Genomic DNA, 288,358 nt, shown 5'->3' with positions numbered 1-288,358 from the left:
AATCTCTCCGCTTTGCCCTACCCAGGTATGTGGGGAGTTTCTTGCCTTTTGGGAGGTCTGGGGTTTTCTGCCAGCGTTCAGTAGGTGTTCTGTAGGAGTTGTTCCACGTGTAGCTGTATTTCTGGTGTATCCGTGGGGAGGAAGGTGATCTCCGCGTCTTACTCTTCTGCCATCTTCTTTTTCCCGACCCACTAGATTTTTATAAAGTATTTTGAGTGAATTATCTCATTGAATCTTCACAGTGATCCATTAAGGAGGTTAAATATTATTACCATCTTTATTCTATTTTTGAGAAGATTGAGGATCCTATAGTTTGAAATGCATTGCCAAAGATCAGCCAGCCAGTAAGTAGAGCTGGGATTAAAACCCAAATATTTTGGTTTGAGACTCCATGCTCTTTATTGTGCACTATACTGCTATGCATTTTCTTTAATTCTGCACCAGACAGAGATCTTTAAAGTAGACCCTATGATTTGGATATCGTCCCATGCCCAGTGTCTAGCACACTGCCTGAAACCGAGTACACTGTGACTGCTAAATAAAAGGAATAAGTGAATTAAGCAGGGAAGCCTTCTGTTCAAATATAGAGGCCTGATTGCATGGATTTGTCTTTTCTTTCATCAGAGTATATGAAATTTATGATAAAACAATTTTTAAAAGATAAGGAAGAGGAATAGGGTTATCAGGGATTTTGACAAGTTTCTGGAAGATGGAAAGCACATGTCAGGAGAATAACTGATGAAGTCAGGGAAGGGAGCCACAGTGAATATATGTATGGATGAAAATGCACAAGGATGCAGTTATCCACCCATTTGGACCACAGAGAATCTCAGGTGTTGGAAATATGGTGAGCAAGAGTGAATACAGACTAAACAAAGAAATTAACTTATAGTTTGTACATCGGATCATTTCTTCTCTTCTCAGATGAATGAAGCCTACATAAGCCAGATGCTTTCTTCTCTAGGAGATCAAACAAACAAATGTGGAGAGGTTCCTTTCTAAAGAAACCTTAATGGCTCTACTGCAGGACTTCTCAACTGGGCATTTCTGGCATTTGGGGCTGGACAATTCTTTTTTGCAGTGGGTTGCCCTGTGCATTGTGGAGTGTTCAGTAGTATCCATGGCTTCGTCCACTAGATGCCATTGGCATTCATTCCCCCTCAGTTTTGGCAACAAAAAACATCTCCAAAACGGCCAGATATCCCCTGGAGGGCAAATCATTCCTGGTGGAAAAGACTTCCACATCCTTTCACTTAGGAGACCCCCAGTGTAATGTCCAATTTGTGCTTGATTACCTAATTCAAAGGTTGACAGTATTCAGAATATCGAATCAGGTTTTTTTTAAAATTACTTTTCTATTAAATATGAAAAAACAAATATTTGAGGAAATATAGCATAATACAAAAACAAGTGCTATGATAAAATAAAATAATCAAAGAAAAATCTATTACTTAAAAATGTCATTTTATATAACAAGTTTAAAAAAGATTGGATAACAAAGTCTAAGAAATCTCCAAGAGTGTGTAATAAAATGCAGAGATAGAAAATATGATGACAAAAGGTCAGAGATATGACAGATAAATCCAGGAAGTCAATATCTGATTAACAAGTTTCCAGAAAGAGAGAACTGTGTACATAAAGGGAAAATTATCAAAGAACTTATTTAACTATCCAGATCTAAAGGATACATCTCAATTATAATGACATCTGAATGTCTAGTACAATCAATGAAAAGATGGCCATCCTTAAACACATTATTGTGAAATCACAGAATACCAAAATAAAGAGAGATTATAAAAGGTGAGAGAGAGAGAGAGAGAGAGAGAGAGAGAGAGAGAGAGAGAGAGAGAGAATGAATAGTTTATCCCCAAAAGAAACAAGATAGAAGATATTGGAGCAATAACATTATATTTCTTAGGGAAAATGAGTTTTCAGCCTAGAATTCTATATCCAAACAAACACTAAATTGTTCTGGTAAAAATAAATGTAATTTTTCAATTTAAAGAAGAAAAATTTCCTCACACAATCATTTTTATGAAGCTTCTTGAAGAAATGCCTCTGTTGGCTAAGATGACTTTTAGTGAAAGATCATAAAATTCTAACTCAACTGGCTTACACAGAAAGACACAGATTACCTCAAATAACAGAAATCTAGAAGTGGATGGTTGACTCAGTTGTTACTGAACTCTGGTCTGGCTGCTCACCACTCAAAAGCCAATACTTGAGAGGCAAGTGTTGGTAGAAAGGAAAGTTTGATTTATTCCAGAGGCTGACAACTGTGGGAGAAGGCAGATTCATGTCCAAAGGCCAACTCTCCTCTATTGATCAGTGGGCAAGAACTTTTAAAGGAGAGTTTCAGGGGTGCACCAGTGGAGGGCGGGGGCTACATGTAGAAACAGCACAGTCAGCTCTGACAGTCATCTTGAAATTGGTCATGCAGTGGTCTGATCAGCGTCATCTTGATTGTTCTAAGTACAATTAGTCCTTAGTTCCAGGGTCAGTTTGTTCCCATTTCTTTGAGGCCAGTTCTCAGAATTGTGGCAGCTTATATCATGGCTACAGTCTGGTCATCATGCAGTTAACTTCTTCCACCTGGTGGGGGTTTCAGTATCTGTAAAACAGCTCAAAGGTTATGGCTCAGAATATTATCTATAGCTCTTGAGGAGGAACTAAAAGTCCTTGAACTAAAAGTCCTTTGCTTGCTGACTAAACTATTATTATTTTTCCCTGTTTGACTGCTTTTCCTTTGTTTCTGCATTTTCTCATTTGTCTGATTAAATTTATTCTTTGACTAAAGTTTTTCTACAGAAAAAAGGCAGGTTGAGGACATTGGTGGAGGGAGTCTGTCCATAGGGCCCTCTCCGATTCACAACTATATCACCAAATTTTTAAGTTCTTCCCATCTTCTTATTCTGTCATTCTTGATGAGTTGCATAGTCCTTGGATAGCTCCTCTCTTGTTAGATGATGATTTCTGCAACTAGATATTACATATGGATATGATAATGGACAGAGGGAGGAAGAAAGAACATTCTATCCTGTGGGCCTTTTTTCCTTTTTTTAATTAAATACTTCATTGGAACGTCCCTCAGCAAGTTTTCCCTCGTGTTTCATTGTTCAGAATGTAATATATGCCCACTCTCAAACCAATCATTAGCAAGGGGAGAAGTATTAACATGATCGACTTAGCAAAGTGTAGGATCAAGTAGGGGAAGGGTGGGATACTGGAATAAAAACAAGATTTTGTTATAAAGAGGGATGTGTGTCTGCTACAATGCAGCAGCAAATTTGGGATTAAACTAATAAAGAAGACAGGATCCAGGTATGGTGGAACTGATCCAGGCAAGGAGAAAGGAGAAATTCAGGAAGAACAATGCACAAGGCCCAGAGAGCACAGGTCTAGGTTGGATCAGAGGGACCTAGGTAGGAGATATCTGTGTAAAAAGAGAAAATAAGTTTTGAGAAATATTTTTGTTATGATAATGGCAAAAAAATAGGCATTTGAAATTCTAGAAAAAGTGTTATAAGAAAGGACTACAACCATCAAAATGCTACTTAATTCTGCTGTGTTCAATATTGGCATGGCCACGAAACCAGGGACACTATTGATTACTTTCAACTTCCAGAATCAATCCATTAGTGAAAGCTGGTTACAGAAGAAAGGTAACAGCAATCACTTTTGACAGTATGAAAGAAGTGTACATGTGAGAAATTGGGAGAGGCAAATGGGGGAGAAGAGCTGAGAGCTCAAGGAAAGAGCAGGGATGCTAATATTCTTATCTGACAGAGTGGCCAGACAAGCAATCAAAAGATACTCTCTTTAGTTGGTGGAACAAGAAAAAGAAGAAGAAGAAATGGTAAAAAGGTAAAGAATATAGGAGATAACATAAGGATTTACTAAGATATTGGGTGCAGGGGAAGATAGGGTGAGGTTACGTGAGCTAATTATCACATCTGCAATTCAAAAGATAATGGATAGAATGAATCAGAAGTAGGGGTAACACTTATAATCTAGAGATATGGCACTAACAGGAGAAAATAGTCAGAGTTAAAAATGTTTGCTCTGGGGAGGGAAAGTGGGCTGGAGGAACGTGGACAGAGGCCAATCCTGTGTAAGCCCTTTTTATTATCTCTCATTTCAATCTTGTGCACACACTGTCATTTGATAGCTGAAAGTGTTGTAAAAATGATCTATTTTTACTTTCTGCCATAAGGTAGATACAGTTTGTATTACACATTTTCCGCTTACAGCTGCCGCCTAGACAGTTTCTTTGACATCACATAACCTTTATCATGATTCAATTAATGGCTATATATTAGTATTTTGCATTATTTCTTTGGAAGTCCTGATCCATTCATTCTTGTTCTCTCAGTCTCCCAGTGTCTATGAAGAACCAAAAGAAGTTGAAGCTTGGGGGTAGCAGCAGATGTCCAAAGAAGAAAGGTTTTTTTTTTTCTTTGAAAATAACCAAAACTTAAAGTGACCCTCATTAGCCCCATGTATTAACCAAGTTCAAAGCCCAGGCAGAAGGGTGCGGCCCTCCTTGCTCACGCAGCAGCTCTGGAGTGGGGGGCTGCATGCACCCCCTGAGACCGGCAAGGCCAGAGGTTGTTCCCTGGCAGCCTGGACAGCATCAACCCACGGCTGCCCTTTGCACTGCCACTGCCTCAAGTTCATTTGAAATGGGGGCTGCCAGAAAGATGAGGCTTCATTTGCAAAGCAAGGGCATGTCTTTAATTATCCTTTAGAGCCATACAAAATCAAGGCGGGTGGGGATAGATTTATGGCTTTAGATTCTCTTCTTTGCCATTTATAGAACAGTATTTATCAGGTGTAGGGCACATGGCAGTGCTGAGGCGTGCCAGACGGGATCAAAAGCAAAGCATAAAAACCTTCCCCTTTCAACAGACCTAATCTCCCCCTTCTATCTATAAATGGCCACATTAACCTCATGGCTCAGAAGAGAGATTCATTCTGGCATTTTGCTGTCTGAGGAATCAAGAGCAAGTGGGAGGCTGGCTTCTGTGTGCCAGGCCTGTCTTGCCTCCCCTTTGATGTTTCCCTCAGAAGAACTGAGTCATGGCCAACAGCACTGGGGTGGGGTGTTCTGCATGGCCATGGTCTTGAGAGCATCCCTTTCCCAGGAGTCATTTACATCCCTCCTAGGAGAGCATCAGATGGGAAATGGCTGGCAACACAGCCATGAATCATTCATTCATTCAGTGCTGTTTAGTTAGGTCCCATATGGCCCACACGTTTCCAGGGGGTAATAGATTCTAAGGAAGCAGAAGACATGATTTATTCCTTGAGAAAACTTCAGTGTTACTTGGCAAGAAAGTCCTGCCCATAATGGACTCAGATCATTAAAGCAATTTTCGTTGTTCTTGAGTTTTGGGAAAGAGTTGTTCATTATTGGGGCTTCAGAATGAGTTGGGTATTGCCTAGAATGTATGATGTGGGCTAAGCCTTGAAGGCTGGGTAGAACTTGAATAGAAAAGAGGAAAAAAGAGATGTGGAAATCATAAACAAAAGCCCTGAGGCCAGCATAAATGTGGCATGCTTCCAAGAGGAGAGTAGGCAGTACCTGGTAGAAGCATCTTTGGGACTCAGTGGTTTCTGGGTGTGTGTCCCATTCTCCTGAACTGTGGCTTGCTGACCAACACAAACCTGCAGATTCAGGAAGCATAAGTACCTTTGCTTCTCCAAAACAGAGTAACCTTTTCTTTGACTCTTCTGCTTCCATAGCTATGGAAGATATTTTGCTTTTCTTCTTTCTGCAAATTGGAGATGCGGCATCCCTGAATTAGGGTATCACAGTGCAAAATCTTAGAAGCATAGAAACCTTGAGTTTCTCTAGAATGTGAGCTCCGTGAAAAGTAAGAGGTTTGTTGGTTTTCTTCTCTCAATGTCTAGAGCAGCCCCTGGAACGGAGCAAGAGCTCAGTGAGCCGGTCTTACTGATTAACAAAAGAATGAAAGCCTAGCCTTCCACACAATTCAGGAACATCTGGCTCCTGCACTGAGAATCAGAAGACTCAATTTCTGGTCTTTCACTTTGACTATTATTAGCTTGGGGCCCATCATCCCTCATAACTCAGTTTGCTCATCTTCCAAATTAAAATATTAAAACATAGTTTTTACATACCCCACAAAGTCGTGAGGATCAACTATCCACTCAATGTATTATTTATTTATTTAATTTTAAAAAAATCTTTATTGAAGTATAATTGCTTTACAATGGTATGTTAGTTTCTGCTTTATAACAAAGTGAATCAGATATACGTATACATATATCCCCATATCTCCTCCCTCTTGCGTCTCCCTCCCACCCTCCCTATCCCACCTCTCTGGGTGGTCACAAAGCACCGAGATGATCTCCCTGTGCTATGCGGCTGCTTCCCAGTAGCTACCTATTTTACATTTGGTCCACTCAATGTACTTTAATTTATTTAATTGCTCTCTCTGTATGAGGTTCTGGGAATATTAAGTGACTTTAGCTTTCAAGGAACTTTGTCTAGTGAAGAAGACAGAAAAGCAAACAAACAAACAAAAAAAAATTGCAAGTCAGTGAGATAGCGTATAAAATAGTGGCACACTCAGAGTATTGTGAATGCACAGAAGAGTGACAGCTGACACAGGCTGGGGCTACAGGGAAGGTTTTCTAGACATGACAGTTGTGTGGGTCCCTTGGATCAGGTTACAAGTTACCTGGGGTAAGTGTATGTGAGTGCAGCACTTCAAGGCAGTGGGTAGGGGTGAATGCCCAGATGTCCAGGGGTTAGACGATCAAAGGGTTGGGTGGAGGTGTGTATCTATATACAGCTGGGCACAAACTGAGTATGTACAGATCTGTGCAGGGATTGGCAATAAATTGTTCTGGTGAAACTTAGCAGTAGGAATCATGAAAAACATTAATTTCTTCATAATGACATTTGGACTTTATTTAGCAAAGGATTATAAATTGTGTGGAACATTATCAGATTAGCATCTTAGAAAAATCACTGGAAGCCTATATGAAGGATGGTTGGGGAGATGAGACTGGAAAAACATTGATGGCAAAGGAAATTGGTTAGGGAGCTACTGGAAAATCTGTGGGAAAGATGAGGGGGAAACCGAGGAACTAAAATCATGTTAAGGGGGTAAAAGAGTTGATGGGTGGATTAGAAGAGACTGAAAAGATGGACTCAGTAGTGACTGACAGCCTGTGGGAAAAGGGTAATTCTCATGTTTGTGATTTAGGGGACTGATTGGCTAATGGTAAACCAGACTATGATAGCTGGATGTCTTCAGTGGGTGAATAATGTAGTGTCTAGTCAAACAGATCTATTTTACATATTTGTTTGATATTTAGTTAGACAACTCTGCACTGGGTGGAGAAGTAGGGCACCTTGTGAATGCTCTCAGCCTTTCCTCTACTGTACTAAGCAAGTCACCTCTGGCTTCAAACCATCTTATTCCACCCAAACTAAAAGGAAAAAAAAAAAAAGACAGCTATTAAGCAACCATCTCTCTTTGGAAGGACGTTCTATGAGCATCTCTTTTGAATATTTACCTTCTACTAAAAGAGATATATTTGACATTTCTCTCTGAGAGGGAATCTGGTAGATGTGGATTTTCTCCATTTGTTTCCAGTAATCTTTTAGCTATTGCAAAAGGTTCTTTCTCTCACAGACTGGTGGTTGCCAAGGGGGAGAGGGTTGGGGGAGGGATGGAGTAGGAGGTTGGGCTTAGCAGATGTAAGCTTTTATATATAGGATGGATAAACAACAAGGTCCTACTGTATAGCACAGAGAACTATATTCAGTATCCTGTGATAAACCATAATGGAAAAAATATATTTAAAAAATGTATATATATATTATTTATATATATATAAATATATATAGATATAACTGAATCACTTTGATGTTCCATAGTAATTAACACAACATTGTAAATCAACTATACTTCAATAAAAAAAGAGATTCTTTCTCTGAACAACTTTTTGTCTGGTCTGCTGCATGATGGTTTGGATTATAGTGTTATTTATTAAGATGGGGAAGGTGGGATAAACAATAAATCTGGGAGTGGGGTGGTGGGGATTGGTGTGTGGTCAGGGAATTCAGTTTTTGATCTGTCAGCCTCTGAGACATCCATGACATGTTTAGAGGGCAGTTGGATGTTTATAACTGGAGCTTAAGTCAACAGAGTCCAAAGCTTCAGAGAAGGCACACAAAATATCCGTGTCCTTTGGCCTCAGCAATAAAGAGATCATTGGTGACTTTTGCTACTGACACCTATGGAAGCTGGATTTTAGTATTGGGGTATTTATGAAAGGGAAGTAAAAATTAGACAAAGTGATCATGGACAATACAATACATGATACATTTTCTAGGATGTTAAACTATTTTCTATTAACTTCCTATTGTGAAAGATGATTTAGTCCTCAAACCATCTCTCCCATATACACATATTTTCCCATCCTTTCTTGCAATATAGTTCTATGACAGTTTTTGTTAGCACAGTATTTGATCTCCACATTTTTCCATGACTATGCCCATGCTATGTGCAGCTGAGCCATGTAGACTACTATGGTTGTATTTCCTTTCTTGTACAATACCTTTGTGTTTCCTCTGGAATTAATAATTTTTATGATTTTTTTGTTTAGTTTTCTGCATACCTAGAACAAAACCAATCCAAAACACTGTCAAGAGTATTAATTTTCCCTCAATATTTTCAAACATATCAGATGCTCTATCAATTTTGTCTTCTTTTTGGAGAAATATTTCCTGTGATCTCCCATCCTCTTCCAGTCTGGACTGGTTGTCCTATTTGCCTGTGACCATATGTCTTCCTGGGCTTTCCTATATCATCCTGGGAGTTGCCTTCTCCTCTCCTTTGTTGGTGTGTCTGTTTCTTTTATCTTCTGTCTTCCTCCTTTTTGGTCTATCCTTTCATTTTGATGGAAAAATGTAGTCCCATGATCCTGGAAAAATATTTGGAAGTAATTTTGTTGTAAGTTACATGCTGAGTATCTCTATTCTTTGCTCACATTTAATCAATAATATGGATGGCATAGATTTCTTGGTAGAAGATCATTCTCCCTCACAATTTGAAGGCATTTTTTCCTGTTGTTTTCTATCAGATTGGCATTAGAATCTCTGTGCCATTCTGACTTGAATCCTTTGTTTGTGTGGGTGACCTGTTTTGTACTTTTTTTTCTTTCATAGTTATTAGGATATTTTTCTCACCACTAGTATTCTAAAATTCATTCATAATGATGTGATTTGGTGTGTGTCTGTGTCTGTACTGGGTACTTAATGAGCTCTTTCAGTCTGGGAACTCATGTCCTTTGTTTCCTTGTAAATTTCTTGTATGATTTCTTTGATAATTTCCTTCCCTCATTTTCTCTTCCTGGATTCTCTATTATGGATATCAGCCCTTCTGGACTTTTTATAGTTATATTCAATTATTTGCTATTTTTCATTGCTGTCATTTGTTAGTTTGTATGTTTTACTTTGGGAGAGATTTCCTAAATCTCATTCAATGGTTCCATTGATATATACTTTTTAAACATAGTGTAGAGACTTTTAATAATCAAAAGCTCTTTAAAAAAAACTCTCTGGGGACTTCCCTCGTGGTCCAGTGGCAAAGAATCTGCCTTCCAATGCAGGGGAGGTGGGTTCAATCCCTGGTCGGGGAACTAAGATCCCACATGCTGTGGGGCAACTAAGCCCACTTGCCACAACTACTGAGCTCCAGCGCCTCAATGAGAGAGCCTGTGTGTCACAAGCTACAGAGCCCATGCACCCTGGAGCCTGCGCACCACAACTAGAGAGAGAAAACCCGCACACCACAACTAGAGAGAAGCCTGCATCACAACGAAAAATCCTGCATGCCTCAACAAAGACCCGGCGTGCCACAACTAAGACCGACACAACCAAAAAATCTGAATGTTCTTTTTTTTTTTTTTTTAATCTATTTATTTATTTATTTATTTTTGGCTGTGCTGGGTCTTCGTTTCTGTGTGAGGGCTTTCTCTAGTTGCAGCAAGTGGGGGCCACTCTTTATCGCGGTGCGCGGGCCTCTCACTATCGCAGCCTCTCTTGTTGCGGAGCACAGGCTCCAGACGCGCAGGCTCAGTAGCTGTGGCTCATGGGCCCAGTTGCTCCACAGCATGTGGGATCTTCCCAGACCAGGGCTCGAACCCATGTCCCCTGCATTGGCAGGCAGATTCTCAACCACTGCGCCACCAGGGAAGCCCTGAATGTTCTTTTTATAGCTGTATGTTTTTGTTTCATTAACTTTTATCTGTCTTAGGATCTCAATTATAGACACATTTTGTTTTCTTTAACTGTCTGCATTGTTTTTGTTTGTTTTGATATGTCTTTCAGATTACAGAATTGCCTCAAATATCTGATGTTCCTTGGTTTTCTATTCATATTTAAAATAATGCACTAAAATCTGTTTATAATCTCTTTGTACTTGAGTGGGGTTTATGGACTGGTGGGCTTCACTGTGGGGTGATTTGATTGGTTATTTTTGAGACTTCCCTTGTATCAGAATATTTTCTAATGGATTAAGTATTATTTCCCCAAAGAGGAACCTCTGATTTTTTTGTAGGGGAAGAATATATTGGATTACCTCTTGGAAGCCAAGATAGGGGGAGGAGCACAGAGAGGTTCCTCTTATCATGCTGTGTGATTTAACTTAATACTCCTGTTTTCAGCATGGCATTCCCACTCTCTCCTGATTGTCATGTTTTTCAACTCTAGAACGTCTTTGGTTTAACATACACAGAAAATAACCCTTTATTCTTCTGCTGGAAGAAAGGATGAACAGATGCTCAGCTGAGTGGAAGGGGTAGAATTTCAGGGATCTGGGAATCTATTTTCATAAAGACTTCCAATCAGTCATCTTACTTTCAGTCTTATTTCCACCACCATTCTCAGAAGTATCTTCTCTAATTCCTGATCCTTTCTCAGATAGGGTAAATTAGTCTTTCTTTACTGCCAGAAGTTTCTCTTTTTCTGCCATTTCAGGGGCAGTGAATTCAACCTTTAGGGAGAGCTAATGATTTTTAAAAATTGTGTTCAGGTTGTAAATCGATAACACAAAAAACAAGTAGCCTGACTAAAAATGGGCAAAAGACTTGAATAGATTTTTCTCCAAAGAAGATGGATAAATGGCCAATAAGCACATGAAAAGATGCTCAACATCACTTATCATTAGGAAAACGCAAATCAAAGTAATCATGAGATAACCCTTCACACCCATTAGGGTGGCTACTCTTAAAAAATTATAGAACAACAAGTGTTGGTGAGGAGGTAGAGAAATTGGAACCCTTGTGCACTGTTGGTAGGAATGTAAAATGGTGCAGCTGCTATGGAAAACAGTGTGGCAATTCCTAAAAAAAATAAACTTAGAATTACCATAGAATTCAGCAATTTTACCCCTGGGTATATACCCCAAATAATGGAAAGCAGGAACTTGAACAGATATTTGTATACCCATGTTCATAGAAACATTTTTCACAAGAGCCAAAAGGTGGAAACAACCCAAGTGTCCATGGATGGATGAATGGGTAAACAAAATGTGGTATATACATACAATATCATTCAGTCTTAAAAAGAAATTATGACACATGCTACAATATAGATGAACCTTAGGGACATAATGCTGAGTGAAATAAGCCAGGCACAAAAGGACAAGTATTGTGTGATTCCAATTATATGAGGTACCCGAGTGTAGTCAAATTCATAGAGACAAAGAGTAGAATGGTGGCTTCTAGTGGCTGGGGAAGGATGAAATGGGGAGTTATTGTTTAATGGGTTTGGAGTTTCAGTTTGGGAAGATGAAAAATTTCTGGTGATAGATAGTGGGGATGGCTGCACAGCAATGTGAATGTACTTAATGCCACTGAACTATACACTTAAAAAATGGTTAAGATGGTAAATGTTATGTGTATTTTTACCATAATTTTTTTAAATGTGTTTCAGCTGAAATAGGCCAACCAGAAAGTTTTACCTAAAGGACTCTTTCTACACCTCTAGCTCTTGTGATACTAATGGAGACATTTGAAGACAATAATCAATGAGGGAACAGAAGATTCCAGGTCTTCTCTTTTCCAGACTAATCTCCCCACTCAAGGGCCTATAACCTTTTCTACATAACCTGTTTTTTTAATTTGCCTTTCTCTATCTGTCATCCAGTTTGGGAATGCCAAAGAACTCAGAATTATTAGCAGTGTTCAATGGGCAGTGAGTAACTTTTTCACTGTTTGTTTTATGAAAATGTTAATGTACCTCAAGACACTGTAAGGTATTTTTGGAAATGAAGAGTTTTGTTTTTGCAGGATTTTCCAGAGTATTTAATAGGCTAATGTGCACTGTCCGTTTCCAAGAGCAGGATAGAGGACTTGGGGCTTCTCAAGCATTTTGGATCACAGTCTTCTTTTCCATCTCAGTACAGTTTTCCATGGAACAACGTTTGGGAAATTTTTCACGAGTGTAATTGTTAACTCTGTTGTATATACTGAGTCCCATCAGTTTATGAATTTTCATAAGTGTATGCTCCAAGTGCAGAAATAGTTCTGGATCTAGGCTATAGAGCTTTTGGAAAGAATTTCTTCCAAAAAGAATTTCAGTTCTTGGAAAGAATTTCCTTGGAATGTCCTCTGAGAAAGTCAACATGATTTCTTCTTGTATGATATAGAAACATATGCTCTGCATACATACAAGACACTGTCACCCAAAATAGACATTTGCCTAGCTCTAAGACTGAAAGTTGAGTTAGATCATCTCATTTGAGTGTCATAAATCATACTTTGAATTTTTCCAAGGCTCTGAAAGCACACAACTCTCATATACAGGTCCACAATTTCTTATTCAAAATCCAAAATTGCCAGATATATCTTGTAATTGGAAACTTTGTGAAATATAATATGATGGCTATACCATGATATTACACCCCAACAATGATTTACACCCTTTTAAACAAATGCATCAGTATTTGCTGAATATTCCTACTCGCTAGGAAAAATAAAGACTAGCTATAAACATACCAGTCTACATCAGCTTTTGTTGCCAAATGGGTTTTAGTGACTCACTTACTAAAAATAACATTTAGTTTCAGAGTTGTTTGTTGGATTTCAGAATGGCAAGTAAGGGATTGTAGGCACACTAGTGAAAATGAGGCTGGGTTAATGCTAATAGACTTTTGTTACCAACAGTCTCCATATTTTTCAATAGTTTACTCTTTGGAGGAACTGTGGAGAAGTATCCAGAGAGAGAGTCCTTAGGGAAAAAGGGCAGGGGTAACTGTTCTTAAATCTATTTCCCTGGCCTCTCCTCCGGGGATGGGGGGCGGGGAAGGGAATGGGGAGGTAATGGGGACAGGGTTTCAGTTTAGGAAGGTGAAGAATTCAGGAGACAGATAATGGTGAGAGTTGCACAGCAATGTGAATGTACTTAGTGCCACTGAATTGTACAGTTAAATATGGTTAAAATAGTATGTTTTATATTATGTGATTTTCACCACAATAAAAAAACATTTAATAAAAAAAAAGCTAGTTCCTTGGCCCCTTCTGCTTGATTCTCTTTCATATAGTCTTAGAAAGATGAACTCATTTGTTCTAATTCTCCACCTTCTGCTGAGGAAGGTGAAAACTTCCAAGTTACTGGAAAACAAAACACAAAACCAAAAAACAGTGAGGATCAAATGGTTGTGGGATCTAAGGTGACACAGCAAATCTAGGATGGAACTTTCAAAAGTGAGTATCATTTAGTTTATGTAGTGAATAAACCAAGGGCCAGAAGTTAGAAGGTATGACTATGTTGCTTACTACCTGTGTGACCTTTGGCAAAGCCCATATTCTTGATCTTTCAGTTTCCCATTTACACAGTGAGGATCCAACAATCATTTTATGGTCCATTTAGTATTTCTAATCAAAACAACCTTATCCACAAAGAAGTTAACTGCAGGTGAAATATCTGTGTGGTCGAAAAACAAACAACGAACAATGACATTTCTTGCTCCTGGAGGATCTCCTTCTGGAAAAGAAAGCTACCCTGAAAGACATGCATAGAAATTTATTTCCTCCATCCTTGTGGACATCTTACTGTACTCAGAGCATATTGTGCTATATACTATATTAAATGTCTTAAATGTCTACAATAAGGATTTCATTTAGATTTAATGTCAGAATTGTAAACGTTAATGAAATGCTAATAGAGTGATTAACAACACATGCTTTGAAGTTCCTCAAATATGCACAAAAAAAAGAGAAGAACTTATAAGAAAAATGGAGCTTTACTCTGTAGCTTGGTGGGGTTGTTTTTTTTTTTTTTTTTTTTTTGGAGTTGGAATATCTCTCAAATGCTCGGTTCTAAATAAACAGAAAAACAGCAGGAGGATAAAAAAACAAGGCTGAATTTCAGTCACACGGATCTCAGCAAGAAGTAAAAATAAACTCTTTAAATGATGTTTCTTTTCCACAGCTCCCAGAGGCAGGTTTGGTAAAAAGTAATTTGAAAATAGACAGATTCATCCTTTTGCCTTTCCCTGACTCTGCTGATTCTGTAACTTCTTCCATATTAATTAAATATTTCTGGGATTTTGCTTTTTTCTCCCTTTCTCAGAGAGCCACCTAAGAACACAAATACTGGAACAGAACCTGTCTTGTAATTTTGCGATATCCTAATTTTAGGAAAATAGCACAGAGCTATTACCTCAGAGTTTACCTGGTCCAAGCGCCCTGCTTATCGATGAAGTCTAGAGAATTGAGGTGATCTGTTGGGCCTCACAGCTAGTTTGTGAAAGAGCTGTGACTGATCATAGCTCAAACCAGTACCTTTCCCCCCACTACTGCATGCTGTCTGCTGTCCTCAATTAAACGAAGACAGTGTCCTTCATAGCTCACTGTTGCAATAAATACCTCTGTGATATGGCATAGAGTTAGACGGTTCAACCATGACATGAGCTCCATGTAGCTGGGTCCTCACAAGTTCAGCACCTGAGAAAAATTAAGTGGAGAATTGAAAATCATATCCAGCTGGACGTTAGCATGTGTTAAACAGGGTTTTGATGTTAAAGGTTTTAAGTGCGTGACTGGTACACCTCAGGGCAAGGCCCAATCTTCCCTGAGAATCTGTTCTTGCTTTTCTTTCTTTTCTCCTTTAATCAATCCCATTCAGTTTTCAATTCTCTTTCTCACTTTGCAAAGTGCCAGACAAATTACTGGGATCCTCTAGGAACCTCTGGTTTCTTATTGGTTTCGGAACTCATACCCTCTGGAGAATATTTCAAGGTAAATCTTGGTTAAGACACATTGAATAAAACTTTAGGGACACAATTAAAGCTAAAACCTTTATACCACTTTTATAGCTCTTCATCTTCCATTTTCTAATTCTCTTCTGGATCATATTCTCTGAATGTTTTACGTTTTCTCTAAAATTCTTTCTGCTCTTCTTTAACAGCATGTCTTCTGAACTATGGGTGGTCTCAAAGTCAAGATTATTCATACAAAGTTGCTGACATTCAACTGTTTTTGAAGTATGAAGATGGCAACTTCATTTGGTTCAACCTAATGCATTGTAAAGCAATTTGGAATATACACATTTCAGCAGAGATTTTTTTTTCTTAAAGTAGAGAAACTATGTAATAAAACCATGATTTTTATTGAACATTGTAATGTAGAAATTTAAAGATTTTTAAGAAAAATTCTGCTTAGATGATTTTGTTTATTTGGTTATAGTATAAGTAATTTTATGTCCCAGTTTGCCCGCAAGCCTCCAGGTTTTGCCTGTTGCCCAGCATTCTGTCTGTTTTAGCATTTGCTCAAGATTTTTCTCAAACAAAGTATTAGTATTAACTGTGGCATTAACAGAATAATACCACCTTGTTAGGTTGGTTTTGGTTGATCTCTGCTTTGTGTCTAACATCTGCTCTGATGCTTTTTAGCAGTATGTGAGCTACATGTATAGTGAACAGAGGTCTTAGCTTAAGGTGTAGTCAAATCACTTTTTAGACACAACAAATAGATGTCTCCTTTTCAAGGGAGGAATGTCAGGTGTTCATTGATAAACAGAAATGTGTTCAGATACAAGCAGTGTGGGATGGCTAAGCCTTTCTCTCTTGAATGGTGCTGGGAGAGGCATTTGAATTTGCTGCCCTCGTGGCCACTCCATTTGCCAGCCTGTCATGACATGGCCTTGCCAGGACTCCTGCCAAGGCCTGAGGGATGCTCCAAGCTACCATGTTACCAGTTGGCAGGATCGATGACAAACATGGAAAATCCTGTTAGACATATACAAAATGTGTGTGAGCTAGAAGCTGGGTGGTCCTATGTAGATCTCATTGTGAGTAGGGTGAATGTCTTCACCATGGTGATTTTGTCACCTTGTGTATGGCATAGGTCTACAGCCACTATCTAATTGTTTGGTGATACTTTTTTTTTTTTTTGCAATAACCTTTTTGACAGAAATAAGTTCAAAAGGAAGAAAAGTGCCCTTGTAATGAAAATTTAAGTACTAAATTTTCATTCTCAAGAAAGTTGATGGTGAATGTGTAACTTTCACAAAATGTTTGTCTACAATTACCATTCACGTCGGAAGCTGTGTTGCCATCACTGACCACAAGGAAACAAAAACACACAAATCTGCTGAATAAGCATCAACACCCACAAGAGGATTAGTAACTTAAGAAGACTCTTCCTGAATGCAATAATTTAATCATTGCAATCTAGATGTTGTGTTCACATATAATAATGTGAAGCTTGGCTTTTTATGTACACTTTTTAAGTAATTGTTCTTCTGAATTAATTTCTCTTATTTTTTTATTCCTAGTTTTCTTCTGTACATAGTACAAAAACTGAATTAATACTGTTACTGTGTTGGCTCCGTTGACAGAAGAAAATACTCACTAGCAGTTAAATGATGACAGTTTTGTAATTACTGTGATCAACCAGTTTCTCATCTGAGCCACAGAACACAGAAAGCTGATTTGAGAGACTGTTTTCTCAATTCTGCCAAAGATGGTAACTAACTAGTGCCATTCCAGATGTGAATACCACGACCTACAACCAATGCCTTGGAGTATTAGAGCTTCATTCTCTTAAAGAACCCTGGTTGAAAAAGCCTGAGTCACATGTTTCAAATTGAAAATCCATAAAGTTAATACCTAAAATCATCTTCCACCTAGTCAAAGAATCAAATAAAGCTTTTGGAGATTCATTCTTTCAAAGGTGAAATTTCGGACATTATGTTGGATACTATTATAAAATTCAGTTAAAAATTCCAACGCTGAGACGAAGTCATGTGTTTTGTGATGGTATTACAAATTCAAAGTTTGGTGAAGCACAGCCTTATGATATAGTCAGTGTTGTCACTAAATGGAGAAACTTACAGAACAGAAATGTATATGGAATGAATGGGTACTGTATTATTCAAATTCTGTCCATCCAAACAAGCCACAATATTCCACAGTCAAAATAAAAGGTATTGCTGACAGCATTTACAACTATTTTTTATAAATATGGTTAAAGTAATTAAACTTAATTTTTTGTTATGAAGCCGATGCTGGATTTGAAAATGTAAATAAAAGCAGGTATTTTCTTGCTCCATTTCATAAATCAAAACGTACACGTTTAAACCTATGTAATTGACTTACATGTCTCGTAAAGTTATTGAAATGAAATGTTTTTGTAAATAAGTTCTCTGGTTTTAATTGCATTTTGTTACAAATCATTTGGACATCTTTTATTAAAGCTTTCAATAATTGGCATACCAGAAAACTTGAGCCTTTGAAAACATCACCTTTTTTAAAGTTTAGAAAATTGCAATTACTAAAATCAAAATTTGCAAGCAGGAAGATCTTGAACATTAATACAAATGCAGAAGAATTGATCTTGCATACGAATGTAGGGGCACATCTCATCCAATGAGATTGTGAGAGCTCAAACTGTATAAGCCTTAATTCTGAACTTCAATGAGACCTTGAAATATTTCAATTTTGGGGAAGGTTCCTTTCATGGAACTTTTATTTTTAATTAGATGCATTCATATTTTCTACCAGAATGGAAATGAATTTGAGAAAACTGAAAACTTTGCAGCATTTACATTCTGTGAATCATTTTTAAATGTTGTAGATAGAGACATCTTATTTGAAGAATTTGGTAATATAAAAATGTTTATCAATGAAAGTAATTTGGATGGAAACCAAAAGACAGAAACTTTAAAGATAATTTAGCTGAAATATTTGTACATTTTCTTACAAAGAATTAGAATTAAGAATATCCCCTATGGAGCAGAATTTGTTCTGACCTCACCCAACTATCTATAGAGTTTTTTCAGTTAAAAATAATATGGTGTAAAGAAGAGATGATTGACAATTCCAGTGATTTCAAATTTATTTAATAAAACTTCAACTTTTAAGATTGTCAGAAACTTTAGAAGAAAATTAAAAATAATATTACTACCTTAATAAAAATAAATTCTTCAGATACGTATTTGTGACAGTTTTAGAGGCTGCTATGTCTAATAAACTGATTAAGGTATTTAAAAGTAAGTCAAGGGTAATTACTCTGCAAAAGCTTTTTTCATGTTCAGAAAATTGGTATAAGGAAGTTGTAAAATATTTGCTTTAATGGACACAAATATATGATTTTTTGTCTTTTAGATATAATTTTGAATAGAACAATTTTATGTATCTGTCAATATTATAAAACCTAGGTTTTATTTTATTTTTTAAAATTATTTTTTCTATTATTATTTTTGAGGGATAATGTTTTTTATTCCAATTAATTATTTATACTATTGTCATTAGAAATGCCACTGATCTTACTTGCCTCATTCTGGTTTTTATTCTTAATACTTACTTTTCCTATTTTCCTGATGATTTTAATGCAAATGTTATAAAATTTTGATCCTTCTGGTGGTTTGGAAGTAGTACACGCTACTCTTCTTCAACTAATAAGTCACTGTGACACATTACAATTATACAGCTGTACAAATAATTATATATGAATTTATTTTTCCTTAATCATTGGTAAAAAGGAAATAGCATACTTTAATCCTTTCTCTCTTTTTTAATTTAACATCTTTATTGGAGTATAATTGCTTTACAATGTTGTATTAAAAACTGAGTTTTTAAAAGCAAGAAATAACTTGTGGAATAATTTCCCTCTTCCTTCCTTTCTTCCTTTCTTTTTGGCTATGTCCTCTCCTCCTTTCAGGGCCAATTCAAGCCTGATGCTTTATGTATGCTAAGATAAAATACTATCAATATAAATACACCTTTTTGACATCTATCTTCACTTCCTCTCTCCCACCTTTTCCTATTGGGACCAGGAAGGATTTCTCTGAGCCTTTTATTCATCGTGGATTACTCATCATCTGAATCGCCTTTGACTCCATTACCTTGCACTGAGTTATCTGTTCATACACTGCCTATGGCTTTTAGGTGATGTATGTCATGACTTATAGCTTTTGTGTCCCTATATAAGGGTTGGTGCTCAAAAAAGTATGTGTTGTTGAGGACAGTATTCCATACTATAGTCAAAGAAGATAGTCTGGATTCTAGATGGAGGGAGGGGCGGGTTACAAAATTAATGTATGACTGTGTCAAATCAACTGTTTTTATAGTCTTCTTTCTAGCAGCAGAAAGAACTCCTGCGATAGTTCTGGTTCTGCGGAATATAAGAAAGGCCAGTTGGGGGTGGGGATGGGGGTTGGGAAGTTGGTGGAGGCTTTTAATTTAGTTGATCCAAAAGGATGAAAGGTGAACTAGGAGGGTGATATATAAGATTATAAACATTGAGAATAGATGTATTCTAGAATAGTCATATTGGTTAAAAAAATCGTATTTTGGAAATACGGTAGGTAAAAGAAAATATCAAAACCAAGAACATTAAAGAAAAGGAAGAAAACTTTTTTTATTGTAATAGGAAAGTATGGGAGAGAGGAAGTGAAGATGGCTGTTGAAAACATGTATTTATTTTGATAGTATTTTATCTTAGCCTAGCCTAAAATGTGATGTGTTCACATTCATTAATATAAACTGATTGAAAAGTTGTCAGTGGGGTGGCAGTGCAGAGAGGAAAGAATGGATTAGTGCAAATAATGCTGCATAAAAAATGTTACATTTTAGAGTCTCCTACAGGTACATTATCTCCAGCATTAGCTTTCAACAAAACAACAGCAGCAAAAGACCCTAGTGATTTTAAAATGAGGTTATTGATACCAACGTGTGCTGGGAATCAAGCCATAATTAGCATTCAAAGATTTATTAGGTTAAGAGCATTTCAAATCGACCATATCTTATGTACATATAAGATAATCTCTTAAAGGTCATGCCTCTTGGAGACACTTGTTTTCTGACATCTTCATATCCCAGCCATCTGCAGAGGCATGGTGGAAAAATAAACAAAGTATAAATAAATAAGACAGAGAATGAATTTTAACCTCATCTAGGTATGGAGAACATGGAAATAATAACACATGCCTTGTCTAGACCACACTTCCAGATTACAAAGATGAGTGAGAAAGGGAAGTTAACTTTGGCAAATAAATATGTTTAGAGTCTCCTAAATTTCTTGGCTTCTCTTATTTTTCAAGTGATTATTAAGAGGGAATTAAGGAACTTCAGTATGGTGTAGAGAAGGGTTTCAGAATTGGACTTTGGAGACTTGAGGTTTTTTTATTCCAGATGAGATTGCAGTGACCTTGAACAAAGCAATCCAGCCCTGGGTCTCAGTGTCTTCACCTCCCAAGAAAGGAGTTGTGGTAGATGACAGCTAAGTTACTTTCTCACAAATGATTTGAAAACCTGTGTAGTGATAATATGACCCCTTTATCCAAATGGGAAGATGCAAGGGGTAGAAACCATGAGAGCAAAGGAACTGTCCAGGGTGCTTAGAAACACTGGGGTCCATTCATTCTCTGGAGTTATGATCAGAAGCTACAGTATGACTCCATCTGGTATTCATCCAGCATCTCTACTATGTTAAATGCATGGTAAGCTATTCTGTCAGTATCAAGTGTCTATAATTCAATATACGATCAATTTCCTTTTGCTTAAGGGAGAGATTACGTATTTAGAATCATCTCTGCTCTGCCTTCAACTAGTTGCTGGCCTTTAGATCAGTCATTCCATCCACTGGTTATTTAGAGCAGGATATCAGAATAGATTTCATGGCATACTTACAATATTGCTTTTCCAAGAGTCATCTTGGGACAGGTGAGGATGCATACATTGTTAAAGAGATGGAAGGGACAGAGATGGAAAAACACACCTTTGACAACGGTACGAAAATAAAGAGAAAGGAAAGAGGAAGAGGAAGACCTGAAAGACAGGTGAGGGGAGCTAATTATAATTAAGCAATCCTCAGTTGCTTGACCAGACCACACTGAAGGAGGTTGTGGATGTGTGTACACTATATTAGCTTGTCACAGCATGACCTTGTACTCCATCATGAAATGCCATAACTTCTTGCTGATAACCTACTTTGGGGTGGGGAAAGGTGCAATGAGAACATGCTGCTATTGAATCGTAGTGGGACATAAGCCTACTGGGTGGAAAGCGGGGAGGTGAGAACTCCTTGAAGTTGAAATACTTGTACCAAGTCTATATCTTTTTCCCTTCTAGGACTGAGGAAAAAGTGTGTAGACAGCAATCTTTCAAGCTGCTAAATTTGCTGGCATCAGTGTTCAGGCTAAGGACTATGGACTGGGGATCTGAAGTTGTAGGCTTAGTAGAGATCTTTAGGGAAGTGTAATGCTCAAAGTGACGTGGCAGCATCACTGAGGTCACTCCGGCACAAAAGACCCCAAGGAAAAGTTTGGTAAGAATTAGACAGTGTCAGGGTCCCTGCTTAGCACAGAAGAACTTTGGTCTCATCAGAGGATTTGGAGAATGGATGATAACCAAGGCAGAAGCCCAGCCACATGGGCCCATTAAATGGGAAGGATTACTAGGAATTTACCCTATAGACATATGGATGCCAGGCCTCTTCTCGGGTCTGCTGAATACCAGGTTATAGCAGAACCTGGGGAGAAGGAAGGTAAAGGGTGCTCAGAAACTATGGGAATGAATGACTGAAAGATTTGGGGTTCTATTTGCTTAGACTGAGAACCAATGAGAAGGGACATTTGGGGAGAGAGACATTTAGCTCTTTCTTTCAGCATGTTGAGTTTGAGGTTTTTATGATATTGTCAAAGGAGGCTGTGCAGGAGGTGGTCAAAATATGAGTTTGGTTTTGAGAAAACTGCCACAGGATGATTTAACACCCTGCATACTGACTTTGATTTTCCTCCTACCTTTAAGTCTCCTGGGAATTTCCCCTTATTTCAGCAATTTCTTTGATATTTATCCAGTGTTTCTAGGGGTTTTGTAGGTGGGAGGTTTTCAGATTCTCAGCTGGCCTTATGGCTGGGGAGCAGCCTCAACACATTGCGTACTTAATAAATACTACTGGGTAAATGAATAAACGGAAACTGAGGATTATGAGTACATTTGATGGGAAGAGCAAGGTAAAGCTTTCAACAAAATGGGCTGATAGAAAAGTGAAAATACCTGGCAGGGCAACCAGCCCTGCTGAGTGACAGGAAGGCGGGGAGGAGTCACCTCTGTTCAAATGCAGCGAACAGGGAAGGAGGCCTGAGACAGGAAGGGACACTGGAAGATTATTAGGTCACTTTTTTTTTTAACATCTTTATTGGAGTATAATTACTTTACAATGGTGTGTTAGTTTCTGCTTTATAACAAAGTGAATCAGCTATACATATACATATATCCCCATATCTCTTCCCTCTTGCATCTCCCTCCCTCCCACCCTCCCTATCCCGCCCCTCTAGGTGGTCACAAGGCACCGAGCTTATCTCCCTGTGCCATGCAGCTGCTTCCCACTAGCTAGCTATTTTACATTTGGTAGTGTATATATGTCCTTGCCATTTACAATGTTGTGTTGGTTTCTGCTCTACAGAAAAGTGAACCAGCTATACATACACATATATCCCCTTTTTTTCAGATTCTTTTCCCATACGGGTTATTACAGAGTACTGACTAGAGTTCCCTGTGCTCTACAGTAGGTCCTCATTAATTGTCTATTTTATATACAGTAGTGTGTATATGTCAGTCCTAATCTCCCAGTTTATCCCTCCCCCCACCTCTTTCTCCCCTGGTAACCATAAGTTTGTTTTATACACCTGTGACTCTATTTCTGGTCACTTTTAAGAAGTGAGTTCCTATACATGATGAAAGAAGAACGTGGTTTGCATTTCTCCAATGATTAATGATGTTGAGCATTCTTTCATGTGTTTGTTGGCAATCTGTATATCTTCTTTGGAGAAATGTCTATTTAGATCTTCTGCCCATTTTTGGATTGGGTTGGGTTTTTTTTTTTTGATATTGAGCTGCATGAGCTGCTTGTAAATTTTGGAGATTAATCCACTGTCAGTTGCTTCATTTGCAAATATTTTCTCCCATTCTGAGGGTTGTCTTTTCATCTTGTTTATGGCTTCCTTTGCTGTACAAAAGCTTTTAAGTTTCATTAGGTCCCATTTGTTTATTTTCCTTTTTAATTTCCATTTCTCAAGGAGGTGGGTCAAAAAGGATCTTGCTGTGATTTTTGTCATAGAGTGTTCTGCCTATGTTTTCTTCTAAGATTTTGATAGTGTCTGGCCTTACGTTTAGGTCTTTAAATCATTTTGAGTTTATTTTTGTGTATGGTGTTAGGGAGTGTTCTAATTTCATTCTTTTACATGTAGCTGTCCAGTTTTCCCAGCACCACTTATTGAAGAGGCTGTCTTTTCTCCACTGTATATTCTTGCCTCCTTTATCAAAGATAAGGTGACCATATGTGCATGGGTCTATCTCTGGGCTTTCTATCCTGTTCCATGGATCTATATTTCTGTTTTTGTGCCAGTACCATACTGTCTTGATTACTGTAGCTTTGTAGTATAGTCTGAAGTCAGGGAGCCTGATTCCTCCAGCTCCGTTTTTCTTTGTCAAGATTGCTTTGCCTATTCGGGGTCTTTTGTGTCTTCATACAAATTGTGAATTTTTTTTCTAGTTCTGTGAAAAATGCCAGTGGTAGTTTGATAGGGATTGCATTGAATCTGTAGATTGCTTTGGGTAGTAGAGTCATTTTCACAATGTTGATTCTTCCAATCCAAGAACATGGTATATCTCTCCATCTATTTGTACACTACCAAACATAAAATAGATAGCTAGTGGGAAGCAGCCGCATAGCACAGGGAGATCAGCTTGGTGCTTTGTGACCAGCTAGAGAGATGGGATAGGGAGGATGGGAGGGAGGGAGATGCAAGAGGGAAGAGATATGGGGATATATGTATATGTATAACTGATTCACTTTGTTTTAAAGCAGAAATTAACACACCATTGTAAAGCAATTATACTCCAATAAAGATGTAAAAAAAAAAAAAAAAGAAGAAGAACCTGGTTAGAAGAGTTTGGGAACGCGTGGGTGGAGAGTGAGAGATGTGGCTGAGAAGGGCAGGTGAGAAGTGAAACAGCCGTTTGTGTGGGAAGCAAATTTGGGGAGAGTTTCTTGAAGATAAGGAAGACCAGAAATTGGAAGTTTTATTCTCACCACTACTAAGTGTTATCTAGAATTTCAGAATAATCAAACTTTGTTTATTAACTGACTTCTTTGATTAATATCAGATCTTAAATGATTATTAAAAGTTTGCAGTGTTGTATGTGATAATATGACACCTCAGGTCATGGATTAGAAAATACCATGGGAGTCTAAAATCTTTAAAGCTTTATACCATTTAAGAATACTCATCAATTTTATTCTCCTTTGCATAACTTACAGATGATTACAATAACTTCAGAGATGGTGGTAAATCGAGCTGTATACATTTGAACAATCATAATTTTAACTTTAAAATGCATACAACATCAAAACCGCCAAGTTGTAACTAGGTACGGATGAGCAAGAGAGTTTGGAGAAGAGCCTGTATCCACTTCCCTGGTCTCTCATAAGAACCCTTGAATATTTACTCAAGGGAATGTCATAGTTTGATTTTGTCCAGGAATATTTAGTTCTACTAACTGAGTTCATTAAACCCAGCTGTTTTTCTCAAAGAACTAGCTGAAGGAAATGGCAGAAGTGGTGACAGAGAAGCAGAAATAGAAGACCAGAAAACGTGAGAGAGCAAGTGTAAAACAGGAGGGGTGATCACAGTTTCACACTGCTTATATCATTTGTTTACTCTCGAATTCTCCAAGTAGGTGATTTATTAAATAAGGCCCTTTGTAATCACACCACCAACATCTTCACTAAAAATAGGATGGGGCTGGTTTGAACTTTCTGGAAATCTCATAAACATTAGCATCAGATGCCTCTGCTGTCCTCCGACTGTGTGAGGCTTTGGACTCCCTGGCTCTGTCCATGCCAACTGATGTTCTTTGGCTGCAGGACCAATGACACCCACTTCTCATCAGCCTGGCAGAGCCCAATGGGGCACGGTCTCTGGTGGGTTGGTGAGGACCCTGGTCTGGGGACAAACAAAGCCAGGTGCCACAAGGACTCACCAGCATGCCATGTGGTGGCCAAATGTCGTGAGATGGAAAGTTGCTTGTGGTAGTCTGCTGTCTGCTAGGATGAGATTAATTAGGGAACAGGAAAAACATGCACGTTGCTTTCGGATAAGTGGAGGACAGCCAACTGAGGCCAGGCTTTTAGCCTGTCTCACGGCAATCACTTACTCCGAGGGCCCGTGTGTTTACACACACTCACGTGTGCTTATGAAAACTTGTCTCCACCAAATGGAGCCAGCAGAGAGTATGGAAGGCAAAGACACAGCAAAACTCCTTTTCTCAAACCCTCAAACTCTATTACACCATCTAAAGAAAAGGATTCTATTATAACCTGTGCTTAAAAGTTGGATAGCAGTAAGTAGAAGTGGCAAATGTGTTTCTATTGAGGATGTTGACTGGAGAAATTATTTAAATTTTCCACATGGAAAAATAGATGCAGAGCATGTATGAATTTTTTCAAGGTTATTCAACAGTGGTGCTACTGTGTCTTGGTGGGGAACATGGCTATTTTTAAGTCTGATGAAAACTATAGATAGTTTTCCTGGAAAAAATGCATGCATACTTACACACACACACACACACGATGGAGAGGGAACTTTGGATGTTATTTCAAAGGGACTGTTTTTTCTCTGTAGCTCATTTATGAACCCATTTATGGGTTCAGGATAAGAAGTTCTGGTATAGCATATTATGAAAAAATATCATGTGGATGAGGAAAATCTGAAAACTTAATAAAGGTTCCCTATGTTTCAAGAATTTGACTAGGTACTGGATGGACATTATTTCTAATTTTTGTAACCATACTGAGCAATAGGGACATTACCTCTCTTTTATAGAGGAGAAAGTTGAGGCTAAGAGAGAGAAACTCACTTGGCAGGAAAAAGTATTTCCTAGTGATTAGGAGCCTAGACTCTGGGGGCAGACTGCTTGGGTTCAGATCATGTGTTTTTTTTCCCCTCACTTATCAGTTAGAAAATTCTGGGTGAGTTTCTCATCCCATGGTGTCTTGGTTTCCTCAGTCATCAGTGAGCATAATGATGGAATTTCACTTCATAAGCTCTTATGAAGATTCAGTAATACAAGACATGCCAAGTGCTTAGAACATTGACTGGCACATGGTGAGCACTAAATAAATATTTGTTGTAATATTATGGTTAAAGACCACAAAACTAGTAAGTAAGTAGAGGATCCAAGAATCAAACCAAGTTCTGTCTGGCTGGAGCCAGACTCCTTCTGTCACCATGCATGTTTCCAAACTTGTTTTACATTTGTCCTTTGACAAATCATATAATGTTTCCAAATTTTAGTTTCTGTATCCATAAGATACAGATGATGATAGTAACAATAAAAACACCTCCTCCCTTTTTGGGGAGGATTATATAAGACACCAGTAAGTACAGTTTAGTAAATTGTCAAACACTGTGACAATATTTATTGCTGTTTTCATCAGCGATTAAATAATCAATTTGACTCAAAGCAAAGAACCCTGTGTTTCCCCTTCTACCTTTATCATCATGGCATTGAATTTGTATCACATGCACTCACCTCCAAATCTATCTCAGAAGACACAAGTCATTGGAGGTGGTCACAGTTCTGAAATGAACACTCCATCGTCTTAATGACTCTCAAAGTGGGATATAAAGGAGAGTTTATGCACCCCCTGGACCTTCAATAACATTTTCCTAAGGTAGGCAGAAAAAAACACCAAGTGTTTTTATTAAAACAAATGTTTGGGAACCACATTTATGTTTATTCCAAAATTGAGAGAACATAATAGTAGCCAACGAGTTCATTATGTTGGCACAGAAACTTATATTTTTGTTAAACATCAGGTTCATTGTCCTCAGCTGGAATGCATGATTTCAGTTACTCTTCGAAAGGTCAGTTTATTTCTGGGAGTAATATTTCTGCAATGCTAAGAATCAGAGGCCAAAAGGGGAAAGAGGACACGGCCTATGGAATAGATTACATCCCTTTCTGGAGTCCCTGAGGGAAGCTTAGAAACGAGAGCTTAGCTGTCCTAAAGTGGAGACTTCTACTTTGGAATGGAATTACGATGTTGCAAGAGACTCATTGAATCAAATTTAGTTCCATCTTGCTCACAGGGTCTAATTCCCTAGATGTCAATTCAGGTCTTTTTTCTGCCAATTCATGTCCCTCAGCTCCTTTGAAAAATAATTTGCAGTATCCCATTGGTTGGTCAGGCATACACTGAGTGCCTAATATGTACGAGGTATGTACACTAGTCCAAGAGGAAAGACATGGTTTCTTTCCCAAGTTGTTCAGGCTGGTGGAGGAGAGCATCCTGCCAAAACCCATCTTAGGACCTGCAGTGTGGTAGGGGCCCAATAAATGTCTGTTGAAGGATTGAATTCATGCCAATAAAAGTATAAAGTGCTAGAGGAGAAATGTTGCTGGGAAATGAGATGTTCCTTTGGCTGGCGGTGGTCAGGGAAGAATTCCCAAGGGGAGTGACATGTGCACAATGTTGGTAGAAATGTAGGAATTTACTGGATGGGCAGGGAGTAGGAGTTGGAGGGAAAGAGCGCCGAGGTGTGAACCTGCAGTTTGGGCTGAAAGCCCATCAAGCAGCAAGAGATATGGGGGCAAACTGTCACTGCTTTAATATTCTCAATAAAAGGAAGTCCGAGTTTATTCTGCGTTTCTGAGGAGTCCCACGAAGTTTCACACAGCTCATCTCTCTCTTCCGTTTGTCCTTTTAGCACTTCATACCCACAGAAAATTATTGACATTCTGTCCATGTAAGCAGAGAGTTTTGTACCAAGTCTGAGTCAGGCATTAAAAGCCGATCCTCCCTCTGCCCTAAGGGTTGAGTCCACACCCTTCATTTCACCACTTTCAGGTTCTTCAATGCTGTGCTGCCTTCTTCCATGGGTAACTCAGGGCTGGGAGGTCAAGTGGCTGAGACTGGTGGTGTCACAGAGCTGGGGCTGGTGGAGCGGCAGGATATACGGTTATGCTAGCACTCACCTGAACTGTGGAGAGGTGGGTGCTGGAACCAGCATCTTCAAGGAATGACACGTGAGAACCACAGTGACTGGTCTGCAGCCAGAATACATGACCATGGAGTGGATGAAAGAAGGGGTCCAAGACGCAAAACTAAGCCATCAGGACCGACAGGAAGTTCGAAGTAGTTATAAGAGAGGATGGCAAGTCTGGAGGAATTTCCTGGGCTGGTTTCAGATACTTGTGATGCTTTTGAAGAATTGTCTGTGGCCAATGGTTAGAACCCCTTTTATGGGCTTCCATGCCGTGGCACTCTGTGTGTGCCTCTCAAGTTTGTAATGATTTCTTAGAACCTGTATTCCTAACTGGATTGTAACTTCCACAACAGCGACAATTGTGACTGCTGCTCCTTTGATGTTACAGTCAGTAATTAGCTTAGTAGGTGCTCAATCAATAGTATTGAACAATTCATGGGATGGATGTGTGGCTGGCCTGACTCTCCCTTCTTGCCCTGCAGGTATGTAATTGGTGGTTTTGTTGAGATGGAAACGATGGGTGAGATCTTGATTAAAACTTGGCACCACTGCAGTTCTTCCCCCGAGGAAAAGAATATGATGGACATTCTCTCTGGAAGGAAACCAGTACCTTTTGAAGTTGTACCTGAGGGACCTGAAGAGAACCTTGCCCATTAATTCTTCTACCAGAGAACACCATCCTTCCCTGAGCTTCCTTTCTACCACAGGCCAAGACTGTTTTTTTTGTGTAGCAGACACTCAGGAAATGCCTGCTGATTTGACTTTTCAATGTGCCATACGAGAAAACAAAAGGCAGGACATTTGAGATTTCTCTGAAATGAAGGAAACAATTTGGATAAAGGTTATGAGAAGGAGGAGGGTTTCTTTACAAGCACAAATTTAGATTTGGAAGTTAGCCCTACCCTCATTTTACATGCGGGGATCCTGAGACTCAGTGGGTGAAATGCTTCGCTCGTCCACGCAAACACGTAATGTTTACGTGTCCGTGCAACACTTCAATTTTGGTTTTTATGTGCAAACCCAAACTTGAACCCAACTCTTTGACCTCCTCTCACACTCAGGCTTTCACCTTTCTCAGGAGGAAGAAGGTAAGCATGCCTGGTCTGTGACTGAAGGTGGTGAAGGCAGCTGAATAAGGAGCCCCCAATATGCACCTTATTAGCCTTGATTTCCTCTTAACTTTGAAGTTCTCTCCAAGGCTTTGAGAATTTTCTTTCATTCATCCACACACAGTTCTGTACCTCCAGACAGCTCTCCATCTCCACACACATACGTGTCTATGACTCTACAGACAGCTTTGATGGATATCTGTGAGACCACATGGCCCTCCATTCATGCTTTTCCTTTCTCTTAAATATTCATAAAGGTTCACAAGCAGAAATAAAAGTCCCTCAGATTAAGAGCCAACTAAAAATAGCACTTCCATTCCTTGCCAGGCAATCTGGCATCAATCAAGACCATCGGAAAGATGCTAGGAAGGAAAGAAGAGGAGCTGATAACCTTTTTATCCAGTTTTTTTAGTTATCCCCCTCTGTTATTAATAAGTTAGCAAGACAGACAGCTTGAGATGCAACCCAGATGTTTCTGGGTTCCTGCTGCTGAAGATAGTTGCTGCTTCATGGATTCTCTGATAAAATGTGTCCATGTGGAGAGAGGGCTTTGAACTAGCTAACTGCCAGGGATGTCTAGTTGTTGGGCAAAGGGAAGGATGGGTGGAATCTTCAGGGTGGGGTGGGGACTTCATGAACTCTCTAGATAACCGCCACTTCTGTTCGTTGGGGTTAGGCTTGCTTTGGGCCCTGTATATGGAGCTGTCATTGACTGACAATAATGGCTAATTTATAGCTCACATGTCAATAGTGGGTTTCTTTTTAAGTCTTGCAGCTCCCCAGGGCTATACCATTGGAAAGCTAGGCAGTCATTCCGTCTGCTCTGGATTGTCCCTTCATTACCTTCTAGCAGATGGATTTGAAGTTTCCCCTGGGGATTCTGGTCTCTTCATCTCTCCCTGGACGTTTTTGCAAATTGTGAAGTTCTTTATCAGAGAGGTACTGAAATTCCAGTCACATTTCTCTGATTCATCTCTTCTTACCTGTGGTCAGATTTTATCTTCCTTTGAGTGGGAAAATTGTTATTAGATCATGATGTACTCTTTTCTATTTTTTTCTCCTGCCTCTCAAAACGTTGGTTTATGTGTTCAAAAGCTTTGACTTTCGATACTTTTATCATGGATAGGGATTTTCAGGGCAGATTTTCAAATTTAAGGCCATGAATTTGACCCTTGGATTTGGCTGAATCAACTGCTTTCTGCAGAATAATGTATAAAATTATTACTACTGGTAGAATGGTAGTAAAAAGAAAAGCAGAAAGTGCATAAGGTGATGAGTACAAGAGAGAACAATGGAAAACAACCCCAGGTAATAGCTCAAGGTTTTATCCTGTTATATGATCCACAGCACCTTTCTCTTATCTATTTATTCCTTTTAACCTGGGTATAGTCATTGGGAAGGAGAAAGAAGAAAAATAATTTTTTTGCAAATGGATTTTCAGTGGGAAAAATAAGAAAGTTGTAAATGAATTCAAATCTGAACCAGGTAAGTGACTTTATTAATAATCTACATCCTCCATATTGTGTGTATTGGTTTTTCCCTCAGGAACATTTTATTCCTTTGGCTTCAACTGAATTGGCTGAGCAAAGAAGAGGTGTTTGCAACTTTTTTCTGTATTCAACTTGTCCCAATTTTTTTTGTTCAGAAGATGAATGCCTTTCACTACCACAAATAAATCAAAAGTGGAATAGACAAGAGGCTCCAAATTATGCCCACTGCCCATTTTCTATTACATGAACTGTTTTAAGCCAGAGAGCACTTGGTTGAGATCTTATTTTTATGATATTTTCTATTTGTTTCCCCACATCAGAACAAGTTACTTAAGGTACGAGATTGTTCTTATTTAAAGGAAGAAGTGGATGTGAAAGTGCATCAAAAGCCCTAAAGAACTATTTCCATGGAGGGAAAATAGTGTGGTTATTATTATTATTTTTGCGGTATGTGGGCCTCTCACTGTTGTGGCCTCTCCCATTGCAGAGCACAGGCTCCGGACGTGCAGGCTCAGCGGCCATGGCTCACAGGCCCAGCCACGGCATGCGGGATCTTTCCGGACCGGGGCACGAACCCGTGTCCCCTGCATCGGCAGGCAGACTCTCAACCACTGCGCCACCAGGGAAGCCCTTTATACCACTCTTTTTATTTATTTATTTTTAGTGTGGTTATTATTGATGAAGCTAACAATGGAAACAATATGATGCGTGCTTAAACATATTGGAACATCCCCCAGTGTCACCCACTGTTCCCTAACTGATGGATTCCAGCTCACACCACTCCACAATGTCTTTGGGTTATTTCACAACATTAATATACATTATTTTTGCTTCTGTGCAAATATAGACTTCTGTTGTCTCCTTGATGTAGATGGGAAGAGCTGGTTATTGGTTTCACACAGGCAACATTATGTGCTGAAGACATAAAATTTCTACCTTTTTCTCTGTCTCTCCCTCAGATTCCTGAACAATCAAATGACATTAGTTTCTTCATGCACCTTTAGGACCCACGAGCATGTTACTTTCACTTTCCCAGTTTTATTGACAAGTAATTGACATGCATCACTGTATAAGTTTAATGTGTGCAGCCTAATGGTTTGATTTACATGTATTGTAAAATGATTACCATAGGTTTAGTTAACCTCCATCATCTCATGTAGATACAATAAAAAGAAAAGAAAAAGTTCTCCTCATAATGAGAACTCTTAGAGTCTACTCTCTAAACAACTTTCCTACATATCATACAGCAAGTTAACTATAGTCATCATGTTGTACATTATATCCCTAGTATTTATTTATCTTATAACTGGAAGTTTGTATGTTTTGACCACCTCCCTCCAGTTCCCCTCCGCCCTCTACATAACCTTTTGATTATGGGAGCAGTGGATACTTTCTCCTGCTGTAGACACCCATTCACTCAGTATTCCATTACCTAACACTTAAGGTGTTCTAGGCACCATGTAAGTATCAAAGGAGATTAAAAGATGCTTAAAGTGAAATTCTTGTGTTCACTTTTTTTTTCAAATCTAATGAGGACAAACATACATGAAAACAGCTAAATCCATCATAAGGTATAATAGAGTGTGCTCTGATAACAGTGTGCAGTGTCTGGGGCTGTTTCTCTAATAGCCAGGATTCACCAGTCTAGGAACTGAAGGGTTGAAATGAGAGGGACACTATGTACTATTATCCTTAGTGACCCAGTAGCCAAATTTTAGTTTCTTGTTCTTATGACTTTATGCCCTACTGGCCTAGAGGTCTTAGTTCCAGAGAGAGGAATGCTTTCACCAGGAGATACAACAGTGATTCCATTGAACTAGAAGTTAAGACGGCCCCCCAGCCACTTTGGGCTCCTCATCCTTCTGAATCAACAGACAAAGGAAGGAGTTGGCTGGGGTGATTGATCCAGACTCCTGGGGGAAATTGGACAGCTACTCACAATGGGGGTAAGGAAGAGTATGCCTGGAATAATCCATAGGGCTCACCAAGCCCTGTGACTAAGACCAATGAAAACCTGCAACAACCCAATCCAGGCAGGACTACTAATGGCCCACACCCTTTAGGAATGAAGGTCTGGGTCACCCTACCAGGTAAAGAACCATGACCAGCTGAAGTGCTTGTTAAAGGCAAAAGGCAATACAGAATGGGTAGAAGAAGAAGAGAGTTATAAATACAAGTTAGGAGCATGAGACCAATTATACAAATGAAGATTGTCATGAGTATTTCCTCTTATTCTGTTATCAATGTGTTTGTGTGTGTATATATATACACACACATGTATTAAGCAAATGCATTTGTTTTCTTTCCTCTCATTTTTTATCATGTAACATAAGATGACTTTATATTAGTTTTTTTTTTTTTTGGTATGCAGGCCTCTCACTGTTGTGGCCTCTCCCGTTGTGGAGCACAGGCTCTGGACGTGCAGGCTCAGTGGCCATGGCTCACGGGCCCAGCCACTCCGCAGCATGTGGGATCCTCCCGGACGGGGGCACGAACCCTTGTCCCCTACATCGGCAGGTGGACTCTCAACCAGTGCGCCACCAGGGGAGCCCTATATTAGTATTTAAATGCTGTTAATTTTATACCATAATACTTAAGTTTTGAGATATTAAGAAAAAGTAAATGTCATTCAAGTAGTTGGCCTCTTCTGGGGAAGAGATCCGTGTGCTTTTAGTTGTGTAGAGGATAGTTGCCTCATGTTAGGCAGAATTGTGACCTTGTTACTGTCTTTATTTGGCGAGTAAGTCTGGTTTAAGGTGATAAGTATTGATGCCAAGCTGACAAGGTGTGGGTCTGTGGTAGTTCATTTTATGTACCAACTTGACTGGGCTTAGAAATGCCCAGTTAGCTGGTAAAACATTATTTCTGGATGTGTCTGTGAGGGTAATTCCAGAAGAGGTTACTATTTAAGTTGGAAGACTGAGTAAAGAAGGTCACATTCATCAATGCAGATGGACATCATTGGTGTATTTCTATGGTAATGGGAAGCCACTTGAAGATTTATAAAGACACACGTAGATGAAAAAAAAAACACCGATTTTCTGATGATGGTGAGGATGGATGGAAATGGAGAAAGAACACCAATTTATGAGGTTATTATAAGTAGATTCTATTAAAGGTTAACAAACATCCAATTCAAGTGAAAAGTATAATAAAGCATACTAAAGGTTCTTCTCAACAGTTAAAATGTATAATCCTTTCTCAGAGTTTCCTTGTATCAGTCAGGATCTCAGCAGGAAACAAAAGGAGTACTTGAATTGGGCAAGTAGAGTTGAGCAGAGAGACAGCTCATAAAGATGCGGGCAGAGTGTGGGGAAAGCAAAAGAAATGTCATAATACTTTCAGCTTCATGAGAGTAGGTTTTTGGCCTCCCCAAAGAGATAAGGGGTGGGAGTGTGTTCTGGAACCCAGACACACAGAGCTGAAGTGGAGAATGGTAGAATCTCAGCCCCATTCCTGTTGATGCCACAGAAATAAAAAGGAATCGTTCTCTTGACCTCACTCTCCTCTCTTGCAGGTGCTCCCTATTGGTCAGACACAAGAGGAAGTCACAGAGCAGGTAAGCATTTGATGCAGTGTGCATGGTTCAGCCTTCCAGGGCTGGAGAAGGGTAAAGGGTGAAGGGGAAAAAAATGAAGGAAAAAAAATCCATTTTTCATTATGGCCAAAGATGAGGTTTACTGGCCTTGAAACGTACTTTGGCAGAGATAGTTACAGCTTCCAGAAAACACATGTGCTTCCCAAATATCTCAACCCTCTTTTGCCAGGTGAGGTTGTGTGACTAGTTCTGAAAAATGGGCTGTGAGTGGAAGTTGCATATGTGACCTCTGGGTTGAAGCACTTAAGGGACAACACTTGACCCTGTGGCTTTCTCTTTCTTTGCTCTGGCAACCTGGAGGTCATGTGTGCTGTAGAAGTTGGAGAACTAGGCTGGAGCCTGAACTACCTCCTGGGGGAGAGTTGTCCTGGAGGGACACTGGACCTGCAGCAGACTTTGCACAGTTGGAAATATAACTTTGTGGTTGGGCTACTGAGATTTTGAGGGTTAATTTCTTCCTACAGCATAACTTAATCATCCTGACTAACACAGCTAGCAAACTTCTAGCCTCAAGCACTGAACTCTTGAAAATGTAATTGGCTGGTACCATTTTGCTGAAGAAGAGTTTGCCAGTATAGGAGGCTGTGTGATACATTTAAGGAAGGATACCGACCACTCCTAGCTGGATAGCTTCTTTCTACAAGACTGCGGTAAGGATTTACTTATCCTTGAGTTCTCATCACCCAACTTGTTTGATTATCCTATTTCTGAATGTGTTTCTTCCCCAAATTTCACCTCTTCACACTTCCAATCCAGATGTAACATAGTTAGGTACCTCTTCAGATCACTGCCTCTTTTTTTTGAGATTAACAGTTATTATTTTCTTTTTTAAAATTTATTTGATTGATGTAAAGTTGATTTACAATGTTGTGTTAATTTCTGCTGTATGGCAAAGTGATTCAGTTATACATATATATTCTTTTTCATATTCTTTTCCATTGTGGTTTATCACATGATATTGAATATAGTTCCCTGTGCTATAAAGTAGGACCTTGTTGTTTATCCATCCTACATATAATGGTTTGCATCTGTTAATCCCAAACTCCCAGTTCATCCCTCCCCCTCCCTCTTCCCCCTGACAACCACAAGTCTGGTCTCTATATCTGTAGAATCATTGCCTCTTGAAGGATAGCTGTCAAACGAATTGCTCAATTTGGAATCATAGAATCTCCCTACAAACTCTAGGAAGAGCTTGAATTTTGCAGCCAGACCTTCCTGTGTTTGAGTTTTATTCCAGTCAGTTACTAACTCTGTATTCCAGTCAGTTATTAACTCTGTGACATTGTGCATATTAATTAACTGAACCTCGATGTTTTTCTCATCTGTCAAATGATAAAACCTACTTTGCAGGGTTATTGTAAGCATTAAAAAAGATATATGTTAAGACATAGAAAACAAACTTATGGTTACAAAAGGGGGAAGGGTGGGGAGGGATAAATTAGGAGGTTGGGATTAACACATACACACTACTATATATAAAATAGGTGACCAAGAAGGTCCTACTGGAACAGGGACCTATACTCAATGTTTTGTAACAACCTATAAGGGAAAAGAATCTGAAAAAAGTAGACATATGTATGTATAACTGTGTCACTTTGCTCATACCTGAAACTAATGCAGCGTTGTAAATCGACTATAATTCAATTTTTTAAAAAAGGGAAAATAGCACAGTGGCTGCCTGACATATTTTAGAAACTAAATGATTGATAGTCTTCATTTTCAGCCTGTGGGAATTCAGCTGAGTTTGTGGCTGACGGTAGCTGAGTTTACCATAGCACCATCTCAAGTCTTTACCTCAGGTTTGGTCATGTTGGTTGAGCCATGTCACAGAGCTTTGTGGGGTTTTTGTGAAGATAAAATAGATATTTTAAACTTCGGTGCTAATAAAATCTGCTGAATTTCTAAGAGCATTATTCTTGTTGGCAAGTTGACTGCAAAGTTATAGCTCCTGACTCATACTCTCAATTGAGAGCTTTTGGAGAGTATTCTATATTGAATAATGTTCAATTAAAAATGCAAAATATTTTTCTGTTGAGAGTGTTTGGAATATTGGATCAGAAATTAGTCCAAGAGACAAAAGATGTGGTTACTGCCCCCATCTCTCATGATTTTTAGACATATAATCATTGCTAAATCATTTAATCTCACCAGTTCCTAGTAATATTCTCATTATTAAAGTGGGAATAGGCATGTCTGACTTGCCTACATTCACGAGGTTATTATGAGAACAAAGAAAATAACATATATGCCAGGCTTTGGAGAATTTTTAGCTGGGTACAAAATATCTAGCACAGTGCCTTGCATTTGACTAAATATTTGCTGAATGGAGATGGTTGAATAAATAAAAACAGAATAAAAAAATGAAAAAGACTTGGATTACAGTCAGTTTCCCCTGAGGATGGAGAAGCAAACATAGAAGTCCACTAGCCTAGAATATTGTAGCATTACTAGCATGGCTGGATTTAGTGACTTAGAGCTACAAAATTCCACACCAGAAAGAATTTTGAAAGTTGACAAATTCAATCCTCTCTATCCATAGAAAAGTGAGTACAGAAGGGGAAAATGGCTTGTGGATAGTGGTAAAGTGGGAGTCCCAACCTTTGTCTTCTAAGCTTAAGATGAGTGCTGTTTGCACACTACCATGCAGCATCCTTCCTGGCTTGGTGATGGCCCCTTCAGCTCTGAGGCTGTGCAGATTCTAGGGAAATGCATCTGAGCCTCATTAGCACACACATGGATGAGATCAGATTCATGTGCTTTGCTTTCGATCCACAAACAATACAGTCATTAACTTACACACATTTTGTCCCATAAGCCCTGAGGGTATTTATAGTTGTATTCTGAGAATTCAAAAGTGACAGGTAGATTTTACCATTCTCTCAGGCTCCGCCCACACTTCCAAGGTCCTGAGGCTCTTCTTCAAATGAACAGAGGCTTTCACATGTTGACAAAAGCCTGTTCCATGTGGTCTGGTGTTTCCAGGCATAGAGGTTCAGGTGCAGGGGTGATGTCACATTCTCTTACAGCTCTGTCATAAATGCACTTTCCATGGTGAACCGCTCTTGCATTAAGGATCCTGAGACAATGACAGGGCTTGCTTCTGTCTCAGACCAACCCATGGCCTGTAAGGCTAAAACTTCTGTACCAATAAAAGCTGCTGAGTTTCTGAGAGCATCATTCTTGCTGGCAAGTTGGCTGCAAAGTTATAGCCCCTGACTCACTACTCTCAATTGACAGTGTGAAAGTACACGTGGGTGTGGACACAAGGCCATTTGCACCACTCCTGGAAATGGGCTATGAATCGGGCAGTGCTCTTTCTTGCCATTGGTGGTTCCTCACCATAAATTGGAAGCAGCCCAACACTGGATTTCAGTGTAGCTCTGGAGTATTTACTATGTAGGAAACATAAGTTATGCTGTGTGGGTTCTTTACATTCATCAGTCCTGAAGAACAAGGAAAAAATTCAAATTTTTCTTTTCCTTGGGTAGGACTCTTGGTTGTCAGTTCAAATGAGGTTCCACAACTTGATTATGGGGGTCTTCACCCCAAAGTGTGGATTGAACCTGTGTCTCCAATGCAAAATGCAAGTCGAAAGAATTTCAAACATCTTCGTGGCAAAACAGGTTCACTATCATTTACTCGTAGACGTGGGTGTCTTTAATGAAAACGTCTTAAGTTGAAAACATACAAACTGTTATTCTTGATTATGTAGTTGTAACAACACTCTAAATATATAAAATACCCTTTCTCTGGGTCAAAATTCCCCTTTGGTGTTCATAGTTTTGACATGATAGATGGATAGGGTGTGTGTGTGTGCATGTGTGTGTGTGTGTGTGTGTGTGTGTGTGTTTGGGAAGTAAACTTAAAACCGAACATGGGTACATTGGGTGAAAAAATTGATGAGATACGAAGGATAAGGAAAGGGGGCAGGGTATACAGGCCGACTCCATACTTTTGGTTTGTGTGTTTCTCATGCCTGGTAGAGAAGAGGAAAAGTGGGTTTGTAGAAGTGTGGACATTTTGGTTAAATTGGACTCAGGGCAGATTACCCTGAGACCATCCCTTTTTCCTCTCCCCATCTAAATATTATGAAAACACAATAAACCCAATTCCACTTTCACACTTTAACCTTGTTTTAAAAATTCTTCTCATTATAATTATTTCTAACATTTTAAGCTAGTGACTTACTGGAGTTGAGGATAATGAGGTGGTGATCTTTCATTTTCCCATATTTTGTGTTCGTAGGATACAGTAGCTATGAATTATATTTCCTGCCATAGCTCCCCAATTGCTGGGTGATCTTAGTTAAGGCTTTTGATCTCCCTTTGTGTCTGAAGAAGAAAACCAATGAAACTAATCTACATCTGAAGCGTTAGGTCCACCAAAATAGCAAATTTCAACATTTCCCCTGGCAGATAAGGCTGAGGTGAGGAAACTTCATCATCTACTCTGCAGGGAAGCAAGGAAATGTAAAGACAAGAACAGAAAGAGACAAAATGGTGCAATGAAGTAGTGAATTAAATCTTTTTTTAATTTTAAATTTTCAGAAGTTTGATTTGAGAATTAGGTGAGCATGCATGTCAGTGCCTTTGGTAGGGACCAGTGAGAGAAAAAGAGCCAGTGTGCGGTGAGTATCTATCTGATGAGAAAAAACAAATTCAAGTATCTGTGGTAACACTTGTTTGTCTCCTTGTTTATCTCCTGAAACATCCCTCGATCTACACAGAACACCAGAGAAAAACCACTGCACAGTCATCATGTTGCCCCAGATAAATCTTAGAGAGCTGACCTGAAAATTAAGGTGGAAATTCCGTGACTGGAGCTATGCATTGCTTACAGTGTGATCTTGGCCATCGTTGAATACCCACCCATCTCAAATGTACACACAATCTTCCTACTGAATTTTCTTTGATTTGGGAAACCTGGCTGGGGCTCTGATTCAGAATCCACCCTCTTTAATCTGTAAACCAGGCCAAGCAACTCTTAGGAACGATTCCTGAGATAAAATGGATTATACAAAATATCAGATACATTATCTAATGATTACTCTGTCATCGAGAACGATATCTAAAATTCTCTGCCAGGAGTCTGAAAAGATGTTCCTTTGCCAGTTTGAAGCTGGGAATTCTGTCCCCACTTTATAGATGGGATGTGGAACGCTGATGTTTTAGAGCTGAAAATCACTAAGGGCTTAAGAGGAGAAAAACACACATGAAGCGTGTTGATTTTCAGTTCTGTGGTTGTGTGGACTGGAAACTCCCATAACTCTGAATTCTGATGCTATCCCCATAAGGGGAGATTCTAGATCTAATATGAATACTCCTAATACTTTTCCTGAAAAACAAACAAACAAAACACACACATTAGTTTAGTTTTACTACTAGTATGTTGTACAGGGCAGAATTTAAAGTTTTTGCAGCTGTCTAAACAGATTATTCTTCTAATTTGCCCTGAGTCTACAAAGCTTTATTCCTTCCACAAATATCTATTTTGTGCCTGTTTTCTACCAACCTGTGATCTAAAGCATTGGGTACACAACAGGGAAATGTGATGCCTTCAGAGAGTTTAGATCCGGCATTATTTTCCTTTCTATGTTAAAAAAATCTACTGCAATTTTTGTACTCTTTTCCATGTCAGTTTCACCTTTGTCTCCCATCATAACTGCCAGCATTATGTGGATGATGCTTTAGTCTCTTTCAGGACATTTGAAATTTCTCCTAAGCTGTGGTCTAAGATTTTCAACTTTCTGCTTTTCATACTTACATGTATCTCGAGTTCAAACTCTCTGAGAGTATGCACATATATCTTCCTCTCTCCTCTGCCAACCAGATCATCTTTATAACTTTTCCCATTCTCTTAATAGCACAGTATTCCCCACTTCCCTAGTTGGGTACCATCCCCCTCTGTGGGCCCATACATGCAACATGTCAACAGGTCCTTTAATTCAGCCTCCCCTGTGTGTTCCCCATCACTTCTTCTCCACTCCTATCACCATCTCATTCTGGGTTGACTTATCTCCTGCCAGCTCTGTGATAGTCACTCAATTGGTGCCCCATTTTTTTCTCTCTATTTCATCTCAATCATCATGCCTACTGCAGATTACTCTTTCCAAAGCACAATTTTGTTGAGTCATTCTTTTGCTCAAATACCTTTACTGACTTCCTTTTGGCTACAAATAAACCCTAAACTAAGTAATATTCATTGTTTGGCCATAACCTATCAATTTTGTCCTTATCACTCACAGTTCCATTCATACATACGGCACACGTATCAGTCTAGAAAGTTGCTGTCTACAAACATGCATAATGCTGTGCTATGCATGAACATGTTCCTGTCAGAAATGCTTTCTCTTTTGGCTTTATTTTCCTCAAGTCTCAGCATAAGTGTTGGGTTCTTCACAAGGCCTATAACAGATCTCCTGTGACAGCCATTCCTTGTGATGTGGGTCTCACCTGTCCTCACCATGTCCTGATTTGGGCATATATCACATGCCCTTGCAGAGTGTAAGGACCTTGAGTACCTGCTTCAGATAGTTCCATGTCCATCTTCATTTCTCACATGGTGTCTAGCCAAATATCTTGCCATGTTGGATATTCCAGAATATTTGGTGAATTAAAAAATAAAAGAGAGAATGCTTTAGTCAATTAATTAACGGGAGATAGTAAGTGAAGTGGCTCTGTAGTCAGACATCTGGGTTCAAATCCAGACATATACTAGCTGCATGACCTTTAGATATTTTATTTAATCTCTCTGTACCTCAGAATCAAGACCCATAAAAGGAGGATAGTATTAATATTTATCTCTTGAGGTTGTTGGGAGATGTAGTTATATTCATTTATGTGGAATATTTAGAATAATGCCTGGTGTAGAGTGGATACTCAGGAAGCTTTAGTTAGCAATTTCTACTACTATTGTTTCAAATGCTGTTGAAATTCAGAAAAAAGTGAGTTCTGTGTAAACCGGAGTAACAGGAAGAAGCTTCCTGCAGAAGGTAGAACAGGAGTTTGGATCCTGAATAATGGACACCAGGAGAAGGCATATTGTACTTTGTTTTCCCCAAGCTCTCAGAGCTAGTCATCAAAATGGTACAGTCTGTTGACAACTGTAAATGTGGTATTTCTTTTCAATCTCCAAGTCCTTTTATTCAGCAAAGCAACAACAGCCTTTCAGGGCATGTTTTGTCTCCCCTGCACCTGGCCTGCATGTTCAGTGAAGACCATCATGACGCAGAGTTCACGGTTGCCTTCTGTTGCCGACACCTCTGCTTTCAGCCTCGCTCGGGCTCAGCCCAGGAAACATCTGCAAGGGCAGCTTCTCAGTGACACATTCTCGGCATCAGATGGCCTGGCCGAGAGCAGCTTACTGGGCTCACCTCCTCCAGACAGTGGTAGAGATGCCCAGGAAAGGCTGGGCTTGTCACCTGGGCACGGAGGAGGAGCTCCGATGACCTGATCCTATTGTCGAAAGAACAGCTGTCTGGTGTTTTGTTCTTTTTTGTAAAATAAATAAAGCCTCCCATGTCTATGGTAATGCCTGAGCTGCCTGCCCAAAACATGGCCTGAGGGTCCCACCTGGACACATCTCCCGGGCTCTCAGCCTGGGAGGGTTACAAGCAAGTGGGAGACGTTATTTGCACAGCTCCAGCCTAATGAATAGCTTCAGAGGGAACTTCCTGGAGTGGGCAGGGGAGGCTCCACCCAGGCAGCTTGATTGCAGAGGCTATTTTGAAGTTGATTTTTCGACCCTCAGAGGGAATGCCACCTGATGGATGTAGATTTCCCTTGGAGGCTGTGCACGGCTCACTCACCTTCCACCTCAACACGCAGCCGCTGTGCCGATGCTTCCGCCACCCATCAGTGCGTTCTCCCAAAGAGAGCCGTGTTCAGAAGAGGCTGAGTGGTGTTCTCAGTGGCCTGGTTTCTTGCACCTAGCCTGTTTCCTGCTCCTTTTCCAACTTTTGCCATTCTTACTATGAATGGGTTCAGCTCCAGTTGGAGGGGTGGAAAGGTTTCAGAAGATTTCTCTGTTCAGAAAATAGATTCCTTCTTTGTTTCCAACATCCCAAGCGTGTCAACAGCAGAGGGAAGATCTTTCTCTTCCTGGCGGCCTCGGAAGCCACTAGTTTTCCTTTAGAGACCTGAAAGGTAGAATAGAGCTGTGTTTTCTGAGATGTTTTACTTTAGCTCTGCTCATGGACTATGCCCAGCAGTCCTGAAATGTATTTCCTTAAGGGGATAAGTGACAGTGCAAGGGTGGGATGGCTTGATGGGTTGGTCAATAGAAGATTTGTAACTGGGGATGAGAAAAATGCGGTCTGAGCTTCTCGAGCCTAGAGTTATTTGTAAATGTGTGACCAGGAGCCCCCCCCCCATCATTCTCTTCCCAGCATAGCTCCTCTCTCGCTGAGGACCCCTGCAGTCCGTGTGTTTCCTTTTGAAATGCAAATGCGCACATGGATCCAGGCTGGAGGCCCTGCAGCCCCGGGAATCCACAGCTCCAGGAGGAGTCTCAGGTTGAAAGTAGGAGAGCAGAATTCATCTGGTCTCTGGTTCCACTTCCTTCCTTTACACTTCGTCTGAAGTTTTGTTTCTCTTCTGGTGTTCTCTTTCCCAGCTCACATTCTTTCCAGTGCTTAGGGAAATCTCTTTCCATTTTCAAAAGCAAATAAACGCAGCCACAGAACAGGCTTACCCTGCTCCTAAAACTATACGGGGCAGGGGGCGGCGGGGGCGGAGGTAGGGGGGTAAAATATATAAATCTTAAAACTAAAGTGTGATTTGGGAGATGGGTGCACTAGGCTCTGCCCATGAATAATTCAGAGCGATAGGGCGATTCTGTCTGCTTTCCGAATGGCTTTAGATGAACTAAAAGAACACATTGGATGGGGTTTCAGGCAACAGAGCCAAGGCGAGGAAACTCAAGCAAGACAATTACCAGAGACTTGCCTCAGCATTTCCTCCCAGTATGAGATATCCTACCTCTGAATTCTGCGGCTTTTAAATAATGGAATTGCAGGTTTTTTTCAAAGTACAGTGTTCATTTTGGGAGACTACGTACTTATTCCAACTATGGGATTCTAAACTCTTCTGGGGCCACTCCTTGGGAAAAACTACAGAGAAGGTATCACAGTTATAGTATCCCTGTAGTCCACAAGTTTTTTAAGGCCCTAAAAGATAATATTTAAGACTAGAAAAAACTCCCTGGTCCCCAAATGAAAAAATAAAAGTCTAAGTAAAAACAATAAATGGATTAATTATTATGCCAAATAATGTATAGCGATTCAACACAGAGATGATCTATAAGCCCTAGTTATGTAAGATGTAGGTACACTATCATATGTTTGATGTATTATGACGTGGGGCCTCCAGTAGTTAGAAAGCTTAATTTGTAGGAAGGTTATACGATGGCCCTGCTGCAGGCCTACGTGATGAGAAATCATTTTAAAATCTTGAATTGCAGAGGAATAGAACAGCATAAAGGTAAAGAACTCAGGCCTTGGATTCACACTTACTTATGATTCAGAATTTTTATATGACCTAGGGCAAGTTCTTAACCTCTCAAGCTTCTTTTTCTCATTAATAAGGTAGAAATCAAAGTAATTGTATTTCCTTCACAGAATTTTTTGAAGGAGAAAAGTCATTTTGTATGGTACCTGGAACACAGAAAGCACTCAGCAAAATTTTCATTACAATTCTTTTTTTCTGTTGAACAAAAATTGTTCGCCCTGCATTACTGCTATTAGTATTCTTCACCTTGGGCTCTAACTGAGATTTATGCTGTCTCCAGAAATCAAATTCATACCTAAAAGGATAAAAATAAACGAATATTAAGGAGATTTAGAAAAATGTGCTTCAGACTTTGAAACCTATTTTGTTTTTTTTGTGGTACGCAGGCCTCTCACTGTTGTGGCCTCTCCCGTTGTGGAACACAGGCTCCGGACGCGCAAGCTCAGCAGCCATGGCTCATGGGCCCAGCCGCTCTGCAGCATGTGGGATCTTCCTGGACCGGGGCATGAACCTGCGTCCCCTGCATCGGCAGGTGGACTCTCAACCACTGCGCCACCAGAGAAGCCCCCTGAAGCCTATTTAATGTGAGCAACCCTGAATGACATACCCTGAAGCATGTTTCTTGGAGCAGAACCCTCTCATTTGGCTGTTTTATTCTGGCACTTTTGGCTTCAAGAACAAAACTCCATATAAGTAAGCTGCATTTCTGGTTGCTTAGAAATGTCGTTTGGAATGATAGCTATTTCCATAGAGTCTAAGTGTCTTCCTGAAGTTTCCCAGGACCACCATACTTTCTCATACTTTTCTCTTTACACACATGTCACAGCCTTCCTGGACTCTTCTTGGACCGATTGCCATCTTTCTCTGTCTGATTTATTCCTCTTCATGCTTCCAAAGCCTGTTCACATCTCCAAAGAAGCATTCCCTAACTCCACCAATTGACACTAGATAATACTAGAAATGCCATTCTAATATTATCTCCTTGATGCTCTCCTCATCCATCCCAAGCAATTTTAGGCTCTTTTCATACATCCCTATTTTATGTACATGTGTGTGTGAATTTATATATATATTCACACCAGGCTGTGCTTTTTTCAATGTGTCTATTACCCTCACCAAACTGTAGGCTCCAATGTATCATTCCTCAGAAGAATTACCCTGCCAATTAGTAGAGTGTCTGGCATAAAGTATATTATACATAAATGTAGACTGAACCATAATATGTCTCTTTTGTTGAGTGAAGGATTGAAGGAATGACTGACTCTTTGATTGGATGAATCAATGAATATCTTAGATATCAGGAACTGTACTTTCTAGTTTGAGTTGAGTGGTTTTGGCCTGACTACACAGGTAGGTACATATTTATGGGTTTCACAAGGGTTATTTGGTGATGCTGCTGTTGTCTTTTTTGTGTGTTCTTTTCCTCTTTCTAGTATGTATTGCCATGGCTCTATGACTTTAGCTTTATATGGAATAGATTCGAGTGAAGGGAAGGGTAGAGAGGAAACTGGTTCCCAGGACTGGTGATTGTGGTCTACCTTGTCTCCCCTACCTGCAAGTAAGGATGTGTCAGTTGGCATGGGGAGCTCATTTCCAGCATTTCATTCTTTTTATTCTTTTGAAGCTAAGTGAGAAATAGGGAGAACCCCATATCTGTAGCTCATACTTCCAACCTCTCCCTCCTGCCCATGGAGACCTTTTCCAGACACGGCAACATAATGTAGTTGAAGAGATCACGGGCGTGGACAGGAGGGTTGGGTGCAGATTCCAGCAGGCCACTTGAGCCCTCTGGACCTCCTTTCCCTCATTTATTAAAGAAGGGTTTACTACACCCCCTCTAGCTTTGACACTCTAGTGTTATATGATGACTACGGTGCTGATAAAGACATCACATAGTGGCAGTAGCCTTAGGAGAGGGTCAGTGATGAGTTCAAGTCCTCCAGGCAAGCTCCTGCCCTTGTGGCATAAAATCAAAGAGGGCACATTTTGTTAATGTGCTTTATCTTGCCCATCAGCTCTGGGAACTAATTCCACTGGGTGATCACAGTGAGTGGGCCTCCTCATCTAAGGAGATGCAATCCCAGGAGCGGCTGCCCTCTGACCCTGTGCATTACTCACCCTGTCACCAGTCCCAAGACTGGCCCACTGCCTGTCGGGAGCTGCACAGTCTGGAGTAGCAGCTGGGCCAGGAATGAAACAAGATGCTTGCTGGGAGAGGGGGCAGGGTGGAGACCGTCCGACTGGAGAATGATGCAGCCGGGACCAAACACACATACGTGCTCAGCTTGAGGGCTTGAGGAAATGTGAATGCATCATGATCTGGGACAAAGACAGTGGCCAGATGGGCCCCTGGGAGAAAAGTGTCTGGCTGTTGGTACCCAGATGCGAGGAAAAGATCATAGCCTTGCCAAACCAAACAGTCAAGGCATGAGGGACAGCCTTGGCTGATATGTTGGTGGCTCTAGTCACCACTGCCTGTGTTTCTCTTTTAATGCAGAGCTCTGACTGCAATAATAAACAATGGGGAGCAGCCCAGGTCTCAGTTCCTGATGGGCTCCATGGTGGGAGAGATCAAACATTACAAAAAGCCAGCCCAGGTTAGGACTTCATTTAACGAGGAGCTAGCTCATCCCAGTGGATGGAGCCTTGAAAGTTCTTCTCCAGCAGCTGAGGGCCTAGAGGGCTCCATGACAAATCCTTCCAAGAGGAGGTCATGTACTTCGGTAGACATTACCTCAGGTATCCTATCCTGTTCCTGGAGGATAAACGAATGGTGAGAGGAGGCAATGGGGAGATGGTGGAGATGCAGAGGGAAGAAAGGATTTGGGCAAGATTAAGAACGAGTCAATGACCAAAGCGATAAACCATCGTGTTTCTAGGTTGGACCCGGGCTTTGCAACTGTCTTGTGACCTAGTGCAAGTTTGTTAATCACACCGACTGAGCTTTAGTTCTCATCTCGCTTGTGGGAAACGGAAGGAAATCCCCATCGAATTAAGTTTGAAAACAGACAATGAACTGAAAAGTTTCAAATATGATAGTCACAGATACACAAAGTACTGCTCTTTCCCTTCACCAATGTGTGTGATTGAATTCACTCATCCTGCATCGGAGACAATTCTTCTAGGGAGAGCAAGTCAGGGATAAAAGGAAACAAAGACAAATCCTAGAAAACAGAGAAATGCCATTTTACTGTAAAGGACATATTTGCCTTCCCTGATGTTTATCCACAAGAGGAGTGTTTTTTGTTGGAGTTTATGATGGTTCTGGCAGTACATACCATCAGACACTAAACTGCAGAGGACCCAAAGAGTAAAATGGAGATTGCAATGGTCACCAGTTTCATATACTAAGAAACAGAAGGAAATAGGCTGTGTGTGTATCTCTCCAATCCAACATCTTTGATTTTGATTTTGACTCGGGGCTTTAGCAACTTAATCCAGAGACTGAAACACCTTTCAAGGTTCCAGCCTACAACACAGAAGCCCTTCGCTCTTTGGGCTGGTTTAGTGTAGGTGCTCTGCTAGACTGATTGCAGCCCAGGGGGGGATAAATCAGTGCCGGTGGACTCTGCTGGAGGAGTGGCCAGAGAGATGCTTGCAGAATGCAGTAAACAGGACATGGCGGAAATCAGGAGCTGGACTCGGGCTGTTACCGAGCACCCCTCCCGCCTCATTGTCAGGAAATGTGGGGAGCTGAGGGCCACAGAACACACAATGATGCAGCGGGAAGTGGCCTTTATAAATACCCAGGGGTCAGGGTCTGCGAACAATAGGGGAAATGATGATGGAGGGCAGTGGGGCTGGGGGTGGGGAAGCCAGGATGACTCCATCAATGACAATAGCTGAGCAGGCAGCTGGAGGGGTGATGCGGGTGCAGAGGGAGGCCTGGGGGTTGTGAACCGAACAATACAAATCGCCCGGCAACTCTGTAGCCACAACACAGGGCAGCAGATTCTGTAAATAGTCCACAGTGTGTCCCATTGTTCCTTTGAGAACTTCTCCCTGGCCCCTACGTGTCAAAGATCTCTGTTTTGCTCTATTTACCGGAAGCTACTCCTGATTCATAGGATGCTATTCCTCACCAGCCGTGAGTGTGGGCTATTTGGCCACATTTTCTGCCTTGGGTTCATCCTTTTAAGCAAATAGGCACCAAAGAAAGCTTGAGAAGCCCACTGTGGAAAGGGTAGAGTGTAACAGGCAATGCTCCTTTACCTGCTCATTGATTGAATCTCCCTCGATCCATTTGGTGAGGTGGATGGGGACGGATAGATGAGAATATCACTCTCATTTGCCACATAGGGAGATGCAGCTACAGACTATAACCTTGCAAATGAATCCAAACAGGTGAAGGGCTATGGGAAAGGCAATAAACCAAAGTAGGAGTCTTTGTCACTCGTCCGGCAGGAATTGTGACTTGCTGGTCAAGCAGGTGAGTGAGTGGCTATTTGTAATGCTGCCCGATGGACCTAGATTATTTGTTTCATTGGATAGTTCCTAGTTCTTACCATGATAAGCTATGACTGGGATAGAAAATTTGGGGGACTTTAATTCTCCCTCACTACGTGGGCTATGTTATCGAGGGTCATGATGCTATACTTATGGAAAGAAAAGTGTTTTAGATACCCGCTTCTTTTTTTCATCTTTGCTCAGGCAATCTATGTTGAGCATTGGAAGTTCATCTTTTGTCCTGACATGTAGACTGTGTTAAGGAGGCTAACACACATTCCATTTGTTCTTGGAGCCTGTGTGATTGCATGAAACTCAAAGAGGGATAAAGGAGAGGAGTTGTCATCAAATGGCATTTTTAATCTTACCAGGTGTTTATAAGTAAAAAGGTAATTTCCATGTACAAAGATAGTTGTGACATGTGACTATGCCTCAAGTAGACATTGTAAACTCACCAGATTGAATGTTCTGTCTCTCCATTATTATTCTGTTTCCCAGCACTTCATTGTAAATATGATTAAACATTTAATTGGATAGTCAATTATTTAGTGGTCATCCCTTTCTCTGAGGTGTAAGTTTTTCGAAGGCAGGTGCTAGGTTTTTCCTGTTGATGTGGTTTTCCCAGGGCTCAGCACAGTTTCTCTCATGAAATTGGCCCTGAGTTAATATTCATTGAGTGACTAGGGGAAGAATGCTTTTTTTGCTGGTGGGTCCCCTCCCTGTACAGCCTCCTGGTCCAGGAGCCTGCTGGACCCTGTGATCTGAGCTGTGCTAATCACGGGGCCCTCAGCACAGTGGCCCAGATCCAGGAAGGCTCAACCATGGGCATGTCTTCGGAGTACCCCCAAGGACCACAGAGTTGACAGTGCCAGCAGAGGAGCTGGTCCTTAAATATCTCGTGACATATATAATTAATTAAAGCATTGTGTAAATTGGCGTGAAATAAAAGGTATATGAAATTCAAATGGAGATTAAGCCACTTTATATCTATTTTAATAATTGTTTAAAACATACATTAAAGAAACCATAGGCTTTGCCTTTCAATAAGAAGATACTAAGCAAAATGTAAATTTAGAGCTTGCTAAGAGTATCCTAACTCTAAGCTGAACCTTCATATTCTGCTGGTGACACTGTAAACAGGCATAGACTTTCTAGCAAACAATTTTGAATAAGGTATATCAAAAGTCTTAAAATATTCATCTTCTTCAACTCAGCAGTTTTTTGTTTGTTTGTTTGTTTTCTTTTTTGCGTTAGGCAGGCCTCTCACTGTTGTGGCCTCTCCCCTTGCGGAGCACAGGCTCCGGACGCGCAGGCTCAGCGGCCATGGCTCACGGGCCTAGCCGCTCTGTGGCATGTGGGATCTTCCCAGACCGGGGCACGAACCCGTGTCCCCTGCATCGGCAGGTGGACTCTCAACCACTGCCCCACCAGGGAAGCCCCAACTCAGCAGTTGTATCCTGGGACTCTTTCATAAAAATGCAGACAAAAATTATAGCCAAAGATGTTTATTATAGTTTTACAGTAGTAATTTGAAAAGTAGGAAATAACTTTTCTAATAATGGGATATTTAATTAAAATACCAGTGTAAAAAAGAGTAGAATATTAGGATGCCATTGAATCAAATTAATTAAATTAACGGTATCATTAAAACTTTTACACATAGTTTGGATCAGTGAAAATTATTTGATGAAATGGGAAAGTGCAGGTTGCAAAATACATGCAGAATATATTCTCAAGTATGAAAAAACACATATAAATCTAAAAAAGACTGTAAACAGTGTTATAAACTATTAGTGGTGATACTTTCAGGATGTTAGAAACGTGGTTTACTATTTTTTTCTTGGTATTTTTTTCTGCTTTTTCCAAAAGTGTAATTGTATTTATAAACATATATTTTATAATCAGTTTTTAAAAGCTTTGCTTTGGTAAGTTTACTTTTAAAATTCCAAATTTATGTTTCTCTGTGAATCTCTGGAAAGAATGAAGATGTAGGAGTGAGTCTCTTCAAAAAGAAAAAGGGGAGGAGAAAGAGAGGAGGAGAGAGGCTCAGTTGTTGAAGGAAATATTCTTTTGGTTTTGGGAATGATCATGAGGGAATCACAATTATAAAATAGGAAGACATTCTAAGTGTCCACACTCTTTTTTCCCCTTGCTGCTGAGCCGTGAATGAAGAATGTCTTTAGCAGAGGCTATGGGAAGTGGCAGCCACATGACAACTTGAAGTGAGGAACGTATGGTCACAGCTGCTAGGGGTTGTCATGGTCTTTGATATTAGAAGGCTTTCAGGTAGAGGTCTGTTTTGATGAAAGTGTGAGCTAAACAGACTACAAACAGACAGACACCATAGGATGATGCTGGCGAACCAAGGCTAGGTCAAGAAATAAGAGCTAACATAGACTGTGCACCCACCATGTGCCAGACACTCTTCTGAGTGTTGGTATGTGTTAATTCCTTTAATCCTTGTGCCAAACTCATGAGCTGGGTGATATTACTATCCTCATTTTATACATTAATAAATGGAGGCATAAAATGTTAAGTAATTTGCCCAAGGTCATAGGACTAGTGGATAAATCAGGAATTGAATCCAGGAAATCCAGCTGAGAGCCTTTGCTTTTTCATCATGATCTAACCCCTCACTGATAAGAGTTCTGAACAATCCAAAGATATTACATTAGTCCCAAGTGTTTGTACTCCCATAGCCTTGAGACCCATTCAGTAGGACAAGAATCTGCACTTAAATAGAAAATAGTATTGTAAAAGGAAATAGCTAGAGTTCCCTTAAGACCTCAAGTCCCATTTAATACTCATTTGTTAAATAAATATTTACAGAGGGTAGGATGCCCTGGAAGGAGTGATAAAATACTTACTCTAGAAAGACAGACAGGCAGACAGATAGGTAAGTAAATGGTGAAGGGCACTGAGAGCCCTTGGTGGACTTACACAGACTGATGTTATTACAGGGGTATTTTAGAAAAGACTCTTTGACCCTCTGAACAGTGAACAGAAGCCTATAGGGAGACAGATGTGGAAGTAACATAGCAATCAGGTCAGATGTATTGATGGCTTAAAATGTAGTCATCTGAGTTGGATGGATAAGATAGAATTGGTGACTAGATAGTAGTTAGGGGTCTCATCAGGAAAGAGGTGGTACAGGCTAGGTCTGGCAATATAGGCATGATTTACAGAGTGTGTGAGTGGGGATTGAGCAGTGCCCTGAGATTGGTAACATCAGGGGGGAGGAGGCTTTACTACCTCCAAGCCTGATGGGCAGCAGGAAGGGATGGTTATTAGAACCCAGAAAGAGCTGTGTGGAAAGGGAATTGTGATGGGATCTGGCCTCATGTCCAGGATACGGTCAGTCCATGGTGACCCCACAGGGAGGGAGGAGGGAAATAAATAAAGTACCTTCACTCTCCTGCCTCTTGCCAATCTCTGGCCAGTGCTCACCAAAGGCCAAGCCCAACTGGCAGCCAGAGGTCAAGGGAGCTCTATTGTTTATGTTGCATAAGTCAGTCTCGGGCATATGCTTGGAAGTGGGGAGTGATTCTGGATGGAGGGGTATCTGGAAGATGTCTAGCTCAGTAAGCACTCACATATGATAGTAATGCGGGGGGCAGGGGTAGGGCATGGAATCTGCCATGAGCCTCAGGTTTTTCGGATGGGTCATTATTTCTAGGTCCCAAAATAGGGAATATAGGAAGAGGTACAGAATGAGGATGAACATGCTGTGTTCTGCTTGGAACACATTTTTGAAGTGCATGTGACAAATTCATGTAAGACATCTAGTACATAGTTACTGTATACTCAGCTAAGAAGAGAAGGTGAGGGATAGGGAAAACTGATAGTTACCATGAGTTATACAGGTGAGAGCTAAAACCATGATGAGGCAGTTGGGGAGTGATTTAAAGTGATGACTAAGGACTGGGGGATCTCCAATCTTTAAAGATACGATGGAAGCAAAGGCACCCAGAAGAAGTTTCCAAAGACACACAGAAGCTTCCAAATCCATCTTAACCTGGTCTCTTCCTATATGCCTGGATCCTTGGGTTTGTATTTGTTATATATGAACTCCTATGGTTCCAAGGGTAGAATGTAGAGTGACTGGGATTGTAAACTGAGAAGTTAAAGACCTGAGCTTGTCTCCTGGGTCTTGGAATAGAACCTCAAATGCTGACCTTTCCTCTTAAAGCCTTCCTTACCTTTCTGGAAGAGCACTCTTTGACTACGTCTTATCTCTTGGGGTGTTTTCAAGGATAAATGAGATAACGTCTGTAAGGTCCCTGGAGAGGAAGTACCAATGTAGATAAACACATGGTCGGGTATTTTTAGCCAAGAGTGTTGGGTGTTCAGGACGTGCCATTCAGCAATTCCTGGAGCCTTGAAAAGGAAAGAGAAAGGGGTGGGGAGACAGGGAATCAGAGGCATACAACAAATGTTTTTCGAGAAATCCCTCCCACCCCAAGTGTAAGAATCCACGTCAAAGGAAGCAAACACCATGTGTAGATAAAACAGGAAGGTGACAGGTTTGCTTACTTGCAACCAAGACAGGGTGATGCCAAAGGGCTAGTCCTGGCAGCTCGTTCGCTCTAGGGGGTGGAGGTCCAATTGCCGGCTATCCCACTGATAATGAAAGCAAGGTTAAGTGACTCTCTGTCCTGTACAGAATGGCAGGAAACATCTTCATCACCCATGACTCTTGGAGAGAGTGGTGGGGAGTTGCAGGGGGTGCATTTCCTGCCAAGATTCCAGAAAGGGTGCTCACCCCTTATGGAGGTATGAGCCTGCTGACCCAACACAAGCAAGGCTGCAGAACAACCGTAGGGCTCGGCCCACCCCTTTCAGTCCATATCTGCTTCATAAGCACAAAGCCTTTGGAAAGTAATAACAGGAACCTTGGAAAGATAACTTACTTGGAGAAAGGTCTTAGAAGAGTTCACCCAACTGCCTCATCAGTGCTGAAGTGAGAATCTTTATTTCAAAATGCAATGCATTGGAGAAGACAATGAAGTCTGAGTATCTATTATGCCACAGGCTCTGCTGAGGAAAACACTTGATATACATCATGTCATTGAACTCTCTCTACAAAACTGTAGTTTAGGTGTTATTGATGCATCTTTATAGGTAAGTAAGCTGAGGCAGACATTCAAGGTTGACTCCCAATAGCTAGATCTGGGTCCAAGTCCTGTCTCTACTATATATAAGCAGCATGGTATTTGGGAAGTAATTTAACCATTCCAAGCTCAGTTTCTTTACCTACAAATTGGCGGACACAACTTTCATCATAGGATTATTGTGAAAGTTAAATGAGATAGGGCAGACAAATTTTGAATTTAGTATTATATTATGTCTATGTTTTTCCACGACTACCCTCTTAAACTCAGAAGCCAAAAATGACACCGAGTACAATTAGGATGTTTTTCTCAAGCTGCTTTGCCCTAAGCATTCAAATTTATTTCAGAGTAAAATGAATGGGTATAATTTTATTTTGAACATGGTCATCTTGTTAGTTTTTGTTTTCTTAACATGGAAAGAGTATGCCCTCTGTAGACACCTTCAGAGATATCTAGATATATATTTTTAACATCTTTATTGGAGTATAATTGCTTTACAATGGTGTGTTAGTTTCTGCTGTATAACAAAGTGAATCAGTTATACATATACATATGTTCCCATATCTCTTCCCTCTTGTGTCTTCCTCCCTCCCACCCTCCCTATCCCACCCCTCTAGGTGGTCACAAAGCACCAAGCAGCTCTCTTTGTGCTGTGTGGCTGCTTCCCACTAGCGATCTATTTTACATTTGGTAGTGTATATATGTCCATGCCACTCTCTCACTTCATCCAAGCTTACCCTTCTCCATCCCCATATCCTCAAGTCCATTCTCTAGTAGGTCTGCATCTTTATTCCGTAGACATCTGTTTTTCGATTGTGTAAGATTATCCCTTGGTTTGTGAAGGAGCGACAGACAGAACATATTGTGAGGGCTCTGGGGATGAAGCTCACATCACATCCTCCAGATCTCACATGTGGAGTGGTTTAGTATCAAGGCAGCAATCACCTGCAAGATAAAGGACTGGAAGATACACAATTTCCTTAGAAGATGGGAAGGTTTTAATCACATGAAGCCCTAAAACTTTTGCGTTACCAAAGACCCAGTTCTCTTAATTACAAATGAAGGAATTAGGAGCCAAGTCAGTCCAGCTCAAATTCTAACAGCCAGCTAAGTGTAGAACTAGGACTGGAGCTCCTCAGCCCTAACTCAAGGCTGTTTCTACTTCATCATACTCTCCTTTTTGCATTTTATATCTCTCGCATCTTCTCTTAGCTGTTCCTCCCCCTTTTCTGGTTATTTTCCACCTAAAACAGTGGACGGGTTTGTAGTAGTGCCTTCCCATGGGAAATGTTCATAAAATATTTGTTACAAGAATGAACAACAGCATACTTGGAGGCATTTTATTCAAATGGTTTCTCAAATCTTTGACTGGCTCTTCCTTTCTGGTTTGGGTTTGAATCAGGTAGTTCAGATAGTGTAAACAGCAGTTCACTTGGAGTTAGAAAATGAACAACAATTGCTCCTTTAAAAAAATGTTCCATCCTTCCTATATTCTCAGGATTGACCCTCACTTGAGGAATATTAAATATTACAATTGTCCTCAAGTGCAGGCAATGACACCCTCAATGACAAGTCTCTGGCAGCGAATGCTTCTCTCCAATGGAGAATTAGATGAAGTGACAGGGTTAATTCCCAGTGGGACACAAGGCTTTGGTGATGTGAAGCTATTGCTTCTGGGAGACACATCAATTACTTGCCTGACAGTCTGAGTGGAGTGGAGGAAGGGTTTCATCTGTGCCTAGAATATTACTTCCTTTCAGCACTTACCAAGGCCTTTGATGTTCTTCACATTGTCAGTGGGAGGAAATCAAGGTGCTTTCTTCCAACCCGAATTTGGAAATTCCATTTGGGCGAAGTTTGCAACTGATTGGGTAGAAATGAGCTCCTAAGATGAAAAGGGAAGACCGGCCATCAGCGTACCCCGTGTAACTTGAGTCTGTTCTGGAAAACCTCGCCAAGCTTCATCAGGCACAGAGGGAATTGTCAGCCTATAGAGTGGAAAGGTTAAATGAGTTTTATCATCTTCTCACTAAAATGACAATTCTCCTGTCAAGTTTCATTTAGGCGATAAATGTCATGGTGGGAAGCCCACAGCCTGCTTGTCAGCCTGCCCACAAGATGGCCAAGTGGAAGGACAAGGTGGGGAGTGGGGAGAGAATGGCAAATACCTCTCTGGGTTCTGGAAGAAGGGTCTCACCTGACGGTAACTGAGAGGTCACTGAGCTCCAAACGTAGCTGTGTTGAGTTCCAGACCAACCTCTGCCATATCAATGTATGTCCATATACAATCTATGTCACCCACCACAGAGAAACCATTGACAAAGACAACGAGGGATCCAGAAGTCTGGATACTGCCATCGCCATCTTGGTTGATTTCCTTTCACAGATTCTCTGAGTATTTACACCAGATATAAAATGGTTACCCAGATTTCAAACAACTGTAACCTGTGAAATCTCTAGTTGGTGAACATGTTTTTTTTCAGTAAGGAAGGGCTGGTTAATGCTTAATATGAGCCCACTTCATAGGTAATACTCAGTAAATTTATGTGGAATGAAAGAAGTTATTGAATCTAATGTTGTAGACTTTTGATTCCCTCCTTTAAGACCTTGCTACTCAAAATGTGGTCCCCAGATAACCAGCATCCTCATTATCTGTGCAATTGTTACCAAAAATGCCAAATCTCAGGGCTCACTCCAAACCAACTGAATCAGTATCTGCATTTTAGCAAAGTCCTTAGATGATTGGTACATACATTAAATTTTGAGAAGCTCAGCTCTAAGACACTGTGCCCATGAGTTGGATGATTTCCACCAGGTCAACGGTGGTGCCTTTAACGTCTTTTAATCTTTTTTTTTTTTTTTTTTTTTTGCGGTACGTGGGCCTCTCACTGTTGTAGCCTCTCCCATTGCGGAGCACAGGCTCCGGACGCGCAGGCTCAGGGGCCATGGCTCCGGACCTAGCCACTCTGTGGCATGTGGGATCTTCCTGGACCAGGGCACGAAGCCGTGTCCCCTGCATCGGCAGACGGGCTCTCAACCACTGCGCCACCAGGGAAGCCTCTACGTCTTTTAATCTTAATGATAAAGAATCTCCCAGACCTAGATAACTGAAAGAAGCTAGTATCTCTATAACGCAAAGCCCACTTGCATTCTTTTCTAGAAAAAAATAGTGTAGCTTCTAAAATAACTTAATGATAAATCTCTCACTCCTCCTTTCAAATATTATTATTCTTTACGTATCAACATGCCTTAGTCCCTTAAAAAGGTTTTGAGCTCCTGGAAAGTAAGGTTCATATTTCAGTCATTTCTATAGATCTCTGCATTTTACACATAATAACAGGTTTTTAAATACTTGTTTTCAAACCTCCAGGTGAAAATAGATATTCTCTCTCATTGCACTACACACTCTCTCCTCGAAACACTAATCACCATTTGTAACTATGCATTTCAGTGTCTACTTCTTTAATGTCTTTACCCCCTACTAGATACAAAAAACTGTATAAGGCAAGGTTTGTCTCATTCACTTTGCTGCTACATGTGCCAAATAGATGAATGCACAAAGGTAACAAGCCTACATTTAGATGTTTCAAAGGCCAATCAAGTCATGATTTGCCTTTCTACTTCGAGAAACAAAAAACTTCTGTATATACAATCTTTATGGAAAAATCTTATTTATGCAAGAATAATTGTAAGAATGATCAACCACGGTCAGTTTCCACCCACTCGACTACTTAGCAGATTGAAAATATCCATCGCCTCCTTGAAGGCCCGAATTTGGACTTTTCTTTCTCCGTCGAACTTCATCTTCAGAAAGAAATCGTTTTCATTTCTCTGAAGTAGAAACTCTCAGTTTCAAGTCCTGAGAACTGTCAGTTTTCTTTTCCTCTCAGAACTACCCTCCTCAAAGAAAACCCTCCTGCATCCCCGACCTGCAGTGGAACCTCAGTCCCCCAACTCCTCTGCCCTCCAGCCAGCCCTTCGTCTCCATTTTTGGCTTCTCTATCGGCCCATGAACCCTCCCTCTGGTGTTCTGAGACTCTGGGGTTTTGAGTTCTGAGACTTTGTTTTGGGGTGTGTGTGTGTACGTTGCTCTGTGTTTTGTGGTGTTTTCTTTGCAGCCTTTACCATCTGTGGGTGTTTTCTCAATCTGCAGTGGAACCACTGACTGTCAGCAGCTGCTGCTGTTTGTGCACTTCTCTGCAAAAATGGCTTCAAGTGTTACCTTGCCTGCTCCAGTTTGGGGCAACCACAGTGATGAACAGGCACGAACCCCTTGACACATGCACTTCACCTCCCCGGCGGGGCCGATAAGATCAAGCATGAAGGCGCTGAGCGGTCTGGCATCCTCAGTGTGCTCTGCACAGAGGTGATGCTGAGCCCCATACACACCTTCCCTGGGCTGCTGGTGCTACCAGTCTCCCCCAGCACCCCATACATTCCCGCAGCTGGTAAGAGGCACACCTGAGTTTCCAGGGGGGGCCTGAGGGTGCATTTCAGACCCAGAAAAGGGCCTAGAAAAACTGATATCTTGTCACTTTCTTTTTTGATGTCCATCCTTGGCTATTTCTCCTCCTCTGCTAATAACAATAATCAAGACAAATTTCCCACGTGGTGAGTGTTTATACTGAACGAGGTTCTGGGCTGAGGCGTTTATAAATATTGCCTCCAAGCCACATCTCTGTCTCTGAGCTCGCGGGCAGAGTCTCACACACACATCAGCATCTAAACCAGAGCGAGGAGGGCCGGCCGCCCCTGCAGCTCATTCGGGGGCTGGTGCAGCTGGTGGTATTTCTGATAGAATATTCAAGCTTTTATTTTTCTTCTAATAAGGATTCCGTCTGACTCCAAAGAGACAAGTAACACTTGACTGAGGCAGGATTAGATAGTAATCGTGTTGTGGGCAGGAATCATTTGGATTTAATCTTTATGACAAAAAAGACATACTCAGTAAACTCTAACTGACATGGCCTGATGGTGCAATGCTCGATATTAGGAAGCTGACAACCCTGGACACAGGAGCCCGAGGAAATCACCAGTACTTAGGAGAAGACATGGGATCCAGGGCTGGGTGTGGTGGACGCCTCAGGGACTTTTGTTCAGTTGAACTGAGGAGAAAAGGGGGCGGGGATTTTTTTTCACAGATGAGAAAATCAAGGCAAAGAGCAGAAAGTTGACTGGATCAGGGATACACAGTGAATCAGAGACATAACCAGTCATAAAAGAAAATTGTCATGGCAAGGGAATTGTTTCTCCCCTAACTCTATAAAAGATGTCTATCCATGAGATGAAGTTATTCATTTTAATTTTTTTTAGAAAGATGCTGAAAAACAAAATTATCAAAGGTCACACAGAAGCGTAGAGAAATGCCTTTATTGAACATCTACAATGTTCCAGGTTCCTTAACTTTGAATTGAGGTATTTTGCATTTTGTTTCATAGGTGGAGAATTTTAAGCTTGAAGAGGGTAAGTGACTCGTCCAAGGTCACTAGACAATAAGTAATGTGATTGCGACGAGGATGCTGCTGTGTGTGACTGTCACTCACGCTGCCTCCCCAAGTCTGAAATGCAAAACAGACAGACAAGGCTCTAACTCAGCCTGATGAGAGCTCGCACCCCATGATAAAGTCTCTGGTCATCCGTGTCCCAGCCTGTGAGCTGGAATCTCTTTCCTGGGCATCTTCTGGGGCTGGGAAGCTGCAGCCATTCCCACAGGGGTGTGCTGAGTCCTTTCATCCATTGGCTACAACCACCTGCTTCTTTCCAGGCTGAGCCACTCTCTTCAGGCACAGACGGTCGGTCCAGTGTGCATGTTTTCACCTTTGGTCCCCAGAGACAGAGAAATACAGTGCTCCTGATATGACTCTGTTTGTAACTGTGAAAGCATCCCCTGCCCATCCTCCAAAGCCCAAAGATATCCACCAACCATTGCAGCAGCCTCAGTAGCAGCAAGAATGAAATCAGGGGTCCGTAAACCAGGCAGAATAATCTTCCAATTCTAAAAGAGAACCAAGGAGGCAGGAGGAAAGGTGGGCAGAATTCTGGAAGCCATACGGCTCTGCTCTACCCCAGAGCCCAGGAAGGGTAATTTGGAGATACTTAAGGAAGTTGCTATGCCTCCATCACTGGACTCATCCTGTGAAGGGCAACTCTAGCAAAGGGGGTCCTCGTCCTGAGATTGTTGCATTGATTTCTTGTCCCTTTCTCCTTTGGCCTGTGGGTCACTTGGCAGTTGGCCTATTTCCCTCTTTCCAGGCTGCCTCCAAATCTCAGAATCCCAGATTCCAAAGTTGCAAAGATTGATCACCACCTTAATCAAAGTCATGAGATTCTCCAAAGGAGATTTTGTTTGCAAAAAGTGTCAGAAATTACTGGTCAGTAGAAAAGTGGGGAGAGAGCACAGGGACATCAGCCACCCCACCTCCACCATTTTCTCTGAACACCCAACTTGTTCTGGTCACAGTTTCCTTTGCTTCAAACATAATAAGAAATAGGATAAGAGCCATTCACACACACATGAAAGAGGAGTCAGTTCTGACTGTCCCTCAAAGGCCACTTTCCTCTCAACACTCCTCCCTTTCAGAGGAGTGGAAAAGTTGAGTAAGTTATATCATTTCCTGGCTTTCAGAAGTTTAGTTTGAGTCATCCTAGGGCCAGACCTTTATTCAAAAAATTTGAGCTGCAAAAAATGCAAGTCTCACCTCCAAGGAGGGTGGCCATTCAAATAGTTTAGGTCAGGATGGTCTTATTTTATTCAGTCACAGAGTTTCAAAGCTGGAGAAGCCCTTAGAGTCTGTCTCTTCTAATTCTGTCTCTTGAAAAATGGTAAACAGAGGCACGGAGAGGGAAGTGACAGGGATTTTGTCGGGAGGAACGGCCTGCTCTCTGGCCTCGGAGCTCCCAGCCTCACATGCCCAGGACCATTAGGGCAGCCCCTTTCTTTCTCGTTATGGAGTGTAGCATCCAAACAGGAAGGCTTTACAGCAGCCCAGCAGGACTGTATGTTCTCGTCACCCTCTCCTGCTTGTTGTTCTTGTATTCGGTTACAAATCTGGCTCTGACCCTTGTTGAAAAGGGTCATTGAAAGTGGGTAAGGAAAAAGAGAGCTATCAGCTTGGTCATGACCCAATCAGTCCATGGTTACTAAGTTTCTCAGGACTGGAGCCTTTTTTTACAAGGTCAAGAAGTAGAAGTGGAGGGAACGTAGAAAGGATCCAGGGACGGGGTAGACAGCTGGCCACACCATTAGTTCCAGGGTTACACACAACCCCAGGGGCCTGGGTTAAGCTCACAGCCAAACCGGAGCATGGTGGCAAAGCAATACCCACAGAAGAACTTGGTTGCCTAGGAATTCCAGTGTAGATTTTATTCTGCCACTGACTAAAAGGGACAGGAAGAAAGAAGAGAATTTGAAAAACAGTTGTTAAGAATGTCCTAAAATAGTTGTTCTTCAACTTTAGAAGTTACTAAAAATGAGGCTTTTTATACCCCTATACCTCCACTCCAGATATTCTGATACAGTTAAGTGTGGAGGCCAGAAATATCTTTTTCTTGTTATTGGTGGTGAGGGTGTTCATCCAATCACCCAATAATTTTCTTATGGTTAATTTTTTCTATAAACATTTAGCGGGAATAATTTCAGATTTACAAAAATGTTGCAGATATAGCATCAGGAATTCTGTATACCCTTCATCCCATTTCCCCTAACATTAATTTCATTTTTTTAAAAAGTTTTGGTAAAATATATATAACATACAATTTACCACTTAACCACTTTTAAGCATCCAATTCAGTGGCATTGAATACATTCATATGGTTGTACAAGCATCACCACTATCCATCTCCAGAGCACTTTGATCTTCCCCATCTGAAACTCTGTACCCATTAAAAAGCAACTCTCCATTCCCTACCTGACACCCCCTGCCCTGCCCCAACTAGCCCTTTGACACACCACCATTCTTTCTGTCTGTATGAATTTGACCATTCTAGGGACCTCACATAAGTGGAAATCATACAATATGTGCTGTTTTGTGACTAATTTATTTCTTCCTTTTTAAGACTGAATAATAATCCATGGGGCTTCCCTGGTGGCGCAGTGGTTGAGAGTCCGCCTGCCGATGCAGGGGACACGGGTTCGTGCCCCTATCCCGGAAGATCCCACATGCCGCGGAGCGGCTGGGCCCGCGAGCCATGGCCGCGGAGCCTGTGTGTCCGGAGCCTGTGCTCCGCAACGGGAGAGGCCACAACAGTGAGAGGCCCGCATACAGCAAAAAAAAAAAAAAAAAAAAAAAAAAAATCCATTACACACACACACACACACACACACACACACCCCACATGTTGTTATTTATCAATCCTTCCATCAATGGACACTTGGGTGGCTTCCACCTTTTGGCGATTGTAAATACTGCTGCTATGAACATGGTGTACAAATATCCGTTTGAGTCTCTGCTTTCAATTACTAATTATTTTGGGTATGTATGCAGAAGCCTAATGTTAATTTGTTACATAACCATGTCACGTTACTATTCACTAACCTACAGACTTTCTTCAGATTTCACTGATTTTTCTGCTAAAATACAATCTTTTAATAAGCACCCCAGGAAACTCTGGTTCACTGGGCCAAGGTTTTAGAAATAGTGATTTTTTAAAAATGACGGATTTAGTCCAGGAAACAGTACTGGCTGTTGGAGAGAAAGTTGGCCTTACACTGAGGGTTTGTATGCTGAATCTTGTCTCAATTCACTGCCTTTCACTGGGCCTAATGTTCCCCAACTTTCAAAGAAGAATGATAGAATAGATGTCTTGGAGTTATCTGGAGCATTCTAGAGAGAAGAAGCTCTCAGATGTAAAGCTGTTCTCCAGGTAGGAGTTTCCAGACAGCAGCTGACAAAGGAGAAATTGGTCAGAGTTTCTGAAATCTTAGAAGCAGATTCAATAACAGAGAAAAGCTTTGAAAGGAATATGAAGGGGGGTGGTGAGGTTCTCTACCTCTTGTTTGTCTGGTATTGTCAGAACACAGGGTCCATTCAGACAGGTGACATCTGCCTTCTGTCATCACAGAGGACAGAAACAGAAGAAATGCACTTTGGCTGCTGTACTTTGTACTTTAGACTTGAAGCACTTCTTGTTATAACAGTGGGTGACCCAAATCTTTAGTGCCCTGATTTTGCTTTCCCAGGTGAATGTATCTGCTGTAGTTTCCCAAGTAACTAATGTTAATTTTATTTCTTCATTTACCCAACACATTTATTAAGAACTATGCATGTACCTGAGCTTTACTGGGCAATGAGGATGCAGAACTTGCTTACAAGAACCTCTGCCCTTCAAACACATGCAGGCCAGGCGAAAAATAAGGGCACCTCTAAGTACACTGGAGAGCAGTGGTTATTTCAAATTGTAAATGATTTTTGCATGAATTAAGTGTGGTTTTGACTCAATGTCAAGAGTTCTAGGATCCTTTGATGGCAACATTGGGTACTTACAAAGTAGCATGGGAGTATTTTCTGTAGGAACCAGCCCAACATAGCCCTATAGCATGGAGCCTCTAAAGATGAGCATTGGGACTAAGTAGAGTGGGGAAGAGTGTACAGGTCTATAAACGTGTGAAGCAGCTTCATTAGGACTGCACCAGGCATGTGCTATTCTTCAAGCATCGTTTCAACTCAGTCTTCTCATGAAAAAGATGTTGGAGAAAATGTAAAATGAACCCAGGGTCGGGGGACTTCTTTATGATGTTGCCCTGGATGTAGTATAGGAATGTGCCTTTCATGATGGAAGCACGTGAAGCCAAAAACGGGCAACCCGAGAGACTTCAAGGAAGTATTGAAACAGGAAACCAGGGGATTTCAGCAAGAGAGGAGGACCTGAGCTGAAATCTGGTTTGGATTCTATTAATATCAGTGGCTTGGGAAAAGCCCTAGAGGGCCCTTAACAAAGGGAGAGGCGGTCATGACCTCAGCACTAACATCTTTACATCTTTTCAGAGAGGTGTCAATTCCTGGGGACCCTCTGTGGCAGCCCTGACTCAGAAGGAAACTCACCAGCTACTACATCACATCATCTCAGACCACTTCCTGAAGGGCTTTGGGTTTTCCCTAGAAGGCTCTTGTTCATGTACAGATCCTGCCAGGAACAGACTGCGGATCAAGTGCCAGGCGGGCCAATTTGAAATTGAGGCCTTCGATATAATAAATATACACAACACAGTACATGAATAAAAGATAGTTATAGAGATAAGAAAAAAAAAGGACAGAAGTCATACCTTCCTGTATGTGTATGTGTGTTCATATATACACACATACATATGTAGACACACCCACACTCACAACTTATTTAGCATCTGTGCCTTATAATATACATGTAAAATGTAGATTCAAAAGTAGAAAAATAATACCTCTAGAAGGGGGAGAGAAAAAAGTCATTCCATGACCTAGGTCAGGCTTTCCCAACTTTCTGTGCTTCAGGATAATTACGCAAAGGCTGAATTCTGTAATCAAATAAATTTAGGAAATGTTGGATAAAACAAATTCAAACATTGATTGCTGGACCTCTTAAGATGGTTAATATGCTAATGGAATTGTAAATCTCTTTTCTCACACTTGTTGCCATTAGATGTGTTTTGTGAAAAGCATCTTCAGTAGTGATCTACAGGGCATCTCTTTGGGAAATGCTGACCTAGGCTGATGCAGTTCCTTTATTAAAACATTAGCTCTGCCTGGGATCCCTGGCAGGCAAGGCAATTAAAAGATTCATGATGGGTTATAGTTTTTTCATCAAATAAAAACCTAGTTTTTTCATATTCTAAATTAAAATGATTTTTTGGATGTAAGAAGGTCGTTGAACTACATAATGGATTATCTATTTAACAATGCTTAATGGAAAATGTAGAAGAATAATAATTATATTATTAATTATAGTAATAACATTACTACTATTATTATATTTTAACTATATTAAATGTTGGACATAAGCCAAGGACATAGCCTGAAAACTTAACTTAGCAAATGACATTTTGCATGGAGGGGAAGGAGAGTAGGCCTGTTGCTTTCTAATAATCCTATTTGATAAAAATTATTAAGTTTAGAATACCTTGAACTCCTTTTCCTTGAACACTCATTCATTTATCTATGATTTGGATAGGAGTTGAGATTCAACAGTTTACATTTCAAATCTGTAGCTGGGTCCAGAGCTGCTTCCGGACTGAAGGAATAATTTCCACAAACTTTTGATACTGGACTTGCAGATGGCAAAGTTTGGGCATTCTATTAGGCTTTTGAGAAAGTGGCCTCTTCTTTCACCAAATAAAAGGACTTCCAACCCCTCCAAGGATGAGCCCTGGGGAATCCTGCAGGCAAGACCAAGACTTTCTCAAGAGCCATCTTAGATTTGTTCAAATGCTCATAGAGGTGCTTGAGTGGATGTACAGACTGACAGGGATGCTTGGCTGAGTAACCACAACACTATGGCATCAGAGTTAAGGATGAAAGCTTCCCTTTTTGGATGGCAGAGTTTTGTAGAAAGTAAAAAAAAAAAATGCAGAGTATCTTCATCACAGCTGTCTTATCCTCTTGATCTCATTACTCCTTATTAGCACAAACCATTCAGGACAGTTAGGGTGAAAGTCCTGATAAGGAGGAAGTCGTCACTTTCAAACTAATCTAGCACACCTGTCTTGAGATGGCAATAAACAAAGAAGGTCTAATTATTAAGTAATCAATAACATTGATCTGTAATTGGAGATACAGCACTAGTTCCTCCTTGACTACCCCTCCTACCACCCCTACCACACACACACACACACACACACACACACACTCACAGGTCTTAACCAAGCAGGGTCTGGTTATTTATTTATTTATTTTTGGTGTACCCATTGTACCCTGTGTTTCTCTTTATCAGAGAATTTACCACATGATGTTGAAATTAACTGTTTATGTGTTCACTAAACACAAAACGTTGCCCTCTTCAAAGATAGGCTTAATATATTATCATTTTAAAACTCTACTGACCGGTGGAAAAGGTACTTACAAATGTGTTGAGTACATTATCTCTAGACAAATTCCTTGGACACTCATTTATGTCATGCTTACTGATGAACTTGACAGGTGTTTTCTTTTTTGATTTAATCCACTCTTTTTAGATGAGGAGCCCATGAGAAAAGAAGTTTCTTAGTCCAGACTATAAAATGGAGATAACACCTCTAAAGAACCCATATGTATGTTTTAGGAGGAATATAATTCTGAAACATAACAAGAATAATAAAGAATTAAGACAAGCTAGGTCAGTCTTGTTTGTGAATTCAGTGATTATGTGCCAGATAATGGACAAATAAATAATCCTTTTACCATTATCTGACTCCCAAGCCCACTCCATGTTTGATCAAAATTCCTTTGTTTCATATCTGGGAAAGAAAGAGATTAAAGCTCCATGTAAAAGTGAATTCATTTTCTAAAACCTTCCTTCCTTACCTGCAAATAATATGAACTCCTTCAAAGAGGATTAAGAGATTGGGCTCTTTATGTTTTGATTTGCATCCTTAAATTGGCCCCCCTAAAAAATATTTTTAGGCATTGGAATATTATATTCAAGAACAGCACTCTCCAATACAAATATAATTGACCCACATATGTAATTTAAAATTTTCTAGTAGGCTTATTTAAAAAGTAAGAAAAAACTTTATTTTAAGAATGTATTTGGTTTAGCTCAGTACATCCAAAATGTTATCATTTTAACATGCAATTAATATAAAATTATATTATTCTATTATTATTCTATTCTATTATTCTATTATAAATTATTATATTATTATAAAATTATATTTGTATTCTTATTTTTGTACGAATTCTTTGAAATCCAATGTATACTTTATATTTTTAAGCACATCTCAATTTGGACGGGTCACATTTCAGAGTTCAACAGCCACATGTGCAGGTGGTTACTATTTTGGACAGTAGCAGTCTGTAAAACCCATCACATCAGAGAAAGCTATCTGTTTTTCTTATGGTACCTGTGCTTTTGTTGAGAAGATATTAGTACCAGAATTGGTGGGTCTAATTGTGCTGAGTTGAAATATAGTATCTGATAACAAATATTAATTGAGTTCTTAATGTGTTCTAAGCTTTGTTCTAGGCACCGAGAATGCAGTTGTGAACAAAAAAGTCAAAATTTCCTCCCTCATGGAGTTAACATTCTATCCGTAGGAGACAGACAATAAAATAGACAAACTTATTTAAATCTTAATAAATGGTAAGGAAAAGAATTAAAGTGGGTGAAGAGGAAGAGAGAGTATTGAGGCAGGAATTTAAGGTTTAGAAATAGCTGCCAGGCAAAGTCTCACTGAGAAGGTAATGTTGGGTTAAAGACTCTCACACTGGCAAGATTTCAGGAACACCATGGTCTTGGGTAATTCTCAATTTTATTTTAGTAAAGAAGATTGATGATGAAATGTATAAATTAATCTGATTTAACTTTTTTAATTAAAAAGTTTTATACATCTATAAAACGGAATGAATCAGGACAAAAATTATTTCATTCAGTAAATAGCTTGTGAAGGATCACCACATGCTAAGTGTTGGGGATGCAATAATGAGTAAGACAAATAGTCTCTTCTCTCCTGGGGTTTGTATCCGAGAGAGAGTATTAATGTATTAATTAAAGACTTGTACTGATAAATATGTAATTAAACATTGAGATTGGTGCCATGAATTCATACCACAAAGGGCCCAAACCAGACCTGAGCTAGAAAGAATGGATGTCCGAGTTCCCCGAGCCAGGACTAAAGGGGGCAGTGGAAAGAGTGTTCCAGGAGGGAGGAACAAGATGTGTCAGTGCTCTTGGCAGTGAAGTTAAGAGTCAAAACTATAGCTTGTCTGACCAGGGTGAGGGGAAGTATCCATAGGGATTTGTAGTCCATGTTACAAATTTGGTTTTCATCCTAAGAACAGTGGGATTCCACGGAAGATGATTCATTTCTTTTAAACATTTGTGGTCTTATAGGAGGTAACCAGATATGATTTTTGTTTTGAAACAGTCACGATGGCTGCAGTAGGGGGAATGGACTGGAGGGTTTGCCAGAGACCCGTGGGTAGGCGCCTGGCCTTGTCCCCAGGTCAGGACCAGAACACACATCTCATAAGCTCAGACAACCAATTCCTTGGGAGGAAAGAACCCATGGACTTTTAGACACCGTGACCCTTCAGGTGGTATTGATGACAGATAGTCTAAAGATCTGAGCCCTTGAAAAGCAGCTGTTAGATGACTCTGTAGGACAGGGCTGTTTTGTAAATGGAAATGTTAGTGAGACACGGATGGGACAGAGTTCTAATCAGAGGAAGTGTCAAGATATCGTAAAGGGAGTGTTGACTGCTCTGGATCATATTATACTGGGCAACTTAGAATCTTACCTATACGGTGCCTTATAGATTGTAGAAGGCACCCCTAGCCTTACATATAGATTAACTTGTTTTGCAGGTTTCAATTCTGCTTACGATGGCTTCCTATCTTTTTTTTATTATTATTAATGAAAGTGAGTACAGTACAGAAGACAGTCATTAACTGTGTCTCCATTTTTAAATTGATTCCTTTGGGTCCACTATTATAAAAATGTAAAGCTGTTAAGATTCTTGGAAAGTTATGGTTGATCAATGCACTTTTTATATTATGCTTGTGCAGGTTACATTCAGTGGCAAAACCTAATCATTCTTAAAGCTTATAAGAGATAATCTAATGTTTTCTTACAGCCTAATAGGACAGAGGACAGGGATTAAGAAGACTTTTATATGAAAATATTTCTCTTCAAGATTTCCATTGATTGAAAATAAGCTGAAAATTATGCCATAAAGTTCTGAGTAACTTGATAATAGAACATTTCTTATACAAGAAATCTTATTGGGGAAATTAACAATGATAGCTAAGATTCATTGAATACTAACTATGGCTAAGCTCTCCTCTGTCTTCATATATAACCTTCACAATAAACTTGCAGTGTAGTCACTGTTATCTTTACAAGAGAAGCAGACTAAGACATACAAATGTCAGGTAACTTGCCTCAAATCATGAGCATTATACAAGCTGGGCATTGTACAGAGCTGGGATTTAGACCTTGACTGTGTGATACAGGAGCTCATGGACTGCCGGTGCCCTCTCTCCCAGATTAGTGTTTTCCCCCTTTAGACTCATGAGCATAACGTGAGTTACCCCACCGAGGCTCACAAGAGAGTGTGTGTTTTGAACTAAGATGGTGTTGAATTGATGACCTGCATAACTGTAGACCCAGAAATAATTGTGGAGTGTCTTTAAAGTTCTACTTTCCAGGGTGTCCTTGAAACAAGCAAACTCACTGCATTTTCTTGTTCATTGGTTCCTTTTGGTGATACCCAGTCCCAAACTGCACCTATTATAAAAATAGCACATGCTGGGAGCAGGTGTGCTTAGGATGCGTACCTGAGCTCTCCCAGACTTTCTTCAATGTGCAAAGACAAATACCCTTATATAGAGCATTCCTTGTTAAGAGCCCTAAACCTTTTTTTTTTAGCTGCTTGCTAGTTTTCCTAAGCTAAATGCATACACTCTACCTATAGGATATTTTCTAATTAAAATGATTCCAGGCTATCTGTTTTATTTGAAAACTTAGGTTTATATGATGCTTATATCAGTGTACAGAAAGGAAGAATTTCTCTGAAAGTCCTGTAGGGGTATGTGGTGATGGGGCAAAAAACACTGGGTTTAGTCAACTAGGACAATTCACTAAAAAAGAGTTTCAGGCAGAAAGAGACCCTCTACAAGTTAAAATGCACAAGACTATCAAGGACCTCATTTTGCCCCCCTTCTTCACTTGGGAGGGACTTTAATTAAAAATTCCACGTAACTGAATTTTGATTAAAAATACTTAAATTATAGGAAAATCCCCAAAGAGTAAGCAAGCCAAGACAGGCAAAGTTACAGCCCCTTTAATTGCACCATAATAAGTGGGGCTAGAGACCAATGAAATGAAAACAAGGGGAGGTACTGACCTCACCAGATAGCATGGATTGAACTTCTAGCCTCAGTCTGTCCAGAAGATGAAAGTGTCAGCAGCTGTTCAAGGCCAGAGCCAAGAGTGAAACCTGAGTCCAAAGAGGGATGGAGCCAGTTTCTGCTGGGTCTGCTACCTCCTTTTTCTAAACATTCATTAAACATAGTCATTCTGTTAATGGTTCATCCATCACTCTAGAGATAGCGAGATGAAGCAAATGCTGGTGGAGAAGTGGTTCTTCCTCACAGGGGTGCCCATTTATGCTTTCCTCCTCCCTTCTCACCACCCAGTCTTGTCCCACTTTTCCTCATGGGCTTCCCTGATTAGTTTCTCATACAGTAAGTCCCCTACATACAAACCTTCAGGTTGTGAACTTTCAAAGATGCAAACGTGCGTTCGCACATGCAATTGTGGAGGTTAGTTCACGTGTCTAGAGTACATTGTCATGTGCATGAATCCACTACAAATGGCTGTGCTTTTATGTACTTTACTGTACCATACTGTGTAGGGTACAGTAGTACAGTATCTTTATTTCAAGCCCAGAATGTCCAGAAGCAAGCATAAAAGCAGTGGTGATGTAGCTGGTACTACTGTATTTTCAAGGTACCGTACTGTAAGATTAAAAATATTTTCTTTATTTTTTGTGTTTGTTTGTTTTTTATGTATTATTTGTGTGAAAAATATTGTAAACCTATTATAGTACAGTACTCTATAGCCAACTGTTGTTAGTTGGGTACCCAGGCTAACTATGTTGGACTTACAAACAAATTGGACTTACAAATGCACTCTCAGAATGGAACTCATTTGTATGTAGAGGACTTACTGTATTTGATTCTTGCCACTGACCATGATGAGCAGGTCACCAGCACTCATTCCCTGTAGACAAAGGGCCCACAAACACCATTACAGCAATCACGTCCAGGACTCCCCTTCAAAGCTGCATCCACTGCCTTTGCTAGGCCTGTTGGCTAAGGAAGGGGAGGCCCCTGGGGTGGGAGACCTGAGGCCACAGCTATTTTACATGTTCACGTCATCACTGTTACCCTTCTGTCCTCTCCCATCTAGGTCTTCATTTCTATTTTCTCTTCTTGTCCCTTGCTGGGAATTGCTCTGTGTAGTTGGGCAACATTTTGGTTTCTCCTAATGAAGGAGTAAAGGAATGTAAAGGTGGAAAAAGGTGGAGGTGCTCAGGTGTTAGCTTCTAGGAAACAGCAGAGACTATGGAACAAGACCTCTAGTTCCATCACTGCCACTTTCTCCCACTTTAAGTTCCCTGCCTGTTATGGAAAATTGTTTTTTGGAAGAACAGGGTCATTTGACTGTTTTGGGGTTTTTTTTCCACAAAATATTCACATTTTCATTCACAAAAAATCCATTTAAAAAACCCCCATTGAGGGCCTCCCTGGTGGCGCAAGTGGTTAAGAGTCCGCCTGCCGATGCAGGGGATATGGGTTCGTGCCCCGGTCTGAGAGGATCCCATATGCCGCGGAGCGGCTGGGCCCGTGAGCCATGGCCGCTGGGCCTGCGCATCCGGAGCCTGTGCTCTGCAACGGGAGAGGCCACAACAGTGAGAGGCCCACATACCGCAAAAAGAAAAAGAAAGAAAAAAAAAAAAAAACCATTGACTGTGATGATGGCTAAAAGGCATTCTCAGTTCTAAGGGACCAAACTGAAAAAAGCTGAGGGCAATTTTCAAAGGGCCTCTGGACAGTATAAGACCTGCTGAGGCAAAAGGAAGGAAAGAAAAAAAATGTCTACATAAAGAGTGTGGCAGGACTTCCCTGGTGACACAGTGGTTAAGAATCTGCCTGCCAATGCAGGGGACATGGGTTTGAGCTCTGGTCTGGGAATATCTCACATGCCATGGAGCAACTAAGCCTGTGTATCACAACTACTGAGCCTGCGCTCTACAACCCATAAACCAAAACTATTGAGCCCACGTGCCGCAATTACTGAAGCCTGTGCATCTAGAGCTCATGCACTACAATGAAGAATAGTCCGTGCTTGAGAGGGCAGACAGCAGAAACAAGAAGAACTACAATCCTGCAGCCTGTGGAACAAAAACCACATTCACAGAAAGATAGACAAGATGAAAAGGCAGAGGGCTATGTACCAGATGAAGGATAAAACCCCAGAAAAACAATTAAATGAAGTGGAGATAGGCAACCTTCCAGAAAAATAATTCAGAATAATGATAGTGAAGATGATCCGGGACCTCAGAAAAAGAATGAAGGCAAAGATCGAGAAGATGCAAGAAATGTTTAAGAAAGACCTAGAAGAATTAAAGAACAAACAAACAGAGATGAACAATACAATAACTGAAATGAAAGACACACTAGATGGAATCAATAGCAGAATAACTGAGGCAGAAAAATGGATAAGTGACCTGGAAGACAGAATGGTGGAATTCACAGCTGCGGAACAGAATAAAGAAAAAAGAATGAAAAGAAATGAACACAGCCTAAGAGACCTCTGGGACAGTATTAAATGCAACAACATTTGAATTATAGGGGTCCCAGAAGGAGAAGAGAGAGAGAAAGGACCCGAGAAAATATTTGAAGAGATTAGATTCAAAAACTTCCCTAACATGGGAAAGGAAATAGCGACCCAAGTCCAGGAAGCACAGAGAGTCCCATACAGGATAAACCCAAGGAGAAACATGCTGAGACACATAGTAATCAAATTGACAAAAATTAAAGACAAAGAAAAATTATTGAAAGCAGCAAGGGCAAAACAACAAATAACATAAAAGGGAACTGCCAGATTACAATTTCTTCTCAAGTGTGCACAGAACATTCTCCAGGATAGATCACATCTTGGGTCACAGATCAGGCCTCAGTAAATTTAAGAAAATCGAAATCATATCAAGCAACTCTTCTGACCCCAACAATATGAGATTAGAAATCAATTACAGGGAAAAAAAGTAAAAAAAAAAAAAACCCACAAATACATGGAGACTAAACAATATGTTACTAAATAGCCAAGAGATCACTGAAGAAATCAAAGAGGAAATAAAAAAAATACCTAGAGCCAAATGACAATGAAAACATGACAATCCAAAACCTATGGGATGCAGCAAAAGCACTTCTAATAGGGAAGTTTATAGCAATGCAAGTCTACCTCAAGAAACAAGAAACATCTCAAATAAACAACCTAACTTTACACGTAAAGGAACTAGAGAAAGAAGAACAAACAAAACCCAGAGGTAGTAGAAGGAAAGAAATCATAAACAGAGCAGAAATAAATGAAATAGAAACAAAGAAAACAATAGCAAAGACCAATAAAACTAAAATTTGGTTCTTGGAGAAGATAAACAAAATTGATAAACCATTAGCCACACTCACCAAGAAAAAAAGGGAGAAGACTCAAATCAACAGAATTTGAAATGAAAAAGGAGAAGTAACAACTGACACTGCAGAAACACAAAGGGGGCTTCCCTGGTGACACAGTGGTTGAGAGTCTGCCTGCCAATGCCAGGGACGCAGGTTCATGCCCTGGTCCAGGAAGATCCCACATGCTGTGGAGCGGCTGGGCCCGTGAGCCAAGGCTGCTGAGCCTGCGTGTCCAGAGCCTGTGCTCCACAACGGGAGAGGCCACAAAAGTGAGAGACCTGCGTACCACACACACACACATAAAAAAGAAATACAAAGGATCATGAGAGACTACTGCAAGCAATTATACGTCAATAAAATGGACAACCTGGAGAAGTGGACAAATTCTTAGAAAAGCACTACCTTCCGAGACTGAACCAAGAAGAAATAGAAAATATAAACAGACCAATCACAAGCACTGAAATTGAAACTGTGATTAAAAATCTTCCAACAAACAAAAGCCTGTGACCAGATGGCTTCACAGGTGAATTCTATCAAACATTTAGAGAAGAGCTAACACCCATCCTTCTCAAACTCATCCAAAAAATTGCAGATGAAGGAACACTCCCAAACTCATTCTATGGGGCCATCATCACCCTGATACCAAAACCAGACAAAGATACTACAAAAATGAAAAATTACAGACCAATATAACTCATGAATATAGATGCAAAAATCCTCGACAAAATACTAGCAAACACAATCCAACAGCACATTAAAAGGATCATACACCACGATCAAGTGGGATTTATCCCAGGGACACAAGGATTCTTCAATATACACAAATCAATCAATGTGATACACCATATTAACAAATTGAAGAAGAAAAACCATATGATCATCTCAATAGATGCAGAAAAATCTTTTGACAAAATTCAACACCAATTTATGATAAAAACTCTCCAGAAAGTGGGCATAGAGGGAAACTACCTCAATGTAATAAAGGCTGTATATGACAAACCCACAGCAAACATCATTCCAAATGGTGAAAAACTGAAGGAATCTCCTCTAAGATCAGGAACAAAACAAGGATGTCCATTCTCACCACTATTATTCAACATAGTTTTGGAAGTCGTAGCCATAGCAATCAGAGAAGAAAAAGAAATAAAAGGAATACAAATCAGAAAAGAAGAAATAAAACTGTCACTGTTTGCAGATGACATGCTACTATACATAAAGAATCCTAAAGATGTCACCAGCAAACTACTAGAGCTAATCAATGACTCTGGTAAAGTTGCAGGATACAAAATTAATGCACAGAAATCTCTTATATTCCTATACACTAATGATGAAAAATCTGAAAGAGAAATTAAGGAAACCCTCCCATTTACCACTGCAACAAAAAGAATAAAATACCTAGGAATAAACCTACCAAGGGACACAAAAGACCTGTATGCAGAAAACTATAAGACACTGATGAAAGAAATGAAAGATGATACAAACAGATGGAGAGATATACCATGTTCTTGGATTGGAAGAATCAATATTGTGAAATTGACTATACTACCCAAAGCAATCTACATATTCAATACAATCTCTATCTAATTACCAATGGCCTTTTTTACAGAACTAGAGCAAAAATCTTAAAATTTGTATGGAGACATAAAAGACTCCGAACAGCCAAAGCAGTCTTGAGGGAAAAAAACGGAGCTGGAGGAATCAGACTCCCTGACTTCAGACTATACTACAAAGCTACAGTAATAAAAACAATATGGTACTGGTAGAAAAACAGAAATATAGATCAGTGGAACAGGATAGAAAGCCCAGGGATAAACCCACGCACCTATGTTCAACTAATCTATGACAAAGGAGGCAAGGATATACAATGGAGAAAAGACAGTCTCTTCAATAAGTGGTGCTGGGAAAACTGGACAGCTACATGTAAAAGAATGAAATTAAAACACTCCCTAACACCATACACAAAAATAAACTCAAAATGGCTTGGAAACCTAAATGTGAGACCAGACAATAAAAGAGTATTAGAGGAAAATATAGGAGGAACATTCTTTGACATAAATCACAGCAAGATATTTTTTGATCCACCCCCTAGAGTAATGGAAATAAAAACAAAAATAAACAAATGGGACCTAATGAAACTTAAGTTTTTGCACAGCAAAGGAAACTACAAATAAGGCGAAAAGGCAACCCTCAAAATGGGAGAAAATATTTGCAAACGAATCAATGGACAAAGGATTAATCTCCAAAATATATAAACAGCTCATGCAGCTCAATATTAAAGAAACAAACAACCCAATCCAAAAATGGGCAGAAGACCTAAATCGACATTTCTCCAAAGAAGACATACAGATGGCCAAGAAGCACATGAAAAGCTGCTCAACATCACTAATTATTAGAGAAATGCAAATCAAAACTACAATGAGGTATCACCTCACACCAGTTAGAATGGCCATCATTAGAAAATCTACAAACAATAAATGCTGGAGAGGGTGTGGAGAAAAGGGAACTCTCTTGCACTGTTGATGGGAATGTAAATTGATACAGCCACTATGGAGAACAGTATGGAGGTTCCTTAAAAATCTAAAAATAGAATTACCATATGACCAAGCAATACCACTACTGTGCATATACCTAGAAAAAGCCATAATTCAAAAGGACAAATGCATCCTAATGTTCATTGCAGCACTCTTTACAATAGCCAGGACATGGAAGCAACCTAAATGCCCATTGACAGACGAATGGATAAAGAAGATGTGGTATATATATACAAGGGAATATTACTCAGGCATAAAAAGGAAGGAAATTGGGTCATTTGTAGAGATGTGGATGGATCTAGAGACTGACATACAGAGTGAAGTAAGTCAGAAAGAGAAAAACAAATATCGTATATTAACGCATATATGTGGAACCTAGAAAAATGGTACAGATGAACTGGTTTGCAGGGCAGAAATTGAGACACAGATGTAGAGAACAAACACATGGGCACCAAGGGGGGAAAGCGGCGGGGGTGGTGGTGGTGGTGGTGGGATGACTTGGGAGATTGGGATTGACATGTATACACTCATATGTATAAAATGGATAGCTAATAAGAACCTGCTGTATAAAATAATAAAATAAAATTCAAAAATTAAAAAAAAAAAGTTGCCCGCCGCAACTAGAGAAAGCCTGAGCGCAGCAATGAAGACCCAGGACAGCCGAAAATAGAAATAAATTAATTAATTAAGAAAAAAAAAAAAGAGTGTGGCAATTAGTTGCTTTGGGACTTCATTCGAAGCCCAAATTTAGTCTAATGTACTTCACTCTGTCAGTTCCCTGTCTGCAGACTTTTCTTCCATCAGCCAATGGCTTGGTCCATCCAGTGGCTCTCAGTCCTGAGGTGGGGCAGGTGGTGGAGCTTATACCGCAAAGACCAGGGGAGAGAGCAGGTTGCTTAACAGAGATAAGGATGGGGTGCTGGAAGTGCAGGGGAATTTCTAGAAATAATCCCCAATTCCTTTACTCATTCTCATTTTCATGGGATTCTTTTTTTTTTTTTTTTTTTGCTATACGTGGGCCTCTCACTGTTGTGGCCTCTCCCATTGCAGAGCACAGGCTCCGGATGCGCAGGCTCAGCGGCCATGGCTCATGGGCCCAGCCGCTGTGCGGCATGTGGGATCTTCCCGGACCAGGGCACGAACCCGTGTCCCCTGCATCGGCAGGAGGACTCTCAACCACTGCACCACCAGGGAAGCCCTTCATGGGATTCTTAAGCCAGGCCCATAAGAACTTTTATAGGATGTTGGTAATAGAAAGGGCCCTAAGCTTCCCCTCCTGCTCAGATCATCAGGCACAAGCTGTGTCTGTGATTTAAAGCCCCCCATCTCTGGACCTGGGTTTCTTTGGCTCCCTTGGCAGGGATCATAGCTCACTTTTGGGTGTTTAATACTGCATCCAGAGAGGTAGCCAGATCTGCCTATTAATGTCCCTGACCTGAGGTGTGATTCCTTATTGACCCCTTTATCTCTATATTCATTCACTAATTCATCTATTCATTCAACAACTCTTTACTGATGGCCTGCTCTGTGGCTGGCACTACTTTGGGTCCTACTACTAGAGTGAGACACGGTCCTGTCTCTCAAGGAGCATTCATTTTGTTACCACGCCTGACATTCCTAGGGCAACGTTCATCGAGATTTGTCCATACGCACGTGGATGCAGTTGGCAGAACAGTTTAATCCGACCACCAGCAATTCATGCCTCACATTGGGATCTCTTTGTGGAGTGTACAAATCTTCCTTGGCTCCCCTGTGCATTGAACACACCTCTTCAACCTGCTCTCGTTATTCCTCCAGCCTGTGCTTTCATAAACTGCCCCTTCATTCTGCTAAACAATTCTTCCTCTTGTGCCTCTGTTCCTGCTCTTGATTTGTGTTTATAATTAACTTATTCTTCTCTTATGGATAACATCCAGTCTGCCCAGAGAAGCTGGTGACGGAGAAAACCTGCTACTGATGTACAGAATGATGCTGAACATGAGAGAGTCAGGGGTCATCTCTTGCCCTCCAGAATGATTATATTCTGGCAGGAGGGCACAGACTGTATGTTTTTACCATTTGGTTCATAAAAGGGAGGTAGGTTGGGGTGAGAATGAGATTGGAAGATGTTAAACTGCTGGATTTGAAGATGAAAGAAAAGGCCACTAACCAAGGAATGCAGGTAACTTCTGGAATCTGAAGAAGGAAAGGAATTAGATTCTCCCCTAGAGCCTCCAGTGGGATGCAGCCTTGCCAACACATTGACTTTAGGACCACTGACTTCCAGGACTACAAGATATGAGATTTGTTTTGTTTTAACCACTAATTTTTGGCAATTTGTGACAGCAGCAATAAAAAATGAATACATGGTGACAGGACCCCATGAAGCCAGTGCTGTGACAACCTTAGTGTCTGGCAATGCATATATACCATCCAAAAGGTCACACAGGGATAGTTCTGAAACCCTAGGGTGGAAGACCTGGATTATTTGAGAAGCGGAGAGTTTCCTATTATTTGAGGCACAAATCAAGGTGCTGATTTTTCTAAACATCCATAGAAAAAAAAATGTTCCTCTTGAAGCAGAAGAACGGAGTTAAAGAGCTTGAAACTCCATGCTAATTTTGATCACAGAGACCTCGTCTTAAAAAGCCAAAAAGCACTTATGGGTACGGAGGACCCAATGGGCACACAATTTATACCCAAAATGAGGATAGAAAGTGGATAGAAATTAATCTATGAACAATTCTCTATGGGCTGAGATGTGATATGTTCTTATAGTCTCATTTGCTCCTAAAATCTTCCTTTTTTGGTTGTCATGGTATCTGGGTTCCAGGACTGTCCTCAATCTCCTTAGTTTTGGTATCATTTACAGAGAATATCCCTATTAGAAAAGAATTTGTTTAAACACACTCAAAGTATAAAGACATCCATTCAATGAGGGAGAGTGATTTTCTTTATAAAAGACACCATGTGTTTCCTACCAATAGGTTTTGAAAGCGTCATTTGGTTGGTGCAATATTGAGTGTACACATGCTCCAGTAGGAGCTGCTCCATCCCAAGCCCAGTGGGAGGCCCCCGACCCTCACTTAAAAGCAATGCTGAAGCTGATTCGAGAGTCAACAAGGTTTGTTTAACTGTTCTGTGTAGCTCAACATTCATCCTATTTGCAGCTCACTCTCCTATCTTCTCATGGGAGGTGTTCCCTAGGGAGGATGCTTGGGGACCTGTTGCGATGTTATGCAGGGAACTTACGCAGTGGGATCAGGTGTTATGTTACTTCTAAACTCCTTCTAACATTATAATTCCTTGACCTTAGTCATTCAAATTGCACGCTCAGAGGAGTTCTACCCAGCCCCTGACCTTTGGCTGTAAATGATACCAAAGCACACAGGACCCAATATGATCTTCTTCAAGATCTTCTCACCAAACTCATCTCTTTCAATTCTCCCTGTCCTACTGTGTCTGGTCATGCTGGAAAACTCACCGTGCCTGTCACATAATCTGATCTCGCTTACCTTTAGGATGGACTCACTGCCAAGAATCAAACCTTTGGTCTGTCTTCATGGGACGCCCTTCTTGGCTTCTTCCAGGATTTAATATAGATACCACACTGTATATGAAGCTTTTCCTGACCTTGTTAGACTATTCTAGGTGCCCCTGCTGTAAGTTTCCATTATACCCAGAGTTTATCAAGACTACATCTTAATCTGCTGTTCCTGCGTGTCTACCCAGTAGACTGTAAGCTTCTGGAGGACAGGGCTATGCCTTGTTATCTCTATATCCCCAGAGACCAGAATATTGCCTAGCATAAAGTAGATGTTCAACAAGCATTGGTTAAATTTATGCTTAAGTAACAGAAATTTAATTAGCAAATGATTGAATACCCAAATGCATTCAATATAGTACTCAATTTAAGCCCAGGTTTCAGTTGTCATGTTCATATAGCAGTAATGTTGGAAGTGTTTAATATATATGGGGGTGGGGAGATGGAGAGAGAGAGAGAGAGGCATGAAATTGAGAGCATTTGTGTACCAAGATATTTCTTTCTACTTTTGTTCAAAAGGTCTGGTTACCTCACCTTCAGTTTAGTCTCACGTTTCCACAGGATCGAGACTTAGGGTGAAAATGTCAGCACAGTGACCCCTTTTCCTTTGACTGAACGACCACGCCAGGAAATTGTAACAGCGTGAGAGTACATCCTCTTCCACAACACGGAATCCATGCCAGGGCCAGGTGGGCAGCTGTCTGTATGGTATGATTCTACAGGTGCTCAGAGTTTTGTCTACAACTGATCTTGTCTGCCAGCTTGCCATTATGTGTGACATTTCTGCAACTAAAATCATTTCTTTCACATAAGATGGTATCTTCAGAAGTTCACTTGTTACACACAAAGCAGGTCCCTAAGATGGATATCACAATCGAGGTTAATAGACATGGATGGCTTGTCAGAATTGGTTCCTAGGGCTAGAGAATTGTGTCCTGGGAGAATGGGCCTCGGGCAGGTTCTTTGTGAAGGATCCAACGTCGGGAAATTTGGGCCTGAAGTACTGAAGAAAGCAGGTGGAGATGGGAGGCCCTGGTGTGAAGCTGAGTTCTGTGCAGTAGCTCAAAGGCTCAGACGTCCATTTGGAAAAAGGGGGAAAGTGGATCAGGATAGACCAGCTTCTCCGTGTCATCACGGCATGGTCCTGCTCACTCTTAAGTGGAGTGTTCAAGATTAGGACACCTTTTTCTTGGTTTGTACAAGCTATCCCAAGACCTCTTGTTTTCTCTGTTTTCTTGTGAAGGTGTAAAGCTTGCTCTCTCCAGGGTGTGTCTCGTTGCCACAATTAAGAAGTGTAACATTTGTCTGCACCTTTGATAACAGAATGAAGCTTTGTGGCTACTTATCTTCTATGATTGTGCGGAAAGAAAACAAGACAGACAGACTCAATGTTATGCAGAAAAGGTCTGAATCAAGCAGCAAAGTATTTATTAGAAGAGATTATTAACATGGCAGGGTCACAGAGTTTCATTGCCACAAGCATGTGGGGAGCTTTGCTGAATTCTGTCTCGTGAAATGTTTTACCTTTCCTACCGCTTGACATGGGAGGGACTCTCTGTGAATATTTTCCCCTTAGAGTAGACATACTGATGAGATGTCCAGTATCATTAATAACCACAAAGAACTGAAACATGGGACTGGATACTTAGAATCTCCATTCTCTATAAATGTCCAGGTTTATTACCTGAATTGTTAGCCTTTGTGCTTTATAAAACCCAATAGTTCCTGCTAATTGTCTATTTGCTTATCTATGCCAACCTGGAGTTGAGAGTTTGTGGAAGACCTAATTTTCCAGATGCTCACCTCATGTTTTTTTCAAGTGTAGACTCAAAACGATGGTTCTCAGAAATCATTTGTCTTTCTACAGAACTTATTGGAAGACCAAGAAGTGTTTCTTCTAAGGCAAAATAAACAAATAAACAAACAAATAAATAAATAAAAAATGTCTAATGCAAAGAGTGAAAAATGAGCTTTTTATATTTTACACTGACCGCAACACACAGTTGAGAAAATTCGAATAACTTAATTTTGAAAGGTGCTTCAAAGCATATAAAGCACTTTTCCAAGTATTTTTCTCATTCAATTCTTCTAAACTTCTAAAACAGTGCTTACCCTATTTCAGAGATGAGAGAATGGGGCTCAGAAGAGTGAAGCAGCATGTACAAGGCCACACAGCCCATGAGGGACTGAACTGACACCAAAACTTGACTGTAGATTGTGTACTTTCAACTCTCACCAACGAGAGAGACAAAGGTGGCTTGGCCACCCAAGTATTTATTTCGATGCATTTTGGAACTCCAGGCCAACAAGCAAGCAAACAAAACCCCCCACCAAACACTGAAACATCCCCAAACGCAAACAACCAAAAATGGAAATTAATTTTTCCTTAGAGGAGGCGAACAGAGGTGGGCACCTGGCTGATTTCACACAGTATTGACAATGCTCAGCTCTAACTGGCCTCCTGGTCTCCTCGACCTTCCTCAAGAAAAGGCTCTGAAGCACTAATTAATCACACCGAAAGTCTGGGAATTTCTCTCTCCTCCATCACTATTCCTGCTGGCTACTGATTTAAAGATGTGAATCTACTCGGATTATCTAAGCTGTTAGGGAGAAGTGAATCCAAATTTCACCGAAAGGGAGACGAGAGCCCAGGGCAATACCTAAGACTATGACTGGCAATTAATTAGACAGATAGTATCTCACATTTGGAAAGGAACTTAGAGATCTAATCCAATCTCCCTCCTAGGAAGGAAGCCTGACAAATAGCCATCAGGCATTTGCTCCAGGGATGGGAATTTCATGTTTCTCGTTATTGTTAGGTGGGCCCTTGTTAGAAAGTCTTGCCTACGTGGAATTAAATTCTATCCCCTTGTAAACTCTAAGTCTACGTTCTGACCTTCTTCTGCCTTCTGGCACTTTAACGAATATGTTTACTTATCCATTTGTATGTGATTTTCCCAATATTTGGTGTCAGCTCTCTTGGCTTTCTTAAAATATCTCTTCTCTAGCAAAACATCCTCAGCTTCTCCAACTCTTTTCATGACTCTCTCCAGATGGTCCCTTATTTGGATATATATATATATATATATATATATATATATATATATATATATATATATATATATATATAATTTTTTGTTTCTCTCTCTCTCTTTTTTAGTGAAGTGTCCATAGCTGATTAGGGTCTGTTTTTCTTGCTTTATCTGACCCAGTATTAACGTACTTTCAATACTTTTACTGGTCATAAGCTCCGTACCAGTGGGGCTATGTATATGGTGGTCAGCAATAGTATCAGCTCCCCCATCTCTGTAACGCACTGGAGATTACCAAATGAGAACTGAACTGGTTTTCTTTGTGTAATTTACCTCAGAAGCCACACCACCAGCAAGAGGAACAGAGCAAGTTGTCACATAGAGGCCACAACTAACACAAAATTGTTCCTTAGAACCCGTTTTTGCTTCCATAAGCTTTTTTTGTCTATCTAGTATTGCATCTCTCAAAATACAGAGAAAAAACAGGTAAGAGACTAGTTTACCCACAACTTGACAAATAGCCTCTGAGGGAGACTGAGTGACATTTGGAAAGTTGGTAAAAGCCACCAGAGTCAAAGCAACTTCTGAAAAAAAAAAAAAAAAAGATTGTGGCTATGCTGTGCTCAACCAGGCCACACCTGTTTTCAGAAACCACCAAGCGTTCTGCAGATAAACAGAGATGCCGGCTCTGACAGTCTCTAAGGCAACAAGATACCGATCATCACTACACACAGACGAGATAGACACCGCTGACAAACAGTGAGCCCCGTTCTCTCCTCTGCTCAACAGTGCGGCAGAAGCTAGAGTAGATTCTGCCTCAAGAGTTCATCCCACACCCAGTCTCAAACCCTAAACTCTAATCATAATGGAGAGAACCCTGCAGTCAGAAAAATACCGGAAGGATCTGGACCCCACTGCTTAAGCAATAATCCTGCGATTAATGTGAACTTGAAAATGAGCTTCTGGGGAAAGAAGACAAGATGCAGCTCCTCTTTGTGTTCTCAGTTCCTCACCTGCAAAATGATGTTTATGTGACTCGAATTCCTGAGGGTCTACACTTGGTGATAAGCCAGTGAGTTTGGATGACACACAGCGATCTAGTCTGGCTCCCTTGTGGGCGGGTTGGAGTTTGTTAAGAAATCACCATCAAAATACACCCATGTCCCTGCTTTTTGAGTATTTATGTCTAGTAAAGATGTGTAATACTACACTTTCCCATTTCGTGATATTTCCACCTTGAGATATTTGAAAAAGAACAAAGCAAATGAGCGTTTTGTAAGAAGTTGGCAGACATGCAGGATGCATCCAGGAGTTGGAATGGGTGCTTGTCGACTGCTTTTGAAATCATTGTACTGAAGTTACTTAGGCCTGTTTTTTTTTTTGGTCCCTAGACTTTGAGCCGCTCTGTCTTGTCCATTGGTTTCATTCCCTCTCTTTCAGGTGGCATGTTCTTCACCTTGTTGGTACTCAAGAAATAGTTGTTGAATTGAATCACTGTGTTGCTTTGAGGAGATATGGCTCAAAGACACTGCAGATAAACTGGAATCTCATGGTTCAGGACATTGGAAAACACACTGCAAAGATGGAATAATTAATGATTTAATGAACCTTGGAAAAATAACAGAATCACAAACACCAATGACAAGTATAAGTTTAGGAAGCCTAATTATAAACAGCAACAGAAGAAGTAACTTAAATGCTCAGCTCGTCAGATAGCAGCCATCTTTATTAAAAGGTCTGGCCAGGGTAAGAATTGTTAAGTAGAGATGTGTAAGAGGCAAAATATGTAGAACTAATTATGATGATAATTATAGCCAGTTTTATATTGACACCAAGGTGTACAGTATACATCAAAATAAAATTCTAAATATCACCCTGTCTGTATTTATTTTATAGTTTATTGTCAAAAACTTATAATATATAAACAAGCAAAGAGACAAAATTAAAAATCACACAAAGCCCTACCAGCAAGAAATTAAATAGCTGTTTTAGTATTATAATGTATATATTTTTTGTTTGTTTTTCTCTACAAATATCACAATACATATCACACATTCATACATGTACAATTTTTTGTTTTTTAAAAGTGAGTTGGTATTATACATTTCATTTTGTAATTACTATTTCACTTAACAGTATAGCAGGGCATGTTTCCATGTTATTTAAATATTCTCTACTTTTCGTGGTTATATATTATTTCATCATATTTATGTATCATACATACATAAAATGTATCATACACACATATAATGTATCATACACATACATATTAATGGACATTTAGACTGACCTCAAGGTTTTTTTTTCCCCCATTGTTTTTTGGTTATGCCTGTTGTCAAAGCTCCTGTAAATATTGTCTTCTGGAAAGTTCATGCATTTTATTTTCCTTCTAACAGTATATACTGGGCCTTTTATCTTCTAATTTAAGAGGAAGTGTGGCTATAGCTTAAAATGACATGATACACATCCTCCTAATAATTGAAGAGCTCTTGCTATTAAAAATGAGAAGAATTTAGGGAAAGTGACTTAGTCATTGGATTGATCTGCATTGATTAGGTCCCCAAAGTTGTTGGTTATAACACTGCCACATTGTTTTTTAACATAAGATTTCAAATCAGGTCAAAATAATATCACCCCAGGATATTTTTACATCATCAAGAGTTAAATGAATATTATCACCTATGAGGGGAAAAAATTTCTCAAAGTGATGTATTCTTATATTTAAAAAAAGTGATCAAAGAGAATCGGGTTGAAAATACTGAAATGTAGGCCAGTCTTCAGAGAGCAGCTTCTGCCTGGTGATGGACTCTCCGTGCGGTTTTACCTCTGCTATCTTTCTCCAAGTACTTCCCATGAGCATCCTGCTCGTGTTCCCTACCCCAGAGACTTCACTGGCTACCATCTCAGAATTTCTCTTTTCCTCTTCTCCTGTGAAAGCCAGGGTGATGGCTCAGCTGGTGAGAACACAGAATTAGTGAGTTCAAAGCTGCCTCATTCGGGTTATTTAGCTTTGAGTGGGACAAAATAAAATACTCCTCCATAGACCCAGACCATCTGTCTCTCACCCCCCGCAATGGGTCAACAGGGAAGAAAAGATGTGTGTTGGATGGCTCAGGACAACTTGTCACCACAGCTAGAAAAATTACTTGTTATTGAAGCCTGACTTGCACTGGGTCAGGAATGTCATCATGTGCAAAACACAGCAGTTTTCTCCCCCTACAGCTTCCCCACAGGTCTTTCCACGCAAATCCTTTGAAATATGATGATCCAGCCAAAAGCTTATGGCTGGCAACCATATTGAGATAGAAACAGAGCATAATTCTTACATTAAAATGTCCCCATTTGTAAAGGGGAGAGACTTTATTCATATTTCATGAGTGTTTCATTTCTTAACTAGTGATGTTAGGCTTAGTGTGAAATAATAACGTTTAACTGTCCTTTTTCCATTCTTGGTTTCCAGAAAGAGGTAGAGCTTAGAGATGCTGAGGTCTGACTGCACAGGCCTGAGTCCTAGCCCCACCACTTACTAGCTGTGTGGCCTTGGCAAGTCTCTTAACCTCTCTGTGCCTCAATTTCCCCAGTTATCAAAAGTAGGTGATGAGAGCACTTACCTCCTAGTATCACTGTGAAGCTGAAATCAGCAAGTGCAGAGAGAGCACTTAGACCAGCGCCTGCCATGTGCTAGACGCTCCTTAAACGTTAGGAGGTCCTCCATTCTGACCAGTGTGTGGACACACGGCTTTGTCAAGGATTGACATGGCAGACTTGGTGCCGTTTCACCACAGCTTCTGTGAGTGTGAGTCTAGGGATATTTACTGAGAGCTGTAATTCTAAACCCTGAAGGGCCCCAAGGCATGAGGGAAGACTGTGGGAATCGTGTAGAGGGCTTTCACTTAAACGACTATTGCTTCACCAGCCTTTTCGCACCCATCAGCGCTAGACAAATCCACAGAATAATAAGAAACATGCCTGACAGTTGGGTCAGAGTAGAACAGGACGCAGCCGCAGACTGGCCCGTGCTGTTCAGCCTGTTAATACCCTGAGTTGCCAACCCTTTCCTCTTTCCTCCTGTGACTACACGAGCAGGCCACGAGCTTGTGAACACACGTGCACACGATTCCCACAGCCACTTAAAGCAGCCCCTGTTCTTGATCTGGGGGAGCAGCTTCTTTGGGTCAGACGGGGTGATTTTCCTAGTCCCAGGCTCTGGGGCGAGGTGTGAAGGGAGAGGCTCCAGGGCAGGGTCTGGAGCAAAGTCTTGCCTGGAACATGTAAAACACCACCCACCGCACTCCTCTCCCTCAGTTTCCCAGCACAGGGAAGCCAGGGTATCACAAGGGTTGCTTAACTCGGTCCTGTCCCCACCTAGATGCGTATCATTTCCTTCTGAGCCACACGGCTGTCTATTGCATTCATGTACAATTTCCCTGGAGGCCATTCCAAATCTGCTTAAGAACATATTGTTCCTGGATTTATGGTGACTGGAGCCAATCATCTGGAAAGAATCCCATTACATTAGATAACACAGTTGGGAATTCAAATCTCTTTCCTTAAACATTTGTCAGGCAGCGTCTCTTCTCACTTAGGTCTGACTTCCTTTTTGATAGTAAATAAGCCAGAATAATGCTGGATTTTCAGCCAGACTGATGGCCGGAGTGGCCAGAGCGATGGCAGAGTGCTTGTGAAAGATCAGCACCTGGAACTGGCTTCTCCAGAAGGGTTAGAAACAACAGAACCTCAAGCCTAATCTTAGAGTTCGTCAGAGCGTGACCACTCTGGATAACTCCTCCTCCCTGGGCCCAATTCTGAACTCCAAATTACAAAGGAGAAGAGTCTTCAGAAACATTAGGCTTACAGAGCAGAAGTCCTGGGTTTGAGTTTTAGGTCTATGCTTGTGTAACTCTCCTTGGACAAATCACAAGCCTTTGAGATTGTCTGCTCATCTTTAAATTGGGATGCTGGGAGTGCCTATCCACTGGGCTTGTGAGGATTAGATAACGTAATGAATGTGAAAGCATTGTGTAGAGGTAAAGTGTAAAACAAATATTAAGAGTTCTTTTTTTAATTTAATTTTTATTTTATATTGGAGTATAGTTGATTTACAATGCTGTGTTAGTTTCAGGTGTACAGCAAAGTTGTTCAGTTATACATATACATATATTCTTTCTTTTTCAGATTCTTTTCCCATTTAGGTTCCTACAAGAGTATTGAGTAGAGTTCCCTGTGCTATACAGTAGGTCCTTGTTGGTTATCTATTTTATACATAGTCATGTATATATGTTAATCCCAAACTCCTAATTTATCCCTCCCCACCACGTTTCTGCTTTGTTAACCATAAATTTGCTTTTGAAGTCTGTGAGTCTGTTTCCATTTTGTGGGTAAGTTCATTGGTACCATTTTTTCCTTTAGATTCCACATATAAGTGATATCATATGATATTTGTCTTTCTCTGTCTAGCTTACTTCACTTAGTATGATAATCTCCAGGTCCATCCATGTTGCTGCAAATGACATTATTTCCCTCTTTTTAAGGGCTGAGTACTATTCCATTGTATATACGTACTACATCTTCTTTATCCATTCCTCTGTTGATGACACTTAGGTTGCTTCCATGTCTTGGCTATTGTAAGTAGTGCTGCAATGAACACTAGGGTTAAGAGTTCTTAATGCTGATAGTTTTCATTAGGACACATGGATGCAAAACACTGAATCCTAGAATTGAACACTGTTATCTCTTCAGGGCAAGTTCTGAAGGTGAAACCAGATTATATATAAAACAGACTATGGACATTCTATTGCACTAAACACTGTAGTATTATTCAATGAAGACACAAAAGGCACATTAAAGAATTCATGCTTTTGTGAAAAGATAAAATACACCCTTCCACAGCACTAAAAGCTTTAATATTCTCATTCTCCTTATGTGTCAGTGGAGAATAATTCCAGTTTCATGCCCTTTATCATCACAGTTGTGCCCAGGAGTACAAAGAATCTGGCAAATGTCTTTATCCTAGTACAAGCCCTAGGAAGCTTTGTCATGTCCAAGGCCATTTTACCAATCTCAGAAAGCTTCCTGTGTTCCCAAATTTCCAGTTGCTGATGGAAAATGTACTGGATTGTCTCCCTTTGATATTTTGGACTACTTAAAATAAGGAGGCATTATTTCAGTACCACCCTTCTGAACTCAAGAATCCACCAGGAGTTAATCTTCAATACTCTCTGGAGAGGGAAGCAAACTCCTAAGAATAGGGAAATGGAGACATGAATGTTTAAACAATTAGTACAGAGACTTATCCAAGGTCAGAGAGTGAGTAAGAGGAAAAAACTGAGATCCTGGTGAGCTGATCTGGCCCTAAAGATGCCCTGGGGAGAGCCATCTCTGCAGAAATACTTGCTTGGCCAACATTTGCATGAGCAGATGTTTTATCAAACCTACTGTACAGCAAAACCCACCCTTGCCTATCTATTCCTATCTGCTTTTATTATGCTTTGGGGCTCTAGCATGATAAGACCTCCCATATGGTACTTGTATTAACATTAAATAATGACCATTGTGTTGTGTATACTATCACCATAGAAATATTTACTTAGTTGAACACAGACACTGGTTAGGCATGGTGATTGAAAACAAGCTAATCATAAAAACCATTCATGCTCACATCTATTTATAAAATCTGTTTCTCTTGTGTCAGTTAAGTACAGGCTTTGTTCTAAACAAACACATGCAAACCTTCTGCACACCCAGGGACATGAAAGACGTCCCTCCCCACTCCCTCCAGCCAGCCAGGCCCTGGGGTGTGGCCTCATGTGAAAGAGCAGGCGTGTTTCTGGGGTTCAGCTGGGCTCCTTGGAGGCTGGAGCTGGCCCTTGCCTTCTGGGTTCCTTTCTTTTCCTCCCGTGCTGACACGCCCTGCCTGGGGTTTGGGTTCTCAAACCTGGGTGTGCTCAAAGCCGCTGGGGTGTCTGTCACAACTGCAGAGTTTCCAGCTCCACACCAGAGAGCCTTCTGGAGTTGCTGACGAGTGGCGCCTGGGAAACGGATTTGTAGGAAACACTCTGGTGGTTCTGGTGTTGAGAGTCTGTTTTTTTCACTTGAGAAATGGTCCTCTCCCCCGGGCTGTCCGCGGACCCCCTGTCTGGTCTGTTGCCCTTCCTTGCCCACAGCAAACACTAGGGGGCTAGAGCCAACACTACTGAAGGCTGCTTTATGATGCCCTTAAATTTTGTTTCAAGAGATGCCAGTGATTTCCATTAAAATGAACTCTTTAAGTTGTGTACACCAAGTGGGTGAGAATCTGGGCTCTGGAGTTCGTTTGCATCTGTCTCTGCAACTTGCTAACCATGTAGCAATGATGGAGCCCCTCCAGCCACCATTTTTTTTTAAACTTATAAAAAGAGGATAATGATACCACCTGCCCCATTGAGTTGATGGGAGGGCAGCGGCCATCATGAGTGCCCGGCACACAGTCCCTGCCATGAGTAGTTCTGTTCCAGAAATAAATTAGGTTGACTTGGGCAGGCCTTTCAGATCAGGGTGTTTAGGAAGATGCCACCTAAGGGAATGTGGTGGAAAGAAAAGGGCAGAGATGTCCTCTGTTGATACCTGGCCCTGCCACCAAAGGGCTGAATGACTGTGGGCAGGTCCGGGTCCTTCTCCAAGAGAATCCATGAAACATTATCTGTGAAATGAGTGGATAGGTCTATAGCAGTCATTTCCAAACATTCTGATGCCTTTTGAATGTCAAGAAAATAATAAAATATCTGCTTGTGTTTATACTCACAGGGCTCATTGACACACAGTGACAAAAGGTTTCTAGATATTCTGTCCTTTTAAAAACTGATTTATATTTATTAATCCCAGCCCTATTTACATTGATTTGGGAAATAATCGGGCTTGTTTGCATGGACAGATATTACTGATCAGACAACAGACAATGTTTGGGCCGTCTTATAATAACTACAGCCCAACTGATACAATCTCTCCAAGTGGGAGTCACTGGTCTGATGGGTGTTCTGTAATAGACCCCTCTTGATAATGAAGGTGGATCTGGAAGCCCAAATTGTGAAACACATGCCCTCAGAGCTGCTTTACTTTCTCCCCCCTCACTTCTGATCTTTGGCCAGGAAAGACCCTCAAGGCAGCTCTGTTTACTCAATAAATCATTTCAGAGCACCAAGGGCAGGCAGGTGCTCTTCTAGAGGCTTAGGGTATGTCAGGGAAGCAAGCTCCATCTCTCCTAGTAAACGCACACCTCACTGGTCTCTCAAAAGGGGTCCGAAGTCTCTGAGGCTGGGACATCTGCGGGGACCTAGGAGAGAAAAGGGAGGCTTGCTTAGGTCACTCACTTCTCTCATTTGCCCCCTTTCACTTCTTTTTCAGTTATTTCTTTCTCTATCTTACACTTTTTTTAAAAAAAACAAAATCAGGAGCTGATATTGTGACTAGACAAAGATCTTTCTCTTTCCAGACTTTAGTTTCCCCATTGATAAGAAGAGGGTTGGCTTCTAGGGCACAAAGCTCCCCTCTGGCTCTGTACTGAGTATGATTCACTCAGCAGAAATAATAACAGCCCCTTTAGCTTGACCGTCTTGTCATTCACCCCCTATTTGCCCCAATAAACACTTTGCAATGCCTTAGAAACAAGCCAACACTGTTGGTATAACTTTTTTTTTTTTGGCTGTGTCGTGCAGCTTGTGGAATCTTAGTTCCCTGACCAGGGATCAAACCTGGGCCCCAGCAGTGAAAGGTCTGAATCCTAATCACCAGACAGCCAGGGAATTCCCAGTGCTGGTATAACTTTGAAGCTATATTTGTTCGCAGAGTTGAGGACTACTTCTCTCTCTAAATGTCAATCTCTCAGTCCCAACAATAGACACTCATGAACATCTTTTTCCTTGGGCTCAGCCAGGGGACTGATGGAGAGTGACAGCTCTGGAGGCCAAGGTTATGGCCTCAAGAGTTTCTGAGATAGTTGAGTATTAGATGCAAAAGAGGAACAAAAAATGGCTCCCCAACTCCCGGCCCCCATCACGCTGTCTTTTATTTCTCTCACTCGTGTGGCATCCATGTGCAGGTGGGGACTGTATCCCTGGCACACGGTAGGCACCCAGTTTGAAATATTTGTTGAATGAGTGAGCAGACTCTAGTCTGGATCATTTTTTCCACTTGGCTCCACCCACACTTCATCAGCTGGATCTGCTTTGGGAAAGAAAACACACGACGTTGGGTAGATTCATCCGCACAAAATATGGAAGGTGGTGGAAGCCAGCCTTGTCTCTCTGCTGGTTACTCCACACTCTGCTTCCATTTTGCTCTGTGCTCTTACACGTGAAGCTCAGCATCAGACAAGTCAGCTAAGGGTCCTCTAAGGGAACTAGAACTTTATTGAGGGCTAATGTCCTGGCCTCGTCCTTATGGGAACTCAGCTGCAAGAGGAACTTCAGACTGGTGGTAATTCACCCAATACACCCTTGTGTGACAAGTGGGGGCCTCTGGGCGGGCACAGGCCACGCCCACGCTGACTTCCACCTGCCACCAGGAACAGCATCGGATCCACTTCACGTGCCTTGTATCTGGCATTTCCAGGGGAGCCCCCCTGAGATGCTCCTGCCCGGGAGAGGAATCTGATATATAAACGCTTGGAGCAGGCCTAGGGGACGCAAAGTGGTTACATTAAGGATTGGGGTTCTGTTTATTGACAAGGTCACGGCCTCTCCTAGTTATGACCCCCGAGGGACCCCGGCATGGAAACGGGATTTGTAACGTAACACTAACAATAACACACTAGAGACAGCCGTGACGGGGCCCGTCTCTCCTACACGCTGCAGCTGGCTCCCCGGGATGAGGACAGAGAGGGGAGCCGATGGGCAGGCACAGGGGCAGCAGACAAAGGAGCAGGGATGGAGTCGATGTGGCTGGAGGTGCCGGGGCCAGGAGTCCGGCGGGGCTTCTGTGAGCCCTGCAGTCGGAGAGCTTGCCCCACTCGTGAGCCTTCGTGTGCCCCGCTCCCCCCAGCCTCCGGGGATAGCACTGCTGGCCCTGCGTCCTCTCACCCGGCTCCCAGCTCTCCTCTCACCAGACAGACCTGCTCTCAGGTTGCCGCGGCCCCGCTCGCCATCCTTTGTCTCTGGATGTATTTTGTCTTCTGGGGGTTGGGGAGGTAATGGGATGGGGCACGAAGAGGAAGAGTGCATACTTGAAGCCCTAGGACTCTCTCGTGGATTTTTTTAGTCCACAGGCAGGCTGGACAAAACTGGAATAGACGTTTTCTGCAGTTTCTGCACTTACCTCTTGCGGGGAGGATTTGGGGGACTGTGACATATTCGTGATGGGACATAAGGGGTCTCTGAAATCACACCATATTGGAAAATCTCTCCTCTGGTGTTTCATCAGTGGCTTCTCTTCTGGTCCATGTGAAATGAGAAATCCGTGTGACCTCGTGGGACCCGACTCAGGAGAATTTTCCAGTTAGCAGATGAGTGGAGCGGTTAGAGGAAGAGCCATGGACTCTGCTATTTTCCCCATCAGGTCTGTACTTTACCTCTCACCCATCCAGCAGGCTAGAAGCGCCAGTGAGTAGAGATTCTAGAAGAGCCTGGCATCCCTTCAGGGGTGATTTCCAGAGGAAACAGTTAAGAACATTTTTCTCCATCGTGCGTTCTGGGATCGCCCATTTCCTTGAACTGAGGCATCATGGTCATTGTTGGCAGCCCCTCTGTGGTCTCAGACGAGGCCTTCCCTTCCTGAAATCCTCCAGTATCTCAAGTTTCCGACTAGTTTTCTTTTCCGATGCTAATGTTTAACCAAGCGTGGTGTCCCAGGAGTCCTCCCACAGCAGCCCTCCTTTTACCACGTGCTGTTGTCCTTTTGATGGAGAGGCCAACTAACTCAATGCTATATGTGAAGTATTTTTTAAAAAACCCAGAGAGGGTGTCCCTGGAATTGCTTATACACGTAGCATCACATTCATGTGGAGAGGTTGTAATAGTGACCTGACCCTTAGTCAATGGAGCTGGGCATGGCCAAGCTTCACAGACAAGATCAGGGACCTTCATGCACAATCAGTTTGCCATCTCACCAATCTTCCACCCTCAATGATTATAACTTAAACTGGAAAAGCTTTCTCTGGGCCTTTTCCTGGTTACTATGTAAAGATTTGGGCCACAGAGAGATATATTTTATGTCTTTGGTTGGTTAATGGTGAGATGAGGAAGGCGGACAACTAAATGGTTTTTTCATGATTCCTTTTTCAAAACACACCCATCTGTATACATAAACTCACACCTACTTCAGCACTCAATTCCCATCTCACTTGTGAACACCTCCTAGACTGCCATGGCTCACAGATGTGTTTTCCACCTCTGTGTACCTGACCTGTATAAAATCTAGCCCTAGGTCATCCTTTGCACTGTTGCATTGATAATTGTCCACCGTTTCCTGTGCATTTCCTATCTCCCTCCCTGCAGGCAGAGGCTTTAGGAATGTGCTCATTCTACCCTGGCGTGATTCTCAGGTGGTTGGCCCATTCATGCTTCTCAGCACTCAGACAATTTCCATGGTCACGTGGAGGTGTCACGGTGGCTTGAAGTTTAGCGTTAGTTCAGAATGATAGCCAGGGATTGTCTGAAAGACAGTCAGAGAAAAAAGTCCCAGATGACACGTCATTTAGATAATATTTGCCTAATCTTTGCATGAAACCTACATGATGATAGTCTCATATGTGGATCAATTTTTATCTTCTCTTTGTCACTCTCTCTCTCATTCTCTTTTCCTCTCTGTCTCCCACCCCTTTCGCCCCTCTCCCTCTTTCCCTTTCTGTAAAAGTAGAGACAAAAGTTAGCGGAAGTCTCAATTGTCAGACTTCAAAGTCTTTGCTAAACATTTGACATCTGAAGGCTTGTCCCCCTCCCCTGCGTCCTCAGCCTCATCTCGCTTGCATGGGCACAAGCCTCACAGAGATAACCATATCAGGCAGAATAAATGAAGCTTGTTTCCTTCTAAATTTGCTTCCTCCTACACACGGTATGGCTGTGCACCCTGGGGCTGGCGGGCACTCTGCCCCAGGCCTCTCCCTACTGACTCTTGGGTGGAGGCGCTGGGCTAGATGTGGTCGGAGATCTCCATTCACCAGACAGAAGTTGTGGACCTTTTGAACCAGAAAAAGATTCCACAGAAAGTCTCATGGGACATTCTCATTTTAGAGATGGCAAAATGGAAGCTGGGAGGAGTTCGATGAATTGTCTGAAATCAGAGTTAGATCTGAACAGAGCAGGCGCTGGAAACCAGAATGCTCTTATAACCCAAACTGGTCTTCTTTCTGCTTGAACCCAGAGACTCAGAGCCTGTACGTTCCAGCAGTGACCCTGAAAGCTCAGAGAGTGGACTCCTCCAAGTGGACTAAATCCTCCTGAGAATTCATCAGGGTGACACAGAGAAGCCCTGCCCTCGGCAACCTGCCATGGAGGAGACCTGGAGACCCTGCTTCCTACATGCCTTGGGGTCCGTGGAAGAGGGAAGCAGCTGGTACAGCGTGGTCTGTGCACTGGATTCTCTCACGTGCTCTGTGGTGCCATCCAGGACCTGACTGCTGCCACCTGTCCCCACCCCACAGAAGGGCAGTCGGAGTTGACTCTCCAAAGGCAACATGGCGACAAGAGACACAAAAGGGAAGCTGGCGCTGCTGCATAGAGGGCTGGGTGTCTGAAGAGGAGAAGCCCACAGCTCCCCACTGGGATACCTGGAATACTGACCCTAATACCCTTCAGAGGGACAGAAAGTCCAGTATTGAAGTTCTTTACTTTAGTTCTTCAGGGCATCTTAGAGTGGAACCCATAGAAAAACACAAATGCCTCTCTAAAAATGGTAAGACTTTCCTAGGAATTGGAAGATTGGATAACTTGGGCAAGGAAAATGGAAAGAACCCCTAAAATCTTGACTTTCTCCTCTCGCCACCTTCTAACATGTTCATGTGGACACACACACACACACACACACGCATGCACTTTCCCCTGTGCTGTCTGGAAGACCAGCAGAGGTTGGCAAGTCCTCCTTCCTCTGCCACCATCTGGCTAAAGCAAACCTCTTGCCCAGAGCCACCTCCTTTTGCCGCCCGTGAGGGGCAAGCCAGCCTCAAATTGCTTCTTCATTTCTGGGGGGCTCAGCACGGATGTTCACAGCTCCCAGCCGACCTTCTGCTTCTGTGAGGCTTGTTGGCTCTAGCCTGCCACCCTCCTCATGGGCACCTGCAGCCCTCTCATGTCAACTAGTTTTGTGCTTTTTTTAGTGCTTTCTTGTCCTGCACTCCCAGCCTCCAGCCTCCCTCCAGGCAGGAGTACCTCCCACTCGCTCACCACTCTGCCTGTGTGCTTCCCAGCCTGCAAGGGCAATTTTTCAGAAAACTATTTTTAGACATAGTAACCTCAGAATAAACACAGCACACCAGATGCTGGTGTTTTTCTGGGGCAACTGAGCTGAGAATCATTTGTTTAAAGAGAAAGGTAAAACAGCCAACCTTGCTGTTCTGGCAGGGCAATGGGCTGCAGATCGCTGGGTTTTACTCCCTCTTGTGGCAGGATTTTAGATGACATGATGCCACCTTGACCCGGACTAGTAAGACTTCATTATGGACAGAATTTTAACTTGACATTTAGGCTTCTAGTTTGATGAGAAGTAAGGATAGATTGCATCCTAATTTTAAGGGTACAAAATGTATTAAGGATATTAGGGCAATTTCTCTGCATCTTTTCCTCATTTCTGGAAGGATGATCAACGTATAGAACTGTATTTTGAAAACGAGGCTATGGTAAAACTGCTGGAGACCTTGGGTTAAATAGAATGTTTCCCTAAGCAGAATCTGCATGTAACGGGAAACTATTAGGGTATATTCTGTACTATATGCCTCTTTCCTAAGTAAGGGTCAGTAGTTCTGACAGCTCCTTAGAAAATGGGATAAAAATGGACAAGTTAGAAGGGGGATTTGCCAGTCTAGCATTGGAGAGAAAACACAACAAAACAACAACAACAAAGCTTTCTGATTGTAAGACCAGGGAGACCAGAACCAAGGGTATCCCCTTCAGAAAGTTTTGACCACATTTCTTATAAGCATATTTCTTAGTGAATTTGGCACAGTTTGCAAAAAGACATCAGAAGGAAATTGAGAGACTTTTGTAGAACTTCTGAATTCTAGAACTCTATAATTCACGACCATAAGATTCTTCTAACTGGAAGAAAGGTGTAAGTGAAAGGTCATCATTGAACTAAAGGCTTTAGTCCTCAGATCAAAAATGCTTCTCAGTGTGGAAAATAGCTGATGGACAATTATCTTGTCACATTATAAATGACAGGGCTTCTCCTACAACTGGCTGTGGCTTACTAATGTCTGGGTGATGGAGTAAAACCAAATGGCTGTGGTTTACAGGAGGGAAAATGTGCAGTAATTGATCAGTCAGATCATGCTCCATCTCTCAGCCCATTTTGAGTCAGACTTTGTGAATTATGGAACTGCATTCATTCATTCAACAGAAAGCATTCCATTCACAAATAGTTCAGCTGAACTGACAATTGACGCATTGAGTTCTTTTGCTGAAGGGCTGTTGGGTTTCCAGAGTAACAGCCTCATCTTTGACTGCCCTTTTCTCTCTATTCACCTTCACCAGTTTTGTTCATATGTTACTTAACTTCTAGCAACTCCTGGTGGGGAGACCAGCACCATTCATTCTCTCATGGCCAGGAGCATCAGATGACACCGTTTGTCCCCTAAAGTGGACAGTCACAAAGGAGTGTGCATTGCTGGTTTTCCTACGTACACGACTGAATTTCCCTTTGTTGCCAAGAAGGAAGAGACATGCACACCATCTGACCCTGGGAGCAAAGTCATCCCTAGCTAAGAACCATTGACCTAAGGAGAGTTTTTAGGAAAGATTTCATTTCTTCTTTTTTGGTCATTCATTCTTTTTTCCCATTTACATTTTTCAACAATGATAGAAGACATATAACCTGGAGTAGGCCTTAGAGATCAGTAGTGAACAAAAATAAAATTTCTGGCCACAAGTGACTTATAATCTAACATAAGTGTGGGAAGGAGACAGATAGTAAACACATAAACGAATACGTCAGAGGATCCACGATAGGGACAAACTAAGAAGAAAACAAGGTAGTGAGCTAGAGAGTGCCTAGGTTGTCTGGACAAGGAAGTGTCAAGTGTGGGACCACAGAGTCCAAGGGCTGGATCTTGCATTTGGCTGGATCTTGAATCTCAGTAGATGACAGAGATCATCGTGATGCTGGCCGTTCAGGGGTATTGAGAAGGAAAGAGATGAGACCAAGGCCAAGGTTTTAGAAGTTTCCTCTGACTGTGGTCTGTATGTAGGATATTTGGAAAAGAGCAAAGCCATAGAAACCAATAAATTGATTAGGAGGTTGCTGCAATTATCAAGAAAAAATGATAATAAAACCTTGAGCTAGGCGGTGAAATTGGGAATGGAAAGGAGGGATGGCAAATGAGGAATTTATAGCAGAACCTTCTCGATTTTTAGATTTAATAGATGATTAAAAAATAAAGCCTTGCATGATTTTGCCACACAAGGATGTTAAAACAAATTAAACACTACTATCAATTTTACTTTATGAAAACAGGACTCTTTTAACACATGAAGAACATAATCTCAGAACAAAGGGCAGTCCTCTGGGTTGATGATTTTTAATTTTGTGTATAATCTTTTAATTTTGTGGACTGCTGTATTTTTCTCATTGCATCACAGACCAGAAACCACTATATGCTTGTTCTAAGAACCCACCCATAACGTGTTCATTCTGGGCTTAGCTGAAAATGTGATGAGCTATGAGGCTGGAAGAAAAAAATAATGTAAAAGATCACTCCAAACTTTTGTAGTTGGGTAAACAGTATTTGAGGGAATCAATAACAAAAAATAGAAAAGAGGAGGTAGGTTTGAATCAAAGGCAATGTCTGGATTGAAATCTGATCAGTTTGAGATGTTAGAGGCACATCCCTGGTAAGATATTTGGTGAATTGTTGTAGGAAAGGTATTGAGGTTGAGGTTAAGGTTAAGAGTTAGGACCACAAATACAGATCCTGGGATTATTAACACGAAGATAATTGAAGCCATTAGGCACAATCTCCAAGGGAGAAAGGAGGAAGGACAGTGGATAAACACAGCACTCTGGAGAAATTTAACAGGCAGAAATTAGCCAGAACTCAAAGGATAGAGGAACCCAAAATAGTCAAGAGGATTAACAAAGCAGAACAACAGGTGTCAAAGAGTGAATTGGTTGTAAGGAAATTGAGTCCAAAACAATAGACTTCATCTTCCTGAATGTAAAAGGAAGGACTGAAGATAGTTCATATGTTAGTAAGATACAGGGAAGATATTTTTTAGAATGATGGAGACCTGGACAAATTTATAGAGGGGGAGAAATTTATGATCCATGAGGAAAAATAATTGATGCAATAAAATGCCGAGGGAACCTTGGTGGGGATGTGGAGGGATAAAGGTTGAAGATAAAAGTAATCATCCTATTCTTTAGAAAAGGAGGGAGGGTTTCATGGGTGAAGGCGCTGAGATATCAAACAACTACAAGGGTCCAGTCACAAATAAAGAGAAAAGGTGCAGAAGACGCCCTCATAGATGACTCCAGTTATAGCTGTAAGAGGTGAGGAAGGACTAAAATTTGTTATAGCCCCTGTAGAAACCTGGTAAGGAGCTAACAAGATAACAGCTAAAAAAGCAGAACTAAGGAGTGAGGAGTCTGCTGGCTTGAGTTAGCATGTGTTTATTATGGGTCAAACCAGCTCCATGTTATAAAGTTTTTGAGCTACTCTTGGCTGATGGAGAGTAGAAAAAGAGAGAACAGAGTCAGAAATTAACACTAGAAGTAAGAGGGAAGATAAGGATAGGAAGGATGCAGAGTTCCAGGGGGAGAAATACTAGCAGGTCCATATCAGCATCAGAAGCAGACAGGACGACTGGGAAATCAGGGTGTGTTGAGGGACCACAGGTCACAGTGGGAGGGGTTTCAGTGTGGAGCCTTGTTGTAGCTTCACTGTAGTCAGGAGGGAGAGGTGTGGGGTTAAGATGAATTTCACAGACGTGTTTTGCTCATTAACCATGTGCCTGACCATGATGGTTAATAAGACTGGTAAGGTCCCTGCCCTCATGGAATTATATTCTAATAATGGGAGCAGAAAGCAGGGAGAGACGAATGATACACAAGAAAAAAGGAGAACATATCAGGTGGTGATGATGATTGAAATAGAAAGACATGATGGCAAGTCATCACCACACATTGAGTGGGGAAGGAAGGTCTCTGATTAAAGAACATTTAAGCCAAGATCTGAATGACTAGGTAGAGGTGGACATGGAAGAAGTGGTCCCATGAGTGTGAGGAATCAAAGGAAGGGAGGCATCAAGGGTGACTCCTAGATGTTTATTCAAGCAACAGGTGGTCCTTTTTACTGAGATGGGGAAAACTATAGAGGAGCAGGTGTTGAAGGAGGTGAGGACTGGCAGAAAATCAAGAATTCTCTTTTGCCACCTGAAGTTTAAGATGTCCAGGGGTGACCACAAAAGTGGAGAAGTTCTAAGCATGAAGAGAGCAACAGGGAAGGCCAAAGAGGTTGTGAAGATCAAAGAGTACTCAGAATGAAGCTCCTCAGGTTGTAATATGGGTCATAAATATCCTCCTTGTTCAGGATCCTTGAGGTTATTTCAGATGAGGGCAGGATTTTGGTTGAGGAAGAAAAACTTGAAGAAGGAACTGAAATGATAAGGAATACGGGCAAATTTTCTTTTTATTTATTTATTTTTAAAACAGCAGGTTCTTATTAGTTATCCATTTTATACATATTAGTGTATATATGTCAATCCCAATCTCCCAATTCATCACACCACACCCCCTCCCTGCCACTTTCCCCCCTTGGTGTCCATACGTTTGTTCTCTATATCTGTGGGCAAGTTTTCTTGATGGATTCCTAAAGACTGGTGGATGGTGGAGATGATGGGGAAATATATCTGAAAAGCAGTTGAAAATGGTAATTGATGGAGACTATGTATATTCTTGATAATGATTACAATAATATTTTAGCAATTGAGCAAAGATGCTCTTTAGCATAGACTGCATTAAAGAATAATTAAAATGTAGGAAGTGAGCAACCCTGCAATATATAACAGTATTATTGTCTCATTAAGTATAGCAATCTCTTGAGATAGAGTATTAAGAGACATATCCAGATTATATTAGCAATAATAATAGCAGTGAGGGATCTCAGAAGATCCAATCCAACTTTGAGCATTGCTTACAAGTTCAACCTAAGATTTCTTCTTTTCTGCATCTACTTGTGTGTGTGTGTGTGTGTGTGTGTTTGTGTTTGTGTGTGTGTGTTCTCAGCACGATTTTTGACTAACTATTTCTCTAAGCAAACATGTGATTCTAATGAAATTTGCTGAATTTCAAGCAGCCACACGTGTATGAAAGCTGCCCAAGTTGGATATTTGTGGAATGCTGATTTTCCATGCATATCAACATTTGGTAATTATCATCAGAACTATTCATACAAGTTTAAAAGTGGAAATAAAATTAAGAGAGATTCAACAGGGACCTCAGATGACCTACTGGGTAACCCTTAGAGGTAATCAGTCCTTTCAGTGAGGCCTATGTGACTAAGCACTCTCCCTAACTCAGCTTCTCCTGGAAATCTTAACAGAAACACCTGCTATTTCTTCTTTAAACCTCCACACACTGGGTGGACTAGCGAACTACAAGCATATTATAAAAATATGCCTCAAAATTGTCATAAGTCGGTGTATGTATCCTTTCCTAATTTCATAAGTTTCCAAAGGCCTGCTCCTTCCTGTTTTGTTTTTTTGTTAATCTCTCTCAAAAGCTCAGCATATAGGTTTTAAATGATAACACCACTGGTGAAGTGCATTGGTTATTGATTGCTGCGTAACAAAGCACTCCCAAACCTAACTGCTGCAAACAACAAACATTTATTTTCTGTGGGATTCTGTGGGTCAGGAATCTGGAAGTGTCTTAGCTACATGGTTTATGACACAGGTTCTGTTAGAAGGCTGCAATCAAGGTGTTGACAGGGCCTGCAGGCATCTCAGGGTTCAACTCCAAGAGGACCCAATTCCAGGATTTCATGCATGGCTGTTGGTAGCCCCTAGTTCCTTGCCATGTGTGCCTGTCCACAGAACTGCCTCTCCACAGTAGCTGGTTTCTCCCAGAGTGAAATGATTCTGGAGAGATGAGAGGGAGAACCTGAGATGGAAGCCAAGTCCTGCTTATAACCCAAGCTTGGAAGTGAAGTCCCGACATGGCTATGGTTTTCTGTTCATTAAAAGCAAAGTTTGATATTGACATGTACACACTACTATATTTAAAACAGATAACCAATAAGGACCTACTGTACAGGACAGGGAACTGCGTTCAATATTCTTTAATAACCAACATGGGAAAATATTGAAAATGAATGGATACTTGTATGGGTATAACAATCATTTTGCTGTACACCTGTAACTAACACATCACTATTAATCAACTATACTCCAATATAAATTTTTTTTAAGCAAGTCAGTAACTGCAGCCAACCCTGAAGGAAAGGATGTCGATATTAAAAGGTTGGAGCCATTGGAGACCGTCTTGCAGACTGCCAACCACACACCACGAGTTGTATTGCTTCACATGGCACATGGGGAAACTGATATTCTGTGAGGATTTTGATTTGTCCAAATCCATGCCTCTCACAAAAGTCAATGAAGTCCAGGAAATGCAGAGAGTCCCATACAGGATAAATCTAAGGAGAAACACACCAAGACATATATTAATCAAACTATCAAAAATTAAATACAAAGAAAAAATATTTAAAGCAGCAAGGGGAAAACAACAAATAACATACAAGGGAATCCACATAATGTTAACAGCTGATCTTTCAGCAGAAACTCTGCAAGCCAGAAGGGAGTGGCAAGACATACTTAAAGTGATGAAAGGGAAAAACCTACAACCAAGATTACTCTACTCAGCAAGGACCTCATTCAGATTCAACAGAGAAATTAAAATGTTTACAGACAAGCAAAAGCTAAGAGAATTCTGCACCACCAAACAAGCTTTACAACAAATGCTAAAGGAACTTCTACAGGCAGAAAAAACAAGAGAAGGAAAATAACTACAATAACAAACCTAAAACAATTAAGGAAATGGTAACAGGAACATACTTATTGATAACTACCTTAAATGTAAATGGATTAAATGCTCCAAACAAAAGACATAGACTGGTTGAATGGGTACAAAAACAAGACCTGTATATATGCTGTCTACAAGAGACCCACTTCAGACCTAGGGACACATACAGACTGAAAGTGAGGGGATGGAAAAAGATATTCCATGCAAATGGAAATCAAAAGAAAGCTGGAGTAGCAATTCTTATATGGGGCAAAATAGACTTTAAAATAAAGAGTATTACAAGAGACAAAGAAGGACACTACATAATGATCAAGGAATCAATTCAAGAAGAAGATATAACAGCTGTAAATATTTATGCTCCCAACATAGGAGCACCTCAATACATAAGGCAAATGCTAACAGCCATAAAAGCAGAAATTGACAGTAACACAAACATAGTAGGGGACTTTAACACCCCACTCTCACCAATGGACAGATCATCTGAAATGAAAATAAATAAGGAAACACAAGCTTTAAATGATACATTGAACAGGATGGACTTAATTGATATTTATAGGACATTCCATCCAAAAACAACACAATATGTTTTCTTCTCAAGGGCTCATGGAATATTCTCCAGGATGGATCATATCCTGGGTCACAAATCAAGCCTTGGTAAAGTTAAGAAAATTGAAATCATATAAGTATCTTTTCCGACCACAACACTATGAGACTAGATATCAATTACAGGAAAAAAACTGCAAAAAATACAGGCACATGGAGGCTAAACAATACACTACTAAATAAGCAAGAGATCACTGAAGAAATCAAAGAGGAAATCAAAAAATACCTAGAAAGAAATGCCAATGAAAATATGCTGAGCCAAAACCTATGGGATGCAGCAAAAGCAGTTCTAAGAGGGAAGTTTATAGCAATACAATCCTACCTCAAGAAACAAGAAACATCTCAAATAAACAACCTAACCTTACATCTAAAGCAATTAGAGAAAGAGGAACAAAAACTCCAAAGTTAGCAGAAGGAAAGAAATTCTAAAGATCAGATCAGAAATAATGAAAAAGAAATGAAGGAAACAATAGCAAAGGCCAATAAAACTAAAAGCTGGTTCTTTGAGAAGCTAAACAAAATTAATAAACCATTAGCCAGACTCATCAAGAAAAAAAAGAGAGAAGACTCAAATCAACAGAATTAGAAATGAAAAAGGAGAAGCAACAACTGACCCTGCAGAAATACAAAGGATCATGAGAGATTACTACAAGCAACCCTATGCCAATAAAATGGACAACCTGGAAGAAATGAACAAATTCTTAGAAAAGCACAACCTTCCAAGCCTGAACCAGGAAGAAATAGAAAATATAAACAGACCAATCACAAGCACTGAAATTGACACTGTGATTAAAAATCTTCCAACAAACAAAAGCCCAGGACCAGATGGCTTCACAGACGAATTTTATCAAACATTTAGAGAAGAGCTAATACCTATACTTCTCAAACTCTTCCAAAATATAGCAGAGGGAGGAACACTCCCAAACTCGTTCTACAAGGCCACCATCACCCTGATACCAAAACCAGACAAAGATGTCACAAAGAAAGGAAACTACAGGCCAATATCACTGATGAACATAGATGCAAAAATCCTCAACAAACTACTGGCAAACAGAATCCAACAGCACATTAAAAGGATCATACACCATGATCAAGTGGGATTTATCCCAGGGATGCAAGGATTCTTCAATATACACAAAGCAATCAATGTGATAAACCATATTAACAAATTGAAGGAGAAAAACCATATGATCATCTCAATAGATGCAGAAAAAGCTTTTTACAAAATTAAACACCCATTTACGATAAAAACCCTCCAGAAAGTAGGCATAGAGGGAACTTACCTCAACATAATAAAGGCCATATATGACAAACCCAGAGCCAATATTGTTCTCAATAGTGAAAAACTGAAACCATTTCCTCTAGGATCAGGAACAAGACAAGGTTGTCCATTCTCACCACTATTATCAACATAGTTTTGGAAGTCCTAGCCATGGCAATCAGAGAAGAAAAAGAAATAAAAGGAATCCAAGTCGGAAAAGAATAAGTAAAGCTGTCACTGCAGATGACAGGATAGTATACATAGAGAATCCTCAAGTTACTACCAGAAATCTACTAGAGCTAATCAATGAATTTGGTAAAGTTGCAGGATACAAATAATGCACATAAATCTCTTGCATTTCTATACACGAATGATGAAAAATCTGAAAGAGAAATTAAGGAAACACCCCATTTACCACTGCAACAAAAAGAATAAAAGAGTTAGGAATAAACCTACCTAGGGAGACAAAAGACCTGTATGCAGAAAACTATAAGACACTTTGAAAGAAATTAAAGATGATACAAACAGATGGAGAGATATACCATGTTCTTTGATTGGAAGAATCAACATTGTGAAAATGACTACACTACCGAAAGCAATCTACAGATTCAATGCAATCCCTATCAAACTATCACTGGCATTTTTCACAGAACCAGAACAAAAAATTTCACAATTTGTATGGAAAAACAAAAGACCCCAAATAGCCAAAGCAATCTTGAGAAAGAAAAATGGAGCTGGAGGAATCAGGCTCCCAGCCTTCAGACTATACTACAAACCTACAGTAATCAAGACAGTATGGTACTGGCATAAAAACAGAAATATAGCTCACTGGAACAGGATAGAAAGCCGAGAGAAAAACCCATGCACAAATGGTCACCTTATTTTTGATAAAGGAGGCAAGAATAGACAATGGAGTAAAGACAGCCTCTTCAATAAGTGGTTCTGGGAAAACTGGACAACTACATGTAAAAGAATGAAATTAGAACACTCCTTAACAGCATACAGAAAAATAAACTCAAAATGGATTAAAGACCTAAATGTAAGGCCAGACACTATCAAACACTTAGAGGAAAACATAGGCAGAGCCCTCTGTGACATAAATCACAGCAAGATCCTTTTTGACCCACCTCCTACAGAAATGGAAAGAAACACAAAAATAAACAAATGGGACCTAATGAAACTTAAAACTTTTGCACAGCAAAGGAAACAATAAACAAGACAGAAGGACAACCCTCAAAATGGGAGAAAATATTTGCAAATGAAGTAACTGACAAAGGATTAATCTCCAAAATTTACAAGCAGCTCATGCATCTCAATATCAAAAAAACAAACAACCAAATCCAAAAATGGGCAGAAGACCTAAATAGACATTTCTCCAAAGAAGATATACAGATTGCCAACAGACACATGAAAGGATGCTCAACATCATTAATCATTAGAGAAATGCAAATCAAAACCACAATGAGATATCATCTCACACCAGTCAGAATGGCCATCATCAAGAAATCTAGAAACAATAAATGCTGGAGAGGGTGTGGAGAAAAGGGAACACTCTTGCACTGTTGCTGGGAATGTAAATTGATACAGCTACTATGGAGAACAGTATGGAGGTTCCTTAAAAAACTAAAAATAGAACTACCATATGACCCAGCAATTCCACTACTGGGCATATACCCTGAGAAAACCATAATTCAAAAAGAGTCATGTACTGCAATGTTCATTGCAGCTCTATTTACAATAGCCAGGACATGTAGGCAACCTAAGTGTCCATCGACAGATGAATGGATAAAGAAGATGTGGCACATATATACAATGGAATATTACTCAGCCATTAAAAGAAACAAAACTGAGTTATTTGTAGTGAGGTGGATGGACCTACGGTCTGTCATACAGATTGACATAAGTCAGAAAGAGAAAAACAAATACCGTATGCTAACACATATATATGGAATCTAAAAAAAAATGGTTCTGAAGAACCTAGGGGCAGGACAGGAATAAAGACGCAGACATAGAGAATGAACTTGAGGACATGGGGAGGGGGAAGTGTAAGCTGTGACAAAGTGAGAGAGTGGCATGGACGTATATACACTACCAAATGTAAAATAGATAGCTAGTGGGAAGCAGCTGCATAGCACAGGGAAATCAGCTGTGTGCTTTGTGACCACCTAGAGGGTGGGATAGGGAGGGTGGGAGGGAGACACAAGAGGGGGATATATGTATATGTATAGCTGATTCACTTAGTTATACAGCAGAAAGTAACACAACATTGTAAAGCAATTATACTCAAATAAAGTTGTTAAAAAAAACCTATGAAAATAACTCAAAAAAGGATAAAAAATCTATAACATTTACAACAAATATGAAAAATCATGTATAACATAATATAATATAAAATATAAAACACAATTTGAAAAGGAAACTTTGACTCCTATTAATGTACAAAATTCATAAAGGAATATTACACACAAGAGAAATAATAAATAAGTTTATAGACAATTTTTGCATCCATGAAACTAAATACATACACATATCATCTTGGAGTTCCATTGTATATCTATTAAAATTTCCATGCAATTAAATCAGAATAATAATTCACAGTGCTGTCAAGATGATTATAAAATAGTGCTGATTTCAAAATAAGTCATTATCACTTTACAATGTAATTTTGTAGCATATGTCTAGGTTCATACAGTGTTTATAAGTATTGATCTCTTGAACTCATTTTGGGGAAGGGGTTCAAATCAACTCTTCTAAGAAATTGAGAAAAGCTATATATATTAAATCCTCATTTCAGAATGATTTATAAAGTCAAAAAATGTTTAATAATAAATGAATGACTACTTAAATTTGTACACATGTATATGATAGAATTTATATATTCATTTAAATTTAACCTTGTGAGATCTAAGAAAAAAATTAAAACACGCAATATTGATATAATGAGAAATTAAAGAAATACACTTAAGGGCTTCCCTGGTGGCGCAGTGGTTGAGAGTCCGCCTGCCGATGCAGGGGACACGGGTTCGTGCCCCTGTCTGGGAAGATCCCACGTGCCACGGAGCTGCTGGGCCCGTGAGCCATGGCCACTGAGCCTGCACGTCCGGAGCCTGTGCTCCGCAACGGGAGAGGCCACAACAGTGAGAGGCCCACATACTGCAAAAAAAAAAAAAAAAAAAAAAAAGAAATACACTTAAAAATGTAGGCTTACTATCTGCAAATGCAAAAAAGGTATATCTTTGTGTAGGTGAGAACTGGGAAGGAATGAACAAAAGTGAAGGTACTTATTTTGTTAGGATAATAGGCTCATTAGCGCGTGGTATTTTTCTCTTTTAAAGTGTTTTTAGTACCGTAGATATTTACAGTCCTTATGAGGGAACAGGAACTCATGTGTAGCTTTTGTGTTGTGAGATTGATGTTAACTCTATTTTTGCAGAATTCCATGTTTTTTTCTTTTGAAAATAGAGTAAATCTGTATCATTAACCTTTCATGAACTTTCTAATTTTTTGTAGCTTTTACAAGATTACAGATTGCATTTTGACAATCACACCTCCAAAAGCTTCCTGTTTTCTGGGAAGAAATTATTCTAGGCATGAATACTAAATGTGGCTACAGGTTCCTCAATCCTTTTCTCTCTAATTTAAATTTCTTATCCCTTTTGCTGATTTTTAAAGTATCTTTTTCAGTTCAAGCACCATTTTTCTGGAAGCAAAATGTTATTTACGTAGTTTTGCCTTTTCTCCACCATCTGATAACATTATATCATTACTCCCAACTAGTTACCTTCTACATTCATCTTCCTGTTCCAAATATAGCTTGAAAGGCCCTTTTGGTTTCCTTTGGCCTTAACCTTCCTGATTCTATTGTTATCAGTCTCTGGTCTCTGACGTGCTGCCGTCCATGGTTTTGCATCCCTCCGTTTCATTGTTGGTGTGCATACTTTTAAAACTTTGCTCAATGTTATGTGGCAGCCTGGATGGGAGTGGAGTTTCGGGGAGAATGAACACGTATACGTATGGCTGAGTCCCTTTGCTGTGCACCTGAAATTATCATAACATTGTTAATCGTCCCTACTCCAATATACAATAAAAAGTTTAAAAATAATAAAATGTAAATTTCTTTTAAAGTGATGTGTACAGGAATGTTGAGTTTGTTCAGTATCTCGCCTCTTGTTAATTATCCCTAGATCATTTCAGTAAAGGGAGCTTCCTAATATTCGTGACCTGTTTGTTTGTTTTTTTTAAATAAAATTTCAGGCAGTGATATCAGATCTGATTGCTAAAGTTTTTGGAAGGAGATCCAGTAGAGAAAGAAGAGAATGGGGAATATGACTACCTTTAATTCAAAACAGTTTCCTTAAAGACAAGCCAGTGAGCACTAACAGAAATATGGCTTTATTTGTATAATAACAATAATTGAAAGAACAAAGACTTTTCTTACCAACTATTTTCTTTACTACTCTGGGACAGAGAGCATTGCACAGGTGCACCCATAGGTGATAGAAAACATTGCAGAGGAATAATGCGACCACAGAATTCTATGACCTTTTCTCAGGTCACTTGTTTCTAATTGCATTCTGACTCCTACATCGTTTTCTAATGCAGGGAAACCTGTTTATTTTGTGGATGCTTGTCAACTTCTTCTCTAGCATGTGTCCACACATCAGGCTGATTAAAAGCAAAATAATGATACAGTGACTATTCTTTTATTTAGAAATACTTGGTATTCTAAACAAAATAAAGCTTTTGTTACTGGGAATGTCCATTGTCTCAAGCTATTCAAAGAGCAACGGATGAATAAGTTGGCTGTTTTTATTTTTTTCTGTCTGTCTCCAGCATCTTTGTCTTCCTTCAGTAAGAGCTCAGTTTAAAACAGTAGACTTGTTTAGGTATGACAAATTTATTCTAATTTTGATGTTTAGAGAGCTTACTCCTAAGGAATATTTTCCAACATTTTCTGCTTCTAATATAAATTCACTGAATTTAATACATGTAATAAAGTGCATTTCTGAATATGAAACATTATTTTTGGAGGATTTTATAAGGTTGGTCACTCTATAGGGCATTGAATCTGTCATAACATTGAAAATTTAAATGTCACCTGAGTTCAACATAAAACCTTAAGTAGAATTTAGTGGGTTAGTGCTATATCTTCTAATGAAACAGTAGTGACTCATGAAATAATTTCCACCCTTCTGCTAAGATTCCAGCCTAAATTCAGTTTCTTTGGTAATCAGATACATTATTTCCCTCCTTTTAAGCTTGTATAAAAGGTATGAGTATATGGGTTACACTGTGTTACTAATTCAGAGAGCATTGAGGTGTTTTATGTGAAAGTACCAGTCAATGGACCTCATAGCCAAAGAGTTGATGGATGATAGGTTGGCATTCTAAGGGTTAAACACAGATACACATAGACATACACTTGAAAGAAGAATATGTTGAATGCAAGCACGCATACAGGAATATACATATTGAATATACACACACATATATATCTATGGATAGTTATATAGCTATAACTATAAAAATATTAATATAAACTTTCAATGTAAGGTCTAAATATCCTAGTGCTTAGATGATTCTTTTCATCCTTCTTAAAGCAACTGAGGAACAATCATCTCTAAGAATGTGTAAACCACCTGAGAATACTAATAGGCACTGTTTTTCATGGTGGTCCAAGGAAGAAAGGAGTAAAAATTTTTTGCTCTTTACCAAATTGTTACCCAGATTTTAGGTGTCACTGCAAAACATTCAATAACCACCTCCTTTCTCCCATAACCCAAAGGAGGGAGGAGAACTGAGTGAGGAGCCTCATGCCTGTCAAAAGAAGCAAGGAATAGAAGGAGGGAGGGAGGAGAAAACTGAGCTCACCTCTCCCCAGGGGCTGTCAGAGGTTTTACTGAGTGAGGAAGGCTTACGAAGGCTGCTGAAATACAGAGAGGAAAAAGGCAATCAGAGAACAGGAGCCGACCCCTTCACTCACCTAGCTCAGTGCACATCAAATAACCTTCCTGTTGCAGTGTTGAATGATCTATTTATGGTCATATTGGCAACAAGCTGGCCCCATAATGAATCATCAGGCTGACTCAAGGGGGTGATCCCCAATGTGTGGCAACTGTTGCTTCTAGATGATGGATTTTTCCTATAACATTTCTTAATCCGTTGAATGCTCCTAACCTCCAAAGCTGGGTTAATGCCACATGATGCAGAGCTGACAATGCCTCGATTTTGTATTTCTTCTTCAAATGTCTACTATTAATTTTTAGTCATTATTTTGCTTTGAGACATGTAGAGTTCTTAAATAGATGCATGCTATCTTATTGGAAAATGAGGCTTCAAGAACTGATTACTTCAATTCAATCTTTTTAGAGATGAAGGGACCCTGTCCCAATCTGGCAAGCAACTTATCAAGACCTGGTTTAGCAGATCTGAAAAATAATTATATTGCATTTATATTGCAGATAAGCTGCAAGATAATTGACTGTGTCTAACTGAGTATGACAGCTTAACAGCAAGAAGGGTAGAAAGTAGCAGGGTAGGTTTCACTGTAGACCTAGATACCATGCCCAGGAGACCAGACCTGAGTGTGGTACCACTTCTAGGGCATTTGGGGCAGCCAACCAAAAGCATGTGTAATGATCATGAACCAAGTTTTCATAAAATAGGAAGGAACATAAAACACCTCTGCTCTAGCTCCAAGTATTTTAAATAATAAAATCATTAAATCCCAGAAAAATAATGTCTTGCTTATGATCACTCAGGTTGACAAGGCCAGGACTAGAACTTAATTCTGCTGACACTCAGTCCAGATTTCTCTGTACAATGCCTCACTGCCTCCCTTCTCTCTATGGGATGCCCAATGACCTAAATTTTATTCTGTGTATCTCAGAAACACTGTTGACAGTGAACAATAACCAGAGTTGTTATTTCCCTCTTTTGTCAAAATTCAAAGACCAACAGAGAATTGTACAATGATCATGGTGTTCTCTATGTCTCTAATCAACTTAAATCAGCTTGGAAACCAGAGTGACCTAGACAGGGGAAGGGAACAGTGGAAAGTCCATCTGTAGTGTCAGTTTAGTAGATAAAGATTTATGTTGAGTTTGAGCTGAGTTCATTCACATAGACTGGAAAATTTTCTGCTTGGACATGATGCTTTGATTCTTTTTTGGGGGAAAGGGGCATTTTTGGGGTGGCTGAAGAGCTGATTTGCACATGTTATTTAAGATGCCTAAACGTTATTTCGTTTGAACGAGAAAGGATAAAAAGATGACATTAAAGTGCAGATACCTTGTTCTTGCATTTCCTATTGCTGGCACCAAAGCCAGTATTCACCACCCTTGGGTCATATATTCCATAATGAAAGATGTTATCATTTAAACCCAAATCACTGGGTTCTCATTTCCTGGGGATCTTACAGATTCTGTCTGTGAGAGTTATTGAGAGACAAGGGATCCTCTTGAAGTCTGTCACTTTGCAGGATGCTAAGAATGCCTTCTCATAACTTTACAGTCTGATATTGCTACAGCTATCATAAAAACTGTTAGAAAAACTACAAAAGTGAGACAATAAGAACATGTTCTTGATTGTACTAAATATTATTTTTTTAAATTATAAAAGTGGTAAGTCAATTGTAGGAAGAAAAAAACCCCACAACTAACAAAACAGAGGGTATAAAATGAAAATCAGTTCTATCTACACTCTCCCTAAACCCAATTTTATATATAAATGAGATTATACCATATATGTATTTCCACTTGCTTCCTCCCCCTGCCACACACACTTTTTGATACATTCTCATCATTTTTCTATTTCAATACATGTAGGTCTATCTTAATGCTAACAGCTGAATAGTTTCATTGTATATTTGTATCATAAATTTAATAACATATTTAGCCAGCTCCCTATTGCTGAAATCTGTTTTCCCCCTAGTTTATCTCAATTACCAAAAATACTTAGTGAAGGTCCTTCCAGGGGCCTTTAGTGATTAAAGTATTTATAGAGTAATTCCAAATAAAAAAATAAAATTAATTAATAAAATTAAAAAATTAAATAAAAAGAGGCAGAAAGCAACAATGACCAAATGCAAGGATCTTCTCAACTCATTTCTGGTGACAGTTGGAATAGAAATATAAGTCTGAAGAACATTTAAGTGAATTGTTCCAAAGCAAACATTATCAGATTTGAAAATGAAATAAATTTTGTAGATGAGAGAGAATTCAGATAGCTCTCTTCCCTACTAGAAAACTAAAACAATTTCAACACAGAAGAAACAACAAAAATAATAAATTGCTAAGCAACAGAGATCCTGTTTACATGCAAATATTGATAGTAATAACAAAAAAGAAACAGTGCATGAATAACACAGGAAATATGATCTGAAAGCAAGATTGCCTATAATAAAATATTTGGCTTTTCTTTTGGACTAGTTTGGTTTTCCACAACAAGTCAACACCTATTTACGTTGACACCATCTGAATTAGTCTGCCCCAAAGCCAACCTGACGTTTAGCAATCTGCCATCTGTCTAAAAAGGAAGTTTATCTTGACAAAGACAAAGACCAAAAAGGTGTTTTTGTGTCAGCTTATCTTTACAAAGGACCTTAACAAGAAGGCCAGCTTTGTGGCACTTCAGACATTTCTTATTAACTCTCAAAATCTAAGGAACATTGGAGCATTAAATGTTTCTCCTGTGATATTGGTCCTTTAAGCTGTATTGTTTTACTCTTTTATTAGGATGGACTTTTTACCTTCCAGGGCAATGCACAGAGGCTAAGTCACTTATCCTAAATAAATTTATGTATTAAGTTCGGAATAGACTTACTCTGCTGATCTAAGACAACTACTTAGGGATCTAGTATTTAGGATGCTGCTGTTACTGATAAAAAAATTACAGGAACATTTATGCATCATAACATCCATTCATGTACCAGTGTGAAACCTTGAGGTTAGCTGGCCCTGACTCAATTCACACCTGAATTTTTTTTTTTTTATCTTTAACAGTATTTCTGTTCTCCACCCACCACTATACTGAAAACTTCTTGAAGGAAAAGAAGAAAAACTTTAAAAAATTATTTTAATTCATATATTGCCATGGCTTGCGAATTATTGGTATAAATGTTTGTTGACTAAATCCTCAGATTATTGACTAACCTCCTGGTGCACTGAATACATTATGTCTCATTCATAGATATATTCATATATCTATGGGTCCACTTATTCAAGGTTTTTTCTTGTTTGTTTGTTTGTTTCTATAGCAAATACTACAGTGCTACACAATCCACGGTTGGTTGAATCTGTGGATGTGAAACCACTGGTCTAGGGGAACCAGGGACACGGAGGAATCTGGCATATGGAGGGCTGACTATAAGTTATATAGGATTTTCAACAGCTGGAAGTTGGGTGCCTCTAACTCCTGCATTGTTCAAGGGTCAACTGTATAAATACTTTATTTTCTATACTTGATTATTTTAAGAGTAGTTTTCGGTTCACAGGAAAATTGAGAGGAAGGCATAGAGATTTCCCTGTCCCCACTCATGCAGAGCCTCACCCTTTGTCAGCCTCTCCCACCAGAATGAGTCATCAGTTACATTTGATACACTTACGTAGACACATCATAATTACCCAAATTGCACAACTTACATTCCAGTTTTCTCCTGGTGTTATACATTTTATAGGTTTGGGGAAGTGTATAATGACGTGTCCTTCTTTGTGGTACTTCCACTGCCCTAAAAATCCTCTGTGCCCTGAGTGTTTATTCCTCCACTACCCCCAAGCCCTGAAAACCACTGATGTTTTTATTGTCTCCATCATTTTGCCTTTTCCAGAATGTCATATAGTTGGAATCATACAGTATGTAACCTTCTCAGATTGGCTTCTTTCAGTTAGTGATATGCATTTAAGGTTCTTCCATGTCTCTTCATGGCTTGATACCTCATTTCTTTCTAGTGATGAATAACATTTTATTGTCTGGAAGTATCAGTTTATTTATCCACTTATCTACTAAAGAACATCTTGGTTGCTTCCAGGTTTTGGCAATTATGAATAAAGATGTTGTAAACATACATGTGCAGGATTTTGTAAGGCATAAGTTTTCAACTCTTTTGGATAAATACCAAGCAGTGTGATTGCTGGATCATATGGTAAGTATATGTTTAGTTTTATAAGAAACCTCCAAGTGTTTTCCAAAGTAGCCGTGCCATTTTGCATCCCCACCAGCCATGAATGAGAGTTCCTGCTGCTCCACATCCTCGACAGCATTTGGTATTGTCAGTGTTTTGGATTTTGGTCAATCTAATAGTTGTGTAATCATATCTCATTGTTGTTTTAATTTTGCATTTCCCTGATGCCATATGATGTGGAGTATCTCTTTATATACTTATTTGCCATCTGTATATCTTCTTTGATGATGAGTCTTTTACAGTCTTTAACCCATTTAAAAATTTTTTTTCTTACTATTGAGGTTTAAAAGATCTTTGTATATTTTGGATAGCAGTCTTTTAACAGATGTGCATACCTAGAGTCTTAAATGGGCTCCTTCATTTTTTTAAAATTATAACTTTATAAAATTTTCCACATGGTCAATCCAACCTGAAAAGGTTACAGCTTCAATTTCCCTCCTGAAGATCCTCCTTATAGAAATCACAGCCCTCTGGTTTTAACTTAGACTGCCCTTTTTTAAAGGCCTATTGCACAGCTCCCATCCTGGTACTTTCCTTAGATATAATTTTTACCAATTTTAGACTCTCTCTTACTGCTCATCTATGATGAATAAACACCTTTATTCACTTTCTTCATATAGTCTCTTTTTTTTTTTTTTTTTTTTTTCAGTACGCGGGCCTCTCACTGTTGTGGCCTCTCCCATTGTGGAGCACAGGCTCCGGACGCGCAGGCTCAGCGGCCATGGCTCACGGGCCTAGCCACTCCGCGGCATGTGGGATCTTCCCGGACCGGGGCACGAACCCATGTCCCCTGCATCAGCAGGCGGACTCTCAACCACTGCGCCACCAGGGAAGCCCCTAGTCTCTTATTTTGATGGGTCATATTTTCAGCAAATTTTCCAGAAAAGCAAGAATGGGAATTAGGCCTTTGCTTTAAATTTTTTTGTTTGTTTTTAGACTTTCTTTCTTTTTAATATGTGAAAACATTGTTTTTATGCTCTCAGATGTGTTAGGATAGTGATTATAAAATTTTAGCCTAAAAATCAGTTTTACTGAAAATCTTGAAGACCTTGTTCTAATTCCTTTTAGCTTACAGTAGTGCTACTGAGAAGTCTGAAGATATTTTCATTTCTGATTCTCAGATGGTGGCTCTTTTTTCTTCATTTATTTTCTTTCTTTGTAAGATTTTAGAACTTCTATTTATCCCTGGTATACTGAAATTCCATAATAATATACAATGGTTTGGATTTTTAAAAAATAGTTTGCTGGGTGTTTAATGTCACCTTTCAATCAAGTGACAAATGTTCTTGAATTACAGAAAAAAACATTTGTAGCATTTCTCTCATACTTTTTCCATTTTCCCCTGAAAATCCTATTGGTTCTCAATAGGATATTGTGAATTGATACTCCAATTTTTTTCATCTTTCCTATTCCATTTTCCTAGTATCAATTTGCATAGTAGTGAGATCTCACACTCATATATAATAATTTTCCAGGATATTTATTTATTTATTTACTTTACTTTTTAAAAAAATTTTTGAATTTTATTTTATTTTATTTTTTTACAGCAGGTTCTTATTAGTTATCCATTTTATACATATTAGTGTGTATATGTCAATCCCAATCTTCCAATTCATTACACCACTACCACCTCCATCACTTTCCCCCCTTGGTGTCCATACATTTGTGCTCTACATCTGTGTCTCTATTTCTGCCCTGCAAACTGGTTTTTCTGTACCATGTTTCTAGGTTCCAAATATATGCATTACTATATGATTTGTTTTTCTTTTTCTGACTTACTTCACCCTATATGAAAGTCTCTAGATCCATCCACGTCTCTACAAATGACCCAATTTTGTTCCTTTTTATGGCCGAATAATATTCTATTGTATATATGTACCACATCTTCTTTATCCATTCATCTGTCAATGGGCATTTAGGTTGTTTCCATGACCTGGCTATTGTAAATAGTGCTACAATGAACATTGGGGTGCCTGTATGTTTTTGAATTATAGTTTTCTCTGGGTATATGCCCAGTAGTGGGATTTCTGGGTCATATGGTAATTCTACTTTTAGTTTTTTAAGGAACCTCCATAATGTTCTCCATAGTGGTTATATCAATTTACATTCCCACCAACAGTGCAAGAGGGTTCCCTTTTCTCCACACCTTCTCCAGCATTTGTTGTTTGTAGATTTTCTGATGATGGCCATTCTAACTGGTGTGAGATGATACCTCACTGTAGTTTTGATTTTCATTTCTCTAATAATTAGTGATGTTGAGCAGCTTTTCATGTGCTACTTGGCCATCTGTGTGTCTTCTTTGGAGAAATGTCGATTTAGGTCTTCTGCCCATTTTTGGATTGGGTTGTTTGTTTTTTTAATATTGAGCTGCATGAGCTGTTTATATATTTTGGAGATTAATCCTTTGTCCATTGATTCGTTTGCAAATATTTTCTCCCATTCTGAGGGTTGTCTTTTCATTTTGTTTGTAGTTTCCTTTGCTTTGCAAAAGCTTTTAAGTTTCATTAGGTCCCATTTGTTTATTTTTGTTTTTATTTCCATTACTCTAGGAGGTCGATCAAAAAAGATCTTGCTGTGATTTATGTCAAAGAGTATTCTTCCTATGTTTTCCTCTATGAGTTTTATACTGTCCAGTCTTACATTTAAGTCTCTAATCCATTTTGAGTTTATTTTTGTGTATGGTGTTAGGGAGTGTTCGAATTTCATTCTTTTACATGTAGCTGTCCAGTTTTCCCAGCAACACTTATTGAAGAGACTGGCTTTTCTCCATTGTATATCCTTGTCTCCTTTGTCATAGATTAGTTGGCCATAGGTGAGTGGGTTTATCTCTGGGCTTTCTATCCTGTTCCATTGATCTATATTTCTGTTTTTGTACCAGTACCATATTGTCTTGATTATTGTAGCTTTGTAGTATAGTCTGAAGTCAGGGAGTCTGATTCCTCCAGCTCCATTTTTTTCCCTCAGGACTGCGTTGGTTATTTGGGGTCTTCTGTGTCTCCAAACAAATTGTGAATTTTTTTGTTCCAGTTCTGTGAAAAATGCCATTGATAGTTTGATAGGGATTTCATTGAATCTATAGATTGCTTTGGGTAGTATAGTCATTTTCACAATATTGATTCTTCCAATCCAAGAACATGATATATCTCTCCATCTGTTTGTATCATCTTTAATTTCTTTCAACAGTGTCTTATAGTTTTCTGCATACAGGTCTTTTGTGTCCCTTGGTAGGTTTATTCCTAGGTATTTTATTCTTTTTGTTGCAGTGGTGAATGGGAGTGTTTCCTTAATTTCTCTTTCAGATTTTTCATCATTAGTGTATAGGAATGCAAGAGATTTCTGTGTATTAATTTTGTATCCTGCAACTTTACCAAATTCATTGATTGGCTCTAGTAGTTTGCTGGTGGCATCTTTAGGATTCTGTATGTATAGTATCATGTCATTTGCAAACAGTAACAGTTTTACTTCTTTTCCAATTTGTATTATTTTATTTCTTTTTCTTCTCTGATTGCCATGTCTAGGACTTCCAAAACTATGTTGAATAATAGTGCTGAGAGTGGACATCTTTGTCTTGTTCCTTATCTTAGAGGAAATGTTTTCAGTTTTTAACCATTGAGAATGTTTGCTGTGGGTTTGTCATATATGGCCTTTATTATGTTGAGGTAGGTTATCTCTATGTCCACTTTCTGGAGAGTTTTTATTATAAATCAGTGTTGAATTTTGTCAAAAGCTTTTTCTGCATCTGTTGAGATGATTATATGGTTTTTATTCTTCAATTTGTTAATATGGTGTAGCACATTAATTGATTTGTGTATATTGAAGAATCCTTGCATCCCTGGGATAAATCCCACTTGATCATGGTGTATGATCCTTTTAATATGTTGTTGTAGTCTGTTTGGTAGTATTTGGTTGAGGATTTTTGCATATATTCATCAGTGATATTGGTGTGTATTTTTTTATGTTGAATTTTCAAGAGTTCTTTCTTATTCTCTGATAGTCTTTGTTTTATCATATTCTACTTTTGTTTCATGGATGCCATTCTCCTCTCAAACCTCTGAGGAAAACCTTCTGAGGCTCGATTTTTGGTTTGTGTTTCATGGAGCTTACATTTTTGTGTGAATAGGGGCAGAGAGACAATAAACAAATTACATAATAATATTCAAAATATGAGAACATATACCTAGGTGCTAGATTTATATATTATAACTAGTATAACAGTGACAAGTGCTATGATGTAAAATTAATGAGATGAGATGATAAGATGAAAAATTGGTCTCCAGCATAATAACATGAGGAGTTCCATCGACCCATACCTCAGTGAATGTTGGGAAAATTATAAAAAAGAGCCATTTAAGACCTATGATGTTTGCCCTAAAAGCAAAGAAAAACTGAAGGAAAAACGTCTAAGAAAATCTATGAAAATTCTGTAAGAAAGACAAGAGTCTTTTTTTTTCTTGTTTTAAAATTTTTATTTTATATTGGGGCATAGTGGATTAACAATGTTGTTAGTTTCAGTTGTACAACAAAGTGATTCAATTATACATATGCATGTATCTATTCTTCTTCAAATTATTTTTTGGAACCAAGGCTGATCCTTCTCTCCCACCTTCCTGTGTGGTGAGGTGGAGATTCCGCTCCAGACTTCTGCAGCCAAGAATACAGGTCTCCTTCTTGACCCAGTTGTCAGCCAAAGGGCTTTATGCCAAGAGAAGTAGGATTTCAGAATTTCTCATCCTGATACTTGCTGCCCATTGCTGAGGCTATGTTCTGGGTGCGTGGTTGAGAGACAGGGGCTCCCTCCTTCTGCTCAACTCCCACCTGTGAAATGAAGGCTCTGCACTGCACATCGCATACTGATAATCCTGGGGCCCTGATACTCCTTCCCCTCGTTTTTGAGGCAGTGGATCCATGCCAAGAGAGGCAAGCTGAGAAGATCTCAGTCTGCTGCCTTTTTCTCCACTGAGTTTTCAGCTCCTGGAAAGAAACTGTCACTCAGAGAAAAGACTGCATATTCTCCACCCCCGGCTCCAGAGTCCTGGCTCAGAGATTTTTGTCAGGAGGAAGAAGCAGACCATAAAACAGATAGCTCTTAATCTTTTCCCAAAGGAACTGACTTCATTTGCAAATGAGGATAAAACAGTTTAATCCTAAAGGCAATCTCAGGACCAGTGGCAGTGTGGTGAAAGGCAGTTGGAAGGACATTCATGTATCAGATGAAGATACAACCCTAGACTGTAGGCTGGCTAGTTTGCAGTAGAGAAACTGGGAATCAAACAGCTGGGAGGAGCCCTCCTGGCATCAGAACAAATATCAAACACTGACCTCAGAAACTATTCTTTCCAAAGGGCCACACTTTGATTGGATTAATTTACAGAGAAATATGTACTCCAGAACATTGTTGAAGATAATAAAACCATAAGCTGGCAATTAGTGGAGTTTCATAGCAGAGTGTGGTCAGGGAAAGAGATTAAGAGAACCCTCCCAGTACCACTGCCACCCCAGGGTGACTGTGGGCATACCCAAAGCTGTACCTCCCTGAGAAACAATATCAGAGCCCTAAGACTATGGGGACGAGGAATAACTCTATTATGTATGTATATAATGTACTCTTAGGCCTACAGCATATAGAATTACAACATATGTGTAATACTTTTGCAATAATGATACAAAGGAAGTGGGTGGGAGCAAAGTGGTAATGGACTATGGAAACAGTGACAGATGGTAAACTAATAATTATAACAATATATTTTGGGGTTTGTAACATTAATATATATAACATTTTATTTATGTCATGTATTATTTAATATACAGACTACATCATTATATATAATATAACAAAAAAGAAGAAGAAGAAGTAGAGATATATAGGGGTAATGAACCAACATATCACTGGAATTAAGCTAATATACATGTATAGCTGATCATTATAATTTAATAAATGTATAGTGAACTTAAGAGCAACCACTAAGAAAACCCAGAATATATTGAAAAAATTGTAATTGGAATTAAAATATTATGCTAAAAAATATTTACTCAATGCAAAATAAAGCAGCAAATTAGAAACAGGAAACAAAAAAGGCATGCAACAGTTAGAAAACAAAAAGTAAAGTGGCTGACATAAATCCAACTATATCAATAATAACATGAATGTGAATAAATTAAACAATCCAATTAGAAGGCAGGGATTGTTAGACTAAATGAAAAATATGATGCAACTCTATGTTGTCTCCAGGATACACACTTTAGATTCAAGGACACAAATAGATTTAATGTAAAAGGATAGAAAAAGACATATAATTCAAACAGCAATCACAGGAAAGCTGGACTGCCCATACTGATATCAGCCAAATAGACTTTAAACTGAAAAATGTCACAAGAGATAAGGAGTAATATTTTATAATAAAAAGGTATCATTTCATCAGCAAGATGTAACAATTATAAATACATATGCATTTAATAACAGAGCACCAAAATACATGAAGCAAAACCAGACAGAAATGAAGGGAAACATGGACAATTCAAGAATAATAGTTAGAAACTTCAGTACTCCACTTTCAATAATGGATAGAACAACAAGAAAAAAAATCAGCAAATGAATAGAAGACTTAACAACACTATAAACTAACTGGACCTAACAGATATCCATAGAACACACTACCCAACAATAATAGAATGTACTTTCTTCTTAAGTGAACATGCATCATTCTACAGGATAGACCATAAGATATATCATAAACCAAACCTCAATAAATTTAAAAGAATAGGATTAATACAAATATCTGACAACAACTGAATGAAATTAGAAAAACAGGGGAAAATACTGGTAACCCACAGACAAGTGGAAATTGAATAATATACTTCTCAATATCCAATGGAAAAAGAAAAAATCAAAAGAGAAATCAGAAAATACTTTGTGATGAATGGAAATAAAGATACAATGTACCAAAACTTATGGGATGCAACTAAAGCAGTGCTTAAGGGAAAGTTATTACTGTGAAATCTTTTGGTAAGAAAAAAGAAAGATCTCAAATCAATAATCAAAACTTTCACATGGGGCTTCCCTGGTGGCGCAATGGTTGAGAGTCCGCCTGCCAATGCAGGGGACATGGGTTTGTGCCCCCGTCCGGGAAGATCCCACATGCCTTGGAGCAGTTAGGCCTGTGAGCCATGGCTGCTGAGCCTGCGCGTCCGGAGCCTGTGCTTCGTAACAGGAGAGGCCACAACAGTGAGAGGCCCACATACCACAAAACAACAACAACAACAAAAAACTTTCACATGAATTCACTTGGAATAGAATAGCAAACTAAATATAAATCCAGAGAAAGAAGAAAATAATAAAGATTAGAGCAGAAATTTAAAAAAAAGAATAGAAAACAATAGAAAGAAATCAATAAGCCCAAAAGATGTTTTTTTGAAAAGCTCAACAAAATTGACAAGCCTTTAACTAGCTTGACCAAGAAAAAAAGTAGAAAAAAAGAGACTCAAATTGAAACAATCAGAACTGAAAGGGGACATAACTACTGACCTTAGAAAAATAAAAAGTATTGTAAAGGAATACTGTGAACCATCATACAATAATTATATAAAATGAATTAGATGAAATGGACAAATGCCTAAAAAGACACAAACTACCAAAACTGACTCAAGAAGAAACAAACAGTCTGAATAGACCTATGACAAGTAAAGAGATTGAAGTATGAGAAACAAAAAAGCAAACAAACAAACAAAAAACTACCCACAAAGTGAAGCACTGGACCAAATAGCTTTACCACTGCATTCTACCAAACATTAAAAGAACTAATTTCAATTCTTCACAAACTCTTCCCAAAAATGGACGAGAAGGAAAGACTTCCCAACTCATTCTATTACCTTCATGCCAAAACTAGTCAAAGACATCACAAGAAAAGAAAACAACAGAACAATATCTCTTATGAATATGGAGGCAACAACCTAAGCAAAATATTTTCAAACCAAATCCAGCATCATATAAAAGGAATTTTTCACCATGACCAAGTGGGATTTATCTTAGTGATGCAAGGTTGATTTATAATCTGAAAAATCTATTCATTTAATACATCTTATTAATAGAATAAAAAACGGAAATTACATGACTATCTCAATAGATGTAGAAAAAGATTTAACAAGATCCAAAACTCTTTTGTGATTAAAAAAATAAACTAAGAATATAAGGAAACTGCTTCAATCTGATAAAGAGCTTCTTTGAAAAACACACAACTAACATTGTACCTAATGATGAAAGATTGGACAGTTTATCTCTAAGCTTGGGAAAAAGACAAGAATGTCTGCTTTCACTACTTCTGTTCAACATTATATTGGGAGTTCTAGACAGATAAATTAGTCAAGGGAAACAAAAAACAATAAAATTTGAAAAGAACTAAAACTAGCTCTATTCACAGGTGGCCTGATCCTATATATAGAAAATCCTTACAAATCTACTAAAAACTATTAGAACTAATACATGAGTTTGGCAAGGTTGCAGGATACAAGGCCAATATACAATGTTTAATTCCTTTTTTTTTTTTTTTTTTTTTTTGCACTACGCGGGCCTCTCACTGTTGTAGCCTCTCCCATTGTGGAGCACAGGCTCCAGACACGCAGGCTCAGCAGCCATGGCTCATGGGCCCAGCCGCTCCACAGCATGTGGGATCCTCCCGGACCGGGGCACGAAACTGCGTCCCCTGCATCAGCAGGCGGACTCTCAACCACTGCGCCACCAGGGAAGCCATAATTCCTTTTCAATACACTTTGAACAATAAATAAAATAAATCAATTCCATTAACAATAGTATCAAAAATAATAGGACATTTAATGAAACAAGTGCAGAAGTTACATTCTGAAAACTATAATACGTTGTTTAAAGAAATATCTAAATAAGTGGGAAAACATTTTCACAGATTGGAAGACTTAACATTGTTATGATGGCAATTCTCTTCAAACTGATCTACAGATTCAATACTATTTCTACCATAATCCAATCTGACTTCTTTGTAGAAATTGATAAATTACAAAATTCATATGAAATTGCAAGAGTTGTGGAAAAGCTAAAACAATTCTAAAAAAGAAGAGGAAAATAGGAGGACTCACATTTCCTAGTTTCAAAACTCATACAGAGCATCAGGAATCAAGACAGTGTGTACTGGCACAAGAATATATATATATATATATATATATATATATATATATATATATATATATAAAAAATAGAATTGAGAGTTCAGAAACTAAACCATACATCTATGGTCAACTGATTTTCAATAAGGATCCCCAAAACTATTTATACTGAATAAAGTTTGACAATTGTTCACACCATATACAAAAATTAGCTCAAAATGAATAAAAACTTCAATGTAAGAGCAAGAACTATAAAACTCTTCAAAGAAAACAGGGATAAATCTTTGTAACCATGGGTTTTCAAAGGATTCATAAGCATAACACTAAAAGCATAAGCAGCAGAAGAAAAAAAATAGATAAATTAGACTTGATCAAAACAAAACTTGTGCTTCAAAGGGCACCACCAAGAAAGTGAAAAGACAACCTACAGAATGGGAGAAAATATTTGCAGATCATATATCTGATTAGGGACTTGTATGTAGAAGATATATAAAATCTCTAAAAATTCAATAACAAAAATATATTTAACCCAATTTAAAAAAATGGGTAAAGAATCTGAATAGACATTTCTCCTAGTAAGATATTTAAATAACGGATAAGTATATGCCATAAGAACATGCAAAGAGCTGAACATTATTAGCTATCAGGAAAATGCAAATCAAAACAGCAATGAGTTACCACTTTACACCCACTAGGATGGCTGGAATAAAAATGAAACTTGAATACATTATGCTATGTGAAAAAAAGTAAGTCACAAAAGGCCACATATTATATGATCTTATTCTTATGAAAGTCCAGAACAGAAAAATCTACAGAGACAGAAAGCAGATGCACAGTTACTGAGGGCTGGGTCAGGGGAGGTGGGGAGGTAAGAGAGTGATATTTAAAGGGTACAGAGTTTCTTTTTGAGGTAATGAAACATTCAGAATTGACTGTGATGATGGTTACACATATTTGTGAATATATTAAAAATTATTTAATGGTACCTTTTGATAGAATGGAGTTTCCTCAAGAAATTGCAAATAGAACTACCATTTGATCCACCAATCCCACTACTGGGTATATAGCCAAAGGAAATAAAATCACAATATAGAGATATCTGTACTTCTCATGTTCATTGCAGCATTATTCAAAATCACCAATGTATGGAAACAGCCTTAGTGTCTGTCAATAGATGAATAAATAAAGTGTGAAACATATATATCTCACATTATACTTATATATATATGAATATTATTCAGCTGTAAAAATGAAAGAAGCCCTTTCATTTGTGACAACATGGGTGAAACCAGAGTATATTATGCTAAGTAAAATTAGCCAGACTGGGAAAGACAAATACTATATAATCTCATTTATATGTCAAATCTAAAAGGGTAGAGATCATAGAAACAGAGAGTACAGCAGTGGTTCCCAGGGCTGTGGCATGGGGAAAATGGAAGGAGGTTGGTCAAAGGGTACACACTGTCAGGAGATGAATCAGTTCTAGCTGAGGTGCACCATGGTGAATATGGTTAACAATGCAGTATATACTTTAAATTTGCTAAGAGAGTCAATCTTCAATGCTCTCATCACACCAGAAAAAAAAAAAAACAACTGTTAGGTGATAGACTGTTAATTAGCTTTACTGTGGTAATCTTTTCACAATGTATGCATATATCAAGCCATCACATGTACATCTTTAATTTATACAATTTTAATTTGTCAATTATACCTTAGTAAAGCTGGAAAAAAAGAACAACTTTTGAAACAACAACAAAAAAAGAAAAAGGTTGAAATGAATGTGTGAAAAAAGGAGTGTGGAATTTGACCTGAAATTTCTGATAGTAAATCAAAAAAATTTCTCTGACTCTCAGCATGATCTCTCTCTCTCTTGCTCCCTCTTTTCTGGTGGAATTAGGCACTTGGATTTCATCAGTCTTTTTTTTTTTTTTCTCGTTTGCCTTGTGGTCTTTCTCTGCAGCAAGAACTGCCAAGCTATTTAAGGAGGAAATGCAAACTACAGTGAATTTCCCAAGGCACAGCTTAAAGATACTTGCTGGTCCCTGAAGAGTTGGATCTCTATGAAGCCCTGTGGTATTTTAAAGTGAGAATGGGTGACACTTTGAACTTTGCAACCATAAAAGTTATACTGGACTGCAGATATGGATCAGTGGATACAACTTCCTCAGGAATTTAAATATGTCAAATATGCCAAAGGATATTTGATCATACAAGATGTGGAGTGAGGGGAACTATTAAGTGACTCATTCTGGCCATACTCTTGACTTCTTTCAAATACAGGAGGAGGCTGGAAATATCAAAGACAGCTCCAGATTAAGGACTGATCAAGAAATTCTAAAGAAAGGGCTGTGTATCCTCACCCACTGATTATTGTAACATAAACATGAAGAGCACAGAATTTGGAGTCCAAGAGATGAGAGCTCTGTGACCTTTCCAAAGTTATTTACTGCTCTGAGCCTTTGTAACATGATTGAGAATGGAGACAATGATTTACCAATTAGAATATATTGTTGAGTTGCCCAATGCAGGCAACTAGATTTGTCCAAGTATGAGAGTGTTGGGAAGTTCTTTTGGGAGCTGATGAAACCTCTTGTCTGAGATATGTTCATTAAATGAGTTCTACTTTCTACCTCTGGTAGCTTAATTTACCTCAGAAATCAAAGTGGAGCTCTGGGAGTTTTTTTTTTCTCACTAACAGCCCTTCTAACCCCCAACCCATGCACAGATACTGAGACTAACACGCTTTGGTCCATTGTAGACTTTTCTATGCTTCTAGGTGCCCAGGAGACATTAAAACAAGTATTTGATGGAGTTATTTATCCTTCAATTTCCCCAATGTATTATTTATGATTTATTTTTTATACTGAATAAAGAAATTTTAAAACTTGTTTTTATGGGCTATTTGTTGTTTCTTCCCCACCCCCGCACTTTTAAATTTTTTTTGACTTAAATTATGACTGAAGTCATCACTTTTCATATGTGACGTTTCTATTGACTTTAAAACTAATGTAATCATTCAAAAATCTGCCAAACCCAGCCCTAAGGAATAAAGAAATAGGAGCAGTCCTAAATGGGAGAGGATGGGCATCCAGGACTGCTGACTTAGAGAGCACTTCCCCCAGGTGTGACTATATTAAAACCATATTTCATTTTAATAGGGAAGTACTGGAAGGGAAGTTGGGGGAGGGTAGCCTCTCCTGATTCATGGGACTCCATTTGGGCTAATAAAAGACCACTTAGCCATGAGGGCTCGTTACAATTAAATTGTCTCTAAAAAGTTGGTTTCTTGGTAAACCTCCAGAGTAGAGCAGCTGGAGCATATGTAGCGGGAGGAGCTGAGGTCTGCTCCTGTCCCTGGAGCCAGAGTGCATTTCAGTGACCCTCGTAAATCTCACTGCATAGGAGGTGCTGCTGCATGTCCTTTTAGTCCTTTGGCTCAGCAGAGGACCCACGGCAAGGTATCGATCTGCTCTAAATCTTGGTATAACTTAACTTTCTCTGTTCTCATGCTGTCTTATTCTAGTAATGTTTCAAGATAATATTAGCCTTGTTAAGTGATTTGAAGATTATTTCTTCTGTTTCTATTTCCTGAAACAATTTGTAGAATAGAGACTGTTTATTATCTGGTATTTTAATTGAACTTGCTATAAAGCCTGAGCACAGTGACTTTTCTTGTAGACTTTTATTTTTAAATGTACAACTTGATACGTTTTGACATATGCGTATACCCATGAAGCTATCACCATGATCAAGACAGTGAAAGTATCCATAATCTCCAAAATTCACTATGAGTTTGACTTTTTTAGATTCCATGTATAGGTGAGATCATACAATATTTCTCTCTCTGTGTCTGGCTAATTTTACTTAGTATAATGTTTCCAAGGTTCATCTATGTTTCCACAAATGACAGGATTTCCTTCTTTTTTTAAGGCTGAATAATATTCCATATATATTTATATTAATTATATTTATATATATGAAAAGAAGTATTTTTTCACATTTTCCTTATCCATTCTTTGGTCTACTTACGTTGTTTGCATATCTTAGCTACTATGAAGAATGCTGTAAGGAACATGAATATGTTCATTGAGATACTGATATGTCTTTGAGGTGCTGATTTCATTTCCTTTGGATATACACCCAGTGATGGAATTAAATTGTTAGGTCATATGTTAGTTATAGTCTTAATTTTTTACAGAAAAATTAAGACTGTTTTTCCTAATGGTTATAACAATGTTAGAACTTCTAATACTGTCCCTCTTGTACTGTCTCTAAGGTTTCTTGCCCTCTATCCTTTTTCTCTCTGTTCTTTAGATTGGATAATTGCCATTGATTTATCCTAATGGTCCTGTGTTCTCCACTATTTGGTAAAAATCACCCAGTAAATTGTTTATTCTGGATATCGTACTTGTTTTTTGTTTAACTTTCATCTTATTAAGACACTTAAAAAAATTTTTATTGGGGTATAGTTGATTTACAATGTTGTGTTAAGACAGAAATTTTTTAGAGCAGTTTTAGATTGACACTAAAATTGAGGGGAACTTACAAATGCTCCCTGCCCCTGAAACGGTGCAGGACACTATGGTCCTTGCCCCACCCCCATGTCCTCAGGCTGCCTTTTGTCTGTGGAAAAACCTTAGCCAAAAAGTAAGTTTAATCAGAGAAGTGAGAAAATGCAGAAACAAAGGAAAACAGTCAAAAGAGACCAAATAATAATAATTTAATCATTAAGCAGAGTCAAGGACGTTTCATTCCTCCTTAAGGGCTGTAGATAATATTCTAAGTCATATCCTGTGAGATGTTACTGAAACCCCTACCTGGTGGAAGAAGTTAACTACATGATGACCAGGCTGTAGCCATGACATAAGCTGCCACAATTCCAAGAATTAGCCTCAAAGAAATGGAAACAAACCGACACTGGAAATAAAGATTAACTGTACCTGAAACAATCGATGTGACGCTGGTCAGACCACCGATGACCAATTTCAAGATGACTGTCAGAGATGCCTGTGCTGTTTTTGCATGTAGCCCCCTCCCTCTGTCTATAAAAGCTCTTGCCCCCTGATTGTCAGGGGACGGGGGGAGTCGGCCTTTGGACAGGCATCTGCCCTCCCACCCCTCCCCCGGTTGCCAGCCTCCAAAATAAAGCATCCTTTCCTTTCCTACCAACACTTGTCTCTCGAGAATTGGCTTTCAAGCAGAGAGCAGCCGGACCTGGGTTCGGTAACACCCCGACACATGCATAGCCTCCTCCATTATCCATACTCCTCACCAGAGTGATACATTTGTTACAACTGATGAATTCACATCAGCACATCATAATCATCCCAAATCCATAGTTTATATTAAGATTCACTCTTGGTGTTGTACATTGTAAGGCTTTGCATAAACATATAATTTCATATATCCTTCATTATAGCATAATACAGAGTATTCTCACTGTCCTAAAAATTCTCCACATTCTACTTATTTACCCCTCACTCCCCCATCCCTAACCCCTAGCAACCAGTGATCTTTTTAATCTCTCCAAGGATTTGCCTTTTTCAGAATGTCATAAAGTTGGAATCATACAGTAAGTAGCCTTTTCAGATTGGCTTCTTTCACTTAGTCATATGCCTTTAAGTTTCCTTCATGTATTTTCATGGCTTAATAGCTCATTTATTTTTTGGCACTGAATAATATTTTATTGTCTGGATGTACCAGTTTATTTATCCACACACTTACTGAAGGACATCTTGGTTGCTTCCAGATTTTGGCAATTATGAATGAAGCTACTTTAAACATCCGCATGCAGGTTTTTGTATGGACACAAGTTTCTAACTTTTTTTGGGTAGATACCAAGGAGTACAACTGCTGAGTCATATAGTAACCATATAGTAGTCATATAGTAAGAGTATGTTTAGTTTTATAGGGAACCACCAAACTGACTTCCAAAGTGATTCTATCCTTTTGCATTCCAACCAGTAATAAATAAGAGATCCTGTTGCTCTACATTCTCACCAGCATTTGGTGTTTTCCATGTTCTAGATTTTGGCCATTCTAATAGGTGTGTAGTGATAGTGGATTGTTGTTTTACTTTGCATTTCTCTGATGACATGTGACCTAGGGTATCATTTCATGTGCTTATTTGCCATCTGTATATCTTCTTCGGTGAGTTGTCCATTAAAGTTTTTGGCCCATTTTTTAATTGGGTAGTTATTTTCTTATTATTGAGTTTTAAGAATTCTCTGTATATTTTAATAACAAGTATTTATCAGTTATGTCTTTTGCAAGATTTTCTCCCATTCTTTGGTTTGCCTTCTCATTCTCCTGACATTGTATTTTGCAGAGCAGATGTTTTTAGTTTTAATGAAGTCCAGCTCTTATCCATATTTCTTTCATGGATCATGCTTTGGTGTTTTATCTAAAAGTCGTCACCATACCTAATGTCATCCAGGTTTGCTCCTATATTATCTTCTAAGAGTTTTATAGTTTTGAATTTTACATTTAGTATTGTGATCTTATTGGCCCTAATTTTTGTAAGAGAAATAAGATCTGTGTCTAGATTCATTTTTTCTTTTTTTTTGTGTGTGAATACCCAGTTGCTCCAGCATCTTTTGTTGAAAAGATTATCTTTTCTCCATTGTCTTGTCTTTGCTCCTTTGTCAAAGGTTAGTTGATTCTGATTATGTGGGTATATTTCTGGGCTTGCTATTCTATTGCACTGATTTATTTGTCTATTCTTTTACCAATAGCACTCTTTCTTGATTACTGTAGCTTTATAGTAAATCTTAAAATCAAGTAGTTTCAGTCCTCCAATTTTGTTCTTCTTTAATAATATGTTGACTATTCTGAGTCTTTTCTTCTCCATATAATTAGAATTAGCTGGTCGATATTCATCAAATAACTTGCTGGGATGTTGATTAAGATTGCACTAAATCTGTAGATCAAGTTGAAAAGAATTGACATCTTGACAATATTGAGTATTCCTATTCATGAACATGAGGTATCTTTTCCTTTATTTATTTAGTTCTTTGATTTCATTCATCAGTAGTTTCCCTCATACAAACCTATAAATATTTTGTTAGATTTATACCTAAGTCGTTTATTTTTTTGGATGTTAATGTAAGTGATATTTTGTTTTAAATTTCAAATTCTAGTTGTTCATTGCTGGTATTCAGGAAAGTGACTTTTGTATATTAATTTTGTATCCTGCAACCTTGCCAGGATTGCTTATTACTTCCAGAAGTTTTCTTGTCAATTCTTTTGGATTTTCTACATAGATGATCATGTCGTCTGTGAGCAATGACATGTTATTCATTCCTTCCCAATCTGTATACCTTTTATTTTCTCTTCTTTTGTTATATTAGCTGGAAATTCCAGTACAATGTTGAAAAGGAGTGGTGAGAAAGGACATCCTTGCTTGTACTGGATCTTAGTGGGAAAGCTTTGAATTTCTCACTATTAAGTATGAGGTTAGCTGTGGGTTTTTCGTAGATTTTTTTTTTTTATCAAGTTGAGGAAGTTCCCTTCTCCTGGTTTACTGAGTTTTTAAAATCATGAATGAGTGCTTGATGTTGTCAAATGCTTTTTCTGCATCTCTTGATATGATTATGTAATGTTTCTTTTTTATCCTGTTGATGTGATGGATTACATTAATTGATTTTCAAATGTTTTTCTAGCCATGAATATTTGTGATAAATCCCAATTAGTTGTGGTGTATAATTCTTTTTATACATTGTTGGATTCAACTGGCTAATGTTTTGTTGAGGATTTTTGCATCTATGTTCATGAGAGATATTGGTTTGTACTTTTCTTTTCTTTTAATGCCTTTGTCTGGTTTTGGTGTGAGAGTAATGCTAGCATCACAGAATGAGTTAGGAAATATATTTTTTTGCTCTTATTCTCTGAAAGAGATTGTAGATAATTGGTGTAATTTATTCCTTAACCATTTGGTAGAATTAAATTCTACCAGGGAACTCATCTGGGCCTGGTGCTTTCTGTTTTGGAAGGTTATTAGTTATTGATTGAGTTTTTAAAAATAGACATAGACCCATTCAGATTGTCTATTTCTTCTTATGTGGTTTTGGCAGACTGTGCTTTTTTTTTTTTTTTTTCTTTTTGCGGTATGCGGGCCTCTCACCGTTGTGGCTTCTCCCGTTGCGGAGCACAGGCTCCGGATGCGCAGGCCCAGCGGCCATGGCTCACGGGCCCAGCCGCTCCGCGGCATATGGGATCCTCCCAGACCAGGGCACGAACCCCTATCCCCTGCATCGGCAGGTGGACTCTCAACCACTGCGCCACCAGGGAGGCCCCCAGACTGTGCTTTTTAAGGAACTGGTCCAGTTCATTAAGTTATCAAATTTGTGACTGTAAGAGTTGTTCATAATATTCCTTTTGATCCTTTCAATGCTCTTAGGACCTGTAGTAATGTCCTCGCTCTTTTTTTTTTCTGTATTAGTAATTTTTGTTGTCGCTCTTTTCTTTTTCTTTAGTTAGCCTGGCTAGAAATATTGATTTCATTGTTCTTTTCAAAGAACCGACTTTTGGGTTCATTGATTTGTCTCTATTGATTTTCTGTTTTCAATTTCACTGATTTCTGCTCTATTTTTTATTATTATTTTTCTCTCCAAAAATTTTACTTTCAAATAACCCTATACCATGTCATAAAGAGTGTAGGTGCCTAAAATGACAAAATCCTAATTCTTTTCTTCTGTCTCTTGTATCATTGTTGTCATTCATTTCATTTATATATAAGCATACATAAATCTATCTATCTACTTAACTATCTATCTCTACCATTCACCCTTGAAAAATGAGGGGGTTAGGGGCCACAACTCTCTGCACAGTTGAAAATCTGTGTATAACTTTACTGTCAGCCTTCTGTATCTATGGTTCCACATCCATGGATTCAACCAACCTACCATAATGTAGTATTGTAGTATTTATTTATTGAGAAAAATTTACATGTAAGTGGATCAACACAGCTCAAACCCATTGTTGTACAGGGGTCAACCATATATGCTAAACTATAAAATTTGTCTCTTGGTAGTCTTCTCAAATAGTGGTTTTTTATATACTTTTGATAATATATATTATATGTAATATATGTAATATATGTAATATAATGTATACATTTGATAAATACATAAGCATACATAATCCAAGACATTGTTGGCATTACTTTTTTGAACTGTTATCTGTTAGATTAATTAAGACTAAGAAAAATAAAAGTTTTTATTTTAACTTCACTTTGATGCTCTTTCTTACTTTATGGACATCTGAGTTTCTGACCAATATTATTTTACTTCTCTCTGAAGAAATTCCTTTAACATTTTTTGCAAGCCAGGTCAAAAAGTCCCTTAATTTTTTTCCTGAGAAATTCTATGTTTCTCTTCCAAGTTTGAAGGATAATTTTGCAGGATTCTAGGTTTGTAGTTATCTCCTTCAACACTTTAAATATCTATGCACTCTCTTCTTGCTTGCATGGTTTCTGAGGATACGTTAGATGCAATTCTTATTTTTGTTTCCCTTTAGTAACATGTGTTTTTCCTCTGGCTTCTTTCAGGATTTTTTCTTTGATTTTTCTCTAGTTTGAAGACTATTTGCCTAGGTTTAGTTTCTATGGTGTTTTTCCTGGTCAGTGTTCTCTAAGTTTCCTGGATCTGTGGTTGATGTCTGACAGACATTAATTTGGGGAAATTCTTAGTCATTATTTTTTTAAATATTTCTTCTGTGTTTTTCCTCTGTATCTTCTTCTTCTGGCATCCCCAGTATATATGTTACACCTTCTGTAATTGTCCCCCATTTCTTGGAATTGCTGTTGTTTTTTCAGTCTTTGTTCTCTTTTTAGTTTTCAAGGATTCTGTCTGCTATATCTTCTAACTCAGAGATACTTTCCTCCGTCGTGTCTAATCTACTAATAACTTCATCAAGGGCATTCTTCATTTCTGTTACAATGTGTTATCTCTAGTATTTCTTTTTGGTTCTTTCTTAGGATTTTCATCTCTCTGCTTACATTGCTCATCTGTTCTAGCATGCTGTCTTCTTTATCCATTAGAGCCCTTAGCATATTAATCATAGTTGTTTTAAATTCCTAGTCTGATCATTCCAACATCCCTGCCATGTCTGGCTCTGATGCTTGCTCTGTCTCTTCAAATGGTCATTTTGTTTTTGCTTTTTAGTATGTCTTGTATTTTTTTCTTGTTAGCTGGACATGATGTACTGGGTGAAAGGAGCTGCCATAAATAGACTGTTAGTAATGTGGTGGTAAAGGGTTAAGGTAGGGAAGCATTCCATAGTCCTAGAGTCAGGACTCAGTCTTTTAGTGAGCCCATTTCTCTGGATTGTGAACTTCACAAGTGTTTATCGATTTTTTTCTCCCCTGCCTAGGGGAGACAAAAATGGCTAGAACTCATTGGAGTTGGGTATATCCCTTCCTTCAGGTCAGTTAGGATCTGATAATACCCAGCAAATTTGGCTCTGGTTACCTAGTTTTCCTTGAGGGCAGGCCTTGTCAAGAAAAGCAGAGTGCTCTGGTATATTTCAAAATGGTTTCTTTTCCTCTCCCCATGTGAGAAACATGAGGGGAATTTTCTCCATAATTTACTGTGGGAACCTGGTTGAGTTACTGGAGGTAAATATCACAATATTATGCACTCCCTCCCACTTCTGGCTGGGTTCCCCTGGAGTTTTTAACTCTCAGAGTTGTCCACATTAAGCTTTCAGCAACTTGTCAATTACAGTTTAAATTTTCCTGCACCAACACTGATTCCCTCTCTGGTTTCCCCTGAGTGTCTGCTCTGATAAGCTGTGACCTTCTGTACTTGTTGTCTGATTGTCCAATCTTGGAGGCAACAGTTTGCCCTGTATCCTCCCCTCTTATATGGATCCAGGAAGAGTTATTTATTTTTCATTCTGTTCAGTTGTTTCTTGTTAGAATGAAGTGGTGACTCCAAGCTTCTTCCATGTGGAACCCAATATTGTATTTTTTAATTAAAAAATATTCATTTAGTTCTATTTCTCCAGAGATTTTGTGTTTTTTTATATTTATTGCCAGCATATTTTTCTTTATCTCATAAGGCATACTTGTACACCAAATTACATCTTTGTCTGCTTATTCAAATATCTGTGTCATCTTGGGATTGGCTTCAAATAATACCCTTGGAGTGAGTTTCATTTCCCTTATTCTTTATACGTTGAGCAATTTGTACTGTGTCCTGAATATTGTGAATGTTATATCATTGAATCTCTGGATTATGATATACACCTTGACAAATATTTTTTAAATTATTTACCAAGCAATTAACTTTGTGGACTTAGACTGTAAAATTTGTCTGTTTGTAGTCAGTTCATATAGCAGGTCAGTTATTTTATCATAAACTGAACTGTTTGCTTTTTGTCCCACATACACATACTTAAACTAGAGCCTGGCAGAGTTAACACACAGAATTTGGGATTTTCTTTATCTGGCTCTTTCTTTTCTGGAAATCTCCCATAGTGGCTCTAGTTATCCATAACTTTGATTTTTTGTTCTTCAGGCCAGAAACATAGCAAGGTTTTCTATAAATTTCTGTTTCCTAACATTCTGTTCATGCTGTGAAGATTTCAGTCACCCACAGACTTAACCAATATAAATAGTAAATCCATCTCATTCTGGTCTGTTCTTTCAAATTTGGCTCCCTTTAAAATTCTGCCTTCAGTTATTTGTTTTATTTATTATTTTTTTTCTTTTCAGATTTAAACTGTTATAAGCAAGGTGGTAGGTCTGTTTGATCATAATAGAAGAAGAATATATAACTTGATTACTTAAAACCTGTCTAAGTATCTTTGTCTTTAAACTAGAAAGTGTAATCAATTTATTTTCATAAATTATATATTTGGATTTATTATTACATTATTTAGGACTCTATACTTTAATTTTCTATTTGTTTTCTTTTTTTTTCTCAATTCCCTCTGTGACTTTGGAAGTAACATATTCCATTTTCATTAGTTTAGTTATTCTTTTCAAATTTTTAGCATGTACAGTGCACTTAAAAATCTAAAGTTAATTAATATCCATACCCTCTTCCTAATTGTACAAAGATCTTAGCACACTTTTACTCTGATCTTTCCTCATTCCCTTGCTCACATTGTTTTATATAATCCAAATTGGTGATTGGTATTTTTATCATTATTAAATTTTAGTCAATCTTTACCTTATGTTCATTTATGTTTTTACCTTTCATCCTCATCATCATTGCTCTTTTTCTTCAGATTATTTTGTTCTGGGTTTAATTTTCTTGAAGTTCACACATACACATACTTTCAATGAGGTTTTTTTTTAAATTTTTTTCTTTATTTTATTCTCACTCTTTTTTTTTTTTTTTTGCTGTACGCGGGCCTCTCACTGCTGCGGCCTCTCCCGTTGCGGAGCACAGGCTCCGGACACACAGGCTCCGCGGCCATGGCTCGCGGGCCCAGCCGCTCCGCGGCATGTGGGATCTTCCGGGATCGGGGCACGAACCCGTGTCCCCTGCATCGGCAGGCGGACTCTCAACCACTGCGCCACCAGGGAAGCCCTATTCTCACTCTTGAATGATATGGTAGCTGGGTATAGAATTCTAGATTGAGTATTATATCTTCATTGTGAAGAAGTCACCTCTCGGTTCATTTGTTGTGCTATTTTAGGGGTGGGTAAGTAAATTGTCTTTTCTGTTAGGCTGCTTTTATAATCTTTCATTTTTCTTGGGTGACTAAAGTTCACCTTGACATATCTTATCTTTGAGAGTATTTATTTATTTACTGCTTGAGATTTAGTTTTATTATACTTCTTGAACCTGAGTGTTAGATATTTCATAACTTGTAAACATGTCACTGTCATTATTTTCACAAAAATTTCCTCTTGCCCTTTCTTTTCATTTTCTCCTGGTATTCCTAGAGGATATATCTTGGTACTTCTCATCCCAGCTTTCCTATTTCTTATCCTCTTTCTTTTTCTTTAAATAAATTTATTTATTTAATTTATTTATTCTTGGCTGTGTTGGGTCTTCATTGCTGCACGTGGGCTTTCCCTAGTTGTGTTGAGCGGGGACTGCTCTTTGTTGCAATATGTGGGCTTCTCATTGCAGTGGCTTCTCTTGCTGCAGAGTATGGGTTCTAGGCCTGTGGGCTTCAGTAGTTGTGGTTCACAGGCTCTAGAGTGCAGGCTCAGTAGTTGTGGCACATGTGCCCAGTTGCTCTGCGGCATATGGGATCTTCCTGGACCAGGGCTCGAACCTGTGTCCCTTGCATTGACAGGTGGATTCTTAATCACTGTGCCATCAGGGAAGCCCTCTTATCCTCTTTCATAACTTCTTTATGTTTTTCTTGTCTTTGTCTCTCATCGTTCTATTATGAGTAGTTTATTCATGTTTATTATATATTACATAATTTATTAGTGCTATATTTCTTTTAGTCTAATTTGCTTTTTAAACCATTTATTTGATACTTTTAAATGGCTATTTTTAATATCTAGAACTTCTAATTGGTGTCAAACCTGCCAGGTTTCTTTTAATTTTTTTAGTATATTCTTGTGCTTTTTATTTAAAAATTTTTTTTTCTTGTGTTTTTTAGATTTTATTTTAGCTCTTTAATGCTAAGCTTCCCAACTACATTAATAAGCTTTTGGTTATTATTTTATATTAAACAAGATTTGTCTTGCTTCTTAAAAAAATAGGAATCCTTTGTGGCCAGAGTATTTCAGATATTCCTACAACATGGTTTTACATTGCTTCTAACAGGAAGAAGTGAGAATGGAGAGATGTGATGAGGCATCATTGATTTATGGTCAAGATGGTGGAGAAAATAGGAATACAGGGTGATTCAGAAAATTCACCTGGAGATGCTATCCACCCTAAAGATTGAGAGGTTCTCATTTTCACTTTAAAATTAAGTCCTCTGTTTTCTTCTTGCTAAAAATATAGAATCCCTTTACTCCCTGCTACACAAAAATATAAACAGCAGCAACACAGTATAAACAAGTTGCCAGCAAATATGTTCATCACTTGCAGAGTATGTTTTGAAGGAAAATTAAATTATGTGTGATTAATTTTAGAGGTTCCTAGTCTAGAATTATAAAAATGTTAATTGAAGTCTTTTATAAAAAAGTCTTGAATTTTGAGAACTTGCATATGGAAACAAAAAAACAAAAACAAAAAAAAAACCTTGTAGTTGGAATAAAAATTTTAATCCAAAGAACAATTATCCTAGGTCAAATTAAAAAAAAAAAGGATTCAGAAGCTCCTAGCAAAAAGGACATTTTCCTTTGATATAGATCCTAAATTTCGTGGGATTCTACACTACTATCAGAGACATAATGTATATTAATTCAGTTACTCATTTGGTTAAGAGTGTTGAGTTCCTGCTACACTCCAGTTATTCTGCTAGACCAGTTCCATATCTGCTTGAATATGACAGTGATCAAAGCAGAAATGGCAACTACTCTCTTAACTTTTAAAGTTGCTTATTTTGCATAAGTTAATTATTTATGAAATTAGACATGATTATTTCATCATGTGGGTTCAGTCATTATCAATTAACTATTTAATTGTCCTTAAAGAATTCTGACTATATTATTTACTTACTCCAGGCATACCTTTTCTTTCATAACAAAGAACACATTTTTGCTCCTCCCTACACCTCTGGTCTTACTTTATTCTCCCTCCAAAAGTGTTACTCCCTGTCTTCAAGCTCCACTTTCTTTTATTTGGGTTCTATGATCCATGAACCATCCTGCCCATATCTACTTCACAATGTGAAATTCTAATCATACTTCAGATATGTCTTCATATTACCTTCCATTTCTCCTTTATTACAATTACTACAGTTTACAAATGCATATTAATATGTGAGACCACGTGCAGTTGGCTGTTGAACAATACAGGTTTGAACTGTGCGGGTCCACTTACATGCAGATTTTTTCAATAGTAAATACTGCAGTGTTACATTATCTGTGGTTGGTTGAATCCACAGATGCAGAACTGGAGTGAAACAGATGAAACACGTATATGGAGGAACTGTACATATGGAGGGCTGATTATAAATTATATGTGGATTTTTGGCTGTGCTGAGGGTTGGTACCCTTAACCCTTGCATTGTTCAAAAGTCAATCATACAAAGTTAAGATGCTTTTAATTGTAATATAAAAATATGTTTCAAATCTTTGCTTAAATAATAAGGGTTCCTTGCCCTTTCATTGTAAGGAGTTCCTTGGTCAACTAATCATGTTGCCCCTTTTCTGATCTCTGGGAGGATCTCTCTTGTCCAATATCTATCTTGGTCACAACTTAAAGGGACAGTAGGAAGGATGCAGTCTTACTGCTTTAAGAGTTCACTTTGATATGAGTTTAAGGACTTGGAAATTGCTCAGGGCCAAGAAATCACAGCCAAGTTTGGGATTTTATTTACTGGGTGAAAACTTGGTGGCTTACAACTAAAAACATTTGTTTTCTTGTCTTCCTCCCAGTGCTGAGATTGAGACCTCATTGGTTTGCAGTATTTCTAGTGTTTATAGAATGCTCTTCTGTCTAATAAATTTCTATGGTAAAAATAAAAAAAGATGGCCTCCCGCAGCAGAGTCTAAAAGGCTGGCCCTGAATCAGAGTTGCTGCATTGTAAATTGCAGTGTCAAATGTTTCCTAGTCTCACCACTTAAGTATCTTCCCAGAGATACTTAACCTCTATGTGCTTCTGTTACTTTATCTGTAAATAAGAACAATAATTATTAGTCCTCACAATGATTATAATAGTTAATAAGTTAATCCCTATAAGGTATTCAGAACAATGCCAGACACCTAATAAGCATGTATTAACTATTGTTTTTATCATTATTTGATGGATTTCACTTTATTTTTATGCTTCACAAAAATGAACAGATTTTAATGGTCTGTACTATTAATTAGTTATGATGAATTTGTTCAGAAAAAAATCTTCCTCATTAAGTCTTGATGTAGGGACAAGTTCAACTGAATGCAAAGTTGACTGAAAACAGTTGCTTCCTCCCCCCAACCAATTAGTGGGAATGAGCACAAGAGAATCTTTTGGAATACCCACATGTGAATACTCCCCAAATTCCTTCCAGGCATAGGCTTCAAGAATGATGGTTACTACTTGTACCCACTGGGTTTGAAGGAGAGGAAGTAGGGTGACACGGCATGGCCTTGTGTCACTGGGGTAAGAATATCTATTCCAGAAGGAGGATGCCTGCACAGTCATGAACCCTGCCTTTAGCCTCTTAGAAGGCATAAACACTGAATCCAAGTGCATTAGCCCTTCTCCATGCCTTTCCAATCAGCACTGCAAAAATAAACAGTTTATACATTTAAAGTAACCCAAGACTACCCTCACCAATTATTTTATAAGGATCCCTTGGAAGACAAACACGTTCCCCCGCTCCTCAGCCCACAGCAGCCATTTGTCTGCCATGAGCTGTTGGAGGGCTGAGTAGCTTGCTTTCCCGGGGCTCGAGGCGCAGAGCTATTTTGAGTAATGGGGTACCTGTATATCTTCCACTCTCTGGTGCAGTGCCCTATCATCTTAAGTTTCCCTCTCTACAAAGCGTTCCTACCTCTCCACCTGACTGATGTTTCCTAGTCCTGGAGTATTTGAGCACCAGTTGTTGTCCCAGGGAAGTAGATGGGGTTGGGGCCCAATTAAGCAGTAGCAGAGCTGTTACTGGAATTTCTTGTGCTCAGAGCCCTGGGAATAAAACAAAATCCACCTCTACTGAGCACATACTATAGGCCAGAGACTGTGTAATTTGATTTAATCCACATTAATGTGATGCCTGGTGCATATTATAAACCCTTCCTTAAAATGAGACAACTGAACCCAAGATGACACAGCCAGTCAGTGGATGACATGTCTCTGAGATGCCACCTACTTTGTTCCAATGCCATCCTCTTTCTGCTATGATGTGCTGTTTCCTACCAGAGCAGGTAGCATGCACTTCATGACTCTCATGTGCTGGATATGGAACAGAGAGATTAATGAGCACAATTGTCAATCATCATAAGGAGCCGTCCAGGGAGGCACGGATCAGATAGGGAAGCTAAAGTTCATTTTATTCTTCACATTATTCATGGTCACATCACTGGAAAGTGATAGATCTGATATTTAAACTCAGGACTCTTTTCCAAAGCACACACTCTTTCCAATTTATATTTCTCATTATTATTTGAGCAAACAATCTTTTAATCCTATCTGATCTCATCTTCTCCAATCTTACCATAGTCAATAGCTGTGAATCTGAGTACATTGTGCTTCCTGCTAAGGAACTAAATCTCTTAACTTATTGGGCAGTTATTTATGATCTTTTTCTCTTTCATTAATCTGGGGATTTTTTTTTCACCTTGCTTCCTCTCTCTCTCTCTCTCTCTCTCTCTCTCTCTCTCTCTCTCTATATATATATATATATATATATATATATATATATATATGGTTTTTTCCTGTGAAGACCTCATTAAGAAACTACTATCCCTTCAAGGTCATTTTGACCTTAGTTAAGTGACCCTCCCAACATCCTTTGGAAAATCAAAGTTTCATAGAAATTAGCATAAAGGCCTGGGTTTTTATTAAGTCTAGAATAGGTAGGAGTTCTGGGATAAAATACCTGAAACTCTAACAGACCCTAGGGCTAGATAAACATTTTGTTTCTCATCTGAAAACCTTTGTACTTGAAAAACTTTGTACTCTTTACCCTCCTGATCAATTGTCAATTAGTGTGAGCTGGGCCTGGGAGGAGGATTGAGTTTATTAATAAATCTGATTATATCAGAAATTCGATCAGAGTTAGCTGAGAAAATGAGTGGATGAAGATGAAGTAGCATTATTTCTCTAAACCCTCCCTGTAAACTTCTTATTAGAGAGAAAGAGACTTCTCTGAATCCAACCTAAGTTTCAACCAAAGACAGGATCACGGTTTTAGAGGGTCTCAATAATGCTTAGGATTCAAATTTGGTATTAACCTAAAATGAGGTTAACAGCTTCAGAGTTGATGCTACATAAAATTCTTTTTGTAACATATAAAGTTTGTTGTGGAAGTAGTAAACATATTGGGTAATATTTTAAATGCCCAAATCCCTCTTCTCTCAAAATCTATTAACTTTGGGTGAGACATAAACTAGTTACACTCCCAGATTGATAAGAAACCAAATGAAAAATAGAAGTTGATAATAGCAGGGGCTACTGTTGTCAAATCGGTGGTGGCCCTCCTTCTTCTTAGCTAATAGGGATCCTTTCTTGAACTCTTTTGTAAAAAAAGTCCAGGGCTGGAATGAAGGAATCTCATCTCCTTCCTCCACCAGTGTTCCCTACTCCTCAACCCTGGATTTTACCTTCTTAACCCCTTGTTTTATTGCTTGTCTGTCTCACTAGATCATAACTCCAGCATTGCCCAGATGGGGTGTACAATTTATCAAACTCTCCTCCATGCTAGTATTCTTCTAATATTTTTCAAGGATTAATTTATTAAAATTTCTTAATACCCCCAATCAGGTAGCGAATATCATTATATCTATTTTGCATCTGAAGAAATCAAGACCCACATAGGTTAAGTAACTTGCAAGGTCACCCAACTAGTAAGTGGATTTGAACTTGGAAAGTCAGTTGCCAGAGTCAAAACTCCAAACTACCAAGATATATTGCCAAAATAAATGGTTGTTGAATGAATGTCTTTAGTCTATATTAATATATTACATATGGATACATTCTGTAGGTAATAATTTAGCATATTTGTATATATTTATGTTAAGCATATAACATCTATGTACTATATAGATTTATTTTATACTAAGGCCACTAGCATATTATATATCATCTCAATATTTATTTAACAAAGACACACACATATGTAACATATATGGTATCTGGCTTTATAATTATTCCACAAATATTTGTCAGGGTAATATATTATATATTGTTATATATAATATATATATAACAAATGAATATTGCATTCTTTATATATAATTTATAAATCATGAATATAGAATTAATACTAATATTTGTTTAATGAATAAATGAACACAATCCCTGTGGTCAGCTTAGCCTAGTGCCCCCTTTACTGTTCTCTTCTTTGCCCTTTGCCTGTGACTCTGGTGTCAATCAAATGATTCATGCTACTAGCTTTCCCTGATAAAAGACACACCTTGTATTTGGCAATTAAATGAGAGAGAAAAAAGTGACAACAAAGTCCTCTACATTATTATTTTTTTAATGAGAAAACAATCTACAGTTTTGATCAGACAATAGACTGCAGCCTAAGAGAAGTTTGGGAATGTCCACTCTGTTGATACAGATTGTGGAATTCAGGCAACATTCCCAGGTTGGAAATTGGGCAAGAGATGACCATTAGAACCAAGAATAAAGGAATTAAGGGTCCTTGATTATATATATATTGCCTCATCCAGGAACCAGAGTAGACAGACAGATCTTCAATGAAATACCTCCAGCTTGGATATAGAAGGAGCTCTCTCTCTCTCTCTCTCTCTCTCTCTCTCTCTCTCTCTGTCTTTATATTTATGTATATATTCCTTTGTTGGTCAAATAAAGTTGTTTGTATTCATGCTGTTGCTTTAAGACCCCGGTCTTTAGTGAGAGCTTCCATTTTCCCAGAGCAGTTCAAATGAACATGCAATTGAAAACAGATGTGGGCTCCAGCATGTTATTGCACAAGGGCGAATGGGGCACAGGGAGGGAAAGAGGGGGAGGTGGCAGGGACGGCGCGAAGGGACCTTCAGCAGCCCCAGGACTCTCATCACTCGAGGGGGTCTGAACTCCAAATTCCACCAGCCTGCACTCTGAAAATGAACTCCTAACAGAAAACAGATGGGGTGGACCTCGAGGTGGGGGAGGGGAGACGGAGTGAGGCCTGATGGGGAAAGTGCGGTGAGGAAGGTGAGGGAGCAAGCAAAGTCAGAAACGTGGAGAGAGTGGGTTTATTCACATGCCCATGTAAGGAAAGAAAAGCGCTAGAGGAGGTGATGGGAGTTGGGGGTGAAACATGCCCAGAACACCTAGCGCCTCCTGCAGACACAATTTCCATTGTTTTTTGCCCTGCTGAGAAGAACCAGTGACATTAAGACGCTGGAAGAGCAGGGATCTTCAAGCCAGATTTTTTTTTTCTTCTTTTTGTCTGGGAAACATCTCATCCAAACAGAACACTTGCTTTTGCAAATGCCAGTAGTCCTGATAAATCAAACTCACTGGAGTCAGCACAATCCTCATGTTACTTTCCATCAGGGCTTTGTCTGAGCAGAGGCATGCCAAGGGGTGTCTGCTGCGGGGGAGGAGGGAGCTGGTCCAGTGCATAGTCTGGACATTAATACCTCCTGGGTCTTTCCATCCTGGGAACCAGAGTTAATTCCCTTCTCTTTTCTCGTACCAGCTTATCAGAGATTTGACAGTTCCCAGATTTGAATGAAACATTTTTCCACCTTTCTTTTTCTTTTTTTTCTTTCTTTCTTTTTCTATCTCTCTCTCTTTCTTTCTTTCTTTCTTTCTTTCTTTCTTTCTTTCTTTCTTTCTTTCTTTCCTTCCTTCCTTCCTTCCTGCCTTTTCTTTCTTTCTTTCTTTTTCTTTCTTTCTTTTTCTTTCTTTCTTTCTTTTTCTCTCTCTCTCCCTTTCTTCCTTTCTTTCTTTCTTTCTTTCACAGCTTAATCCTCCCTCTTCAGTAAATGAGAGGAAGAAGTAGATAGCTATACAGCTGGAGTGAATCTAAGTAGTATGCCATTTTGGAGTTTGCTAAGTTGTATATTAAGATTGCTGAGCTAACACTACATGCTTGGGGGATTATTTGTCCCTAGATGTACTTATTTGGCAAAATAGCTTTAAATGTTCTCATGCATACCATATAATCATAAAGTAGTGACTCTCAATGGGAGGGGGGTGTTTGGGAGAGGGATTTTGCCTCCTAGGAGACTTTGGCAATGCCTAAAGTCATTTTTGGTTGTTACTGGAATGGTGGTTACTGTCTTCATGGGTGAAGGCCAGGGATGCTGCTAAATAGCCTACAATTCACAGGACAGTACCCGTCAACAGTGAATTATCCAGCCTAAAATGTCATCATGCCAATGTAGAGAAAATCTGATTATAAGTTTTATATGATCCATGTGACAATTTGAGGACAAGGATGACATGGATATATAAAATTCAGGGATCATCCTTGAATTTCATTTTAAGGTCATATCTTTAAAACCTTATGCCCCCCCCCAAAAAACTGATGATGCTAATGATAAAACAGCAATAATATCTACTAATTTAATGCATTGTATGCCAAGGCACTGTTTCAAGTGCTTTACATTATAATACACTTGTTTTTTCACAACAATTGTATGAGATCTGTACAATGATTTTCCTAATTTACAGGAGAAGAAACAGGAACAGAGAGGTTTAGTAACCTCTGAGTTACTGAGGTCACTGAGTTACCTGAGGTCACTTAGCTAGTAAGTGCAGGGCTGGCTTCATGGGTATTTAGCCTGTGCAATCACACAGGGCCCATGCTCCAGTGGGGCACATGCTTGCTTTAATGTTCTATTGTCACTGCCTTAAAATTCTTAATAATTTTATCACTGAACTTTTGTTTGTAAATGAAGGTCAATGGGCAATAGATCATGCATGTGAGCAGAAGAGGTATGTATAATATAGGAGTTGCTTGTTGGCTCAGTTGACATGGAGTGTTCATGGTTTCCCATGAACACAGAATTCCAGTGGGCCCACCATGCATGTGGGTTCAGTGAGACTCAAAGCAAGTACAATGTAAGCATGTTCTATCTATGATGAAGTACAGTCATTGGGAACCCAAGAAGTCACACTCTATTCACCCAGAACTTGCATTGAACACAGAAAGAAAGCAGGGGCATTCTAAGAAATGCAAATGTCCAGGCACCCTATCATAGCCCTTCTTACTCATGTTACTTCCCTGTATTAGCCAACAACTTATGCTTGAAATGATCACTTAGAAGGAAGGGGAAAGATAGGACAGCCCATAATTTCTTTTCCTTTCAGTCCTCGCTTACTCATCAGTAAGCCAATGGTACAGAGCATTGGTAGGCTGTTCACATATCAAAAAGTGAAATAAGAAACAGTTGACCTAGCTTTGTGCCATGTTTTCATGTTTTGGTAAGAATAAAATACCTCCACACATACGAGCTATGGAATAAGAATTGTGTAATTTCAGTGATCCTGCATATAATTTAACTGCTCTTATATTTGGATCGAAATTGGTATTGCACAATTTAAAGATGGATGCTTAATGGTGAAAAACTGAAACCATTTCCTCTAGATCAGGAACAAGAAAAGGTTGCCCACTCTCATTGCTATTATTCAACAGAGTTTTGGAAGTTTTAGCCACAGAAATCAGAGTAGAACAGGAAATAAAAGGAATCTAGATCAGAAAAGAAGAAGTAAAACTGTCACTGTTAGCAAATGACATGATACCATACACAGAGAATCCTAAAGATGCTACCAGAAAACTACTAGAGCTAATCAATGAATTTGATAAAGTAACAGGATACAAACTTAATACACAGAAATCTCTTGCATTCCTATATACTAATGATGAAAAATCTGAAAGAGAAATTAAGGAAACACTCCCATTTACCATTGCAACAACAAAAAATTAAATACCTAGGAATGAACCTACTTGAGGAGGAAAAAGACCTGTATGTAGAAAACTATAAGACACTGATGAAAGAAATTAAAGATGATATAAACAGATGGAGAGATATACGATGTTCTTGGATTGGAAGAATCAACACTGTGAAAATGACTATACTACCCAAAGCAATCTACAGATTCAATGCAATCCCTATCAAACTACCAATTTTTCACAGAACTTGAAAAAAAATTTTCACAATTTGTATGGAAACACAGAAGACACCATATAGCCAAAGCAATCTTGAGAAAGAAAAACAGAGCTGGAGGAATCAGACTCCCTGACTTCAGACTATACTACAAAGCTACAGTAATCATGACAGTATGGTACTGGCACAAAAAACAGAAATATAGATCAAAGGAACAGGATAGAAACCCATGCACATATGGTCGCTTTATCTTTCATAAAGGAGGCAAGAATATACAATGTAGAAAAGACAGCCTCTTCAATAAGTGGTGTTGGGAAAACTGGACAGCTACATGCAAAACAATGAAATTAGATCACTTCCTAACACCATACACAAAAATAAACTCAAAATGGATTAAAGACCTAAGTGTAAGGCCAGACACTGTAAAACTCTTAGAGAAAAACATTGGAAGAACACTCTTTTACATAAATCACAGCAAGAACCTTTTTGACCCACCTCCTAGAGAAATGGAAACAAAAACAAAAATAAACAAATGGGACCTAATGAAACTTAAAAGCTTTTGCACAACAAAGGAACCTATAAACAAGACAAAAAGACAACCCTCAGAATGGGAGAAAATATTTGCAAAGGAAGAAACTGCCAAAGGATTGATCTCTAAAATATACAAGCAACTCATGCAGCTCAATATCAAAAAAACAAACAACCTAATCCAAAAATGGGCAGAAGATCTAAATAGACATTTCTCCAAAGAAGATATACAGATTTCCAACGGACACATGAAAGGGTGCTCAACATTACTAATCATTAGATAAATGCAAATCAAAACTACAATGAGGTATCACCTCACACCGGTCAGAATGGCCATCATCAAAAAATCTACAAGCAACAAATTCTGGAGAGGGTGTGGAGAAAATGGAACCCTCTTGCACTGTTGGTAGGAATATAAATTGTTACAGCCACCATGGAGAACAGTATGGAGGTTCCTTAAAAAAGTAAAAATGGAGCTACCATATGACCCAGCAATCCCGTTACTGGGCATATACCCTGAGAAAACCAGAATTCAAAAAGTGTCATGTACCACAATGTTCATTGCAGCTCTATTTACAATAGCCAGGACATGGAAATAACCTAAGCATCTGTCGACAGATGAATGGATAAAGAAGATGTGGCACATATATACAATGGAACATTACTCAGTCATAAAAAGGAATGGAATTGAGTTATTTGTAGTGAGGTGGGTGGACCTAGAATCTGTCATACAGATTGAAGTAAGTCAGAAAGATAAAAACAAATACCATATGCTAATACATATATATGGAATCTAAAAAAAAAAAAGGTTCTAATGAACCTAGGGGCAGGACAGGAATAAAGACGTAGATGTAGAGAATGGACTTGAGGACACGGGGAGGGGGAAGGGTAAGCTGGGACGAAGTGAGAGAGTAGCACTGACTTTTATACACTACCAAATGTAAAATAGATAGCTAGTGGGAAGCAGCTGCATCACACAAGGAGATCAGCTCAGTGCTTTGTGACCACCTAGAGGGCTGGGATAGGGACGGTGGGAGGGAGATGCAAGAGGGATGAGATATGGGGATATATGTATAAGTATAGCTGATTCACTTTGTTATACAGCAGAAACTAACACACCATTGTAAAGCAATTATACTCCAATAAAGATGTTAAATTAAAAAAAATAAAGATGGGTGGTAAAAGTTTGTGCTGATAAATTAAAATTTTTGAATGACATTAAATCACAAATAAAACACCATGACAAGAAGGAGAAACCATGGAAGAAAGGAAAAGCTTCATATTTTTGTGTCTTTAATGGCATTTTCTCCCTGACTTTTTGACAAGGGATCCTGCATTTTTAGTTCGAGCTGGGCCCTGCAAATTATGTCGTTGGCTCTGAATGACAGAATCATGATTTGAATCCTGGCAGTGCAGACCTAAAATATATGTTCTTATCTACTAGAATACCCATTGCTATCATAGGGTCCAATGTGACAAAAATGAGCCAGTCTTTAAGAAGAATGTCTTCATTTGTGGCTGGATGCCTCTCAGGGTACAAATGTTACCAGTCTATTGGAGTGGTGAGGGTGGGGTCCATTTCCTTCAAATAGTAATCTTCGGTTTCTGTGGGTGTCCTGAAGGGCTCTTCCTGTGCTACATGCTCAAAACTGTCTAAGGGAGAAACTGACCTTTTATGTGGTGCACACCAACTTGTATGTTTCAATATCACACTGTTCTATGATCTATGACTCTAGTGGATAATAACTGTAGATTTTGTTTATTGGTCTCTGAGATTATATATATATTTGTATATATATATAATCTCACTTTACGTATGTTATCTCAAATTAATCTTCCCCTATCTTCAAAAGCTGATCTGCTAAGTGAATGATGATCAGAGTTCTGAGAGCAAGAAGTTGTGGAGTCATTATTGGAACCCAAAGCTGAATGATTTCCACAGCTCATTTAGTTGCCAGAGGCCTCTTTCTCCTCCTCTCTGCTGTAAAGGCATCCATGCCTGACCATTCTCTGCCAGGCTCTCAGTTGAATAGCCTTTGCAAAGTGAAATATTATTTAGGGAAGTTCCTGTGATTTTTAACATATCCAGTAAAGTTGACATCTTTGGAAAGCTGCGTTTTTATAAGACTTATTAATTTGTAGCATCTTGGCTTACAATCAGACTTACTGAAGTGACTCATAGAGCCCAAGAGAATTACTCAGTAGCATTTTAATGAAATAAGTGAAAATGACCCAGAAATGTTTTCCTCTGAAATACGTGAGGGTAAAAAGTTGAAGTGAAAGAATTCTCAAATATGTTCAGGGCATTTTTGGTTTTATCCTGGATGTACTTCAGTGAAATTGTTTGGCCTTTTCTTCAAACTGTTTTAAAACACCAAGGGAAATGATCAAAGAAAGACAACTCTAAGAAAATTTCATCTAATCTACATTGGTATACTTCAACATTGCTAAGAAAATCACATTTATCTTTAGGAATTATATTCACAGCCTTTGATCTAGAGCATAAAATGATGAATAAATTTGCATACACATTCCTTAGGAGCCATGATGTAAGTATGTATCTTACCTCTCAGACCCAATGACTCAGAGGTATGATTCAATACACACTCCTTACACAAAAGATACTGGAGCAACAGAGGGGGTGGTAGAAACTTATGCTCTTCAAAGAACATGTTATCTTCCACCTTTTCAAAAGAAATACATAGAAATTTATAAACCCTTGGGAGTATGATTATTCCTTAAATGTAGGGTCTGTGTGTACATCTTATTTGCTTATTATTATTAGTAGTAGTAGTATTTTGGCCAACTTAAGTCAAGATAGCAAAGAAGTTATCACAGTCCATAGCCTAAGGAGTCATACATAACTGGGTTTAATTTTTAGCACCTATTTATTATTATTTTTTTTAACTTGGATACATTTACCTAACCTTTCCAAACCTCACTTTCTTCATTTATAAATTTAAATAAAAGTAATCTATCTACTCTACAGGTATGTTAGAAGATTACGTGATAGAAATGTAAATTGAGTGGCACATAGCAAATGCTCAGTAAATCAATATATGGTGCTTATTACATTGTGGACACAAGAAAAACAACATAACTAGTTATTTTGTCCTTAAGTATTAGGAAGAGCTGTGCTGAAATCTGTCCAGTCTCTGTTCATACCAACAAACTACAATTACTAAAACACAATTGCCAAAATGCTACAATTACTTTTGCAATATTATATTTCATTTTAAAATGATAAAATGCTTGACTAGCCAAGACACATAATTGTGAGTTACTGGATTTATTTATCTGGTGTAGGATTTCACCAAATAAAATACATCAAATAGTATTGGGAAACTAGAAATAGGCATTTTAAAACTAGAATTTACATGAACCCATATGCAACAAATGTAGTTTTGTGATTTCTTGATTCATGGATAAAAGCATTTCAAATCTCTTCTTAGAGACCCTTGTAATTTACATCAGAACAAGAGCACTGGCATTCAGGTTGAGAGGAGTATTATATATCAATGTTAATATCTATCTTCCCCTTAGATTTAATATGAAAGAGTTAGGAAATAATGTATATATGTTACAGTGTAATCTCAAAATATAATGGATTAGCTCTGTTTTTTTTCTTGTTTCACCAATTACTAATTTTGCTAGAAAACTGTAAAAAGAAAAAAATAGTACAGAAAAGTTTTAATGAGTTATTTTCCTGTTAACATTTTAACATTTAATGAGTTCTTTTTCCTGTTAATGTTTAAATCAGAAAAAACACCTAAAACCCCATCAACCATTATCAATTTCTTTATTATAATTAAATGTATGTCATCTTTCAATCATTTTCTTGAAAAATATTTTTCATGACTTTACTGATTTGGTTGTAGAGACATGGAGTTTAGGCAGTACTAAGGAAACTGAAGGGAAAAATATCAAGGATAGTATCTGAAATGCAAGCATAGTAGAAATTTAAACATAAGGCATATGATTTCCTTTGATGATTTTATAAACAGAAAATCATGTCATTCATTCTTCCTTTTATTTATTTCTTTACCATATGTCGCTTACTGTGCAAACTTCTGATTCCTGATTTTTCTATGACCTTATGTTTTTTAGCTACTGTTTTTATAAATAAGAGTTATCTAGTATCCTGGACTTCTGCAAATGTGTGAATTTTCCAAAGAGTATCATAATTTAGTATCTGCTAAATGCAGCTTGGGAAGCTCCAAATGAAACACAACTTAGGAACTGTGCCCTGAACCTTGTTTATCATTAATCTAGAGATAGATAGCCTTTTCCAGCTAATGTGAAAACTCAGGCATTGAAATCCATACACACACACAGGGGCACATTCATGCTCAAGTGTTTTGCTGAATCAGCTGAATGAAATGATGCTTTGGAGGCAAACTAACTGCTCTGTCAGCTACACATCAGATAATTGATGCTATTTATGATAGAAATGAAATTGGAGACTGACAAATGAACAGCAAAAAGTCTTCCTTGGAATTGTTTTGTTTTCTTTGGAAAAAGGGAAGGAGCCAGTGACTCAGTTTGGCATTACACTGACCTCTTCAGAAAGAAATATGCCAGATCCATGGGTAAAACCGACTAACCTGTAAGTAAATGTAATATTAAGACATATTTCATGATTGACTGTTTCCTGGCAATCAGATTTACTTTAGAAGAAGACAATGGACAAGTTTGAACAGGAGAAAAAAAAGAGAGAGAGAGAGAGACTGAATACAGTATAAATCTGTTCTAAACTCTTTTAAAACAAACTCAAAAATCATGTCAGTATTAAGAAAATTACAGAATGCCTCCCAGACTCTTAAACATGTATTGTGAACTTGAGATTTCACTTGACTATGCAATATAAATTATACAATGTTGAACGTATGATGTAGTCGTGAGACTATCTTCAAAAATAAGTTAATGATAATAATAGCTGTCATATCTTAAGTACTTCCTATTGTTTTAGATACCTTATGTAATATAACTAAATTAATCTTCACAAAGGAATCAAGGGTTAACAACATCACTCCCTTTGCAATTGTAGAACAGGAGGCTTGGAGATGCTAAGAATAAAAAGGAATAAAGAAGTCTCTATGTTGCCCTATACTTGGTAAAACCACAGCACGTTGAAATGTTTGGGAGGTGAAACTGCCTGTAAAGACCCAGGCGACCATAATAAAGACACAAGACTCTTCAATGATCTTGGCAGAGGGAAGACTTCTTTCTTTGTGAATGATGAAGATTTTAGAGACTTAAATTTTCATTCTGGACTCATTGTTTCCAAACTTGCTTTTCTGTAAGGGCTGTGACATGAAAGATGTATCAAAGTGCTGTGTCTGCTGTGACTTGTGACCTGGAGTCATCAACCAGCGCTGGTTGCGTCGGGGTGTCGTGAATCAACCACCTACGGGGCTTTCTCAAACTATACAGCACAGTCCTCCAAGGTGATAAGACAATTCCAGGGCTCTGAGAAGAAGACAGAGCTGACCATGCTACTATTTCAGAAGGGCTTCAGAGGATCCTGAAGCCACACTGTCAGGACACCTCTGCCCTGACCCACTTCTAAGTGTCCCCTTTCACATCACTGGATTTGCATTAAGCCCAGGGTGAGTCTCTCAATCCTGAAATATTTCCTGAGTAACTTCATCACTCAAGGCCATCAGAAGACCTTTCCTTTCAAGCTTGAGACTCCAGCAGAAAAATGGGGGCATATCCCTCTGAGGAAGCCCCATGGAACTGCAGTGTAGACTCAGAAGCACTCATGAAGAGATGACAGATGATCTGAGACAACAGAGAGGGCTAGAATCCAAATTTGATAGTCATACATCATCTGGAATTAAATATCTTACATCAAAAAAATGTTTATACAGGACATTCGGTCATTGTATGTTTATGTTTGCGTCTAAGTGTGTGCATGCACCCCGGAGAGATTAGAGAGATTCTGTGTATATGGCAATCATGTTTTTAATTTCCAAGACCTCTTTCTTGTTTTCTGATTGTTGCTTATACATAGCTTCCTATTCCTGTTATAAGTTGACACCTACACTTGAATTTTGAGAACACTGATTCAAATGATATTCAATTATTCAATTGTTTTTTTCCATTGTGCATATATGTATACCTGCATGTGTGTATGTATTTATGTGTTTGTACAGAGAGATTGATTCCTTACTCAAATAAAGAAAAGTTGATCGAATTTAAAAACTAAATTGCTTCTATACGAATATAAGGAACAATGATGTTGGTGGCAGACATGAGGGCTCCTGCCTCTCTTATCTGACATTTGCTTTCTTATATGCTCTTTCTTTCCTGTTTTAGCTGGCCACCCAAGGCCACTTCAACCCCCTGTTCCTGCTGAGCTCTTCTGTATAATGGGTGTGGTGTGTGTGGATGACTAGGGAACACACTGGGCCTCTCCCCACTGGCTACTGTTGGCAAGTGAACTGTGTGTTATGAGCACTTCTCAGTAGTACTGGTATCATTGCTACCCTTTCCTGTTATATCTAGAGGTCATTTATACACATTAATTGTTATTGTGTGATCTAATGGTCCATGATAACTTCTATCATTTACTGAGCTTCTATTTCACGCCAGAAACTTAACAATACAGTCATATTTAATAATCTCTAAAATCATATAAGGTAGCTGTCTAAATCCCATTCTATAGATAGAAGATCTAAGGTATGGATATATTAAGAAACTTTCCAAAGACCCCACAGCTAGTAAGTGATAAAACACTGAGTCAAACTCTAATCTGTTTGATTAAAAATCCGCTCCATCCAGACTTAGAAAAATGCATGTCATGAACTTCCTTAATCATGTATTCAGCAAACATTCACTGAGCACATACCACATGACAGACACTGCTCTAGGTAATGAAGACTCTCCCTCTGCCCTAATCACCCGGACAGAACTCTGCACCTCTGCGATCCCTAGGATGCTCTAAGCAGCGTCCAGACCCTATTCTAAACCCATTGCTAAGGATTAACAGTCATCTGTGATTTAAATTCAGTAGCTTTGATTTCCTATCAGTCCCTTAGAGGGGGATAATATCATTCCCACCGGGTCCCTAGAATTTCCCGTTCTTACTTGCCTTGTGATTGCAACTTACAATTCTGCCCAAGAAGAAAAGTTATGCATGGTTCTTTTCCCTGTTCTTTTCCCTCCTCCCACCTCCGCCTCCCAACAGGAACAGCTGTTTTCTATTATAAAAGAGTTTGACAAGGTGCTGGTCTGGAGCAGTGTCCCTTTGGCAGGTAATTTTGATGAGGCCCAGAGGTAAGGGGGTGAGTGTCTCAGATGGGTTTCCGGTCCTGTTATCAGCCCCCTCCGGCACTCCCAGACATGGCTGCCGTCTGTACATGGGGCTGATTTCTGGCTTGGGGCCCATGCTTGCTGAGAGCATCAGTCATCTGTCAGGGTTAATCCATTAACCTTTTTCTACTTAAGCCCAGAGCTTGGATATAAGGCCGACATCCAGCCCTCTGGCAGAGAACTTGGTCCTTGAACACCGAGTAACCCTGCCAGTTCTGACTGGGCACTCAAGCTTTGATTTGGTTTTGTTATTTTTTTGTTCTTGATTTAGGAAAGTAGAGTAGCAATTCCAAACATTAAGAAATAGACAGTATAGAAAAAAGACAAATGCTATGTGAGAAAAAGTTTCCCTTCACAGCCAAGCTATCTGCAGAAGAGTGAGCCCAGTAATGTTTTTGCACAGGAAAATCTTACCTGTGTCTTCAAACCACTCTTTATATTGTCCTTGATTTTCAGGAGAAAAAAGGGTACCCTAGCCACAAAGCTCAGTTAAAACCATCTGAGCTTTATAACTTGGGTTCTATTCTATTTACTGGACTTTTGATGAATGTTTCCAGGAACTGGTTTTCACTCGCACTCAACTTTACTGTTTAGATGCAACAAACAGCTGGGAACTCTAATAAGATTTATCATTAAGAAAGAAATTGTTCTTGCCCTTAAGTGGCTTTGCTAGATTTGAATGCTTTCTTTTTGCGAAGAACACCGGATGTCAGGAGACTGAGGTGCTTATTCCAACTCTGTGATTAATAATAATACTAACAATAACAAAACATGACAGTAGCATTTAACATTCAGTAGCATTTAATACTAACAATATTTATCAAGCTCTTACTTTGTGTTAACGTGGAATAATGTGTGCAATCTGATTTAAACTTCACCACAATGCTGTTAAAATAGGTATTATTATTTACAGCCCTCTTTTACAAATGAGGAAATTGAGGCTTAGAGAGATGAAATAACTTGTCCAAGGACAATACTTATTAAATACTGAAAGCAGAATTTATTGCCAGGCTTATCTGTTTCCAAAGCTCTTATCCTCTGAACCAGCCTTCTTAACAATTACTATACAACCTGGGACAAGACATGAGCTCACTTTCCTCATTTGTAAAGCAGGGTTGGGGGCAGGGGCTGCAGGGCATATTTGTAAGTTTCTTTATAACTCCAAGATCCTTAATGGAAACAGACAGGATACTGTGACAGACTCTAACCTGTTATATGAAGCTTATATTAGTAGTGATGATAATGATACCGTAATGAATTTATAGACTTCTGTGTGAGTTACAAAACCCTTTGATTTCATTACTGCTATGAACTGAATGTATGTGTCCCCCAGTAGTCATATGTTGAAGGTCTAATCCCCAGTGAGAGGGTATTTGGCCTTGGGAAGTAATTAAGTTTAGATAAAGTCATGAGGGTGGAGCTCCCATGATGAGATTAGTGCCCTTATAAGAAGAGGAAGAGGCCACTGTTCTCTCCCTCTCTCCTGTTCCCTCTCCCCCTGCCACCCCCACCCTCCCCTCTTCCTGGCCTTTTCTCCTCCTTGTGAGGATACAGCAAGAAGAGGGCTGTCTGCAAACCAGCAAGTGCGTTCTCCCCAGGTGCCTTGAACTTGGACTTCCCAGCTTCAGAACTATGAGAAATAAATGTCTGTTTTTTAAGCCATTCAGTTTGTGGTACTTTGTAGAGCAACCCGAGCAGACTATTACCTTATTTGATTCTCACAATTAATCTCAGTACTGAAATGGATAGAGTAGCTACTACTATTTGAGTTTTACAGATAAGAACATTGAAGCTCAGAGGTTTACTTGCTCTGGGAGACTCACAAGTGTCTGTAAGTGTCTTCAAATGCTGCCCTGAGCCTCGACATTCTCCTTCCCTCATGATTCGAGTCTACAGCCTGTGAAGATGTTGAATTCTACATGGGAGCTTTTCTAATGGGACTTTAGACTGTTTTAGCTGAATTCTTTCTAGGTAGCCAAACGTATGCATCCAGACTCAAACTTTTTTCTATATACAAATGCCCTGTTGCTGGTTTCAAGTGGAATATACTGGGGCACAAACTTCAGAGATGAGTTGTAATAAAGATCTGGGACCAACATTTAAATAGAACATTTTACTCATGATTCTCTAGTTTTCATAAATTTGAGAAGAGTCCCTTTTCAGGCTCAGAAATATAAACTCCGGAAATCCTTTCCTCTCGTAGTCCTGCTCAGATATGTGAAATCTCTTCAGTTTCTTCAGCCCTGCTGACGGGCTCTTTCAAAACCTCAGAGCAGTCGAGCTTGATCTTGGGCAGAAACAGCACAAATGTGTCAATTCCCCTGAAACTTCATCATGGCTGTCTCTCTGGGTTCTGGCGAAGTGGCCTCTTTGGATGGGTATCTGGAGAGGTACTTGTTTGAGACCAAAACTTTGGGATCTGATACCTATCCTGATGATATTTCCATGCACATGTGTATCCATACTTGGCACTGACAAAATAGAGAGATGTTTTGTTGAAGCCTTCATTAGAGAAGTAATCTGAAAATTCTCTGCCATTCTCACCATCTTGATCCTGATGGATCGGAGAGAGATTAGGAGGAGAGAAGGCAAGAAGCTCCGTGCTAGATGGAACTTCCTGTCTGGAGGAAGGTCAAGCACATTGGAGCTCGAGAGAGTTCCTCTTGCTCCCCATCTTGTCCTCCTCCAGACACTCCCAGAAAACTAATGATGGGCTCTTCCCGCCCCCGGAATGTGGTTGAGACACGACAGCACACACATCAATGACCTGTCTCATTCCTCCCTTCCTACCGTTTTACCTCTTCCCCCACAAAACACTTAGTGTTTAGTTGTGGGTATGACCCTCGACCTTGAATTCTGAGCCAGACCCCATTTAATCCTCTGTGTTCTCTTTGAGGAAACGACAGAGCCAAGAGGGTCCAATGACAGATACTTTCTGGTCTGGGCTTAATTCCCTTGCAATTCATCTCCTCTGCTTTGACACAGTGTCTCTGGGGGAAGTGCCCCTCTTAACCAGCATAGACATTAAGGCTAAGTGGACAAATTACATGTCCTCCCCAAAAGGCTCCCCAGTCTGGGAGAGTGAGCAAAACTCAGATTTGCACACACCCACACTTCTTTCACATCACATATTAACATTCTGGAATATTAGACTTATCTACTTCTCTTTCCTTCAGATATAGATAAGATGAATGCCTGGCAGTTAGGTGTGTGGGAAGGCTTGGTTGAGGCTAGAGAATATATAACAGATGGTGCAAGTGATAAGGAAGGAGCACATGATGGGACTAGAGTGGGGGCCCCTCTGGAAATTTGGATTGTGTATGGTCATTGATTGGTGAAATACACACACACACACACACACACACACACACACACTGGAAGTCTCAAGGGATAGGCTTCCTTTATTTTTCTTTCTTTCTTTTTTTTCCTAGTACTTCTTTTTTCTTTTGCAATTACCCCTCCATCATTTTGTCAGTTTTTCTCACAACTTTATATTACATTGTAAAGTTAGTCACATTAATAGCACTAAAACTAACTGACTTAGGAGACCAAATACTACTATTTAAAGAGCACTTGTAAATACTTTGCCTTCAGGGACTCTGGAGAGGCCCAAATGGCTTCAAAACATCTTTCCTTAGGGTGCCTTAAATTTCACAACTAGAAATCCATTTCTTTGATTTCATAAATCTTGACATCCTAATGACAGTAAGGACCCTAAGAAAGTGTTCAGGCCTTAGACGAGTCTGGATTCAAATTCTTACCAACCACGTGATGTTTACTTTCATTTGTAAAATGGAGACAATAAAGTAGTACCAACCTCTAGGATTATTTTAAGAATTAAAGGAGGCAATGCCTAAAGTGCTTAGCACAATGCCTCCTTAATAAAGTCATCAAATCATCTTCATTGCTGTGCTCACCTTAAACACACCTCAACCTATGGTATGTGTCAGTGAGCTCCCCAAGGCAAATTCACAAGCGTTATCCACACTAGACTTCACCCACTCCAGTGACAGGATCTCACTGCCTCCTGAGATTGCCAAATGAGTTTTCAAAAGTTATAATTGTTAGAAATGTCTTTCTTAATAATAATCTGCTTCCCTCAAACTTCCATATGTGTATTTCATTAGAAGCCCTGAAGCAAAAGAATACAAGCCAGTGACGTTAATTTATGTAATGTTCTCCCTTCTTTTTCTTCTCACTTCTTTCTGGTGTGATACACTTTGGGTGCCCTCACCATGTAGGCTGTTCTGCTTGTATATGTGCTGCCTCTCAAAGTCTCTTAAATATTCTAGGTCAGAAAACCCTGTAGCACTCACTAAGCTCCTTGAATGCAGGCATTTTTTTTCATTGAAAAAAAAAAGAATGTTAATTAATAAGTATCCATTTATCCATCAACAAAATGGAAAAACTCATATTCTTTCATATTTTTTGTAGACTTGTATAAAAGTGAAAGAACAATACAGATGAAGCTGAGTCTTTACAATCTCCCCACTAATTGCATTCCCTTCCCTATCTGGGTTAGCCATTAAGAAGTATTTGGTGTGTATCCAATTCCACATATTTATTCTTTAAATGTAATATAACATAATATAACATAATATAATATACAAATGTGCATGTATGTTAGTTCATATATATATACAAAAATAAACTAAGCTATCTAATTATTAATACTTTGTAGCATTATTTAAATTAAATACATTATATGTAAAGTTTTCTAATATGCTTTACATTCAGTATTATATTTTAAAGATAGATTTATGACAATACATATATAGTTTATTTTTTTTAACTGCAATGAAAAGGAATTATATGAATATCCCACTATCAGTCTGTCCATCCATCCATCATCCATCTAGCTACTCTATCTATCTATCTATCTATCTATCTATCATTTATCTTCACTATGCCTTGACACTTGGATTAATTACTTCTACTTTTTTTGCTACAGCAATGTTGCAGTGGACCCCTTGTATATTATTATACATTACTCTTTTCAGGTAAGTGTGCACAGTTTCTCTTGGGCAAATACACATGTGCACACATTCTCATCTTGGATGGCTGTCACAGAGTAAGTAAATTTTGGGGTGTTGTCATTGCTCTTCGTGGTGGCTCTACCAATTTAAACTGTTGTCAAGTATTAAGTGAGAATTCATACTTTCCCACATTCTTGGCCAAATATTGGTATTTTTGCCAGTCTGATAGGTTTGAAAGTGTAGCTCATTTCTTCAATTTCCCTGACTGTTTGCATAATTGAGCATGTTTTTATACATATTTTGCACATTCAGCTTCTCTTTTCTATTAATGATGCATGAAAATACTTTGCCCACTTTTTTCCAAGTTCTTTGATTTTTTTGGCCCTATTGATTTATATTTCTCTTTATATTCTGGATCTAGAATTATATATGCTGAACATCCCTCTTTTCAGGGACCTTTCAGTTTTGTTCACATACCTTTCTTCATGAAGTAGAAGCTTTAAGTGCAAAGCGCTCAGATTTCTCAGTCTTTTTCTTCTTCATTTTGACTTTGTGTTTCTTGTTTAGTAAATCTTTTACTGTTCTGAAATCTTAAAGATATATACCTACATTTTGTCTCAATAGCTTTACAGTACTTTTTTACATTTAAATTTTAATTTATTTTATTTATATATGAAGTAAAAATCTATATCAATCAATAATTTATAGATAAAATGTATCATATGTATGTTATAACTAGCTCCTCCAATGCCATTATTTAAATAGTCCATTCTTTTACTTCACTAATTCTATCTTCATCCATGTCCAACTTAGACTTCATTCCCTTTATTGAGTGTTTATTTTAATGACTATATTTTTCTTTTCTTTTCTTTTTTTTTTTTTTTGCAGTACACGGGCCTCTCACTGTTGTGGCCTCTCCCATTGTGGAGCACAGGCTCCAGATGCGCAGGCTCAGTGGCCATGGCTCATGGGCCCAGCCGCTCCGCGGCATGTGGGATCCTCCCAGACCAGGGCACGAACCCACGTCCCCTGCATTGGCAGGCAGACTCCCAACCACTGTGCCATCAGGGAAGCCCTATTTTTCATTTTTAAGGTTTTGGATTGGTTGGTTTTCACATCACCTACTTTGACCACCCACCTGTTTTGTTCCATAGTACTATTTTTATTTTATGACACTTTTCTCCCCTTTATCTTTCTTAAGAATCTTAAAGACTTTAATGTCATTATATATGTTTCCATTCGTTTCCTTATTTTCTGAAATAAATTTTCATTTGAAATGATTTATTTTGTTGGCTCTCTTTTCTGGGTAAATTTTTCTCTTGTACTTTGGCATTTTTACTTGCAACCCACCTTGTGTTGGAGAGGTTCCCCCCTGTTTCTCTCTCTTTGAACTTATTCCCTTGCCCTGCCCCCCCCATTGCTCCTTGCCCCTACAAACCCCTTTCCTATTCTCAGCAGTGCAGAACTAGGTCTTTTATTTGTCTTCCATTCTCCATTGTGACTGGGACAGCAGGAGCCAGGGGCTGATCCAGCAGACCAGCACTTCAGAGACACAGCTCTGTGCTAAGCTGTGTGCCCAGGCAAAGCAATGCTGCATTGTGTTTTAACCTCCTCTTTCTTACCATTGATCCCTGTGACAAGGAATTTGGGTTTTGTCCCATCCCGTGCACAGCAAAATCCCACAGGATTTAAACCTATTGCTAAGCATTTTATTTCCTTTCTGATCCACCATGAGGTTAGTCTTAGCTTATGAAGCTAGCTTTGAATTTTTTTTTTCATTTAGAATATAATCTAAAAATATTAAATATTCAGATGGGAGGGTATGTGCTGACCAGAAATTTGGTATGTTTTATTCTTTAAATTTGTTTAACCACTGCCAAACAAACTGTCTGTCATGAAGTAGAAATTATATCTATTAATCAGTCACAGTGAATGAAGGAATGAATAGAACAAAACCATCAGATTTCCTTTTGTGATACAGCAGTCTGGAATAGACCAGAATAGTGGTCCCTATCCTGTTGTATCAGAATAGATCATTCTGATCTGGAGCTTCTGGTTTTTTTCCTAAGCTTTCCAAAGATAACTCTTATACTCAGTGATGTTTGGGAACCATGGATCTAGAGGAATGTGCTCTGAGTGAAGGAGTCACAAAGCATGGTATTCAGTTCCAAATCTTTTTCTTAAAATCCATCTAAATTTGATTAAGATAAGACTTATGGGCTTTGATTCTCCCAAATGTAAAATTAAAAGGTGATATTGTACAGTTCCTAAGAAACCTTTACATTTTTAATATATGTCATTCTAGTATTAGAAAACCAAATTATTTCTGTAATTTTGGCATCTACATCTTACTCTTGTCTTGGAATGAGATTATAGTCAGTAAAAACCCATAAATATTGATATTTTTGTGTGTCACCAAAAAGCCAACAACTCTCCAGTGTCTAAATAATTTTTGTATCTAAGGAAAGGTCTTTATATTTTTCTTGCTTAAATTTGTTTTAATCTTGGTGAACATTTTTTATTGAACTACAATATATAGAAAGATAAATGAACATATTCCAAGTGTGTAGTTTAATAATATTCTACCAACTACCCCTGTGTATCCAGCACCCAGATCAAAGAACAGAATATTCCCAGTGTCCCAGAGGCCCTCCCTTTATATTCCATTCCAGTCAACACCCACCTCCCCTTGGGTAATCTCTATTATGACTTCTAACAGATTGATTTTGCTCTTTTTTTGTACCTTATCTATGGAATCACAAAAATGTACTCATTTGATCAGGATTGTTTTGCTCAATATTATGTTTATGACATTCATGCATATTTTATGGAGTTATAGATCATTAATTCTCATTGTTGCATAGTATTCCATGGTATAAAATATACTGTAGTTTACTTATCCAGTCTACTGTTGGTGGGCACCTGGGTAATTCCAGCTTTGCCTGGAACAGCACTACTGTCAATATTTTAGTGTGTGTCCTTTGGTGAACCTGTGTTTTCATTACTCTTGGGCATATAGCTCATAGTGATATTACTAAGTAGTAGGTTATGTGTATGTTTAGTTTCAATAGATTCTACTACACAGTTTTCCAATGTGGTTATATCAACTTAACCTCACACCAGGAGTATATGTGTGTTCCAGTTGCTCCATCTTCCTGCAATACTTGGTATTTTTTATATTTTTCACTGTAGTTATTGTGGCATCTGTATTGTGATATCATATTGTCGTCTAATTAGTCCTCACCGATGATTAATGAAGTTGAATATGTTTTTGACATGATTATTGATGGTGTCTTCTTTCGTGAAATGTCTATTCAAGTCTGTCCATTTTTCTATTGGGTAATTTGTCTTTTTCTTAGCAATTTGTTAGAGTTCTTTATATATTCTAGATATAAATCCTTTAAAAATACATTTATTATAAATACTTTCTCCCACTCTGTGGGTTACATTTTCACTTAGTTGTGTCTTAATTTTTAATTTCCAGAATTTCTTCATTTTTAATTAATTTCAGAATGTAAAATGTAATTTCAGAATGTAAAATGTTCTCAGTGACTGTACAATACAACATTTTTCCTTTTACATCTGGGACAATCAAAGCCCAGAATGGCCTTAGGTCAATTAATCCTAACTTCAGATTTTCTTAATTTTTTTTGGTTCAGTTTATCATTCTTACCTTTAAGTTTAGCACTTTTGTCTCCTGTTTAGCAAATACTTGACTATTCTAAAGTTATGAAGATGTTTTTCTAAATTGTCTTACCATTAACATTTAGACTTACAATCTGCAGTTCATACAGCATTGAGTTTTTGTTGGTTGGTTGGTTGGTAAGGTGTGAAGTAGGACTCTCTCTCTCTCTCTCTCTCTTTACCTATATCTACATTATCTATAACTATATCATCTATGTCTACATATTTGGAGGTATATTGCTGTAGATAGGTAAGTATATACATATGTATGTATAGTTGATCCTTGAACAGCATGGGTTTGAACTGCCTGGATTAACCAATACGTGAAATTTTTTTCAACAAATGCATACTACAGCACTACACAATCTGCAGTTGGTAGAATATATGGGTGCAGAACCAGGGATCTGTATCTACCTATGTTAAAGTTGCACTGGGGGTCAATGCCCCTGATTTCTGCTTTGTTTAAGCATCAGCTGTATATATGTGTGTGTATATATATATATATATATATATATATATATATATATATATACACATATGCATATATATATACATATACATATCTATTTACACATGTATACACACATCCATATATACACACATATTTGCCAGAATCATTTTTGTTACACATTCTGTAGTCTAAATTTAGTAATCACTCACTGCCTCATATTTCCCACAACTTTGATCAGTGTGCCATTAATGTTAATACAAAACACTAATGCAGTTAATTTAAAATCAAATCAGTAAGACATATATTCCAGAAGTCCTCTGTTAAAATGCAAATTCATTTGGAGAGGTAGCACACTGAAATTGTGTAAGACATCTTAACGCTAGTGGTGATACATAGATCAGAAAGCAAGGTGCTTTTAACAGCTCTATGAGAGTTTCATGAGAAATAGTTCTGAAAAAAGGGGTAGTCGTGAGGGTTAACCAGCTTTGAAGCATTGCTGGAAAGGCAGGTCTGGGCAGGATGTGGCAGTGCTGTGTGTGACTCTAGTAAGTTAGAACCAGAGTGACAGAGAGCCCTGAGATGGGAGATAGAAAGGCAGCAAAAAAAAAAAAAAATATATATATATATATATATATATATATATATATATCTTGTCTTTAAAATTGTATTCAGGGCTGACTAAGAGTAACTCATTGTGATGATTTGTTTTTTCACAAATGCTCTAGCAGGGGACACTGAATGTTGCCATCTCACTTTGTCTCAACTTGTCAAGCCAGTCTCTACATGTCACCTGGTCTTTCCTGGGCTCCATTTCTCCTCTTGCATGAAGGGAGTTGGGTGAATAGCTATCTTGTCACACTTTATACTGGAGCCAACTGGAGTTGTAGGGCTGTAAGACCCACCAAATGAGATTCCATTTCCAGGCGTAAATGATCTTCACTGCATCTCAGAAGACGACTTTGTTCAGCCACTTTAACTACCATACATGTTTGTGTGTGTGCTTGGCGTTTAAGGATGCTCTCTGGGAATGGCATCCATGATAGCAGAATGACCCAGCAGCTGCTGAGTTGACAACCTATATGGGGACAGAGAAGATGTCTCAGACAAGGGGGAGAGAAGGGGGGTAGAGGCTGTTTCGACCCCTGGCTTTCCACAGTGAGTTAGTTTTACACTTACTCATGTTAGGGGTGTTTGGCCTGTTTCTCGACTAAGTATATGTTCATGGTATATATACATATATTAACACTGATCATTTTGTTTTTACTGGAAAAATATCTTCTAGAGTAAATTGCATTAGGGTAATTTAATTCCTTCATTAATTTGCTAGAATAATTTAATTCCTTCATTAATTTGCTATTCAGAACTAAACCACTTCAAATTCTAAAAAATACTATCCTACTTTACTGAAATTATTTTCATCTGGATAAATTCTTTTTAGCATAAATTTACAAAGAAGATCTAATTTTTGTTTTAATCAAATTTTTCTTACATGCAATTGTGAGCTGCCTTTTGTGGCCATGATTTCTACAAAGTCCAAATTTCCCATGTAGAATTTTCAGATCCAAATTTGTGAAGATAATTTTATTTTTCAACACTGTATGTTGTATCCTGGAATAGAAATACTCTGAATTCCACTTGCAGCTAAGGACTTACTTGAGCCCAAGAGAGGTTAAATCTCCTGACTTAGGGTTTCTTTGTGGTTATTTAAAGGAAATCAGAGATGAGCATCTCCTGAGCTCAGGAGATTGGTTTTTCAGGGAAGCATCCAGAGTCAGATTCCTGTATTGAATAGGCTTTGCTTGGCTTCCCATGACCTGCTGATACCTGAAGAATTTTTAAATACTAAGAGAATGACTTTTGTTTATAATAAAAAAGAATGCAAGATTTGAGGGGTTTATTACTACGGACCAAATAATAAGCCTCTGAATTCTTCATTTTGGATAAAGTTTTCTCTCCCTAGAAATGCTCAGCACTGTTGTTTCTTCTGGACCACATACTTTTTCAACAAGCTTTGGGAGTAGAGAAACAAGACCTCTTTCCATATCCACCTGCTTGAAAGATGGAAGCCAGGTAGCAGATCCTGCATCTATACAGATCTGTGGAAACGACACATGATCATTCATTCATTCATGGTTTGAAAAGCACTTCTTGAGCAGCTGGCATACACAGGAATCTGTTCTTTATGTTGTGAAAAATACAACAAACAAAACAAACAAAAAACAACCGATCGTGATACATTCTGTCTCTCCTCAGGGAGATAATATGAAAGGGAATTTAAAAAAGATGAATGATGTTCATCTCAAGTCAATGGCACAGTCATTACTGTGTAAATTCTCACGGGAGGTGCTCAAGAGTACGGAGAAAATCTGAACATCCACGTGCAAAGTACACACTTTATTTACTCCGGGTGTAAATAAAGTCACGGAGACCAAGATACTGAGTGTGATAGTCAGCTGGAGGCCACAGCACTCATGTGGAGGAGAGTTGAGCTTTGAGAATTAAGGTGGAAAAGGTAGATGGAGACTGTACTGTGGAATGCTTTGAATGTAGAGTCAATAATTTCTCTTCTCTAATGAGCAATTGTAGGTTTCAAGGAATTGGGTTCTTCTGTTAACTGACAAAGTTCTGAGGACCAGATATTTTCTACTGTCTTAACCAAAGTGAATCCTCTTTGATTGTATGATGAAAGCAGAATTTATGATTAACCTGGGGAAATGAGCAGGAAACCAGAAATAGGACACCAACGTGACACAACGAGAGATAATAAGTTTTATACACATATTAACCAATTAACTTGCATAACGGCTCATAATAAACAAGGAAGACATGATAAACATTGTCTGATTTTACAAATGAATACACTGAGGACCACAGGGGTTAAAGGACTTATTAAATGTTACACACCAGGTAAAACGACAAGCTCTTACTGACCCCCAAGCTTCTTCATTTTAGTGAGTCTTTAATATAACAAATCCATATGTTCCAAAAAGCCACCAATCAGACATACTCTAAAATTTTCTGTAAACGGAAACATTTATTTGAAAAGAGAGTGGCACTTATCTTGATCCACAGAAGCAGAGGTGAGTGGGCAGGATTATGGAAGATCCCTTTGCAGAGACTTAAAAAGTCGGGGAAATATCTGCTGATGGTCTGAATACCACATCTTAAACATTCCTGTACACGTCAGCATCTTAAAATGAAGAGATGTTATTTGAAACCTAGTGAAAATGTAGCCAAACTCACTCAGTGCTAACTTTCCTCCTTTCTAGTAAGTGAGTAATTTATAAAGGCAACTTATTTCTTTCAAGCCAAGAGGGGTTGGCTGAACAATCATCATAACACTTCTGTGTTCATAGGATCAAGGCTATATCCTTCCTTATTAGGAAATGTGGGCTGTCCCACCGTCATTGTGCATTGGCATCTGATACTCTGACCAGGCTTTATGCAATACAAACTCTTTCCTGGCTTCATGAATGAGGCAAATGACCCCTGGGATTCGCCTCGTGAAAAAAAGACTTCTAATCTAGAGACTTTTAGTTTAAGCAGACCTTGAGTTCTCTCTGGAGTCTCGGGAATACCATCCAGAGTTGCTTGGAATTGCTTATTCCGAGGCTTCTTTTTTTTTTTTTTTTTTTTTTTTTTTTTTTTTTTTGCGGTATGCGGGCCTCTCACTGTTGTGGCCTCCCCCGTTGTGGAGCACAGGCTCCGGATGCGCAGGCTTAGCGGCCATGGCTCACGGGCCCAGCCGCTCCGCTGCATTTGGGATCCTCCCAGACCGGGGCACGAACCCGTATCCCCTGCATCGGCAGGCGGACTCTCAACCACTTGCGCCACCAGGGAGGCCCCCGAGGCTTCTTGGTTGTAAGATTCTTTTCAATAATTCCTCCTACTCTTCCTCTCACCCTACACTGTGCCCACCATTAGGGACACACAGACGTAACTCAAGGCCCATATGCTTTGGTGACAGGCGTGCATCTTGATGCTGAGGCAAGGACAGAATTCTAGTCTCTTGGCAGCAGCTGTGGGCTAAATGTTAGAGATGAAACTACTTAAGCTCCTCAGCGGTGGGTCCCCTGGACCATTAGCGGTGGTTTGTTTTCTGGATTTCAGTTTTTCTTCACTTTTTATTTTCTTCTTGGCCTTTTTTCCCTTCACAAAACTATTTTCTTCTCCCACCTCTTCTGATGTTCTGCTCTCTGCACCCTGGTCTATCCCTGGATCAAGTTAACTGCCAAGAAAGGATCTTCTAAGTCATTTTCTCCTTATTGGGGATTTCAGGGAGTTCAGGGCCAACATAAAAAGATTTCAGACCCTGGGAAGAAAGCATCTCTTGTTTTGATTCATCTTTGATTAACTTGCTTATTGAATAGCTGAAAACTAGCAGAAAAAAAGCACATTTTCTCTAACAGCTATTTTCAGACACGCCCTGATGTGTCTCCTTTCCCCATCTCTCATTACAGCTCAGGCATATTTCATAAATCTGCGGTCACTTTCAGGCGTGTCAGAGTCCATTTAAAACAAATTTCACATTCAATTTTACTTTTTCCGTCTATCCAAATTCAGGCTTAACTTTTGTTTAGAGAACTAGTGTGTGTGTGTGTGTGTGTGTGTGTGTGTGTGTATGTGAAGGAGAGAGAATTTAATTTTCCATGATTCTTTACTTCCTCTCTCTGCTACTTCTGACTTTCTAGAGACAGGGAAGGGAACTTTAAGGGAAAGGAGAAAAATGTTATGGACAGGTGTAAAGGTCATCCGGCCACTGCTGGACCTTCTTCTTCTCTGCAGTAGCAGCCCTCCTGGACACCGTCCTGCCTTAAGAATGATCCAGAAAAGAAGCAGGTGTTGATTTCTATACTGGTCTATACCCACCAAACCCCAGTGCATGCACATCACACCTGGAGGAGTTTCGTCAGCTCAACAGCGGTTCTGATATGGTATGCTATCATGTGATACCTGCAGCTCAGCTTCATCAAGCCAGTGAATAAGTTCTTCATCTTCTTGGGCCACTTCAACCCTCTCTCTTCAAGTATGGATAAAGCGGAGGAATAAATCCTTCCTACGGGAAGGAGAGGGGAAAAGCCAGAACATTTTCTCCCATCCTCTTCCTAGTCTAAAAACTCTTTCTAACCTATGAATTCCTCTTTCTGGCCTTTCACTCCCACCCACCCACGGCACGCTGTGCAGCATGTGGGATCTTATTTACCCCATCAGGGATTGAACCCATGTCCCCTGCACTGGCAGCACGGAGTCCTAACCATTGGACCGCCAGGGATTTTTTTTTTTTTGGCCTTTCTTTTCTAGAAGCTAGTTGCTTCCATGGAAGCTAACTGGCCGGAGGGGCACAAGACTGATTCTACTATCTTTATTGAGCCCCAGAAGGCAAATACTGTAACTTTCAGAAATCATCCTTAAATGTAGAGCCCCTTTCACCCATTGTTCCTAAATTTGAGACTGAGGGAAGAGGAAAATCCCATTTAACATCCTGTTAATATTCTGTTTAACATTGTTTGTATTCCCAGACCCAACACAGTAGGAGTTTATTAAATGGCTGAATGAATGAATGGTTAAGTAAATAAAAGAAGGGGAAAAGGAAAGTCATTTTGGTACAGGGGTCTGACTATAAAACAGTAGTAATAGCAATTCCTTTAAGTATCTATTGTTGCATAATAAATTACCCCCAAACTTAATAGCTTGAAACAACATTTATTATCTCACAGAGTTTCTGAGAGTCAGGATTCCAGCAGCAGATTACGTAGGTAGTTCTGGCTCAGTGTCTCTCACAAGATTACAGTGAAGATGTTGGCCAGGGCTGCAGGTATCTGAAAGCCTGACTGGGCTGTGGGATCTCTGTCCAAGATGGCACCCTCACCCGCTATTGGCAAGGGTCTCCTTTAGTTCTTCACCACATGGGTCTCTCCAGAGAGCTGCTCACAACATGGCAGCTGGCTTTCTTCAGAGCCATAACCAGAGAGAGAGGGTTGGGGGAACAGAATTAGAAGCCATAGTGTCTTCTAGAACCTACTGTTGGAAGAGATGTAATTGTCAATTCTGGCATTTTCTATCAGTCACACAGACCGACCGACTCTGGTATAATGTGTGGGGAGAGAGCACAAGGGTGTGAATAACAGGAAGCAGGGCCCACTGAGGTTCATCTTGGATACCAGCTACCACAACAGTCTGTTCATATGCCTTAACTCTTTGAAGGCTCATACATTCAATGACTGAGAAGAAATGGACGAATTCCTTGAAAACTACAAACTACCCAAACTCAAGCATGATGAAATGATTGACTTGAATAGTTCTAAGACCATTAAAGTAATTGAATTTATAATTAAATCTCCTGAAAAAGAAACATCCAGGCCCATGTTTCACTGAAAAAGTCTACCAAACATTTAAAGAAGAATTAACAGCAATTTCACACAATCTTTATGAGACTAGAGTTACCCTGATACCAAAACCAGAAAAGAGAATACAAAAAAGACTACATAACAAAATCCCTCATTAATGTAGATGCAAAAATATTCAATGAAATATTACCATGTTTATGAGTGAAATGTACCATGTTTAAGTGGACTTTATTCCAGGTATACAAAGCTGAGTCAACATTCAAAATCAGTCTGTGTAATCCACCATATCAACAGATTAAAAAATAATAACCAAATGATCATAATGATCATCATAGAAAAAAGTATTTGAGAACATTCAAAACCCATTCATGGAAAAAAAAAACTCTGAGAAAAATAAGAAGAGAAGAGAACTTCAACTTGCTAAAGAACATTTGAAAAAACCCTTCAGCTAACATCATACTTATTGGTAAATGACTTTCCGGCTAAGCTTACCCTCTAGGATTAGGAACAAGGCAAGGATGTCTGCCCACTGTTCTTAATCAGTTGAGTATTGGAAGTTCTAACCATTATAGTAAGGCAAAAAAAGCAGCAGTTTTGAAAGGAAGAAATTAAAATGTCTCTATTTTCAGATGACACAATTATTTACACAGAAAATTCCAAGGAATCTATGAAATAATAACTTACAAAATCCTCCTCAAAGTAGTAAAGATGCCAATTCTCCTTATATTGATCTACAGGGTTGATATAATTTAATAATTATATTATTCTAGATAATTTAATTATTATAATAATTCAATATAATAATTGCTGTCTAAATCCCAGCAAGATATTTATAGACATACAATTTTATTAGGAAATTTATATGGAAAGACACTAGCCTAGACTAGTTAAAACAATCTTGAAAATAAAGAATAAAGTGAAGGAATTACTCTACTTGATATTAAGGCTTACTAATATAGAGTAATCAAGACCATATAGAATTGGTGGAGGGGTAGAGTTCAACAGAGAGAACAGAACAGATAACCCATAAGTAGATCCACACAAATACACCCAACTATTTTTCTTTTAATTTTATTGAAGTATAGTTGATTTACAATGTTGTGTTTAATTTCTGCTGTACAGTAAAGTGACTCAGTTATACATATATATTCTTTTTCATATTCTTTACCATTATGGTTTATCAAGTATATTGAATGTAGTTCCCTATGCTATACAGTAGGACCTTGTTTCTTTATCCATCCTATATACAATAGTTTGCATCTGCTAATCCCAAACTCCCAATCCTTCCCTCATCTACCCCTTTCCCCCTTGGCAACAACGAGTCTGTTCTCTATATCTGTGAGTCAGTTTTTGTTTTGTAGATAGGTTCATTTGTGTCATATTTTAGATTCCACATATAAGTGATATCATATGGTATTTGTCTTTCTCTTTCTGACTTACTTCACTTAGTATGATAATCTCTATTTGCATCCATGTTGCTTCAAATGGCATTATTTCATTCTTTTTTTACGGTTGAGTAGTATTCCATTGTATATATGTACCACATCTTCTTTATCCATTCATCTGTCGATGGACACTTAGGTTGTTTCCATGTCCTGGCTATTGTAAATAGTGCTGCTATGAATATAGGGGTGCATGTATCTTTTCGAATTATAGTTTTGTCTGGGTATATGCCTAGGAGTGGGATTGCTGGATCGTATGACAACTCTATTTTTAGTTTTTTGAGGAACCTCCATACTGTTTTCCATAGTGGCTGCACCAATTTACATTCCCACCAACAGTATAAGAAGATTCCCTTTTCTCCACACCCTCTTCAGCATTTATTATTTGTAGACATTTTAACGATGACCATTCTGAGTGGTGTAAGGTGGTACCTCATTGTTTTTATCTGCATTTCTCTAATAAATAGCAATGTTGAGCATCTTTTCATGTGCCTATTGGCCATCTGTATGTCATCTTTGTAGAAATGTCTAATTAGGTCTTCTGCCCACTTTTTGATTGTGTTGTTTTTTTTTTTTTTGTTATTGAATTGTAGGAGCTGTTTGTATATTTTGGAAATTAAGCCCTTGCCAGTTGCATCATTTGCAAATATCTTCTCCCAGTCCACAGGTTGTCTTTTTGTTTTGCTTATGGTTTCCTTTGCTGTGGCAACTAATTTTTTATTTTATTTTATTTTATTTTTTATTTTTTATTTTTTTTGCGGTACGCGGGCCTCTCACTGTTGTGGCCTCTCCCGTTGCGGAGCACAGGCTCCAGACGCGCAGGCTCAGCGGCCATGGCTCACGGGCCTAGCCGCTCCGCGCGGCATGTGGGATCTTCCCGGACCAGCGCACGAACCCGCGTCCCCTGCATCGGCAGGAGGACTTTCAACCACTGCACCACCAGGGAAGCCCGCAACTAATTTTTTTAATTAAACTTTTCATTTTGAGATAAATACAGATCATATGCATCTGTAAGAAATAATGTGGGGAGGTCCCATGTCCCCTTTACTTAGTTTCCCTCAATGGTAACATCTTGCAAAACCATGGTTTAATATCACACCCAGAAGAGTTCTGTGGCTGCAAAGATCCTGTGTTGCTCTTTTAAGCCACAATCCCCTCCCCCTGCCCCAAACCTAAAGAATGTTATATAAAGGCTTAAAGACTGCATGGCCTAAAGAATATTACATATGTTAAATAGAATCACACAGTATGTGACCTTTGGAACTGGCTTTTCTTACTTAGCATAATTCCATGGATACAAGTTGTCTGGTGTATCAATAGAGAGTTTGTTCTTTTTTAATTGCTGGGTAGTACTCCATGGCATGGATGCACCAGTGTGTTTAACTGTTCATCCATTGAAGTCAGATGGGGTGTTCCAGTATTTGGCCATTATGAATAAAACTGCCCTAAACAGACTTGCCAGCTCACACAATTGTGTGATAAGCCAATTCTTTAAAATAAAAAATATATAAATAAGTAAGTAAGTAAGTAAATAAATAAATAAAAACTGTGTGTGTGTGTGTGTGTGTGTGTGTGTATGTATGTGTATACCCATATCCTCTTGGTTTTGTTTCTCTGAATCCTGACATATACACTAATTTTCCTATATTTACTACTGAAATGTCTGCCTTAGGGAGAAGATGTTGCTAATTTAGTCAGATTCCAGAGCCCAATTTAGGTCAAATTCCCTACTACTTTGAAATGGTAGAGCTCTTTCTTCTTGTGTTTATATTTCTTTTGTTCCAAACTTGAAAATATTCAAATATTTTACACTTATTTGCCTTCCTATTGGTTGAATGATTATAGTTATTCATGGCTGCCTAGTTCAATAACTTAACAGCTCATTGAATGTCAGACATAGAAAAGATCTTCGAAATTATTTAATCCAAATTCTCTCTTAACAGAGGAAGAAGGTATTGACTGCTAATCTTAGAAATGAGATAAGCAGACATGTTTTCTCAAGCACAACCTACATTCCATTCTTCCATCTTTTTCCTCAGGCCAGTGGTCTCCTCCCCTCCCTCAGCCCCTGAAAATGGTCTGATTCAGCCATCACAGAGTGAGCCAAACTAGCTCCTGGGATGAGGATAGACAATTGTGGGTGGGGTGGAAGAACTAGCTACATTTTGTTCTGGACCCTTACCATGAGCTAAGGCATCCGGGTTTCCCAAAGCTAGGGTGACCAGCCATATTCTTGGATTTTTGGAGCCCTCTAGGAACTCTGGCACAATTAAAACTAACATATTCCACTTGGATTCACATGTGGTTCAAATGTGCCACTTTCCCTGTCCCAAAACAACAAACTCAAAACATTCAAGACACCTTAACTTCCAGCAACGACTGATAGAATTTGTTTCCCCTCTAAATGTAGTTTTATTTTTGAACGCAAGCCTTGTAGAGACTAATGCACAGATTATGAAACTTGGCACAGAGAAAGTGAAACATGGTGTCTCAGATTTAGTGCTGAATTGGGACACTGGCTTTCTTCTGGGAAGTGTGACCCTTCATTTCATACAGTTTCATTCTTTTAGCTGCCACTGGATATCCTGTTGTTGGGGGGAGGCGTGTTTTGTATTAGGAGGAGTAAATTTGGGGTATGGAGCAAATATATAGTTATTCTTAATGCCTAGAAACAGACTGAAATGCAGTTTTGTAGATCTTACAAAATTTTTCTACAGAGATTAAAAAAAATAATTGTAGATTCTTGAGTTTTAATCACACTAAGTTTTGTGCCTAAGTCTTTACTCCAAAATTGGCACACACATTTCTAAAAATAAATGGGTAGAGTGTTTCATGGCTAATTAAAGATTTTCAAACACAGCCCATCAATGGATTGTGGTATTAACTCCACGAAGCTTGTTGTGTAGCAACTGGGAAAACTAAGGCTACAGAGAGCTTTGTCATTTTCCAACATCAAATCAGTAGCAATCAGTAGACTTGGGTCTTAATTTGGATTTACTGATTTAAAATTTTATGTCTTTCCACTGCAGATTTTTGGCCACATAAATATGAGACAAAATATCAGGTCAAGCAGCTGTATCACTCTTTCTTCTCTTTATTTATGGTTCAGGGGAGATCAGCTCTCCTGAATTTTAATTCTCAATGTCTAAATTTAGTATAAAGAATTCTAATAATGCTTTATTTTTATATCTGTGAAATAAATGTCTACCATAAAATTTGGGCTGCTACCCCAGCATCATAAATAATGGCTATGAAATTCAAGTGCTTACATGATTTATGCTACCTTGTTGGCACTCACCCATGACTCACAACTCCAAGTCAGCAGTTTTAAATCTCACCAGTCCCACCTCTCAGTTGGGGAGTTCCCAGGGTTAGTGGACTTCAGAGCCAAAATGTTCCCTGAGTGAGCTTGAGGGTGAGTGAGTCATTGCTCTGGGATGAAGTTTGACAACCATTCAGTTTAGGTGGAGTCTATTCCGCACCCAGGTCAACAGAGAACAGAAAAGTGACTCACTCTCTAGCTCACCCACCTACATGAATGTTACAAAATCTGCAAGCCTTCCATTTATAAAAGTTTGACTTGTATTTCTAATTGAGTCATTGATCATCTACCTAGGACTTCTGAAGGGCAGTATTGGGAAGGTGAGTTAGCTTGCTTATCACTGTTGGCTTAAGCTGGCTGGGAGGTTAATCTTTACCTAAAAAGTATATACCTGGAAGTTGTGGTCAGTCTACCCATCTAGGATTCCTCTCAGCACTTATGCTGTCATGGGTCCCAAAGAAGTTTGCTTTTCATCCCCTCCTACCATGATAAGGTCCATATTTTTGCTCAAATTTGAGCCCTTTCCCCTTTTTCAACCTGTAAAAACAAACTTTCTTATCCTAAGAAAAAAGATCACAGTAAAAGATGGCTCGAAGACTTTTCAGAAATCAAGTAGCACTTATGAAACACTATTTGCTTATATTACTGTGTCAACAAATCAAAATCATGTGGATTAAATTTCCTTGTAAATAAATAAGGAGTCACTAATGAGGAGCTGAGTTTGAATTTTGCCAGAATTACAGAAATTTAGTAAAGATATGCAGTGTTTCTTGAACCAGATGGACCCACTGTTCCACACCAGAAAGTAAAATAGATCATAAAAAAATGTTCCAATATATCTTGATTAGGCATTCTGAAATCATTTTCAAAACTGACCAGTTATTGATTTGGATTACAGTTAAAAATGAACAAGCGCAGTAATTTTTATAATTGATATCAACAAATACTATTTAGTTAATAAAAAATTCCAACAGATACATAAAAAGGTACTCAACATCAGTGATAATTAGGGAAATGCAAATTAAAACCATAATGAGATATCACCTCATGCCTGTTTAGGATGGCTATAATCAAAAAGACAAGAGATCACAAATACTGGCAAGGATGTGGAGAAAAGAGAACTCGTGCACTGTTAGTGGGATTATAAAGTGTTATAGCCACTATGGAAAACTGTATTGAGTTTCCTCAAAAAAATAAAAACAGAACTACCATATGATCCAGCAATTCTACTTCTAGGAATACATCCAAAGGAAATGAAAACACTGTGTGGAAGAGATACATGCACCCCTATGTTCATAGAAACATTATTTACAATAGCCAAGACATGGAAACTACATGTGTCCATTGATAGATAAAGGGATAAAGAAGTTGTGATATGTACACATATACATATATGTTACTCAGCCATGACAAATAAAGAACTCTTGCTATTTTCTGTTTTTTGACAACATGGATAGTCCTCTTGAGGGCATTATGCTCAGTGAAATAGGTCAGATGGAGAAAGACAAATACCGTATGATCTCATATACATGTGGAATCTAAAAAAGCAAAAAACCCAAACTCATAGAAAAAGAGAGCAGATTTGTGGTTACCGGAGGCAGGGGGTAGGGGAAGGGTGAATTGGAAGAAGGTGGTCAAAAGTCCCAACTTCCAGTTATAAGCTAAACAAGAACTCAGGATGTAATGTACAACATGATGACAACAGTCAATATTGCTGTATGGTGTATTTGAAAGGTATTAAGAAAGTAAATCCTAAGAGTTCTCATCACAGGGAAATTTTTCTTTTTTCCTCCTTTTCTTTTTTTTTTTTTTGTACCTATATAAGATGACGGATGTTCACTAAACATACTGTGGTCATCATTTCACAATATATGTAAGTCAAACCATTATGCTGTGTATCTTAAACTTATACAGTGCTGGATGTTAATTATATCTCAGTAAAACTGGGAAAATAATAAAACAAGAGACATAATATTTATTATGGTTTATTTTTAATTAAAAAATTTGTAAAATAATTAACAGAAAAACCTAATGATGTAGTTAAGAGTCTTCTTATTATTTTGTAAGGCATAAGCACCATACTTTATTTAGCTGAAACACTATTTATTTGAGTGTGAATATAATTACTATGAAAACCTTCAACCATAATTTATGTTATTAATGTTTTAAAAAATTTATTTCTTAATGAAAAGAATTGACAGTTAAAAAAACTAGGGACACATATTTAAGAGTCCAAGATACAAAGAACAAGTCATTGACAAAGCAAAGCAAGAACTGAAAATTTCTTCTTCTGAATCCCCTAGTCAATTTTTTGCTATCTATCTTTATACTAATGGTAATTTTAATAATGACGTGATATTAATAATGGCACATATGATGAAAATAGTATTAAATGTGCTAATGCAACCTTAATGAAATATAAAAACATAACTTTACCTCCATGCTTAGAAATGGGTTATTTAACTATTCAACAGTGAGATTCATCCAGCTAAAATATATGTAAAAATAGATTCTAAACTGGAGGAATTATGATCTGAAGATGATTAATAAGATCATTCTGTCTTTCTCCAGCCACGTTACCAATAATATACAAGTAACTACAGACTATAATTTGACTTGTTCTGGATAATGTTGGCCAAAACTCTTGAGAGGAATTGGATAAAACAAATGTTTTTATTTTTATAATGCATTTTGTCCCAAAGCCAAGACTTACAGGATTTTGCTTGGAATTACATTCTGTTATTTGCAAGCAAAGAGTTCCCTTGGCTGTTAGATTGGCAGAGTTAGTAAAATACTGCTCATCTGAGGCTACTTAATCTTAGAACTCTGAAAAGATCCAATCTATTACTGCTGCTAAATTTAACCTCATGTGAGCCAGGCCCTGGGGCCTGAGGTGCACCATTCTTCCCAGTATGGAAAGTGAAAATTTCTTCTGCCCATGGTTTGGTTAACACACTCAAACAGAATCAACATGATAGAGTCTGTCCTTATGAAGGCTGATCCTTCAGCTTTTTGTTACTTCTTTAGTGTCTGCTGTGTATTCAGGCTCGTTGTGAGGTCCTGGGGATACTTCTGCTTCTAGGGAACTCAGAGTCTAGTAGTGGGGAGAAATGCATAAACAAACGATCATGTTAAAATGTGAATCTTATTAGAGAAGTAGACAGAGTGCTATGGTATTTCAGAATTCAAAATGACTAGATATTTGCGGTTGGAACTGGGGTGGGGTTGTATCATGTATGTACTGCTAGCTAAACACACCTTTCCAGAACTAAGTAGCCTAAAACAGTTGGGGTTTATTTGCTCATGATTTTGCTCTGGGGTCTGGGCTGAGGCACACACTTCTTCTATTGGTGTTTCCTGGGAATTACTCATGGTGATTCTGCTAGGGTCAGACTGTCAAAGAAATGTATTCACATACTTGGTCATTAGGTTGGATTCCCAACTGGGCATCTCCGTTCTCCTCCATGTGGCTCATCCAGCAGATTAGACCAGGTGTTTAATAGGGTGTCTGCAACTTTCCAAAAGAGTGAGAGCAAAAACTGCAAGGCCTCTTGACCTAAGGCTTGGCAGTTATACAATGACACATCCACTGCATTTTATTGGAGACAGCAAAGAACTCGTCTATTCCAGAATCAAGAATGGTGGAAATCATCCCCACCTCATGATGGGAGGAGCTGAAAAGAAATTGTAGCCATTTTAGCCACCGAGTTTAGTTAGTTAGGGAACATGTCAATAAAAGGCCTTTTAAGGTGAGTCTTTAATGATTTATATTAGTTTCCTACGTAGGGGTGTGTGTGTGTGTGTGTGTGTCTGTGTGTGTGTGTGTCTGTGTGTTGGAGCAGCAGTTATTCCAGGAAGGACAGAGGAAGCTCTCCAAACTGAGTGATTAACACGAACACAGGATGGTGCAATGTTTGTGACATTACAAGTAAACATATCTATAGATGAATACAGAATGTATCATAGCTACCAGGGGTAGGGAGTGACCAGAAGAGGAATAACAGTGAAGGGAGGGACAGAAATGAGTCTGGAACGATAGGTTAGCAGATTGTTAAAGAGCTTATGTGAAAGGCTGAGTGACTTGGAATTTGTCCTCTAGGCATTGGGTAACCAGGAATCGTTTTTATATCAAGTTTCAGGCCTATGTGGCCTGGGAAGTCACTGAATAAGAATCTGTTAAATAAATAAAAGCAGCTTAGTGATGTAGTCAGATTTGCTATTCTTAAAAAAATAGGATGAAATTAAGTCTGTGTAGACTTGGAAATGGTGTGTGGTGGGTGAGGATAAGAACTTCATGCTGACCCTAACAAATAGCAGCAAGCTATTTTACAGGGGACCAGCTCCTTTCAATGTATTTATTATGAATATTAGGTCAGCTTTATACCTTTAATGTGCTATTTTTGAAAACCTCATAATAGTGGTGAAGGGCTCCTGAGATATTTAAGTTGATTCATTTTGAAAGATAAAACACAGCCAGAGAGTAGTGACCTCTCAATACTGTCAGGAAGTAGGTAGAATGAGCAGAGATGGTAGATTGGGAAACAGATGAAAAACAAATCCTTTATATACAGTGCCTAGTGGTTTTTAACATATTTGGAAGAAATATAAATGCTTTTAGTTTGTTTCCTCATTGGATTTTCAAGATGGGCCCTGAATAGAGTTTAGCAAGACGTTGAGAGAGAAATGTTAAGAGAGTTTGAAGACCAAAAGCCACAGTGAAGACTGGACATTCAATCCACGAATATTCCAAACCTACCGTAACCGTTCAGAAATTTATTAAATTATCCTGCACTGGGCAGAGCTGTAGTGTCACAGAAGGCTTTGCCACTTAAACCCTAGTTTGGAATATTGCCCAGACTGGATATCTTTTTTTTTTTTCCTATAATAAAACTCCTTGTCAATGAATCAACCAATCCAGGGCTGGGATGGAGGCTCTAAGATATATTTTGCTCTCAGCCAGTGCATAATTGGGATTGCTTGTCTTATCTGCCAAGTGAACTGTGGGTCTGCTGGCCAAACGTATGCTGGCCACATGTGAAACAGTATCTCCCTGCCAAGCACCAACCACAGAAAGTCATCATTAATAATCTCATATGAGTAGACAATGCGGTGATTGGTTCCAGCTCTTTGTGTGCCGGGTTTCAGGGGCAGCTCTGGCCAATGAGAGGTGTATTAGAAAGCCCCACTCTGTCTGTAGATGTCATTAACAAGTGCAATGGATGGACAGCATCTGGGAGGAAGACAGAGCCCTTCATCAGCTGTTGGCAGAGAATCCTCTGGCTGCCTTTTCCAGCCTAGGAGCATAATATTGCCTGAAGCCTAAAAGACAGGTTTTCCTCTGCCTCATTAAGGAGGTGCTGTAGGAACCAGAGGAGTTCAGACAGAGCTCCTGGGCTTTCCCAAGTACTCCTTTCTACTCCTAATGAGAAGCTGTTGCTGTCTTTGGCTGATTCCATTTTGGTGAAGTCTCAGCACACCGTATGCATTCAAGGCTGCAGCTACTTAATTTAAAGGAGAGTCATGAGTAGTGACAAACAAGAGGACAGAGAAAGCATCTTGCAAAATACCTCCATTCCTACTGCCTTCAACTCATTTTTAAGGGGTAGAGAATTTAGCAGCCCCCAATGAGAAATTTCTCAAATGTTATTATGAGTTTCTCTTCAGAAGGGTCATCTGGAACCATGTGATAGTGATTAGATTCTCTGCATAGACTGGCGTGTTTCACACACAGACCAGTCCTTGACCTCATTGCCATCTCCAGTCCCAAGCAGAATTAGCACCACTTAGCTGAGTTTCCATAGCAACTGGGTAAGTTACCATGTAACAGTGCATTGTTTGTTTAAAGACTTGCCTCTCACGTAATTTTTGGAACAACTTAACTTACTCAGACAAGTATCCTCAGCTCCTCAAAGAACAATCAACACAGAAAATGCTTCACAATATTTGTTGTACTGTTGAATTTAGAGACTGACATTTGTCAATGGAGGGACCCACCTTTCTGCTATTTCAACTTTCTTATTGTTTCTAGTATCTCCAAAATACAAACCAATAAAATGTAAGAACCGAATGACTTAATATTGCAAAGTAATTAAGAGCCCAGATGTTCTAGAATCAGATCTTGGTGTGAATCTCAGGCAAAACGTTGCTTTTGCAACTTTAGGCAGGTTATTTAAAATGTCTATACCCACAGTTTCCTTCTTTGTTAATTAGGTTAATAATATTACCAAAATCATATAGTTTTGTGAGAAACAAATAATGTACATAAAGTGCCTGATGTAAACACTGAGCAAATATTAGCTATTATTGTTATTACCATTATACCAATTAATTACCATTATCTTCAAGTGTAGGATCCCATATCGCTGTCATTTTAAGGTTGATATTATAGAGGGCTACCATATCGTTTTACCAACTATCCTTGTAGCCATTGCTGAGTGTGAGAAAAGGTGTGGTATGGCCTTTTTCCAATCACTCTTTTATTTGTAAAGACCCTCGAGCTCTTTGGAGAAGACACATTATAAAGCTGAAGAATTCTAATTATTTTTGGCACCAGCAACATCACCTACAGTCAAAGTAACTAGGGATTCCACAAGGATTTTAACAACCTTTAGAAGGCAGCATTTCCAGACATTATCACGTCACCAGGAAATTCAGTTTTCTGCAGTAGAGTGTGGTAATGTACTTAGCCGTAAGCCTCTTATTTTCAAACAATTTGCGTCAGATTCATCTGTGTTAGGAAAATGGAAATAAAAAAAAATTTGAGTCAGCTAAAACTGATTGTCTCCTTTCATTGGCTTCTGGGATTCCACTGCACACAAACAACTACAATGCCAGCTGGTATTTCAGCTGGAAACATCTGCGGGACCCTAAATCTTTTCTTGCATCATTTTTTTTTCTTTTAAATTTTTTCCCTCTTCTGTTGGTGATTGCACTCATTGAAAAAAATTGGGCTTGGAAGAGAGACGGTTACGCCCACAGATGGAGTGGAATAATAAGATACAGAACAAAATACAGAACTAAGGTAATTTTTGGATAATTAGGACAAAAGCTAAATTTATTTAAAATTTTCAGGTAATCACAGATAAAATAGCACTATGAAATCAAATAAGTTTTTAACATGTAGACATCGCCCAGTGTTTTTGCCACAGCTCTCAATAAAATCCCTTAGTTCCACAAATTATTGATAAAAAATGTATTGATCAGTGATAAAAGGTACATAACTCATAATTTTCCTCTGATAGTCAATTGATGAAACAATGTGGGAATATCATATTATTATTAGAATATAGCATTTTTGATGTGTTAATATTATATAACACTATAGTCATATAATAATATAAATATATTATTATATTTATTTCAATAATGGCCTTGTGGTAGTAGGGTATCTGTTTCACTGATGATGTTCCTTTCTCATCTGATTTACATATTAGAAGAGAATTAATGCGAATCACCAAGCTATCCTTGGGATAGAGTCATTGATCAGGTGTCGGTTGAGCATCATTTGAGGATCACTTGTTCTTTAAGGCCCCTGAACATGAGGGTGCTATGGAGAGTCCGGTAGCAATGAGTTACCGCTCAGTACCCAAGAATAAGCATAGTACTTCCTGAAGTCCCTGCCCCCTAAAATGTGTGCAAGTTGAGAGAAAAGCTGAAATAGAGAAATATTCCTACAATAGTGTTTGTAAAAGTGAGCTTCATAGATCATTGCATCTGAAGTATCTGTAGGATATTTGTTAAAAGTGCAGAATCCAGGGCCCATCCTAGATCTGGACTCAATCTTTGGGTGTGGCTTGCTGCATTAACAGGCCATTTAGGTAACTATTTGGCACATTAATATTTGAGAATTCTTGACCTGGAAAGTCAGGGATTCTGGGGAAATGGAGAAAATGTAGGGATACAAAGTTTCCTAAGCTATGGATTTTCTCAAATGAACCTGAGAAATGCTTCTTGGGACTATTAGCATTGACTCGTAAACAAAAAGGCCATGAGGCTGCCAATAACTAAATAAATATCCAGTAGAAAGGCAAGAATTACACTGTTTCTATTAGTACTCTTACCCCCATTTGGAAAATGTTGTCCAGAAAACTCATGTCCTGGGAAAAGTGGGCATTATTACATTTTATCACTTCAAGTCACTGGCAATATAATTTGTGATTATTTAGTTCTCTGGATTGCAAAGTTCTCTGTTTGGTTCTTATGTACTATAAGTCTAATATCTAGTTAGATTCCTTCTTTCACTTTCTTCCTAGAATTCAAATCTTAAAAAAAAATGTGGAACAAATTCCTTCCCAGGCTAATGGAAAACAGTCTTCTACAAACTGTGAGTCCACATGTGGGAACTCAGGAGTTTATATACAGATGTATGTGCATGAATGGTTGTACAAAGAATTAGAAACCATTGCCAACACCATCTAATTGACACTGGTCACCAAGATCCCAAAGGCCCTAACATTGCATTCTTTATTCACTTTACAGTGAATGTTGTTTATTGTGTTATCCAATTCGAAAGGGTCTCTGCATCCACCACTTTCGCAGAGATTGACACTTGCTTTGGAAATCTGTGCAAACATCCGTCATGAGGTTTTTTTTTTATTTTTTATTTTTTTTTAACTGCCTTTTATTTCTGTTATCTGCAGAATCTTTCTGGAGTCTGTAAAACATTAGGAGTTCAAAAAGGAAAGGTGACTGCAAATGTGTTTTACAGTTTGACCAGATGTGAAGCCAGTGTCATGAAATACATTCAATTATACTATAAATAGAAGGTAATTAATAAAATGTGCAGAATGCTAAGACATATCTCACTCCCTATTACTCAGTTACTATAACCACTCTTCCAGCAAAAGACAATTCTTGCAGATGTCAGAGAATGGATTTCATAATGGGAGTCTCTATATAATAGCCTGAGAAAATGCAGCTTCAATTGCAAACCAGAAGAGGCTGGATTTCTTTTCATTTTTCCCAAAAGTAATAAAAATGAAGACAAGAAAGAGACTTCTATGAAGAAGAAAAATCTCCAATCTAATTAAATATTTTTCAAATCTTGAAGTTAAAAAGCTATACATACATTGTGAATAATATTACTGGTCCAATTGGGCTACTATAGTTCCAATGAAATTTAAAATGGGAAAATATATTAATCTGTCCTTGTTAGTCAAATTACATGTCTTGTGTGAAAAATTTTCACCTTTTTCTCCCCCTATGATTTCAGGCTCAGACAGTAAGGACAATTTCTCTGTGTCAATTTCTTGCAGAGTCATATGCAATGAAATAGGAATTATGTCCAGCATCATGTGGGTAAGCCCCCCAAAGTTAATGAACAAAGTTAAAAATTTGGAGAGGGCAAAATCTATCTATCTATCCAGCTATCTAGCTAGCTAGCTGTCTGTCTAAAGGGTATCAGAGATGAAAAATCCAGGGAAATATATAAGTTGCATTTTTGGGTGGCCGAATGTATACACTTTCTTGATAAAGTGCTTTCCAGTGTAAACATTAAACCAGCCACTTAACATTTGCCTGCTTCCACACTGTGAGAGAGTGGGCAGGCATGTAAACAGAAATGCAAACTGCCCAGAACAACATTCCTGCTAAGGACACAGAGATTATTCATCCAAATTCAAAATGAGTCCAGTGTATGTGTTTCTCTGACAGTATGGAAAGAAGCTTGCCCATTCTCCTCTACCTCTCTGTCTCTCCTTCCCCCTCTCCCCTTTCCTCTATCTCTGTCAGGACAAACTTAAATACTGTCACTCTCTGAGCATGATGATTGATGCCTGGGTATATCTTTCCTGTGGCTGGTCTAGGTTATACCAAGCTCTCATTTCCCCCAGCTGTTTCCGATGTAACTGTTACATAAGATCATACTTGCCTTGTTCACTCCTTTACTGGAGGAACCGTTGTGGTTCCGTTGTCCCCAAATGTATTTCAGGACAAAACAGTACAATAGAAGCAGGAAGGCATTGCTTTGTGAACTGTTGTACAGCAAAATCAAGTCAAAAGTTAAGAAATTATACAATACATTTGAAATATGTTGAGATATGGATAATTCTGGACTAAGAAAGACTATTGGTTTACATAAAAGATACCCTGATCTTACCCTCACTTAATTCAAGTGTTTTTTAGACATCTCTGATATTTTTTAATGATTTATCTAACAGCAAAGACTGTCATCAATTCATTGGATTTATGTCCCATTTCTATTAGCTATTTGACAGTATCTTCCCACTTTTTTGTGTATTCTTTTACCACATAGGCGATTCTCAAACACTCTTGAATGTGGTCACTTATAGTCAAGGCTCTAAGACCTACTTAAAAAACTGATGATGGAAGAGGGAAAAGACGTTTGTTCAAACTACCATGCACTTCTGAAAAATAAAAAAGAGAGGAAAGGAAGGATCGAAGGGAAGAAAAGGAAAGAGGAAGAAAAAGAAGAAGGGAGAAAGGAAGAAAGGAGGGAAGGAAGGAAGGAAAGAAGGAAGGAAGGAAAGAAGGGAGAGAGGGAGGAAGGAAAGGAGGGAGAGAGGGAGGAAGGAAGGAAAGGAGGGAGGGAGGAAGGAAGGAAGAAAACAAGAAGGAAGGACCGAAGTATGGATGGAGGAAAGATGGAAGGAAAAAGCATCAATACCACTGTTTGTGGATTACAATTACTTATGGAGGAAGCATCCAGAAATAAGTACCATTTGTGGCTGCTTGAACCCTGGGGCTGTTGTCATTTGGTTTCAAAATAAATATGCTACCTGAGTAAGAGACACAGTCTCAAGCTCTGATTCAGTGAACTGGTGTCAGGGTGGAAAAGACCCATTAAATCATGTCATTCCTTTCTCATTAAAAAAAGAAAAAGTGATCCCATAATATTGGTCTCCAGGGCTTAGTCCATTCAGATTTCAAAATATTCCAGGCTAGGAGGCTTCCACCATTTTCCTCAGACTATTTCATTATCCAGCTGATCTTAGACATAAGGAAGTTTTTCCAGTTATTATTCCTCAAGTTTCCTTTTATTCTAAATATCATCCCATTATTTACACTATTTCATTATGCCTCATTTTTATACCTTGGATTTTATAGCCTTCAAGTACTAGAAGGTGGTTGTCATTTAATACTCTTTATCCATCCCTTGGCCAAGAGAACACAAAAGAGATATTAAGTTGTGCATTACTGCAGCTTTTTAAGCTCTATTCATAAATCAAGAATCCTAAAGTCTTGGGAAACAGGGATATGGTAAAAGGAAATTTACCTTTATATTTACATTTAGTTTTCAGTTCCACATGCTTCTATCAACTGAGGTGTCTGCCAAAGTTCTGATCAAACTTTGTGTGTGAATGAAAGTAGTGTGTGAATGAAAGAGCCATAGGCTTTCCAGGTAAGAAGGAATCTTCTTTAAGCATGATTTGGACCACTTCTCCTTATATTGCTGAAACTTCTAAATATTTCTATCAAGTCATCATTCAGCTTTCTCTAGCAAGACATACACAGAGATAGAGAAAGATAAACTCCATGAAACATATTAAGCTAATTTTCAGATGCAAAGGCATAATTCACATCTTCCACGAGACTGAACTACATCTCCTCCCTGCCCTGGAGGAACAATAGCAATCATAAAACTGAGATTCTTTGAGCACTCACTCACAGATCAGGGATTCCGGAAATTCAATCTGCCTTATACAATTGTCATATCCTCATAAGGCAGATTTATCACCATTTCAAAATGAGGAAAATAGCATTAGAGAATTAATTCACTCACCCAAGCTCTCACAGGTTTTCACTGCTGGAATCACAGTTTGTAATTATGAGATGGATACAGAGATCCATGATAGTTTCACTGTATCACACCTTGAAGTAGGATTACACCTCAAAGCACTGAAAAAATACCTAATCACCATTGGACCAGCTTGGCTCTTCGTGGATAAAATTTACTTCTGTGACAAACAGCTAACTCATTAATTCAATATTTAATCAGGACCCAGTATGTGCCTGGCAATCTTTTAGTACAGGGGACACAGTTGTAAACAGAGCCGGCAAACGTCCTGTTCTCAGGGAACTCACATTTTAAATAAAATAAATACATAAGATGCATAGTTTATCAGATAGTTACAAGTACTATAGAAAAAATAGAGCAATAAAGGGGGGATAGAATTATAAATTAAGAAATAAACACATTTATAGTTTATCAGACCATTTTGTGTGCTAAGGAGAACAATGAAGCAGGGAGGGAAGTTAGATACGGCTGGAATGGTGAGGGAAATCCTCTCTGCTCGTGACATGTAGACCAAGAGTTAAAGAAGGGGAGAGAGTGAGCCAGGTGGATTCTGTGGGGCAAGCATGCTGGGCTGTCAGGTGCCAAGGCTCTGGGGTCAGTTGTCTGGTGTGTTCAGGGAAGCACAAGAGAGCTAGTCCAACAGGGGCAAAGTGTGTGAGGGAAAGAGTGGCAGACAGACGACACTGTCAGAAAGTGGTCTGGAAAGGTTCTATTGCTCTTTGTAAGCCACTGGAAGAACTCTGTTTTTTATTTTGAGTGAGATGAAAAGCTATTGAACAATTCTGAGCAGAAAGACATTATCTTATTTACATTTTTAAGAGTCACTCTGGTTGCTGTTATAAAAATGTGCTCCCTGTAGGAAAGCAGGCATCAAAACAAGGCCAATTAAGACTTAATAGCTAATAATGATTCCACATCATAACAACAGACATTTCTTGGAAGACTTTGGTACTTACTTTATATTCATTATCACATTAATTTTCACAACTTATGTGATGGCTATCATCATTGTGTCCTGTTTGTAATTTGTAGTTGAGGCTTTATGGAATTTTTATGGCAGTTGATCCAGTACACATGCAGGGGCATACTTGACTTGAATAAATTTAGTTGTTTTGAAATAAGTTTTAATTAATAGAATGTGAATATATTTGAGGTTTTTATGGCAACTGGTATAGTAATTGGAGATGCATAGGAAAACAGTGATTCATAACCCTAAATGCACATTAAAATTACCAAGAGCTTTTAAATTGTACTGTTTGTCCTTGGAGATACTTATGTAAGGATTTGGTTGAGACCCAAGTGTCTGTACTACTTTAAAAAACTTTTTAGTATCTATTTAAGATAGAGAACACATTTAAAGAAACTCCAATCCCTGAAAGGATGTAAGATCAAAAATATCCAGATATTTTGATCTTGAGTACATTATTTTTTTAAAGATTTTTTTGATGTGGACCATTTTTAAAGTCTTTATTAATTTGTTATAATTTTACTTCTGTTTCGTGTTTTGGCTTTTTTGCTGTGAGGCATGTGAGATCTTAGCTGCCCAAACAGGAATAGAACCCAAACCCCCTGCATTGGAAGGTGGAGTCTTAACCACTGGACATACAGCGAAGTCCCAAGTTACATTATTTTTAAGAAATATATTTCTTAATAAATATATAAATAAACATATTTCTCTGTTCAAATTTACCATCTACCTCTCACAAATTCATTGGGTCATAGTGTATGTATTTTGTGGATAAACTTTCTCCTGGCTTCTTCTTTTGCCCAGATTCCCTTACCTTCTTCGAAAAAAAGAAGAAGTGTGTGTATCTACTTTTAAATGTATAATTTTAAAATGTAAATTAGAAATACAGTCGTCGAACATTCCGCTTATAATTAATTCTTAATTAATAGCTAACCAACTACCTGGACCAACTCAAATGTTTATCAAAGAAAAGGAATATTGAAAAATACTTAACAAATGATCAGGTTTCTGTAAAGAGAGATATAGCACTTTTTGGACCTAGAAAATGTAGATGTTTTAAACAATGGGCGTAATGGCAGGAAGGGGATTCTTATGGGAGGAGGATTTCCCATTTTCTCACAGCTCTCCCTTTAGCCCAGGCTGTTTACAAAGACACTGGTGATAATCATTTCTTATTAAAACTGGGGCTCAGGCAATAGCTGAGGGAGGCTGGAGGAGGTCAGGACCATAAGGCCAGAAATAGCCTTAAGGACATGCAAAATGGTGAGCTCTGTGCAGGGGATCAGCATGGGGAAGGAATATTCTACAAAAGGGCAGGGATCATTCAACAGAGACCAACTGCTGTAACAAACAAAGCCAACATTTCAGAAGCTTAATGGAGCAAAAGTCTAGTTCTTGTCCTGTCAATGTACAGTGTGTGTCCATGGTGGTGGAGGGAGCTCTTCTGTCCACTGCTCCACACTTAGTCATTTGGGGACCCAGGATTCCTCCAAGTGGTGGTCTTTGGACTCTGGGATGTTGGAATTCTCTACAAGGTCCATTACAACTTCCTGAGTGAAGAGCAAAGAGAGAGAGTAGAGAATCAAATGACAACTTCTAGCGGCCAGTCCAGAAACCAGTACATGTAACTTTCTCCCTCACTCCTTTGACCAAAACTCAGTCATGTGGTCCCATGCTTTCCTCCCTGAGAGCAAAGGGAGGAAAATGGGTAGAATTATGTGCCACAGGAGCCCAGGGATGTGCCATTAAGGTAATCTTTATGAAAAGCTATTTCCAAATTATTTTCAAAATTGCAGACTGAACTATGTGGATTATATGCAGGAGATCATGGATAACTGATCTTTCAACATGATCTGATCAATGATCACATTTGAGCTAAAATATAGAGTCATTGGTATCTGGGAGAATAAGCATCAACTGCCGGGGATTGACTGATGTAGAAAGTGAGGTCTAGGGCTGGAATCTATCTCTGGGGAGTCCTATTGATACATGTGACTCAGAGCCAAGTGGTGAGCCAGGCTTAGAGGTCTTTCTCCCATCCCTGTTTTGGGACAAGACTGGAGGCAGAATCTGAGGAGAGATGGAATCAGGAGGTGGATGTTTCAATTTGTCCCAGCTTCAGGGATGGAGTGGGGTGAAGTGAGCAAAGATCCAAGTGGACTTTTTTTTTTTTTTTTTCTTTGCGGTATGCGGGCCTCTCACTGTTGTGGCCTCCCCCGCTGCGGAGCACAGGCTCCGGATGCGCAGGCTCCGGACGCGCAGGCTCAGCGGCCATGGCTCACGGGCCCAGCCACTCCGCGGCATATGGGATCCTCCCAGACCGGGGCACGAACCCGTATCCCCTGCATCGGCAGGCGGACTCTCAACCACTTGCGCCACCAGGGAGGCCCCCAAGTGGACTTTTATAGTTCAGATGGCCTGGACTCACCCTGTCACTGTAGTCTAGATGCTGGTTCTTTGGAGTGCCTGGAGCTATCTCAACTGGGACACGGTCCTAGTGCTGCACTGGCCCTTTGATGGTGGCAGGTGGTGGGAGGCAGTGTGGTTCAGAGGCTGTGTCCTCACCTGCTCTGTGCTAGTGAGAAAACCACAGCTTGCCTTGTCCCAGAAGCTTCTATGGGCAGACTTCATGGTAATGTACGTTAATATGGTCATGATCTCTTCTTACTGCAAGATGGGAAAATCCTTTCATAGTGTGCCATATCCTGACATTCCCCATAACAGAGTGTCACAGGTGTGTGTGTGCATGCATATGTGTGCATGTGTGTATCAGAGAACTGTAGGAAATTAACTTTAAAAACAATGTTTCTTGAGAGATATATGGTGTCCATCCAAGGATGGGTTATGAGGTTCTGCTCTATCTGCCTCAGTATAGAACTAACACGTTGTCCTGAATCTCAGACCTCCCTCCATTCACTTCTTATCACACAACCCATTTTCCAAGTTGGATGTAAAAAACCCCAATTAGCACCCTTTATGTCACAAAGGCAGGGGATCAAATACTAGTTTGGTATTTGTGTATATTTTCCCAATGTGTCATAATATGTTTTATTGTTATTCCCCGTCAGTCATAGAAACATGTTCTAATCCCCAGGCTTGGAACCAAAGAAATAAATTTTAAAATGAGTCTAAGAAGGAAAAAAAAAGATTTAGAGCTTAGATGAGTTACTATGTTCTTTCTTTCTTTTGCCTCAATCTTATGTTTCAGATTTTGTTTTGTTTTGTTTTGTTTTGTTGGTTTATAAGGGAAGTTTGGTTGAATTTGCTTCAATAGTTTCTTATATACTTTTGTCCTTATGATAGGAAAATCTATTCTTTCTTTTTGCCCACCAGTCAGACAGTTAGCTAGTCAACCAACAAATGTTTATGAAGATCCTTTCATGTGTAAAGGCATTCTGTTAGATAAAGTTTGGAAGAAGAGGAAGATCAATTTAGATTTATTTTATATATATACATATGTGTGTATATACACACACAGAATATGTAGTCATGTACCATAGATAATTGTAATATGTAAGTATATATCATATAGAATTATAGTATATACCATATATTATATATATTTATATACATACATGTGTATATACACACACAGAATATGTAGTCATGTTCCATAGATAATTATAATATGTAAGTATATGTCATATAGAATTATAGTATATAGCATATATTATATATATTTATATATATACATATGTATGTATAAATACACACACAGAATATGTAGGCATATACCATAGATAATTGTAATATGTAATTATATACATATAGAATTATACTATATCCCATATATATATATTTATATATAATTATATACATTTAGTACCTATTATATAACGGGCATTCTGCAGAGTATCAGATGAGATGGGTTTGTCACTTTGAAACATGGGCAATGACGATAGAAATTGTAAAAGTCAAGTGAAATGTCTCAACCAAATACTTTTTCAGTAACTGCTTGCGAGCCTGCTCCCAGGCATCCGTCTTCTTCATGTACCAGCATGACCCTGCTGGGAAAATGGACCATGCAGACAATGGGAATGACTTTCACAGCAGGACCTAGGCTCTATGCCTGTCTCTAATACTATATAAAGAAGACTAGGCTGAGTTCAAAGATAGGGAACATCAATCCTTGATAACACACATTTTTTAGGATGGTGAGAGGAGTCAGGAATGTGTGACATGACGTTTAGGGCAAGAAAATGACAGATGTGGCTCCTGAAAGACAGGGCTCAAATTACAGTATAAGTGCACATTTTCTCCAGAGCTGGAAGTTTAACCCACAGCTCTCGCTGTTCCGAGGGAGGGGTGAGGTTTCGAAACATTTTGAGACATCCTGGCCAGGGGAGTTCTGGGATTTATGAAAAGCCTCAAATCACAGAGCACAGTCGAGAGTGCAGCTGAGTTTTGAAGTCAGAAATTCTAAGTCATATTTGCTTCATCCACAGCCATAGAGACATGGCACATCCGCCTTCTGTCTCGATCAGCAGCCCTCTCACCCTCCTCCCACCCTCCTGCCTGGCTTGCTGTCTTGCCCTTGGAGCCTCAGAGGTCACCTTCTTTAGAAAATGTTTTTCATGGCTCAGAGCATAGTTAGATGCCCAGCCTATGAACTCAAACAGCACTGCGCATGTACTGTGTAATAGCATTCTTCACACCGCGTATCTTTTGCTTGTCTACCTCAACCTCTGAATGATTTCCTCTGGGGGTACATTTGGATCATGTTTCTGGTACAGAGCTCAGTGCCTGGCAATACTACACCCTCCATAATGCCGGTTCACTATCAGATGAATCAGTGCCCTGCGTGTCTTCCAGAGCTTGGGTCTGTGTTAGAATGTGAGGCCTTCTGGGAGCCCTTGCCTCCCGTTCCTATGGAAACAGGGTGCTGCATTTCACTTAATGCAGAACATCTGAAAACAGGCCTGTGTGGGAGGAGCCCTGGAATGCAGGACGATGAATGGCTCATTAGTGTCAGTGAAACTTTCCTCCACGTGCAAAGGCACACACACCATTAGCATCTGGCCCTGAGTAAGTGGGAGATTCCAACAGATGTTATAAAGTCTCCAGGGCCAGCTTCTCCTCATTCACAAAAATGTGTTTCTTGCTCTTCTCTTACCAGCCTTGAGAAAATAGGAGTGAAAATTTTAAGGAAAAAGCCTTAAATTGAACCAAATCCTTCTCCTCATTGTGGCTTCTGGAAGGAAAGAGAAAGGAGAAAAGATGTACAGGGCATCACTGCTTAGACTGTATGTGTTGGCCACAGAGCCTACGTGTGTGTGTGTGCACGTGTATGTATTTTGCCCTGTGTTAGTTTGTTAGAACTACCATAACAAAGCACTAAAAACCAAGAAGCTTAAACAAAAGACATTTATTGTCTCACTTCTCTAGAGGCTAGAAGTCCAAAATCAAGGTGTTGGCAGGGTTGGTTCCTTTTGAGGACTTTGAGGGAGAATCCCTTCCAGGCTTCTCTACTAGTTTGTGGTATACTAGTTGTAGGCATTCATTGGCTTGTAGAGGGCCCTCTTCTCCCTATGTCTTCAAATCATTTTCCCTCTGTATGTGTCTGCCTCTGTGTACAATTTTCCTCTTTTTATAAGGACACAGTCATAATGGATCCAGGTTTATCCTAATGACCTCATCTCAACTTGATTATCCGCAAAGACTCTATTTTCAAATAAGGTCACATTTGCAGATACTGGGGGTTAGGACTGTAACATCTTTTTGAGGGACACAATTCAATCCATATCATTTATTAAATGATGTAAGGCCATTTTAAGGTAAAAATAAACTGCAGCACAGGGAAGATAACACATTTCATGATATTACATTGATCTGAAACCATCTGTTAGAATCTGATCTTCTTTTTTAATAAATTTATTTATTTATTTTTGGCTGTGTTGGGTCTTCGTTGCTGCATGCGGGCTTTCTCTAGTTGTGGAGAGCAGGGGGCTGCTCTTCATTGTGGTCACGGGCTTCTCATTGCGGTGTCTTCTCTTGTTGCAGAGCACGGGCTCTAGGCACGCACGCTCAGTAGTTGTGGTGCACAGGCTTAGTTGCTTCGCGGCACCTGGGATCTTCCTGGACCAGGGATCGAACCCATGTCCCCTGCATTGGCAGGTGGATTCTCAACCACTGTGCCATCAGGGAAGTCCCCCAATTCTGATCTTCTGCCTTTTCCATTATTTCATGCTCTAAGAAACAAAGAGTGAGAGGGAAAGGTATTCTGCAAAGAAGTTTTTCCATTCACAAAAACGGCAAAGCCAAATTAAAGACAGATGAAAGTGGGAAAAGTTATTACCCATTGCTAAATTTTTCTCTTTTACTGGTTTATTCCTAACTAAAGTTGTATCTCAAACTAAGATAGACACCACTGATGCTAGCCAAAACTTGCTACACACATTTATTCTACAAATATTCATTGAATCTGTGATGGACTTGCAGTATTCTTCTTTTTTAAGATTTAATTTTATTTATTTTTGGCTGTGTTGGGTCTTCATTGCTGCCTGTGGGCTTTCTCTAGTTGCGGCGAGCGGGGTCTACTCTTCGTTGTAGTGTGCAGACTTCTCATTGCAGTGGCTTTTCTTGTTGCAGAGCACAGGCTCTAGGGTGCGGGCTTCAGTAGTTGTGGCACATGGGCTCAGTAGTTGTGGCTCGCGGGCTCTAGAGTGCAGGCTCAGTAGTTTTGGCACACGGGCTTAGTTGCTCCGCTGCATGTGGGATCTTCCCCGACCAGGGATCGAACCTGTGCACCCTGCATTGGCAGGCGGATTCCTATCCACTGCACCACCATGTAAGTTTAGTCTTGCAGTGTTCTAAGAGATAAAAAGCAGAGAAGTGAACAAGACAAATCCCTGCCCTCATGGAGCTTACATTCTAATGTACAGAGACAGTTAACAAGCAAACTTGATTTCGTTCATTTACATTTATACTTGTTTACATTTAATCCCTCATAGCCAGGTAAAGGGATAGAAAGTTACCAGGAAAGATAAGATTGGCTGGTCAGAAAAAGGAAGAGAGTCCCAAGGAAGTAGGGTAAGAGCCATACTGGTATCTGAGGAAAGGACATTTCAATACAGAATGAAGAGCAGGTACAAAGGTTCTGAGACAGGAGCATGCTTGGTGGGTTTGAGGAGTCTAGAAACAAGGTCAGAATGAGCCCTTGAACATTTATTTAATTCAGTAGTGAGGGCCAATGAGAAGAAAGGAATTGATTTAGCCAAAGACTAGAGTCAAAAACATAAGGCAATCAACTATACCTCAATAAGAAAAAAATAAGGCAAGTTTAGGGCAAGGAGAAGAATCATGTTTTAATATAGCATAGAGCAGAGGTTATAAAATAAGGAAAAAATATCAGTAACAATGACCATTTCAGTCATCATCACAATATTTTTTTAACATCTTTATTGGAGTATAATTGCTTTACAATGGAGTGTTAGTTTCTGCTTTATAACAAAGTGAATCAGTTATACATATACATATGTTCCCATATCTCTTCCCTCTTGCGTCTCTCTCCCTCCCTCCCTCCATATCCCACACCTCTAGGTGGTCACAAAGCAACGAGCTGATCTCCTGTGCTATGCAGCTGCTTCCCACCAGCTATCTATTTTACATTTGGTAGTTTATATATGTCCATGCCACTCTCTCGCTTTGTCACAGCTTACCCTTCCCCCTCCCCATATCCTGAAGTCCATTCTCTAGTAGGTCTGTGTCTTTATTCCCATCTTGCCCCTAGGTTCTTCACATCATTAATCATTAGAGAAATGCAGATCAAAACTAAAATGAGATATCATCTCACACTGGTCAGAATGGCCATCATCAAAAAATCTACAAACAATAAATGCTGGAGAGGGTGTGGAGAAAAGGGAACCCTCTTGCACTGTTGGTGGGAAAGTAAATTGATACAGCCACTATGGAGAACAGTATGGAGGTTCCTTAAAAAACTAATAATAGACCTACCATATGACCCAGCAATCCCACTACTGGGCATATACCTTGAGAAAACCATAATTCAAAGAGTCATGTACCACAATGTTCATTGCAGCTCTATTTACAATAGCCAGGACATGGAAGCAACATAAGTGTCCATCAACAGATGAATGGATAAAGAAGATGTGGCACATATATACAATGGAATATTACTCAGCCATAAAAAGAAACGAAATTAAGTTTTTTGTAGTGAGGTGGATGGACCTAGAGTCTGTCATACAGAGTGAAGTAAGTCAGAAAACAAATACCATATGCTAACACATATATATGGAATCTCAGAAAAGAAAAAAGGTCATCATCACAATATTAAAGGATGTCAAAACAAATATCTTTTTGTTTTCTGTGTCCTTGACCTCATACATGAAATTGGTGACCATCGTTTGTCAGTTTTGCTCCAGACTTTCTTTCAGCCATCCTATCTTTCTGGTCACCCACTGCTGATGGACCTTCATTAGTGCTCATCCAGACCATTTGGTCATTTATCCAGTTGATCCTTCATACAGTCACCAATTATTTCCTTAAACATTGTTGCATTCCCAAAACACCACTCTCTGCCTCCAAAATATAAACTTAAACCCCTTTGCTCACAATTCTGAACCTGTACCCATCAGTCTGGTCAGCACACTCAAAGACCCAAGAGTAAGTAATTCAGAGCAGAGGAATATCTGGGGGCATTGGGAATATATATAATATATTCATTAATATATTTATGTTTTTCCAGCCACTCCAGGAAATGTCCTGGCCCACTTCCCCTTCCTTTCCACATTTGATGTAGCTCTGGCTTCCTGGAAGCCACAAATGTAAATGGGACCATGCCCCTTGGGCCACTGTCATTTGTTTTAGGAGGTGATGCTTGGCCAAGCTGAGCCAAGTAATACCTTTTATCTCCTCAATTTAAATGAAGAACTGGAGAGAATTCATGGTTGTTGCTGTTGTTATTGTTGTCCCAGAAGTATGGTTCTGTAAGATGTAAATTTGGGAGAGGTCATGTTTTCAACACTTAGGTTTGAAGAATCAGAGGAATCCACCAGAGGGGTGCAAGGTGGGGAAGAGAGGGGGAGAGAGAGAGATTCAGATAGAGATGGAGATAAGGAGAGAGGAGAGAGAGAGGGAGAAGGAGAAGAGAGGGAGGGAGAGGGGTAGAGAGAAAACAGAGAGAGGAAGAAAATGGGGTAAAAGAAAAAGACTCCTGACAGCATTTCAGCCAATACATTAAGTTTGTTCCCAAAGCTCGGTTGTAGCACTGTCCCTGGACTTTGTGGGACACCCCTTCCTATCACCTCTTTTGGTTTAATTTGAATGTATTTCTGCTGGTGTGCAACCAAGGGTTCAAATCATTCAATCCTTTTTTTCAATTTTGCCTCCATCCCAGTGTCTGTCCCTGGGCCCTGCCACCTGGTAAGTGGGTGAGTCTGTTAGCATCACATCGGTACTTGACAAGTGTGCCTATTATATTCATTATTTTGTCTGCTGAAGTAAAACTTATATTCTTCAAGCTGCTACCATTTGCTGTCTTGAAAGAAAACATACAAGCAGGCTATTTTTAAGTTATGCAGTTGTATTCTAGGTTAGGAAAATGTGAATGAACAAATTACAAAATAATTCTTCCAGAACTATTTCTGAAAACATTAGATCCTTAACCAGAAAGATGTGGAAGTGCTAAAAGCTGAAGTCTTACTGTCACTTTCAACTGAAGAATACAATAAAATGAAAGGAAGACACAAGACACATCAGGAAAGATAACTTTCAGTAGAGGAGTGGGATTCCATCTGTAAATGTGCACACAGATCATCCAAACATATGCCATACATGATGCAATATCAGGCTAGCAGATTTGGGTAGGATTACAGAGATGAGAAGTAAAGAAATTAGCATGTATCTAACGTAAACTCTGCACCAAGCACTCAATATGTGTTTAACACATGTTATATAATTTAATTTCTATAAAACTCTATGACACAGATATGGATGAGGAAATCGAGATTCAGATCATTTAAACCACTTATCCAAGACCATGTGGCTATTAGATCTGGGACTGAAACATAGATATCTCTAATTTCAGTGTCCAGTGTTTACCCCTTTCTCCCTTCTGCGTTCCATTTTCAATCTGGTCTGTCTTGATCCTTATTTGGAGTAAGGGTTTATGAAGCACAGTCTGTGGGTTCTCAGAATTCTGAGGGGGTGATGGCAGAGTTGAATCAGATACCTCTACTTTCATCTCAACCAGACATTCCCGTGTAGATATGTAGGGTTCAGTGTAACGAGATTTCTGTGTCATATTTTTTGAAGAAAATATTCCATTGCTTTAAGAAGCTCAAAAGCCATAACCACAAGCTAATGCTAGGTCATTTTTGTCCAGGAATGCCGGTTGAATACCTTCCAGTCTAGGACTTTGAACAGATACAAATCATGACTTTTGTCAGGAAAAAAAGAAAGTTTAGTTATTTTTAACATGAAGTGTAAATAAAATAGTGTATAGTGTTAAGTATATACATCACAAAACCCCACCTGAAACAGGGACATGGACTTATATTCACCTAAAATGGTGAGGAGAGGAAGGACATAATCTTCATATGACAGTTAACAAATAATAACTTTAAAAATAGATACAATACCCTTTATTATATCATGTGAAAAATTATGACAACTTTGGCTTCAACTTGCCAAGAGTGTGTCTAAGAATAAATATATTCCTGTTAAAAGCATGAGTTTTAAACAGGTAGGAAAAGCTTCATGACATTGTATTTGGCAAAGAATTTTTAGATATGACACTGAAAGCACAAGCAACAAAAGCAAAAATAGACAGACGAGACTACATTGAGCTTAAAAAATTCAGCACAGCAAAGAAAATAGTCAAGTATAAAAAGGCAACCTACAGAATGAGAGAAAATATTTGAAAACCGTATAACTGCTAAGGGGTTAATATCCAGAATATATAAAGAACTCTACATCTCAACAATAACAACAAAACCCACCCCCCCAAAATCTGGTTAAAAAATGGGTAAGGCACTCAAATAGACATTTCCCCAAAGAAGATATACAATGACCAACAAGCCGAGCAACAGTAAAGATGCCCAACAATAAAAATCATCAGAGGGCTTCCCTGGTGGCACAGTGGTTAAGAATAGAGAGGATACGGGTTCGAGCCCTGGTCAGGGAAGGTCCCACATACCACAGAGCAACTAAGCATGTGCACCACAACTATTGAGCCTGCACTCTAGAGCCCGCGAGCCACAACTGCTAAGTCCGTGTGCCATGACTACTGAAGCCTGTGTGCCTAGAGCCTGTGCTCCGCAACAAGAGAAGCCACTGCAATGAGAAGCCCGTGCACCACAATGAAGTTTAGCCCCCACTGGCCACAGCTAGAGAAAGCCCGCGTGCAGCAACGAAGACCCAACGTGGCCAAAAATAAATAATAAATAAAAAGTTTAAAAAAATCATCAGAGAGATGTAATCAAAACCACAATGAGATATGACCTTACACCCATTAGGATGGCCAGTATAAAAATTAAAAAAAAAATAAAAGAAAAGAAAGAAAACGACAACTGTTGGCTAAGATGTGGAGAAGTTTGAATCCTTGTGTACCGTCGGAAGGAATGTACAATAGGGCAACCACTATGGAAAACAGTTATGGAGTTTCCAAAAAATTAAAAATAGAGTTATCAATCCATCAATTCTATTCTGGGTATATATCCAAAAGAATTGAGAACAGGATATCAAAGAGATATTTGCACACCCGTGTTCACTGCAACATCATTAACAATAGCCAAGAGGTAGAAGCAACCTGGATGTCCATCAATGGCAGAATGGATTAAAAAACTGTGGAGTGTATATATATATATATATATATATATATATATATATATATATATATATATATATATAAAATGGAAGATTGTTCAGCCTTTAAAAAGAATGGTACTCTGTCATATGCTACAACATGGATGAACCTTGAGAACATTATGTTATGTGAAATAAGCCAGTCACAAAAACACAAACACTGTCACAGATATCTAAAATAGGTGAACTCTGAGAAACAGAAGGTAGAATGGTGATTTCCAGTGGCTGGGGGAGGGAGAAAAGGGGAGTTTTTGTCCAATGGGTATAGAGTTTCAGTTTTGCAAGATGAATACTGGAGATCTATTATAGGACAATTTATATATAGTTAACACCACTGTACTGTACACCTAAAGATGATTAAGATGATAAATTTTATGTTTTAACAGTAAAAAAAACTGTGGCTAAAAATGGTAAAAAGAAAACAAATGCTTGTATTGAAGAGGGAGTTAGATGTCAGCAAGATGCAAATTTGGGGTTTCAGTGAACCACATGTTACAAAGATAGTTTGGGCCTGACCCACTTTCATGGTTCTTGTTTTCTCTGTATGTAGCTGTTTTCATTGCACAAATTGTAGTTGTTTATTGGGCTTGGGTCACATTAGATGTTAGGCTGAGAAGCCAGCGGACACCTTGTTGCAGAACCAGAAGGCTGATGCGCCACAGAACAGCGTTCACTGTGACGGAAGCTATCTTGGGTCTCAGGACAGAAGCTTGGGAAGCAGCTAAGCGGATGGTGCTTTGAGGTAATGATTCCAGAGTGAAAAGGGCACAAGAATTCAAGAATACGCAGGTTGAAGTCCTGGCTCCATCCTTTCACTGTTGTATGCCACCCTAACCCCTCTGATTTTCAATGTGAGATGGACTTAAATAGTGAAGTCTACAATGAACTTAATAAAAAAGACGTGTGTAAAAATAGCACAGGGAACTCTGCTTGATATTCTGTAACAACCTAATTGCAAAAAGAATTTGAAAAAGAATAGGTACAGGTATATATACAACTGAATCACTTTGTTGTACACCTGAAACTATCACAACATTGTTCATCAACTCTACTCCAGTATAGAATAAAAAGTTAAAAAAATAATTGATATAATACACGTTCCTGTTCTTTCCCTCCCACAATACTCCTCACACTGTATTTTTGTTCAATGTCTATGTCTTTCACTAGACTGTAAGCTCAGGGGACCATGCATAATATTGGTCTCACAGGCTGCTGTCTCCAACAATGAGCTCAGTGTCTGGCACAGAGATGTAGCTGGACAACCATTTACTGAATGAATGAATGAACGAATGAATGTGTTTATCATGCTTTGTCAAGAATCATTAAAGTATAAGGAATTGTTGCTTGGGCTTTTTCCATTTCTCAAGTATTAGCTGGTTAATCTGTAGTCTGGACAGGATCCCCCTATTCAAAACTTGTTTACAGGGAATGATGTTGGTGAGACACATCATTCATGATAAAATATTGACTTGATGCCCACTGCCCGCAAAACTGGCCTCCTGCAATCTCCACCTCACGATAGGATTATGACGTCTAGGAAACAGCCCATTTCTTTATAGAATAAAAAGCTCCCGGTGTCTCTCATTGTTTCTCAGCATAACCTTCCTCTCCCTGCCCCTGGCCTCCACCCCTACTCTTTTCTAGTCTCTGCCCCCTGATCCCACCATGTCCCTAGGCCACTGCTTGAAGTGTGAGCTGCCTTATATGATTTATGGGCCCAGTAATGCCGAGGTCAGAACACAGATTGTTTTGCAGGCATCCCTGAAGTCCCTGTGTGGTGCGGGAGATGCAAGCCCAGAGGGACAGTCACAGGATATGGGATCACATTTTCAACAAGCAGTGCAAAGTGGCACAGGATATCTGTCACCAGACAAGCAAAACAGTCATTGTTTTCTCCCCACCCTGTGACCCAGGCCTGAGTCTATAAAGAGACAGCAGCTGTGATCCTGACACCCAGATAAACACTGAATAAAGGACAATGTATTAGAAGGAAACAAGATGCTATGTTGTGGGTAGGGGTGGTGACTGAGATTTCTGGGGCTCCATTTCTGTCTAGCGTTGTGTTTATCTAAACAGTGTGGGTGCCGTAAGATTCCTTGTGGTATCTGAACATGGGTCACCCCTCAATTACTTAATCAGCAACATGATCCTTAGTGTGTGTCTTCACTGTGCCACGAGCTGGGCTTAGGGACTGAGGCAGACAAGAGACTTTGTTAGAGCCTGAGCCTCCAGGCCAGGTGAGCTAGCCCCAGTTCCAAGTCCACCTCTCCCTCTCTGACCAACCTCAGACAGCTTGTCCAACCTCATGGAGGAGACAAATTGTGAGTATTACACTGAGATAATGGATATTAACACCTAGGGATTCAATAGTATAATATACACATATATTTAACTATAAAACAGAGTTCCTGCCTTTAAGAGCTTCCTTACGGTTCTCTGCTCTTAACTCTGCTGCCTAATAGTATTACCTGGGGGCACTTTTTAAAAGTGCTAATGCCCAGGTCCTACCTCCAGAGACCATGAGGGCATCACTAAGGTTTAAAAGCTTCTCATGTCATTCTAAGACACAAACAGGATTGAGGACAACTCTCTGACAAAACAAAATCAACACAGGCAGAATGAGAGAAAAGTGTATCACCAAATGCCTGCAGCAACTTTAGTCCCAATGGCAATATTCTCATCTAAATTAACCAGATGAATTTTGCAAATGTCCTACAAACTCCCTGAACATTACACAGTGGTTTCCAGAGGTTGCTTCTAGAATCCATCTTTACCTACTTAAAAATAATTTCAACTTCTCTCTAATAAAAGTCTTGGCTTCTTTCACATATCCCCTCTTCTATGGGCTAAAAAGCTTGAGACTTTTATCTCTAGAAACATAGTCAGATGTTTTCTCTGTAAGCCCAATTCCCATGAAAGCCAAAACAAGGAGGGCAGGAAGAAGGAGAGAGACTATTAGGTGCGTTTTGCAACCTCCCCACTTCTCTCTTCCTCTTGCCCCCCAAACCCAGGCTCACTTGATTCCTATTTTGCCCACGTTAATATCTCCCAAGCCTTAGGCACTTGGGGACATTGTCAGCTCCACAGCTACTTTGTCCCTTCACTTCTTCCTCCTCCTGTCACCCTGGCCCAAAACACCAACCAGCTCCGACTTTGTGTATTGATGACAGCATGAACATCAAATACTTACATGAGTGTTTTACATCCATAAGAACTTTAAACCACCGTCCTCCACCAGAAATATCCCACCTTCCAACCCAGGGAGTCAAAACCCTTAACAAGTATCAGTAAATGAATCTTCCTGGAGACGTGAATGGGGATGAGAAAAATGAAATGTAAAGAAGTAAGTGATTATCCAAGGTCACTGCAAGGAGAATCAGGCGTTCCTAGCTCCCACTTCCCAACCCAAAGTCTAGCTCTCTATTTACAGAGCACAGTGTTACTATAATAGCCTAATTGATTTATAATGTTTTTCTCCATATAGTACCATGTGTGCAATTAGTTACTGAATGGAAATGCAGCTCAGCTCATTTGCCACATCTGCTGCTAGTCAGGGACATACAATTTCATGCCCTATTTTCCAGACGGCTTGATTAACATTCAGGGAAACCTAGTGACTTGGCCAGAGCTGCAGAAAAAGCTGAGGAGCTCAGGTATAATCGGACCTGGGAGAACTACCCCAGATGGAAAGAAAACACAGCACCATCTCAAAACACAAGTCAAACATATAGTATTGTGAGAGAGTCACAAATGTGGAATGGCTCTTCTCTCCCCCATTCATTTTGTGTGTTAGTTCATTCCAATTCATTTGTATTCACTGAATAGTTAGTAGGTGCCCATTTTCTTTGAGTAGGGAGTGGTAAGCAAATATATATTTTCCATGCTTTTATGGAGCCCGCTGTCAAGTGGGAAACACACGTATTAAATAAATAATCATACAAAGAAAAAACATGAATGTAGGAGTGATGGATATGTATTAAGAGGGAAGTACAGTATTGGAGTCAGGGGAGGCTTCTCTGAGGGTGAGGTGTTAAATGTGAGACTGAAGAATGAGCACAGATTAGCTCCTGAGCCAGGGAAAGGCACTCTATCCAGAGGGAATGGCAGTTTAGAGGAAAGTTCTTGGCGAATTCCTGGAATTGTGGGAAGGCTAGCATGGCTACAGCTTTAAGAGGTGTGGGAAGTGGTCCAGGTAAGTCTGGAAACAGGAAGGAGCTAGATACATGAAGGCTCTGAGTCTTCTATTATGGATTTTATATGTGGAATCTAAAAAAATAGTCAAACTCAGTAAAAGAGAGTAGAAAAGTGGTTTCCAGGGGCTGGAGGGTGGGCGGGAAAGGGATAAAGTGGCAAAAGACTATAAACTTTCATCTATAAGATGAATAAGCTCTGAGGATTTAATAGAGAACATGGTGACTATAGTTGATAACAGTGTAGTACATCAGTGAAATTTGCTAAAAGAGTGGAATTTCAATGTTCGTATATGTGGTGATGAATGTATTAATTAACTAGATGGGAGGGATCTTTTCAAAATGTACACATCTACCAAGATGTGTAGATTTGAAAGTGGACATCCATCAAGATGTCCACTTTCAAAAGCTCATAATTTTGTCAGTTATATCTCGATAAAAACTGAAAAAAAATATTTTTATGTGTTAACCCTTAAATTAAGGCTTTTAAAAAGAAGAGATAATATGTTTTAAAACTGTAGACATTTCTTTTATCTGCTCCATGGAGAATGGAGACCAGATTGGGAGGACAAGGAGAGGAAGCAAAGATAGGAGTTGGAATCCAGGCGACGGATGGTTGTGGCTTAGGTTTGGATGAAGATGGTGAGAGTAAAGTGAAAGGGATGGTTTAGAGAGATACCTAGGAGGCAAAAATCAGTAAGATGTGGTGGTAGATTGAAAGTGGGGAGGGAGAGATAATGGTAAGAAGAATGTTCTGTCTTCTTTCTTAGGCAACTGTGTATATGTAGATGAAATTTACTGAGCTGGGAAAAGGCAGAGTGAGAGATATTAATTTTGAATTCCTGTCATAGAGATGGAAACAAGAGAGTGCAATACATCATTTTGAGGGAACATATAAACTAGGAGGAGAAAGAGGTTTGAGACTGAGGGTTGAAGAATTCCAACTTTGGAGGTCAAATTGGAGGAGGACCTGGTAGGAAGAAGTGTATCTGGAGAAATAAGAGACAAACCAGGAGAATGTGGAATCCCAGAGGCCTAAGAAGAAGAAATGTATCAAGGAAGGGGAAATTAGCTCTGCTGGATGCTGTGGAATTATCAGATACAATGAGAACTGAAGAATGTCAGTTGGGTTTAGAAGATTGGGAGTTGTTAATACCTATAGAAGACCAGTTTTGATGGATGCGTGGCATATTTTCAAAGACCCATACTCAAGACCAGACTGACACCTAAGAAGTTATATAAAGATCAACAGCATGCTTGGTGAATACTGAAGAGGATGATTGGGTGGTTGAATGGATGGGTGAATGTAGACTTTGCCTGAATCTCAGAAATTTTTTTAACTTTTTCATTTTCTTAAATCCTCTGGCTGGTCAAAATATAATATGGGGAAAATGAAGAAACTAAACAGTACTGGCATTGGGAGCTGTGGCCTTTGCTTGATGGAGGAGGAAGACAGAGAAAAGCATGAAGAGGGAATGATCATGGTACGTGTCTACTAGATAAGACTTCAACATCTACCAGGAGATCTCAATGTATGCTCCATCTAAACCAGCCACTTTCAAACCTGGCTGATCATCAGAATGACACCTACACCCACAAGTATTCTGATTCAACAAGCATGTTCTGGCCTGGGAATTAGCATTCTGCAACACTTCAGTTAACCCTTGGTTTTAAGTTCTACCATAATGCTCCCTGAAAATTCCAATAAAGAGCTACATGACTCTGTTCCTTCTTTTCCTCATGTTTTATAAAATATGGAACACAAAGAGAACATATTTGTGATTCGTTAATAGTGCCAAGTGTCATTTTTTCTCTCTTCAGAGGAAACTAAGCCAGAACACCAAGTGTGGTATAGTCATTTACATACCCAGGTGCTTGATTCGCTCCTCATAATATTTTGGAATGAATATTGGGAGGCTATTACCAGGCCCATCAGCTCCATTTTTCAGATGTGGAAACTGAGAAAGAAAGGTTAAAGGCACAGCCATTAACAGGATAAAGTAGGGACTTCAATCTAGAAGTTTCTCCCCAAGTTCAGGTTTTGAAGGGGAGCTGTTCACCCTACTGATATTTGAGATGCAGATATAAGAGGGGACAATCAGCCTGGTGACCTGTAATATAACCTGTACCTTGATACAGAAATACATGTACACATATATGCACACATTTTGAAAATGACTGGCTCTACATCAAACACAGAAAGAAAAATAAAATAGAAACTCTCATGATTTCTGCCCTCAAAAGAACCTGTAATCTCAATGGCAAGATTCTAACACAAGGCTGCCAGGCTAAGTGCAAAGTGTATGCTATGGATCATATTAGCTGCCAAAGATTTGGATTGAAATGGATTTAATGTATCTTGTGAAGCTCAGCTTCAGGCCCTTCACTTGTACACAAAAGGTTCTGGGATGAGCCCTACCAATGTGTTCACATGCTTGTATATTTTGGTAAAATGTGCAATAGTAAGACATTAAAAAAAATTATTTATTTATTTATTTTTGGCTGTGTTGGGTCTTCGTTTCTGTGCGAGGGCTTTTTCTTAGTTGCGGCAAGCGGGGATCACTCTTCATTGCGATGTGCGGGCCTTTCACTGTCTCAGCCTCTCTTGTTGTGGGGCACAGGCTCCAGACACGCAGCCTCAGTAGTTTTGGCTCATGGGCCCAGTTGCTCCGCGGCATGTGGGATCTTCCCAGACCAGGGCTTGAACCAGTGTCCCCTGCATTGGCAGGCAGATTCTCAACAACTGTACCACCAGGGAAGCCCCAGACATTTTTATTGTAAGATATTTTAACTGTCTCTTTCTGCTTTGACTTCAACTGCATCACCTTTCTTCTTGTGCTCATTTGTGGAGGGGTGCCTTGGACACTTTTGGGCATCTGCCTCAGTGGTGTTTGAGTAGGGGATGTATTTAGTTTGGGTTTAGTGGGATATGTTCAGAATATGTCTCACAGTGACTCCTGTGTGTTGTTAAATCATGGTGAGCAGTCCTGGTACAGGAATGACTTTCAGAAATCCTTCTATTGCCTACGCTGCCAGCTCCCCAGCATCATTCATGAGGGTGCTGGGATAGAGGTCTTCTCCTGTGTGGACATGTCCTATGATGCCTGCTATGAGAAGTCCACATGTGGGTAGTTGTTAATGAGTGTCTTAATTCAAATATAATTTATAAATAGTCAATGCATAAGAAAACTTAAAGTTCCTTGGAATTTGATAGGTCATATACAAAGAAAACCTCACAGAGGATTTTCCAAACTTGACAGCAATCCTCAACTCTCAATTTTTAAAAAATCAATTATTCATGCTAGAGGAAAGACTGCATGGTCTTTCTCTTCTCTCTATAGAAAAATATAATACAAAATTGTTATCCTCTGAAGAGGTGAGCAAAGAGAATAGAGCCAAAAAAGTGCATTATAGACTTGTGCCAGACAACTTGCTAATATATTGGATTATATGATGCTTGTGGTATTTGCCAACTTTTTACATTTTCCAAATAAATATCTTATTCTAAGAAATAATTTACCTTGGAACCTAATATCATGTTATATATTTTTTTGTAGTTGTTAAAGAGCCCCCTTCCCAAACAGTGTACACTTCAGGTCCCATAAAAAAATGGATCTGCTTCTGAGTTTAGTGAAAGGATAAGCCACAGAGGAGGTTAGATATGACTTTGAGAAAGTGGGAGACATCTTCCAGATAGAAGAGCAGTTTTACATGTGGAGGCAACATGAAGCAAGAGCCCAACTTGGAAGGAGCACTCGGAAAGTCACAGTGTGTTTAAAGGAACTCTATCCAGGCTAGTTCTCATGGGGCTGTTGTAGTTTCTTTGTTGCTATTGGTTTTGCTCATTTTGTGTTGTTTTAATCATTTAATTGTTTTACATCTCACTGTTGAAGAGAGCGTGCATCTCCCACTGCTCCCAGATAGGGGTGCCACATAAAATAGAGTGCAAGTTAAATTTGAATTTCAGATGAACAATGAATAATATTTAGGTATAAATGTGGTCCCTGCAATGCATAAGGCATATTTATACTAAAACATTTTTTTGTTGTTCATCTGAAATTCCAATTTGACTGGACATCTTGTATTTTTATTTGGGAATTCTGAAGGAAGGAAAACGAGTTTTACTTTTGGAAGTCTCTGATTCCGGGGCAGGGTCTTCATCTGAAACAACTCTCCACTGCACCAGCCACTAAGCTGTGTCCAAAGGAGAGCTGTAGGATCTATGGAGCCTTCTTGGTCCACACAGAGCAAGGCAAGTTGACAAAGAGACAGTGGTTGGTGGAGGAGGGACTTTCCAAGTTAGCGGCAAAGCTTTCCTCTGGGAAGCAAATGTTGGAGAGTGAAGTAAAGTCATTCCCCAGTGAAGACCACTGTTATCACTAAGTACATTAAATCCTAGACCGCATTACTGTAACAGACCTAAGGGTCTGTTGTTATAAATATTAAAATGAGTTGTTATAAATATTAAAAAGATAATGCATACAAAGCACATAGCACATGGAGAGCTGAATTTGTGTACATCCAGGGGTGATTTAGTTTTGTTAGTTACTTATATGTCCTCTGCCTTTAAAAGACGTTTTGAACAAGGCTTGGTTTCCTCCTCGATTCAAAAACAGTTTAACACAGTTTTTTTTTTTTTCAAAACTCACTCCTCTACAATATTGTGCTCATTTATACCTTCCACAAACATGGGTTTGCTGTTGTATTGATAAGGGTTGCTAGATTTCGGAAGTAAAAATAAAGAATGCCCAGTTAGATCTGAATTGCTGATAGATAACAAGTAATTTTTCAGTGTAAGGATGGGGTAGCATTTGTTATCTATCAGCAATTCATATTTAAATGTGTGTCCTGTGGTTTACTTGGCAACCCTGCTCGGGATACAAGCTGATATTCCTGATTTTGAAACCATACAAAGATGGGAACTATACCCAATATTTTGTAATAACCTATAAAGGAAAAGAATCTGGATTGTTACAAACATATATAGAATTGTATCATATATATATTTATATTTATATATGTATATATATATATATATATATGACAATCACTTTGCTGTACACCTGAAACTAACATAACATTGTAAATAAACTATACTTCAATGAAACAAAAAAGATAAATCCATCCATCCATCCATACATACATACATACATACATACATACATACATATATACACAAAGGAGTTTGCCCTTCTCTGAAAGTGGGACTATCTGAGTTTTATCCTAGGGGAAAGAAATTGTTGAAAGATAAAAGATCTGCTTCAGAAGGGAGTGAGTCCCCTGTGTTTGGAGACTGGGTGAACATTTGGTGGGCATGTAATGGAGGTGATACATATTTGAATGAATATATTTGTTGAGTGTTGGACTTGAGGACATGATGATTTTTCAGGTCCTGAAGTTGGTGTAGCATAACACAGGCTCTAGAATTGTATAGATTTAGTTTCAAATTCATGACTTGGTCCTTTATTACTGAATTTTTTTGAGCCTCTATTGTTTTATTTGTAAAATGGGGACAAGCCTAATGAGTTGTTATAAATATTAAAAAGATAATGCATACAAAGCACATAGCACTGTCATAGACACAACAAATTATAGTGAAATAAATGTTAGCTATTGTCCAAGTCCCTTCAAGCTCTGAGATTATACATTTGCATGAACTTCAGTTACAAAAACTAACTATGTGGATTTAAATAGACCAAGAATTTGGGTTTGTAAAAGAGACAGACTTAATTCAACAGCATGACATCCTACCATGGTAATGACCAAAAATATATCACATGGTCTCTTAGTCAGTTTATGTTTTTGGAATTGGCTCAAAGAGAATGAATTTGCGTTCTACTTTTCTTGTCTCTCTCCACACCCGACACAAAATAAAGTGCATATTTGGTGCTCAGGAAATAATGTTTCATGGACAGTGTGCTCTTCTATGCCATAAATTAGTGTTTATTCCATGAAACACTTGGTTAGAAATGAACAAGAAACAAATTCAAGGACATAGTGAGGCTTCTCTTCCTTTCTATCTCTCTGCAGAACTTCTAAAATGTGCTTGTGAGCTTAGTTGTGGACAAAGAATGCCTCCTCACATTTTAAGCAGCTTTTAGCAATGGGATCTTACTTTTTAAAAGGTGCAATCTCAAACGTTCTAGGTGAGAGTTGTATGATGGCTTCAGTTTTATGTCATATTAGCACAGATTAATATTTCCAACTGCCTGCTAGGCCATTTTTCAGTATTTTGCAGAAATGTTATCTTTTTTTTAGAGTAAGTCATCTTGATTTGATCCATTCTTCTAAAATAGCACTACCACACAGGTCAGCAGATCCAAATAATGAATACTTCAGACACAGAGGCTTTATAAAAATTAGTTTGTTTCCTGCCCACATCAGGAATGTGTAGTGTATGCATAATAAACTCGGGACATTAGTTTATGAGAACTTTAGGTCCACCCTGAGTGCACAGAGATAAGTTCTAAAAATAAAGCCGAGTTCTAGTCTCTTTTTTTTTTTTTCCCTCCAGGAGTAAATGCTGACCATGAATCTTCTGGAGACTTGAGGATGAAGCACAGCGGTTAGTCATCATCCTGCAGTCTCACAGTGCCACCTTTTGGTACATGGTTTCTCATTTCCTAACAGTGAATATGAGACAGCTGGTTTCTTCTGGTGATTTTTTACAATCCAACTTCCTTGGATATGGCTTGACATAATTTCCCTGGAGAGTTCAGGCTTAGGGTATGATAATATACCTTGGATCTGCAAAGCATTAAAAAGGAGGATATTGTCAGATATATGATCTAGCCATGGACACAGGCCAGATGCATTTGTAACTAAGAGAGAAGCCCCTCTTGTCCTGGTCCATTCCTAACTGGTTTGGCTTTGCTGTTATCTATCAGCACCTTCCTTAACTTTTGCAAAAAGGCTCAGTTAATTTCATTCTTTGCCTTCCAGCTATGCTGTCAGGAGCTTGCTTGTGGCCACATATATAACAGGTGACAACAGTGTTTTTTCAGAGAAATAAAACCAAGAGAGCAATCGCAAGAACTTTATGTTCTTTACAAGATTGCTTCTCTGGAATATTTACCCACAGTAGAGAATAGGATGTAATGAATTATTTATCAATGGGACAGGCCTTACTGTATTAATTAATTAGTTAATTAGGATTTGGGTTGTATTTTTGGCATTAACTGAAATTAGACTTGTGTTACAAATTTAATAAAATAAAGCTATTTAGGCCAAGCTGTTGGAGGAAACTTCAAAACACCTAGAGACAATGAGATTTTATGTTTTATGCTTTGGGCTGTTAGTTGGAACCCTTGAAGGAAAAACTGGCTGAATTCTCTAAAATTAGGTTTACTGCATGCCTAGGCCTTAGAATTCCAAATCAATCATTTGGGCGGAATTTCCACCCTGTCCCAACAGCTAGTCAACTCAATGAAAATACAACTCATGTTGTTTACTATCATGTGCCCAACAGAAGCAGTTGTATTTTTCCTCCTCTAATTTTCAATCAGAAATTTTGGCTTGTTAGAGAGACATAGTCTTGGTTGGCATCACCGTAAAGCACTTGTTTTATTCTGAGTTCTAAGAAGAAAATGGAGACATGTTATAAATAGCAACTCTGGTCTCTACTTTTAGTTTGCAGTTTAGTAGAAAAGATGGGAAGGACATTTTGGTCAGAATGTTTGAGTTTCTTTACTTATAAAAACGCTACCCATTCGTCACCTTTGAGGTCAAATTTTATTTACTTCAAAATGCCACTCTAATTCCCACAATAGCTGTCTCTCTCTACTCCAAATCTCTAGTTTTTTTTACCTTGACAGTGAGCTGTGCAATAAGGATGGAAAATTCCTAGAGATATCAGACAGTGTTTTACCTACTTTGGTGCTTTATGCCTAGTTAGCTCTCAGTATGTGATTTTGAATAAAATTATGATGGTACACATGGCAGAAGCACAAGAACATTTCCAAAAATGCAACAGCTTAGCTCAATGTGGTATAAACATCTCTGGGAATATAAAGCCCCAACCCCATTCAGTAGTTTCTCTTTTCTCTTGCCCAATCTAAATTCTGCTGCCAAAGCAGCCTAAAAGCAAATTTGAGCATGTTACCCTCCTCCTTTAAAAGCTCTGTGCCTTTTTCTGGCCTCCTGGATAGACTCCAAACACCTTAGATGGGTCTAGCAGGCTTATGCTGTCTGTCCCCAACTCGCTTGTGCAATCTCACTTCTCACCATTCCACCCATTTGCACGTTGGTCTACTCATTCTGAATTTCTCTGTTGTTACCCCTTTCTGAAATATTCTTCCTTCACTTTCCTGCCTGGACAACTTTTTGCCATCATTCCAGACCAATGTAAATATTTTCAACCTCTGTTTAGAATTTTCCAAGGCTCCAAGTCAGAGTAAGCCTCAATTTCTTCTGGGATGTTATGTAATTTTGTTCATTATTTTATTATAGCAACAACTATGTCTTGTGTCAAAACTTTTCTACTTACATTAAATCACTGACTAAACTTAAGTGACCTGAAGATAGGGACCCTAGTGATTTATTTAAATTTTCAAGCAGCTGGTCCAGTGTACAATACTCAGTGAGCTTCCAAAAATGTGTGACTGATGAATAAATCAATAATCCTGAAGGGTAATGATAATAACACTGGATGAGGACTTGGGGGACCTGTTACTTTCTTCTGTGAGGTCTGTGGCAGTTTAACCTCCCTGGTCTCAGATTGCCCAACGTGCACGGGCAGTATTTCAGATTAGGTGACCTCCCTTCTGATACAGAATCTGTGAAGTTTTCACTCCTGAGTGAAGTTCGTCAAGGCAGGCTCTCTGGGAACTTCCAAATTCAATAGGTTTAAATTCATTAGTCATGAAAGACACTTCCAGATTTGGTAGCTCCGGATATTTGAGGGTAAATAACCAAGTTAGTAATCAAAGGATTGGAATTTCTGGAAAGAAATGGATTCTAATCTGGAGCTTCTAGTTTAGAGAGACTAAAATATTAGATACAATGTCTATTCCTACTTGAGGTTAATTAGTGGATATCAGAGAGTAAAGGGATGTATCATGCTAACATATGAATAAGTGAACATTCTTTTATAAGCCATCCACATTCAGTATCAAAGTGAATTCCAAAAAAGTAAAATTCACACATACTTTTCAGAGGGTTGAATTGGCATTTTCTTAGACATTCTAGACAGGGGTCCACAGGGCAGGGACTAAGCTGCAGTTGTGTCATACACTTTATGCTTGTTTTCACCTTCTATTCCTCAATTTAAAAGAGATCAGAAATCGAGGAAATAGAAGACCGTGGCCCCCTGTGTATTCAACTTTCTGTTCAATATCTAAAGCTGTCTGATCCGCATATCAAACTTAACATGGCACGAACAGAACACTTGATTGCCCAAATGTCCCAAATTCATTTCCCTAAGTAGTACCTATTTAAGTAAATGCCATCACTATTCATTTAACTGCTTAGGACAAAACCTTAGAAGTTATTGCAGATTCCTCTTTCCCTCAATCCCATCAACAAATTCATCAATCAGATATAATTTTAAACCCTATTCTGAATCTCTTCTCATCATCTTCACTGCAACCAGTCCTTCCCAAGCCACCATTATTTCTTCCTAGATTTTTGCAATGACCTCTGAAGTAGGTTTTCTGCCTCCACATTTGCTCCCTTAACTACAGTCCCTCCAACACTTAGCGGCCAGAGTGGTCTTTCTAAAGCTTAAATCAGATCGTCATACTCCCCTACTTAACAGTTGCTAGTGGCTTCCAAGTATACTTTGAATAAAAAACAAACTTTTTTATGACCTCCTTATCTGGGTTTGCAATGTCCCCAACCTAATCTCCTGCCCTTCCTCCTGTGGTTAACTTTGACTCACCAAGTTCGCTTTTGGTGTCTTAAAACATACCAAAAATATTCTCATATCATGGCATTTGTACTTATGGTTCCTTCTACAATGAACACTCTTTCGACGTGTCTGCCTTTTTCTCACCGTTTAGGTCTGAATTCATGTCTCCTCATCAAGGAGAACTTCTCTGATCTCACATGAAACAACCTCTCTTGTTATAGTTACTCTCTGTCAAAATTACCCTATTATATATTCTTCATAGTACTTCCAGAACTTTACTTACACTATTTATTGTTTTTTTTTCTTTACTTATATATTGCAATCCTATGATGCACTCTCCCTGTAGGAGATTCACATCCAAGAATCCCTTCTTCTTTTAATCTTTCTCTTCTCACACTGGAAGTCTTGCTCCATCCTAGAGGAATGGCATGTGGCTCTTGATTTTCTGGATGCTATATCTGACTCATACAGAAGGGGGAGCACTGCATTGCTTGGGAGCGTTTTAGATTTCATAGGCTTTTTTTTTTAATAATAAATTATCGACAAAGGGAACAAGCAGTTCTTTTTTGCCAACATTGACCACCCCTAGCTATCATACTCAAAACCCTTCTCACCTGGGTGGGAGGGGCACTGGTAAGAGAAGAGGAGAAAGAAAAGTTCTACTCCCCCCCACACACAAATAAATTGAAGAAATAATATTCAAAATATTCTGAGTGGTTATTCTTGGGTTTGGGGATTCTGGGTGACATTAATTTTCTCAGCTTTAATGTCCTTTATCCTCAGGATTTTCTAAAATGAATATTTTTTTCATAACCATAAAATGAATGTTTTTAAAAGATTCCATTTGAGAGAGACTATATAAACCTTCAAACTGCAAAATATAAATAACATTAGCCTCAATCAACCTCCGTGTTTGGATACCTAACTGTATTAGTCCAGTGACAGATAAAAAAAAAGACGTTGATTAGCAATGAAAATACAAAAGAACATCAACAAAAATATCTATTCCTTAGAGAAGCTAGTTAAGAGTATTCAACATTAGCCTCTAAATTAAATACGGATGAGATATTTTCTCTTCATTCATTCCACTTATTATTACAACTGAGTAATAACAAATTATATGTATCAAGAAATTTGGTCAGAAGGGATATTATTTTAGGATCAAAGTAAACCCTTCGGCGACAATTCAGATTCCAATTGTGTGAGGCGATTGGACTTTGGAGAGGCGACCGCGTTATTATGCTACTAGTTAAGGTTGAGTCTCTCTCGGGGGTTGTAGAAGAGTGACTGCTGAGAACCAACAACACCCCTGGTCCAACCTGGCCTGCAGCTCTACAGGAATCATTTGATCATCATTTAAATACACAAGTTCTATGGAATTCAATAGATTACATGCAATCATTTTGAGAAGATATTTTAAAATTTAAGGTAACGATGCAAGCTTTTGGGTTCAGACCTTTGACGGTGTCACTCATCATGACTGGGGTGGAAACAGAAATGTCAGTTTTGCTAATTAGGTTGTTGTTGTTTCAACTACTTTACCACTGGCCTGGGGAATCCAAACTCCAAAAGATGGCAAACTATGACTAGCAGGTGGGATTCACTCTTTATTTATTTATTTTTTTAGCAAATTAAGGCAGTGTGAATTCAACCTAGTGATGAATGTACCTTTCCCCTTCCAGAGCATCACCTGTACCAAATTGTATGATTTTGGCATCTGCCTTGACAACTCTAGCAAGCAATCATTTTGACAGGAGACCATCTGTGTCAAACAATATACGCAGTGTCTACATAACACAGAGAGGGAAAGAACAGTCCCTAGGAACAAATAATTGTGTGAAATGACCCTGGAGGTTGGTATTTAGAATCTCAGGGGGAAATATATGCCAAGAGAACATTTGAGACAGATTCCTTTCTAGAATGGTTTCAGGAAGAAAGACTCTCCCTTGATGATTGAAATGATGAGAAAAATATTTAATAAACAACTACCACCCCTTGATTAAGAAGCTGGCTCTAATCCTGTCTGTTCCATTAACGTACTCTATTTCCCAGGGTAAGCCACTTGACCTCTTGGTATTCTGTTCTCTTTTCTGCATTAACTAGCTGTGTGTTTCCTTGCATAAGTCACTTAGCATTGGTTTGTCTATATAATAAACTTCACCATTTCTGGAAATTGTCTCTCCCTCTCTTCCATGAACTGCCCCAGCTCCACTCCAAACAATGAGCTTTTCTGGCTAAAATTCATTGCTCCAATCAGATTCTTTCCTCTGTGTTTGGAATAGGGACTAAGAGATTCCAACTCAGAATTGTCTGTCTATTCTCTTGAATTGACAAAAATTTGATATCTCTTAGCAGCAGCAATTTCCCATTGTATGTACCAGGAAACTGAGAAAACAATTCTGGACAACAGAACAAAGTAGATGAATAGGCAAAGAGAAAAAAAATAAAAAAACTCAGATTATTCACTTGTTCTCAAAGTCTAGCTTTACTCTTCTCCCTGGATTTCCAGAGAAATTCTAGGATTCCTATCATTCATCCCACTTTTTTCTCCTTAAATTAGTTTGTCACTTGCAACAAAGGGAAAGCCAACTAATTTAATATTTTATAGGAGTTTGGTATTTGATTTCCTCATCTTTAATGGGATGTACAACTTATAAATCTTTGGTTCTCAATGAGGAAAATAAATGACCCTATACAAAATCAGCATGCTAAATTATATGAGCTCTGTCATCCCATATTGTTCTAACTTTCTACCTACAATTTTGTTTCTGTTAAGGTCAAAGTTTTGGTTGTGGTTAGAGAGGAATACAGACACTATAATACATCATCACTGTCCTCATGGAAGAGTTGTAGGATATCCACAAAGACAACTACAAATTCTTTCAGTTCTTGATGCCAGCTCTAAAAGAAACTAGAGCAGGAAGTGCCTGCTCCATCCCAACTTTACTATGTGATTCTGAGTTCTCATATTTAGGTCTGATTGTACCTTCAGTAATACCAGAAATTGCAAATGAAAAATAAATTTTAAACAAGTGCTTTATGTTCCTTTGTAGCTGGCAAGATTTGACTCTTTCAGATCTAGAGCTGGTTTTGCTGGGAGAATGAATTGTCTGACTGTTGTAATAAGACACCTGCCAGAGGTGAATCTAATGGCTTGCAACCCATAGGAACTTAAAGACAATAGCCATCATAACTTAAAGACAATAGTCAAGCTAAAGACTGGATGAATAATCAAAGGCTTAGTGATAGCCTTAGGAGTCAGGACCCTCTGGTACAATTTATATGCTCAGTTTCTTCTCTGTCCATTTTCAATCTCCTGCCTTAGCATCTTTGCTTGTGTAGTTTCTCCCATGGGGTATGATTCCTGTTCTATGAGTCTCAATTCCAACTTCATCTATCAAAGGAAGTTTTAATCTACTTGATCACACAGTGACTATTCCCTCCTCTGAATTCAAAGTATTTGATATTATCCCCATTCATTTGAAAATCATGTGGTGCCTTGTGAGGATAATGCTAGCCACTCTATAACAAATAAATTCCAAAATTTCAGTGGCTTAACCCAAGAGAAGCTTATTTCTTATTCATGACATAGTATGGGTTTACAGCCACTTGATGTCTTTCCTCTAAAAGGTGATTCAGGAACCCAGATTCCTTCCATCATACTCTCCTACAATTTGCCCTAAGGCCTTAGAGTCTTCCATATCCATCCAATAGAACAGAGACACAAAAGCACCTTGGCCTAGAAGTGACAAATTTTCATTTTTCTTATATTCTATTGGAAAATAACTGGTCACATAGCCTCTTCTGCAAGTATGATGAGAAATGTAGTTCCTGGCTGGATACCGCCTTCTTAATGTAACTCTGAACTACAAAAGTGGAAGCTTGAAGGGACTTCCTTGGTGGTCTAGTGGCTAAGACTCCATGCTCCCAATGCAGGGAGGGGCCTGGGTTCCATCCCTGGTTGGGGAACTAGATCCTGCATGCATGCCGCAAATAAGAAGCCCGCATGCCACAATGAAGATTCCTGCATGCGGCAACTAGGACCTGGTGCAGCCAAAATAAATAAGTAAATAAATATTTTTTTTTAAAAAAGAAGCAGAAGCTTGAATTTTGGTTGATGACTAGCTCTCTTTTCCACACATTTCTTGTACTTAACTTCCTCTCTATAAGCACTATTTCTCATTTCAAGCATTAATATTCTTGATGGTGATGCAATAATATTTATCTCTCATAACATATAACATACTACCGTGAGCATATTTTGTTCTTATTTAATGTGTCTTGATTGGTTTGTACTAAATTAGGAAAGTATTGAAGTATTACAGTGATGCCAAATTCCCCCAAAGTGCCTGGATATTATCCTGTTATCTGGTTTGATGAAATCCAGAAACAAATGGATAAATAGAATGGAAACATTCTCTTTAAAATGTGGTATTGTGCTTTATTCAACAATACTTATTTCATAAACATTTATGGAGCAATTACAATGTGCTAAACATTATACCAGATGTTTTGGCAAAGGAGATAAATATCTTAGAGTTCCTGACCATGAGAGTTTATAGTAATACTGATGACAAAAAGTCAGTTATGCACATACAGACTGACAAAACTACAGAGGTATATGCACAGAATGGAATGGAGTTGACAAAAAGAGCACAGAGGGGAGGTCCCTCACTTTACAGGTTGATCTACTGTGATGAGCTCTAGATAGAAGCCATGAGACCATTCTTCATCATGATCAACATTACTAATAAAAAAATAAGATTGGCATAGCACAATATCAAACACTCTCGTGTATATCATGTTGTTTTCCTCCACTGCGATCTTTTGGGAAGATTAAAAAAAAACAAGGCTCAAGGAAGCAAAGTGAATTTCCTAAGATAACATAATGAATAAATGGTGAAGATTGGAATTATCCCACTATTGTAATAAATTTGTACTTGTGTATTAGGTACTTTCTTCAAGGGTTATACATTTTAGTATATGGAAGTGAAGAGTCACAATGACAGAGCCAGTGATATAAATACATTTTGGTGTCCTCAGAGCCTGTCACCTTGTAGGTGCCGAAGAAATAAGAGTCTTAATGAATGGATGGGTTGGCATTTCACAAAGCTGCATGTACCAGTTTAGATCACGAGGGAACCATTACCAACTTGTTCTTTTCAGTAGGTGTGCTAGCTAGTAACTTGATTATACACCCCCCTGCAGGTTCCAAAATATGAGGAATTGAATTAGGGTCCCAATTTACTAGCTTTTCTTTGACGATAGCAACAGTTCTGAATGAGACAGAGTCCTTCACTGAGAGTACAGACAGCATGGCTCACAAAGCAGTGTGGAGTCCACATTGGTTCCAGACCAGCTTGCCAATAAGAGAGCTGGGCTGGCATAGAGCAGTGTTGCAGCTACACCTACTGGACTTTCCCTAAACCACAATTGAACTTTCAATAGAAATACTGAAAGTATGACAATCTAAGAACATTTAAAATTTTCATGCCAATCCATCTTTCTCTTTAATGACCTGCACTTGCACATGTGGGAAATAAGATAACTTCCTATGGAAGAAATAGTTATAAAAGGTTATCTTACTTTCCACATTTGTAAGCATAGCTTTTTATGTAGCAGAAAGATGATTTAACATTAAATGCTCAATTTGAGACCAAAATACATTAAGGGATGCTTCTATGTTTACCACCCAAAGCAAAAGTGGAATCACTGATAACATACAAATGCAAAAACATCAGCATCTATAAATCTGCATTTATTTGTAAAATATATTCATCTGCAAAGTAGGCTGTGTCTCTTTGCTTCTGGTTCAAAAAGAAAGGTCAGATTTAGTCTTCAATGAGATTGCGGGGGAGAGCTCTCATTTTGAAGCTCCACATGCCACCCCCAGCCAGAACTCAGTTTGTGCTTTTTTTTCTCTCTTTTTCCTCTTCCTTTCTCTTCCAGATTCTTCCACCTCCACTGCTCTCCCTGTCCCCGCATAAAACTGGGGTAAACTGTAGTCCATAAGCAGCCATACCAGCCACAGCATCTTGGATTCGTTAAGAGCTTTGCAGATGAGCTCAAACTCATTTTTCATCTTATTCCTGAAGCCATCAGATTAAAGCTTGTCACATTTTCTGGACACAAAGCTCCAGGCATGTTTTATTCATTATCTGTTCTCATCTTTGAGACAAGCACCTGCAAACCATTTCAGGGTTGGGAGACATCTCTGAAGCTTCAACTTACCATGCGTAGGTTTTTGCATCTTTCCTTGGGCCAATAATCCTCATAGCAGCTTGGTTCTCCCCAGCTACTTGGTGGCCCATCTAAGTCCTATGGTCAGTTGTTCATAAGGATGTTCTTGCTGCTGGCATTTGAGGACAAATTGAAAAACTAAAATAGCAAAAATTCTTTATTAACCTTTTACATCATATGACTTAAGTTTAAACCATTTTCTCAAAACACTTGAGAATGAGGAGAGAGAAACGAAGGTGGGTGGTATTGAATTAAGTGTTGCTGGCCTGATTACTCTTCCAAGAGCCTATGTATCCCCTCATAACTCACTGATAGTGACCATTAGTGGCAAAACACTGGGCTGCACAGGATTAAAGCATGAAGCCTGGTTTTGTCAATACTTCCAGGTAACCTTGGATAGTTGCTCTATTTCTCTGCCTTTGTGTACCTACTGCTGAGGGAGGATGATTCTAAGCTGATCAATCGTTTACAAAAAATGCCTTCTTCGTCAAGTGCTCAAAGAGACATCATGATATAGATTGTGGATCCTTTTTAGAATGTTTAGGGTAAGAAATGAGCAAAAGTGTTCCAAAACTAGATGATATGGCAAATCAGGAGTAGAAGGAAATATACCTCAAGTATTGTGATTCCCCGCCTACTGATCTTAGGTGAAACTTGGTCCTGCAATACAGTCTTCTTTGATAACAAAGAATTCAACATTTTTGAAGTAATTTGAAAGTCAGAGGAAAATCAAAATTGGTTTAAAGTTTAGAGACAACTGTGAACATACGCTAGCAAATTCTATCTCAGGTGTCTATATATGCTTATCTTTGTGTTGTGTGACAAAGCTATGTTTAACTAACTAGCTAACTCACTAACTAAACATATAAATAAAAGGGGAAAGGCCCCAGAAGTTCAAATGCAAATTATCTTCACAAAGAATTTTATGGGGAGGAAATATTGGGAAACAACATCCTCTATAGAAGTACTATGTCAGAAATGAATTGGTCAGTCATAAAATAACTTGGACACCAAGCCCAGGACCCCTTATAGGGTCATATCACTTCAGAAAGTGATGGAATATTTGACAAGTGACACACAAGGATGGGAGTTGAGCCAGCTACCCACAAAGGGTTGTTTTACTCTATGCCAATCTCACTTTCTAGCAACCACATGCTGGACAACAGCAATTTGCTCCTCTTTGCCTGCTGGTAAGATAGACATCATGCCCTAACACAGAATACATCTTCCCGGACATGGCTAATGTTAAGAGAAATAGTCACAAAAGCTTGACCACTTCATAGATGTTTACTGAGAGCACTTATTGGGGTTTTAAGGTATACAAATATGTATGAGATATAATCTCTTGTGACCAGGAATTTACAATCCAGTTGGGAGAAACAGCAGTTCCTGAGAATTTAAGCAGCAGTAGAGAAGTAGGCCACAGTACAAGTTGGTGGTGATAATAACAAAGGAGCACGACAGGTAGAAAAGACAGGGGTTTAGAGGAGGCTACCTATGGACAAGAAGGGTTGAGAAGATTTCTCAAAGGAGAACTCTAAGTTGTGTATTGAAGGATGGGTAGAAGTTGGTGGCAGAAATGAGTCCAGTTGTGGTAATAGAAAAAAATAAAATCTTGGCAGCAAGAAAAGTCAGAGATGGGAACAAAAAGGCCATCTGGCTGGATTCAGTGGTTCAGACGCACATGCTCATGTTCCCTTTTACACTAAGCCAGTTAGATCAGTAGGGCTGCTGGTTCGCTGCAGAAATCTGCACTTTCTCCTCAGTGCCTCTTTTTTATTTATTGTTCTAATCACTGGGCATAATAGCAGCCAAGTCATAGGAGGATGGTGCTGTGACAGGATAATGGTCTCCGGCTTTGAAAATAACGGCTCAGTTTCTCTGAGGCCTCTTCTTTGGCAGCAGGAGACCATTAGCATGTCACGTTGTCCGGCCCTATTGACATTATCTTTTAATTGTCCCTGAAGACCCATCTCCCAGGCAGTATGTCTGAGATTTTCAGCGCACTGGGCTTTCTGGACTGACATCCCAATCCACTTTATCATCTAACTTCAGAAAGTGTAAGGGACAAAGAAGATTAAAGGCTTTTATGAAGGGAGAAGAGCATCATGGGAAGAGGCAGGGAAGGCCATATTCATGACAATTAAAGACAAAGTAAAGTGGCAAGACAAGCAAGTTATTCTGCAAGAATTCCATGAACAGATGTGTGTGTGTGTGTGTGTGTGTGTGTGTGTGTGTGTGTGTGTGTGTGGCTATATGTAAGGACAAGGATACCATGTTAAATAGGCTATTCAAGACAAAAATCAAATTTCTAAACTGAGTGTTTTGATAGTTTTGTATAAGACATAATTAGAGAAGCAGAATGATGCCCATCCTGGAATATTGGCTCTGTCCTCAACTTTTCTGGAGAGACAGAGCTACATGTCTGGGTGGTCCCTCCTGTTGGCTCAGCTGTTTCCATCAAGTGTCTAAAGTGTTATTATGCCCAGGAGGCTGGCCAGCTGTTCTCTCTCTCCCCTGAGGACAAAATTAAGTAAATAAGCTTAAACTGTATGAAGAGGCTAGAGGAGAGTGAGAAAGTAATTTTGGACCATGGAGGGTTGAGATCTGAGCGTCAAAGACAATGGGCATTCCTCTTTGTTAACAGCTGGTTCTGGTATGGGAAGGGGTGGGTGTAGTCTGGTTAGGAACCTGCAGGCAAGTAGGTGTCAAGAGTAGACCTTCCTCCAGTTGAGTCAGTCACTGGTGGGATGGGCTGTGCCTGGATTTGTGACAGAAAGGGATGGATGTTACAGGGGATTCAAGACAGAGTGGGAGGTGGGCTCAGTGTCCTTGAAGGCCACTTCTCTCCCACTTCAGGCCTAGGAGTCAACCTTCATCATCTTACTGACCAGGAGCTTCCCTTAGAGATCATCAGTTAGGAAAATGAGCTCTGCATAAATATGTCTTTGTCCATGTGCTGTCCCAGCACCCGGTTCACAGGGACACCAGGGCAGCTGTTTGGGGATGCGCTTCTCCTCACCCCAGCTCTGGGAGCCATGGCTTCCTGCCCATGCTTCCAGCTCACAATAGCATCATGGCTGCCAGGCTCTGATTAAAGGGCTCCCTGGGGCCTTCACTTGTAGCCTGTCTTCTTTCCCTCCAGCCCCACCCTCCCCTGCATTCCAGAATCCCCTCCCTCTTCCTGTTATTGTCCTGCTCCTTTCTGATAAGATTACATTTGTCCTCATGAAGAGGAATGTTTCTTTCCTGTACGTTAATGTTTTTCAAAGGCACACTAATGAAAAGATCTCTATCCTAATGCCAGATAATTTATACTAAGTGTTAAGGGATCTGAGAGAGGAACGAGAGGGCCCAGGAGGTGGGGGAGGCCTGATTCTCCTTTAATCACATAGGAAACATTTGACAGACTATCACCAAACTTGTGATTCTGGTTTCCAAATGCAGTTTTGTTTTGGCTACGGGGAAAAGAATTGCATTTTACAAGGTAGAGATAATAGATGAGTTGGAAAAGAGAAAGAAGACGTGAGTTCCAAAATTAACTTTTCTACTGTGTTTAGTTGCTCACATATGGTGTGCGGGCATGTTCCTTCATTCTTACCTCAGTTTCCTCATTTGTGAAATCGGGCCATCTACCTACTTGAGGGTTTTTGTGAGGGTCAGTGACATAGCCTGTAAGACATGCTTTATAAGTGGGAAGTATAAATATAAGGTAGTTTGAACACCTAAATATATAAACTGTGACTCAGGGTGAGATGCATCAACTCTAGGAAACAGGCCCTATAAAGGGTTTGAGAAAGTCAGGCATCATCTTTGTCCTCCTATCCCGCTCCCAGCCAGTCGAATTTTGTTTAAAAATACTGTAGAAGTCTGTTCAAGCCCTACCACATGGAAAAGGGTCCTTAGCAATCATTGTATAGATGACAAAACTGAGGTCCCTCCAAAACAAGAGAATTATTCAAGTTGGTGCATCTTTTAACAGCAAAGCCAGCACTAGAATTCAGTGGAGGTTTGAGATGCCTGGACTGGGTTCTTTCCAGTCAAACATACAGTTTCTCCCACCAGGAATATGATTGCTGTGTTGTCCTTCAAAGACATATTGGATATAAACTGAATAAGCCATGGACCGACTATGGATTCCCTAGCATGAAAGCAAAGGGCTTAGATGCAAAGTTACAGCCCTTGTATTTCAAGGCTGTTGCAGATATTCTGAGCTGATCGTCTTCTAATCTGTCTTCCTGTTTCTGTTGGCTCCGTTGACGTATCCCTCTCTTGGCCCCGACTGAGCTACTTGGCTGGCTAACTTACCAGAAGTTGCTCTGGAGGCAGTGCTTTGGTCCGTTTATCAGTGGTTCAGAGAATTTGACATCCCTTAGTGCAACGGCAAACCTTGTCTCTACCTGGAAATAAGAGAAAACTATTTCCATAGAAGCCATAAGAACATAGGGAAAAGCCATTGATTCATATGAAAGTGAGGCTGGAGACACGAAAGAGTCAGGAATTCTCAGGGGAAAAAAAGGGTCAAGAACGGTGGTCCTCAAACCTGGAGGCAAATGAGAATCATCGGCAGAGCTTGTAAAACTTGTAGATGCCCAAGCTCCAGCCTAGACTGATAGATGACAAAATTTAGCATGCATCAGGAACACTTGGAGGACTTGTGAAATCAGATTTCTGGAACCCACCATAGAGTTTCTGATTCAGTGGATCTACGGTAGGGTCTGAGGATTTTCAGTTCTAACACACTCCTAGATGAAGATGTGCTGCTGGTCCAGGGATCTCATTTTGAGAAACACACAATTATATCAAAATTTCCAGGTAGAGGATCCAGACATCTGTATTTTTTAAAAGTCCCTGGGTGACTCCAATGTGTGGCCAAGTTTGCCAACTGCTGATGATACAGGGCAATGCAGATTCTAGAACAAGTAGCTATGGTGGCCCATTCATACTTCTAATCGGATGCCATCCTGAGTCCTCTCAGGAGAGAGTTTCCTTCTGATGATTATTAGATGGGAAAGACACTAAGAATTCGTTGTCCCAAAGTATTCTTCCTATGCTTCTTTCATCCCTTCCCTGCCCGTAAATTAGTTACCTAAGCTTCGTAAGTTACTATACTTACTCTTGTATCTTAAAGGCATTGGAAAGGCTGGTCTGAATTCCTAATGGATGCCTGAAGGAGTGAAGTGAGAAACTGGCCACAGCTTCCCACCCCATCCCTGTAGTCTGAAGACATTTCTAGCTGAAAGAAAAGCATAATAGGACACTGTAACTGTGAAATGACAGAGGTCAGTTGCTTGTCCTCACATGGTTATCAGTCATCCTGGTCACTTTCAGGAAAGCAGCATCTCTGGTCGTGGGGAAACTTTGCATGAAGTATGTAATAACTTCTCACCATCTGGAGTCAGTGGAATGACACCTGCTAAAATGGAATCAGTAGATATTAACCTGAATTTAGTCATTAATTAAAGAGATCTAATAATTAATATTGATCTGTTCTATGGTCAAGCTCATTTCATGCATTTTCTTATTTAATTTGATCACAGCAACTTAATAAGACAGCCATTTGGTTTCTATTTTATAGAGGGGGCATGGAGGTTCAGAGAGATAATATAGTTCACCAAAGTTTGTAAAGCTGGGATTCCTACTTAAGTCTGAACTAGTACAACACTGAGAGCTAGAGATTTCTGTCCAAAGACAGCAGGAAGGGAGACTGGGCATCAACAGGGGGTTAAGGTAAGTCAGGTACAGAGGCTGGAACCACCATGGGTAGGGGAACTGCTAAAGAGGCTTGAGAATGAGGCCAAGCTGGAAAGAAAGGATGGCTCTGAAGACAATGAAGCCAACTTCATAATTTGGCATAAGGCCTCCTTCTTGGTCTAGGATAGTTAACAAAAAAAGCAAACACTACAATAACACAAGCTTGAAAACATTATTGTCACTAGCAAAGATATTGTTAACATGATTTAGTCATTTATGCACATACACCCATAATAGATTTACAAACTCTGGAGACCTGTTGCAGATACTGATTTGCAGCTTGTTTTGTTTGTTTGTAATCTATCAGTAATTCAACCTGGAATTTCTGTTAATGTTGATAAATATTTTTCTAAAGCGTGATTGTTAAGGAATGTGTTTTATTATACTATATGTGCGTGCCGTACTTAACCAGTTCTCTATTGTAAGGCTTTTGCGTTTTTCCAGATGTACTTTTTATAAAACAAAGTTACAATGAAGGTTACATAAAATTCCTCATCCTTACTTATTATTATTATTATTTTTTTTGCGGTACACAGGCTTCTCACTGCTGTGGCCTCTCCCATTGCAGAGCACAGGCTCCTGACACACAGGCCCAGCGGCCATGGCTCACGGGCCCAGCAGCTCCGCGGCATGTGGGATCCTCCAAGACTGGGGCATGAACCCGTGTCCCCTGCATCGGCAGGTGGACTCTCAACCACTGTGCCACCAGGGAAGCCCCTTACTTATTATTTTTAAATTGAAGTATAGTTGGTTTACAATGTCATGTTAGTTTCATGTATACAACACAGTGATTCAGTTATACAGATAAATATATATCTATTCTTTTTCAGATTCTTTTCACTTATAGGTTATTACAAAATATTGAGTAGAGTTCCCTGTGCTATACAGTAGGTCCTTGTTGGTTATCTGTTTTATATACAGTAGTGTATATATGTTAAAGTAAAATTCTTAGAAGTTGAATTGTTAGATCTTACATATGCCTATTTTTAAGATCTTTGATACCTATTACCCAATTCCTCTACAGGAAGTTTTTATTTTGTTAAACTAGTTTTCCACCTACATTGTCAGAGGGTGCCCATTTCTGGCAGCCTTGAAAACACTGACTATTAATACTTTTAAATACCAGTTGGATAGGTGAAAATTGCCGCACTTTGAATTTTTTTTTTTTTTTTCGGTATGCATGCCTCTCACTGTTGTGGCCTCTCCTGTTGCGGAGCACAGGCTCCAGACGCACAGGCTCAGCGGCCATGGCTCACGGGCCCAGCCGCTTCGCGGCATGTGGGATTTTCCCGGACCGGGGCAGGAACCTGTGTCCCTTGCATCGGCAGGTGGACTCTCAACCACTGGGCCACCAGGGAAGCCCCTGTTGAACTTTTTATTGGCAACACATTCTCCTAGAAAATTAAAACAAAAACCCTTTATTTAACCAAATAGGATTTCTACAGTAATCTCAGGTTTATCAATCCCATTGTAATCACAAATTTTTGCTTAAATCATAATTTAGACATATTGACACACTTAGCTGCACTGTCTCTTCATGCTTCTCTTTTATCTTCCTCTTCATCAACTCTGGACTTTCTGACTTGGAACCTCTACATATGGAGTGTGTGTATGTGTGTTTGTCAGGGGAGGGTTATTTCCCCCAAAAACCTTGTGTTTTGGAACTAAAAAGAAGACTGTATTCTCCTCAGGAAAACCCACATTTCTACTTGTCTTCATTTCTCTACCGTTCTCCACCCGCTGTTATTCACCTCATTTCCCAATTAACCCAGGCATCCTTGATTCTGCGGGTAAAAGGCGAAACCGAGAGCTATGCAGACATTATATAATACCCCCATGAGGGCGTCAGTATTTGACAGCCTTCAATAGGTTAATTTTTCAAAGTGGTAAGCTGATATTTCTGTATAAAATGCACATCTGCAGAGTAAATGGTATTAAGTGTTGGTGAATTATGGTCCCAGCCTAGGGGTCACTTGGGCTTCAATGCTACAAGCACCTTAATGCTTTTTTGAATGAAGGCTCCACTAATTGCTTCCATATGATTCTCCCCTGGCCCCTCCCCCAGCCTCCATCACTGTCCCCAGCCCCTCCCCAATTGTGCCCTGGCACAGGAATAATGAGCTATGAAATTGTACCGTATTGATTGGGGGCTGATGTTAGAACAGAACCTGCCATTTTTCCCCGGGATTTGCTTTGACTCTTGAAGTTCAGACAGCGTCGGGGTCAAGTCCCAGAAGCCCTAAGTCCTCCCCACTCCCCATTCCTTTAAACCACTGGGAGTGAACACTTAGACTGCAAAGGGGCAGACAGATCATTAATTAGCTCGGCTGCTAGGCTGTCTGGTGGGAGTGGGATGTGAGGGCATTTTAAAAAGTGTGCTGGCATGTTGATGGGGTGGAGGAAGAGGGAAGGAGTTGTAAGCATCCCCCAAATACACCGTCAGAAGAGTCGCCTGGGTGAGGCAAGCCAGGCCAGAAATTAGTCTTCTGGGGTTTGCCTGCTCCCCACCCAGATGACCACGCAAAGCCTGAACCCTAACGGGTTGGAAGGGACACTGAGAGACAACTCAGGCTGGCCCCCCAGATGGAGGCTAAAGTTAAAAACATTGTCAATTTGGCTAAAAGAGTGTCAGCAGGAGACCTGGCAATGCACAAACATGGAGAAGCCCTGCCTGTATTATGTACCTATTGCATGTCAGGTGCTTCTGTGAGCAGCCCTGACTCTACCTAACTGGCTCCTTTGGGCAGCAGGTATGACCACACCTACTCACGGCAAGCTGCTTGGCCAAGATTACCGCTGGATCTCAGAGACAGTGGATCTGGACTCTCATTCGGATCTGCCCGGCTTCAAACCTGTGCTCTCCAGCACCATAGCCTATGGTATGTGTCCTGGAGTCACGCAGACCTGGGCTGGAAGCTGACTATTTCACTCACAAACTGGATAACCCAGAGACACTCAATTTTCACATCTGTAAAGTGAGATGATCTTTCTATACGCCATTTACAGCTGTTGTGAGAATAAAAGAAGAATGCGTGTGAAGTGGTCAGCAGAGTGTAGTGCCTGTGTAGCACTCTAAAGATGTTAGTTATTATTAGTCATTTTTATTGTCATTACTATTATTATGTTTCCTCCTAGGAGCCATGCATCCCCACAGCCTCATACTCCTTGACAGTCAGGTCTAGAGCTGCCCATTCCAGCTTCCTCTGACTTTAAGCCCAGCTTCTTCTCCTGATCCAGCTTGAGGTGACTTGGCATCTCCTGAGTTCCTATAATGCTACCTGCCCTAGTCTCTTGGCAGTGATACACGCTGCCCTCTCCCTTTAATTGTATGATTGAACTAGTATTTTTATTTTATGGCTGTTTAATTTCCCCTGTGTTTATGGCCTATTCTCCCCTAACTAAATTGTGAGGATCTCTGAAGAGCAAAGGTCTCACATTTCTCTGAGTTTCTTAGTGCACCTGGTTTGGAGCTGTGCCAGTATTGCTGCTCCAAAAAAGTCTGAGAATTCTATCTTAGTAAATAGCAAGTTAATAAAGAGTATCAAATCTTGTGTTAGATACCCTTAAAGAAATTGGGTGGAGTTTGTTTTTATTTCTCACATCACAGGTCTGGTCTGTAGTCTATACTCTGGCCACTGTTGCCCCTACTGGCATCTAAATGTGAGTCTGTATTTGGTAGTGGGATTCTCTTTTGAAATAATTAGATGTTTTTAAAAAACAAAACAGAAAACATAGGTAAATGAAAGAGCTCAAAAAATGGATTCAGCCAAACTAAACTGTATTTGTTTTTAAAGATTCTATTCTCTCCACCATGGATTTGGCTTTGTAGCCAAACAAATAGTTGACATTTATGTATCTTTATGCAGCACAAAGTCATGCTGAATGTGTTTACAGTTAGGGTTCTTTCAGACATGCTTTACAGAAACTCAACACAAACCAGTTTGAGAAAAAAAGGATGTTAGGGATGAATCAAAAAAACCAGAAGAGCTTTCAGAGATCTTAAAAACTAGAATCTGAACCATCTTCCTCTTCCTGCCTCCCTACTTCTTATTCCCCCCTCCCTGGTGATAGATTTATTCTGTCTTCTTTCAGCTCTGAGATTATATTTTTAATTCTCCACAGTCAAATGAGAAAGAAGTTTTCTTCAGCAGAAAACTACCTGGAAGAATTCTCATAGAAACAGGAATAGGGATATTATAATTAGCATAGTCTGGGTCCCATGTCTCCCCCGACTCCCACCCTTTCTATAGTCAGAATGGCCACTCTTCAACAATCTTCAGACAGCTAGCATGAAAGGTTAAACACCTGAATATTGCCAGATTGTTTTGTCTTGTACTCACTCATCACATTAATATTTAACAAGCATTTGTTGAGCACCAAAGAGCGAATGAACAGGGGAGACGGTTACTACCCTTATGTAGCTAGTATTCAAGTGGGGAAGAGTGGGGATTAAATAATTGCTAACAACAGGTGAGGTAAGCACTATGGAAGGAAAAGTTTGGGTGGTCCAGGAGCACCACCCCAAGGAAGAGATGGATTCCAGTACCAGGATGAAGTGAATTGAGTTATAGTTGGCCTGGTGAAGAGGAAAGGAGAGAGCATTTGGCACCTGTGAGAATGCCTCGAGGAGAAAAAGCAAGCCTAGTTTGAGAAGCTTAAAACAAAAGGCTCAGGATGGCTGACCCCTGGGAGGCTTGCCTTCTTCCTCTAGGACCCCTCACACAGGGTCTTTACTAGAATCCTTGAGAGCTGTGCTCAGTCCAGCTCCTTGGTCAACCTTTCTAGGTGTGTGTGTGTGCTGAACCTCTGAGTTTAGAAAGTGGAAAACCTTGCTTCCTACCATTCTCATCACAAAAGGCAACTCACTGTTCACTTGAATGTGCGTTGGACAGTGGGGGTCTCTGAAACCCACTTAGACAGCTGAGTTTGGAGAATATGGAGGCCAAGTTTTTCTTTTCCACATCACCTTTTCATTTGTTCATGGAGCCTCTAGGTCCCAGCTGAAAATCACCTCATCCTTCTCTTAACCACGTATCACCCTATTTATCTCTCTCTTGTGATATGCACTTGCTACCTAAAGTTACATCTATGTGTGTTCCCATCTTCTCTCTACATCTGCTCCCTGAGAACAGGATCAACTTTGTTATCTATGTGTCCTCCGTGTCTCTCTCTACAGGGCATTTCCCGGAGTAGGTGCTCACAATGAAATTAATGCTTATATGGTAAAAATTGTATTCTAGGTACTATTCTTTTTAATCCTCATAGCAATTCTATCAGGTAAGCAATTTATCAACATTTTTCAAATGAGGAAACTGAGGCACAGAAAGATTAAGTAATGAGTGAAATGTCACAGAGCTTATAAATGCTGGAGTCAAAACTTGAACCCAAGAAATCTGGTACCAGAGTCCAAGATCTTATCTATTATGCTAAACTGTCTACTGAGTGCTAAATGAATTCATGAATGGATGGATGGATGAGTAAGAACCAAACTGGAGGCACAGAACCCTGGAAATGGAGCACTCAGGAAGAACTATCAGTAGAAATACACAGGACTGAGCATATCTTAAAAACCACAGAGGTAAAGCTGGTCAGTTAACCATGGTTGTTGTAACGCCCAGTGGAAAACTTGGAAGTACTTTCCCCAGGGTGCATATCAACTCCTCAAATCTACATACAGACCTTACCAAACTGTAAACATGGGGTTTGCAATGATTTAGAGTAATCTTGAATTCTACTAAACTCCAAATAATTTTGTAATTCCTCTTTTGCTTATTTCCCCAGATTCCTCAAATCATTCTTCAGCACTCACCTTTGCCATGTAAGTATCACAAAATAATCATAAATATTTTAAAGATGTCTTAGAGGGGAACTTATTTGCCTAAGAAGTTAGAGGTCTAGTTTAGGGATCTTTTCCATTTTGTTGAAAATAAATGATGTTTCTGAAGAGTTTGTTGTATAACATTCCAATATCTATTTAATAATTATTCAGCTGGGAAGGATGAGCTAGGAGGATGATGGTTACATAGAACTAATGGATATTTTATTTGAGGTGTAATATCGAATCATCCCAGCCATGGATCTTTGCTCCAGAATCCCTCTAAAATCTCAGATATCTGTGGATATTGCCTCTCAAGTTTCTCTAGCTCCAAATCAGTCTGAGTATTCTGGTTTCCAACCTCTGCCATGGGAGACATAGGTAGATGTCCAGAGTGCTTATAGACACTGTGTGTCAGCCATTGCTGGGAATGGCCTTACTTCCTCTAACTATCAAGTGCCACTTATCAAGCTGTAAGGGCCAGATTATTTATCAAATCAATTCCCATGTTTTGTATGTGAGTCCCAGATCTGTATCACCAAGTCTGTACACCTATCCCTGACAGAGTGGCAAAAGAATTTATGATGTTTCTGACTAGGGAGAATGAGAGGAAACAAGGAATTTTAACTAAAACTATCTAAGCACTTCTGTTGGAAGCTACTGACTCTTAAACAACTGGTGAAATAATTTAAGAAGTCAACCCTAAGAAAACGGCATCTTGGAATAAAGCAGAAGTAGGAGCGGGAGGGAGGCTGCCAGGCCTACTGCTAGCAACACAATTCCATAGTCTGCATTTTATTACTAGACCCTGGGGGGGTTCTAGTTAAACTCACTAGAGCTAAAGGATTACAGACAATCCTATCTAATTTGTGGCTCTGCAAACTGCACTAATTTGATTGAAAAAACACATATTGTTGAGATAATTTACATGTTTTACCGTTAAACATGCATTATAAACTTATAGACCATTGGCTTTTTTTTTGGGGGGGTTATTTATTTATTTTTGGCTGAGTTGGGTCTTTGTTGCTGCACACGGGCTTCCTCTAGTTGCGGTGAGCGGGGGCTATTCTTCGCTGCGGTGCACGGGCTTCTCATTGCGGTGGCTTCTCTTGTTGCGGAGCATGGACTCCAGGTGCACGAGCTTCAGCAGTTGTGGCTCGCGGGCTCTAGAGCGCAAAGCAGCTGTGGCTCACAGGCCCAGCTGCTCCACGCCTGTGGAATCTTCCCAGACCAGGGATTGAACCCATGTCTCCTGCATTGGCAAGCGGATTCTTAACCACTGTGCCACCAGGGAAGCCCAGACCATTGGCTTTTATTATTTACTTCTTTATTCATTTATTTGTTTACTTTTAAGTGCCTTTCCATGTATATTATCCATTTTGCTATTGGAGAATGAATCTTTCTCTTATTTATTTGTAAATACTTTTTATGATTATTGTTTATTAACTACATACCTACTATGCATATAGTTTCCTGTGCCCTAAAATACCAGTCACATAGTTCATGTTTGATAAATGTTTGCTAGCTAAAGAAAAACAAACAAAAAAACAAGCTAAAGTTTATGTTCTGGGGAGTATGGCAGAGATTGCTAGTTGTCAATACAGTAGTCTAAGCATAATGTAGCATGTCTTAGTTTGCTGCAGAAACAAGTGACTTCCAAAGCTCTGTGGCTTGTAATAAAAATGATTAATTTCTTAGTCACATACATATGAGCTCTGGTGTGCACTGGCTCTGTACCGTGTCTTCATTTCAGGACCCACACTGAAAGAGCAGTCCCTATAGAGACCAGACACCTCATGTGTTAGGGAAAGCACCTTATAGCATCTGCTTTAGAGTGTTACAGCATCTGCTCAAACAAAACATATGTCAGGTCAGCTGTAATGGTGCAGGGAAAAATTCTGTAGGGATGAGTCCAGTACAGAGGAACAGTAAGTATTTAGAACAAATAAATACATTCTCCCTTTCTTTCTGCAGTAAATAGATCTCTGAGTTTTATCTGGGCACAAAGCTTCCTTGCCAAAGACAACATGTGTCAACCACACTTGCAGCTAGGTGTGGCCATGCATTTCAGTTCCTCCAATGGAAGCCTAGTAAAAATGTACCTTTCAAGGTAAGGAGTTCTCCCTCCACTCTCTTTCTGCCTTCCTTATAACTAGAATACAATTCATTTTGATGAATGAATGAATGAATTAATTTAATTAGTTTTGCTTTTATAAATATTGCTTTTCGTGTCTTTGCCTAACCTAAGGTCACAAAGATTTTTTCCCTATGTTTTACAGCAAAAGTTTTATACTTTTAAATCATATTCAAGATACATAGTTATTTAATTTTTTATGTATGCTTTGAGGTAAGGATCTAAGTTCATTCTTTTGCCTTTGAATATCCAATTGTACCAATATCCTTTGATAAAAAGACTACTCTACTCATTTCATTGCTATAGAACCCTGTCAAAACTCAACTGACTATAAATGTAAGAGTTTATTTATGGACCCTTAATTCTGTTCTATTGGTGGGTATCTGTTCCATTGGTATAATTGTATATCTTTATGCCAATACCACTCTGTCTTAATTGCAGTGACACTATAGTAAGTGTTACAGTTTGTAATTATAGGTTCTGCTACTTTGATCTTCTTTTGCAAAATTGTTTTGGCTATTCTGAGTCCTTTGTTTGTCAATGTCTGTAGAAATCCTGTTGAAATTTTGATAAGGATTACATTGAATCTATAAATCAAGTGGAAGACTGTCATCTTAATAATATAGAATTTTACAGTTAATTAATATGGAATTTTGATTCTGAATTTCAATAATTTTGATTTTTAAATTTCTCTCAGCAATGTTTTATAGTTGTAAGCATACAAATCTTGTTCTTCTTTTGTTAAATTAATTCCTAAGTAGTTCTGTCATTTTTATTCTGTGAATAGAATTGGTCTTTTAATTTATTTTTGAATTGTCCATTAGTAGTATATAGAAATACAACTGATTTTTATATATTGATCTTGCCTTTAGTGACTATAGATATAGTGATTTATATATACCATATTGCTTACTATTTTCCTATTTGTTACTCTTTTTTTCAAACTTTCACTCTTTTTCTGACTTTTCTGGTTTTATTTGAATTTTTAAAAAATTATTCTAATTTTTCTCTTCTCTTAGCATATCAATTAATTTTTTTAAAAATTAAATCTTAAATTGCTCTGGAGTTTTCAATATACATTTACAATAATATAAGTCCACTTTCTAATAACACTGTCCACTTTGTATTGTGGGTATAATTGAGTATTCCTACTTATAATTGGTCTACTTATAATTGAGTATCCTACTGTTTCTTTTCATCCCTTATAACATTACTGTCATTTATTTAACTTATATGTATGCCATAATCACTCTAGATTGTTGCTATTATTAATTTAAGCAAGCACTTATTAGACTAATAAGAATAAGTTAAATAGAAGATTTTATTTTGCCTTTATTTTCCTAGAATTCTCTTTGTGTAGATCCAAATTTCTGACCTGTATCATTTTCCTTTCCTCTGAAGAACTTTTAATCATTCCTGAAAGGCAGGTCTACAGTTTAAATTCTTTCAACAGTTTAACTATTTCACTGCATGCTTTTCTTGCTAGCATGGTTTCTAAACAAAAAGTTCAATGAAACGTTTAAACTTCTTTCTCCAAGGGTACCCACCTTTATCTCTGGCTTCTCTGAAGATTTCTCCTTGTTTGTGGTTTGTGCAATTTGAATATTGTATGCGTAAGTGTACTTTATTTATTTATTTTTTTGGTATTTATACATATTGATATTCTCTGAGTTTCCTGCATCTATGGTTTGCTATCTATCATTAATTTTGGAAAATTCTCAGCCATTATAACTTCTCAATTCTTTTCTTCTCCTTCTGGTAGGTATTCCCATTACACGGATGTTACATATTTTTAATTGTCCCATAGTTCTTGGATTTTGCCTCTTTAAAATTTTTTTTCTTGTTGATTATCAGTTTGGGAAGTTTCTATTGATTTATCTTCAAGCTCACTGATTCTTTCCTAAGTCATGTCTAGTCTACTTATGAACTTATTAAAGGCATTGTTCATTTTTTTAATGTTTTTGATTTCTAGCATTTCCTTTTGACACTATCTTAGAGTGTCCATTTGTCTTTTTTACTCACTCATCTCTTCTTGAATGTCACTTTTTCATCACTTTTTTCCTTAGAGTCCTTAACGTATGAATCATAGGTGTTTTAAGTTCTTCTGATAACTTCAAAATCTCTGCCATATCTGTGTCTGGTTCTGGTAATTGATCTATCTCTTCAAATTGTGTTTTTTGTCTTTTAGTGTTCCTTGTAATTTTTTGTTGATTACTGGATGCAAATTATTGGGTAGAACTGAGGGAGATAGATAGGCCTGCATTTGTGAGGTCTTATGTTTTGGAAGCTAGAAGTTAGACTGTGTTAACTGTTTACTGTAGCTATAGGTGTCAGAGTCTAAACTTTTCTATAGTTTCCTTGTTTTTTTGTTTTTTTGTTTTTTCCTTTTTATGTCTTTGGGATTTCCTTGGGAACTTTTTCTTAAATACATTCTGAGACTTGTACTTCTTTTATTTACAATACCAGTTACTATACTGGAACCCTACTGATATGGTAGTAAATGTGAAATGGGAAATTTTCTATAGTCCTGTGATTAGGTCTCAGTCTTTTAGTGAGACTGTGGGCCTATTGTGGTCTTCACAGGGTTTCTCAGTATCTCTCCTCCTTCAGTGACACAGGAAAGCTGGAGAGGAATGCAGTTGGGTGTTTCCAGTTCCCCATGTGGAATGCTAGAGTTGGCTTAAGTTAGGTATTTCCCTTTCCTTTGGTTGGTTAGGCTCTTGTAAAGCACAAGGTGGTTAGGCTCTGATGAAACAATTTCCCTTGAAGGCAGGTTTTTGATAAAGAAAACAGTACGCGCTGGGCTTATTTCAAAATGGTTACTTGTCTCTTCCTTCTGAAGGAAGCAGCGGGGGGATTTTTCTCAATTCTTCACCCTAACAGCCTGGTGGGGCACCTGGAGGTAAAACTCATAAACGTGTGGTGATTCCCCTAAGACTGGAGCACCTGGAGTTTTTAACTCTCAAGATTATATACTGAGCCTCTAAAAATGCATTAATAACAGCATAAATTCTCCCACCATCGTACTCACTCCAGAGGTAAATGTCTGTTCCATGGCTGCTCTGGTAAGCCATGATTGTCTGTTTCCACTGATCTCTCCAATTTGGGGGCAGCAGTTTGAGCAAAGTTCATCCAGAAGGGCCCTGGACAATCTGAGAGCTCTCTGAAGGTATGGAAATTGGACTTCTAGGTTCAGAGTCTAACCATTCAGCTAAAACACCTTCATTAAGTGGGGTATTTCATTAAGTGAAGACTCAGTACTGTGAGAATAGCAGTGAGGTAGCATGTGTCTGGTACAGGATACAAAGATGTTGCTAATGTTACCATGGCCACTGTTTGCTCACCAGCCAGTGCTCTGCTGTTGCATAAAGATCATGAAAAGAGGATTGAATCTGATTTAATTTCCCAGCTTAAGACATCTGTAAGCATTATAGAAACCCTGAGCACATAATGGGGGTGGGATTGGGGGTGTTATACTTGGATATATTGAACTTCTGGACTTCTTACTATTAGGGTCATGTGGTTACTTGATTACTTGGTGAATGGTCCGGAACATTCTATTTTTAATCCAGAACTTGGTAGAGGGATGTTCCACTTAAATAAATATGTTGTAATGAATTGAATTTTTAAAAATTCACCTCAAGTCAAATTACACAGCTCTGTTTTCGACAGATGAGGAGCAGGCATATACTACAACAAATGAGACACAAGATGTAGGTAGAAACCATACCTTGTTTTTACTTGAGGCAAGGCATGTTGAGGGCAATGCTGGCTTGGTTATAGGACAATAATCCCTTGGGTCAAGAGACCCCATTTGGGTGAAGTTTTAGAGCACCAGATGGCATGAGTAAGTGTGCAAAGTTAAAACATCTGCAGATTTTTCTATATGGAATGAAAAACAAATAAAATTTTAAAAAGCAATGAATCTCATAAAGTTTATGGATTGGCTTTGAAAGGGGACAGGCAAGATATATGGAGACAGTGGTTAAGTTAAAAATGAGTACTTCAAAGAGATCAACAAGTGTTTTCTGGAAACTTCTTTTCCTCTTTTTATTTAAGAGGTTCTTTTTTTTCTGTTTCAAAAGTAATTATAGAAAATTCTGAAAACACAGAAAGAAATAAGACAATATAAATCCCACTCAATCTTAAGACTGTTCCCATTTCAGTGTATATTACTACATCCTTCCAGCAATTTTTTTCCCTAATAATGGGACATAAGCCAGGGGTATCAGGCAAGAGCTCATTGTGGATTTAAGTATTTGAACCAAGACCTGAATGGCATTTTAGTGTTAGCACACTGGAGATAGTATCAGCAAAGAGAATGTAAGTTTGTAAGACCTTTGATTGAGGGATCATCTGGGGCTTTGTTGCCTCTGAGGGCATCTTCAATTTAATCAGGCACTTGAAATTTGGGAATAAAGAGAGCTCTTAGGTAAAACAAGGAATTCCCTCATCTGGCATTTTTTGGAAAGTATGTTCCATGAACAACCAATGCTAAAGATGTTAATTAGTGTTTGCTGGAAAACACTAGTGCCATGGTCAAGGAAGTTGAGAATTCAAATGGGTTGAATGAAACCAAACAGATTTCTCTACTGCAGAATTTCTCATATGGTTTAATATGCTAGTATGCAGTGCTAATCTCTGAGACAAGAAGTAGAGTATGTAGTGTTTCTCAAATACTGACCGAGAAGGTGACTGAAGAAGGAAATAGTATCCAGAGTACCCACTTCAGGAAATTCTACCCTATATCCATGTGGAATGATGCTTTGCTCATGTTTCTAGAGACATAGGGGTGAGAGGTCAAACATGTTGCAAAGGACAGTCATGAGACGGTGTAGCAGAGCTACCAAGATGACTTTGCTGGGCATGGAGCAGGGCACCAGGGGCTCTCCATCAGGTGCTCAAGAATTATTAAGAGGATCAGCTGGGAAAGCAGTCTAGTGGCTGTTGCCCTGGAGGGAGTTAGAGAAAGAAGGCAGTGAGCCAGGCATGAGTCAAAAAGGACCACAGAACTAAGGCAAAGCAGACGCTGACCCAACCCAGCTCTGCTTCTGCCCTTTGACAGGAGAAAACAAAGCCAATAGGTTAATCAGAACCTCTGGGAAGCTAAATTGCTCCTGGGTTATCTCATTGGGATTAGAAGCTGCTGTTTTTTGCAGTTGAATTTATTCACAACAGAGGTTCCTTTCTTGGTTTTAAAGAAAGCATGTTTTTGGAAAATTACCTTCTAAATTGGGCTTTGATGATCCAATTCACTATCCTACAGAGGACTGTGTTATTTTTAACTTCTACTTACACTCACACTATAATGCTCATGTGAGAAATAAGGCAAATTATGCAGTTTAGAGAGAGGTTAAATAAATGAAGTCAAGAGTGTAGCAGTAATAAGGCAATGTGTCTTCAAGAGGGTTGTAACTATTATTTCATGAACATATACTATCTGTAAAGATGGTCAACGGGTTTGGAAAATGGGTCCTGTGATTCCTATTCAGAGAAGAAGCTTTATTAGGTCAGGAGGAAACTTTACTGTGGAGGAATTGGCAGAAGAAGAAACCGTATGGACTTTAGGAGACAGATCTGGGTTTTAATTCTGCTTTTCTTGAATTTCTTTTGCCTTGCACCCAGGCCAGGCCTGGAGTCCAGCCATATGTACACAGCCATAAATAGCTACAAGATCCCTTATGCTCTACGTTGGCTCATTAGCAATATGATGTGAGCAGTTTATTGTTCTCACAAAGCTTCAATTCCTCATCAGAAAAATTAGATTAGTGTTATTTAACTCATAGATTTCAAATGGGGTAAATTTTAAATACACATAAAGTATCCAGTAAGGTTCTCAAGTATATACTAAATGACAAGAACTCACGGAGCAAGTCATTGGCAGGCCAGGCTAATTTTGCCTTCTTTGGTGTTCAAGTTACAGGTTATCAATGCTGACATTTTCTTTAAAATGACAATAAAAGACCTTGATTATCAGTCACTCATGTTCCAGGGAAAAGCAATTTAATCTGAGATGGCTGTATAACTTCAGAAAAATTATTTAACAGCTCTGTTATCTGTCATGTATCTTTTGAAATAACTTCATTCCATCCTAGAACAAAATAGATTTGGACTTAGGAGACCTGAGTAGGAGACTCAACTTTTTGCACCTATGGACTAAACCCCTGAATATTTCTGAATCTCTACTTCCTCATGCATAAAATGCCAGTGATATTTGTCCAATCTATTTCACAGTAATGTAGTCAGGAAAAAATTAGATAAAGTGCTTGGAAGTACTAGTCAGGATGTAGCTTTAAGTTAATAGAAATGGAGAAATAGAATTCACAGGTCTCTGCTGTGGGAGACTCCATTAAGATGCAGGGACCTAGGGCTGGAAAGTAAGAGATCACTGTTCTCATTCTAACTGTATCTGTCTATGTTATCTTTGACATGTAGTTTTACCTTCTTGTTCTCCATTTTATTATCTGGTAAAAAGTTTGGGGAGTGGAAGGGAAGGAGATTTGAATAGGATTCTAAGATTTCTCACTACTCCCCATTCTAAGAGTCTGTGAATATCATAAATTCTCCTTTCTGCCACCATTGTAAAGAAGGAGTCAAAATTTATAAGTCTACTTAGATTCACTTGTTTGTGGAGAGATACCTTCCAGGACCATATAGATTGATAAACTGGCTGTGTTTCTGTCACATTACATCTTTTATATTCTCTTTCAGAGGAAACAAATACACAGGTTGGCCTCGTGCAAAAGAACTTTTTGCCCACATTCTTGCTGGTCAGATACCAAATGCCAAAGAAGCAAGCGATCCTACAAGAATTTCACTTTAGTGCTACTGAGGACAAAGGGGTAATTTAAAAATTTCACCATCATGGGCAGGTTCAACACCTAGTTTGAAGCACGGAGACTGATTAATTGGGTTGTCACTTCCAACAGTTCTGAGCTTTGGCCTTTCCATGTGCCAGAAGAAAAAAAAAAAAAAGAAAGCAACATTTCTGTACTTAATTTTCACAAACTTGAGCCAACCAAATGTGACAAAGGCTGGCTATTTCTCAACCATTAGCTCCTTCTCCCTATAATACTTAACCTCACTGGTTCTTTTCAGTTGTCAAATTGAGGTAACATGCAAAACTAAAATATGAATGCAAGAAACCACTCCCATACATATGCTCCCAACATAAAACACGCACACACTCTTATAGATAGATGCAAAGACATACAAATAAACACTCATAACACCACATATACACAACTTTGTGGAACAAGAATGTAATATTCTTTGTCGCTCTTTTTTTTGGTTTTTTAAGAGACAGAATTTTTGCTTCCATTATATGTTTCTATTTGTCTCCTTGTTTCATAATTAACTCTTAATAGTAATATTTATGATGACGGTAATGACAACTGGCATATAACAAGTGCTAATTATGTGCAAAGCTTTGCATTAATCTCTTTCACACAACACACTGTCTGAGATCAATATCATTGTTATTGTTTGAGCTTTATAGATGAAGCAACCAAAGCATAGGGAGACCAAATCACTTACCCAAGGACACACAGTGTTTGAACTGGTTCTCAAATCAAAACATGTCTGATCCCAAATCCTAAGCTCTTGACTACTCTTATCTACTCCTTCTCATGCAAATGCCCAAATTTAAAATCTCAATCCACCAAAAAATTTTTAAAGCTGAAAGACATTGAAGCCCTAATCAAGCAATAACGCTTAAGCACCTGTTGTGAATCTTGAATCGAGCCACTTCCTAGGTAAGAAGCAAAGAGTTAATGAATCCATTCTTAGTCTCAAAGGAGGAAGGAACATTATATTACAGGTTGAACCTCATGAAATTACTGATTATTGACTATTTTTAACAACAAAAATGGCAATTTAATGTGGATTTATATATCCAAAACATTCTATGTTTTACACCAAACCAGGATATCTCAAACAAGAGCCAGGCAGGAAATATAAGTATGTGAAGCATTAGACAAAAGGCTTTGGAGATGTGTAGTCATGAGAAGACCTGGAGAGGACAGTCATGAGAAAAGGTATTAATATAAAATAAAAAGAAAAGAAAAACATAAACCAATCTACTGACCGAAAAATACATGTTGTCAGGTTTCCATCTCTCCTGTAGAAAACAAATCTGCTAGCAATTAGAAAAGGAAGAATTAATTAATAACCAGGATTTTCAGAAAGCTGCACAGAAATGTAGAAACTTGAGGTAAGCCCTTTAAGAAAGGTAGAATTGAAATAAACAGAATTATAGAATTATACAGTGCAATGATCACAGAGCATTTAGTATTTTCAAAGTATCTGGCCCAATAATATTTTAGTACAATATAAGAAAATATGAATAATCTCAAAATGTATATAATCATCTTTCGGGAAAAAGTAACACCACTCGTAATGCAGTCTCATCAGAATAGAGTCTACCCATTATGACAATAAATTAACAAATATTCATTGAACACTTTTATGTGCTCAGTGCTGTGCCAGATATTGGAAAGAGAAAAAAAGAGTACAACCCAGAGTTCTTATGTGCACAAAATCAACAATTTGATTTTTTTAAAAAAATAATTAATTTATTTATTTTTGGCTGCATTGGGTGTTCGTTGCTGTGCACGGGCTTTCTCTAGTTGTGGCGAGCGGGGGCTACTCTTCGTTTTGGTGTGCGGCTTCTCATTGTGGTGGCTTCTTTTGTTGTGGAGCACAGGCTCTAGGCAGGTGGGCTTCAGTAGTTGTGGCATGCGGGCTCAGCAGTTGTGGCTCGCAGGCTCTAGAGCGCAGGCTCAGTAGTTGTGGTTCACAGGATTAGTTGCTCCACGGCCTGTGGGATCTTCCTGGATCAGGGTTCGAATTCATGTCCCCTGCATTGGCAGGCAGATTCCTAACCACTGTGACACCAGGAAAGCCCAACCATTTGATGTTTAACTATCCCTGAGTTTTATTTTATATTCTAGCTGGTGGTGATATCAAGGAGAAAAGCCCAAATCCTTCCCGGTGGGGAATTTGCTTCTTCAGCCTTTTGTTAAACTATCGGTCTTTTTTTGTCAAATGGTGTCAGCACTCTATGTCCAAGGCCCTGCCTGCCTAACTGGGCAGAGGTTACCGCCCAGCTCCTCCCAGCAGCTCTTCCCCAGGGAAGTTTGAGCCCATCTCAGGGTCATTCCTGGGAGGGGGAGGTGAAGTTCAACCCAAATTAAGGCAATGCTGGGAGTGACAAGTAAATGAACACAGGGCTACTCTGGCTCTGTTCCTCTTTCAGAAAGTAATCAAGTCAAATTATCTATGAGAAGAAGCTAGGCTCATAGTTGAGGGGGTGTGCAAATGAAAACCAGATTCAGACGGAGGCTGACTTGAGAAAGCCCAGGAGCTTTATTTAAGAGAGAGAGAGGAAAAAGAAAGAGAGAGAGAAAGGAATATGTGTTTTCTCCCATCCCCAGACTCTACTTACTTTTAAATACTTTGCTTCCTCTCTTGTTCCTTTCTCCCCATCTCTGTTTGTTTCATTCTCCAAAGGGCGAGCAGAGTGAGTGCTCTGGCATGAATGTGCCTGGGCTCTGGGTGACCTTCCAGCATGATGGGAATGATAGGAAGAGGTCGGAACTGGTTCTGGTCTGAAGGTGCTGACTGCAGCTTCTGGTCTAGACTGCAGGTCATTGGTGGACCCTAGAAAATACACGTGAACTCTTCAGGCTGCTGGTCCTCCACCAGACAATGTTACTCCTCAGGGTACATTTGGCAATATCCGGAGACATTTTTGATTGTCATAGAGTTGAGGGGTTTTGCTACTGACATCTATTGGCTAGAGACCAGGGAAGCTCCTAAACACACCACAATGAACAATGCAGTCCCCCAGACATAGAATTATTTGGCCCAAAGTGTCAATAGTGTCCAGAGTGAGAAAACTGCTTAACTAGGGACCAAATAGTAGTCTAGAAGTAAAGAAATGGGAGATGGAGGACCCTTCCCAGCTGCCCCTGTGGAACCATGGAGCCCTCTTCTTTACTGTGTGCTTGGCATCTCCTGTGCCCTCATTTGAAACTGGAGGCTAGACCCACCTTAAAGCTGACCTCTCCACTGATGATCTCATCCCCGTGGAGATAAAGCCATAGTGATGTAACCCCTCACCTGTGGGCTCTCTCACTGAGCTAGTCTTTATTCTTCCATTTACACCTGAGAACCATAGTTCCTTTTCTGAACAGAACCACCTCCAAGAAGTACCACTCTAGCAGATGTTGGGCACCCATCACATCACCTTCTTCTCCCCTCCCCTCCCCACACTTAGATGTGTGTCCAGGTGAAATCAGGAGGACTTTAAAGAGGAAAAGAGGCCCAGATATGGTCGTGTCTATGAAGTGTGTGGATGAAATGGAGAAATCCAATCACTTTTTCATAAGGTCACATACTACTTGGAAGTGGGTCTCTCAACCCCAGGCATTGCTAGATAGCTAGGTGATAATGAACAAATGTTCACACCAGGCAATACGGGATTAGGGAGTTCAGCAGCAGGAAGGATAACATGGTGTTGGTGTCACTGTAATGTGGTGCTTGATTCACTTTATCGCCTGACATAAGTCCCTTCATATGCCCATCTTTCCTGGTGATCGGCCCCTCTAAATTGCTTTTACTATATCTAATAAAATTCAGAGTCAATCTCTGCTTCAGATTCTGTGTATTCTGTGAAGGGCTGACCACCATTTCTATTTATAATAGAACAAACACAGTTCAACTGGGCTGATTGTTTCTAAGTTCCAGAAGGACAGATAGAGGAAACTGCTTATCTCTGGAGCCTACTCAGGGTTTGTGATGATGGAGAAGTGAACTCAGAGGGAAGAAGTGACGGTGTGAGCCCACGTTCTAAGGGAGAGGACTCCACAGAGGGCTGTGGCAATATCAACATATTCCAGTAATCAAATGGTCACTTATTTGTACTTGATCAGGTGTATCTGGGAATGGACATTCCAACTCTTAGGCATCTCCTTTCCTCACATTGAGTTGGGAGGCACAGCAGATCATGCCAGACTTTATTAGCGGTCAATGGGAGCAAGAAAACATAGCTTAACCTTAGAAAAAGAGAATATTTAGGTGCTAATTCTTATTTTCTCCCTTCTGTTCTTTTTTCCTTAGCTAGTACTCTCCCTCTCTCCTTTTTTTCTCTCTCTCTCTCTCACACAGACATTACTAAAGCCCTAGTTCAAAGTGATTTGACTTTGCCGTGGCAAAAATACCATTTCACACTTCCAAGAGTCTGAAATGCCTGCAAAGAAGCTCAGAGGGTGGCTTGAGTCCCGACAGGCTCAAACAAATTGATTTTTGGATGCAGTGAATGTAACTCAATCAGAAGCATGTGGATTATATTTCTCTTAAAATCTACACCATTTTTAAATGAAAGGAAGAAGCATTAGATCAAAGAGATGCTAAATTTTGTTCATCCTCAAAAGACTGTGGGCAAGTTCTTCACATCACTTGTTTTCAGTGTTTACTCTGTAGGGAAAAGAGGGTCCACTAGATAATCTTGTGGATTGTCTCTAACTCTGAAAGTCTGTGGCTTTCTGAGCCAGAATTCATCCTGTTCAGACATTCTTTCAGCTTTCTTTTATGGTGAGAATGGGGCTCATGATAGGTCCAAGAGGTCGAGACCTGAGATTAGGTGTGTCCTATTGGACAACTCCCACTGTCCTTTGCATGCCATAAAAACAAACAAACAAAAAAATAAAAACAAATGAAATTCTCCAACATGCAAGCCATTTAGAACTAAACACTTGTTTCATTTTGTTTTCAAGGGGGTGGGTGAGGGCAGCAAGGCTGTTCAAAACAGCCTCTACAAATTCTGATGGAGCATCAGGAAATTGCATTGTTTTAAAGGGCTGAGTTATGCTTCATTGAATGAAAAGCACAAGGAGTTGAGGAATTTACACCACATACCACCCTGCAGCCTTTTGTTCAGTTAGCCTCTGCTGGCTTGCAAGGAATAGTGGCCTGAGTGATTGCAAACAGATGCGGGAAAAATAACAGTGTGGTCTGAACAGGGGGACAGCTAATATATGAAACTACACTTTTATGGGGCCACTCATATGGCCTTAGGAGATGAGAAAATGGCATTCCACTTTGCTACAACCATTTTAAACTGGTGGAGAAGATGCTGCTCTGTCCATATGGACTCTAGGAACAAATAAAACTGCAAAGAAATAGCTGGGATAAGGGAAACGTCAGTTGCAACCCTGGTTAATCAGCTACAATATCAACACTTCCTTAATTTATTGAAGAAATAATTATGGAGTGTCTATATGTATCAGGCAGCGTGCTAAATGCTGGGGATGCAACAGGAAATAAAGCAGAAGTGGTCCCTGCCCTCAAGGAACTTATAAAGAAGGAATTACAAAACAAACCCTTAAGGGTATAATGTGACAGCTTTTTGCTAGGTGCTTGGTAGAACTGTCTTATTAACCTCCCACCAAGCTGCTGTTTTTTATAGTTGAATAAATAGATGCTCAAAGAGGTGAAAGAGTGGTCAGATTGTCAATAGATTCCAAAATCTTTCAGATTCTTTCAGTCTGCCATGCTTTCACCCACAACATGAACTTAACTCCTCTGGGACTTAAGTTTCCTCATCTCAGTAGTGAAGAGATGGAAGATAATCACTTAGAAGGTATCTTCCAAATATAATATTCTATTTGGTCGCTAGCAAATTTCAGGGGCTCTTCTTCCATATTTGAACTTCTTAAAATGTTTGTCCTTTTTTGGATTCTTTGACTTTTTCCTTTCCAAGATCTATTTCTTATTTCTTGGAGTGTTCTTCAATCTTCTTTGCTGGATCATTTTCTCTGGCTCCTTTGAAATGCTGGCATTGCCCAAGATCTCATTTTCGGGTTATTTTTTTCCCCTACTGTCTACTTTTCTTTGGTGAGATAATCAATTCCAATATTCCTAGACCTCTCCCAGGTGCTGATGGCCCCAAGGGTATAAGTCCAGACTTCACCTCTATTCTAAACTCAAGACTGATGTTTTTAACTTCCCCCAGAACATGTCCATGTGTTGGAGCACAAGCATCTCACCCTTTGTGATGGGCATGATGGACTGGCACTCAACATCCATTCTAATCCTCTTCTGGTTTGCTTGTCAGTACTTCAGAGGCTGGGACCCATATGCAGTGTTTTCCCGGGTGTGAATCATGTCCTGTCCCACTCATTAGAAGAACTTTCACAATATTTGGAAAGTGGGAGATAGGTGGGGATAGCTTGCTGTTGTTTCTGATGTTACTGTTGATACATAGGCGATGCTGTGACATTTTGGTTTAGTTCTGTTTGTTTTGTTTTTTCCTGCAGTAGCATTGCTGTTAGTAACTTCATGGATGTTGAAAGGCATTTTGAGAGTGGTGGCATCCTGAAATTTGTATCACAGATCCATTTGATACAAGTTGATACAAGTGATGTTTTAAAATATTTTATTGAAGTAGAGTATACTTACAGAAAAGTACACCACAATGCACTTACAACTTGATAAATTTCACAGTCTGAGCATATGAACACACATGTATCGTTCCAATTTTAGTATATGTGCTGCCGAAGCGAGCACAGAACACACATGTAATGGCATCCTTATCCAAAACAGCATGAAGAACAGCATCCCAGAGCCCCTCCCCCAGTCACCACATCTCTCTCAAAGGGATAGCCACTGTCCTGACTTCTGGTTTTGGACGTTATATAGATGGAATCATATAGTATATATTCTTTTGTGTCTGACCTCACTCAATGTTATATTGGTGATATTCAATTACATAGCTGTGTGTAGTTGAAGATCATTTATTCTAATTGCTGTTCACTTCCCATTGTATGAATATACCATAATTTATATCTAAATTCTGCTGTTGATGAGCAATTGGTGGTTTCTTTTTTGAAACCAGTATAAATGGTGTTGTCATGAACATGCTAGTACATACCTTTGGTAAACAACTACATGCATTTGTTTTGGGTGTATACAAAGGAGTGGAGTTTCTAAAATGCATATTTAGCTTAAGTATACAGATACTGTCACACCAGTTTCCAAAATGTAATTGGCTCTACCAATTCACATTCCACTGGGTGAATTCCATGTATATGGATGCAGGTTGTTCCCTATCCTTGTCAACACTTGTTATTTTCCAGCTTTTTCTATTTCAGCTATTCTGGTGGGTACTAGTGAAATCTCACTGTGATTTTAATTTCTGTCTTCTTGGTGACTAAGGTGAGCATCTTTTCATATATTTATTATACATTTGGATATTCTCACTACATAAATGCCTATTCAAATCTGCCTTTTTTTCCCTCAGACTTGTAAGAATTCTTTATATATTCTTGATATTTGTGCTTTATTGAATAGATGAATGCTACTGTGCTTTGACTTTTTCATCTTGCAGGGGTGGTTTTCGAGAAACAGAAGTTAATTTAATTACAGCAAAATTTATTAGTTTCTTTTAATTTATGGTTAACATTTTTGTGACCTATTTAGAAATCTTTACCCAATTCATGGTATGATATTCTCCTGTGTTTATTTCTAAAACTTTATTGTTATATCTTGTATATTTAGATTTGCTACCTAACTGGATTGGTATTTGTATATATTGATAAGTAGAGATAAAGTTACATGTTTCTTCATTTAGCTGTCTGATTGACCCATCACCATTTATTGGAAAAATCATCCTTTCCTCCTTACTGGTGGCATATTTGTGATACATTAGGAGCTAAGTATGTACAAATCTATTTCTACACTTTCTATTCTGTTCTATTAGTCTATCTGTGCACTAATACTACACTGTCTTAGTTATGAGAGCTTCATAATAACCTTAATATCTTACAGTAATTCTCCTAGCTTTATTTTTATTATTCCTGGTCGTTTGCATTTCCAAATTTTTGCAGATATCAGCTTATCAATTTGCATACACACATACACATATAGCTGCTTGGATTTTAATTGGGATGGCATTGAATCTAGAGATAGTTTGTGAAGAACTAGCATTTTTCCTTGTATTGAGTCTTCTGACCCATGAGCATCATACATACTCCATTTATTCAGGTCTCATTTAATTTATCTGAATAGTGTGTCATTGTTTCCAGTGTAGACACATTGCACATATTTCTTCAAATTTGTTCCTGAGTATTTGATGCTTTTTAGTGCTGATATAAATGGCATCATTTAAAATTGTGTTTCTTATTTGTTTGCTGCTAGTTTATAGAATTGCAATTGGTACTGCACATTGACTTTGTATACAATATTGTTGCTAAATTAATTTATTAATTCTAATAGTTTTGTATTCATTTGACTTTTTTACATATACAATCACATTGTCTATAAATAATACCCTACTTCCTTTCCCATAATTATGACTTATTTTTTCTCCATTGCATCTGCTAGAACCTCTGATACAATTTTTAATAGAAGTGGTGTTAGCATAAATCTGGTCTCATTACTGATTTCAGAGAGAAAAAGTACAATATTTAACCATGAAATTGAAGGATTTTAAAAATATGGATTCTCAGCTTAAGTAAGCCCTACTTCTAGCTTGCAAACAGTTTTTCTCATGGATGGGTGTTAAATTTTGTCGAATAATCTTGCTGCATCTAATCTATCAGCATTATAAAATGATTTTTTTCCTTTCAATTTAGAGAATTACATCAATTTATTTTCAAATGTCAAACCTCCTTGTATTCCTGAAATAAGCCTCAATTTGTTGGGCTGTATTATCTTCTTTATATATTGTTAAATTTAATTTGCTAATTATTTTTAAGGATTTTTTTCATCTATGTTTAAGAAGAAGCTTGATCTGTAATTATGAATTATTATTGTCAAGTTTTGGAATCAAGGTCTTATATAAGAAGTTGGAACATGCTCCCTCTTTCTATTTTCTAGTAGAAATATTGGAATATTTGGAAGAATTCACCAGTTGAAAGCATCCATTTCTATTTCTTCTTTGTCGGCTTTGGTAAGTTAAATTTTTTTAAGGAATTTGTCCATTTTATCCAAATTGTTGAATATACTGGCATATGTGTTTATTATATCCCCTGATTATTTTTAATGTTTATGAGATCTATAGTTCTATACGTTTTTCATCCCCAATTTTATAATTTGGGTACCTCCATCTCCCTTTCATAATTGGTGTTGCATGCTATTAGCTTTTAGGTCTAAGGTTTTTCTTTCTCTTGCTGTCTTTTTAGGTTTTGTTGTCTCATAAATTGAGTTGGGAAGTAATCATTCTTGATAACTCTGTAAAGTTTGTATACAGTGAAAATTGTTTTTTTCTTTGACTATTTGGTAAAACTGGTTCACAAAATCAGCTAAGTATGTAGATTTTCTTGTGGGAAGGTATAAAGTTACATACAGATTCATTACTTGAATAGAAACAAAACAATTCAGATTTTTAATTGTTGTGTTGTTAATTTTTATTTTCCTAGGGACATAGTACATCCATATAAGTTTCTGAACTTGTTGGCACAAGGCTGTTAATAATATCGTCTTGTTGTATTGTCGATGTCTACACTGACTCTTTTTCATTTCTAATGATGATTATTTGTGCCTTTTATTTTTGTCTTGTTCAATCTCACCACATATTTGGTTCAAAATTTGTAATTGTTTCATATATCAAATTTCAGGTTTGTTGATCATATTTGTTTTCTATTTCATTAATTTATGCTTTTCTTCATTTTTTTCTCCATGCTTATGCACTGAAATTTTTAATATTTAGTAAGTTTGTTTTGCCTTAAAGTGTATTTTATCTCATATTAATATAATTAAACCACCTTTATCTTGGTTGAAGTCTGCCTAGAATATTTGGGCTGTATTTTTATTTTTAACCTTTCTGTATCCTTATCTTTTAGATGTATATATTATAAATAAATATCTAGAGTTTTAAAATTCAAATGTGATAATATTTGTCTTTTCCCTGAAGCACTTTATGATTTATGTTAGTTATACGTACTTACAGATTAGCATATTTATATACAACCAATAATTATGTGCCTTCTATTCATCCCATCTTTCTGTGTTTGTTTCCTTTCATTTTTTGTCCTCTTTTTATTAATTATGTACTTTTTCCTGATTCTATTCTTACCTATGCTAGTTCAGAAAATATGAATTTTATTATTTTTGTATAATGGTCACTCTAGTAATTACAACAAGCACACATAACTAATCCAAGTCAGAATTAATAGCAGCCTCACCCTCCTCCAGAAGAATTTTTGGTTTCCTTTATTTTAAAACAGCTTTACTGAGATACAATTCATGTACCATACGATTAACTATTTAAAGTGAAAAGTTCAATGTTTAGTATTATATTCACAAGGTTGTGCAACCATCACCACAGTCTAATTTTTGGGACATTTTCCTCCCCCTAAAAGAAATCACTTACTCATTAGCAATTATTTCTCACCTCTTAACACCTTCCCTCACCCCAAACAACCATTAATCTACAATCTGTTGGTATAGATTTGCCTACTTTAGATATTAAATGGAATCATACAATATGTGGCCTTTTGTGTCTTGCTTCTTTCATTTAGCATAAAGTTTTCAAGATTAATTGGTATTGTAGAATGTATCAGAACTTCATTTTTATAACTGAATAATATTCTATTAGAGACATACCACATTTTACTTATCCATCTGTTGGTTGATGGACATTTGTGTTGTTTCTGCTCTTTAACTATTAAGAATGTTGTTGTAAAACACATGAAAGGATGTTCAATGTCACTAATTATTAGAGAAATGCAAATCAAAATTACAATGAAGTATCACCTCACACCAGTCAGAGTGACCATCATCAAAAAAATCTATGGAAGATGGCGGAAGAGTAAGACACGGAGATCACCTTCCTCCCCACAGATACACCAGAAATACAGCTACACGTGGAACAACTCCTACAGAACACCTACTGAACGCTGGCAGAAGACCCCAGACCTCCCAAAAGGCAAGAAACTCCCCACATACCTGGGTAGGGCAAAGCGGAGAGATTCCCGCACAGAGGAGCGGTGCCGGGCGGCACTCACCAGCCCGAGAGGCTTGTCTGCTCCCCCGCCGGGGCGGGCGGCGCTGGAGCTGAGGCTCGGGCTTCGGTCAGAGCGCAGGGAGAGGACTGGGGCTGGCGGCGAGAACTCAGCCTGAAGGGGGCTAATGTGCCACAGCTAGCCGGGAGGGAGTCCGGGAAAACTCTGGAGCTGCCGAAGAGGCAGGAGACTTTTTCTTCCCTCTTGGTTTCCTGGTGCGCGAGGAGAGGAGATTAAGAGCGCTGCGTAAAGGAGCTCCAGAGACGGGCGCGAGTCGCGGCTGAAAGCGCGGAGCCCAGAGATCGGCGTGGGACGCTGGGGCTGCTGCTGCCACCGCCAAGAAGCCTGTGTGCGAGCGCAGGTCACTGTCCACACCGCCCTACCGGGAGCCTGTGCAGCCTGCCACTGCCGGGGTCCCGGGATCCAGGGGCGGCTTCCCTGGGAGAACGCACGGCGCGCCTCGGGCTGGTGCAACGTCACGCCGACCTCTGCCGCTGCAGGCTCGCCCCGCACTCCATGCCCCTCCCTCCCGCCCGGCCTGAGTGAGCCAGAGTCCCCGAAGAGGCTGCTCCTTTAACCCTGTCCTGTCTGAGCGAAGAACAGATGCCCTCCGGTGACCTACATGCAGAGGCGGGGCCAAATCCAAAGCTGAGACCCAGGAGCTGTGAGAACAAAGAAGAGAAAGGGAAACCTCTCCCAGCAGCCTCAGAAGCAGTGGATTAAAGCTCCACAATCAACTTGATGTACCCTGCATCTGTGGAATACATGAATAGACAACAAATCATCCCAAACTGAGGAGCCAGGAGTCAGTGCTGTGCCTCTGAGGTGGGAGAGCCAACTTCAGGACACTGGTCCACAAGAGACCTCCCAGCTCCACACAATATCAAACGGCGAAAATCTTCCAGAGATCTCCATCTCAACAGCAGCACCCAGCTTCACTCAACGACCAGCAAGCTACAGTGCTGGACACCCTATGCCAAACAACTAGCAAGACAGGAACACAACACCACCCGTTAGCAGAGAGGCTGCCTCAAATCATAAAAAGTCCGCAGACACCCCAAAACACACCACCAGACGTGGACCTGCCCACCAGAAAGACAAGATCCAGCCTCATCCACCAGAACACAGGCAGTAGTCCCCTCCACCAGGAAGCCTACACAACCCATTAAACCAACCTTAGCCACTGGGGACAGACACCAAAAACAACGGGAACTACGAACCTGCAGCCTGCAAAAGGGAGACCCCAAACACAGTAACATAAGCAAAATGAGAAGACAGAAAAACACACAGCAGGAGAAGGAGCAAGATAAAAATCCACCAGACCTAACAAATGAAGAGGTAATAGGCAGTCTACCTGAAAAATAATTCAGAATAATGATGGAAAAGATGATCCAAAACCTTGGAAATAGAATAGACAAAATGCAAGAAACAGTTAACAAGGACCTAGAAGAACTAAAGATGAATCAAGCATCAATTAAAAACACAATAAATGAAATAAAAAATACTCTAGATGGGATCAATAGCAGAATAACTGAGGCAGAAGAACGGATAAGTGAGGTGGAAGATAAAATAGTGGAAATAACTGCTGCACAGCAAAATAAAGAAAAAAGAATGAAAAGAACAGAGGACAGTCTCAGAGACCTCTGGGACAACATTAAACGCACCAACATTCGAATTATAGGGGTTCCAGAAGAAGAAGAGAAAAAGAAAGGGACGGAGAAAATATTTGAAGAGATTATAGTTGAAAACTTCCCTAATATGGGAAAGGAAATAGTTAATCAAGTCCAGGAGGCACAGAGAGTCCCATACAGAATAAATCCAAGGAGAAATACACCAAGACACATATTAATCAAACTGTCAAAAATTAAACACAAAGAAATCATATTAAAAGCAGCAAGGCAAAAACAACAAATAACACACAAGGGAATCCCCATCAGGATAACAGCTGATCTCTCAGCAGAAACTCTACAAGCCAGAAGGGAGTGGCAGGACATAATTAAAGTGATGAAGGAGAAAAACCTGCAACCAAGATTACTCTACCCAGCAAGGATCTCATTCAGATTTGATGGAGAAATTAAAACGTTTACAGACAAGCAAAAGCTGAGAGAGTTCAGCACCACCAAACCAGCTTTACAACAAATGCTAAAGGAACTTCTCTAGGCAAGAAACACAACAGAAGGAAAAGAACTACAATAACGAACCCAAAACAATTAAGAAAATGGGAATAGGAAAATACATATCAATAATTACCTTAAATGTAAATGGAATAAATGCTCCCACCAAAAGACACAGACTGGCTGAATGGATACAAAAACAAGACCCATATATATGCTGTCTACAAGAAACCCACTTCAGACCTAGAGACACATACAGACTGAAAGTAAGGGGATGGAAAAAGATATTCCATGCCAATGGAAACCAAAAGAAAGCTGGAGTAGCAATTCTCATATCAGACAAAATAGACTTTAAAATAAAGACTACTAGAAGAGACAAAGAAGGACACTACATAATGATCAAGGGATCAATCCAAGAAGAAGATATAACAATTGTAAATATTTATGCACCAAACATAGGAGCACCTCAATACATAAGGGAAATATTAACAGCCATAAAAGGAGAAATCGACAGTAACACAATCATAGTAGGGGACTTTAACACCCCACTTTCACCAATGGACAGGTCATCCAAAATGAAAATAAATAAGGAAACACAAGCTTTAAATGATACATTAAACAAGATGGATTTAATTGATATTTATAGGACATTCCATCCAAAAACAACAGAATACACATTTTTCTCAAGTGCTCATGGAACATTCTCCAGGATAGATCATATCTTGGGTCACAAATCAAGCCTTGGTAAATTTAAGAAAATTGAAATTGTATCAAGTATCTTTTCCGACCACAATGCTATGAGACTAGATATCAATTCCAGGAAAAGAGCTGTAAAACATACAAACACATGGAGGCTAAACAATACACTACTTAATAGCGAAGTGATCACTGAAGAAATCAAAGAGGAAATTAAAAAATACCTAGAAACAAATGACAATGGAGACACGACGACCCAAAACCTATGGGATGCAGCAAAAGCAGTTCTAAGAGGGAAGTTTATGGCAATACAATCCCACCTTAAGAAACAGGAAACATCTCGAATAAACAACCTAACCTTGCACCTAAAGCAATTAGAGAAAGAAGAACAAAAACATCCCAAAGTTAGCAGATGGAAACAAATCATAAAAATCAGATCAGAAATAAATGAAAAAGAAATGAAGGAAACGATAGCAAAGATCAATAAAACTAAAAGCTGGTTCTTTGAGAAGATAAACAAAATTGATAAACCATTAGCCAGACTCATCAAGAAAAAAAGGGAGAAGATTCAAATCAATAGAATTAGAAATGAAAAAGGAGAAGTAACAACTGACACTGCAGAAATACAAAAGATCATGAGAGATTACTATAAGCAACTCTATGCCAATAAAATGGACAATCTGGAAGAAATGGACAAATTCTTAGAAATGCACAACCTGCCAAGACTGAATCAGGAAGAAATAGAAAATATGAACAGACCAATCACAAGCACTGAAATTGAAACTTGATCAAAAATCTTCCGACAAACAAAAGCCCAGGACCAGATGGCTTCACAGGCGAATTCTATCAAGCATTTAGAGAAGAGCTAACACCTATCCTTCTCAAACTGTTCCAAAATATAGCAGAGGGAGGAACACTCCCAAACACATTCTATGAGGCCACCATCACCTTGATACCAAAACCAGACAAGGATGTCACAAAGAAAGAAAACTACAGGCCAATATCACTAATGAACATAGATGCAAAAATCCTCAACAAAATACTAGCAAACAGAATCCAACAGCACATTAAAAGGATCATACACCATGATCAAGTGGGGTTTATTCCAGGAATGCAAGGATTCTTCAATATACGCAAATCAATCAAGGTGATACACCATATTAACAAACTGAAGGAGAAAAACCATATGATCATCTCAATAGATGCAGAGAAAGCTTTTGACAAAATTCAACACCCATTTATGATAAAAACCCTGCAGAAAGTAGGCATAGAGGGAACTTTCCTCAACATAATAAAGGCCATATATGACAAACCCAAAGCCAGCATCGTCCTCAATGGTGAAAAACTGAAACCATTTCCACTAAGATCAGGAACAAGACAAGGTTGCCCACTCTCACCACTCTTATTCAACATAGTTTTGGAAGTTTTAGCCACAGCAATCAGAGAAGAAAAGGAAATAAAAGGAATCCAAATGGGAAAAGAAGAAGTAAAGCTGTCACTGTTTGCAGATGACATGATACTATACATAGAGAATCCTAAAGATGCTACCAGAAAACTACTAGAGCTAATCAATGAATTTGGTAAAGTTGCAGGATACAAAATTAATGCACAGAAATCTCTGGCATTCCTATATACTAATGATGAAAAATCTGAAAGTGAAATCAAGGAAACACTCCCATTTACCATTGCAACAAAAAGAATAAAATATCTAGGAATAAACCTACCTAAGGAGACAAAAGACCTGTATGAAGAAAATTATAAGACACTGATGAAAGAAATTAAAGATGATACAAATAGATGGAGAGATGTACCATGTTCTTGGATTGGAAGAATCAACATTGTGAAAATGACTCTACTACCCAAAGCAATCTACAGATTCAATGCAATACCTATCAAACTACCAATGGCATTTTTCACAGAACTAGAACAAAAAATTTCACAATTTGTATGGAAACACAAAAGACCCCGAATAGCCAAAGCAATCTTGAGAACGAAAAATGGAGCTGGAGGAATCAGGCTCCCTGACTTCAGACTATACTACAAAGCTACAGTAATCAAGACAGTATGGTACTGCCACAAAAACAGAAATATAGATCAATGGAACAGGATAGAAAGCCCAGAGATAAACCCACGGACATATGGTCACCTTATCTTTGATAAAGGAGGCAGGAATGTACAGTGGAGAAAGGACAGTCTCTTCAATAAGTGGTGCTGGGAAAACTGGACAGGGACATGTAAAAGTATAAGATTAGATCACTCCCTAACACCATACACAAAAATAAGCTCAAAATGGATTAAATACCTAAATGTAAGGCCAGACACTATCAAACTCCTAGAGGAAAACATAGGCAGAACACTCTATGACATAAATCACAGCAAGATCCTTTTTGACCCACCTCCTAGAGAAATGGAAATAAAGACAAAAATAAACACATGGGACCTAATGAAACTTAAAAGCTTTTGCACAGCTAAGGAAACCATAAACAAGACCAAAAGACAACCCTCAGAATGGGAGAAAATATTTGCAAATGAAGCAACTGACAAAGGATTAATCTCCAAAATTTATAAGCAGCTCATGCAGCTCAATAGCAAAAAAACAAACAACCCAATCCAAAAATGGGCAGAAGACCTAAATAGACATTTCTCCACAGAAGATATACAGACTGCCAACAAACACATGAAAGGATGCTCAACATCTTTACTCATTAGAGAAATGCAAATCAAAACTACAATGAGATATCATCTCACACCAGTCAGAATGGCCATCATCAAAAAATCTAGAAACAATAAATGCTGGAGAGGGTGTGGAAAAAAGGGAACACTCTTGCACTGCTGGTGGGAATGTGAATTGGTACAGCCACTATGGAGAACGGTATGGAGGTTCCTTAAAAAACTACAAATAGAACTACCATATGACCCAGCAATCCCACTACTGGGCATATACCCTGAGAAAACCATAATTCAAAAAGAGACATGTACCAAAATGTTCATAGCAGCCCTATTTACAATAGCCCGGAGATGGAAACAACCTAAGTGTCCATCATCGGATGAATGGGTAAAGAAGATGTGGCACATATATACAATGGAATATTACTCAGCCATAAAAAGAAATGAAATTGAGCTATTTGTAATGAGGTGGATGGACCTAGAGTCTGTCATACAGAGTGAAGTAAGTCAGAAAGAGAAAGACAAATACTGTATGCTGACACATATATATGGAATTTAAGAAAAAAAAAATGTCATCAAGAACATAGGGGTAAGACAGGAATAAAGACACAGACCTACTAGAGCATGGACTTGAGGATATGGGGAGGGGGAAGGGTAAGCTGTGACAAAGTGAAAGAGCGGCATGGACATATATACACTACCAAACGTAAGGTAGATAGCTAGTGGGAAGCAGCCGCATAGCACAGGGAGATCAGCTCGGTTCTTTCTGACCGCCTGGAGGGGTGGGATAGGGAGGGTGGGAGGGAGACGCAAAAGGGAGGGGATATGGGAACATATGTATATGTATAACTGATTAAATTTGTAAAAAATAATAATAATAAAAAAAAAAAAAAAATGAATAGACCCTAGAATCGCAAAATTATCTTTGTACGTCAATCCTGTTCAACAAGATACAAGGAGTCATGCTTCAATGGCACATAACATCAGAGGCTGCAACAGAATCCAATTTCACATAAAGCAGAGACACACGAGGGTCATACAGAGGAGTGGTTGAGTGCATGGGTTCTGTACTTGCTCTCACTAGCTCTATAATCTTAAGCAGGCCTACTAACTTCTGCGAACCCTAGCTTCCCTATCTTTAGAAAAGGAATAATAATAATATCAACATTATTTGTTTTTTGTGAGAATTAGAAGAGTTCCTATTGAACACAGGAAATCTGCAATAAATGTTACCTTATTATTTAAAAAAAAAAAAAAAAAAAAAAAAAAAAAAAAAAAAGAACATAGGGGTAAGACAGGAATAAAGACACAGACCTACTAGAGCATGGACTTGAGGATATGGGGAGGGGGAAGGGTAAGCTGTGACAAAGTGAAAGAGCGGCATGGACATATATACACTACCAAACGTAAGGTAGATAGCTAGTGGGAAGCAGCCGCATAGCACAGGGAGATCAGCTCCGTTCCTTGTGACCGCCTGGAGGGGTGGGATAGGGAGGGTGGGAGGGAGACACAAAAGGGAGGGGATATGGGAACATATGTATATGTATAACTGATTAAATTTGTAAAATAAAAAAAAAGGAAAAAAAATCTATGAACAATAAATGCTGGAGAGGGTGTGGAGAAAAGGAAACCCTCTTGCACTGTTGGTGGGAATGTAAATTGATAGAGCCACTATGGAGAACAGTATGGAGGTTCCTTAAAAAACTAAGAATAGAACTACCATATGTCCCAGCAATCCCACTACTGGGCGTATACCCTGAGAAAACCATAATTCAAAAAGAGTCATGTACCACAATGTTCACTGCAGCTCTATTTACAATAGCCAGGACATGGAAGCAACTTAAGTGTCCATCGACAGATGAATGGATAAAGAAGATGTGGCACATATATACAATGGAATATTACTCAGCCATAAAAAGAAATGAAATTGAGTTATTTGTAGTGAGGTGGGTGGACTTAGAGACTGTCATACAGAGTGAATTAAGTCAGAGAGAGAAACACACATATATATATGGAATCTAAAAAAAAAGGTTCTGAAGAACCTAGGGGCAGGACAGGAATAAAGACGCAGACATAGAGAATGGACTTGAGGACACAGGGAGGAGGAAGGATAAGCTGGGAAGAAGTGAGAGAGTGGTATGGACATATATACACTACCAAACGTAAAATAGATAGCCAGTGGGAAGCAGCCGCATAGCACAGGGAGATCAGCTTGGTGCTTTGTGTCCACCTAGAGGGGTGGAATAGGGAGGGTGGGAGGGAGATGCAAGAGGGAGGGGGTATGGTGATGTATGTTTATATATAGCTGATTTACTTTGTTATACAGCAGAAACTAACACACCATTGTAAAGCAATTATATTCCAATAAAGATGTTAAAAAAAAAAGAATGTTGTAAACATTCATGTATAGGTTTTTGTGTGAACATATGTTTTCATTTCTTTGGGGAATATGACTAGGAGTGGAATTGCTCTGGCTTATGTTAACTCTATGCTAATATTTTGAGGAAATGTTAAACTGTTTTCCAAAAAGACTGCATTATATTACATCCTCCCAGCAGTGTATGAGCATTTAAGTTTTTCCAAATCCTCATCAACACGTGTTATTATCTGTCTTTTTTTGGGGTGGTGGTGGTAAGAGTTTATTAATTAATTAATTTATTTTTGCTGTGTTGGGTCTTCGTTTCTGTGTGAGGGCTTTCTCTAGTTGTGGTAAGCAGGAGCCACTCTTCATCGCGGTGCATGGGCTTCTCATTATCGTGGCCTCTCTTGTTGCAGAGCACAGGCTCCAGATGCGCAGGATCAGTAGTTATGGCTCACGAGCCCAGTTGCTCCACGGCATGTGGGATCCTCCCAGACCAGGGCTCCAACCCATGTCCCCTGCATTAGCAGGCAGATTCTCAACCACTGCGCCCCCAGGGAAGCCCCCTGTCTTTTTGATGATAGCCATCCAAGTGGGTGTAAAGTGGTATCTCATTAAGGTCTTGTCTTACATTTCCTTAATGGCTAATGATGTTGAACATCTCGTCATGCGTTTATTGCCTATTTGTATATTTACTTTGAAGAAATATCTATTCATATCCTTTATTTATTAATTTTTTATTTGCTGATACCACACTGTCTTGATTACTAGAGCTTTGTATTAAGTTTTGAAATTGGGAAACGTGAATCCTCCAACTGTGTTCTTCTTTATCTAACATTATTTAAACTATTCTGAGCCCCTTGCATTTCTTTATGAGTTTTAGGATCACATTGTTGATTTCTTAAAAAAACCAGCCATCAGGCATTTTAATAAGGATTTTGATAGGAATGGTGGCATTAACCTGATGTGAGGGTGGAGTTTTGGCCCTCTGAGGTCAAAAGGTCATCCATCAGACACTTGTGCAGGACCAGTTGAATGGTCCGTGGCCTTGACCAGTTTAAACTGGTCAGAACTAACTCCGTGTTCCTGAAAAGAAACTTAAGAGATCCTTACTATAGTGACTCATTAGTCAGAAGTGTTATCAACAAGGGGTGGTCAAAGGAGTCTTTTGATGTATTGTCTAAGCTACATGAAACTTGGAGGGTATGTGATTTGTAAGAACAATTAAAGCAAGCTTGGTCAGTGAAGACAAGTTACAGGATATTATTTATTAAGCAAGTTATAATTTAAGGGATCTGACTGATGACTGCCCTTGGTTTCACCCTCAGCCATCACTGCCCGAAAAGGGCTTCTGCAACGTGGGTCTGGAGGAAATAAGAAATGAAGGCAGTCTGACCTTTCTGGGGTGAATATGTTAGCCCCAGACTGTAATCTGCAGGGAGAGAGACCTCCTGTCTCGTGGGTCTCACCTGCCCAGAGTAGAGAGCTCAGGTAAATCTTCTATAACACAGACGTTGGGAGGGAGGAGTAAGAGAGCAGGACATGGCTCAATTGCAATAGACTGGCATCCTTCTTACCAACACTGAGTAGATTTTCTTGAATGAATTTTTCCATTTATTCTATGTCCTTAAGACAATTTCCAGATATTTTAAATTATTTTAAAAAACAAATTCATCAGTTAAATTGTTTTGCTGGAGGGAGGGTTTATTGAGCTCTTTATTCTATCATTCCCCAAATCCTGACCCCCTCTTTAGTTCATTTTAAGCATCTTTCACCTGCCCTTGCTTTGTATTCTAATGTCTTGCAATTATATTTTTTAAAACCCACTAGACAAAATTTTTTCTAATCCGTTTGTCTTTATATCATCCATGTATTTATCACCCTTTCTGCTATATATTCATTCTTATATCTCAAACTGTTCCTCTCAGAACACTTCCTTCTGCTTAAAGAATATTTTTAAGAATTTCCTTTTGTGAGGTCTGTTGATGGCGAACTTTCTCAGACTTTATTCACGTGATTTTTCTTGAAAGATATTTCCACTAGGTAGAGATTATAGGATGGTAGTTATTTTCTCTTTTATATATTGAAAATATTACTTCATTATCTGGCTTTCATTGCTGTTGATATGGAATCAACTTTCAACTAACTGTTTCTTCTCTCTGTCTACCTATCTATTTCTTGTCTTTGGAGTTCTATAGTTTTACTGTGTAGTACCCAGTTTTGCATTTCTTTTCGTTTATCCTGATTTGGATTCATCTGGCTTCTTGAATCTATTGTTTTGTACCCTTCATTGGTTTTAGAAAATTTTTAGCTAACGAATCTTCAAATATTGTCTACAACCTATTTTGGTCTCCCTTCTTATTCTTGGTCTTTGATAAGACCTTCCCATTCAGGTCTCTTAATCTCTCTTTCTACTCCCATTTTTCTGTTTACCTTTACAGGATTTTGGGCAATTTCTTCATCTCTCTCTTAGTTTAATTCAACAATTGTGCTTAAACTTTAGTTTAACTTATACTGTTTTAAATTGCAATACTTATGTTTTAATTTCTAAAATTCCAGTAGGCTCCTTTCAATTTTTCATATCCATTTCTATATTTCTTTTTTATTGCATATATTTTCAAACTTGTACTTTTATTTCTTAAAATATTAAGCATAGTCTCTCCCTCCCTTCTCCTCCTCTTCCTCCCTCTCTCTTCCCCTCCCTCCTTCTCTCCATCCCATGGAGTATGTGTCTGAGGATTTCATTTTATGAAATTTTTACCAATCTATTTCTACATTTTTTTAAAAAAAATTTTGCTAGTCTCACTCAAAAATACTTCATTTACTTGTAAGTTTAGTTATTTTTGACCATGAACTTCTTATTTTCCCTAAAATATTTTTTAATACAAATTCTTTGACACATTAAATGTCTCTTGGTTCCTTCAGAGTAGATTTCATTCACTTCTGTTAGGTACTTGTGGACACTATACAGTCTCAAATCACTAAATGCTGAGTTTGCGATTCCGTATATTACCTGGGTGTGTGCATATGGACTACAAATCAGCACGAGGCTAGTTTTTCCAAATTCTTAGAGGAATATTTTTCTTCCTTTCACTCATTGCCAAATTTTGAGATTGTTTTTTTTTCCCTTAGCCTTGGACAGGGATGGTGAGGGGCAGAACATTTCTTGCACACTCCACTCGTGGTTTCAGACATCCACTGGAGGAGACTACTATACTGTTTGTCTATTGTCATTTAATTGCAAATGTATCTCTCTCATTCTCTCCTTTAGGCATTTAAATTTTCTGTTTATCACTGTTGTTCTGCCAATTCACTAAAATATGCCTAGGAGTGGACAACTGTCTTTTTATTTTTTTATACACACCTGGACAATTCCCAGCTAATATCTCTTCAAATAATGCCTCTCCTCCATTCGGTCTATGTTCTCATTCTGGGACATAGTTTAGGTATGTTAAACTTCCTTATTTTATTTGCTGTGTCTATTTCTCTCTTATATTTTTTCTCCCTGTTTTTCTGTGTTCCATTATGGTCAGTTATCTGGATCTACCTTCTAATTTACTAACTCTCTTTTAAACTTTCTCTTTTTTAAACCTCCTATTTTGTTTTAATATAAATTTATTATAAATTATATTTGTTATAGCAATAGAATATTAATATAAACAAAAATTTAACATAAATATAAAAGTTCTATTGGTTCTTTTAAAATCTAAGGATGTTATATGTTCTTTTAACTTAATTGTTGTTTTATTGTTTATTTCTTTAAACATTTCATATATTTTATATCCTGTACTAGATAATTCAATATCTTAAGTTCTTAAGTGTCTAAATTGATATTTTATTTGTTTCTGCCAACTATTAGTTTCACCTTGTTTCTTTGGATTCCTCATAATTGATGAGTATTAACTCAAATTTGGCATTCTAAGAGCTAAATTTCTGAATGGTTTACTGTAGAAACAGTTTTCATTTGACTCACCCAAGAGCTGGGGGGATAGGATCAATCCAAGACTGGTTTAACTTCTTATTGGACAAAGGATTAATGTGAGGGTCCCTATTCTCCACCCATGGTGAGAGAGCTAGAACTTATTTTTCCATTTAGGCATAAACAGTGGCATTTATCTACAGGTCAATTCCTGATTTTGCATTTGCGTATTAGTTTCTGTTGATGTTGTTGTTGGTGGTTGGTTTCTGTTTTTTTTTTGTTCCATTTGTATATTTTCCTTACTTGTTTGAGAGTACACATTTTTATTTTAGAATTTTGTTTATTATAATTTATTTAGGCTCTTCTTTTATTGTTATAGGAAGATCTATCAGAGCTTCTGATCTGTGTATAATAATGGAAACGTCTGTATCTCCCTACACTTGTAGAAAATAGCCAGCTTCCTTAATCTTTTCATTTTATAACCTTACTAAATATTATTTGGTAAATTTTTATTTTACATAATAATTTCTATCTATATTTTAAAATTTACCTTTGGTGAAGCATTAATCCAAGATAACTGAAGGCAATAAACCCTTAGGCATAAAACCACCAATATCTCCTTATTATAGTCTGTATAACTACTATGAGACAAAGATTGACTAAAGTGACCTACCTGTGTTTAGTAACTTGAGTTGACACTAGCCAACTTACTATGCTCAAATTCTACCATTTGTACAGTACCTGTTGTTAACACTTGAGCTTGAATTAGCTAATGAAAAGCAGTAGAATATGTTATGATTAGAGAGAGTATTGTATATTCTAATAAACCAGACCAAGGTGAAAATTCTCTCTGACATTTACTAGGTATATTATATTGGGCTTCAGTTTTTCCCATTTGTAAAATGAAGATAATATAAGATCTATCTTGTAAGATTAATGTCAAGATCATGCATTTAAACACATAAAACACCCAGGAAGATACTTGAAATATAGTAAAAAAAAAATTTAGTAGACTTTAGCCATGTGTTTATTATCTCTGATTATCAGGCAGTTCAGGAATGGGAAAGAGTGTAGGTCAGTCTTGAAGGAAATGGGGTTTGGAAAGTTAAGTTCAAAAATCTTAAGGAAGACTGGTCACCTGCTAGAGAGTCAGGCAACATTTATGAAGGCACCATCTGTCAAAAAGATAGGCTAAGGGTGTGAGTGGTGCAGAGAGATTAATTCCACAGTTTCTCTGGGGCTAGTCTAGGAAAACAAATAGCTTAAGGTCTAAGGTTCCTTGAGAAGTATGTCCATACAAAAACAGTACTCTGATGACTTTCTTCAAGTGATAGAGGTTAGGTTCACATCTGAACAAGCACCTGGTTGATATTGCCTTATACTCATTTCTGTCCTTCCAGTCTTTGAAACATAACCCTGAGGAGGAGTTACTGTAAATTCCTATTTTAAGATGTAAAGGTAGGTGGCCATAGCCACAGGGGGAAACGAGGACAAAAGAAGAAAGCTGAAGGACACAGAAGTACCTTGGAGTGTGTGTGTGTGTGTGTGTGTGTGTGTGTGTGTAAAGCTGCTTTGGGGATACTTCTAGATATGATTAACTACAAAGAAAAACATATCAATGATTGTAACTACAGCCAGAATAGTGACTATTTCTAGGGGAGATGGAGTAGAACAGATTATAGGACAAGGGAATCGAGTTGTTTTGGTAGTGTTGTTTCTTACCTTTTATGGAGTTACACTTACGACCATTTGTTAAACAGTATATAAGTGTTTTATTCACATTTCTGTATTATCTTGTGTTTCTAAATTTTAAAAATGAAAAGAATTAAAATGTTAAAATATTTAATAGCACTTGTTATGTTGTAAAAGTATATTACACATAAAGCTAGTTTTTAGTTATTCTCATGTGATTATCATCCTTAGAATGATTTATGAGGTTCTGATCTCCAGCTGGTTTATCCTTGATAACTGGCATACTTCCATGCTGTTTCCCATACATTTAGATGCTGGAAGCAATGCCTGGCTTTTACCATTAGCCAATTGAAAAGATAATATTCACAATCTTTCTTATACCAATCAATAAAGTAATCAACGTGAAAGATTTCTTATTATAAATCAGAAAAATCCTTATTATTGAGTCACGTCTATCCTACGCCCTCTGCCAAGTTGCACTGAAGCCCTGCAGTGGGGAGGCTCAGGCATTTGAGTTTGCTCCAAAGGGAGCCTGGCCTAACCAGGAATCTGGGAATGATCTATCAACAGAGGCAGAAAGCAGCTAGATTCCCTAAGTGCAGCTTTTTTACTAAACAGGTTTAGTGTGTCACCTCAAAAAATCATGCCACTCTGGCATAGGGATTATTTTGAACTGAAGGCAATTGAGAAGAAATAGAGTCACGCTCTCTGCCCTCCCACTATTTGCCTAAATACAAGACATACATTTGTAAAGGTGTCCCACCTACCCTCTCTACCAGGAAGGACAGAAGTTTATCACTGGAGACAACTATAGACCCTTATCAACCCAGAGATGGCAGCAGAGAAATCTACAAAAAAACCATTACAAAGTAGGCCTTATCTTCCATGAGTTTCCCTATAAATTTACCTTTCCACAGTTTGCCACCAAAAAGCCTAAACCCTACTTCCTTTTTCTTGTCACTCTACAAAATTATTATCTTTGTCAAGGTGCTATATAAGCCCCAAGTTTTAGTCATCCCTTTACCTATCACTGAGTAAGCCCCTGTGTATGCATGATGCACATGCTAATAAACTTCTGTTTGTTCTTCTCTTCTTAATCTGTCTTTTGTCAGTCTGATTTACAGGGCCCTAGTTAGAGAATCTAGGAGGTTACAGGGAAAATTTTATTTTTCTTCCCTTACACTACCTACTCCTAACAGATGTCCTTTCAATTCCCATTTTGCTCTAGTTTCTGGAGTTAGTATATCTTTTTGGTTTACTACAAAGATAGGAGCCTAAGTCTGGGGCCCCCTCTTGCCCCCTCTTACCCCTCATTGTCCCTCATGTGGAGTGTTTCTCCTGGCTTTTATTCCTTGACTCTGCTCTTGGAATCAGTCCTTCCCTCTCTCAGTCTCTCCACTCTTGCTTTTTGAAAGAATTTGCTCCCCAAATTAACAGCCTACTTTTTCCCTCTCTTCTGAATTATTCATTCCATCTGTATACAGGCTGTAATAGTTTCCATCTCAAAAACAAAAAAATCCTCCCTTGACTCCTAGTAAACCCTACAACCCCATTCTGTCTCATTTCTCTCCCTACTTTACATCAAAAATCTTTGAATGATTTGTCCATGTTTATTCCCATGACTTCCTTAAAATACTGCCTCCCGTTTATCCACCCTAATCAAAATTTCTTCCCACTACGGTATTGAAACTGTTTTTGTCAAGGACACTAAAGACACCCATCTCACCAAATCCAATGATCAATTCTCTCTCTTCCTCTTTCTCAATTTCTATACAGCATTTGACATGAGACCACTCGTCCTTAAAGAACTCTCTTCATTTGATTTTGGGAACACCCCACTTCTCTGGGTCTTCTCCAAATGGCTCTCCATTCCTTCCCATTTTTCTTTGCTGCGTCCCCTTCTCTTCCTGACTCCTAAGAGCTGGACTGCTCCAGATCAGTCCCTAGTCTACTGCTCTTTATACACTCTTTCTCTTTCCCTCGGCAGCCTGACTTCATAAACCATCGCTATGGTGATGTATCCCAGAATGACATTTCTAGCCCTAAACTCTCTCATGAATTCAGACTTGGAAATTTAATTGCCTCCTTGACATCTCCATTTGGTTGTCAAATTAGGCATATCAAACCAGTCTTACAAAAACAAAACTTTCGTTTTTCCCTCCTTAACTTTCTCTTTGCTCTACTGCTTCCAAATCAAGAAACACTTCCCTCATCCTTCCAATGACTCAGGCCAAAAACTTTCTCTTATTCGCTGAATATAATCCATCAGCAAGTGCTGTCAGCTCTCTCTTCAGAGTGAGTTATGTCTCCAACTGCTTAGCAACTCTACAGCTGGGTCTTAGTCCAGGCTGCTCTGTTATTACCTGGTCTCTCCTCCAGCTGCTGCTGTCTCGCCTGGTTCTATCTGGCCTATGTGACCCTGCTAGCAATTCCCTACAGATCTTTCTACACAGAGCAGATGCAACTATTTTTAAAAATGAATATAATGTATGTTTCTTTCCTTCATAAAATCCTTCATTTCCCTTATACTTTAAATGCAAATTCCTCACCGGGGCCTAGAAGACATTATATGGCCTGTCCCTCACCTATATTTCCTACTAATTTTTCTTTTCTTCATTATGTTCTAGCAACACTAGCCTTCTGGATTTTTCTTGGATATGCCAAATCTCTGCCCATTTTGCAGCCTTTACACTTTTGTTGTGCTCTCTGTCTGGTATATTCAACCTTAATCGTTGCATGGCTACACTCTTCTCTGTAGAGGGTTCTTTTCCAGGCTTTCCTTTAGAGTTTTTCCTTGACCTTATTTAACATACAGCTTCCCCTCCACTCCTGATGCTCTGCTTCTCTTTTCCAGTAACCTGGTTTTTACTAACTTCGTACATACTTACTTTGCTTTGTACATTCTTAGTACATGATCAGTATGTATCATTATCTCAAATTATATTATAATCTATTTGTTAATGGAGTACTGTCTTCTTTAAAACATAAACTCCAAGAGTACTGTGTAACATGCAATAAAAATGATACAATTTCTTCTCAAAAGACATTACAGATTCCTGATAACTCCACAGTGATCATTTAGATCTCTAAGTTATATTAGACCCAGAGACCTCTTGCTCCAGAGAGAATAGTTTCATTCCTCTTAGTGCTATTCAGATAGACATTGGCCAAGATATTAACCTCTGACTACATCCTTGGACAAAAAAATGGAGTGAAATCAGCTGGGTCTTAACTCTCCCCAGGACAAATGTTTTCCAACCCAATGAAAGGTTTATTTATAGGTGCACTGAAACATCTTTCTTCCCTCTATACTCCTTGGAAAATACTGAAACAAGGTTGGTTTGAAAAGTTGGAGAACTATTTTAATAAGTCATCTTCAGGTTTGGATTTGAAGGTAAATTCATCAAGAGTAAAGGTCAGACCATGTTCCCTGAAGCTACTGGAAACCAGACTTCAGTGCTAACCACTGATAAACAAATGGTTTAAACCAAATAGCTCAGAGGTTAAATTTTACCGTGAAAAATATGCCGCTATATTCTAGGCAACTCAAAAAATATAAACATTTTTCTCACTTACTAAACCAAATATTGGGCTCACTAATTTAAAAAACAAAAACAAACAAAAAAAACTAAAACCAATTTAAACTAAACTCCTATCTACCTTCCTTTGAATGAAATAGTGATTTTTTTTAAAGTGTAAGTATCCTCAAAAAAATTATAGAAGTTCAGAGGCTACATATAGTACCAGAAAGCAAGTAACATATTTGTGAGGCAAAAATCTTTACCACTTTTGGTGCACAAACCACACTCTATTAAAACTCATAATTTTCAAATAGAATATATGAACAGGTTTCTCTGTTGAAGTTTGCTTAGTGTTAGTCCTGGATTAAATATTAAGGAATCAGGAAGGAAGTAGAATGAGGAGAAGCTAAAAGCCAAAGGCAGTCCACTCTCATAATACATTGCTGGAAATCGCATTGTATTGAGTTTTATTTTGGGGTAAATGAGAAACTCCCTCTCACATTGATCACCATTTACCTCACTTTAAATAAGAGAATTTCAGATGGACTCTCCTGTGATATTTTTCTAATAAGAAAGATTTCTGGAGGAAATATTTGAGGTACATCATGAGTCTTCTTAAAAGGTAAAAAAGAAACATTTTTAAAAGTTTATTTTTTCTCTACAAAAACTCTGAAACAAATCTATTTCATATATTTTTGTCCTGTAACACACATCCAGTAACTAAAATACATTTCTGAAATTCGAACAGTTATTTGGGAAATACTGCAAGTATTCACCCAAAGTGAAAGTAGGGTGTATTACTGTGCACAAGTATTCCCAGACATTATTATGTTCTTGACACATCAAACACTTAATAATGTTTTATTGAATAAATGAATAAACCCTGTGACACATAAACCCATCAAGAAATAAAGCATATGTTTCTTTCCAAAAAAAAGCAGGAATAAATCAGTAGTTAGGCCATTTTTGTTTCTAGTTATGCCATAAATGTATGTCAAAGTCTTGATCAAACTACATATATTCTTTAAAATTTAAATATCCATTTTAGAAAAATTTTTACATTCATATAATTATGTCTTTAACGTTTTTTTCTAGAATGTCTTTCATGGCATATATAGAAGACACAAAGATTAAAGGTACAATTCCACCTTCAAGGAGTTCATATCTGGAGAGAGAAAATAACAAGTAAACATATAATTATAATATAGTGTAGTGGGCACTACATGAGAAGCATGAAAAGATTTCTATGACAGTACATCAGTAAGATGTCTTACCCATCTGGGGAATCATGGCAGGCTTCTAAGATAAAGTGGGGGTCTAAGTCAAAATTTGAAGGACAAATAGTAGTGACAAGGAAAAGAATGAGTGAAAGAGGAAAAGATATTCCTAGGAGAGGCACAAATACAGGAGTAAAAGAAATCACAGGGTAGGGAAATGAAAACAGTTCTACAGTGGCTGAAATATTAGTTGGAAATAGAGAAATGGCAAACTCAAAAGCCTTCCATGCTCAGATGGAAAATTTAGAAGTATGAAGGGCACGGTATAAAAGAATGGGAAATAATGAGAACTATGGCAGCTGGAGATTGCAAGCCAGGCTAAAAGCATTTATAGTTAAATGAATAGACAAGGAACTGCATAAACAAAGTATCTGCAGGTTGGAGATAAAGTCCATGGATCAGTAGTGTGTGATTCCATGTTAATGATTTGATTTTAAAAGGCTTTGCATACAATGGTAAATCATTTTAACTTTATCTTCAGACAACGGGAAAACACTGAAGAATTTTAAATAGGGCAGTGACATAATATTTATAATACAAATAATGGCAAAACTACACTCTAGGATATGGAGGGGATGGTAGGTAACTTGAGTACGTACATCTAAATGTCCATGTCCACAGTTCTCATCAAAGTAACCAAAAAATACATATAAAAAAGAAAAACTCTGACCTTCATTCTGAAAATTAGAAGAAGGAGAATCTTGATCCTAGAAAATTTAAACATTTGCTTGCAACAAAATAAATATTGAACTTCAGTGGAAGAGTTGGCTGGTTATTGACTGTCCACTGGGAAAGGAAGACTTTGTCTCAGAATTAAATGTTAAACAGGAATGTTTAACAGGGATGTTGTCAGGAGAGACTGTGGGAGATGAAAAAGGAAAATTTTTACATTCAGTAATTGTAATTGATTCAATGAACAAGAATTTGGATTTTGATTAGAATTGAACACATGACATAAGCATAACTTGAAAAATGCTTGCAAAACTCAGAAAAAAATAGGAGCAAAAATAATGAGAGACTATATAGTGTATATTTGTTTTTGGATATTTTATATAAACTTAGAATTTCAAAAGAAACAAGCACAACAGATAAAGAATGAGAAATTCTAAAATAAAAAAACAAAAACAGAAAAACTTTCCTAATCCAAAGATTTGAGTTTTCATAATAAAGTGGATTACTAAAACCCAGATTTAAAAAAAATAGAAGTGTTAGAGGTTTTATGTGAAATTTTAAATAGTGGCAACATCTTTAAGAATTCAAATAGAAAAAACTATGCTTATAAATGTAAAAAATTCTTCTGGTATCACTCTTCTCTGCAACATGTTATTTCAGAAACAATGGAGTAATGATACCCATAGGTCTTTGGGTAGAAAGCAGATGACACAAAAATTCTATTTGGATAATGGGAAGTTGATTTATTAAGAATTTTACTTAGCATTCTTATTTCAACTTTGTGCAGCTCACAGAGGAGCTCAAAACTGAGAGCAGAATAAAACAAAACTGAGAGCAGAATAAAACAACTATGCAATCATGTTTGCAGTGTTATACTGAAACATGGTGGTTTAACTTTCCTCTCACAGTACCCATGATTTGTTAGTAATCACGTCACATATCACTCTCTAATAATTTCATATATCAAGTTCCTAAAATATGACCTTTTCATTTATTTCTTTTCTTTCTATTTTTATTATTTTATTTTTGTATTAAAGGTTGAATAATATAAGTTATGGGTATTATAAATTAAATTTTGTTTACATGATTTTAGGTGTATAGTAAGTGATAGCTACCAATGAAAGGAGAAAAACAGCCATAAGATAGAGTACTTAATTAGATGAAAAGTATCTATTAAAATTGTGTTTTATTTGACTGTTGAGGGAATTATGTCCATTTAATAAGATTTGGTAATAATTTAACAAAACTTAGCATTGACATGGGAATTGCAGAACGCAGGTTTTCCCCCATTGAAATGAATACTATTGATCTGAGATACTTAACCTATTACAGGGCTTTCATGAATTTAATATGTTTGAAAGGCAGAGAAGAAAATATGTGTACCTACAGTAGACATCCATATTTTCCCAAACATTCATAGAGCATTTACAAAATGCTTGCATTTAATTTTAAAAAATCATTATATTCCCCCAAATAAGTAATATTATCTTCTCTGGACAGAATAAATTCAAACTAGAAAGAAACATTGAAAAACAAGCCACAGCAAACTTAGACCTTAGAAAATACTGTCCTTGTATCTTTGGATCATAATGAAAAACAATTCTAGAAATACATACCAGTGAGGAAACAATATTTTAAGTGCCTATCAAAACATCTAGAATGCAGACATAGAAATGTTAAGATAAATCTTCATATTTCTAGATACTTTTATTCTTACTTAAAAAAAGGTGAAAATAATGAAACTAACCATTTGGATAAAGACATAGAAAAGAACCTCAAATGAGTTGGGAAATAACAGAAGGAAATTTCCTCACTTTGGCAAGAAATAATAAAGAATGGCATAAAGGGTAAACATTTGGGAAAATATAGAAAACATTTTATCTTTATTTTAATATAATGTTACATTCCTAAAGAAGATTATTGACAGGTTAAATATAAAAACACCATGATATTTTGTGAGGTATATAAATATGTAGAAGCAAAATACATGACAACAAGATTACAGTGTGTGGGAGATAATTGTAACTAAGATTTTTACATTGTGACATAGTATAATAGTTGAAGGTAGATGTTGCTATGGTAAAGGTGCATAATGTATTCTATTGAGCAATCACTAAAAATAATAATATATTTTTAGCATATAGCTAAAAATGCTAAAGGAGGTAAATACTAAATCCTCACTGATTCAAAAAGGGGCACAAAAGGAAAAGGATCAAGAAACTGATGGGACAAATAAAAATGAATACCAAGATGGTAAGATGAAACTCAATCACAACAATAATTAAAAGAAAATAGACTAAATACACCAATTAAAGGACAAAATTCATCTGACTGGATACCAAAGCAAGATGCAGCTAAATGCTGTTTACAAATACACACTTTAAATATAAGTGCAGACAGTTTGAAAACACAAGGATGAGAAAAATGTATATTTTATATAAATATTAATCATAGGAAAGTTCTTATAACTACGGTAGAGTCAGGAAGAGTAAATTTCAAAATGAAGGGCAATACCAAAGACAAAGAGAGACATATGGTCAAGAAGATACAACAATCATATGTACATATGAAGCAAAAATAACTCTTTAGATATAAAAACAAATGAAAAGAATTAAAGGGAAAATTAGAAAAAGACACAATTATATTAGATGATTCTAACACTATTTGGTTAAAAATAGTAGAAAAATAAGTAAAGATATAGAAGATTTGAAAAAAAATATTCAACAACCAAATTGTTCATTCAACCCAACTGGCATTACAGAAACAAAGAAAAAAATCAAAAAACTTCAAAATGCACACTTCTTGCAAGTGTGCATGCAGTGTTCACCAAGACAGACCATGCACCAGGTCATAAAACACACACCAATAAATTTCAAAAGATTGAAATCATTGAATATGTTCTCTAACCACAACATTATTAAAGGTAAAACCAAAAAGATATCTTTTAAAATCCTTAAATCCTTGAAAATTAAGCAGCCTATTGTTGAAACAATCAAAAGGTCAAAAATAAATATTTTTTGAACTGAATTATAATGAAAAGCCAGCATGTCAAAATTTGTGAGATGCAGCTAAAACAAGGAAATGTACAAGAAAATGTATAGTTTTAAGTGCCTATGTGATATTATTCATACCAACTAGTGTGGCAGCTGAATTCAATAAGACTGACAATGTCAAAGGTTACTGAGCAATTGGATAACTTGCATAATGCTGATGAGGGTGGTACATGTCTGGAAAGCTGTTTGACAGTTTCTTATAAAGTTAACTCTACTACTCAGCTTCCACTTCTGGATATTTATTCAAGAAAGTCCTCAAAAAGACTTTCCTAAGAATATTCATGCCAGTCTATTCATAATGACTAAAAACTGATAGCAATCTAAATGTCCATCAGAAAGAGAATAGGTAAAAAATTTGTGGAATCATCACATAATGTAATACTACTTGACAATAACTAAGAAATGCTATAGCCTGGTTGAATCTAAAAAAAATTGTGTAAAGTGATATAAACCAGACATAAAGAGTATATACAATATGATTCCACCATATGTAAAACTAAACTATAGTGATAGAAATAAGAAAGTCATTGCCTCTGGATATGTGGGTTGAGGGTGAAAGGTAAGAAAATTGCCTAGATGGGCAAAATGAAACTTACTGGGTTGATGGAAATGTTCTATATCTTGTTTTGGGTGGTGGTTACACAGGTGTATATAGCTGTCAAATCTCATCAAACTAAATCCTTAAGAACTAGGTATTTTATTGTATATAAATTATAACCCAATAAGATTTTAAAAATATATTAATGGAGATTTTCTATATCAGTCATTGTTAAACTTTTTCTGAAAAAAAGCCCATTTACTAAATATTTTAGGCTTTGATGGCAATACAGTCTATGTTACTCAACTCTGCCATTATTGCAAGAAAGTGGCCAGCAACAAAGGTAAGCAATGGGCATCGTTCTGCACCATTAAACTGTAATGACATGTTAACTAAAATTACTATGGTGATCTTTTTGCAATATATATAAGTATCAAATCATTGTGCTTCATACCTGAAAGTAATATATTGTTATATGTCAATTATACCTAAATAAAATTCTTTTAATTTAAAAATTAAAAACACACACACACCTATATTTACAAAAGCAGGTGGCAGGTTGGTTTTATAGGCCAGAGTTTCCACCTTTGTTCTGTATTCTTACTTACTTTTTGTAATTGATCAGTTAATTATTAAAAGAGGTATTAAGGAGAGGTATTAGTGAACTTGTCAAATTCTTCTGGCTGTTCTGTCAAATTTTACTTTATGTATTTTGAGGTTTTTTTAATTACATGCATACATTCTATGTACTTGTAAACATACTGGTGAATTGACACTCCAAATTTTATTGTTGTTTTTAGTGTGTTCTTTATCTGTAGCACAGTAAATTATTGGCCTTAAGGTCTAAAACTAGTTAAGCCCTGTTTCTAAAAGTAAAACACTACATTTTTAAAGTAAAATATATCTGATATATATTTTTCAATTTTTTTAATTTTAACTTTTCTGTGCCTTTGTATTTTTAGAAGAATTCTTTATAAGCAGCATATAGCTGGATCTATCTTGAACAAGTTTGAAAAAAATCTTTTAATTGGAAAGTTTAATCTATCTATCATATTATTTTGGTTTCTCTATGTCTCTCATTTTATGTTTATTACTTTCATTTCTGACTTTGTGTGAATTTATTGAACGTTTATAATCCATTTTGTCACTGTACTGTTTTATAAACTACACACTAGTTCCATTCTTTGAGTAGTTTCTAAATACATGCGTATTTTACAAAAAATCAAATTTTAGTCATTGCCTATGCAAAATAGATTAATATAACATATTAACTTCAATTCCATTATTCCATCTTAGCATTTTATTCTTTTTCAATATTTTAATGCTATTATGTTTTATCTCCCAAATTAGACATGATTGTTATTATTTTGTAAGTCAATTTATTATTTTTCTTATATCTCAAAATCTCCTTTAAAATTATTTCCTTCTACCTGAAGCATTTCTTTCAGAAATTATTTATATGAAAGTCATTTGAGTCAACTCTATCAGTTTTTGTTTTAATAAAAATGTCTTTATTTTACTCTCTTTCTTCAGTAATAGTTTAGTTGAGTCTCCCTCAGAACCTTGGAATCATTATTTTACTGCCTTTTTCCTTCCACCTTTGCTGTTGAAAAGTCTTCTCCAAGTCTGTCATTTCTTCATAGGCAATTTGTTGTTTGTTTGTTTTTTATTCTGGGAGTCTATGATATCATCTCTTTAACTTTCATTTTTTAAAATCCTTCTTAGGATTCATTGGTCTTCCCAAAGCTGAGGGTTTTTTTTTTTCTTTCATCTTTTCTAGACAGTCTTTCTCTTAGAAGATATTGCTTTTCTTCCATTCTTTCTTGATCTTTAACCAACTATTTGATAATGTTTTTCATTCCTTCATCCATCTCCTTAACTTATAGTCAGACTTCATATTTTGCTCTCTGTACAAAATTCTGATAATTTCCCTAGATTTATTTTTCAGTTCACCAACTCTGAAATATTGTCTAATCTGCTATTTGAAATATCCACTGATTTTACAAAATTTCAATGAAATAAAATTTTTCATTACTATAATTTCCTCTAAGTTTATTTTAAAATCTTTCTATAATTTATTTGTGTTTTAAATTCCCTGTTAAACTATTTAAACTATTTTGATTTTGATTACAACTATTCCAATATATGAGGCTCTTGGAGGTAAAAGTGTGCTCTTTATTATTTTGGCTGTCACTCATGGTGGCTAGTTTCTCTCTGTTTTGAGATCTGACATTGGAGGGGGGGTTCTTCCTCTGACCTTTTGTCCTATGTGAGTTATAATTCAACTTCCACCTTACTACCAGTGAGAGCTCAGCCTGCCTGGTTCCCCTCATTACTCACTTGAGAAATAAGTACCTAAAGAAAATCAAGCTTTATTTATTTATTTTTTTCCCAGAGACAACAAGTTATAATCCTGTAATGCTGAAAGAATATTTCTCCCTTGACCATGTTTTTAAAATTTTAAATTTATTTTGCCTCTGGAACGAATACCATGTCACATTATTCATGTGTGTTGTGTTTGGCCTTTTCCTACCCCTCCAGAAGGCAACTGCACGACAATGTTGGCATCACTGCTCTTTGCTACTGAGTAGGAACGACACTAGCTCTAATTAGATTACCTTTATTATAGAAACGGACAACCCTAAATGGCTACTTGTGCGTGTTTTTTAAGCAACGGTTTCTCCTACAGAGTGACCTGCCTCATTATCTTATCTAATCGTATCTGGGCTTCTCAGTTCCCACCTCCTCAAGTCACCATCACCTCTTCCTTGGGTTAGAGCTGACCTCTTGACTTCCCTCAGACACTCCTCAAATCTGTTCTTCTTACAACCACTTCAAAAACCAGTTCTTAAAAAAATATATTTTTATTTGAGATGACCAATAAAACCAATAAGAAACTGAAGGCTTTATCAGGCACTTGTTTAGTCCTACAGTAGTCTCAGTCTAAAGAAAAGGTTCTGGGCGGAAAGAATGAAAATTAAAATGGGGGTGAAAAAACATAATAAGGAAGAAGAAAAAGGATAAAGGGTTGCAAGATGCAGGAGAGAGAAAAGATAAAAGGAGAACTGAGAGCTGTTTGGAGAAAACACTATCCATTTTCATCAACTATTCTTTTTTTTTTTTTTTTTTTGCTTTTCCATTATGGTTTATTACAAGATATTGAATATACTTCCCTGTGCTATACAGTAGGACCTTGCTTATCTATTTTATCTAGTTTGCATCTGCTAACGATATTTGGCATCAACTCTTCTTTTAGTTAGAACCCACGAACTGAGCATAGGAATGGTGTGGAAATCACAGGGTGGGAGAAAAGGAAAACCGAATGCCTCTCTTGCTCTAAGCGAGCGCAGGTGTCATAAATCACATGCAGCCTGGCAGTATATCCCATTAGACCTTGCCTGGGCACAGGCTTTTGGGGCTTGGACAGGGTCCAGTGGCAACCCACGAGCACCACAAACCTCCCAGGCTGTGCTGTTTGCTTGAGCGTAAAGCTGTTTGCGAGAGAACAGGAGGGTGTTTGAAACAGCTGAGTTGTTTGGGGGCTGAACTGGCTTCTACTCAGGAAATCTGGGGAGAAAGAAGGGGAGAAAGAGTAGGAGGAAGAAATATACATGTATTGCCTGAAGAGAGAAACAGGTCTGAGGCCCTGACACGATCTGATCCCCCTGAGGAAAACCCTATCTGCAAAACATGCATGGTTTTCAGAATTTACTAAGCTAAAGAAGTGTAGAGTATAAGGTCACACCTACCTGTCATTCTCTGCTGTCTAGACTAGGAGAGGGCAGATGAAGAACTCAGGAATAAGAACAGAAATATGGGGGCAAGGGAGGAGAAATAAGAAAGACTTGATTCTTCTTTATCTCCAAGTTGCTTCTTCTAACTCTGAGTGGTACAACAATGACTTTTGTTGCACCTCCTCCAATGCAGTACATATTTATCAAACTGAGCATTAATTCCAAATATTACCTGAGGGCAAATCAAGAGCATCATCAGCATATTCCCTGAAAAAAGGTTTGTGGTGGAGGGGAGGGGGTCTCATCCAACATTCATACATTCTTTCTTTTTCTTAAGCATCTAATGGATGTAAATCCTACCTCATGGAAACGAGAGGCACAGATTCTGACGCTTCACTGCTTGGGTTCTGTATCCTGGCCCTGCCTTTTACTAGTTCTGCTATCTTGGATGGGTTATTAACCTTTCCTTACCACAGTTTCTGCATATGTAAAATGTAAGAATTCATTTTGTTAGTAAATATAAGTTCTTGGAACAATTCCTGGCACATAGTAAGCACCGTGAAGTGTTTGCTATAATAATCATGTCTCATAACCCCCAATGTCAAGTCAAACCTGGTTCCAAGGACTCATTCACCAAAGTCCTTAAGATATCTAATACAAATCACTTTGGTGGCTCCTTCTTTCCATGGTGGTACAAAGACTCGGAGATTATGCAGTCCAGGTGAGGATAAGCAAGAAGTCATATGGCTGTTAATCCATGCTCATCCCAGTCATCACTCTTCTGCCACACGATGTCCTGGTCAAGCAGGTCAGGGCTCTTCAAGGTCATTGAGTACACAGAGATGCTGGTCATAATCAAGTTCATTATGTGGATCCTTACCACACTTCTCAAGGACATGATGCTCAGTGCCCAGCCTCCACAAGCTCCAGAGAACCGTCCACAAACGGAGGTCCTGGTGCCTCCAGGTGGTGTGCAAGGGAGGACAGGTGTTTGCCATTTTATGTCCCATGGCCTGTCCTTCCCAATGAGCAGTATATCACCTCTGACAAGTCCTTTCTTCCTCTAATAGGGCAAGTTTACATCCCTTTCCTCTTTGGGAACATCCATCCCAATCCCCTTCGTAAGTCTAGGATCAAAGCAATAAGTCTCTGTTAACAACCCCATGGGTCTTTGGGAAGCACAGACCTCAGCAACACAAAGGTACCCTCTTCAGATATTTTTGCCTATACCATTAGTCCATGGCAGAAAGAAATACACTACTTATCAATCTTAAATCACTAAAAGTGGGGAAATTACATATTATATTACTCCTGCTAATGTAGTAAAAGGTAAACAGAAACACCTTTGAAGTATTAATGCCAAAAATATAGTTTGTGTGTTTTGGGGGATGAATGGGATACAGAGATGACAGGAACACAACTCTTTTCCTTACAGAATGTAGCTTCTAGTTTGGATGTCACAATCTTTAAACTCAGCAGGCATGCCTTAGAATAATGGCATGCAAATACAGAACAATTCTGGCAAGCCACCATGAGCCATGTTGCTTTTATAACTCATACATCTATTCATCCCCTGTTCTGCTTTATTCCCTAGACTGACCCTTGTGATCAGTTCTGTGGGCAACAAGATAGCCTCATACTTGAGTGGTTTCTTCTCCTTTTGGTATTTGTCTACAAAGTCCCTATTAATAGAAACTGAAGCTCTGAGAATAAAGCTCTGGGAAGGAATAGACAGGTGTCTACATTTTCATAGGAAATTCACTAAGCTGCAGCCAAGGGAGTTATTCAAAAACCCAGGTTAGGGCACAGCAGTCAGAGCTAGGAACACCCGTGTATCCCAAGAAGACTTTTATTTACATCTGAATACAATCTCCATCTCTAAAAGAGCTGCCTGACTTGTTTGCAGGCTGCTATGAATATTTTGGTGGGAAAGTCTGCTTCAAATTCAGGGTAGCAACACACAGCTTCTTGCACCTCCCCTCCTGACACCTACCCAGGAGCCACTGAGAGAGGATTCCTGAAAAAGAGGGCTGGCCAAAACCTTTTAGGCTTTGTTGTTATGGTAAAATGGCCTTTCCTCTCTGCTGCAGATATGGGAAAGGAAATACAAGGAAGTTTAAGAAGATGTAGTTTAAATAGCATTGGATTGATTCCAAATGGCTTCATTTTTGCATAAGAGAGTCCCAAATCAGATCTAAAACATAATCACTGCTATAGTTGTAGGCTATCCTTCTAGCTATCAGATTCTGCTAATTACACTCCAAAATGTGAGAGAGATTTGCTTTGTTTCTTGAATCAAAGCACCAGTCTTTCCTAAAATCAGTGCTAACCATTTTCAAATTTCTCATGTGAATCAAGGAATTTTCTCTACAGAGGCAATATAGTAGAGTCATTATGAAAAATGGCCTTTGGGTCAGAACAAAAGCTGAGTGAATAAAAATTCTCTGCTGACCTTGAGTAAATTACTTGCTTCTCAGTGCTTCACAGGTTTGGATCAGAAGTGTGTTCTAAAGGCTAAATGCTATAATGAATAAAAAGTGTTTGGTACAGAGCCTGGTACATAATGAAGGGTTAATAAGATAATGATAATTATCTCTATGTTGTTGGCTCACATCTAGTAAGTGTATTTTCCATTCTGAATTGCTAGACTCATCCCTACTCAGGAAAATAAAGTCATGAAAATTTTATTTATTTATGTGTTATTTCATCAGCCACATGGCTAACATTTGGATCACAGACTTTGCAAATATAATTAAAGCCATGTATCCCCTTCTCCCAAAAGAAGAAATACAGTACCAAGATACACCAATGTTCATAGCAGCATTATTCACAATAACAAAAAGGTGGAAACAAGCCAACTGTCCATTGATGGATAAATGGATAAACAAAAAGTAGTATATACATACAATGGAAAGAAAATACATTCCTTTAAACGGAATGAAATTCTGACACATAACGCAGCATAGATGAACCCTGAAGACATTATGCTAAGTGAAATAAGCCAGGCACCAAAAGACAGATATATGATTCCACTTACTTGAAGTACCAAGAGTAGCCAAATTCATAGAGACTGAAGGGGAAGGATGGTTGCCAGGGTCTGGGAGAAGGGAAGAATTTGGAGTTATTGTTTAATGGGTAGAGAGTTTCAACATAGGATGATGAAAACCTTCTGGAGAGAGATGGTGGTCATGCTTGCACAACAATGTGAATGTACTAATTGCCACTGAATTGTACACTTAAAAATGGTTAAAACAGTAAATTTCATATTATGTGTATTTTTCCACAATTAAAAAATAATGGTACCAGGGGTCGCTGGTTTAGTAAGTCTAGAGGAAAACAAATATTTTTAAAGCAGCTTTATTGAGTTATTATTTACGTACATACCATAAAATTCACCCACTTTAAGAGAGTAATTAGTTATTTTAGTAAATTTATACAGGTTTACAACCATTACCATAATCCAATTTTAGAATATTTTCATCACCTGAAAATCTTACTTTGTGTACCCTAGTTGTGGCTTTTCTACAAGTTTCATAAAAATTAAATCACACAATATATACTATTTGTGTCTGGTTTCCTTCATTTAGTATGTTTCTGAGATTCATCCACATTGGTGCAGGTATCAGGATTTCATTTTTTTGTTGCCTAGTAGTATTCCATTGTGTGGATAATTGTTTATCCACTCACCAGTTGATAGACACTGGAGTTGTTTCCAGGTTTTGGCTATCATGAATAATGCTGCTGTGAACATTCATGAACAATTCTTCACATGGACATAAGATTTTAAGTCTCTTGTGTAGATACCTAGAGTACAGTTCCTAGGTTATAAGGTAAGTGTACATTTAACTGTTTAAGAAACTGTCAAATTATTTTCCAAATTATGTGTACTATAGTTTACATTCCCACCAACAATATATGCAAGTTCTTGCTTTTGATGTTGTTTTGTTTTATTGTTTTCATTCCATTTCAGATTCCATTGGCATCTGATGAGCATCTGTGTATGTGGGCAGAAGGAGATATTGAAACCAGTTGATTATGTATTTAGTTGTTACCTAAAATTTTGTGGTCTATGTGTAACCACCAATAAAGAAATTCTTATTGCTCTCACTGTCCTTTTTTTCAAAAGATAATAGAAATTTTGTATTCAATCCTACAAGTTTTTTTTACCTTGCTCTTTTAACCTTTCTCTTATCCCACATCCCGGGGGTCTGTAAGTCTGGGTTACACCAACTCATAAGGAAGTGTTTAATAGCTAATGTGCTACTTTTTCAGGATTATCTTGATATTTAGGAATAATTGCAGATTGGGGAAGAACATGTCTAGTTTCAAATTCTGGCTCCACCACTAACCATCTCTGTGTCTTAGGGGACATTATTTAACCTCTCTATGTGACATATTTTTTTTAACTTAAAGTGGAGATAATAATAGTTTTACCTCATAGAGATGTCATGAGAATTGAAAAAGAAAACACATGTAAAATACTTAGAACAGTGTCTCATATATTATACATACTTCATTAGAGGTAGAATTCAGAGATATTGTGGGTTAGGTTCCAGAACATTGCAATAAAGCGAGTCACATGGATTTTTTTTTGTTTCCCAGTGCATATAAAAGTTATTATACAGCATATTGTAGTCTATTAAGTGTGCAATAATATTATGTCTCAAAAATGTATACACATTAATTAAAAATACTTTATTGCTGAAAAATGCTAACCATCATCTGAGCCTTCGGTGAGTCATAATCTTTTTCCTGGTGGAGAGTCCTGTCTCCATGCTGATGGCTGCTGACTGATCAGGGTGGTGGGCATTGAAGGCTGGGGTCGCTGTGGCAATTTCTTAAAATAAGACAACAATAAAATTTGCTGCATCAGTTGACTCTTCCTTTTACAAATGATTTCCCTGTAGTCTTTCAAAATTGGAGTCAATCCCCTCAAAGCCTGCCCCTGCTTCATCAACTAAGTTTATGTAATGTTCTAAATCCTTTATTGTCATTTCAACAGTCTTCACAATATCTTCACCGGGAGTAGATTCCATCTCAAGAAACCCCTTTCTTTGCTCATCCATAAGAAGCAACTCCTCATCCACGAAAATGTCATCATGAGATTGTAGCAATTAAGTCATACCTTCAGGCTCCACTTCTAATTCTAGTTCTCTTGCTGTTTCCACCACATCTGCAGTTACTTCCTCCACTGAAGTCTTGAACCTCTCAAAGTTATCCATAAGGGTTGGAATCAACTTCGTCCAAAGTCTTGTTAAAGTTGACATTTTTGACCTCTTCCCATGAATCACGAATGTTCTTAATGGCATCTAGAACAATGAAGATCAGAATGCAAGATTTCTCTGGTTCTCTAATTTCTTTGTTCCTTCACCCTAGAGGCACTCATAACATGATCCTTTATCCTGCTCTGCTACTCCTGCTGCTCTGTCTGCAATACAGACACACACATGCACACACACGCACATGCACACAGTATGGGATGGTAAGATCTAGTACCTATTCATTGGAAGGATGCAGGTGGGATAAAAATTCAATGGAAAAAGAGAAATGTTTTAATGATGCAGATTAGTAAATGAGGATATTAGGTAAGGATAATTTTGAGCTTAATTTCACAAGATAAGTAAAGATTTATAGTATATACAGGTTTATATAAAATGATGGGACAAAGCTGTGGATGACTATTCTTCTTCCCACCCCCTCCTCAGGTGGTCACTATAGTCAATCTAGGCTCCAAAGACAGCAGAGAAAATCACCACCTGTTATGGAACAATTCTTTGTAGCCTTACTCTCACTAGAACTCACAGGAATTCAGGGATTTAAAAAATTCAGAAGTCCAACCATCTCCCTTTACTAATGAAAAAAACTGAGGTCTAGTGAAGCTAAATGATAATTTTGAAAAGACTGATTTTAGCAGAACTAGGGCTAGAATGCTGAAAGACACTCTTTCTACTAAACCATGCTAGGTCAGCCAACCTTAACCTCTTTAAACAAGAAGCAATAGTCATGAGAAAGGAAATAAGCAGCTGCAATTTTCTTTCCTATATCAATCTGACGCTCGTATTGCATCAGCTCATAAGCTCTCTAAGAGTAAGGGCCATACTTTCATTGAGGGCATAAGCTCTCTTGTCCCCACTGGAACCCAGTTCTGATATTGCATGCCGATAGGACTGTGGCACCCTCTCATGCACACACTGCAAACATTAGGCATCCTTAACTTCTGACCTCCCTTCATTCCACCCTCCTTTTAGGAGCACCTGCAAAAAGCCTCATCCCCCTCACTATCCCATCCTATTGTCCCCAGCCTCTAGCTCCTGAAGATCCCGGTGGGAGGTTCATAACTAGGTCAACAGCAATAAGAGCAGCCGTTTCTCTGAGGCCCAGCCCAATTCTAGTTCTTCTGGGCTTTGTACCGAGTATTTCTTGGTTAATGGCTTCTATGAGAACCCAGTGTGACTGAGTAACAGGGAGGGATGAAAGACTTAAGTCTTGACATGAAACTTTCCTCCAAGATAGACATTACATGGAGATATTAAAAATACAAGGATATATAGCCTGAAAATACAAATATATTATCCAAACACTAAAGCAGAGTAATTGACAGGATGAATGCCAAGGGGTGTTTAGACTTCTCGTGGCTGTACAACTATATTCCAGATCTATCGTTCTCTTACATTATAATCAATTTAGGAGTGCAAATCCTTCTAGTCCAAATCTGGATTCATAACACTACACAAAAGAAATAAATACAGAAGAAGGGACTATATATAGTTAGCATTTATGAAGCACTTAAAATTTGCCAGACACTCTTCTAAATCTTTTACCTAGAGTACCTCATGTGTCCTTCTTAACAGTCCAAGATAAGGCAGTTTTGTTATCTCTATTTTACAGATGACGAATCTGAAGTTAGGTAGTAAGTGGTACAGTGAAGCATGAGCCCAGGATGCCTGGTTCTAGAGCCGGTGCTCTTATAACCACAATATCATTGGTGCACATAATATACCTTAAATGCTATTCATGGTACTTGAATTTCTATAATCAGTGCAAGTCTTGCCTCTGTTTTCTGTCTTCTTCATTCTTTTTGCTATTCTATCTCTGACATATTTCCACTTTCATTTTTTCCCCTTCTGTGTCTTATCACCACTGTGATATCAGTAGACATACTTTAATCTTAGGCTTATAAGCGACTGACCCTTGCCTGAGTGCAATGTTGGCTGTCTTTTTTGAGATCTGTATGTTAGATGTTTCTCTATCCAACCTTTCATATATATTTCTTCATCTGTTTCCTCCTTTCCTCCCTTCCTTCCTTCTTTCCTTCATCAAACTATAAAGTTAAACTATATGCAAAACTGATCTAGATCAGTGGTTCATATGGGGTCAATTTTTGCCACTGCTTACCCCATCCTCAGAAAGAACACTTGGAAATATCTGAAAACCTTTTTAGTTGTAACAAATAGATAGGTCAGAGAGAGTGTTTTACTGGCATGTAGTGGGTAGAGACCAAGGGGGCTGCTAAACATTCTACAGTTAACTCAAGATCCAACCAAAACCAAAGAATTACCAGTCCAAAATGTCAGTAGTACTGTTGTTGAGAAACACACAACAAGATGGAGAATAAGCAAAGATGTCACGAACAGTTCATTGTCTAGAGGAAGGAAAGATAGACAACAAAAATATGACAATAGTACATACGGTTAATTGCTGCAATTAAAATATGTTCAAGTTAGGAGGTACAGAGGAAATAAGTGTGAGAATAAAGGAGATTGCCTAAGAAGGCTTCACAGGGCATATAATAATACACCTGGGTCCTAAAAGTTCAATAGAATTTTCCCGTGGTGACAGAAGGAAGAACTCTGACAATAGAAAGAATGAGGGATAAGCACAGTCATTTGGGGGAAACTCTCAATAATTTGGGTTGCTGGAGAATATATTACAAAGACTTTAGATTCCACATTACAAGCTTACCCTTTATTTTATAGACAGCAGAGAATCATCCCAGGGTTTAAACAGATATGCAGAATCAGATGTGCTCTGCGGATATTACAGTTCACAATGTACAGTGTACATTGTGAGACAGAGTGCAATACTAGAGAGGAAGATATAACTAGAGCCTGGGAACACAATATTGAGGACATCAACCATGACAGTGGGATCTGGGGTAGAGAAAGTGATAAGAGAAGCTTAATAGACAGACCCAACAATGTTTAATAACTAACATGTAGATATTGAGAAAAAGTAATTGAGAAAGCTCCCTAGGTCTGGCTTAGGCAGTTATGCAGAAACCATGCAATGCAATATAAAGGGAGGAGCTGGGGTTTATGGGGTAGTGGGTGGAAAGCATCTTTGAATTTTTAAATTGAGTGTATTAAGCTTGTGGAAAGTGTGAGTCGTAGAAACTGAGGCATTCAGGAAGCTGTTGGTTAAGCCTGGAGCACAAAGGAGAGGTGGACATTGCATAGGCAGGTGGAAAATAGGGGGAGATGGAACTGGGACATAGGGAGGTCCCTGAAGGGGACAGTCAGCACTTCACTACTCAGTGTTGAAGGAAGGAAAGCAAAGCAAGCTCAGACCTAAGTGACCTTGGTAGCTATGGCTTTCCATTCTGATGGTGACGCCGCAATAGCAGGAGTTTTCAGAAAGTAAACGATGCTGAGTCAGGCTGGGAGATAGCCTTAAGGTTCTGATTATGGGTGAAGAGTCAAGTGGCAAGAACTAGACCCATGACTCAGGCCTAGACAAGAAGGTTGTTTTGAGTAAGAACTCTGGGCTTAGCAGGAACTGAACAGAAGGACAACAGACCAAGATAGAAGAGCAGGCTGGGCTAAACAGTTAAGGTTGATTGTGTACACAGATAGTGGGGTTCCAGCAATAAAACCAGCCCTAGAACCACCAGTTGGTAGGTTGGCGAGTATTTCTTGCCCTGTGGATAATGGACTCAGATAATGGGCAGAGCTGAATCTCTAAGAAGACAGCTTTTGGGCAAACAGCTAACGGGTCTGGGAGGGCAGGGCTAGCACATGTCACCCAGCCAAACCACGTGGAATCTGAGGTTCAACCTGCATCAGAAAAGCGCTTTTCAGGGCTTCCCTGGTGGCGCAGTGGTTGAGAGTCCGCCTGCCGATGCAGGGGACTAGGGTTCGTGCCCCGATCCCGGAAGATCCCACATGCCGCGGAGTGGCTGGGCCCGCGAGCCATGGCCGCGGAGCCTGTGTGTCCGGAGCCTGTGCTCCGCAACGGGAGAGGCCACAGCAGTGAGAGGCCCGCGTACAGCAAAAAAAAAAAAAAAAAAAAAAAAGAAAAGCGCTTTTCAGAGAGGGTCCCCTTTCCTTATGTCTCACGCTTGTTATTTAGACTTTGTAACTTAATGTCACTAGTACCTCCATGTCTTTTGATCTGCCTTGTGGAACTGCATAACTCCTAAAGGGTACCAGCTCAAGATTCATCTTAAATGAATCTATCTCTGACAACCCTGGGAAAATTCACTCTGTTCAGAGGGGACCCCAAATATGATTTTCCCATTATGTTATTATAAATAAGTTCTCCTGAATTGCAATTATTAATTTACATGGCATGCTGTATTTTTCTTGATATTCCTGGTGCCTTGGGTGTAGCGAGAAATCAATACATATTAATTGGTTAAAAATAACAATAATGATGTTTTCTTAATCTGTATGTTGATTTGTGTGTCTTTACCACTGAGTTTATTTCTTAATCACTGGTCTGTCCTTTTTTCTTAAATTTGTTAGTCATAGGGCCTCCCTGGTGGCGCACTGGTTGAGAGTCCGCCTGCCGATGCAGGGGATGCGGGTTCGTGCCCCGGTCTGGGAGGATCCCACATGCCGCGGAGTGGCTGGGCCCGTGAGCCATGGCCGCTGGGCCTGTGCGTCCGGAGCCTGTGCTCCGCAACGGGAGAGGCCACGACAGTGAGAGGCCCGTGTACCGCAAAAAAAAAAAAAAAAAAAAAAAAAAAAATTTGTTAGTCATAGACATACACATACACACACACAAATTTGTGTTTATTTAACAATGAAAAACATTCCATCTCTATGAGGTTGGTACTTTCCTGTTTTAATAAGCTGTCTCATAACCATCATCCTAATATTATTTGACTGGTGCATTTGGGGGACAAAAAATGTTTAAGCTGAAATTCTCAAATTATATTTGGCAGAATATGACATGTTTTCCCTCTCTCAGCACCAAACTATACAGAAAAATACCTGATCAAATTTCTAAAATAATGTAAGTGTTTTAAAAATGATGTAGAAGTGGTCTCGGCTTGAGCCTGAGCTGTACCCACCACTGGGACTCAGGTATGTTTGGATTTGACTGGCAAATTAGTGGGACAGGCAGTGCTCCGGCATCTCACTGAATGTGAGAAAGGAGCCTACGGGAGGAAGGATAGGTGTGAAATGTCCAGAGGACTGAGTTCCCTGGACCAGAATTAGTGGCTCCTAGTTGAGCCCTATAGGAGACAAGGTGAAGGTATAAGATAAGTTGTTTGCACAATGTCATGGTCTCCTGCAGTCTCTAGAGCACAATGAGTTCTGCATCAATGCTCTGGTGATACAGTCTAGGAGAGGAGCTTCTACTGAAATTTGTGCAAAATCCAACATAGGCTTGATGAAGTAAGAGCTCTACTCTGGCATCAAGAGGGCGTACAGATTTTCTGGCACGGATAGAGATGCTCCGTGGTGGGCACTGTTGGAGGGACAAGAGTGTGGCTTTCTGCACTGGCTTACCAGGAAGCAGACACTGAAGAGGGTGCTGAGGCAGGAGAGGAAGAATCTCACTGATACCATGTGGCCATTGTAGCCCAAGAGATAGTTTGCAAGCACAGGTGACAACCCTCCAAGTCACTCCTGGAAATGACTGGATTAAATTTTGAAGGCTTTTGGAGATTTTGTGGGAGCAAGTGAGAGATGGCATTTATGAAGCTATTACTATTGAGTCTTTACTAATTATAATCACAGCTGGAAAAGCCTGTAGACATATACATTAAACTATTTGATATAGCTGCATTTAGATTCTAATCTATCAATAGATATATAAGTGATAGGTTAGTCTTCTCCCTCACTAAAACAATTTGTTCACTTATAGTTTTATTTTTCCCACTTACAG

This window comes from Mesoplodon densirostris, chromosome 7 (genome assembly GCF_025265405.1).
Source record: "Mesoplodon densirostris isolate mMesDen1 chromosome 7, mMesDen1 primary haplotype, whole genome shotgun sequence".
Taxonomy (NCBI): domain Eukaryota; kingdom Metazoa; phylum Chordata; class Mammalia; order Artiodactyla; family Ziphiidae; genus Mesoplodon; species Mesoplodon densirostris.
The sequence above is the reverse complement of the archived record's forward strand: the minus strand, read 5'-3'. Positions refer to the sequence as shown.